Genomic DNA, 277679 nt, shown 5'->3' with positions numbered 1-277679 from the left:
TAAAAATACCTCATAGAATTAATAGATAATAGAGAATCGCAAAGAAGAAATAACCCAAATTGGCAAAATTCCCCATGGAAATTCCACAATCCATAAAAGTATATTATTTCACGATCCACTCAAATAAAATACTTTTGAAAAAAAAATAATACTTAAGCTGCAAAAGAATTTGAATCATTTGGCATTACAAAAAAGAAAAAAATGAAAAACTGTATAAAATTTTGGAAATTCTATATGCCGAGATGTAATGGCAGTGCGGAAATCTGAACACAAACAAGAGCTGTGATCCCTTTATAACAACGATCCTTCGATCTTTTGTGCTGGCATCTCACCCCAATGTGCGACACCTTTTTTTGTCAATAAGTGTATTGTTCGATTAAAAACAGCTGCCAAAGTGATGCACAGAGACACACGAATACCCATAAAATTCAGGAGATGCCAGGGCAACGACCACACAATGTCCTAGAGACGAACAAAAGGCCATGGGATTTGGCATTTCTGGGCTGCAACTTATTGGCATCTGCATGGGTTATGGGTGACACATGATGGCAAGATGCTCTGGAATTTGGCGGTAAATTCTCTCTATGTGTGTGTGTGGGGGGGGGAACTACAACGCATCTAATTAGTTAATATAGCGAATCTGTTGAAAATCTGGTCAACTTGGTGTGAAACTTTCAAACGGAAAACCTCAAACATCATTATGAATGAACTCATTTTAAAAATGTTTTTGTTGCTGTTGCGGATGCTGAGCTTCTAAGCGGCTTTTGGGCTATTAACCACAAAGCGGGTTCAAAAAAAGAGAGCCTCAAGACTGGCTTAAACTTACTGTGCTCTCTCTCTATCTCTCTCTCCAGGTGATACTTGCTTGCCTCAGCAGAAGAAGCAGCAGCAACTTTTTCTTAGTGCCGTTTGATGGCTCTTTTTTTCGTTGTGTTTTTTGGGCAACTTACTCAGTCAACCTTGGCAAGGCCGTTGTTGCCGGTTTTTTCTACCACTCGCTTGCTCTCTCTCTCTCTTTCTCTGTATCTCTCGGCGTCTTTAGTTGGCCTGTATGAATGTCTGCGTGGGCTTGTGTGGTATGTGGCCAACGGAAGTGCGTTCAGTTCGAAACATAATTGACATCCCTCCTAGGCCCCTAGGCAATACTTTATATATAATATACTGGAAATAGCAGCTGTTTCCATTTTTTTGTTGTTTTGTTTTTTCTCCCTTTGGCATAATTGCAGTCCAAATTGCTTTGGCTTGTTGCCATCATTAGAAGCCATAGTTTTGGGGTAAATATAGCAATTACCATCCATAGAAAATGTCCTCTTGCCAAATTGTGCGGAAAGTGTTAAGAATGTGTCCCACAGAAATGCAATTAAATAGCTAAAGTTATATTTCGAATACACAATTCGACAGATGACTATTTTGAAATGGGTATTTCAAAATAAAATGGTAGACAACTGTTTGAAAAATATAAAGACATTTCGAAAAGTATCCTAATTGTTGGTTGCATTTTCGTGTTGGCAATGTTGGAACTAAAATTTTCATATACTTTATATTGAAAGTATGCCAAAAGAACTCTTATATTGGAATTTAATATAACTTGCTCTTAAAACTTGCATTGAATTTATATAAAATGTATTTGTTTCTTATTTACAGTAGATAAGTGACTAATGTCAAGGTGGAAATTTGTGTTGGAAAAGTTATAGGAAATTTGCATTCGTGACCAAGTGACTAATAAAATATATGAGTAACTCCATGCTAGAATTGTACCCCCCAAATCGACAGAATTTCCCCCATCTCCCCATTACTGTATTTGTTTTGCCACATTCTTTTCGCTCAACTACCAACTGACGGTCCATTTCAATTAGCAGAAAGAGAGAGAAAGAGAGAGAGGAGAGAACTCTTGTTCAACTGGAGATCATTCAATTTCAACTACCACCAAAAGAATCAGAGAGAGAGAGGAGAGAACTCTTGTTCAACTGGAGACCATTCCATTTCAACTACCACCAAAAGAACCAAAGAGACGTTATTTATTTAGCGATAGCGAAGTTTTTATACCCTTTAATCCATGTTTTCTATTTTATCATCTTTCTATCTTTTACTATTTTATGATTTCTCACCTAGAAATACAGACGAAAGAATTCGTCTTAGTTTAAATTTTAGCGGGGGTCCAGGCTATGGTTGTAAATTCATCATCAAAAACTTTAATTATTAGTTCAGAACTCAAATATGTATATATACAAATACAAAAGGGCCATAAAATTGAAACGATAGAAGAATATACATATATGTACATATGTATATGCTTTTTGAGAAAAGATCTTTTAAAATGCTTTTCTCTCATAACTTTTTCATAATTTACAAATTCATGAACCATTCTTTTTTTGCTCTATTACGATTTTAATTGGGGATTTACTATATACATATGTATATGGTATGTAAGAAGTAAAGATCTTTGCTCTTTATTTCATTGTCCTTTCAAAAATTCAATTTGTTTCTATCTTACTCAGGCATTTTTATTGAACTTTCAATAATTATGAACTTGCTCGAATTTTCAACCTTTATTCAACAATAAGACTAAACTAGTTTACATTAAAAATAAACCTTCGTTTTAAAGATGCTGCTCTAATAATCTGAAATCGAGAAACTCGACTCGAACTTCTTTCGAAAGGGTATGCAATACCAACATCTGCGCTCGCCTTCTGTTAGCTAAAGTTACACTGTTGAAGTTAACAGCGAGTTAACATTTTACTAACAGGGAGTGAGAGAGAGAGATCGTCTCTTTTTCATACCCTTGCAAAGAGGGTATATTGATTTTGGTCAGAAGTGTGCAACGAGCGAAGCATCTCCGACCATACAAAGTATATATATTCTTGATCAGCACGACGAGAGCTACAGAGTTGAGCACGTAGGCTTGTATATACTGCAGGGGTTGTATATCTCGGATTCAGCCGGATCGGACCACTATATCATATAGCTCCCATACAAACCCCAAAGTCACGAACAGTGACTTTTCTCAATAACTTCGTTAATTTCTGCGCTATTATCGTGAAACTTAATATTAGAGAGTTTATTACGCCTATAAACTACTGTGCCAAATTTGATACAGATCGGGTTACTATAAAGGAACGATCGTTGGAAATCAGTGACTTTAATCAATATCTTCGTTATTTCCTATGCTTATAAGCCATTCTTTCGCAAACATAAGCCTTTTTAGATAAAACGTTCTTCCACATTTATGGCTAATAGGAAAGAAAGTTGCAAGGGTATACAAACTTTGATGCGGTCAAAGTTAGCCCCGTCCCTCTGGTTTTAATATCTTTTAATGGTGGTTGAAATTGAATGGCCGCCTAGTTGAACATGGCTGCTCTCACTCTCTCTCTCTTCGTCTTTCTCGTTGTTGTCTCGATTGTTGTTTTTGTCTTCAAGCTGGAAGGTCGTGTGCGCGGAACATTTACAACTGCAGTTTCGTTTCGGAAAAGTCCAACGAATTTTGAAAAACATTTCAAAAGATTCAGTTGTATTCGAGCAGGCAATGCGGACGGTTCGTCTCTTCGTGCGTTATACGATTCAAAGTAAACATCGGTTCATTGGTTCACAATAGTTGCGCGTGCGCCGTGTGAATTTCGCAATCATTGGAAATACATTTTGTTGAATGCAAGACAATGTTTTAGTGCATCCAAAGTAAAGAAAAGTGAAGACGACTAAGAGAAACAGTAGAGATTAACTTGCCCATTGAAACACCCTGGGATTAGTTTCAATATCGTGTGCAAAAAATAAAACTTTGAAAATTAACTACAAATCACAATCACAATGGTTCGCAGCCTAGCCCAGTGGACCAAAACGTTGAGTTTTCCCTCACGTTTGTCGCCCAATCGCAATTCCAAGGATTGCTCCACTCTGGCCAGTCCAGTGCCACCGCCGACACCACCACGTAACAAGACCCACAATAATTGTGCCACTTCGCGTTCATCCTCATCAACGGTATCCTCATCGCATTCCTCGTCGGCGAATTCAAATAGTTCACCAACGCCAGGAAGTAATAACAACAACAACAACATGCCCATAACGGAACTGGAACAGATTGTAAGTATCCACAGTGGGAACCAAGAACAAGAAGAATCCTCCCTCCTGTCCCCCCTAGTTCTATTTGCTTGTGTTTCAACTTCCTGCACAGCTGTGCAAACACCCAGTTGGAGATCGGCCAAAGAGGAGACAGGAGGAGGCTTATCAATGCTAGAAATTCCATTCAGATAAAGCTCATTGACCCATTTACATGGCGGCTCCTACAACAATTACCCAACTTTAGCTACAAAAAAAAAAAAAATAAAGGGGCTTAGCCACTTATCATTATCATTATCAATCAATCAGTTTCATGCCGGATTGTGCGAACGAGTGTAGGGGTGGGGTTTGGGTTGTTTGGGAAAGTAAAACAAGAGCGTGAAAATTTTCTAGACTAGATAAGCCAGTTTACACACACAAACACACACACACAGTGTCAGGTAACGTGACAACTATCGAAATGCCTAAAAATGCCAATAAACCCACTCAACGATATGAATTTCAACCATTCAACCATGGCCAACGAAACCAAAATCGCACTTTTAGACTGCTCTAGTGCAATTATGGCCAACCAACCATTTGATGGCCAAGACTGAGAGCAATTTGCCAAAATGATACTCATATTTAAATTGCCCCTTTTAGACCGCCCAGACACAGAGAGAGAGAAGGAGAGATAGACACAATACAGTGAGACATCCATATGGCATATGGCGTTAAACACAAAATCAGAAAACCAAACAGGATGTCGCCATGCTTGAACTATACAAATCGGGCGACACATGTGCACAACGTGGTCATGGACAACCAATGGAACTCTCCATTCCCACTCTCTACATATGCATATAAGCAATAATTCTCAGCAATTCAATGAAGGTTTTCCTAAGAGAAACATCAACAAAACTCTAGGACTGGGAATGGAATGCAGTGAAAGGTTTACTACTGCACTTCGAATGGATGTTGGAGAAGGGGGTATGGGACGGGGACGGACACATGGCACTAGAGGAAATACTTTTATGATTATGCTAGAAATAATATTTCATGGCCTTTTCGTGGGAAGCAAACAAATTTTGATAAATATCGACTTTGGATTTTTAGAGAGATAACAAAGATTAACTAAATCATCATATTTGTCAAGTGAAATCAGTTGAAGTAACTTCTCTTCAGACCATTCTCATCAACAAATTGCCATTATTTTTTGTTGAACTTTTCAAGAATTCAGCAAACTGGTCAATAACCATGTTAGCCAGTTAGTCAGCCACACCCTCAAATCACGACATATAAACATAACATTAATAATAAAAAAAAGAGGAAAAACCACAAACATGCCACACTTTTCATTAGTTACAAGTCGTGACCAAAGACCAACTAACTGTGGCGCCTCCAACTCGTCGAGACGCTATGCGACGCGACACAATGTGAGGCAATGTGCAGCGCATCCAAAATGCCAAAGTTGAAAGGCGGATCCGCCAGCTATGTTGGCCCCGTCTGCCTTCTGCCGTTAGCTATTGGCCAGAAATGGAAACTATGCACTTATGTAAGTGCACAATCGTCGCACATATTTGCCATTTGGCATCAAAGCGAAAAAAAACACACAAAAAAACAAAGGCAACCTGAAAACAAGTTTCTTGTTTTGGTTTGGTTTTCGGTTGGCCCCCAGGCAGAGCGTCTGTGTGGAAAAGTTGCCCAACAGCTTTTCATCGTCTGCCGTTAGAGCAGAGTACAAAACATCCTTGGCCAAAGGTAAACCAGTTAACCAAATCGTGGGGGCGTCTGGCTTTCAAATACCTAATTCTAATAAGCCCCAAGCGGAACACAAATTGCCACTGAAATTTATAATCCTGAAAACTGAAAGACACCGAACAATTTTCTTTAGAAACTGTAAACTTTTAACTCTGGTCAAAAACAGGACTTTCATCCTGGGCATTTGAGGATTTGTCCTTAAAGAACTAGTTAATCACACTCAAATATTAATCAAAGAATCATGAATGATGCAACATTTATTTATTATTTTGATAACGTTCTGATTTTCTTTAAACTTTTTGATTGGAATGACACATTATTTTAATGGGGGACCTTGTCAAGAACGTGGCGACTTATTGCCAACTAAGGCAGATATGTATATAGCAATTTGTCTGGCCAGTCTGATGACCCCAAAAAAAAAAAAAACTGAACTAAGAAGAGAAGAAGAAGTAAGCAGAATTATAATACCATGACTGTCAGCATTTCCTGTCCAGATATATGCAGTAGACACAAAAGCGGCAACAGCTGCTGAAAAAGGCCAAGCCCCGCATTTAATAACACAGTTTTTTGGGTTTTTATATAGCCAGCTGCCACAAAGTTCACCTGCCTCGTCGCCTTGTTGCAGCAATAGTGCAACAACAACAACAACAGCAACTAACAACAAGTACTAAAATTAAACTAAAGCCAAATGTAGAACATTAGCTGATCATAATTTGAAGCTATGAATCGATTGCAAAGACCATAAAAATCTATGCAAAAACAAAAAACGAAAAACCATCGTCATCTATAATTTTGCAGGTGCAAACAGAGACACAGAGAAACAGTGAGAGAGAGAGAGTGAGGGACAGAATCAGCGAGGGAGACAGGGGAAGAGGGTTGTCTGTTACCTGTTTTTGTGTTTGGCTCTTGTAGAAATCAGCTGCTATCCCTGTCTTTGTATATGTATCTCTATCTCCTCACCTGGTCTCTCAAAACTCGTTTCTTGTGGCTTTTGTTGCTTCTGCTGAAATTACAGCTCAGCTCTTATTTTTATTTTCTGCATTGAAACTGCGCATCAGCTGTTTTTCGTTGTTTGTTTTTTTTTTTTTGTGTGTTGAAAATTTGTCTTCGTTGCACTTTTTATGTAAATTTTTATTAGGTCAGAACTTGCCAGCTGAAACTGTGGGAAGTTTTGGCTTTAAGCAAACATTAATAAAGAATACTTAAATTATAATTAGAGCACTCTAATTAGATTTTCATCTATAAACAAATAACAAACAGAATATACAGTTAGCACAGTTAACAATTTTTTTTTTGAGGGAAACAAACAGAAGAAAGAAAGAGAGAAAATGCGTCCACCTCATAGATACAATAATTCAAATGCTCACGTACCAAATAAAAAAGCATGCCATGGCTATAAGTGACGAGTGGGGGAGGGCGTTTGCCGGGTGGAGGGGATAGTGTAACATTTGTTTGTTTAGCACTTTGTGGTAAATGTACATTTTGGTTTCTTCTTATTTGTCGTTTGGTAATGAATACATTGATAAACTTTTAGTTAGCAGGTGGTAAAATCGTGTCCCACTGCAATCACAAGATATTCAGTTTTATTCCGAAATCAGACAAGTTTTAACAACTTCCCATAACGAACCAAATAAATCTTTAAATTATATGTGAAAATTTGCTCTAATGAAGAGAAAAAATGAAATTTACTCCCTAGAGTATGCAATTGATAATTGAAGAAAAGGTTTTTTCTAATATTTTCGAATCTAGCAGTAACATTTAAAATATTTTATAGTTTTAGACTAAAATGTACTTTAAAATGTTTTCAAATACTTTTATCGGCAGACTATTGTATACTCTAAGGACTTCAAATACTTCACATTGATAGATAGTTGGATAATTAACCTTTAACATAAATATTTATCTACGGTTTCGGTTTTCTTTAACAATTCAATGGAATGTGAGTTGAGAACAAGTTCGATTGAAAATTTCCTAAAATAAAATGCAACATTTTCTGCCCCCGCCCCGCAATCAATTCCATCTATTAATAAAGCATCCGGCAAAATGAAAAGAAAAACATATGCCTGATCCGAAAGAACTTCAATTTTTATGTACTACTTCACCAAAATGAAAAACTTTCAACAAATCCATAAACAACGCGTTGGCATTAGCCAGACTGGGAGAAGAAGTGGCGGGCAAGGCAACAACCTCCCCGGTTCCATTTTACTGATCATCATGATCTCTTCATACCATATCAAATGTAGGAAAAGCCTTTAAAAATAAAACACACAAACTTGAACTTTATTGGGGTTAGAAAAGAGAGACCCATGCTAAGGAAATTGAAATTTTTCTTTTGGAAATCTAAAATTATAAAATAAAACACTCCACGTCCCTTTTTCCACTCCCCACCTTTTATTTGCTAGGAAGCCTCTCGTTGATTTGGCCACGCTTTCAATTTTGTATTTCTCGTTTCGTTTTTGTTTTTTTGTCGAAATAAACCAATTATATAATTTCAAGCGACCTCCGATCTGTGCGCTGTGTGGTCCATCCATTGGAATTAACCTCAAAGTTAACGCAAATAATTGCCACTCGACAAAAGTGAAAAAAAAAACTAAGAGGAAAATGTTGTGTGGCATCGGGTATAATTATATGATTTCCTTGTAAACACACTGACAATCAGCGTTGACAAACAGACAGACGGGGGAGTAAAAGCAACTTCGTCATGGAGGCTGCGCCTGGAGGCATTAGCTTTTGATCTTCTGACTTTTACATTTACATTAACATTTGTGTAAACATTGACAATTTTGTTTATAAGGAAGTCCACTTCACTCCATTCGGCTGCATCCACAGCCACCTAATACCCGTCATCTCATCAGTAGTTGCCTTCATTCATAAACGGTTAATTGGTCCATGGCCCCGAGTGCGTTTTGCTGTGGTCAGGGTACTAAAGAGTTCAAAATTTGTTGCCTTCGTTTGGTCATAAGTTGGAAGTTGACATAAAACTTGTTTTCGGGTTAAATTAAATTACCAGACAATAACAGAAAAGAAAAAAAAAAGAGACAATTCCATAGAAATATTTCTGTTTTTCCGTCTTTTTTTGTTGTTGTTGTTGCTGCTGCTGCTGCTCTTACTGTTCATGCTCTACGCCCATTTGGGCTCCGAGCTACGAACTCATGTGTTAATTGCTTATTATATCGTTCTTCTTTTAGTTATTTCTGTTTTTTATGCCAGTTTTACAAGTTGTCTCTTCTCTGGGAGTTGCCTGGCCTGGCCTGGCCTACCCCAGCCCCAGCCACAGCCACAGCAAACATGTTCATTTATCAAAAGTCAAGCCACGCTCAGTCCCTACAATGTGTGTCTCCCTCTCCTGCTGCTGCTCTTTCTTCACCAAATTGCAGATAAGGTCAATTAAGAGAGTCAACCGGAAATGTCGCGACGCCAGTGGGAAAGAGATAGAAATTATGACTTTAATTTCATATATTTTGAGTGTGTGCAAACATATGGAACTATAATAATTCTTATTCGAACAAATTTTAATAGAATTTCATTGAGATATTACACTTACTTGGGATATATGTACATACATCTATCATAGAATGGGCGTGACATAGTCAATTAATGAGCATTTCCTAGGGGCGTTTTAATTAGATTAAAAGGAATGTGGAAACATACCCACCTCCTCCCCCCCTTCGCAAGTCATAAATATTTTCGCACAACAACGCAATTTATTATTTTAATCAACCGGATGTGAAACTGCACTCCAACTCCTCTGACTTTGCTCCTTCATTTTTAACTCTTCTCCAATGAGCGGGGCTCCCCAAGTAATTAAACGTACAAAGAATATGAAGAAGAAGAAGTCATAGAGTAGAGGACAAAGAGCGGAGCAGAGGGACAGAGACTACTCCAATGCAGTTCTTCCTTCATTATAGGCAAAACGCAGTCAAGCGATCCAAAGTTGTGAGTGGCTAGTGCTAGTGCCCAAAATGCAAGTTAGATAAAACGGAATGAAAGGAAGGTAAATAGACGACGCCTAGATAGATAGATGGGCCCGGTTTAGGGACAGGAAGTGAATGTGAGTGCCTATGCCTCAAAGGTGTGTCTTAGAACATGAGCAGTCATGTGTAAAAATGTTGACGGTTTAGAGCCTAAGAAAGAGAAGGCAGAGAGGCGAAATGTAGACACAAACAAAAGGGTGACAAGAGGTACCTGGTCAGGTAGATAGCCCAAACATTTAGGTAGCTGGAAAATCGATAGATAGCTGATGATTACAACAAGAACCGTTTTTGTTGGGTAAACAACTACCATGTCTCATTTGTTTTGTGTGTTTTGTAATGAGATTTCAAGAAACACAAATAGTAATTGATAATAATTCCCCCGTAGATCCCTTTCACTAATTAGATTTCCTCTTTTATTGCAGATCTATCCTGGTCCCGATCCCAAACAGGCCATAATGGGTTCTCTGGTCTTTTGCATTCATCACAAGCAGGGCTGCAAATGGTCCGATGAGCTGAGAAAGCTCAAGGGTCATCTCAATGCTTGCAAACACGATGCCACCCAGTGTCCAAATAAGTGTGGAGCCCAAATTCCACGCGTCATGATGACCGACCACTTGCAGTACACGTGCACGATGCGTCGCACTCGTTGTGAGTTCTGTCAGAGTGAATTCTCTGGCGCTGGTCTGGAGGAGCACAACGGCAGCTGCGGTCAGGAGCCGGTGTACTGTGAGGCCAAGTGTGGCCAGCGGATTCTACGTGGTCGCATGAGTCTACACAAATCCAAGGATTGTGCCAAGCGTTTGCGTCGCTGTGCCCATTGCCAACGCGAATTCTCGGCCGATACTTTGCCTCTGCACACGGCTCAGTGCCCCAGAGCTCCTTTGGCCTGTCCACAGCGCTGCGATGCTGGTCCCATTGCTCGTGCTGAACTGGAAGCCCATTTACGCGATGAGTGCACATCTCTAGCAGTGTCCTGCAGTTTCAAGGAGGCAGGATGTCGTTTCAAGGGACCTCGCCAAATGCTCGATGCCCACTTGGAGAGCAGTGCAGCAGCTCATCTCTCGCTGATGGTGGCCCTTAGCTCGCGCCAGGGTCAACAAATACAAATGCTCAAATCGGCTGTATCCAAGTTGTCCATTAACTATACCGGCACATTGCTGTGGAAGATCACCGATTGGTCAGCCAAAATGTCTGAGGCACGCGGCAAGGATGGCCTAGAGCTCATATCACCACCATTCTACACCTCCCAGTATGGCTACAAGTTGCAAGCATCGATGTTCCTCAATGGCAATGGACCCGGCGAAAACACCCATGTTTCGGTCTACATCAAAGTGCTGCCCGGAGAGTATGATGCCCTGCTCAAGTGGCCCTTCTCCCACTCCATTACCTTCACGCTGTTCGAGCAGGGGGCACAGAGTGGCCAAGGCGGTGTGGCCGAATCATTTGTGCCCGATCCCACTTGGGAGAATTTCCAACGACCCTCAAATGAACCCGATCAACTGGGCTTTGGCTTTCCGCGCTTCATTTCGCATGAGTTGCTGCACAGTCGACCCTTCATCAAGGCGGACACAGTTTTTCTGCGCGTCAAAGTCGATCCCAGCAAAATTGTGGCCGTCTAGGATCCCAATTTAATATATTATAGTTAGCTTTTAAACATTTACTCAACTTCTGTAAATACTGTGTATTTAAATTTATGAGTAAATCTTCCCCTTTCCTCCTAACCCCCTTCGTCCACATCGTGTATAGCTTCGTCATTCGGCCTTTGCTTCGGGCGTTGTTGGTCTTTAAGTGCCAACTGGCCATGGAATGCTGCCCAGCTGATTGTCATAGTCATCTAGAGCTTCAGTTTCAGTTAAAACCAAAGCATAATTACATATTAACAATAAAAAACCTACACATACATACATACATACAGCATTTACCCCATATATACACATATAGAATAGTACAGACATTAGTTTGTGTCTTAAGTCTTTTGTCTTAGAGATTTTTGTATTTTTTTTTGCGCAAACACTTTCAAAAGATCTTCAAATTGTGTTAAACAATATAACAAATAAACAATTTCGTATTAATTCTAAGAGTTGTTTGTACATAGGCATATAACCCACAGCAGATCAGACGTACATACATACATATAGTATATGTAGGATGTAGACCTAGTTACATACATACATAGTTCGAGTATGTTTAGCATCTAAGCGAACGCATTTAGTCATTAGTAACCTGAGCTTAAGTGAGAGAGTAAACAAAGAAAAATGAAATAATATAATAATAACAATAATGAGAAACACGTTCAATATAGTCAATATAAGTTAAGCTAAGAAGTCATAAAACATCTACAAATAAATTTACAAAATATATTTTTCAAAAAATAATCCAAAAGTAAATGTGTTTCAGCGTTTCAATCCTTATAAATTCACTTATTGTAAAGTAAATTTAGGAAAAATCATTTTTTTTATAGTTGAAACAAATTTTAAAACTATATTTCGATTGTCATTAGTATTTCTCAATATATTTTTTTTTTTTTTAATCAGGTCGAACTTAATTTTTTTCAATTTCAAAGTTTTTGCTACTATTTTCTACCATTTCCACATGATAAATTGCATTCAAAGTATAACTATTAGAATCATCCAAACTTATCCTGAAAAGTTCTCATTTAATTATATAGTTGGTCGATATTGTGCACTATCTTCACTATCCGTTTCCGCTTTGTTTCTGCCAAATTTGAAATCTTGGCAATTTTTTCGATTACACAAAAATTGAACGACGAATACTTTGAAATATTTTTAAATTTAGAACTGCGTGCCTCTAACTAAATATGTGTTTTAACTTGTGCATAAACAGTCGTCGTTACTAAATTGGATCAAGAGAAAAGGACAACTGCTAATCGTATACAATATAGGAGTTAATAATTTTATAGGTGAATAAAAAATATAATAAAATAAATTAAAAAAGGATAAACAAATAATTGAATATAATGTAAATTATATTAACAAATGAAATTCGTATAAACTAACAAAGAAAATACATTTTCCGAGACGGCTTCAATAAACAATTAAATTATATGACAAAAGAGAGGTCAGAAACTTATTCTGATGCGTTAGAAGCTAATGACATGGACATGGACAGAGGATACCGAATTGGTTGGAATTGAGTGGAATGTTATTTGCTTACAATTGAAAATGATAGAATGACTAGGGAAAGCGTTTCTTGAGCAGACTTTCCAGTTTGCGGATGCCCGTCTGGGAACTGCCATCAGCATTTTTGTCTGCACTGCCCGTAAAGCTGCCCACGCTAAAGATGAAGGCACGTTTCGGTGTGGAAGTGGAAGCTGTGTTACTCGTCGTTGACGTCGTCGTTGCTGTTGTCGCCGTGGATGTGGCTGATGTTGATTCGGTTGTCACTGTCGACTGATCAGTGTCATCTGCGCCCACTGCATGATCCCCATTAGGTGTCTCGTCATCATTGGCAACTGGCGGCATAAGGCCACTCACTGCTGCCGCTGAAGCTGTGTGCTTGAATAAATCAATCAATTGCAATTGATCAACCCGCTTCACCGCCTTCATGTCGAGAATCTTTTGATATTCCGCAATGGTAATGTCAGGCAGCAGTTTCAGGACTTGCTGAGTGAAATGAGCCGGCGGCTGTACAGGCGTCATAACCACCTTGATTATCATTTCAGCTCTCGTCATATCCTTAACCACAACCTTGGTGTAGCTTGTGGGTGCCTTGCGATTCACACTTGAACCCACCGAGGGCAATTCCAACAAAGCTGTTTTCAATGAATGGGTATCCAGCAGGAGCTGTTCACAGCCCAGCACATTGTTGGAGCCATCCGATAGGGTAAGTTTACATCTGTAGAGAACCTGAATGAACTTGGGTATAAACGCAGCCACAAATCGATGACAGAATTGGGTGAAATATTTCCTTGAACTGGCCAAAGTATCCCGAATAGAGGGCACAGTCTGCTTAAAGTTGCTGCAAATGCTGCTAATGAAGGAACTCTGGTCGCCCACATTGTTGATATTCTGCCACTGAACCTTGGACATGGCCTGCAGTGAAGGCTCGCAACCAGCTTCCAGATCCGTGACCAGCAGTTGAATGCAATTGGATATTATGCTGAAAACAAGAAACAGAATTAGTGCTTAAAATAATATTTTATCTAAGAGTAAACATACCGATGGAAGACATCTTTCTCTTCGCTCATATCAATTTTATTTATGTATGCCGAAGTCACCTTTTCCTTTAGTTTATCCTCCAGCTGCTGAACTGTCTCCAGACAATACTCTCCTGTGGTTAAGACACAACAAATCCTTACCAAGTCCTCCCGAGAGAAACGCTGCGCATCGCCCTCTTTCAGAAAGTTATGGAACACTTGGCCAGCTGCTGTCGATAGATTTTGCATGTCGCGCGTAAGTAGTGACACACTTTTGCCTATGGAGCTGCCGGTGCTAGCCGGCACTAACTTGGGTGTGCTCCCCTCGAGGACTTTAATTGCGTATTCCCTTAAATATTTTTTAAAGACCAATGCTAAATCGTACATGGGTTGCTCGTTACTTAGCTGATTGCACTGAACCATGCATTTCTTGTAGAAAACAAATAGGTCTCCCGAACTGGGATAGACTGTGGTCTTGGCCTCAGCGAATTTATATGGTTCTTTGGACATTTCCACAAATTTATCCATTAATTCGGATAAGTTGCGATCAATGCTGCGTATATAAATGTCCAGATGGGCCTTGAAACATTGGCCAATTTGGTCATGGAACACAGTGGTTGGTGCGGCGGCGTTTTCAGTGATTACACGGGCCGGCTCTGAAGGCGTTGCTCCTAGTGTGACTCCAGTGAAACGTTTCGAGAGCAACTGTTCGAAGGATTGCGTTTTATTAATGGCAAACAGTAAGAGACGCACATCAATTTCCGTGCTCCGTTTGGCCATTATTTGGGCTAGCTGTTCGCGAGTTTGCCGGCAAAACTCAACAGTAATACGCTCGGACACTTCCCAATCTAAAGGAAACACGGAACCATATTTGTCTTCAAAGTCCAAGAGATGCCGCTTAAGCCAGGCGTAGCGTTTATCAATTTTGTCCAGCCAGGCAATATCCTGGTTTTCATGGAACAATTGCATATACTCTTCGAGTTGCTGTGCAATGAACCACTTAAGTAGCTCCTTTTTGACCTTGGGATCAAGAACAGACATAACTTTACAGGCATCGGCCAACTGATTTAGACCAAGGCGGTGACCCGACGATGACGATGGCCTGGCGGCAAAGGCTTCTTTAAAATCTTCCGTAATTTGTTGGGCCAAAGTCACTTGGAGTTTGTCCACGCTCTGGGAGAGATTCTTTAAAAAACGAAGGGTTGCATTACAAATTTATTCAAATAAAAATGAAACTGTGGTTCGAACCTACCTTGATTTCCTCTATGTCGGAATACTGTTGAAAATGCTGATTTACCTCAGTGATGGCTTGCAAGGGATTCAAAATTTCACCATACGATCGACGCTCGATCAACTTATTCAGACTTTCGATGCCACCCACAAGCATATGGAGATGGTTCAATGTCGTTATGGCCGAGGTAAGATTCTTTTTGGCACAGTCCAGCTGCTTAATATCCCGGGTAATCTCCTTAACCATTTCTTCGGTGCGTTCAGCTCGCGTCTTGACATCGATTATATGACTAAATAACGAACCAATGACCTTTTGGGCCTCACACAGAGCCAGTTGGCCATCCTGGCCGGTGTTGGATTGCCCACGTACCACTGATCGTATGTTATCATCAATTAAGGAGACTTCGCATTGCATGCGTTGGATTGTCTCATCGATTCCCACAAGAGATTGCTCATTAGGAAACAGCTGGTTGATGTAGTCCACAGTATTGAAATCTGGGGCATCCATTGGATCATCTGTTTTGAGAACCTTTGTGTGCACAATCAAAGTGGAATATTAATATTTGCCTGATTCTGGCGCTTTTGGCCCATCGTACCAAATTTATTCTGATTGTTGTTCAACTAACCTTATCAATGACCTGTTTTACCTCCTTGGAGAAATGTATTTTGTTGTTGGCCACCATATGTTCTCCAGTGGCCCCATCTCCTGCCCCCCGCAACAGCTTCACTCATTTCGTTTTCTTTGCAGTTGTAGAAATGAAATTAATTGTAATTTAATTCCTATAAACAAATGTTTTTCTTTTTGCAACTACTCATACAGTGTTCGGTTTCAATCGTATGGTCACACTAAATTCCCGCCGCAACAGTGCAGACACTACAGCTATTTTCTCGCCAAACGATAAAAAAAAAAAACCAAAACGCCGCATTTTAAAAAAATCTGAAATTGCGGTTCCATTTTAAGTAAATTTATGATTTTTTGATGTTTTGATGGCCGATTTCTTAACGTTGTAATTATAATATCAGTTTTTGAATCTATGGAAATAATTATTTTAACTATAATAAACCGTAACAATTAAAACTAATTACTGAGTGAAAAGTGAGTTGTTCAGCGAAGCAGGAGTGGCACTTGATCCCGGTACCGATGACGATCCCACTGTTGTATTCAATCCCAGCATAGAAGTATCCCTTTGTGAAGCAGTAGCAACTCTTTGATAACGTGATATATGATCTAGGGACCACGGCAGTATTGGCCGCACACTGTGTATTTCCAGGAGCGTCAGATTATCGAGTTTGGCATAGGTTCCCTCACCTTTGATGAAGGCATCGATGGAAGTACGCAACTTGGCCTCTCGGGTATCGAATATATCTTTGATAACCGTTCTCAGTTCCTCACATCTGGGAACATCATCTGGAGCAGTGCTCATGACTAGTTGAGCCACCACCATGTAATGTTCGCTTGGCATTTTGGTAAAGAATCTTCAAAATATTATATTACAATATTAATGGAGCTTCAATCCATTGAGTATTATTTAATACATACTTGGAACGTTTCTCCTCTTCCTTGATCTCTTCTAGAATGTCCATGTCCATCCATTCAGGCGGAACTATGCGACATTTTTGTTGTTTCCGCAGATGCGTTGCCAGCCACAGAGGAACAAAGACAGGAAAACCGGCACGGAACGGACCCACAGAACCGTAAATTAGATGCAGTGGTTCACTGGAGAAATTGGGTATAATGCTGATCATACATTTCTCGCCTATAAACTCAATGTTCGTGGGATCCATAGCCGCGCTGCCGCAATAAACAAAAACAAATCCTTAAATGCGCAAAAATGTGTCGAAAATTACCTAACGCGTCTAGATCATGGTGCCTAGAAAAAAAGATTGCACTTAGAGCCAATTAACTGACGTCAATACATTCGCTTTCGCCTTTTACTATAATTCACACGATAGAGTAGTGGCAACTATGTTTGTAATTTATTTAATATTGATACTATAGCATTCTTTTTTTTTAAAACTTCTGCAAAATTCTCTTTTTATCATTGCCTAAAGTCCTAACGCGTTTTCCCATATATTTTTTCCGCCTGGCCACACTTAAAAAGAGTAGAGAGAGAGAGAGAGCGAAACAAAGTTTTGTTATCAACTATTGAGGGAAACAAAACATATGCATTTTCCACTAAACAGACTAAACAAAAGTGTTTTGCAATTAGTTCATAATCAGCCTAATCTACTGCCTGTAGCAATAAAATCAATTTAAATGCATTTTCCGTTTCTATCGCGGTGACGTGTCGTGAGACCACAACAACAAAAACACAGAGAGGAAGACCAAAACAAAGGCAGGGAAAAGTTAAAACGTCATTGGCAAACAATAAATTGAAAAAAATTAAGCAACAATAGCAGTGGGCGGTCTGCGTAGGTGCGTAGGTAAATGCTGGTTGGCCTTTACGCTCACATTTCACGCACCATGGACAGCGTTTTCGAGGCCTACCTTGGCTCGGAGAGTGTCCTGGTTGGGGGCAGTTTCGAGCCAGAGGATATACCCAAAAAGAACACGGAAGTCTTTGTTTTGGGCAAGACCTATAATGCCATACAGGGTGAGTAGAAAACGATAGCCACATTTCAGAAGATAAGATCCTAATTTGCGAATTTTTTATATTAACTAGAACTGGACCTCATCCGCCGAGATATTCAATCACGTCTATGGTGTACTTATCGCCATAGTTTTGTTCCTTTGGGCGAGGTTCAGTTAACCACAGATAGAGGCTGGGGCTGCATGCTACGTTGCGGCCAAATGGTCTTAGCCCAGGCCCTAATTGATCTGCATCTGGGACGTGATTGGTTCTGGACGCCTGAATGTCGTGATGCCACCTACCTCAAAATTGTAAATCGTTTTGAAGATGCGCGAAAGAGTTATTATTCCTTACATCAAATAGCCTTAATGGGGGAGTCGCAAAATAAAGCGGTGGGCGAATGGCTAGGCCCCAATACAGTGGCCCAGATTCTAAAGTGAGTGTAACTAAACCTGTTCAGATCCTTTTAAAACAACTTTTTCTTATTTCATTCCAGAAAACTTGTATGTTTTGATGATTGGTGCTCGCTGGTGATTCACGTGGCCATGGATAGCACAGTGGTTCTGGATGATATATGTAAGCCAAATATTAGAAATTATGGGCAATACTTAAGCAATCCTTTTCGCTTAGATTCCCTTAGCCAGGATGGTGAATCCTGGAAGCCATTGCTGCTTATTATACCATTGCGCCTGGGCATTACTGATATTAATCCCATCTATGTGCCTGCATTGAAACGCTGTTTCGAATTGGAAAGCAGCTGCGGCATGATTGGGGGTCGTCCAAATCAGGCTCTTTACTTTGTGGGCTATGTGGACGACGAGGTGTTGTACCTGGATCCACATACCACGCAACGTACAGGAGCAGTGGGTCAAAAAACGACCACAGCAGAGCAAGAGCTGGATGAGACGTATCATCAGAAGTACGCGGCACGCCTTAATTTCTCAGCAATGGATCCATCTCTGGCTGTGTGTTTTATATGCAAAACCCAAAGTAGTTTTGAGTTGCTACTCAAACAACTGAGGGAAGAGGTGCTGACTTTGAGCTCCCCCGCCTTATTTGAGATTAGCAAGTCGCGGGCCGTAGACTGGGATACAACAGAGGATATCGAATGGCCCACGATGCCTGATATTGATTGGCCTGCCAGCTCGGATTCAGAATCATTTGCCGTAGTGGGTAAGTACAGAATGTCACTCATCTCACTCAATTTTCTTATCAAATTTCGTTCATATTTAAAAGGTGAGAGTGGGGCTAGCGGCAGTGGCGGAGCCGGCAAACCAAGTGAGAGTAAACCAAGTGCCGTCATTTGAGTGAAAGAGAGTGTAATTCGTGTTGAGGCTCTCGGCTCTGGTTTGGCGTCTGCGCCGTGGCAAACGAATTGTTGAACCTAAGCGAAAACTAGAGCAACCTCTGCCCTCAGCGGATGCTGCAAATGCAATAAATTTAAGGCTAGAGTTGGGACGCATACTTAGTTCTAACTAGTTAAGAGTAAAACAACAACAACAAAGTGTTTCCAATTTGACGATTCTTTATATGCTGCTTTATTGTACGAGATGATTGACTCCACGGGAGACAATTTTCAAACACACTCACATACACAAACATACAGATGAGAAACACACACATAATGTTCATGCTTTTTATGATCAATACAAACTGATTAATGATTAAACATTTTTATGCAACGTTATACAGAAGAGAGTCTGAATTCTATCATTTTTTTTCTTCGTTTCCTTTTGTTTAATCCGAACATTATTATTAATGTATTAATTTTTTAGTGTTTTGTTTTTAAATATATATGTATATATATCGGTATGTATATTCGTATGTATGTATATACTCAAAATGGACCAACAACTAAATACATAATACTTGGACTATATGTATGTATATATATAAATTTTACTAGATGACAGGGAGACCGTGTCCCCACCTGCTCATGCTCCGTATCGCATTTGTGTGTATTTAATTTCATATCATTATCATTAATTAACAATTATAAAAACTCAATCTACAATCTGAAAATAAGGAACCATCACACAGGCCGACAAAAGTCTATAAAACCACCAATGGGCATCGATTCTTATAGAATCTCCATAGAATATCAGAACGAATCGAGCAGCTTATCCGATTTTGAGCACTTTTGACTAAATATTTAGCATTATCTACGATTTATTTCCAAAAAGTTTATAAAATTGTTGGATATTTTATCTCTTTTCCATGTTTAGAGACTAAAATCAGCTGTTTCTATATCTCTGATATCACGATTCAAAGCAGCTTCTAATGGATGTAGAGCAGATTGGTTGGTTATCGCACTTCTGTTGGCCTGTGTCATTATCTCTAGAATAATGAGAAAAAATGAACCTACTATAATTAACAACAAACACGCGCTGTTTCCTCTACAAACTCATCTCATCCGAGCCTGGTAAATTGACACTAAGGTGGACACAATAATGTAACCAGGTTTCTTATCTAGGTGGCGGGTAAAAAGTTTAGTTTCTCTGAATGCCTCTAAATGGGGCATCATGTTGCCCCAAAAATCTTGAGATTTCAAATCGTTTCATCGATTAGTTAAGCAAGAGCTACAATTCGGTTAAATCTACACTGAAATATTCTATTAGGCTGGGATAACTGCTTCTTGCGGCCAAGTCAATGGATCTGAACAGGTAGACAGTAATAATATTTGGCAAAACCATTAATGGTTGGACTTTCTTGTGCCTCCCCCCTTAAAGTATGCAGCAGGATCGTTCAGCCCTCTTATCCCTATCTGCACCTTTCTTGGCATTGGGTTCCATGTGCAGAGCCATCTCCACGTGCTTGCGAGCTAGCCAGGATTGCTTTTGCAATCGATTGACCACAATGCGATAAGCTCCAATAATATCCGAGCGTGGTCCACTGGGTCGAGCATTGATCAGCATTTCTGTGTTGAGTCCCATTTCCGCCAACAATTGGCGTGCTTCAAACTCCAGGGCAGTCAATTCACTGAGATCATCCGTTGGTGTGGGCAACATAATGCAACTACCAGTCTCGGCATCATAGTTCTTAAAGAGTGGACAATCGACGGCCACCTCGATATTCCTGGCACTCAGTTTGCCATTGGACAATTGTTTCTCTGGCTCCGTCTCAATCGGTGTAACCTTCTTCTTAAGACTGCCGCAGAGCAGAAAGCGTCTGGCTGGACGTTTCACAGGTGTCGCCTCACTGGCCGATGGGTCTTTGGCCTGGATTAGCATCAAAACGTGACCCACTTCAATGGGTTGCAGAAAGTTTGGCACAAACATCTCATCCTGCTGGCGTGTATTCATGCTTATGGGCGGCTTCTTGACCACCTCGGCATATCGATCCCGCAGTGAGGCGGACTTACGCAAACGCTGCGATTTGGATCGTACCCAGAAAATGGATCGCTTTGAGGGTTTGCTATGCAAATTAATCTCATGCTGCATTAGCTCCGCACTCAGTGTGGGGCACTGGACAAACTGACTGTTTAGTATATCATCAATGCTTGGCCGCTGAGCTGGTATATGAATTAATATACGTTCTGCAATAATAGAAGCTATTATTAAATACATCGAAACAGAGTTTAACTCTTATGTGACTTACGAATTAGTCTTATGCAGGGCAAACTAAGTTGACCGGGTATCAAGTAATCGCCCTTCAATATGGCTGACTTCAGTCCCGGTATGGTTGGAGCACGGAATGGCATATTACCAACAACCATAAAGTAGAGTAATATACCCAATGCCCAGACATCCACCGGGGCACCTATATAATGATCGTCGGAAAACAATTCGGGTGCAGCGTATGGTGGTGAGCCGCAAAATGTATCCAATTTCTGATTTGGACCATTTATCAATTGTGTGCTAAAACCAAAATCTGCCAACTTTAAACGATCCTCGGAGAGCAGTAAAACGTTCTCCGCCTTAATATCTCGATGCACATAGCCCAGGCTATGCTGTGGGATTGAATTAATATAAAAGATTTTAAACTACTTAAGATGAAAAATTCTAATTACCATGTGCTTGACAGCCAGCAAAAGCTGTTTGAACAACGGAGCGGCATGAATCTCACGTAATGGACCACCTTGGGTTATGTGATTATAGAGTTCACCACCGCGTATCCATTCGGTGACCAAATAGACACGTCCCAGCGTCTCTACCACTTCGAATAGCCTCAATATATTTGGATGATGAACACATTCTAGAGTGCCTATTTCACTCGATAGCATACGCAGGGCCTTGGCATCAAGACCAGCTCGATCTAAGTCCACTACTTTAATGGCCACTTTGTCTAAGTAGTAACAAAAATTCATTTATCCCCTTTAGATTTCTAGTGCTCTTTCCATAACCTACCACGCGTCAATTGATGTACAGCCAATTTTACTTTGGAGAAATTGCCACGTCCAATATCGCCGCAGAACCTGTAGAGACCAATCCGACGGCCAATTGTCACCTGAAAAGACAAAATAGTGAATATTATATGCAAATACTTGAAAATTAAGCACAATAATTGTAAATTGAATAGAGTTTTCCCCCCTAAAGTATGTAATAAGTTATCATGAAATTTGCCTTTTTAAGCCAATAAATATCATGAATTGATTTGAAGACATTATCCAATAGTAGCGATAGTTTATTTATTTGTTTTAGAAGAACAATTACTTTTCATAATTCAGAATTCATAAAATTAATTGCTAACTTTTTCTTTATGTGTAGAATTAACTTTGACCAACTTGACATGTCAAAGGACGCCCACATGCCGCCCACCTTAAGAATGCATCAGGAATGAGTGGTTGTGGTCGTGGTCTTAGATGACTTGTTTGCTTTCAATTAGCCAAGGTCAAGTGACCTTCATTTATTTTGTAAGTTTTTTTGTTAATGTAATTTGAACTGAGCTGCATTTGGTGGCATTGCTGGTTGTTGTTCCTTGGTTGGTTGGGTGGCTGGTTGGTTGTTTGGTGGGGTTTTTTAATCCACCTTTAGCCAAACACAATAGTTGGCAGCAAGCGTTAATTAAAACTGCACCTAAACACAGGTACAAAATACAAAAAGCATACAGAAAGAGAGAAACACCCTGACTGAAAGCAAAGCAAATGCGGCGTATACGTAATGTTAGTGGCGGCATTACATTAGGGGCACACGCGCATTTTGCATTCACCCACACACCCACACACAATGCGGTGAATGAGCTCACACCAATGCACACACACACACACACACACTCACACTCAGTCTATTGCAAGAAAATTAGCCTTGAACCTCGACATAATTGCAGCGCACATCCATTGGAGGTAATAGAACACGGGTAACGCCAACGGCAACAGATGGCAACGGCCTGACCTGCTTCACCTTCTATTCCTCCTGTTCGAGCCTTTGCTGTGACGTCAGTGTAGCTCAACCTCGAATTGGTCCCAACTCTTTGTTCTATGTATTAATCCATTCTAAAGCCTTGCATAAAAATAAGCTTTTATTGTATTTGTCCAAGCAAAAACTCTGCAAAACAGAGAACTTATTTTGAAGTCCTTCAAATTTTTCCCCGAAAATATGAAACTAGGAACTTCTACACTAAAATAAATAAAACAATATATAATGATATGCTTAATTCTATGAATATAAACACAATTATGGTATAAAGCTTTCGACTATTTAACCCACGGAAGTATGAATATTTCGTTCTTCTTGCTTGCCGTTAACAGATTTAATATCCGGAAATCTTCAAATATTTCATTGTTAAATATAAAAGTAAGATTTTTTAGATAAAATCTAAAAATTTTTAAACTCTTTACTTCTCTTATAAATAGTAGAACCCGTGCCTAATGATTGGTGGCTTAGGCCAGCAAAAACCTTCAAGTCCGACACTAGATACTTTGAGAAGCTGTTAGGCGTTACCCTTTTCCAGTTAGCTTTGCCAATGGTCAAAATAGGTCAAGAATTGTCTCCCGTGGCTCTTTATCAACGCGAGGTTTTTAACGGGTCATAAGGTCGTAGACAGACGAACGACCTTTTTGCCGATCTGCGGCAAAAGGGGAAAAAGATCGCTATCTTACACGCCGCACCCTCCCATTCAAGTTGCATGCTCCTTCTGCCAACAAGCGGACGACGATCGCTCAATCGACCCATAACAGGTCGTTTTGAAACTCGAGGTAAACAATTTTTGCGGGAGCTAAATGAGCTACGTGTCGATCCATAAAAAAGATTGTGCAGATACCCAATTTGAATAAATTGCAAACCATTAATCTAAACGTTACTCTCGAAACCACTGACAAATTATTGGGAAGATATATCTGAATATTATGTTTGATTTATCGATTCGCATACTCAACCATGACCAAATATAATATATACCATATAAATAAAGAAGTTTATTGTAGAATTGGCAGTAAATTCTTTTTTATACAGTTATAATCATGCGTGTTTTTTTAAATGAAATTTTTATTATATACGCTTTATTTCTCAATGAAACTGTGAGTAAATGGTTTAAGTGTGTTTTTGTTAAAACAACTTATGTTTAAAACCGTCATCTAGTTGGCAGCACAATTGAAGCTTACCAATGTTAAGTGCGAATCCTTGAATCAATCGTGGGTTACCATCGAACAATGCCGACTGCGAGCAGTTAGCCGCCATAAGACAGTTCTGAACATTAATGCGACTTTTCACTATCCGGCGACAAAAATCAAATTGAGAATTCAATTTCTAAAAAAGGCCAATGGCTATAAGCCTTGGCTCATCGACTCGACCATAGATGCCTGCGCTTTTATGCGGAAATCTAATCATCCAGTGGCAAAGATGATTCATAACTGGATAAAGAACAGCTCCACGGTCAATCACAACTGTCCCTATGTGGTTGGGCAAAAAAATAATTAACTTTTTATTCGAAATTATAAGTAAAGTAATTAATATACTTTTAGGGTCCGCAATATCTTAAGGATTTTTATGTAACTCCGGAGCAAATGCCTTTGCCTTGGCCCACCGGTGAATACGCTGTATTTCTAACTTGGATATTTTCGGATCAAACTCAATTCATTACGAATGTGTATGCCACTTTCGTGGAGGATCTAATAAAGCAATGAAACACTGAAGTAACTGCAGTATCCAAATCTTATTTCACATTGGGTCATCATACTATTTGTTCCCATTTGTTTACTAGTAGGCCACAGTTAACTCTGGTTTGAGTTGGGGGAGGGCAAAATATTAAGCAAACTATGCAAAAGTATAGAAAAGATGTTATGAATCACATATCGTTCAAAAGTGGATCAAAAACGAGAATAGAAAACTTGAACGTAACCTGATTTATAGATGATGTCATTATTAACAATAATTTACAATATTCATCGGAGGAAACAACAGCTGTTACACTGTGCGTATGAGTTATTTCTTGCTAATTGAGTGGAGGCATGAGAGTTGCTGCTAGGCCCAGGCTGGCTATGCATTTGATTTTGGCATTGCCACAAGTTGCACATTGATCAGAAATCTTTAAAATACCTGTGAATCTGAACAATTTTATTTATTTATAATTTGGTCCTATTAAATAAAATATAAATACCTAATGAGCAAGCAATGATTATATTTTTGTGGAAATTTTCGTGTATTTATAAATATAAAAGAAAGAAAAACTAGATGACTGGGACTATATGATGTAGGCAACCGATCTTGATAAGCTTTGACGTAGCCATTAATAGCTATATTAAACTGATAATTATTCATTTTCATGAGAATTGTGTTAAAAGTAAAGAAGTTATTAATATCCTATGGCAGCCATTTGAAATGTCGGAGCATCATCTATACTTTCTAATGCAGTAGCAATAAATTAGGTCATCCTTATAAATTAGAGTTGCAAAATGACATCAAAGTCAAAATTGTGAAAAAAAGAGATTTCATGTTTCAGATTTTTTCAATTCAAGATAGTAACTGCATCTCAAGATACACTGCTAAGGCAAAAATAAAACTGAGTCCAGATTCGGGATCAGCACACTCAAGTTAGTAAAATAATAGAATAATATTACTCATACGCTCAGTTGGTCAACAAGGTATAGAGTAGATTTTCATGCAACAAGGAAATGAAACATTCTAGTGCTTTGTATACAAATATATTTTCTATTTTTTCGCCCATTCTGTTTTAGTTTTGCACTCACCTCGTGTCCACATCGCGGATCGCATTGCAATGCTTTGGTTAGTCGCTGATACGGCGGCGTTGGCGGAGGCGGAAGGAGCGACAGTGTCGCGTTGGTATCCACGGTTGCCGTTTTGCTGCTGTCTCTGTGTGCGTTTGAAGCAGAAGGAAGGCAAGTTCAAATGCGACGCAACAATGGCGGCAAAGTTAATGATGGGGAAGGGCCCTCTTCGTGCTTTGGGGGTGGGATGGGAATTAGATAAGTCCAGGGGTTGAAGACAGCTTATCAACGACAACTTGTTGGTCGTTGTTTGTCTTTATTGTATTGAATCGTTTGAATGAAGGCTTCGTTTTCCACTTCCACTTTGGCTTCTTGTTGCTGGTGTCGTGTGTAATTACAGTATGGCAACTGCCGGCACAGCCTTACATTATTGAAAAACTTCCAATGGACACGCCTGTAAAGATAACAATAAACATGAACATAAAACGTAAATATCAAATGAATTTTCTAAAGAAAACAAAGACAAGTGTTTGTACTCAGTTCAGGCTTATAATGATTCATGAATTTACAGACTTTTGAAGAAAAGTTGTGAAGTTTTAAATAAGTATTTTACTTTGAAAGAAAGATATTTCTTGATATTCAAAGATTGTTTACATCTATACACCAAACTTTTATACTTATTCAAAAGGTAACACTCTAAAGTCATTTTTTAAGTTTCATTAAAAAGTAATTACAATAAATGTAACTATCTTTACTTCGCATTAATTTAACTCTTAAGTATAAGAAAATATTTTCTCTACTTTATCACAATCTAAAGTTGTCAACTAGACCAAGAAAAAGTGAAACAAAGTAGGCGACATTCAAGGATACAGCTCATCCTGTAGGATTTTCGTTTTCACTCTAACTAAATCGTTTGAATCTTTGGGGATTTTCAATCAGTTTGGTTAGCATAAGTTATGAAAATGAGAAAACTTTTCCATTGCTGATTAGTAGCACGAGCAATATGACCCCATTTTATCTAATTACGGCAAACAAAAAAAACAAAAATAAGAAGGAAATAGAGGGAAAAGGTAATGGCAGGCGGAAAACCAGAAAGCCCAGAAACCCCAGAGAAACAGGAAACCAAATAAAGAAGATTTCCAATAAAGCAATAAGCAACTTCTCGATAATTCAATATAAAAAGGGATAGCGCAGCAATTTCATTTGCTTGCCCGCTGATATACATATACAATATATATGTATGTATATATTGCATCTGGGTCTCCTTTTAACCGCCTTTCCTTGCCAATGTAACTGGGGGCATTGGCAGCAAAAGTTAACGCTGAAGTAATTACGTAAATGGATTTCTCTGCGTTGCTCAAATTTCCTGCACGTCGACAACAGCAACAGCAACACAATCATGTTTATATAGCCGTTGAGCAGCAGTAAGCGTGACAGGAAGTTGGCCAGGAAGGAAGCAAGCAAAAGCGAATGCGACTAAGCCTGAACCGAACTGGCAAGCATAAGGGGATAAGGCAAACGACAACGCATTATATGTACATAAGTATATATGTATGTACATATATATGTAAAAGAGATATGGATATGGCAACAACAATATTTCAACTATAAACATTTTAAAAAAATTACACAAAACCCCGCAGAGAAAAATAACAAGAGAGTCTCTTGACTTTTCTCAAGGTATTTCAATACACTTATTAAATTACGTACCAACTACTTTGTTCAAATATTTTTTATTGATGCCTAAAAGGAAAATATCATCTGCCATTTAGGTTGATTTCTCTTTCATTCACATTTTAAATGTGAAAGTTTGAAACTAAACTTAAACTCCGGATGACAGGTTCTACACATCGGAAATGGGAAAAAGTAAAGGGTATAAAATTGTTAGTGTGTCAAAAGTTAATCCCTGTTTTATATATTATATGTATGATTGAAAGACACTTGACTGACAAGTAGGTAAAAAGCTTGCGGTGTCTGAGGCAACAAACGAAAGGATATACATACTACTGTAATGGCGATGCAGAAAAGATCTGGCTTTGAAATAGGGGAGAAAGCGAGAGACTTACAATTAAATTTACATTTACATTTTTACAGCCACAGTCAGAGCCACAGTTGGAAATAGAGCAAACACACAGTCACATCCTCTGACATGCATTTCAACGCTCAAAAGTATGCAACAATTTTTCATATGCAAGGCTTTCGAGTATCTTTGTATGTGAGCTGCAGCAACATAGCACACTCAATGTAGGAGTGTCTGTGTGTCTATTTGTGTGAGTGTGTGTTACCTTGAACGCATACATTTGCATGCTAATGCTAGATAGGAGGGAAAATTGTGTGCAACTTTTAATTACAAAACTAAAGCTGAATGCATTTTGATATCAAACGAAAACAGCAACATAAACCCAGTTCATAGCTAACATTTCATATCCAGGCCAACACTTTCCACACACACAAAGCCTTCGAACCCATACATACATACATACATTCAGATAGACAAAAATTTTTAATGTTTCCATCTGCCATTTAATAAATGCCATAAAACTTTTACTCGCATCGATAGAAATTACAAATTCTTTGAAAAACAAAATTAAATATTCACTTATTGACTTAATTTATGGTTTTTATTTGTTTTTCTATAGAAAAATGTAATAATGATATTTTATTAGTTTATGAGAATTGCATTTACCACAATTAAAAAAGGATTAAAGAAGTGACAAGGGTATTAGCCAATACATCCTTTAATTGTTACCTTGTTGACCCTTTTAAGAAAAAGTTATGAATTTACTATAGGAAATAGAAATTAATTCACGTTCTTCACTTTTGTCACTCAATAAAACTAATTGTTAAGTAAAATATTTATATTTTTACAAAAGATTTAAACTTTAGTGGAAATATCTTATTAGCCCACTTGATATGTGAACACTTGGAGTTAGAGACTAGGCGACCGATTGTTTTAGCTCTTACGCAGCAACTGGCTACGTCTTGCCTTGGGCTATCAAGTTAATTGAGTTCGTAACCGTTTTTCACAGCTAGTAACAATTTGTTTTCAAGATTTATTACCCTCTACAAATACAGTGACCTTTGCTCATATTTTACATCTCACATTGCCCTGGCAATTTTCCTAGTCAATTTACCAAACGATGTTTGTTCAAGGAACTATGTATCTTGGCATGACCACCCTCAGACACAGCAACTCACACATCTTTTCGTTTCAGCGTCATCTCAACATCATTATCATCAGCAGCAGCATACCATGCCTAGTTTGCATCTGCACTCGAGCGACTTGTTTTCTCTTTAGTTTTTGTGTTTTTTGGGTCAAGTTCAATTGCAACATTAATTATAAGGACTTGGCACTTGTTATCGCCTCCAATCTGAGCCCCCCCACACTTGCCGCACTTGATGTTTAGTTCAATTGAAATAGTGAGAGTTAAGTGAGCGTATCAATATATTCTTAGTCTCTCAAACATGCACAAAAACATATTTCAACATGAATCACTTGACTCGAAATATTTCTATTCTTATTATTCAGAGAATCTGCATCTGACAACTGCGTAAGATACACGTTTGTGCATATGTGTGTGTATAAAAATATTAAATAATCTAACACTAATGCAATTGCCCCCCTCGCAGAGGCCAAATACGTATATAAATAGAAATCAAATCGAAAAATAGCAAGAGTCTTCTTCAAAACTGTTGCCATAAATCTGGTGCAAGGACATTTCTCTTCTCCTCTGTGGGGGAGGCTGAAAATCGATGAAACAAAAATCTGCATAAACTGGCTGGTAATGCGAGGAAAAAGTAAGTAGAGTGGAAACATTTATCACAATTTCCTTGAGTAATTAATTAGGTTTTCCATGCGACAGTCTCACTTCAGTCCAGCTCAGCTCAGTTCAGAAATTACGAATTCCTGCATTCGCAATTGGAAATTGAAATTTGAATTTCATAAAGCAAAAGAAAAAAAAAAACAAAATTCAACAGAAAAAAAAATGAAATTCTTTTCTTGTCCTTCAACTTCAGGCATATTGTTGCTTTTGTTCGTTGATGTGTTTTTTAGTCCCAAAAGCCACTTATAACTACGCCAGTTACATCGAAATTGAATAAGCAACAAACAGAACAAAACAAAGCAAAAGACGCGGACGAAGGCGGCGACGAAGACGGGAACGAAGAGAGAAACAACAAGAGTCATAATAATAATAATAAAAGTGACGAAAAGGAAGCAATGAAAATGAGCTCGACCATGACAGACCCTGAATATGAAGGGTATATTTATTGTCATTTGATTGTGATTGTAATTTTTTGATATTCACAATTGCATATACACTTGAATATAACAAATTACACGAGGGTGCAGGTACACATATGTACATCCATCCATCATATAATCATGAAGCACGAAATTCAATCTACATGATAAGCAATTCTTCATTTGAAACGGCATGTACATATATTTGTTTGTACAAGGACGAAACAGGATGTTAGTAAGTCACTAAATCTTAAATGCATAAAGTACAAGGCTTTAATATCAAAATCTATTTACTTTAGAATGCTAAACTCTACTTTTGAATTTTGTTTCGAAATGAACCACGAAATTCCTTTCATTTCGAGCTATTAAAAAAAAAAAATTTACATATATACATATGTATGTATTAAACATAAAATGCAGGTAACAATTTTATTCAAAGGATCACTAACGTTTAGTCGCAAAATATCAATAAGCTTTAATGTTAGTTAACTTAATTGTAACTATATTGTTTCCTAACAATATACTTTGATTTCTTTAATTAGTTTAAAATTGATGATGGAAATCTTTTATATTTAAGAAAAAGCCCGAAAAAGTATAAAATTTTTAAATTTTCCAATATTTATTAGGGAAGGTTTATTCATCCAAAAGATCTAAATATATTTATATATTTCTTTAACTTTTTTTTTACTAAGAAAGAAAACTTATTACTTGCATTATAATTGATTACAAATTGTGCTTTATCCCCGAACATATTTATCGGATTTGGACAAAAAGTAGAACCCAAAATGCACTTTCTCAAAATTTGCAGCTATAAGTGAGGCTGAGGCTTAACTTAGATATTCTAGATCTGAAACTTCTTTAGAAAGTAGACATCTATAATAATAAAGATTTTAGAAGAAACGTGCTAGACAATTGTTCATCCGGATTTGGGGCTTTTTATTCATATCAATAAAAACGATAACCAACAAATTACTGAACAAATATCATAATTAAGTTACTTAATCATAGAAACAAAAGCGAGCCAATATAGCGGTCAATCTAGTGGGGTATATGTATATATTAACGTGAACTCCCTTGAAACTTCAGTAAAGATCCCATTTTCGATATTTTACATAGGTATTTGTTGCCTGACAAACTGTCAATACAGATTGATTAGTTAGAGCCTATATAAAACGCTTACATGTTATCTAAAACATGGGTCCGGATCTTAATAAGGCAATTTCCGAATCATATTTTGACCAACATTTTAACAGAAAAAAAATGTTAACATTAATGTCTTTTTTGTGCCTTAATGGAGTTAAGCTAATAACAAAGGACATATAGATAACTAATTCACTGGACTTTCGTCTGATGACAAGTTTAAACAATGTTGTCTAACAACTAAGAGAGTGCAGAAATTTAGCATATCTCTTCCAAGTGGCCAAAAGAGTAAAATACTTCCAAAATCAAATGATAAGAGAATCATTATTGTCTGTTATCAGTAAAATAACGTATGTGTCTGTTACAGTACATATTGCACGACAATGTAAGTCCTTCTTAAACATTATTTTATGTGTAGTTATGTCAAAATATAGCTTAATCCTTTCGATTTTTGATCCCACTAGCCTTCAATATACAGTTTCAGTAAAGGTTCTCCAGTATTTAGACAACCTAGGTCAAGTTAAGCTAGACAATGTTTTTGTATCTAATTACAGTAAACATAAACAGAGTATTTAATAAACTTTATTATACACATTTAAGAAGATATATCTGCTTAAAGCATAATAAAAAAAAATTATATCTAGAGCTTATGATATAATTCATATCTGTAGATAATTTTACCAAGTTTTCGATAACAGGTACTTTCTCTCTGTGTACTCCACTACTCTATAATCTATGTTACTAAGTTTTCTAGTTACATTCCATCTCTTTCGGCTAAAGTGCTCAGCTTAATATAATTCCGCCTCAAATGGCTAATGCAAATACTTGTTACAAACTCGGGCTAGAACAAAAAACTGAATAAAACTTTTTCCACAATTTTCCCCCAACCAAAATATCCACAACAACGCAGCCGATAAGCCCTCTACAGGCCCAGGAAGATTTTTTGTCCATTTCAACGAAAATTTTCACAGCAGTACGAGAAATTTGCATATAAAAACCAAAACGACGACCAAAAAACAAAAAACCCAAAAACCAAAAACAGAATACAGAAAAACAAAAAACGTGGCGCGGAAGTTGTATGCGAAATTTTCGCATGGACGCACGTGGACGCAGAGGTAGGCGTGGCCTGGTCAGACCTCTTCGCTTTGGTCGTAAGGTGTAATGAGTGGAGAATGTCGTAAATTTTTAAATTGCTTTACTTTTGTTGCCGCTGTCTCAGCGTGTGTAATTTGTGCGGCATTTATTATGGCCAAGTCAAAGGTAGAACTTTGTTTTTCTCTCTTTTGGGGGGCCAGAAGAAGATGGAATAGGAGAATGAAACAGCTTGTGGGAATTTCCGTTGAAATGCGGAAATTATGAGCCACGCACCAACGACCCAGCACATTTAATCTCATATGGAAAAAAGGGCCAGAATCATGGCCCTGTTAACTGAATGTCAAATCTATTGCGTTGATTAAGAGGCAAAAGGCAAAAGCCTTACACAGTGAGAAAGCTTGCTGCAACAACAATTGAAAGCAATCAACACTTGAAAAGGAAAAACAAGTGCAGAAGCCCCTCATCAACATCATCGTCATCATGATCATCATCCTCGTCAGCAGTGATCAGAGATGACGATGATGATGTCAAACAAAATTTACTTTGCCCCTGACCAAGACACTTCCACGCACTTGTGACGTGATTGGGTCCATTGATCATTTTGTGTTTAGCTATATCTATGATGTATATGGGTTGGTCAACTATATATACTTTTGTATATATTATACTATTATGAATTTGCTTGGTCAACACAATACTTTCTATAGACTAAATTGTCTCGCTCGCATGTTCTGTCTGTTCTCATCTAATGCCAATTGATATTAATTAAAAAAGTGTTTCAATTTCAAACGAAAACTTTTTCTCTTCCAAACTTATTGTATGTACATTTGGGTGTGTGTATGATTGTGTGTGTGGGTGTATCTACATATGTGTATGTATATTTGATTAGGGTAAAGCGCATGACTACATATAACAATATAAAATCCGTCAGTGGGTAAAATGAATTATGACTGGATTATGGGTAAAATGTATCAACTGAAGCGTAAATGTGTTTATATCGAAATGAAGATTATCTGACTTAACCCTTGAAAGACTTTACTGAAAAGAAGTTAATCTTAATCAAAGTAACTCTTAATATGTGGGATGCATTTTAACAACAAAAGTAATCTGTCCCTTTGACATAACGAATGAATAATATTATTTATTAATATAATTTATAAATAATGATTAAATATTGGAATATGTAATACAAAATGCAACAATGTTTAGTGTGCAATATTTTAATGTTTGGAAGCAAATAAAAAAGAGAGTATTCCAATAAGAAAAACAAAGACCTTCATAACTCAACTCATTCTTGGACTATTGCGATGTGTAACAAACAAAGATGTTTCGTCCTGATTACCCAACTTAAGAAGGTACATATAAGAATGTACATACATACATTTCTAATCACTTTTTTATTCAGGACACTCTTATTTATAAGCTGAATTGAACTAAGATCTGATACTCAAAACATAAATTTATTTATTATATAATTTCTAAAACCCCCCTTCAAGTCGGGATACCACAATATATCAACTCTTTTTCTATCATAAGAGAGCTCTTCTACTATCGAAACTTTCCTTTGAAATTGTGAAAAAGTGATAATATTGAGAAGGGGGCGTCCCAAAAATTTACAATAATTTTGTTGGCTTTCCAGACCCTTGTGGGGTAATTCCAGCTCTAAGAGTCTCCGAGATCTATAAAGGTGTTAATACGGACGAACAAAAGGACAGACATGGCCAGATCCATGCTGAACAAGAACATACTTATACCAATAAACTTTCAGACGTCTTGTCTGCATACTGTTGTCCAGCAGTTTGAGGGCCAGTGCATTATCATGGGGCTCTAGCCTGGAGAGGTACCGTAAGACTTATCTCCGGATCTCGCACTTACGTAACTGCAAGAATGCTAAGATCTCTGTGGATGACTGAGATAGGCACATAAGGAGGCGCTTTAACACAGAATTTTAATGTTCCTGTTAGACCCTGTGCCCCAGAGTTGTATGCAAAAAGTCCATACAGGCTCCAGAATGGCCATGTAGAATTAGAACTATCAACTTATTAATTTTTGACAAGTTCTAGCAACTACTGGTATACAGTAGTCGGGTTTCTCATTGTCCTTTATGATTGGCCCAGTCGTAGATAACTCTTCTATCAATTATGCATCATTGGATGACTTAACCCAAACCATTGAAATTTTCCAAATCATATGATTATCAAATGAACCTGAAATAATCTTTCAATGAATCTATTGATTTTGATGCTTTACCTAGTTCAGTGCCACGAAAATTTATTGTAACTAGTATTCTATGTAAACAAATGTTGCGTGTGAAAGGAGATATTACAATATAGTATAAGGGATGTCCTAGCTGCTTTTAGCCAATCATGTCTGACGCTTGTTTTAATTATTCCATTCATGAAAGAAAAAAACCGTGTACGTAAATGGAAATTCATGTTAGTATGCACTTTGATAATATCTCTTTTGCTCTAATTATATATATAATATAATTATAATTATAATTATATCTATACACATAAATAATGTGTATAGCTAAGAAGAGTGAAATGACTGAGTTTAGTACTTGACTAGGGTCCCATAAAAAGCCGAAATATTCAAGTTACTTATCAGTGCAACTGAAACAGATAACACCAACTAAGAAAGAGTGCAATACGATAAGGGACAATAAAATCTAATTCCCTCTGACATGTTTCAAATTGGATTTAATACAACAATGTCAAGATAATATTAAAGTGCCAATTGTATACTAGTTGCAACTTTGTAGCTATTGGGACTTAATCCCTTAATCAGAGTCAAAGTGTCTATATTAAAATAATTTTTAATTTTATATGATTTTTTCTGTAGTGGACGATAAAAACTATTAAATATCTTTTAATCGAGTCATTCCTATGCAAGACTGGAAATCAGTAAATTCTCTTGGATTTAGTAACAAATTAAAGAAACGATTAAAAATGAAACTAAAAACAGTTTTTCTTTCTCTTCTTGGGTTATTTAAAAGCTGGAGAGCTTTGTTAGCTTTCGGTATGCGAGGCTGAGTATCCCATCAGGCTGGATCGGGGTACATAGAATACAACGCTTAGAATTTTAGTGCTATAGCTTTACTAGTCTAGTTTGCGATGATGGCTATATGAACTCGTCTTGTTGCTGATCAAGAATATATAGATAGCTAGTGCAATTTTCAGCTGCTCATAATAGAAAGAGAAGGTGGTAATCAGTGGATCTAAAACTAGAACTAAGACTAGAGAGATAGCTCCAGAGATGGGCCTAAAATTGAATATATTGTGACTTTTATATGTGTGTACATACGTATGAATGTGTAAGTTTGTATAAAGACCTGTTAGTGTAAAAGAGAAAGAAGATTTTTAAAATATTATATAAGGAATTACTTCACTGTATGAGACTTTAAAAGCTAGAGCCACCAAATTCGGTATGTAGGCTCGTGTAATCTGTAAAGTGTCGAGTTCTTTTCAAATTTTGCCACGCCCCTTTCTGATCTCGCAATTTAAAAAAGGCTCTTATCGAAGACACCACATTAGGTATGTATATTTTCTTAGTCAATGCGGAGATTTTGTATGTGTAAAGATTTTATTACGCCCCCTTTCGCTACTCTGATTAAAAAACATTCGATTATCTATCGTAATTTTCTACATTATGCAATTAATGGCACACCTAAAGTTGATATTAAAATCCACCAACATACCAAATCTGATTAAAAAAAGCCTAGTTTTAAATATACCCGTTTTCCCTTAAGACCGGAGTTGGCCGTTGGCTAGAGGGGGCGCCAGGGTGCTCATTTGCTTGAGTCATCGGGATACTAAGTTATGCTTGTAAAAAGCATTTGAAGAGAATTTTTTAAAAATACATATCCTTTTAAATAATTGTAATATATTTCTTAATAATCTTTGTGTGAATAGTTTTTGAAAGAAGGTTCAAGTATTTATATTTTACTGAAAGTCCTGAATAATAAATACTGGAAAAATAAATAATTCAAGTTTTTAAAGTACATTTGCATAGGTAAAAACAATTTTGTTTACAAATATTTTTAAACTTTTGTTAAACCAACAAATAATCCAAAGTGAAAACATTTTTTCTCAACTTCGATTGTCGTTTGCCGCAAGCAAACTTTGGTTTTCATTTGCATTTCATGTTGAAAATACATAAATATTTTAATTAAAATAAGAGAACTCTTTAATTAAGTAAAATGAAAACAAAATTCATCTCATATTTGGTATATTTTTATTTTATTGCGAATGTTTAATTGAATTACATCCAATTTTGTCAGTGACATTAAATGTAAATGAAAAATTGTTTGCAATGAATTCATTCATGTTGAAGATTATTGAAAATAATTTATTTAAATGAAAATGAAATGATGCATTTAGCATTGCCATGAAATATTTATAGGGTCCAAGAGATTGAGATGATGACAAAGATAATAACAATAATGATGTGAAGAGGATGATGTATTATTTATAACAACTTGAAGCACAATAAGGCTGAAAAGAGCTCTTTCGCCTTCAGCTCGACATGTCTCAGTAGTGTGTGTGTGTGTGCGTGTGCATGTGTGTGCGTAAGTATGTAAATATATTATTATAATACATACTTAACAACAACAACGACAACAACTACATACATAGCTGATGCCTATTTGCACAATAATAAAGTCAATTTAGTCAGAGGCAGAGTCTTCATTAAATGCAACCAAACGCGCGACATCGTCAACTATGTCTCCACCTCCACCTCCCCCCACCTCACCCTCTCCCATACCACACAACGCAATTTTCACCCGCTACAACTGAATCTCTCTCTATATAGCGCCCCCATTCAGATATACTTGAAGCTACATATAGACAATTTTTGCCTGCGGTTTTGATACCCTAACGATCCATCGAGAAGGGAATTCAAACTAATTTAGTCTTCTCTTATTGTAAATCTCTCATCATTTAATCAAAATATTGATATAAGGAATAAAATTGAAACTTTCTGGCCGAACCCCAAACAAAAATGCATTAAAGAGTTCCAAATTAATTGTAAAATTTGGCTAATGTTTCTTTCGCCAAAGGGTAACTCAAAGTCGCCTAAATGGAAAGCATTTTATTTGGTTTTATTTTTTTCGTTAATTTGTTTTGTTGCGTGTGAATGAGAGCTCCAATTTGCTTGATAAGAAACTCAAATCTCTGAGCATGAATGTGGGTGCTGTTTTGGGGGTGAGGTGACTGAGGATGATGAGGTGGAGACCCTTAACCCTAGTCAACACTTTTCGTTTTAGTTTCAGCTTCTTTTTTTTTGTTGTTGTATTGTAATTTTTGCAATGGAAAATTTTGCGCATTCCGCATAATATGGCAATAAACTTATGTGTATTCTCATATTAAGTATACGTCATGTTGGCGGCTCACAGACAAGGGTTCTATTTACACTTGGAAAATTAAACGTGATATGTGTGAAAGGTTTCTACTTAAACTAAATAAACATTGAGTTTTTTTTTTTTTTTTTTTGTTTATATGAAGAAAATACTTGGAACAACATTTATTTATATTTACTTTTTGTTTGTAAAGACTTTATGGCAGCCCTCCCCAGGCTCCCCCCGATCCAAAAGCGCAAAGAGCATTTTCCAAGAGAGATTTATTTGTATTGTAAATGAGTGTTGAGGATTTTTGCTAATGCATCACTTATAAGAGACTTGTTGTTGTTGTTGTTGTCGAAAACTCGATATTTGGAAGATAATAAAAATAAATAACAAATAACAGAGCAAAATAATATAATCATTTCTCTTGAATAAATCGAAAGTAAACGTTTGTTGTTTAGTTTGATTCGATATTATGGTTTTCGGAATAAGAATTCTTTAGATTTCTTTATCGATTTGGAAAACCGAATACACATATTAAGTATTGATATCGATACTCAAATTGCAAACTTATCTTTGAATCTTTACTGAAAACATTTGACATTAGAAGAAGAAGAACTGACATCACAACATGTCCCGCAATTGAAGTATCGATCAAATTTGTTTCCTGGCTTGTATCTATGCTTGTGTCTATTTGAAAGATACATACATTTGTATCTATGTTTGTATGTGTTTGCCATTACAGTTACTGCTTTGCAGCTGATTATTACCGTTTGACACATTCATTTGTCTCTATCGCCACCAGTTGCCCCCCCCTCTCCAACCTCTTTTTGTTAGACTAAGCACAGCTTTTATATATGTATACATAAACACACCTACTAATACATACATATGTACATCTGTTTGTTAAGTGTGTGTGTGTGTGTGTGTGTTTGTAGCTTTGTTTGTATGCAGACGTAATAAGCTTTTGCAATCGTCTTATTTTATTTTTACTCTTATTTTTCTTTCCTTTTTTTTTTTTTGCCTCTAGACAAATGGGAAAGTGGCAAATTTATGTATGTTATAGAGGGAAACGACAAGGCATGCATATACCCTATAGCCACATGAAGGTAGTCTGGCAAATATATTGGCATTTTCTATATATAGCATTTGGAGGATTGTTTTAACACATATTATCTTTCGGATTCCATTTACTTCTCTTACTTGTAGAAAATTTATATTCTCATAATTGATCAAACGACATATGTATCTTCTAAAATAGTGGAGGATTAAAAATATAACTAAAATAAAACAAGCACGATTACACGACACATTTTGTCGTTTATGTTAAACCTTGCATTTGGACCGGGATCGAGTTCAATCTTCAAAAGAAGATTATTTTCCGTCTGTTTAATTATTTCAATAACCACCAAGTTCTATCATCACTTTGCATAAGAACTGTACAATTGCAATGGTCATACTAGTACTTCAAGGCTAAAAATAGTTGGGAATCGCAACTAAATAATGACTTAAGATATGACTCAAACAGGAGACGAGTCCGTTAAAAAGAAGCTATCATCAAGAGAAGTCGTAGCTAAGGTACCATTATCTCCCGACAAAGGTGTCATATATGATTAGAGAACAAGCTCATTTAAGAGTACTGGATCAGAAAGAGAATTCGAAATATGTTGAATGGAAAGTAGCTCGATTTTTTATTTTATTCTATTTAAATGATCTAAATGGATCGAAAAATTGAACTCGTAAGAGTTCTTAAGAACAACAATCATCAAATGCTGCCTACCTACATACAACAAAGAATTGATTCTTCTCATGAACTAACAATAAGAAGAATGTTATTGAGAAAAACCTTCTTCAACTGCTTAAAGAAACTTTGCAAACTATTAGGTAAAACTATTCGGATGGCAATTTCCACTTAAATTCATTACTAGATACATTGGGATACTTATGGATACACTTTTCATCAGTTTAAAAAAATGGCAACGCTTTTTTCATTATAGCATTAAATAGGCATTAAATGTCACAAGGGAATCATTATTATTGACAATTTTTTTAAAATATTTCATACTAAAAACGAAAACTAAGCCAAATTAAAAATCAAATAAATTATTGATAAAATGCACTTACAATCCTGCAAATTATGTGGAAAATGAATAATTATAGCATAAATCTATCAAAGACTTTGACTAAAATACACATTCCAATTATAGTCTGAAATGCTAACAATTCTTTTGACAAATTATAGTCTACGCTTTACTTTTTTATTTCGGAAAGAAGTGTTTTAATTTTTGTGTTAATAAAAAAAGCATTCATCAACATTCACTACAAATTAAAAATTCCTTAAATTAACTATATAAAATGTCCATTAGTTTTCAAGTTAAGGAAATATTCAAAACATTTTGAAGTCAACTTTTTTGTCGGTCAACTTTTGCCTCTTTTGGGAAATATTTGCACCTTACAATGTGAATTATACATTTCCTAGGAATCGATTCTCATGCATATGCAAAAAGTGAAATTGCTTATAATATAGAGACTGATAGTGATCGAGAGGAGGAGAGATAGTAATTCTCTCTCATCTTCACCCTCTCACCCAGTTTCTTAGAATTTCGTAATTATTTTGTTTTCTAGTTATTTATTCTAGCCGTTTAGGTCCGAGCAACACCAAGAAAGCATTTTACATACACTTGATTATGAGTTTGTGTGCTCGTGCTGCTACTACGTCTTATAAAATTTGTGTGCCTTTTCCCATTGCCCCTTTTCCCATTTCCCCTTGCCCTTTTTTTCCATTTCCCGCAGCAACAGTCACAGGAAGGAAGCTTCAAGACACGATTAAATCAGCAAATAAAATAGCAGCAACAAGAAAACTCAATGCATACCTTTTCCCAACGAATGAATGCAAACAGTGCAAGAAAAGAGAAAAAACGTCAAGTAAATGGTGGGTGGAGAAGGGGCCAGCGAAGTTCCCCCGTGAGTAAACAGAACAAGTTCATAAATTACATAGAAAAATCGACCCCAAAGATACCCTATTATCATGTAGCCAGATCTTGCCCCTTTAAGGGATTTCCTCATGTTTCATGTGAAAGGTCACAAGGATTCACCAAAAAGTTTGTGTTATCCTTGTGTAAACATATGTCCTACCATTCCATGCTGTAATCAGACAATATGCAGATGTCCCTGATGTTTATATACCCGTTTACCCTATGAATTCATGGTGGAAAAACGATTGAGAAATTTTTTGAAAATAATAGAATAAAGTAGTCAAGAAGCTTTGCTCTGTCGCTCTATTCTATTCGCCTGACTGACTGACTGACTGACTAAGGTCGACTTACTGATTGAATAGATAAAAAATGAGGCAAAGGAAAATAAAAAATAAGGATGGCCAAAAGGAAAATTGATTGCTTTGCGAAGCAATGTAAATCGATTACCAAATAAGCAGAAAGCAAACAAATAACACACAAAAAGGAAACCAGGGAAAGCACACGGCAAAAAACACAGAGAGAGAAAGACAGAGAAAAGACTCACAATATGTACATACATACATCCATATCAAATAAGAAAATAAAATTATAATGAAATAAAATTCAATTTAATTGTCAAAGACCAAAGAGGGAGAAATGATACCACATTGATTGAATTTCCTGATAATAATTAACTATCATGGTTACATTGGTTATCGTTGCCATTGTCCAAAGTCAGTGGCCACTTAAAAATCGACTTAAAAACTCGACTTCTCTCTCTCTGCCTCCGTCTCCGTCTCTGTCTCGGGCATCTCGGGCCAATTACCCAGCAAATGCTATTAGCCACAGTCCCAGCAACAGGCCAATTACGTACAAGTCTATACGCAACGGCAAACCTAATCAAGACCCCGAGGAGGGCCTGGGATCTGCCAAAATATATATCTATGTATACATTTACTAAGTATCAAAGTCATTGCCAAAAGAAAGCCAAAAGAAAAAAATCATTTTTTCTCTAACTTTTCATTGCTGACAGACAAAATAAAATACAACAAATTTATATATATATTTTTTTTATCTTTGGTAGGTATATAAGACTCATTTGTAGTTTCAGTTTCCCAAGCTTTTGTCAATGAGACGGGACGGTTGGGGTTAGGTAGCCCGGGAGGGGGAAGTTTGTTGAGTTTTTTATTGAGGGGGGTGGTAGAGGAGCCCTCCCCTCCCTCGCTGACGCCTCATCTTCTGATGTTGGGTTTTTATGGCAAGTCAAAAACCTATTAATGCTCAACCAGCACGTTCAACTTGTTACAGTTTTTTTGTATCTTCTTTTCGTTTTCTATATGTATTTGCCTCTTCCTCTCGTTGTTTTTGTTGTTTTATTGCTGTTTTTTCTTTCTTTCTATACACTTTGCAAACTTTAGGTTTATATCTTTCTTGACTTGGATTGAGATATATGTACTAGAAATTAGTTTCTAATTAGTTAGCAACAACATAAATTGGATAGGTATATTCTAATGTGTTTATAATTTATGTATATGCCATGTTTAAATTTGAAATTATATACTCAAATGTAGAGTAAACAGTGTCTAACGTCTTGGGAGTGACTTTTGGAAATCAAAATTCTATGTTTGAAAGGGGAAAGTTTTGAAAAGTGGCGCTATTCCTTAATTTCACGCCCAAGGATTCGTTTCAATCTAAATCTGCATAAGTTTTTATACCATACACCCATAGGGTGAAATGGTATATTAAAGTCGCCAAAATGTATGTAACAGGCAGAAGGAAGCTTCTCCGACCCTATAAAGTATATATATTCTTGATCAGGATGAATAGCCGAGTCGATCTAGCCATGTCCGTCTGTCCGTCCGTCCGTCCGTCCGTCCGTCCGTCCGTCCGTCCGTCCGTCCGTCCGTCCGTCCGTCCGTCCGTCCGTATGAACACGCAGATCTCGGAGACTATAAGAGCTAGAGCCACCAAATTTGGTATGTATACTCGTGTAGTATGCACATGTTCAGAGTTAATTGGAATTTCGGCCACGCCCCCTTACGCCCCCAGGAATCACATAAAACTGTTTTTCTTAAAAAGTATAACAGCTAGAGACATCAAATTTGGTTTATATACTCGTTTAGTTGGCGCGCAGAAACTAATTGTTTAAACTTTTTGCCACGCCCCCTTCCGCCCCCGGAATTCACATAAAACTGATTTTCTTAAAAACTATGACAGTTACCGACATCAAATTTGGTGTGCAGACTAGTTTAATAGACGCGCAGAAACTGGCTATTTAAAAATTTTGCCACGCCCACTTCCGCCCCCCGCAAATCAAACAAAACTGATTTTATCAAAAACAAACAAAGCTAAAGTCACCAAATTTAGTATGTATACTGGCTTAGTATTCGCGCAGAGTATATATATTTTCATATTTTGCCACGCCCACTTCCGCCTCCATAATTTAGAAAAAACAGATTTTCTCCTGTAGTTTTTTGACTATCGCATTCAAATTCTGCAGACTAACTAATCTTATCTATTTCTACAAAACTACCAAATTTTATTGAAATCGGACTAGAAACATGCAAAATATGCGTATGAACGTATTTTACTACGCGGTCCACAAGGCCAGAATTGGCCGTTGGCTAGTAGCGGCGCTAGAGTGCTCGTGTGTTCGTAGAGTGAGCGAGATAGCACATACTATGAAACATGTAAAAACAATTTAATAGACATACATATGTACATTTGGTTTTCGAAATTTAAAAAAATTTGTTTCACCTGGTGTATGGTATACCCGAGTCGACGAGTCGACTTACTTGCTTCATTTTATTTCAAGTGTCGCTTACATATATGTAAAAAATTCAAGTTGATATCAAATTTCGATATAAATTCATCAGAAATCAGTCTCAAATATAGAGTCATATGAGATATATGTACATACACTCACATTCTTATCTTAAATCGGCAAATGTTTGACTAGTATAAGCTATATGAAATATGAGAAATAGAATTAGATTTCGTTAGATTTACATATATGTATACTCTCACGTTGACATTCAAGAGTATTCCACATTCCACATAGTCTAATGAATTATGTGGTTTTTCTCTTTGGTTGTCTTTCTCTACTATTATTTGCTTTGCTTCTACTATTAAGTAGTATGTATTTCCGCTAGTCTGAGTTTTGTGTGTGCGGCTTTACATTAGGTCAAAGCTTGGTCTGAGGTATCTCAATTGTATCATCCACCTGACGACTACCCATTGCCCTTTCCACCCCCATACGGGACGTGTGTTTATTCTCTTGTCTTTGGCGCATTGTTTGACATGACTTTAATATTTCAAAACGATAAAATTCGTTCCCCTCCACCGCTGTTGCTGTCGCTGTCGCCCTCAAACTACCTTCAATTTGTTGGATTGTTTTTCGTTTGGTGTTTTTGTGTTGTTTTTTGGCACTGTGACGCTATTTTAATCGATAGCAAATATCAAGAACAATACAATAACTGCAGGGCATATGTCGGGTTTGAGAGGCTTTCATTTCATAAATGAAAACTTGCTGGCTGTCATGTTGAATTTTGATTTCCGAAAAGGGAACATGTAAACTCCCCCCAACGACCTCCTCCACCCACTAAAGTGAATCAATTTCAATTAGGAAAAGTAGAGCGAGCAATGTCGTTGCCACTGAATTCTCTTGCCAAGTTATAATTAAGCTGCGTGTGATTAATCCAGAGAAACCTTACTGACCAGGCTGGACAGGATCATTTGGTTTAATTCAATCAAAGCGCCATTCATCGCACAACGTCACCATCAAATGGGACGACTCTACCACCATGGAAATAATCACCGGAAATCTCTGAACGGAAATGTTCGTAATAATGGCAACCCAAATGGATGGGACTTGGACTTGGACTTGAACGTGAATGTCGATGTGGATGTGGATGTGGCGACACACAGCGTCGCATTTAGCCAAACAAAGTGTTTGACCCTGCCGTCTCATTCTCGAGTCCGGATCCTAGCCAAAGTGTTCTTGTGCATGCTAACGGTACATTAATTCCTATTCATAAATTACGACACACCAAAAACTCGACACTCTGCACAAAAGACCAGAAGCAAAAATGAAAACAAGAACAAAAACAAAGTATATGGTAGGAAAATCACAATGGCAAAGTGGAAATCAATTCCGAGACCCTAAAATTAATTGGAGTATGAGACAATTTTCCTACCAATTATCTTTTGCTTCTTTGTCCTCATCAAGTGTTGCCCAACTAATTACTCTTCATAAATTTCCGTGAACCCCAAATTCGATTCTCTTGTAATCTCTCCTCACACACACACACACACACATATATTTACTCTTGCACTTTCTTCTGATAATGGAATTGAATTTGACATTAATTTAAAAGTGTTTTGCCTTGATATCTTTTGGTCACACAATGCAATCACACACACACACATTGTCTACATACATAGGTAAAATTGAATGTTTGTATAGGGGGAAATCCTTTCATCATTGTCGTCATTATGTGTCTGCTTAAATTGAAAATGATATGCCGCGTATGTCTGGCATATATCCATAATAAATGGCTTTACGAGAACTCATTACAGCTGAGTCACAGTCATCGTCATTTAATACTGCGCCATGACAATGGTAAAGTTATGGATATGATAATGAAAAACAAAAATCCATAAATACATAAATATGTATATATGTATGTATATAGTGCACACCCGTCTGTAAACGATATTTCATCCTTGTTCAAATATATTTTCCACTTCCATGAAAAAAGGTAGATAAAACAACAATCATTTTTAAATTCGCAAACTTTTGCAAAAACTGTAAGGGAATTGTGGACAAAAACCATTTCTTATAATATAATTATATAGATTCAGATCATAATCAATGATTACAACTACTTTAGATTAGTTTATTGTGTGTCCGGTTTGGCAACATTTTGTTTTAATGGTTCACCAAAACCCTCTTTAAAAAAGATGGAATCGAATGTGTATAATATTTACAAACTGTTTTAACGATTTTTATCAAAAGTGATCAGTTTGGTATAGTTTGAAGTGGCTCTTGGTTAAATACGATAAACTGTTAAATAAACATCCGATAGAAAAGGCATGCAGAATGTAAAACTAAAGTTTAAAAGTTTCCAAAAAGAAACCTCAACCCAATAAGGCTTTAAATCAGGCCGTTTACACTTCAAAATTTGTTTCTTTGATGTAATAGCAATTGCATTTTGTCGCCACATCGACATTCACGTTCAAGTCCAAGTCCAAGTCCACTCATTTGGATTGCCATTATTACGAACATTGTAGAACTTTCACAAGTTTTTAAAGTTGAAATTGGTGACAAAAGTAACGAGAGATTGAGCTGGTTTAGGAATGGAAATCGTTCTTAAATTTCGAAACAGATTTAGAAGTAAAATTTTACTCCCATTGAAGATCCAAGCCAGTGCGCCTCAATCATTTTCAAAATAAATTAAAATGCAGCCATTTGAAAGTATAGAGAATGCACCTCGCATTTAGGATGAGAAAACATTTGAGAAAACATTTTTGTAATATTCCTCCCAATATGTTGAGGAATTTAAGTTTGCCTTTCAAAAATGGAAAATTTTTTATGTAATGGCTTTTAAATGTTTTCTATAAACATATCTGCCAATATACTACAACAATTTTTGCCTAGATAGCAATTTCATGTAGCAAAAACAATGGATTCAATATAATGCGTGCACAAGCATTTAAAATTTGAATGGCAAACTAAAATATACTATATAAACATATGTATGTATATATGTATGTATATATAGATAGTATATTGGCCATGCAGAAACTATTATGTGATTGAAACAAGAGCAACTATACACTGTGTATTGTGTGTATGTATGTATGTATGTATATGTTGGGTTGGTAATAAAAAATAAAAGTATGAAATGGGCCATTTGCAGAAAGTGGAGAGTGTGATGGTTATTAAACTTATGCGTTAAATGGAAAGCAACACCAAAATATATATGGCCTATAAAACACCGACCATTTATGTATAATATATTTAATGTAGGTATATAAGGTTCAAACACTTTTCACACCTTTCAGGCACACACACACACACTGAAACAAACAGCTAAAAGCCACACGCAGTAAACTACAAGCAGATATTACGTATACGCACGATAGACCGTTTACTAGATTTCAATGAAAGCAAAACGAGAAGATAAAAAGCGTTTTCATTTCAACTATATTTAGCAAACTAAAGTGAATTAACGACAACTCAATTCCGGGCATATTACACACACAAACACACACACATACATATGTACAGATTCAATCAAAATCTTTAAGAAGCAAGCAATTATCACCAAGTGAATGAATGAAGTGAAGTTTATCCGGCACTTTGACCGTTAAATGAAGTCAAACATTGTGCCAATATGTATAGAGATAATTTCTGTGCTTGTGTCTGTGTGTGGGCTCCTAGTGATTTTATCTATACAAGTAACACTCTCGCACACACACACCCATAGAGTAAGAAAGAACTTTTGAGATGCCGACGCCTGGCAAATTTACAAGTTACATTTACAATTACGGACTGCGGGCTTTGAGGCTTGAGGGCTACTGCGGTGGCAACTTTATTTGCATTCGGCATCGAGGCATAAGTTTTATAATTCAATTAGTTTTAATGCCACTGCCACATTGATAACAACACACACACACACACAGTCGGAAGAAGACTGATAAGAATTAATATACTCTTTCTGCTTCTATACACCGTGGGTCATTATTATTATTATTAACAATTTCAATTGCAATTTGCACAATTAATTCACAACAAAAGCGAAAAACAAAGAAAACTACACTGAAAGGAAGAACAGAAGAACACATACTGACATGTGGCTAAAAGAAACAGCGCAAAAATAAACCATTAACAACAACAACAAAACAATTTTTACACAAATTGCAACGCAAACAGAAACGATATAATTTAGTTTGATGTTGTCTTTTTTTTTTTTTGGCATATTTGAATATCATTCGAATTATTTGCTCCCCTCCCCCGCCCTTAACACTGATAAAGCACATCTTTTCCCACTCCACTCTTCACACTCGAAATGATAAAAATAACCGCTCATAAACTGCTCTTGTTCTTTGATTAGTTGGTGGTTTACCTTTATTTTTATTATTATTTTTTTTTTTTTTGTGGTTTTAGGCATTACCTTTAAACAGCATGCGTTTCCCACAGATGCGAAAAAAAAACAAAAGTATCAACAATAATAAGAAACTAAATAACACACAGAGAGGAGATGCGCGTTGTTTAGTGCTCTAGCAAAATCGCGAAACGGTATCACCGGGACTCGACGTTGGACTAATCGTTCCACAAAGCGTTCTAGATGCGACACATGAACTTTTCAGACTGACGATGAGCGGCACAGAGAGCCGAGAGTAGCACATACAGCCCAGAGCACACGAGTGGCACTAGCCAAAAAAAAAAAAAAAAATGAAGTCGACTCGCCGACTTGGGTATACCATACACCAGGAGAAACAAATATCTCAAATTTCGAATACCAAATGTATGTCTATTAAATTGTTTTTACATACCTCGTGCTATATGCTACAAACACACGATCACTCTAGCGCCGCCACTAGCCAACGGCCAATCCTGGACAATCCTTATGGACCGCGTAGCAAAATACGTTCATACGCATATTTTGCATGTTTCTAGTCCGATTTCAATAAAATTTGGTAGTTTGGTAGAAATTGATAAGATTAATTCGACTGCCGACTTTGAATGCGATAGTCAATAAAATACAGGAGGAAATCGGTTTTTTCTAAATTATGGAGGCGGTAGTGGGCGTGGCAAAATATGAAAAGATGTATACTCTGCGCGCATACTAAGCCAGTGTACATACTAAATTTGGTAACTTTAGCTTTGTTAGTTTTCGATAAAGTCAGTTTCGTTTAATTTGCGGTGGCGGAAGTGGGCGTGGCCAATATCTGCACGTCTATTAAGCTAATCTACATACCGAATTTGATTTCGGTAGCTGTCATAGTTTTTAAGAAAATCAGTTTTATGTAAATTCCGGTGGCGGAAGGGGGCGTGGCAAAAAGTTTAAACAACTAGTTTCTGCGCGCTAACTAAACGAGTATACAAACCAAATTTGATGTCTCTAGCTGTTATACTTTTTAGGAAAAATAGACATATAAAATTTGGTGGCTCCAGCTTTTATAGCCTCCGAGATCTGCGTGTTCATATAGACGGACGGATGGATGGACGGACGGACATGGCTAGATCGACTCGGCTGTTGATCCTGATCAAGAATATATATACCTTTTAGGGTCGCAGAAGCTTCCTTCTGCCTGTTACATACATTTTGGCGACTTTAATATACCATTTCACCCTATGGGTGTATGGTATAAAAACACACACAGAAACGAGAGCAGAGCAGCAAAGAAATCCGACGATGGCGCCGACCACGACAACACGTCGCCGGTCGCCGGCAGCAGAGGCATCGACGTCGGGAGAATTGTAGGCGTATTGTAATACAAGGGAGGAGAGCGAAAACCTACTCAAACGCTTGAGTGAGAGTGAGAGTGAAAACGAAAGCGTTACTTCATACAAATTACATGTAAATCTCTCTTCGAATTGGATTTATCAATCAATTTAACAAGTCAAAGATAAGGCCCTTAAAAATATACATACAAGAAATCTAGATAGCCCTTTTCTAGTAAATAAGAAATTTACACATTTTAAGTGGACATTTAACTTTAACTTGAAATACTCAGAATCTTTCATTACAAATTTCCCATTTTCACTTTCTTCCTAAAAATTGTTTTCAATAAAACACATTCTAAAGAAGGAATTAAACATTTTAAAGATACATACGTATATGGAAAACATACACATAACAGACTCAGACGAATTTAATAACATTTAATTCAACGAGAAACAAAATGTACACAAAAGGAAAAGCTCGCAAAAATAATTTGAAATAATGCTTAAAGAACCTCTAAAAAATCTTAGAAGATATCCATTTTTTACATTTCAAATAAGTGGAATATAATAATGGAATAATATTCTAAATTTTTAGAGAGTACTTATAGGTATTTCCCATCTAATGTGTAAGTTCCCTGGGTTTTGTCGACTTAAGACAAAAAGTTATCCTAATGGAAATAACAAAAACTAAAAAAAAGGATTTTATCCGAATAATTTGCTGTGCATTGACATTTTTATCTCGATGATACGAAAATTTCGTAATTAACATTACAGATTCGAAATTAAATTTAAGGGCACTTAAATTAGTTAGATCTTTTAAAAATCATTTAAAAATTTGTCAGTTTTGGTAAATGAACATTAAATCATCTTTTGAGTGATCTTAAATTTTTTAACAGCGCTCTGATATGTCAGTACCTGTAGCTTTAGTTAAGCCTGCTATATGGCGTACTTGGAGCTGTTTTTAAGGGATATGTTGTTATTCGATATATGATATTAATAGCAAGATTTCGCAAGAACTTAAATTTCAAATTTAAGTTTTTTTATTTGTATACAAATAAATAGCCTTTTTATTCATTAAGGTTCTTCACATAAACTTTTACAAAATCACATTGTAGATTTGTTTCTGGTTTCTCAAGGTTTTTGGTTTTTAAAAAGAATTTTTCGAAAAACAAATTTAACAGAAATAATGCTTAAAAATTAGTCAACTAAATTAGAATTAGGCACACCGATTGTTATTTCTAGCTGAAAAAGTAGACTGACTCAAGAACGTTGTCCAGATCAAAATCCCCTTTCTGTGGCAGTTGCTTGAGTGTGCGATTTAGCTGACGCTTAGACAAATCCTCCACAGAACCATCATTGGTAAAGTCGCTAAGGTTACATTAGAAGAATTGAATTAAAGTTAGTGGATGGTTGAGGAGAATAAATTAAGAAAAACTTACGTAGTCTTAAAACTGTATAGTTGACGCATGTATTCGGACAATTGCTCCAGAATAGGCTGTGAATGAAGGGCCACAAACTGTTCGCGACAGTGGCGATTCAATTCAGGTACTGTGCAGGCATGTGTCCAGAAGCAATCGTGAACTGACACAAAGGTGATGCCGTGACGTTCACAATGCAGCGAGGTTAGCATCATGTGTGAGGAATCCAGCGAATGGATAAAGTTAGGCGGAAAGGCATTCTTTTGCTTAAGTATATTGGGACGCTCATACATATCCATGGGCATGTTGGCATTAACCCGAAGTCCACTGCGAGCGGTGTGCTTTACGTCCTGGCGACTGTATGGCTGCACTACTGGAAGACCAAGGGGCGTGATCCATTCCACATTTTGGCCACAAACCCCTGAGATGAGGCGCGCGCATTCTGTAAACCAGTCTTGAATCTCCCTTGTCGAGGTAAACATTTCACGTAAACTCTCAAATGTCTTAGTTGTGAGATAAGTGGAAGCAGGCCAAACCCAGTCTTTGGGAAAGTCATCAATGTCCTTGAGTTGACGAGCAATTTGCAAACGGGCTCCATAACGTGTCACTCCATACACAGTAGTCATCACAGTTTGCTTGATAACCTTGCGCCTAACGAAACCATCGAGAGCTTGAGCCACATGAAGACCATTTACAGCATCCGATTTGCGTGTGCGTTCGACTAGAGCAGCCACAGCACTGTAAACATCTTGGGGCAATGGCGAAGGAGCCAGATTTACACTGCACGCTCCGGCTTGGTCACGTCCCAGAGCCGCATAATGTTGCAAGCCATTACATGAGCCGTCCTGATGAATAGGAAAACGACTAAGATATGCCGCTGGGTCCGGAGAGCGTTGAACCTTGGCTATTTCCATGCAACAGGCTAAAGTTTGCCAGGGTTCATCAGATTTGGCCCACCACATGTTACCAGTCAGTGGATTATCAGCCGAATCTAGAATCTCTGGCATAATCTCTTCCGCATAAAGTAAACGCTCGCGCACTGAATCCCGCTTCTTCATGCCCGTCAAATTGATGCAATGGAGTTTTAACCAACTAAAACCATCCAGTCCCAATGGCTGGGCTTGATCAAAAATGAGTATGGAACGCGCCAAATCCGATCCCAGATGGTTCAAGTGAGGTGGCACAGGGTAGACACGTCCTCGGAAATCCATATTATGTGGCAACCAAAAAACTTTATCCCGGTACTGGCAAAAGAAAACAAACGACGTTAGTCTAAGACAAGGTAAACTCGAAATTTATCTTCTCAACTTACATGTTGGGCCAAGGACAAACGATAGAGCGCATCACACCACAAACTATACATTTCGGCCTGTTTCCTCCGATGTCCGAGTTTGTCACGAAATTGTTTAGCTCGATCCGCATTGGAAATGTCTTTCGTATCGACGGCTTGATTAGTGGGCAGAGGAGGCAAAGCACTTGGTGGTTGGGGTACATCCAATTTGGCATCGCCTCCATTTTGGAATACTTCAATGATGACGTCCAGCAACTGGGTATTTACTCGCCACGGTACACTGGCCAGCTGATTAAGGGAATCGAGGGCGGGATAAATTTGTTCCGGTTTGGTTGCATTTATGCGTTCCCATTGCTGTATGGCCTGATGTGGCAAACGAATCAGCTCGGATTTATTCAGCAAATACCCACCATTATGTGGTGTACTCCACGGTTGAGGCGGGCACAGCATAGGCACTAGATTTGAATCAAAAGTGAGAGTTTGCTGCCGCGAGGCCCGAAGTAATCTGGATAAGACCGGATGCGGTTTTACTTCCTCTTTAACAAGGCGTCCTTGATTACGGAAAAGTGTGTAGAAGGCAGGCATTAGATTCTGGGACGACTGACGATTATTTTGACGCATTATATGCGAGTCAATCTTTATGTCACGCATTAGAATATTGTAGAGGAATCGCCCCACGCCAGTCAGGACATTTGAGGGCCATGGAATTTCAGGTAAGTCCATGCTGGGACCTCCAATTTTTCTTTGCTCATGTACCAGGCGTTGCCATATCTGCCGGGTATTGTCCTGCGTCCGACCACTGTCCCAGATATCACAATAAGAACTATATATTTCGCCAATTTTCTCCAATGTGCCATTATGTTTTTTCTGCTCGATCTGATAGCGCCGCTGGACTTTCTGGCCCAATTCCTTGTACAATTGGCCCACAGTGGGACTGAAAGTTTCGGAACCTTCGGCCAGTTTGTACAACTCCTTGATGACAATGTCAGTATAATGTGATGTATCCAGCACCTTAAGGTATGTATAATAATTCATGTACCCATGCGGTTTGAAACGCACTTGAGCCCGCAAGGTGTTCATATCTCTCACAATGGCCACAGAGATCTGTTTGCGCCAGTTCTGCTCCAGCTCTTTCAAACGTTCACGCTGTGAAATAGAAAAATAGAAATAGAATAGAAATAGGACTTATTGCTCACAGAGACTTACACATTTCTCAGCGTTGGCAAATTCTTTGGACTTTTCAATGGACTTAATAGTTATGCATCCGTCTAATTCTACTTTTAGCTGCTCTCTGGCCAATTGCTGTAACTGATCTTTGGTATAGCCCGATTTGGGATTCATTATAGCATAATCCTCCTTTGTTTTTCCCTTAAGTTCAATGTCATTAAGATGATTGAGCAACTCGTTGTCATATCCCAAGACTGGCTGTGCATAGACTGGTTTATATTCTGGTCGTACACGTTGAATGGCATCTAGGGCTATATCTCGTTGATCTGACACAAACTTTGAACGATCCATAATTTGATCAAGACTGAAACCCTGGTCCTCCGCCTTTTTGATATATTTCTCAATGGTTTTTACGTTTTCATCATCTGATTCTAGACGACCCAAGCACTCGAAAATGGCTGCATATGTCTGCTCGTTAAACTTCAAATTATCTTCAGAGATATACTTGAACAAATCTTGACAACGATCGAAAGATCCTTTGCCGGCATAACCATGTAGAAGAATGTTATAAAGCTCAATAGTTATCAGATTCGATTGACTTTGGGTATTCATTCCCTTTTTGGAACGATTTCGGTACACAACGATAGTGGAGAGAGCACGATTAAGCATATTGGCTGAGACACAGACATTCAGGTAAGTAGTCAGATTGATGTGTAAGGCCTTTTGCTTAGCCAGACGCTCCTGTTCTGCATTGGCATGGACGTTTGATTTGAATCTTTTCTTTGATTTGGAAGTAACGGCTGTAGTATCAGTTCTTGGTGTCATGACAGTTGTGACACTCGCTGGCTTTGGCCTATCCAATGGATTAATATACGGTTCTATAGTCTCAAACGGATCTAGCAAGTCATCTGTCAGCTTCGGAGTAGTCAAACTGCAAGGAAAACAAATCATATCAAATTTTAGCTCAATTCAATGGCACATTTTGCAAAAGCCATTTATTTTTTCATACCCAATATCTGTTTCTGCAAATTCTTGCCTTTCACTTTCCATGCCTTCGATAATGTCGCGAAAATTGTGAAAACTCTTTAGGATCTGCTGGACTTCCTCGGGATTTGCTATAACCTGCTTGGTGTACTCATCCTTGCCAAAAAACAACAATGGACGATCATCATAGATGCCTGATTCCAAAACAGAGCAGCCATCCAATGCTTCCATATCGATTTTCTGATATTCAACAGGTTGACGCTGGGCCAAATCTTCCATTTTGCTGGATTCTTTTTTACCACGACGTTCTTCTTTAGCCCGCTTTTCTAGTATTTGCAATTGAGTTTTTTGTATGAATTCGGACAATTTTTTGGATTTGAGACGTTTGACTCGAGATTTACGTTCACTGGCGGTCATTTCGGTAACTAAAAGCAAATTGGATTATATTGTGTTCTGATTGGAGTCCTATTCATGGTGATGGACATACATACCTTCGAGAAATTCTACATATTTTGCATAGCGCGGCTTACGCAAACGTTTCTTCTTGTTGGCCAAAGCCAAGGCATCTGTCTGGGTGGTTGTTGTTGACTGCCCCCTTGTCGTTGTTATTTCTGTAACTGAATTCGAAAAAAGCTATTACTTCAACCGCATACGGGTTTTTGGCATGAATTCTAACTTACTTGCCGGTTGAAGCCGGTAAAGCATTTGATAATACTGCTGATAGTGGATGAAATTCTGCGACGAAGTGGAACTTCTGCCGCCGCAGCCGCAGCACATTGTTGTTGTAGGGGGCGGCAACTGTAGCACCTTATTCAGGGCCTTGCCCCGATTTAGGCCCAGCAAACGATACATTCTCGAATAGCTTTTGCTATATGCTCAAATGGTTTCACATCAAATCCAAAAATCAATCCAATTTGTAACAGTTTTCACACAATTTTTGCTTGCATAATAGAACGCAAAAGGAGGAGAAGACGTTCAGACGTCCGCTTGTTGTTGTTCGCGCTCCCTCACATGTGGTCAGTGATATCATTTTTTGTTAGGCCAAAACAGCTAAATCGATTCAAGAAAAAAGCTAAAGAAAACTGAGTGCCTGGAAAAAAGTGGAAATAAGGCTGATTTTTATTTATTCTTTTTTCATTCAAGAATAAATGTATTATTAAATAATATTGTATTATCAATATCTTCTTTATCGCTTGCATAATATTCTCTTTGCTCTATTAAAGTTACACAGCTAATTGGTAATCGAAACAGCATTTGTTTAGACGGTGCAATCCATACATAAAATTTTAGATAAATTAAAATGTAATTTAAAAATATAAATATACGTATGGACGTTGAACGAACTTGGCTAAGAACCCTCGACTTCGGCATTTGACCAAAGCAGTGGCAGCATTTGCAGAGTAACTGAAGCCAATTCATTAAACCGATCGTTTCCCACAGAATCCCTGTATTTTAATACTTCATTCCAGAACTTAATAGTGTCGTCTACATTTTCCCATTGTACTAAGCTTATTTATTGTACTAATCGTCAAATGCAATAGAAAGAACTCACCAAATTGAGAAAAAGTAATATTAAAAAAATTTATATGTATATATTTAAATTTGCTAAAAAAAAAAAAAAAACCCTAGAGTTCCCGCTGCCCACTGTTTTCAAATTTTCCCCGCAAACGCATTTCCAAAACAGCCGGATTTGGCCGGAAAAAAAGCTGAAATGACATCAGTGCATGTGGTACATGCGGTTAAAGGGGACTGCCCACCTGTCAAGCAAATTCATCGATAATATCGATAACCATCGTCTGCACTATTAATCTAATAGTGTGACCTGATTTCAATATTAAAGCTAAACGGCGGGTAATTTAAAATTATTTTTTATTTTTTTTTATTTAACGTTTAAGTCGTTAAATTATGTTCGCTTGGTTTTTTCCCCTTGACTCATTGAAATGCATTTAATTTAAACGAAATTTAATTTAACCCACTTAACCAGATCACCTGCGGCGCGGCTACCTGCTGCGTTTACCCAACTGATAAGGAAATTATGCCCAAAAACAAACAACTTTGTTAACCAAAATCAGTCTTGATTGACACTTGGCCCTGCATTGTTTTCTAGCTTATCTAGGTCTAAACAGACTATAAAAATCCATATTCCAACTCCTGTGTCATCAAAGTGAAATTTTAACTGAAAGATGTTAGGGCTTACATGGCTTTGTTTGGCCTGTGGCCTGGGTGAGTTACTAAATAAATTGTTTTTGTTTTTTTTTTTTTTTTTTTGTGCCTTTGTCTTGTTTGTAACTGCTGACCGATATTGAGAGACTTAAAACTCTGTCTGGGTAATTAAAATGCTTCAGAATTAATTGTTTGGATGGAATTGAAACCGGTTTCGAGGATTACACTTGAGAACTGAGTAAGCTTCTTAAATGCTTGACAGCGACTTGTATGGGTCATTGGAGATCATAAAGATCGCCAACGTTCAGTTGGCAGGCAACACTTAGCTGGAAAAGATGTCCTCCAATGCTTTGGCTTGCATTTGTAATGTGATAAATCCGTGTCGCAATGAAGTATCCAATACGTTTGTGGTAGTCCAATGGCTAATTACAGGATTCGCTGCCTTAGCTCAGGTGGTGAAACCTGTGCTGATACTCTGTAAACATTTCGAATGCATTATAAAAATTCGTGTGATTTAAAAGTTACTATTCAACTTTCAGTTGGCATACGTGGCGAAATTGCTTTGAATCAAGAGGATTATAATAAAACCTGGATCTATATGCCAAATGGTGAAGGCAAGCCAGAGGTGGCCTATTTAGTCGAACCTCCCCCAGAGAATCGTATAAATTTACCTCAACTAATACAATTTGAGTTCTATGGCAGGTAACTGAATAACACGTCTGTCTTGAACTTATATTTATTTAGTGAAATTTTCCAGCAACTCTGCGCATAGTTCTAGCACAGATTTCTGGATCGATGCTAATAATTTTGATTTTCGTCAGCGTCACAAACGCGACACTTGGCAAGAAATGGCTGAGAAATTTAATCCTGATTTGGATACGAAAATTCTGGTTCATGGTTGGAAATCCAGCACCATGAGCAATTCAATCCAATCGATAAGGGGAGCCTATATAGAGCGCGGACAGGTTAATGTTTTCGCCATCAATTGGAAGGATCAGGCAGATAATATCTATTATCTGACACCAGCTAGGTATACGGTACAAGTGGGTCGGGCAGTGGCCAAGTTGATTGATTTGTTGGTAGAGGAAAAGGATGCAGATCCTCAGCGAATTCATTTGATTGGACATAGTCTGGGAGCTCACATAATGGGCTATGCTGGTTCGTATACCAAATACAGAGTGTCAAGGATAACGGGACTAGATCCTGCCCGACCTGCCTTTGAGGATTGCATTGGTCCCGAGAATCATTTGGATGACACAGATGCCAATTTCGTGGATGTCATACACAGTTGTGCGGGTTATTTGGGATTTCGCAAACCCATCGGCATGGTCGACTTCTATCCCAATGGCGGTGGACCACCGCAGCCTGGTTGCAAGGAACTATCACAGATTTTCAGTGAGTTTTCATCGGACTTGGTTGGCCTATGGCTTTTGAAACGTCTTGTCTCTCATTTTCCAGCTGGCTGTAGTCATGGACGTTCTTATGAATACTATGCCGAATCCATTAACTCGCATAAAGGCTTCTATGGCACTCCCTGCTCGGGCTTAGATGAACTCAAAGGCAAAAACTGCACGGGTGGCAAATTGCTAATGGGTGATCCAGTGCCTCGAGATGCTCGTGGCATTTATTTCGTGAAGACGGCCAACAAGCCCAGCTATGCCCTGGGAATCGACGACATATAAGACCATTTGAATTAATTTTGTCTTCTTAACTCTATTTAAATATGTTCATCGTAAACTAAGAATGCATAAAACTACACATTTGCAACATAATTGAAATTCAGATTTGAGTCTAGGCTATAACATCAGTGCGTCGCCTTATGATATTGCTTCTTCGATGGCTGCCATTTGGCTGCAATACGTCCTCCGGACGCGGTTCAATCTCATAGTGCTTATAGCCATCGACATCGTCCAATTCCTTGGCGGAGAATTTGGCAAGCAATGTTCCACGACCAGCATAAGGTGGGATATACTTGAAGGTGGCTGCTGCAGTGCCGCCAACTGGTACCTCTGCAATCTGTAAACAGAATTGACATAATTTAAAGGACATTCACAAATTTGCTTCGCACTTACCTTAAACTTCAAGGGCTGCTCAATGCCTGGACCCTCGACTGTAAAGACGCCCTTATGCAAGGGAATGGGCAATGGATTGGTCAATCTTACAATGACATCCATCTCCTTTTTGGCCACTATACTATCCTCACCCAGTTGGAATTTAATGTCCGGCTTGCGTACACGAAAATCATCTTGGGCATAGTAATCATAGTCTGTGTCCTTGACCTTAGCCGAAGCTGATATTTGGAAGGCCGCCTGAGAGGAAAGTTTGCCATAGTATTCCTCAAATATGACTTCCATGCGAACATAGTCACTGGACTTGGGCTGCAGCTCCAGTTCGAAGCCCATGGTCTTGACCTCTTCGGCTCCCACGCCCGTATAGAGTATGGCATCGCAATTGATTTGACCAGTCGCCAAATGGACTCGCTCCTCACTCTTATTGGAGACCTTTAGGACCACACTGAATGACTCACCCACCTTGATGTCATCTTTCAATTCCATATCGAACTCCACATCATTGAAATTATCATTTAGATAATATCGGCTAAAGGCATGACGAGATTGCTTGAGGGCCTTCAGCATATAGTTGCGTTCCTCCTCCGTACGCTCGGCGTATTTGTAGGTATCAGTGATATCCTCCCGTTCCCACTTCAACACAGCCTTGGTGCTTATCAAATGTCCTATGGCCAGAGTGTCCTTTCTCAGCAATTTCAGGGGCTGTGAGGGTCCATTGTAGCGCCAATATAACTTATCCGCATTCACCTCGGCGTAGACAAAGCCACCATCGAAGGGTCTGAGGATTTCACCATGTTTCACAGCCAAAACGGAAGCAGGACCCACTCGATACATGTTATCAGAAGCCTCTTGTGGAGTGGCATCGACCACCTGCCAGCCATCGTATGTGCCAAACTGGCCAATACCCAAATCTGGTCGCTGCATCCACAATTCATCCCACACATGGTAGTTCCAGATCGAATCGGTAGTCTCCGCGTCCAGTTTTTTATTGTTCGAATCAATGAAAACATCCACCGTGAGCGAAGCTTGGGTATCATGAGCCGAAGAGTAACAAGTGACAATGCGAGCTGGAATACCAAGACTTCGGGCTATGGTGGCCAAGACACCGCTGAAGTTCCAACATTGGGCAAATTTTACAGACTTTTGAGTTTTGTGGAATTGCTGGAGAATCTCCGCTGATCCCGACCACTTGGTGGGGGCAACGCCACCGGAAAAGTCCTCCGACCAATTGCCCAAAAGCACTCCATCATCGTCCACAGAATTGACCAGGGCGGAGAGAGCTCGTGCCACTCGAACAGGATCACCACGATATGCTGGCGGAATTCGTCCCACAGTTCCCAGTAATTTCAAACTGCATTCCAGGACATGTCGCTCAAATTGTCCTATTTTCCATACTGAAGGCCTCAGCCGATTATATGAACCCCTCCAAATTAAGGTTGTATCGTGCATCACATACTCCTTACGCTTGTCTCTATCCTCCATATACACTTGATCGTCGGGACACCAAGGATTGAATAGAATTAGTATGGGTAAAGGTAAAGGATAGCTCCTGGAACCATCTCCCAACAACTTGGTATCAATATCCATTTTCCATTCAGTCACCGGGCAAGTGGCAGGTGGCTTAATTAGCACTGTCAAAATCTGACCCTCATGTGATTCTATGCCCGCACCCCATTCCAGAGAATCGCCCAAATAATCAATGCCATCATGGGGAACCAGAGCGGTCAATGTTCCATGTCCAGGACTGGGCTTGCTATCGTCGGCCACGCTGAAAATGAAACTGATTGCATCCTTGCTGGGGCTATAATCGCGATGGAAATGAATCCGCAAACGGAAAGGTTCGCCACGACGCACAACCAATGCCTCCTTAGCGGCTGCGGCATAGAAATGACTTGTGTGATGCTCATCGTGATTATCCTCCAGGCAAAAGTCCACTCGCTGTACGCCCAATATAGGTGAATCAATCAAATCTGAAATGATACCCAAATCGCCACCAATTAGTCATTCATTCATTCATCGTGCTCAGGGTGTTTGCAGTCTTATCGTCAGAATCTGGCTAATGTTTTCAAAACCAAAACAATTTGGTTTGGGGGCAGACAGTTCTGATGATCTCATGCCAGGCTTCTGGATCTAACAAGCCAACACATCGGAAACACGTTGAGTAATCCTCTTTAGCCATAAACTAAACAAACTTGTGGCACTCTGGCCAAAAAGTTCAATGCCAAGTCAATTAATTCTCAACATCTCGACACAATTCGAGAGCCATTCGGATGGACTACACCGACGACAATCAAAAAAAAATGACGCCAACGCGCCAAAAGAAAAACCATCTAACAAAAATAAAACTAATCATTTTCCCCAAACTACGAGTAAGCACAAAAAACACAAAGCCACTTAAAAAATACATTCCCAAAAGAGAAGAAAAAAAAAAAACATTTCATGTCTGAATTTTTTGTCTAAAATAAATCAACTTCGGCAAACGAAATCCATTGCCATAGAGAAGAATTTCTTTCCTGGTCTGCCTTACTACTAATAACTATAACTAACTGTATAACTAAAAATATAGAGTATCACTTTGTATACCTATTCCAAATAGAATAGTTTGGGATAATAAATAATATTTACACTGCACTACAAAATGTAAATGTATTTTGAATCTGTAACGGAAATATGGGTAGCAGATTTTAAAGGTTATATTGTTTTTTTAATAATCTTCTATAATTTTTAATGTTTAACGGGATATAATCATCTTAGGTAGACAATTGTTTTACGTATTATCAATTATTTCAAATCTTTTTTTATATCCAAAAGTAAGTCATTTAATATTCTTTAAATAAAACTTTGGAAAAATTATTATCCCAACTTTAATTTTATAAAAGAAATGACTTTTAAAAAACTATATATAATATAATAATTAAAACCACATGTAAAAAAATACCTTTTAAAATAAATTATGTTATTTTCACCTAAACAAAAACTATCTCTTGAAACAGTTTCAGTTTTGTTGTATAGTGTTATGCGTTTCATTTGGGACAAAAAATACAATTAATATTTGTTTTTTATATTTTCTTTTCATAAATAAAATCCTTTGATTTTAAAATACTTTTTTTGTATTTATTTTAAATGTTTTCATAGAAAGTATTTGGAAAGTAGTTAATATACACAGTTCGCGGTAAAACAAATAAAAACAAAAATCTTTCAATATTTAATGCTGTGCGTGATGAGTAATGCAATTAAAACTGGTTGTTAGTTGAAGGGCTTTAAAAATATTAAACAAATTTTTAAATTAGCATTTTTTAAATATTGCCAGCTAGTTCAGACCACTTATAATATGTCACTACTTTATAGGTAACTAAGCAAATAAGTTCTTAAATTGAAAATTGTCCAATTTTTAATTCTTGGTTCATTTTGATTTTAAATGATCTTGGAATGGTTTGTTGAGAGATCACAAACTAAAAAAAAAATATCAAGTTAAATTAAGCAAGATTCAATTCGAAATTGTAAATTGCTCTTTAGGCAAATGATTCTTAAACAAATATTCTATGCCAAATTTGTTTTTGATAATTTTTTAATCTACATATTTTATTGCCCTTCTTTTATTAAACTCTTTCATCTGCACTCACAAAAACATTTCAAACTAATTTTTGGAAAATGTTGACCGATAAATTTATCACGAGTTGCATGATTTCATTTCTCTCTGCCTCTAATTGAATTGATTTTTTTTTGAATGCCACTGACAGATGTGAGTTTTTCCATCTATATCTTTTGGTTCACCTTTGCTGACCGCTTTCAGTTTTTGATTACCCGCTAAAACAAACAACAACAAAATGTTCTATAATAAATTTCATGAAAATTTCGAAAAATATTTTAAATATTTGATAAATCAATAAACACAACAGGAACAAACAATGGGCAAAAATCAAAAGTGTGTAAATTCACATAAATACGTAATTTGTGCAAAAAATTCCAAAAACCCCGCGGAACGTGTCAAACAACCAAAAATAAAAACAAAAAAAAAGAAGAGACAACAAAAAATAGAAATAAAAATAAAAACTGAAAACGGAAACCAAAGCCAGAGGGGTGAAATCATAGACGGAAAAATAACAACAAAATAATATTTAAATGATTTGCTGATAATTAAAGTGTCGTTAATGTATGGTGACACAATAATATAATTATGGATTACTTTCAATGTCTGGGCCAGGTCGAGTGCTGCGAAAGGGATTCACTGGACGTCGCGGAGGAGGAGGTTGCCACCAGCGTTGGAGCCAACTGGGCGTATAACTACGATACCAATTCGACATCTTATTCTTTGAACGAAATCTTTTGAGTTAAATCACAATTTATTGTACAGTGTTACGATATCTTCGCGTGTCTAACAGTAACGAACAACTAAGCTAGATTCTTGTTTGTCTCTTGTGCGTCTTCTTCTTCTCCAATCGATTAAATCTAGATGCCCGCTCGATCAGATCGGAGGAAACGGCGACGCGAACAGCGCAAAGCTTTGAACTAAACTGATCAGAAATTGGTTTTCAGATAGTTTTGCTAGTCCCCCTCCACAAAAGAGCTTCTCTCTTTGGCTCTCTCGTTCTCTCTTTTTCTCTCTACTCATTCTCTTCAGTCTCTCGATCTGCTATGATTAATTATGTGGAATGGGAAGTGCGTTTTTTGTTGCTAGCCATCCAAGTTCAAGTCGAGGTACGTCATCGTTGTTCCCAAAAAGTCATTATAATAATTTGATTCCTCATATGTTTTCGATCCAAGGGACTTACATACATTAGCCATTCCGACATAGTTTTCTATGTATTTAATAAATATTTCTGATAAATTGCATTCACACTCGCAATGAATAATATTTACCCAGAAACTACATTCATACCTATGTACCTACATATATTCATAGTCCGCCATGTGGGCAGGTCATCAACTTTGTGTGTCTGATACACCCACTCGACAGGGAAATTAGCATGCATAAAAGGCAATATTGAAAAATTGCATAATTGCCTGGCAATGCCACAAATGCAAACTAAACAAAACAAAACTAAAACAAAGTGCCAAAGAAATTCAATTTTTTTTTAAACTCAATTGATTATAGTTTTTAACAAATATCATCTTCTAGCTTAAAGTTAAAATTACTTGAAATACTTTTTCTTTACTTTTTAAACGAAACATAAACTAGTTCTTAAATTAAAAAGGTTTAGTCGTACTTTACAAAAAAATAAACTTCTTTAAATCGCTTTTTTGTTGTAATTTACTTTAAATATCACTTCTGAACTAAATCAAATTTAAAAGTTTAAAATGAATTCAAATTAAATTGTTTATGTTTTTCAGAGTCTACAATCAAAATTTATGCATTAAAAAGGAACCAAAAAAAAACAACATTTTTGAAAAGGGACTAAAAATTTAGCTCAGGAATAATGGAATAATTTGTATTATTTGTTAGTAAATGTTCTAAGAGTTGCGTTTGCCACTTACAAATTTTATAAAATACAAAAAGGTGTTGCTGCGTCTAATTTTTCGTTTTCAATTTAATTAAAGTTTCATATTTTATTTATTCTTATGTCAATTTTTGAATTTTGATTTTATAAAGAATTTAACTATCTAAAATCTCAACAAATTTACAATTTCCCTTATTGTTCAAGCAAATAATTTATATTAAACTCTTACAATTAGTAATTAGTAATTAATGAGAATGTATTGAAACAATAATGTCAAAAAGTTGGAAGATTTAATGATCAAGAGGACTACTACATCCTTGCATTAACTATATTTGAGTTAATTCAAAGACAAAATTGAAAAAAATAAAAAAGAATTTTAATTTAACATTGCGTAATTGCTTTATAAGGCTCTTAAAATGTCTATTTGGGAAAGAGACAAGTTTTTAAATCTACAACTAAGTTTGTTTTAAATTCGGCATATAACACAAAATATTTTAATGTAATTTATCTTACCAGTTTCATCATGACCTGCAGCAGATGTTGTATAGTTATCACTTACATTACGCATACGCAATGTAGGTTCCTCATAATATTTTTGCTTGTGCTTGCAACAGTTGTGACACTTTAAACAATTAAGTGAGAAATTTTGTCCCATATTTCGAATTTTTGAACAAATATGCAAACAAATAAATATACACAACTATTTCTGAAGCGAGGGCGTGGGCCTTACACAAAACAGGTTCAAAATGAAGCCAAGTCAATGATAAGATTCAGTCAGAATGTTTCGAATCACTTGAACTCGACACGAACACGGTCAATAATTAACTGAGAGTGAATTATAATATTTAACCTTTTTTTTTTTGGCGGTATCAAAATGCAAAAAACGGCAACAATTTAAATTGTAACAACTAACCGATTACATCATCAATCAACGATCGAACTGAACTGCGCAAATGTTTGTCTCCGACTAGGCATCTTTTCTATTCTGATTGACCCACCGAGTCAGCTAGCTAGACAAAACGACCTTGCCGTGTCCAAAAAACCAGACATGCGTAAGTAAATTGATCAGCTTTTAATGTGAAATACATACATACTTAGAAACATCTCATAAAGATGGGAACCGATCACATTGAAAGATGATTGGCTTTGATTTTTGTTCTCTTATTGTTTCTTGTTAATCTTAACTAATGAATTGCATTTAAGTATTTAAAGGATGCAGTGCCAGAAGTGTGTCGTCTGTGGCCATGGCAGCAGCATCTTCTTTGCTTCCAGTTTGCGACAAATGTTTAACAATATCCACCCAATCATGGCCACGAGCACGTTCACCTTTGTGTTCCGTTTTATCCCACTGTCTTCTCTTCTGCGCCTTGGTGAGTTGCTCTTTTTTGGGTTCCTTCTTCTTAGTATCAGGATCAGGATCGGAGATTTTCAAAGCATGAACGCCTTCGTCCACAACCGCTTGAATGGGCGCCGACTCTGGTTGATTGGCAGTCAATTGATCTATGTTATCCTTGAGGTATTCGAAAAGAGTATAGGTCATGCCACAGCCAAGCCATTGAGTAGCCTCCGTGTTGAGAGCTGCTTGGATTTCCTCTTTAACAGCGGGCAGGCTAAAAAAGCAACTAATATTAGTAAAACGAATTCATTTTTCATGCCAATTTTGCATAATTACATGTGGCTATTGTAAAACGTGTTCATATTGATTGTAGGTGGGTCATCTGGGTAGTTTTCTCCCCATTTAAGCTCTACCATAAAGGACTTGTGATTGTTTTCCTCGCCATACTGTTGGTTAAAATATTGTTTCAGTTAACTTATGTATGTAGATTAGTCGATTCCATGTGGCTTTAGCTTTATTCCTTACCTTGTATTGATAGGTGATTTTGTCGACTTCCTTGAAGTTTTCGTCACCTTCATAAATGGACTGCAAGGCCTCCCGTTCATCGGTTTGTTGCTCTAAAGGAGTAGACATAGTTTTTTGTTAAGAAATTTCCTGATTTAGAAATATAAACATTTCGAAGTTAGTACAAAAATAGGAAGAAAAAAACAGCCACAAAACAACTAAGCAACAGCTGTCAGCTGTTTGCCGGCTGCAGTGCTGCCAACCTCACCAATTTATAGCTAAAAGAATTTATAGCTTTTAAAACTGTGTAAAACCAAAAATCACACCGCATCTGACAATTTTATATCTGAAAGTATACTCATTGAGTATGCCCAATTTATTATGGCTTTTTAGTACGGCGTTTCAGGTTTTTTACATTTTGGATGGGATCTAATAAGCTAATCGGCAATAATGATACGATGAGAGTTGATTTTGGCAATTTAAAACAGTAAGATTTTTAGCTATTTTTATTTTTCATAGGAAGAACATTTGGCTACCTCCTTCTGTTGATCTCTATTGTATTCTATTCGCCGAAAACAAGTTGGCAGCCGCGGTGCTAGCAAAAAGAACAACAAACTTAAAAGAAAAACAATTTTTGTTTAAAGTGAATCACATACACATGAACGATTGCATTCTGACCTGGACCGAACATGGCGTCCAACGAATGTGCCCACTTGATGGAATTTAAAGAGTTCCTAACATCACTGAGCAATTCCCAAAAGACGCCAAGTGAGGACTTTAGTGCGAATTGTGTAACAAGGTAATTCCCACGTAAATAATTTCTACCATCAATTTAAGTTAAACAAATATAATTTCGACATTTTATTGTAGCATTAAATCTGTCGTACGTCGTCGCGAGAACGATAATGACACATACAGGGTCAGTAAACAGGAGTCACGAGGAGAACTGGTTGCAGCCATTTGGCAGCAACTAGGAAAATGTCCCAAAGGATTTCGCGTGAAGCTGCTTCAACGAGCTCTAGTTGAAATGGAAAAGGATGTTGAGAAATGCGAAATAGTTATTGGAAGTGGATTGGTAGCTGGAGAGGAATCAGCCACACAATATGATCTAACTAAAATGCAAAAATTTGTCACCAATCGGATGGATAAAATATTCATCAACTTATCAGACAATGCAGAGATGGAAAAGCTAAAAAATCTGGCTGATGAAGGTTTATTATGTGACATGAAAGAGAAATGTATGTGCCAGCTGGAGCAGGAGACGGAGCAAACATATGCGGCATTCGCTGTTAAAAATAAACCACGAAAAATGGAAGATCGGCATGTGTGTCTCGAGCAATATGGATCAATGTATGGGCTGAAGCACAAGGACAGTCGATTTTTTGGAGTATTCGATGGCCATTCCGGCAGTTTATCCGCCAGCTACGCCAAGAACCAATTGCCTCAAGTATTAGCAGAGCAATTAAAAAAAATAGAGGCGGATCTGGATTCGGAGAAGGACTCGGATTATTATCGTAATGTATTTGAGGTGGCATTTCTTAAGGTCGACGAACGTTTTGCCCAAAAACGCATTATAAGTGGTACCACCAGTGTATGTGCCCTAATAACTCATTCAAAACTGCTTATAGCTTGGGTGGGTGACTCCAAGGCTCTTCTTGTGGGCAAAAGAGGAACCCAGTTGCAACTGGTGAAACCCCATAAACCCGAGTGCCAAGATGAAAGGCGTCGAATTGAGGCTGCCGGAGGAACTGTGATTAATGCCCAGGGACAATGGCGAGTAAATGGCATTTTAAATGTGGCTCGTTCGATAGGCGATTACAGTCTTGAGGCAGTCATAGCTGAACCCGATTTTGTTGACGTTCCGCTTAATAAGACTCATGACTTCCTCGTCTTGGGCACGGATGGACTGTGGGATCACGTACCCGAAACATTTATCATTGACACTGTCTACGAATGCTTGAATCAATCGGACACCAAACTCGATGACATTCCCAAGTTATTGGCAGAGGCTGCAAAAGAGAGAGATTCGCAGGATAATATCACAGTTGTCGTTGTCCTACTCAAGCCGCGTAAAGAAATTGGCCTTGACTGAAGAAAAAAATAGAAAAACGGAAAGAAATTGGAATCCATACAGCGAATATTTTGGATTAATTGTTAATACGCGTATTTTGTTAATTCGTTAACCACAATTGTAAATAAGCTTGTTAAACAAATGAGTATTTTAGAAATGGGTTTTTGGAAGAATCTTCAGCTTGATTAACTAAAAAATAGGTACACATTTAAGATGGCAAAAAACGCATTCAATAAGCTGTATCGAAAAAGATGTAAATAAGCATTATTTTTTCAACTTCTTAAATCCCATCAAGTTTTCTCACATGTTGCACCCTTAAACATAAGACACAATTTTGTTTATTTAAAAATGAACCACATTATTTTTTTCAAAATCGAAATTATTCTACTTATGAAACCTTTTCGTTACTTTTAAATGATACATTAACAAGATTTAAGCAGTTTATATTGTATTTGTTACTATATTTATTACACCCAAAACAAAATCCAATTAATTATTTACAAATTCGTATTCTCTCGTGCCTAAAATATTTAACATTTTGCCTGATTGTTATTTCTTAAATATTCTGGTTCTGTTGCTCTCAAATTAGCTGAAACATAAGTTCAAGTTCTGCAGTTATCATACAAAGCTATATTTATATATCCATATATAGGTATTATATAGAAATGCTATTTACAAAACAAATTGTTGATTAATTTGAACGCTTAGTGCTTCCCAGCTGTAAAATACAACAATAGAACGCAAGTAAAATACAATAGTCTATAAATATATTTATAATCATACGTATATATATATTTATCATATATTACATATATTTACAACCATCAAGCGATATTTTTATCCACCCCCCACAGATTAAGTACCTTTTTATACAACAATTATAACAAAAACAAAAAAAAAGTCCCCAAAACAAAACGAAAACCGGTAATATAAAATTTTTAACTTTTCACACAAACACACACACAAATTTAGTTAAGGTAATTTTTTATTGAAATAAAAACCTTGAAATAAAGTAATATTTCTGTATATATCTTAATTTATGATACTCTCTTTGCTGGAAAGCTTTAGTTAAAACTAATGTCCTGATCTTGGGGGCTGTCGTTGATTTTGCTGAGGAGAAGATGGCGGTGGCTGTCCAAAAGTCGGAGGAGGAGCATACATTTGTTGCATTGCCGGCATCATGTGGGGTGGCATTCCCATGGGCATGCCATAGCCGTAGTTGGGCACAGGAAAATGCATACCCATTGCAGCAGGTTGAGGCGGCATATTGAAATTATTTGGTGGCGGGTGGAAATTGTGATAGTAATTTGAATGCCAACTGCCTGGGTTATAGCTAGGATGATAATTGTAATGAGAGGAGGCGTCAAGTGGTTGTTGGAAGTCCTGTTGCTGTGGCTGTTGCTGGCGACGAGGCTGTTGCTGTGACTGCTGTTGCTGGTGATGTTGGCGGAAACTTTCGGCACGATGGGCACGGCGACCACGCTGACGTGCAGGTGGTTCAGCCACCGACGAAGCTTCTGTTTGAACTGTATCTACAGAATCTGTGGAATCGGTGCGATCTCGTTGGCGTCTCTTCCGTTGATCATGACGTGCCTCTCGCTCAGCCTCATCATCGGAATAATCAATGTAGCGTTCTGGTGGTTCTACATCATGCTCCCAAGAAGCATCCGACCCGCGTACTTGCATCAGTTTTGAGAGTATAACAAATTGAGTATGCTCCGTTTTTGGAGCACAGTATACAACATCGCCCACTTTGATGCCACGTTCGATAATCTGTTGATTACTATTAAAGCGCACACAATATATGGGATCTGCCACCTGTCCCAGCACATCGAAGACCTGTCCCAATACTTTGCGTCCTTTTTCCAAAAACAGCACTGTATCCAAATCAAATAGCATTGAATTGGGCAGCACATTGACTAACACTAATTGATCCACAATTGATTGCACCTTTCCCAACTCCACGCACTCATCCTCTGGAACAGTAATCTCCAGCTGATGTATGGGTGGCAGATCATCTAGTAACATTTCACCCCTTACTTTTGGTGGCTGCCGCCGACCACGTGGACGGCCATTCCCAACTGCCTCATCCTCATCGAAATCTTCATCGTCTTCATCGCAATCTTCGGTATTGATTCTTTTTTCAATTTTCTTCCTCAAAACTGTAAGATATTCACCCTCCGAATTGGAGTCGGAGTCACTGCTGCTGCTACTTTTCTCGCTATCACTGTCGGAACTTGCGGCCACAGCCCCGGAACGGCGATAGGCAGTGGAACCTGTTACAGGTACTTCAATTACATCATCATCCTGAGTTGGAGCAACTTCTTCCACATCTGAATCGACATCAGAACTATAGGTCGCCAGCAAACTAAGACCATTTGTGGTGGCAGTAGATTTTTTTGAAGGATTTTTTTCCGTCTCCATTGAAGAAGACGTTCCAATTGATGGCTCTGCATCAGATTTGTCCATAGAATCAGATGTAGACTGGTTAGCTTCTACATTAACTGAAGGTTTCTCAGTTGATTCATTTGGATTTGTGACCACGGGGTCTATTTGAGTTTCTGTCGATGATTCACAATCCATTTTCGTAGACTCTTCGGGTGTGGCCATTTCTTCTACTGCATTCGTCAACTCTCCCTTCTCCACTCTGGTTACCACCAACGTTGCCTCTGTGGTCACTTCTATACAAAGAGCAATATTCACATATTTAGGGCTTATCTATACAATGAAGAATAATGTTTAGACTGCACCTGTTGATGTCTGAGGCTGATTAACTTGCTCCGTTTTAGCCTCAGCAGCATCTGTCTGCTCGAGAGCCACAGGCTCTATTTTATCCATTGTTATTAATAAACAATTTTAATTATTTAAAGGTAAAGAAAACACAAACTAGAAACCAAAGCCAAACAGCGCGCACGTGTTGTCTTTTAAATTTGTCATTCACACGAAAACCTAAAATAGATCTGGTGAATGGCAAAAATTTAAAATAGAACTAGTTCATCGAGAGGAACGTAAATATTTAAAAGTTGTGTGAAATTTATTCAATTTTCCATTTAAAATCTCTTAAGTGTTGTGTGTGCAAGCGTTTTTATAAGCTGTATATATATATACATATATAATATATATATGTGTATGTAAATATGGACGCCAAGCTAATTGATAAACTTAATATTGCACATTATTGGAATAAAACTTTATACATTTTTTTTGGTTGGGGAATTAAAGCCTATGCTAAAATTCGTTGCCTGGATTATCCCGAAAATTTACATTTAGAGTAAAAGTAATTCTTATAAAGTAAATAAAAAAAAAATTAACGAAAATCGAGCAATTATCTGATAAAACTTTGTGCTAAGGCATAGTTAATTGGAAGATATTTATATCAATATCAATAGCACTAAGTTAATATTAATTCTTGATTAGCATACGTTTGAGATATGTGTGATGTGATGGATAATGAAATTTCCATGAATAATTGTCTAATTTTTTTGTTTTTTTTTTTTTTCATAATAAGCTAAGCAACTGACAGTGTGTGGAATGAATGCCAAGCGTTAGGTCATGATCCGGTTTTTTTTTTAGACCTTCCATTCCAAGCGGTATTCATCTACCATCAGTAGATGAGTGTGAATGTTCCAACCTAAAAAATATATAGAAGACAGTGAATATATATTGAATACGTCTCTCCACTCAACTCTAATGACTAACCTTCCTTTTGCGCCTGAGCAAAAAACTCTTGCCACTTGGCCTGGATATCCCAGTATTTCTCCTTCAATTGATCTCTATCCTGCAGGTAGGAAACAGCAAAAAAATACGCTTTTAGTACATCTTGAGGTCTCGTGTCGAAATGCAAATAGACTCCCAAATATTTTTTACTTTCCGCGATAATGAATCTTTCATGGGGATCAAAAGAGGAGACAATATTCTCAATATCGCTGCTACTCTTATATTCATCCACCAGATTCTTGACACTTAAGCCCAAGCGTATGTTGAGGGAAACAGAAACGGTTTGTCCCAGTGTTACCCTTTCCATGCCATTAACCTGCTGAGGTGTTAACATGCGCGACGATCGAAAGAACTCCTCCAGAGCAATTAAATAGCGAGATTCATTAAAGGTGCGCAAACAAACGGCTCGAACCGCTTTCAGATTCGCATAGAGATGTAGTGTGACCACCAGGTAGAAGACTGTATAGAGAACTGCAGGACTTTTGATGAGCGTCAGCAGATAGAGGCCCACGCAGGAGGCTAACAGATTGACACACGTTTCCTGTGAACTATCCTTAGAGGCGACATCTGCGAGGTTGCCACGCAACGCATGATGCTGTGTCAAGGCCGATCGAGTTGCTCCGCCCGCCACGCTGACTATGGCCTTTAGCATGGTGGATCCACACAGGATTTGTGTGCTAAGGTGAGGATATTTGGGAAGCACATAGATTTCAATGCCCATAGCCAAATCATTGAGGAAATCGGCACGCAAACGCCATTTCTTTGAGTCTACATCTAATTGAGAGCCTTGCCACCAGGCAAAACAAATCCTGCCAACATGCCCACTGCCTTCCTTCAAAATCCAAGTTACTGTCGCCGAATACGCATTGATATTTTCACTACCCACGCCAATGCTTTTCAATATGGCATGGGTGCACAGAGTACCACAAATGGTACTGCAAAAGGCCTGAATAGTATCATAGATCTGATAAGCCGCATAATCATCGCTAACGCTATCCGGATAGCCCTTGGGCAGGAAGATCTTTTGCAACACCCGAAAGAGCATGAATTTCTCATGAATGACCAGCTTGTCCCCACGTAGAGGAACACGGACTATGTTGCTCTGATCTGCAAGGAGCTTATGTTATCCAAATTCCATTATCCTGACTTCTGCGCTTACCTGCTGGTGTCACATAAAGAATTTCCTCGCCCTTAGTACCATACTGTTCTCGAAAATGGATTTTCATTGTCAGGAAAAAGGAACCCGTCTCACAAAAGGGGGGCGGTGGGTGGGTGGACTTGTTTACGACAACCACCCAAACCTCAATCACTTAACTAAAACCAAACTCGAAAGTACTAGACACAATAAGAATTCAAATTTACTGTTAGCCGCCACCCAACCAAGAGAAAGCAACAAATTTTTCGAGTTAAATTCTACAATTATGGTTTCTAACAAAAAAACAAATAAAACAAATTCTGTTGTTGCTAAACAAAAAATGTAACTGTAAATGGGGGATGAAAATGCCAACTTGTCAATATCTCAACATCAGCTGTGTGTCCAATATGATTGCGTTTCGCTGTGAATGTCATCAACAGAAACTAGTATAAAAGCCAAAGCACAGCAGAGAACGAAAAAGTGATAAATTCAAAGCAAACTGAAATACAATAACAAACAAAAAAAAAAAAAAAAACGAAAAAACTATTTCTTCAATTTTATCAGTCTAAATTTAAAGTGTGCTGTCGTCTTGGAGAGAGATACAATTCTTATATACATATATATAGACCAAACGTAATTTTATTTCGTTTTGGCAAGTGATTTAAACACACAAATGACATTGGAGGAAATCAAAGCAACTTTGCGACGTTATCCGAAACTTGTGGGATTGGGTGGAGTTGGTATATTAACCACGTAAGTAAAAAGAAATAGCCACTGCTGTCACAAGGGCTTTAAATAAATAATAATAACCTAAACAATAACAACAACAAAAGCAAAGTACATACATATGTTTGAATTCACACAGTTTACAGTTTTACAAATGTCTACTAAGTGAAAGGGGGGCTCGTCACAAGAAGTGGCGCCACCACCTCAAAAAATCGTACGATTCTCTATATATAAAACTAGATACATATGTACATACATACATATATGCATATGTACACGTGTGTATAAAAACTATCAAAATATAATACATACGAATTGCGTTTTCCGCATTCCCTAATAGCAAACAACAAGTGACGTCATTTGTTTACAAAAAAAATTACATGGCATAAACAACAATAACTTGTTACTCATTGATGTTACCAAAGCCAAAGAAAGAGAAAGAGAAAGGGGAAAAGGATCTAGTCATTTATAGCCAAATATAATATCTCTGAAATCGTACCTAATAGTCTTATAAGTTGGTTAACACTTCTGTTTTATTTTTATTAATATAATGAATATTTTAACTAAAATAAATGATAGGCTGAGCATAACAATGATTTACTAACAAGTTCAACATTTGTTTATCTGTAGCGTATAAATACAAACGATCATTGCTCCATTTAAATCTTTTTTTCTCAATTTTCTCATTCTCTCTTCTTTTGAAAACATGATCAAAACAAACCGTACGATTTTGCCAAAATGAGATAGCAAGAGTTTTTTTTTTCAAAGGGGGAGTTGTTGCTGGTAGTGCGAACAGCTGTTCAAGGCCCCTCATACCGTTTGTCACTCAAAAACTAACATGGCGCCAAGTTAATGCGCAGTTCTGCGAAGATCGGCCCCCTGCGAATAAATAAATAGGTTTATAGTTATCGTGGTTTTTGTTGTTGTTGTTGTGATTGTGTAAATAATTAAATGACGCGCCCACTTTTGTGAAAAACAAATGTTGTTGTTGTTTATCAGAAAATAGTTGGCAGTTCTAATTGTTGTTATTGTAGTTGTTGTTAGTCCTATTTGATGGCACGTGCCAGAAACCATTAAAATTCGTTTTATTTTCTTAATTTGTTATTAATGTTTATTTTTATTTTAGTGCCGGACTTCTTCTCTACGAGTCGCCGCATATACGCAAATTCCTTGCCCACTATGTCGATAAGAAATCCCCGGAACCTGATAAACGTCGCACGGAATACATCTACATAAAATATCACATTTACCGCGAATCCATGCGCAAGCTGAAGCAAAAGGAAGAGGATGAAAAAAAATGGATTAGTGTGATAATCAATCCCATTGGAAAATGGTGGAAATCTGCAAAGCATTCGGTGGCCTGGCGACTTTTGAATATAGCACAAAATGGCACTCAGCCGGAACGTTTGAAGGCTGTTCAACAATTAATATCTATGGATCATTTAAAGGATTGGGATTTTCGTCATTTGGCACAGATCTGTGATGCTCGCACAGCGGTTTCCCTAGCTCGTTGCGGAGCGGACACTCGCTGGTTCTTGCCAGTGCATAGACGTGGCTGCATAAAGAATCCCAAGATGTTGCTCTCCGAATTGCATGTGATGTTGTCTCGCTTGCGTCCTTTGTCCTGTGTGGATCATTTCTTTAGCAAATATTTTCCCGAACAGGATGCAATCGTAAGAAATAACTTTAAAACTAATCTAAATCTGATCTAACATCCTTTTCTTTTTTGTAGGAGGACATCCATGAGTATTTTACGCAAGAGCAACCGATTATATTATCATCAGCTGACACGGATTTATTGAAAGAAATCATTTCGTTCCTGCATCATATCACTAAAGATCCAAATATATCAGCTAAAATCATACGAGAAGGCGGCTTGGTGCATTTGATGGAGTTGCGAAAGATATTTTGTGATGACAATGAAACATTGTCAACGCTATGCAAAGTATTGGCCAACATGTCCATAGTTCCGGATGTTGTAGAGCATTTCTTTGCCTCTGGCTGGGTTGGAGCCCTTGCCGAATGGCAACAGTGTCCCGATCTTCGTCTGCAAGTTGTCTCAGCCAAGGCCATGGCAAATTTGGATCACGATGATCCCAATCAAAGCACATATCCGCCCAATGTCTATCCCCTGCATCCACGAGTTCGTACTCGTCGCAAGCCCAAGGCGGATATTATCTTTGTTCATGGTCTGCTTGGCGGAGTCTTTATCACTTGGCGTCAGAGGGATAGAAAACCCACCGAATTGGGCCTATATGGAAAGAATGCGTTCTACACCAGTGAGACAGACGATGTTTTTCTAGTGGGCGAACAGAAACGTACGAATGGAGCAAATGGAGGCAAACAACCAAAAAAAGATCATCAGCAACTCAAACAAACACAAAATACTGCACCAAATGGCAATGAAAATGCACAGACTGCCAAAGTGGAACCAATTCGAGGTAAAGTCAACTTTCATAACTTTAACTAAAATGCAATGATTCCCAATTGTTAACATTTCCCGACTCCAGATCCTGTACTTAAAGCCAGTAAAAAAGTGGAAAAGAAACGTCTTAATATCAGTGATGCAGCTACTAAAGAGTTTGTTGAGACGCTACGTAATGAGGCCGAGTTAGATGCGGATTGGGAGGTAGTCCATCCAGACATTCCCCTCAATGCCAATGAGAACTGCGGCGGAATGTTCAGCGTGTCAGGCAACGAATGGCGCAATCAGGATGGATCTGATGAATATACAAATTGTTGGCCTATGGAATGGCTGCCTGAAGATTATCCCGATTCTCGCATTATTGGCATCGATTATACATCCGCAGTGACCGAATGGTCAGCCAATTTCACAAAATACTGCCCGTGTGAGAAGGGTCAGGGACACATTGATGTACGAGCCAGTACTCTACTGGAACGTATAGCCGCTGCAGATGTGGGTAATAATAGACCGGTCATATGGATAGGTCATTCCATGGGTGGCCTTTTGACCAAGCTAATGCTTCTAAAGTCTATCGATTCGCCCGAAAGCAAAATGCGCCAAATAGCTAAAAATACCAAAGGTATTGTGTTCTTGGGTACTCCACATCGTGGCTCGCCAATAGCCAAATGGAAGCAGCATATGCAAATGATTCTCTCACCATCGATTGAGGTTAAAGAGATGGAGGAGAATGCCCCCAAATTGCTGGAAATGCATCGCCGTTTTATGGGCTGCCTACACTCCTGCCTTCGTCATGTTAAGGTAGTCAGTGTAGCCGAAGGATCACCCACCATGTTGACTACATTCAAATTTCCCTTGCGTATAGTCACCGAAGAATCATCCCGCATCGACTTTGGCGACTTCTATTTGCTCAAAGATGATCATTTGAGTCTGTCCAAGCCCATTTATAGGCAATCCTTTCTTTATCAACGACTCTTAAATGTAATTCAAGAGGCTATACGAGAAAGATCAGAACCCAAGGACAAAGATGATCAGTCGCTGACGAATCCACAGCAAGACTTAATGCTTATGCACATTGTGAATTCCATTTTGAACGGGGCGAAAGGATTATTTGAATTAATGCCAAGAGTGGCTTTAAAATTCACCACTTAGATATGCGGAAAACAGAAACGAAAAGTTCACGTTTGTACCTTAATCACAACTTAAAAAGTATTGTCCATGACCCACATCCTGACCACCTTGTATATAAACTCATAACTTTCCTGCATCGAATCTTAATTTATTTAATTTGCCTCTAATTTAAAAATATAATAAACCAATTTTACACAATTTATATATTCAACACTATTATTTCATAATATGGATAAACAATATATATAGGACTATAAAACTAAGGAGCAGCCGTTTTGGCCTTTAGACGTTCCTGAGCCAAACGTCGATTCTCAGCTATTCGAGCCATTTGCTCGGCAGAAAGTTTATTAGTTGCTGGCGTTGCTGGCTGAGATGGTGGCAGAGGTTGGGCATACTCGCTAGTGTCATCCAACATAAGGGGTGCTGGTGCTCCATTCATATCATATGCTGGACCACTTGCCTTGGGAGGAGCAGCAACCGTAAAGGGCGTAGAGGCAACAGCTTGGCGGGAAAACGAAGGAGTTACGAGAGTTGAATTGGAATCATGTGTGGACAGGGTGAAATTCCTATTAGATGACGCTGGCGTACGTGGTGCTAGCTTAGACATAGCTATCTGTTCACCCAGCAATGCATCGAACTCGTCGAAAGGTTCATCCATTTGGCCAGCATTTAACTCATCCTGATCATCGTCGTTGATTTGTGCTTCCGGGACACGGAAATCTTCTAACTGACCCAAACGATACCTAGACATGTGCACTTGCAAAGGCTTCTTTTTGCCCAATCGTTCAATATTATTTAGGATGTCGTCGAAAGTGTAATTGGGATACATTCGATGACCCCAGTGCTGTAGGCGTCTTAAAACTTCATCAAGATCGTCCTTTTCCCTGCCCTTGCCTTTAAATTTAATGTCTTTAAAGTAATCCTCAATGCTATGGAGGCCACGTGGTCCGCGCAGTGTGTCGACAGTGAGTCGTGGACGGGGATTCCTAACAGCTCGCTTCTTTGACGGCTCCAGTTTTTGAGCACCGGCCTCTTGACCGCCTTCTCCATTTACATCGTTTTGGTCAATCTCATCAGCAAATAGTTTCTCCCCCTCCTCTATGACATCGTCGGGCAGTTGATCGGGCTCGTTGAACAAGTCATCCACCCCATCGTCACCAAATATAGAAGCCATGGTAGCAGCAGCTCCTCGGTTACAGTGGGCAAGCAAAACAACAATTTTGCCGCCATTTTCATCTTCTTCTTCCAACTAAGCATTCGCCCAATAAAACCAACACTCACCATTCACAGACCTGCCAACTCGAACGAATTACAAAAACACATTTTCACTTTTCTCCCGATTATATAATTTGCTTTTGCAAATATTCAAATGAAAATGACAGAAATTAGTTTAATTACACAGGCCGACATTTTTGAGGTCATGAAAAAGTGTTTGAAGTTCAATAGGTCTCCTATAGTAATTGGGGGCTGCTAATCACGGCCCTGTACTTAGTTTTTCTCCATCACGTCAGGATTTCGAAAAAAATGCGTTCAAATTATTCAAAATGACCTAATTTGCAATATATTTTTCCATGATATAAGCATAATATTGTACTAAAAACATTATTATTTTATCCTATTAATATATTAGGCTTGATTAAAAAGGAATTTACAAAATATCAAAGAGTTATTTCTTTGTTATAATGGATAATATCTTACACTCCGGATATAGTTCTATAATGAGTAAAATTTCAACCAAAAAGTATGCTATAGGGATTTCAAACATTGTCTGCTTTTAAATTTTAAAGAATTGTGGGAATTTGCTGCGTCTTACAAATTGTATATTAGTTATATGTGCAAACAAGAACTAATTTTCTTACACAAAATATTCTAAAATCCGTAAAAAAAGTTGAAAATTTTTGTTTCAAACTTTCTATAGTATACTTTTGGGTGCCTTTTTTTCAACCCCAGATCTCCAGATTTCACAAAATCTAGACGTGATGGACAAAAACCAAGTATGCAGTTAGAATCAGCGTACCCGAATTAGTTAAGAACACCTCTCAAGTTAACGTCAGCAAAAATCATGTCGGCCTGTGTTATTTGTATAGTTTGTAATTTAATGAAACTGGTTAAGCAAAATGTGAGAGAAAAGGAAAACGTTGGCAGCGTGGCAATGTACAGAACACTTAGCAACCCTGGTCTCCCTGGTTTGATATGCAAAGCAACCCTGGCCAGGCCGTAGATGTGTCGTCGCCTTTGTATATTTGGTCACCACACACACCACACCAACGCCATACTTACGCTTACGCGACTTTCTGCAATGTTAAAATAAAAACGTGCAAAAACTAAACATACCGCTTAAATAGTTTTACAAACAATTATGTAAAACACTAAGCCTTAATGTGTATAACATGTGCAATGACAACTGTTTACAGTTTCAACTAAAGACATTTTTTTTCTGACAAAAAGAAAAAAAAATTAAGTGTGGTGGATAAAGTGAAATTTACGCATTGTACTAAGAAGAGGAGGCGCGCACACAAATACACCACGCACACACACTCGTACACAAGCACTGAACAGGAGCGCCAAATAACAAACAAACAAAACAAAACAACAAGACAACCAAAAAAAGGGCAGCAATAAATAAAATAAAATGCAATCTGTTTAGCATTGAGAAGAAGAAACAATTCCTAAGGAGCTGAATACAATCATCTCACCGGTAGAAACGCCGCCGCTATGGACAAGCGTTACAAATGGTCGGTTTACCCAAAACCCAACTACAGCGATCTACCCTACCCTACTGCTTACCTACCCTACCGCGGTGCTGTAGCCGGAGGTGGGGTGCCTTATTACATCCATAGCCCACATGCCAACAAGAATTTTAGCCGCCTTCAGCATGGATATCATACGGGGACATCCAGACCAAATAAATATCATAAACCACCACCAATAGGAGGTCCATCGGAAAATGCTTACACTGGGCGACGTACTGGTGGGGCTCCTCCATCCGGGGGAGCCTCCTCCAATTCCTCGGATGTGGTCACTCTCATTGTGGATAATAAAAATCTCAAGCGATTAATTGTCTTGCATGTGAATATGCTGCAGGAGCAAAGTGATAAGTTGGCCGCAAAGGATAAGGAAATCGAAGAGCATAATTTAAAAATCAATAAACTCTTTGCCCAAAATGATGAATTAACGCGAACGCAAGCTCGTCTAGAGGCGGAGTTGATAGAGGCCAGAAGCCAGTTGCGCCGCAAGCAACAAAGGGATGATCATCACAAAAAGGACAATGACGATGATGATGATGATGATTTACCCAGGCCGCCTGCGAAGATTGTACGTCATGTGGAAACACAAACAGATTTTGATTGGGACGTTCCAGAGCCAAAACGATTGAAGGCAATTAATGCCCATCAGGAAATTGCAGAACAGAATCAGCTTTACCTCCAGCAGCAGCGGCAGCGGGAGCAGCAAAAGTCACAAGCAGAGGAGTGTTTGGTGGCAGAACAGGTCAGACCGGAGCCTCAACCAACGCTAGCCCAGCTTATGCGACAGTCTTATGATAACCAACCACATATGCTGCCTCTTTCCAATGCGAACCAAGTGTCCAATGTTTTGGTCACCTCTGTCACAAATCTGTCTCCGGCCACGCCCATCGATCCCCGCAGTAAAGTGGGGAGGGCTGAATTTAATGGAAAAAAAGTCAGTACCATGATTCTACATCGTGTAAATCAGGATTCCAGTTTGACTACCACTTCCACCACCACAATCATCAGCTCTAATCATATAGAAAAGTTGGATCAAATGCCGGATAATCAGGCCGAGGAAGAGGTGCAAATGAAAGCCCATGAACAGGAACATGAGACAAGTAAAGTGGAAATGCTTAATGATAAGGATCCCCATGAAATAGAAATAGTCAGCGAAACAATTGTAGGAGCCGAAGAAGAAGTGGTCGAAGAGGTGGTGGAAGAAGAGGTAATCCATGAAGATACGGAAATGGTGGAAGAGCATGTCTTGCAAGATCAATCGACAGAAAAGGAGCACAATGTGGATGAGCAACTGGTAGTGGAAGAAAAGCAATTAGAACAGACAGCACACATTGAGAATGATTTGGCAAAGGAGAAAGAGAAATTGGTAGAAGAGCAAATGGTTGAAACGGAACAGAGCATAGAACACAATTTGACAGAAAAGGAGCAAATAGTGGACGAACGATTGGTAGAGAAGGAAGGGCAAGTTGTCGAAGAGCAGTTGGTGGAAGAGGAGCAGGTGGTTGTCCAGGAGCAAGAGATGGACCATCAGCAAGTGGTAGAGGAACAAGTGGTGGAGGAACAAGTGGTGGAAGAACAAATGGTGGAAGAACATGTGTTGGAAGAACAAGTGGTGGAAGAACAAGTGGTGGAAGAACAAGTGGTGGAAGAACAAGTGGTGGAGGATCAATTGTTGGAGGACCAGGTTGGGGAAGAGCATGAAATACATACAACCGATGCCAATGGCCACATGGAGTTGGACGAAGAAGAGGAAATAAAGGTTAACAATGTGGATGTGCATTCTCCTTATCCAGGAGATAAGCATCAGGTATATTAAATATATTTATTCAGTTTATTTAAATTTTAACTCTTTTTTTTTGTCTTTTTTTTTTTTTGCAGATCTTTGTATTAAATGCAACAGACTCACCTTCAGCTCACTCAACGCCTAATCATCAATTGAAAAAGCAATTGCAAATAGCTGAAGAAGAGGACCAACAACAAGAACAATTAGTGCAAGATGGGCAAGTGGAAATGGAAGTCTCTACGCTGGAATACTTTTCAGATGATGGTACTCAAGAGGAATTTGAGATTCATAGCGAGCAAGTGGTTACCATTAATACGCAAACGGAGGAAACAGAAATATCAAATGATTTTAGAATATCTCCAACAGCAACGAACGACACCCAAACACCCAATTCGCTTTCTGTTCCTGCACCAAGCACACCTCCTCCTGCCCCCCAAATCTATAATCAAGCCGCTTCTAAGATTAACTCATTGGCCGTGGCTCCCAACTCAAAGAAGGTTAAAAAGCCAGCGTTATCATCGAAAATCATTGCCAATCATCAGACGGAAATTAAGGCGCATCATCTTGATTTGCAGGAGCCTCTAAAGAAAATCTTAAAACTAAAACTTAGGCAATGTGTACTGCCCACCAAATCGACAACCTCACCCGCACAGCAGGATAAGGTTACAAACTTCACTCACTTGAGCAATGATAATCATGAGATTAGTATCGAAGAGCAGACGCGACGCAAGTTGCAGGAGCATTTGGAAAAGCAACAGCGGCGTCAAAGTCAAACTCCGCTGGTGTTGCTGAAGAAAAAGTCAAGCGATGAGGTATCAAATACCAGTTTAATATTTCCACCCACAGCAACAACCATTACACCGGCGCCCACGCCTATAACAACGCCCTCAACCACACCAATCCACACGCCCACGTCCTCGATAGAATCTGCAGTGGCTGCGGTGGTTGCTCCACCGGTGGTTGCACCAGCGGCAGTGATAACAGTTCCGCCTACGAAATCGGTTACCAAAACTGAGGAGAAATCCACACAATCACACATTGCAGCTCCTTTGACGCCGCAGTCGATGAGTAGTGTGAGCAGTAGCACTTCCACAAGCACCACAACCAGCAATCGCAAGACTCCCAATAATCTCCATCAAACCTATGGTAAAACCAAAACACGCAGCATCACTACCGGTGGATTTTTGGAAGTTTCGTATCCGTATACGACCCGTTCGTGGGAAGATCAAGATATTCATTGCGACAATGAATTCTTTCTTGAAGAGGCCGATGAACTTCTCGCTGATAATCCCAGCCTGGAAATACCCAAATGGCACGATACTCCAGTACCGGCATCCTCGGATAGCAAAGACATTGAGCCACTTAGCGATGCGGATTTTGTGAAACGTCATGAGAAATATGTAAAGGATGAGATTGAACGCAAGCGACGAGATGAACGGTTCCTGCGCGAACAGATCCGCAGCCAAGAGCTGCGCATGCGGCATAAGCAAGATGAAGTTCTACTTCCATTAGATCCGCTGCCCATATCGACTTTCTATCCCCTGCCCGAGGATATTGAAGGTGTACAGTTTGTTAATGAGGTTCCAGTTCAGGTATTTGGCGATAATATGCCCACTCTGAATCCCAATGACGAATTCAATCTGCCTTGGATAGAGGAGGAAACCGCTAACACTGCGATTGCCAGGGCCAAGGCTCAAGCCAAACCAGTCTCCACATTGGCCAATAAAAAGTTGCCCACCACGGCGGCCGAGCAAAAGCATCAAGAACTGAACTCATCGTTTGTCTTTATCAAGCGGCGCAAACGACGCAAGGCAGGTAAAAGCGGTGTCTTTGGGGGCACCTGAGAGAGATGACGATGAGGCGCAGCGACAGCCGCAGGAGGATGAGCAGACGGAGCCAGCTGACATTGCTTTCATTCAACGCTGATTATTATAATCATTTGTATTTGATCTTCACTATTTTCAAAAACTTTTTTCTATACTTAAATAAGTAATTCTTTACACCATTATTTACACCTTGTCCTTGATTCTATGCTAAAAATAGGTATACACAAATGGATAGAAGTTATGGTAGTAGCTTCTGTTTCACATTACGTAATAATTTACCACTTATAAGCCCTTTTATAGCTCCTGTGGAATACCGCGCCATAGGAAACTAAATCAGAATATATATTGTTTGTAAATAATTTCGATTCAACAGATTTTTCAGATTATTCCCTTGTTTTACTTATGTATTAATTCTGTACGAGTTGTAAATTTAAAAGTGTTACCTATGTCATTCCTAGAGCATTCCATTTGAGCTGTAAAAGGGCCAGTAAGAACAGAAATGAATTTATTTTTAAGCCAATAGTTCTCCCCTCCCAAAGGACCATATACATTTAGAGACGCATCTCAGCTTTATAATTTTCGAATTGGGCTGTTTTGGTTAAACAATTTTTTTTTTTTTTTATTTTAAACCTAGAACTTTTTAGTTATTACTTAGGTATTCTTTCTTAATTATTGTCTGACGTATTTATATTATGTTATATATATATTAGATGAAGCTCTTAAGCAGAATTATTCGGTTTTTTTTTTTTTTTTTTTTTTGTTGAGATTTTGAGAACGCGGAGGGTAGGCAAGTCAGTCGAGGGAGTTCATAACTCAGGTATATTCTCTGACATATATTTTAAATCGGTTTACTTTTCCTTAATTTTATCGTTTTTATAAATTTTTTTGTGTGTTTTGTATATGAGAGAGTTTTTAAGGTCTGCTTAGAGTTTATCACGGATAGAAGAGCTTCATTTTTTAAATATTTTCTTTATTTAATTGTAATATATATGTATGTTTCTTGTTTTATTATCTACCAAAAAGAAGATATATATATGCCTGCTATTGTATAATTAAATAAAACTTGATTTCTTTTCAAGCTGTAAATTCTAGATCCAACAATATGTATATATATATTGACTTTTTTAATTCTTTAAGCAAATATTTTTTCTCTTTTGCGATAAGGCGAAGTTAGCACATATATATATATATATATTTTTAAATAAGATCTTGAGCAATGTCTGAAGCTAAGGCTATTGCTGATGCTTTCCTCCCGTTTGTACATTGTAAACAGACACATGTTTAGGTTATTGAACAAAACAAAGAAAAAAATAAAAAACAGAAAATCGAAAAGTTATATGTAATGTAATTCGTAGATTTAAGTAGACTTGTGACTATATATTATATAATTATACATATACTATTATAAATTATTTTTACTTTAATAATGTAATGTATTTAGCCTTTAAAACTAACTATAAATAAACACTTACAAAAAATTGTTTAACATCTTTTATACACCATGTAATTAGCTGTTAATTAGTTCAATTAAATAATAATTAAAAAACAAAAAGCTTCTTCAAAATTCACGAGTCACCCTAAATAGGAAACCAAAAAAAAAAAAAAAAAAAAATCGAAATCACCCAACTAAAAACTAAGCAACAAACCATCAGCAACAACAACAAAAAACTATATTTGTATTTGTTTAACAAACAAAAAAACGTTTTAATGTAAAGATTTATGATAATAATAATATAACTGATAAATTGTAAAAGATTAAACAGAAAATGCCATTGAAATACTTGAAGTTCACAGGAGATTTCGCTACATCGCGACATCATTAATTGACAAATTGATTGCTAATTGTTAATTACTTATTGCTTTGCGTTAAATACTGATGTCCTGTCGTGGCCCACAGTTCATCGATGGTTTCCAGATTATTTCGCCAAAGTTCGTCGATCATCCTCCATCCTTCGGCTTGTGTTACCAGTACATAATCATTAGTAGGATCCAATGTATGAGTGTAAGAGCTCATTATAAGACTCTGAGCGAGACGAGCAGCAACACAATATTTCAGATAGCCTAATTCCTGTTCAGAAATCGTTTGAATACTGGTAAAACCGGCTAAAAATATGCCTCCGCTGGATAAATCTTTTGCTTGTAGCATCATATATGCCAATGCTATGCCAAGTTCAAAGACTAAAGGCGATTTACTTGTATCCCCGAAATCAATGACACCGCTCACACTCCAATCTAAGCCATTTTTGGCCAGCGATACAACTATATTCTGTTCATTGTAGTCTCCATGGATTATCTGATGATCCAGTGTTTCTAAGGCACTCAAGACTTTGGATTCGAAGGCTTCTATTATTTCCTCACACAAAGTCCGCCGATCTTGGTCTTCGACAGCATAGATGAAATCCCTCAATTGAGGAACCGATTGTAGCATCCAGAGCGATTTGTGTGTTTCATACGCCGTATGCGTGAAATTCTTTAAGGATCGATCCAATTTCGCTAAAAATTCGCCGCTCTGGAATAGCAAATTCTTCGACATTTGAGCCTCGTGAAACATTTTTCCAGGCAGAAACTCAAAAAGTCGCACTACATGGGACTTGCCACTAAGCTGCTCCACTGAATAGTATTTACCCACTGCATTGGCTATGGGTCTGGGACATTTTACATTCTGCTTGGCTGAAATAATTAAAATGTAGTCAAGTAAGTTTTTAAGATAACAGAAACATTTACCCAAATAGAGCAATAACTGATTTTGTCCATCCACAAATTCAACTTTCTTGGAGTCCAATGAATTAAGAATCTTTAACACGTACCCATGGGGACAATGGGAAACAATCAAAGGATTTTTTATGTTGCTGAAATATAAAAAAGAAGAAACAATAATTTAATAAGAAATCATTACTATTTAGTTTCAAGGAATGACGAAATTTGTAATTTATTCGTTACTTTCTACACCACTTCTTTGTTTTTAAATTTTTACCCACTATTATTTGATTTTAACCCTTATTTACACCACATTAGGTTACTTTCCAACACTACTTTGTTCTGGTCACACTAAACAAGGTCTATTTTGGCGGTAATTTGTGCTCAGTTTTATTGGTGTTTTATTTATTTGTGTAGTTTATATTTGGCCATGGGTATCACGGGCCTGATACCTTTTCTGGAGAAAGCATCCAAGAAGTTGCAATTAAAGGATATTCGCGGCTGCTCTGTTGCCGTAGACACCTATTGCTGGCTCCACAAGGGTGTCTTCAGTTGCGCCGAGAAGTTGGCCCGTGGAGAGGATACGGATTTATATGTTCAGTACTGTCTTAAGTATGTCCAGATGTTATTGTCGTATGATATTAAACCAGTATTGGTCTTTGATGGACAACATTTGCCGGCCAAGGCATTGACCGAAAAGCGGCGCCGGGAAAACCGTCAGCAAAGCAAGAAACGAGCTGCAGAGCTATTACGTCTGGGACGGGTGGAGGAGGCTCGCTCCCAGATGCGTCGTTGTGTGGATGTCACCCATGAGATGGCTTTACGGTTAATTCAGGCCTGTAGGGAACGCAATGTGGATTGCATTGTGGCTCCCTATGAGGCGGACGCTCAAATGGCTTGGCTAAATAAGGCAGAAATAGTCCAGTACATAGTCACTGAGGACTCTGATTTAACACTATTTGGCGCCAAGAAGATAATTTTCAAACTAGACCTAACAGGCAATGGTCTGCTAGTGGAGGCGGATAAGCTGCATCTGGCCATGAGCTGTCGCGAGGATCGATATCATTTTGACAAGTTTCGACGCATGTGTATATTATCAGGCTGTGATTATTTGGATTCATTGCCCGGCATTGGATTGGCCAAGGCATGCAAATTTATACTTAAGACAGAACAGGAAGACATGCGTAAAGCATTAAAGAAGATTCCACAATATCTTAATATGCGTAATCTGGAGGTAAGTTCCTATACAAGGTTACTAGAAACTAGTTACATGTATTTGAGTTTTGTTGCAGGTTGACGACGACTACATTGAGAACTTTCTCAAGGCCGAAGCCACATTTAAGCATATGTTCATTTATAATCCTCTGGAGCGTCGTATGGAGCGACTAAATGCCTTAGAGGATTTCGAGACTGATGTTAGCTTATGCAGCAATGCCGGAACATTGCTTGCAGATAGCCAAGAAGCCTACCATTTGGCTTTGGGCAATTTGAATCCCTTCACGCTCAAGCGTCTGGACAATTGGGATCCGAATAAAGACCAAGCCAAGCAGCCTACTGCAAAGCATGTGAAGCGTGCGAAACATAAAAGTATTTGGCAATCTAATTTTAAGCATAAAGAAACAAAGCCGGCGAAACAAATTCAAACCTCTTGTGCTTTGTTATTCAAAAAGGTCGATTTCAATGGTCCGACCATAGAAGCGGAAATGCAAGCCAATCAGCGTTTGGAGGAGGCCAAGCAAACAGAAGCTGAAGTCTTTAACATATACAGCTGTAATCCAAAGCGAAGGCGAAGAAGCAGTAGCAGCTCATCCACAGAGGAGCGTGAACACACACCACCAGCTTCGCCAGTGCAAAGTAAAAGTCGCCATAATCCCTTTGCCAAGGAAATGATGATAAAGCAGCCAGGATCTCCTGTGTGTGAAAATGGTTCTCTACTGCGTTTACTAAGCCCCAAAAAGGGAAGTCCCATAAGCGGTGAAAGAAGATCCGGCGGTTCCGATATGCCGCGTGTGAATGCTATTAAGAGAAGCATATTTGTCAGAGAGCAGGTGGAAATAAGAAGCCGTTTTTTTTCCAGCAAAACCGATCAATCAGATAATATTAGTGAGCACAAGGATACCCAAAAGATAGATATTAATTCTCCTAACCAAAAATTGTTAGTAGAAGACGAACAAGAAGAAAATCCCGTAACAAGTAAGCAAAGCAAATGTGATGATTCCTCCAACAAGGATGATAACGAAGACCAAGAGGAGACTTGCTGTAAAAAGCCAAAATTTGAAACTCTAGATGAAGTTACCGACTGCCCAGAGCCACTAGAAGACATTATTTTACTATCGGATGATGATGCTGCTAGCTCAGAACGACTAACCCCTCCGAGTAGCCAGGAGACTGACAGTTCGGTTTCTACAAAGTCATCGGAGAAATTTAAAAATTTTGAACTGCCTCAAACCCGTCGAGTGGGTCTGTCCAAGCCACCCGCCAAGACTACCTCCAAATCAACAACAAAGGCTGCCAAATTAGCCTCATCCACTGCCATAGCAAGCCAAACGAAACTCAGCATGTTTGGTTTTCAAAAGAGACCTGTGCTTAAGTGACAAGATTCTTAGATTAAGTCTTATTTATCATTGAAATGGGCGAAGACGTTTCCAACTGCTCCCCCTACTGCTATCTCAACATTTATTGTAATAAACGCAAAACATGTTATTTATCAAAAGCAAATTTTTTGTTGAAGTCATCAAGGTGATTGCCGACCCAACCCGTCCCGCACCTTCAACTGTTTATTCACGCTCAAGTGGATCGACTAACGACTTTAATTAGATCTCTATGGCATGGGGTGTATAAATAGATGAGTTTAGCTCTATATACATATGTGTGTATGCCTCCCATATTGGTACTCTACACTCATCCGCTTGAAAAACGGCGACCTCCCTTGGCCTAGTTTGTTTTCATGTAAAATTTTATCATTTGTTTTGCTTCTGTTTGGATCATTGAAAGCGAGTCGGTCAGACCGGCAACAAAGGCGCGAGAAAAAAGGGCAAAGAGTTCTTTGAACTTTTCAAAAATAATATTTATATATTTATGTATGTTTCTTAAATTGTCTACAAATTATTTTTAAGCATGGCTATGTTGGGTTGTTCACCTTGCATGATAAAGCACCAAAAATTTCTGTACAGATTCTTACTTACCCATCTTCCAGTATCAAATAGTTGCGATCATCGTAGGCCTTTAGCTCCTTGACTTCGTTTATTGAAATGCCATATAAACGTCTCACCAATGATTCCACATCCTCAAGATGTACAGTAGGCTTGATTTCTGAGCCAGGTTCGAGCACTTTATTTTGTTGTTTGTTATGGTTTGTTTCTCCATTTCCATTGCCTATTGCATTGCCATTGGAGGTCAATTGGTTCTCCTTGTTCAGCCTTTCGGCATCATCGTACTCATGATTTAAAGTATATGATTTCGATTTGGACATGTTTGTTAGCTCCACATTATTCCATTGCTCCATTTTTGGGGTGTGCGAGCTTTATCGGTGGCAAAAACAAAAAAAATAAAATAAAAACAAGAAAAACGAAACAAAACAAAGATCAGAATACAACAAAATCTCAAGTGAACGATACGAAATTCCGAAGCAGAATGAATTGAATTTCTGTTTCAATTAAACAAGTTGTTGCTCGGCATCGTCGCCGTTGCCGTTGAGGTACCCGTTGCTGTCGTCCGTTGACGTCTTCTTTGTGTGTCTCTGTGTGTGTGTGTGTGTGTGTGTGAGCCCTGTTTTCTGCTACCCGCGCTACACTGTCTCTTCTGCTATTTTGGTTATTTATTCAATTTTCGATACCCTATCTAACAAGTTGAGTATATTAATTTACCTATGAAACTGGCTGAAATACTCTTTCTTGTCCTACTCACTACATAAATGTTGACAACATTTCATGTAAATCGTTTTACAAAGCAGTTTCTTTTAGATGGCGCCAAAACAATTGAATTACTCGTTATCGGGTTAATTTAATTTAATCAATTACTCAATTGTTACGAGTTACGAGCAAAATATAGTATCTAGAAGTCGACATCCGAGACTTATGTTAGCGTCACCTTTCTTTGTAGTCTATATTTCATCAGTGTTTGCATTTTGATTACGAGACTAGGTATGCCCGATTTTGTTTTGTTTTGTTTTGTTTTGCTTGGATTATATATTCATTTGTGCTTTTTCTTCTCAGATTATTTATTTGCTCAGTGCATTAGGTCTTTCTCATTTTATCAGTTGTCGTATTGCGTTACCCAATCAAAGCCAACAACTCGAAAGTCGTGATCCATTTCACTTAACACCCTTAAACACTGACAAAGCGCTATACCTACATTACTGTGTACATATATACGGTTACAAAACTGATCAGGTATCATTGGACTACCTTATATTAATATGAATATTGACCCCCTTTTTTGTATTACCAAAATGATTGATAAGATGCAAGAGTTAAGTAGTTTTACATACTTCAAATCTACAAATATCTAAAACGTATATCAAAATGAGGCTTGGGTAGTACGAATTAGCCGCCACTAATGTGTGGAACCGTGTAAAAACGAAATGGAATCGAATTCCAATGGATATTAGAGAAAATTTGGTAGAATGCATGCCAAACCGTGTCATTGGACATAATATTCATTTTAAGTTCGGTCTTTAATTCCTACCAAACATGCAAAAATGAGTTTATGTGGTTGTTTTTAGTTTTTTTGATTTAAATTTTTGACTCCACAGGTATTTCTTAAGTGCTAGTGCATTGTCATGGATTCTAGGGTGAAGAGGTACCGAATGCCATACCTCCTGTTCTCGCACTTAATAGACGGTCCTTGTAGTTGAGCTTCAACAATTCTATGCAGAAGCTCTGTCTGGAACCGCTCCAGAATTAAAATTTTTGAGTCAGACGCCGTGCCCCATAGTTGTATGGCATAAATCCATACAAAATAATAAGTCTAAAATATCATATTTTGTTTAAGTTGCTTGTATGAATGGTTTTTATGGATGGCCAAAGTCAGTTTTGTGAACATCCACTTACTTTTGCTCGCCACTGTATCAGAGAACGACTAAGTTAATATGCATGTTTAATCTCAAGCCCAGAGCCGCTTTCAGATCATCGAAAAGTTTATTTAATGTTCATTAATTTACCAAGTCACAGTTTTGAGTAAAATGTGTGAAGTGACAAAAGATTATATTTGCCAAAGTCTTAAACAAATTCTTAAGAACGTTTTTGAAAGCGATATTTATCTCTGCAAGTGAGACAACAAAAACATTAATTTCATGAAGCTTTTATTCAGTCGATTCTTGGTCTATTTTGAATAAAAATATTTATTTTAAAATTATAATGATTTCTTTATATCTCTCACAAATGAAAAAAAAAAACAAATTTGTTGTGCCTTTTGGTTAATGTTTTTTTCACAAATCGTATCGAAATTAATTAAGTTTTTAAGCATTTTCAAAGTGTTTGATCCTATTTTAAAATTAAAATTTAATTGAAATAAATCATTTTGAAATCGGTAAGATTGACCAAAATAGATTTTAAAATAATTCGATAAAAATCCATTATCTTTGCAATTCTGTAAAATATAAAAATTAATATTTGTCAGTTTAGTATTCCTAAACGTTAGCTTTGTATTACCTAAATTTGATCAAGGTCGGATGATTATATATCATATAGCTCCCCCGAAAGCAGTGACTTTTGTTAATAACTTCGTTACTTTAACAATTGCCTGTGCTTTCCTAATTACCGTTGCGACAGGTGCAAAAATTGAAAAGAATTACCTGGCGATCAATCACACAATTTTCCCGACTAAACATAATTTTGAATATCTAAGTGGCTGTAAGACCAACAAATTCATTTTAAACTATAGCTATTTGTGATGTGTAAGTAGCTTCTCAAATTTAAGATCTTTATAAGTCTAGTGTTTAAGATTAAACATAGGATTCATCTGAATCGGCTGAATCACGAATTTAGACAAACAAGACCAAATCGGGGCATAAAAAAAAAACTAAAACAAAACTGAGCATGAAATATAAAAAATACGAGGATACGAGGGTCATTAGCATAAGTATTTCTTAAATTGTCGTCTTAAATTGATGCTTAAGGCAGTATAGACTATACTATATACATATGTATACACAACACTTTGGTTGTGTTATTTTAAAACAACCTTTTTGGAGATCATGGAAGTCCTAAGTGCATCTCAGGCAGTATTAAAAATTGATCTTTAAAAATCAAAGAAGCTAACATCGGCTATGCCGAAGTTTGTATACCCTTGCAGTCCTTGGTAATAATAATTTTACATGTTCAAAATTTGTTTTCTGCTACTCAATTCATGAATATACAAACAAAACAATTTTACTCTCATATTATCACATATGTAAATTTCATAGCATACTCGATTTTTATGAAAATGTTTCTTCTAGTTCTTCTAGGCAATAAAAAATCCAAAAATCGAAAAAAAGCTCATAATTTTTTATGTTTTTACCCCAATTTTACTACTAGTGTCTAGATTTACCTATTATATTATACTTTTCACAAAAAAAACTTCTCGAAAAACTGTGATTTTTCGGGCTAACATTGTAAAAACCCCGCAAAGGTGAAAAAAAATTTAAAACATTAGGCTAAAGAAATACAATTCTTTGATAATGACTTGAAAATCATCTAAAGTACAGATCTATCTTCATATACAGTGGGGGTCAAGAATGTAAAATTGTTGAACTTAGATCCTGTTTTTTCCAATCCCAAGTATCTAAATGAAACAAAAACTACAGTTATTGGTTGTTTCTTGTATAAAGATAAACTAGTCCAAATTCTGTCGTCCCAGCTTTCTTCCCTTTTTGCACTAGGTGGATTTTAAGACAAAATGTCAAAGAAGTTAACATTGGCTGTGCCGAAGTTTGTATACCCTGGCAGTTCTTGGTAATAATATTTTACATTTTCCAAACTCTGTTTCTGTAACTCAATTCATCAATGCACAGACAATTCATCAAGACACGGACGGACAGACGGAAATGGCTATATCGACTCAGCTTCACATGCTGATATATACATACATACATACATACATACATATATACTTTATGAGGTCGGAACCCTCTCTTTATGTGCGTTTCAAACATCTGAACAATTTTATCATTCCTTCTGCAGGGGTATAATAAACCCATTTAGGCTGGTCATTCACTATTCACCTATGTATATATCTATGAATCCTAATTTTGGTTTTGGGACCAATTTGAAATTCTGATTCTAATTTTAATTTAGATACTTGTGATTCGAGAAAATCAATCATTTTGCACATTTTGTATTTTGGAACTTTAACAATTTTAAAAATACAAAATGTGCGAAATTCGTAACCGCTACTGTATGTATGTATGTATGTACATACATATGTACAAAATTTTCTACTGTTTTAAAATTAAATGGATTATTTTGCAGTGTTTTACATATGTATGTATGTATGTATATGTATGTATGTACACATGTGTAATTATAGCACCCACTTACGTGTGAATTAGAACTGACTCAAGTTTTGATTACTCAAATAATAAAATATGAGTGTCTTTAATAGAGTACATACTTGGTTTTTAAAAGATCGTCGATAAGACCAGAGGGGCGATAATGCGAATGCACTGACTATATGTTTTCCCTGTCTACATATGTACATATATAGCCATTGAATTTATAGCACTTCGATTTCTGTTATGTAAGTACCGATTTTGGTTTACTTCATAAGATTCAATAGCAAGTTTTCAGTTGATAATAATAATCCATTCAACGAATCGATTTCATACAGGACGTTATATATGATAAACCGAGATAAACAGAACTCCAAGCTTCAGATTAAAATCAATATACTCTTTACAGTGTAATTGTTTCAATATACTATAAATCTTAAAGTATTATTAAATACAAATAAGAGAATGAGTTGATGAAATGTTTTTCACATTTGTTGGTCAAAACGGGTTAAATTGTATCTGATTTGTAGACAGTTTTCAAAGTATTGGTTGACCTTCACTCAAAATGCAGGTTTATTGCTCATACGCAGTGTTGTTGAAGTTTTCCACTGGCCAAATCGTAACGTTAACACACACACACATCACACTCAGTCAGAAACATAGACACGGTATAATTAATTCAATGAAATGCATGTAAATATGCACAGCTGATTGCTAATGAGAGAAATCAACAAACAAAAATTGTTTGTATTTACATATATATGTATGCATGCTTTGAGTTTAAAATTCTGATGTACATATCTATGTACATATGTAATACTATGTATGTACATATTACCTGTGGCTTTTAAACTGGAATGACTAATTTTCAATCTCGGCTCAATTAGAATCTCAAGGCCAAGGGCTATGTTTTGGTATTGTTGTTGCGTTAACTTTATTAATATGCGTATCAACGAAATGAGAACGAAGGCAAATGAATAAAAGTACGTTGGGCATCTAATTAGTAAAACAATCAAATTTGCATTGATTTGTGAAAATATATAGAAAACGAATGTGTTTAACAATAACAAAAACCACAAATGAATTAACACATTTAAAATAGTTGCAAAGCCAAAACGTTAACATGCGAATGTCAGTATCAATCAGCTGCTGTGCTTAAAAATACCCTACGCGTTAGAGATGACACCTTTTAAGAGAAAATTTTTTTCTGTATATTTTAGATATCGTTTAAAAATGATTTAAACAAAAGAAGTTTTTTTGACCCACATATAATTACAAAACAATAATATATTAATAAACTCAATCAGTTTTCCAAAAATATATATTAATCGCAATAAAAACCTAACCGCCAAGCATGGAAGAAAGCTCACACATATTGTCTTCACTTTTATATGCTCATCTCTATTTTCTCCCTTCTCCCCCAACAATCCGCAATATCTTTCATTTATTTTATTTTGTTTAAGTTTTGGTTGATTAAATTCCCTTTTTTATTTTAATTTTAAATGCTTTAATTGATTTTTATTAATTAAACTATGGATCAATTATATGTGGAAATCGAAATAAGCACCCAAAAAGCTGAAACAAAAATATATACAAGTGTTTCTTCTTTCATGGCATTCTATGTCCTACGCTATCTAAATGAACCAAAGAATATACAGGTGTGATACTCAAAATGGTATTTGAAGCTTGACTTAGTCTTTACTCGATCTCTTTCTCATTTTGTCCTCAGGTTAATTTTGTATCCAATAAAATCAAGGGAGGACGCATAGCTTTACGCAGCTCACAGCTGCAGTTGCATCGGGAGCTGACGGAGCAGAATATAACATGTCGCGAGGCCGCTTCACTGTCTGCCATAAGGGATCTCCGATTGCCCATTTATGCCAAGGATGGCAATACCTATATAGCTGGAGCTTGTGCTGTCTGTCGAGAGTTGATTGGAAGGCAGTCGAATGTGGAGCTCTCCAAACTGTTGGGATTTAAAAATAGTTGCCTGCTGGCCCCGGCTGAAGCCTCTATTTGGACACGCTTCTGTGAGGTGGATGTTGTTCAGGCTGTTAGTCGTCTACTTGAGGGTCAGGAACTTACGTCTGTTCCTTTGGAGGTGGTGAGGTTTGAAAAGCATATGAACGAGCCGGTTCGTATGCATAATATATATAAACAGGCTCGGGACCAAGCCAATCAGATTGATACTAATGGCCCAAAAATCAAACGGAAAGAACGGGTGGTCATTGATTGTTCGACACCCAAAGAGAATTTGCTTATCGAACATCGTTTTGCCGAAGGTGTTAGCTTTACCATTGCCGATTTAATCCTGTATCCCCTTATGAAGATAATTTTCCAGCATTGTGACCACATGTTGCAGTATTTTCCATTGACTAGCACATGGTTAAGTGAGATTGACTCATTCGATGGTAATTGCTCGAGAATATTGCAAGAGTTAATTATCTCTGCAAAAGTGGAAAAGAGAACTGAGGTCTTAACTATACCCGATTGCCAAGCCAACAGTTTATATAAGGCCGATCCCAAGCGTTATAAGCCTCGAAATCGCATTTACACTAGCCAGGAAGAAGTGGACATAGCTTTGGCCAAACTAGAACCACTTGGCATAAAGTTTTCAAGTAATTCGGAGCACAGCTATGGCCAAGAAGTAATCAACTGGCAAGAAATCGAACCTAGTCATGAAAAGAGTTCGGCATTGCCAGAAAACCGATTGGAAAGGAAGCGCAAGCAATTAGAGAACATGGCTAATGCAGTTATTTCCCTAGCCCAGCCCGGAGATCGCATCGTAGACTTCTGTAGTGGTACTGGTCATTTGGCAATTCTTTTGGCCCTTCAATTGCCCGATTGTATAATTATAGTGCTAGAAAATAAGGCGTTTTCTTTGAGCCAGGCTCAGAAGCGAGCCGCAGAGTTGAAGTTAACCAATTGTGTCTTCTACCAATGTAACATTGACTATTTTGTTGGTCAATTTGACATTGGAACATCGCTGCATGCCTGTGGCACTGCCACCGACATTGTCCTCCAGCAATGTCAAAGAGTGCGGGCCAGATTTGCCTGTTGTCCTTGCTGCTATGGTTCACTGCAACCGATGCCTCACATTTCGTATCCGCTAAGCAAGCAATTCCAAAAGGTCTTGACATTCAACGATTATCTATATATAGCCCACGCTGCTGATCAGGCCCACGATTTAGGCACCAAGAACTGTAAGCCGGAGATTACGGCTCAAGGTCTAAAGTGCATGTGCATTGTCGACACAGATCGTAAATTACAGGCCGAAGAAACGGGCTATAAAATGGTGATCCTAACACGACTTAAACCTGAACAGTGCACGCCAAAGAATCATTTGCTAGTTGGACGTTATGAAAATGTGTAACTGAAATAAATTGAAATGAGAACCTTCGATAGTTTTATAACGTTTTTTATTTGAGTAACATTAAGAGGCTAGGGCTAGGCTAGATTGTTCCAGATGTAGAAAAAATGTAAAGCGAATATTTGCTGATATTTCATCTAATGGATCGTTATGGGTTGTCCGCCTCGCAAGGCCAGCACCAAGTGCAAAACCGATCCGCCTTGCACTTTATAATCCTGCGCCGTTTTGTCATCGTTCCTATTGGGAAATATTGAAAGACAGTTATTTCTGAGGATCCATTGGGTATTGCAGGAATACTTACATTTGTTTGCCGGAAAAAATTAGACGCTGTTGCTGCGGTGGTATACCCTCCTTTTCTTCCACACGCTCCTTGATGCGATCCACTTTATCTGTGGGTTCAATGTCAATTTCAATCTCTTTGCCAGTCAGAGTCTACCAAAAATGAGATAGAAATATGTGTAATTCCTCTAACTGTATAAATTTTGGGTTTTTGTTGTTGCGATCTGGCTGATGCTGACGCATGGCGCCTTGTCGAAATAAAGCCGGCAATGAGGAATGAAGTTTGTTGCCTATAATATAATACACTCAACTTACTTTAACTTTAATCAACATGTTATTTGTGTCGACGTTTTTCTAAAATTGATGAAATACTAAAATTTGTAATTTTTCTATTACTATATATTTTTTTTTTTGCAAATTTGTTGTTGGGCTTAGCCGTGTTGCAAAAGAGTTAATTGGTGATGGCATATGCAACACTGATTTGGCTCAGTGTTGACTAGTGAGAAGTTGTTTAACAGCTGTTAAAAGATTCCGTTCACTTTAACAGAATATGTTAAAAGTTTAAATTAAAATTTGAAACGTACATTTTCAAAAACAATTTTTCTTCATCTATATTTTTTCCGATTGGGAGTCACCTTAATTCAACTTCAATTAATTTAAGAAACCAATTAAATTTCAAGATCATAAGTCTTGTAAACCACTTCATCAAAGCATGTAATCAATAGTTTTTTTTGTCTTGTCTTTTTATTAGAATTCTAATTAAAATCTATACTGTTTAAAATATTTACAACTAAATCAAATGCACTTTGATGTTTGACACCTGAGATCTCCATGTACGCTGAGATTCTAAGCGTTTTTCTTCAATTTATTCCAGTTACGTATGGCCTCCCCTATATGACGAATATCTCTTGCATAGGTACGACAGCATCCACCAATAATTTTGGCACCTAATTGCGCCCACTCAGGCACATAGTTGGCCAACGGCACGCAGTGTTCACGACCTTGCCAACCATTGGCAACATCATAGACTTCTCCACTATTGGGATACACGACAAGGGGGATTTGTTCATCGACACTTCGTTCACCATTGAGGCTCTTAAACAGGGCAGTAACAAATTTCGGATGAACACAATTAACACCGACTGCCAAGCATTTGTCCAGGGCGTTCCTCTCACTTAAGATATCCCAGATAGAATTTGCAGCATCCGCAAAACTTTCACCATGAGCTAAACTGGTTTCATCTTTGCACTGGAATGCAACCCAAAATTTCACATCAGGATAGTCATCACAAAGCATTTCGACCAAAGCTTCTGCTTCCATTTGACAAGGAATTGTCTCAATGGCCAGAGCATCCACACCAGCCTCCAGGCAAGCTTCAATTCTTTGACGATGCCAATCAGTTATGGTCTTCGCGGGAACAAAATCTGCATAGCTACCCGTATATTCAGAGCCATCATGCAAATGAGCTCCAAATGGTCCAATTGATGCAATTATCAGAGGAAAACCTTAAAAAAAATAAATGTCCTTGTCAGAAGAACTCTTTAATTTTTGCTAGATATTAACTTACCTTCTGGCACAGCCAATTTCGCTTCATAACATTCAGTGAGATATTTCTCCTTGGCTATATGAGCCAATCTCACAGTATTCTTTATCAGATCAATGCTTTGCTCCTCATCCAGCTCCAAATACTCCATATAACCTTCGACACTGGCCTGATAAGTGTTCGTCAATATGATATCAGCTCCATCTAAAATAATTAATTGTTGCTAAGTGAAATCTAATCGATTCAGTTTCGAAAGGGATATAGCTTGCTGTATCGTTCAAATTAAACACTAAACATTGTATCCAACGGAAAAGTGTGCTAATTGAAAGATATAGTCACAAAACTCAGTCTTAAACATTTTATGAACTATTAGACTAAAGTTGGTTTTATTTTATTATTTTATGTTGTTAAATTTAGAATAAAGAAGTCTGGAAAGGCCGTAGTAAAGAAAATCTTAGCATTTTTTTTTTAATTTTCGGATCAGGATCAGATCTTAAAAAAGCAATTTGTAGAGTGACCAGATATTACACTTTCAAAGTCGAGATCAACAGGATGCTGTAAGCTTTTTACTGCAAACTAGGTCAGTTTTTTTCTTCTTCTTTTGAATGCAACTTACTCTGCAAAAAGTCCAGGTGAGTATTAATGACAGCACTCATATTAGTGGAATTGAAACGGGCACTCCACAATGGGTCACCGTCCACCGAATTGCCAACATGTACGGTCATCTGAGTGCCAAAACCGCCATCTTTAACCAAAACCCGCGTCAGAGCCATATTCACAAGTTGCTGGACAGATGTTCCTATTAGCAAATAAAAAGCAAGTGTTTGCCATTTAGGTGATAAGCATTTTGATTACTCTTTGTTTATGGGAACCTTGACATCTGATCAGCAATTACAATGTAACTATAATGACCGTTAGAAACAAATGTCAGCCCTTTACCCACTTATCGCAAAAAAAAAAAAAAGGAAAACGACAACAAATTGTTATCAACAGTTCAGTGAACTTCTTTTTAGTTGGAGAAAACAAACAAATAAATAACAAGAACAACAACATTTAATTGAAATTGAACATTTGCCAGACATGAGATATGCGAATAAGCTCATCAAGACTCACCTTGAAATTATATTTATATCAAGTATAAATTAATCCTATTCAATTACAAAACAAGCTTCGTTTGAATTACAATTGCACTATATACTATAAAGATAGATATTCGCCAAGGGAATATGGTCTGTAGTTCACTATAGTCGGTCCAACAACGTTTTAAGTGTTTTACAATGATGTCGGGTAGCTTTTATAGGCTGCCCGCTGGCTCAGCTGGAGCAGCTCGAGCCTCTTATCAGCATAAAAACAAAATATTAAAAAAAAAGTAAACACACGATTATATATGTATACACATATGTACGTATGTATTAATGTATGTGACTGATTCTGAAACTAGACTGGTAGGCAAGTGCTTTCTGATAAGCCAAGTGCACAGCTGCTAGACAACATGAACATATCCCATCCCCAAGCCATCTCACAGACTCGTCCCGGTCCTTGTACCTCTCAATAGCGAACGGCAAACACTGTTGTATTTCCTTCAAGGCTGATGAAATTGTTTATTGTCAAAGTGCGTGGATTGGATTGGACAAAAGTCCAAGAAAGACTCATGGAGACCGCCCAGTGATTCAATGATAACCTCTATACAGCCCAGCCGGTGCCGACTAGACTCACTCTTCGAGAGGTTTATTGACTGCTTAGAGGGTATCAATTGGGTATTAATGGTTTAGTCAAATGTTTTAGCCTACTTAACTATAATATACTTATGTACATACCTGCAGAGCTTGAAAGTGACGAATCTCAATACCCTTGTAGAGGAATGATTTATCACTATCACTTAGCTAAAAAACTACATACATTAATTGAGTTTGTTATTTAAGTTTTCTATTGGTACAAGAATTGATCAAATTGGACGAAAATACTACAATAAGGTGAAATCGGGTTTTGAGGTTCTTGACAAATACTTTCTCTCATTTCCCCTTTAAAGGATAAGCCAGTGGTTTGAATGGTCAAGAACCATAAAAGACTACAAATTTCGGGAAGCCCAAAGTTAACTTTTTTGATATTTCAAATTTCAGCTACTTTTATCCAATCCCCCAAAATTGAAATAAGCTTTAATTGTAATTTAAATATCTTAAACAAACTCTGTTAGGTAATTTTCGAAAAAAGTGGTTTTAATTGATTAAAAACTATTCTTAAGTTTGTATATTGGCAACTTCGAGAGGATCAAAGTTAAAGAAAGGCACAAATTCATGTAAGATTTCAATATAATGCAGTTAAATTAAAAAATTTAAAATTCAAAATATAATGCTATAAAAACAATAACATTTTAAATTTAAAATTCGATAGATTTCTGATTATATTTATTACTTAGGATGCAAATATTTGGCATAAGAGAAAATAAGTTGCACATTTTTTTGATGTATTCGATTTCGAAAAGTTGAGGGTACTTAGTCTACCCTTAATCTTAAAGTATATTAATTTGCACTTGTTTACCCAGCAATGTGACATATCTGCGCCGTCTCGCACTTGGCTAGATTCGTTTTTCTTTTGCTGATTAGACACAAATAAGCATAAATCAGCTTGTTTCAATTCCCATACATGTGCACCTTATACTATATATGAACAGATTATATATGGAGATATGAATTTATATAAATACATATATATGTATGTATATAAATGTTATGGTGTATACATATAGATAGATGTATATAGGTCTAGGTCTAATAACATAAACTCGATTTCGCATTTAACAAGGCAACAAAAATTATATTTGATTGCTGGCTCCCGCAGCCATGGTATCAACAATTCGGCGGATTTGCTCAATATCGTCCGGATAGACGCGACAACAGCCGCCAACAATGCGAGCACCCAGTTTAACCCATCCAGGAACAAATTCGACAACATCTTGGCCAGAGCCAATCCATTCACCGGAAGCACTATCGTAAATCTCACCACGATTGCTATAGACAATAAGCGGTATACGGTCTGGACCGGCCAGAGAATTAAGAGATTTAAATAAGTTGGAGACAAAATTGGGATTGACACAGTTTACACCAATGCCCAACAATCGGTTTTCTTGGCTAGCGGCTTGCACCATCCTCCAAATGGTGTGGGCAGCCTGGGCAAAAGATTCTCCATTGGCCAAGGAAGTTTCATCCTTAAAAAGTAAGTGATAAAATTTTAAACACAATTAGGAGACAAAGTTGACTCTTGCTTACCCGACACTGGAATGAAACCCAGAATTTTACATTGCTATACGATCTTAGGATCAGTTCGGTTACTGCTTTGGCTTCTAGCAAACAGGGCATGGTCTCCACAGCCAGTCCATCGACACCGTTTAATAGACAGGTGTCAATTCGAACTTTATGCCACTTTTGCAACAATTCCGTTTGCACCTGGTCGGAATAGTTCCCTGTATATTCGGAACCATCATGCAAATGTGCGCCATATGGACCGATGGAGGCCAAAATTAATGGTAGTCCATGCTCGATGTGGCGTCCCTTTGTTGCAGCATCCTTCAGATAGTTGTCTTTGGCCTGTTGCGCCAGGTTTACACTTTTGGCTATCAGCTCTATACTCTTCTCCCGTGTAATTTGAAGATGCTTCATGAAACCCTCCACGCTCGATTGGTAGGTATTAGTTAATATGATGTCCGCCCCGCTCTGTAGAAAATCCACATGAGTTTTTATCACTGCCTCAGGATTGGAGGCATCGAAACGTGAACTCCACAAAGGATGACCATCGACCTTTTGGTCCAGATTACGACTCAATTGGCTGGAAAAGCCACCGCATTTCACCAATACACGGGATGACCAATTGTTGCTGCTGCTGCTGTTGCCGGCGTCCATTTTGTTTCTACGTGATATTGCATATACTAAACTTTAGTAACTATAGATATTAGCTTTTTATAGCACGATTTTCTCTTCCACTTACTTGTTTTTTGTTTTTTTGTTGTATTTGCTTTTAATCAGATATACGTGAGATTATGAGTTTTATTTCTGTTTTGCTTTGTTTTTGTGAACAGCAGTTTTTAGAATTTTCCCCGTGGGCCTGCCAACTTGTGCAGCTTGCACAGGGGCGGAAATGCAATTTTCGGTGGCTTATTTGTCGTTCGTTCCCAAAAAGACAATGGTTATACGGGCTTCCATTATCCCTATTATCCGGGATAAAGTTGAGTTTGTTTCCATCTCTCGGTTCAAACTAAAGTTTTTTCTACACACATGTTAAACGATGTGTATTTGTTTTTGAATTGATTCAAGGATATGTATTTTTAGAATTGTAAGTCCAAAATATTTCAAAATTTGGCTCTCGATTTGACAAAGTTTTTTTTTTAAATATTTAAATTTACATTATTAATAAAATAAAAACCATTTCTCTTCTATATATGTAAGTATTTAGCCTTTTATTATCAGAGAGAGAGCAAAAGTATTCGAACTCCACTCCTGATTATACCACAACATGGCTCGCTCTCTCTCTCTCCCGCACGTGCCTATCAGCTGTTTAGAGTTGAGGTTATATTGTTGTTTACGATGTAAGCAAGCAACAAGTTTATGGTACAGTAAAGTCTCAATAATTCGTATCTCAATGAGTTATGAGTTGGATTCGTCTTCGCTTGATATTGATAACTGAATTGAAACACATTTAAAACTTGGTGTAGGTATGTAAATATGCATAATTTATATAGGCGATATAATAATACATATGCAAAAACAAATTGATTGCTAACATATATGTAGATATGTATATATATATAAATATTTGTAGAATAATAAGCTGCCTTAAATACATTTGTTATTGAATGTTTTTTTTCTCTGTTTATAATTGATCAGGTTAAAGGGGGAGGGGACTAATAATCACAATATACAAATTTGTTGCATATAAAATAAATAATTAAGGTGCTGGAAGGACAGGGAAAGGGAGAAAACAATAGCAAAGCAGTTTAAACAATAAATGTAACTTTGGTAATCTTACTCAATGTATAAATTCTAAAACGTTTGACATTCTCTCGATTTTATGTTTTTAAAAGCTAAAATTACATTTTGCACTAAATAACAATAATAGGTATGTATGTATTAACACAAGTTAATGGATGATTCCGGTATGTATTTATATATTTTTAGTCTGTATTTCATATTTTTAATATTATTCCAAAAATACAGTTTATGCATACATATGTATATATAGATATATATATATATATTTTGTGAAGCTTTTCTTCAATTTTCCTTTGTTTTTCAGCGGCCACTGTTTTTGAAGAGGGGAAAAATGGGGTAACACGGGATGAATAATGCAGCAAATGATAGAAACTCAGAGATAAGCCAAGTAATACAAAAAAATTAACAACTTTCAGTCTCTCAGGTCTCTGCTCGTCATTTCTGCAATGATATTGTAGACAAGGATATTGTAAGGGGATAAGGATACTCCTTCTAGGAGAATAGATTATTGCGTCGTTTTAGTGAGCCGAATTTCTTTTCTGCCTCCAATAGCATTTTCTCATTGCGGACCACTTCGAATGGTATGGTCTTTGAGAGACGGTCCATTTCATGATCGGAGGGGAAATCTTCAAAACTCATATTACTGAAACCGGTTTTAGCTGAATTTTGTATGGTATTGGATTGAAAGTTCCGACTTCCCGCACGATTCTCATCCTGCTGCCGATCATCATTGTGCCCACCCTTGACGTCGTCGTCGTCGTCATCGTCATCATGGGATTGATATTGCAGGCGTTGATGTTTCTGTTTGCTGCCCGAACTTAGGGAGGTGGTGGATCCCAGAGCGCCACCACCGATGGTCGATGACTTCTTGAACGCGTGTCCTTTTACCTTTTGGGTAAGTTTGGCCACTGGCAGAACTCTTACAGCCAAATTGGATTTCTCCTTCCTCGGTTTCGCTGCAGTGATGGAGGCGCCGGAGGAGGCGGCGCCGACGGCGGTGATATCAGGGCGATCCATTTCGGCAGCATGCAACACCACGGGCTCCTCCTCATCGTCGGGCGTGAAGTCCGAGCAGCGATCTTGAGAGATTTGCACATAAGCATTATCCGCAATTGGCAGCAAGGGCTTCAGGTGCTGAGGAGGTTGCGGTGCAGGAACTAGAACTGAAGCTGGTACTGGTGCTGGCAGAGGTGGTGCTATGGCTAGCACAGAGATTGCTTGCGGTGGACAACTAGAGGAGGACGAGGAAGAGGTGTTGGAAGAGGTGGACGGCACATTCACATAGACACTGCTTGGACCACTTAATTTATTGATGTTGTTGTTATTATTGGTAATAATGCTGCTCAATGAGGGTTCGGGAGTTTTGTTTTTGATAATGATTGAGTGGTTTATGGTCACCAGTTGTGCTAGTTGTGGTTTCTGTGTTGGGGCAATGACAGGAGGAGGTGGTGGAGGCACTTTGATTATATTATTGTTATTATTATTATTGTTGTTGTTGGTTTGGCTGGGAAATTGGAGCTGGAGCTGTTGTTGTTGTTGCTGTTGGTGTAGGTGATCACCTGTCACATCAACACATTTGGGTATTACCTGTGCAAAGGGCTCCGATCCAAATAGATCCCGCTGCTGGCTTTCATCTCCCTCCATCTGTTCATCCACATTCTGAAACGGATTGAATATGGGCTCATTGAATTCATCCAGCTGCGGCGGCGTTGGCGTTATTTGTGCTGGAAAATTGGCAAAATTCGCTTGGTCTCCACCCGAACCCTTCACAGGTGTCGAGGTCCACACCTCTGGCTGATTGTTGGGCTTTGGCTTGGGTTTTGGTTTGGATTTTCTTTTAATGGGCAAACCCACTGGCAGTTTAAATGGAGCCATAGCAAATACATCCACATCATCCTCTCTTTCCAGCTCTTTCAGTGGATGCAATTCGGCGCCACCTGGGATTGGCCCTTCCGAAGGAGATTCATTGCTACTTTTACTTTCCCCTGAACCATAATCCAGTTCATCATCCAAAAGCAAAGGACGATCACCAAATTTATGCAGTAAGTCACTTGAAGTGGGACTAAGCTCATCTGCATTTAATGTGGCATTTGGATCACCATTTGCTGCGGCCGCTGCTAAACGATCCTTTTTCTTCATTCTCACCTTGACCACCACACGACTGCGCACATCATCCTCGTGGGTGGTCACACTTTCACATTCGGCATGATATGCCGAACTGCTACAGGTCTTGACACTCTCGCTTATGCCATCCATATCCATGGCCAGGGGACGACGTCCCAATTTGGTCTGCATTGAACGCGGATTCTCATCAAAGAGATCATCATCTTCGGCTCGCAAATCACTGGCGGAACCAATTGAATCCCCATCCGAATCGGCAGCTTTCGCCGATTCTGCCTCCTGTGCCTGGGCAGCAACAGCAGCAGCCATTATATTCAACTGTTGGGCCGCCTGATGAGCTGCCGATGTTGGCTTTTTGGTGGCTCCTTGCCTCAGTTTCTTCACTATGGGCAAGTGGGTGGCAGTCTTGTCCACTTTGTGATAGGCCACCTGTTGGATTTTGTGTATAGTTTCAGGTATATTGCTAGTCACCAATTGCATTTGCTTAAAAATTGCCGCTTTACTGCCACTCACACCCTCGTCGCTATCTTGTTGAAAGAACTCATTGGCCGAATCCGAATCATCCGATGTGGGCTGATCATTACTGCGAAGTTTCTCATATTTATTACGATCATCGAGTGGCAACTTCACATAGCCAGAAGAACCCTCTCCTCCTCCACCTCCACCACCACCGACTCCCAGACATTCCGAGTCCGTTTTAAGTTTACAACTTAATAGCGAGGTCTTCTCCTCACTGGATACTTCCAGTGTAGGGGACAGCAGCCATTTGGATGAATCGCCTGCTCCAGCTCCAACACTTCCGCCGGCTGATGATGATGTTACTATTCCAGAGGAGTTGCTGCTGTTGCTGATGATGAATTTAGCTGTGGATGAGATTGAAGGACTTTTATGCAGTAAGGTAATGAGATTACGTTATACGATTCAGCTGGTTAGCAACAAATTGAATCACTAACTAAATAGTTATAAATGAATGGGATTAGTTAATCATGTTTGTGTGAAAAAAATCAAATGAATCAATGAAAATACTGTCTCAATGAGCCCCCAAAACGTAATACAATTACATAATATACAAATACATATAATAACTATATATATGCGTATATATAGTAAATTTATTTGTTAGTCAGAATGGAAAAACGCAACTCGTCATCGATGTGCTCTTAAAATAAAAAAAGATTTCTCATGCTTTTGCAGATGTGAAAAAAAAAACATTTCCTCTTTTTAGTAACAAAAATTAGTCTATATAATTAACTAAATGTTAGGTTTTAGTTATCAAATACAGTTAGTAATTTAATTTAAACCAAAGTATGAGCCCACAACTTAAGAAATAAAAGTAAATACGCGTAAAAAAAGTTTACACAAGACGACAAAAATCAAAACATTTCTTAAATTTAAACTAAATCATTAATTAAATATTGAGGAATTACTTAATTACAAATGCAGCGAGTCACAAATTTAATATTTTAAAATTTTGATTGCTATTACGGTCAACAACTCTTAGTTGGAGATAATTCTTTCATCGACATGCTTTAAGAAAGCAGTAAAACTTCAGTTAGAGTTAATTTGTTTAAATATAGAAACATTTAAAGATTTTTGTCATCCTATGTTACTTATTAACTATGTGACCCATTGTATATATTTTCTTAGATTTCTTTCATTCATTTCATTTTGTTTCTGTATTCATAATTACAATTTATTGCATTTGCTTGGCTTTTATTTATAATTTCTTTTTTGGTTTATCTACTTTTTTTATTGCTTATACATTTTGTTGTTTCTGTGTATTTTGTTGGTTGGGATTAACTTACTAATTAACGTTTCATATATATAGTATGAGTGTGAATATATATAAATATATAGTTTTTCTATTTTGGACATCTGATCAATGTGTGTATGTGTCTTGTTTTACCTGACTTTTGTTGCTTTCACTGCGCTTGCCTTTTTATTTAGTATTTCATAATACCTTTTGATTTTCTATAATTTAGATCTTTGGATTAATTGTTTTAACTTATAAAGATTTATTACTTCTTTAGTTTTTGTTTGTACGCCTAATTGAACATTGTTTTTTTCTAACACGGAAGAGAAGGTAAAGATAGCTGTAATCTGTATTAACATTTAGTAAATGTCGAAAATGGTTTTTATTGTTGAAGATTTTGGTTTTGTTTTAGGTAGTTTCGGATGTATTGTCTATACTTGGATTGAACAATAACAAGAAAGTTTATTTGTTTATCGTCTGCCACATCCGGAGTGAACGCAGCTTGATAAGAACTTTGAAGAGAAACAATAAAGATTTAAAAAATATCAAAGAAGTTAAATTCGGCTATGCCGAAGTTTATATACCCTTGCAGTCCTTGACAATAATAATTTCACATGTTCAAAATTTGTTTTCTGCAACTCAATTCATTAATATACAAACAAAACAATTTTACTCTTCATACTATGTACAATTTGTTCTTCTTCTTCCCTCATTCCCTAAGCAAAGCAACGCACGCATACACATACAGTTTATGTAGCGTTGCGTCTGTGTGTGTATGCATGTGCTCTGTTGATTTGATGATGACGTAGTAGGCAGCAAGCAGAGCTGCCGGCAGCGATTGAACCGATTTATATAGACTGTAACTTGTGTTCTATTTATCCGATCAGGGTCAAATTTTGGGATCTGAGATTTTATATCAAATTCTATTATATTGGTGAATTTCATGGGGATACTCCAATTTTTGCAAAAATTTTTGTTCCAGAGCTATATGATATAGTAGTCCGATCCCAAAGATTTTCATACTTTATCTCACCCGGGTAAAAAAAAGCTCCCAAAAAAAATTTCATCCCGATAGCTCTTAAGATGGCTGAGTAAAACGCGTACGCACCGACGGACAGACGGACAGACGGACAGACGGACATGGCTATATCGACTTAGCTTCTCATGCTGATCAAGAATATATATACTTTATGGGGTCGGAAACGTCTCCTTCTGTGCGTTACAAACATCTGACCAATTTTATAATACCCTCTGCAAGGGTATAAAAAGCATCACCCCGCCAGCGAACTTCGGCTAACCGAAGTTTGAATACCCTTGCAGATAATCTCGACTTTTTGTCTTTTACTAATGGAAAACTTTAGTTTGCTTGTGATTTTTTTTAAGTGTGTACTTATTTGGTTCACTTCGGTTTTTTGAATATTATTAAAAATAATTTCTGATTTTTAGTTAGTGATCAAAAAGGAACATTTGAAAAAGAAAATGTTTATAAATCAAAATGATAATCCTACAACTTATAATTCAACCGAATGTGAGTGAAACAAACGGACATTTAGGGGGTATTCTTGGTTGGGTCCCTGCTTATTGGAATTATCTTTGAAATCTTAAAATTATAATGGTAGAAATTGTGGATTGCACTTCGTTTCATCACAATCGGCACAGAATTACGATCTTTATTTTTCCCCCAAAAAGAAGAAAAACTGGTTTTGAGAAAAACGCGTTTCAAAAACCCATTTGGAAGAATATTCTCAATTCTTCAAAGAATAAATAAAACAAAAATAATAATAATAATAATAAATAACTAGTTTTTAACCAAGAATACCCTTCTAAGTAGAGTTACTATAATTTTCTATTGTTTATAATTTCTTAAATGTTCTTAGTCGTTGCTTTCTGCGAGGGTAAAACACCGATCAATCAAATTTAAATATATATATAGAAAAAAATAATAAAAATTTCATTTGCTTGAGCAATACAAAGCCTAAATTATTAATCTCTTTTCAATGGTTTTGGTTTTGTTTTTAGCATAATTTCAGTTTTAGAATTGCACGTTGATATAATGATAACAGATAATAATATTAAGTTAAGATAATTAAATATTCATAAATCATTTCTTTTTTTTTTTTTTTTGTGATATGCAAATAATTGCCTTATTTCTCTCTTGCTATGCCAAACAACATGAATAAATATATGTTTATAGATGTATATATATAATTTTCTGTACTTAATAATTATGTTAAATTTACATAGTATTACAGGACACTCGTACACAGACACACAAGCATTTACATTTTACATACAATTAGATCAATAGAATTGAATTACAAGACAAAATAATTAAAATTCGAATTTTCGCTTAATTTGCTTTTCTTTTCTATTTGTTTGTCCACCCACAACCACTAAGTTTTTGCTTTTACTGTTAATTCAAGTAAGTAATACATAATACAATACAATAATAATAATAATAAGATTAATAATTAGAATATGTTTTGTAACTAACTATTATTCTCTAGCATTTTAGGACCAGCACCAAAAAGTTCTATTTTATTTTGTTAGAAGCGCTTAGATTTGATAGAAAAGAGTTTGTTGTTTAAATTGCTGTTTGGATTATGAACAAATAAGCAAATCAATTGTACAATGATAAAGAGAAAAGTTTTAAATTATTTAAAATTTACAAATTTAAGATTTTGCAAGAAATCAACGTTAAAGTTGTTGTTAAATTCAAAAAATCGTACTTTTTACAAATATTTAAGTAAATTTACAAATTGATTTGCCTAATTCGTCATGAGAAAGCCCAGGAGAATAGTAATAGAATCTAAGTCAATGTTACACTACAAAGGGACACAATTTATTCTCATTTTCATTTTGGGTTAGTAGTGGTTGAAAAGGTGGTTTTGCTTGGTGTAATTATTGTTGTTGTTGTTGGTGGTGGTGCATCAATAGATATTTACAAATAGATATTGCATTCAAATAGGCAACGCCTCCGACACCAGTAGAGTGGGATTAATTAACAACCCATTAGGTTTATGGCACACTAAAGGTGTAATAGGTATTTTGGTATCGCGGAAAAGAAATGTCATTTTCTCTCTATATATGTATGTATATGATGCAGTTGCTGTTGCAGTTGGCTGGCTCTACTTGTTGCCGTAAGTGCTGATGTATCTTCCACCTCCATCATTCTGCCTTGGGTGGGGGGCCAAGCTTTGCTTATGCAGCAGCAAATCGTTTACTAGGTAGCTGTAGTTGGTATTTTAGACTACGTCTACGCACAAATCACTTTCTGTACTTTCTGCATCGAGATTGAGAGCAACAAAAGCAACAATCGGAAAACTAAACGTATATCTGGCATATCTTTTTTTTTTTTTTTGATTTTTTTGCAAATATATATATATATATTTTTTTTTTTTTTTTTTTTTTGGATTTGTTAAATATGGGAAAGTTCATGCTTTACCTCCGGTTTTGCGTAACGAGCTGGCCTTCTCACGCAGTCCGGGTGGCAAACTGAATGGAGCCGAACCAAATGGATCCTCAGGATGTGGCGAAATAGCGGCAGCAACAGTGGCAGAAGGATTAGGGACAGCATTATTGGCAGGCGGAAAAGATTGATGTGAAGGAGCTGTTGTCACAGCGACAACCACATTTTGTTCTGTAGGCGTTAACGTTGAAGTGGTCGATGCCGATTTCGCTGTTATACCTATGGGAAAAGTTGAAGAAAATGTTAAAATAACTTAACTATCAATGTATGTATCAGTGTATGCAATTCCTACTTACTTCCTTGACTGCCCCGTTGACGTATCTTATCAAATTCCGCTTCAAATATATGATCCTCGGTCATTTGACTAAATGGCTGCTCTTCCTCAAAGGGATTCCAGGCCTCGACACGTTTATCCATTGTTTGTCGTCCGCCAAATTCTGTGCTAGATAATGAGGCAGTTGCAGTCGCATATATACCCGGATTCGAGGCTGCAGTGGCCAAAGTCACTGGCTGACCATCACCGGCAGCGGCAATATTATTGTTATAGGGTGCCAAAAACTGACTGGTCTCATTGGCGAAGGTTCTGCGAGAATTGGTGGGGAGGGGAGTGGATGAGTAGAGCAAAATGGAGCAAAAGAAAATGTACAGAAAATGAAATATTAAATTTATCGCATTGATCTTAAGGCTACAAAAGGCTATTGACTCTGCGGCTCATCATGGCTGGCATTGTCCTGCAGATCAATTGTAGCTCTTAAGGGGTAGAAGAGAAAGAAGAAAAGTCGAAAGAGTGAGAGCAATTGAAGGACAGAAGAACAAGTACATATGTATGTGTAAAAGACTATGAGTAGAAACTTACTTATTAAAGGCTGATGTATCGCTAACATTGCGCCGATGACCGCCCGTATTGGTAGGTTTGGGTGGCGTTAACATATTCTTTGTGGGGGTGCCACTAGAATTTGTGATTGACGCATCCTGCTGATTTAGATCCTCTTCTTTTGACTGCTTTTCAGGCACTCCTGTACCGGCTGTTGTGGATAAGGATGTTGTGGCGGTGCTGTTAGTATCACTGGTCTCGTTAAACGGATCTGGATAACCGCTTGACTCAAACAGTTGACTACCCACTGAAGTAGTAGTCGATGCTGTTGTTGTTGTTGCAGTTGCTACTGCAACTGGAGCTGCAGGAGCTGAAGGAGGAACTACACTGGCTGGCGGCATTGCTGGAAAATTGGCCTGAAATTGCTCGACCACCGGTTGCGGCTGAGGTGAGGTGATATTTTGCCTCGGCGATGGACTTGGCGGCAAGCCCAAACCTAAGCCAGGACCACCGTGCGCAACGGCCGAAGATCCTTTAGGTCGAGAGCGTGGAACCACACTAGTTCCTGCCTCTATTACGGATACATTTTGAGTTTTTGCATTCGCCTGTTTGGCAGCAGCTGAATTGATTCTCTTTGCCTCCGATTCAAAAGGCGGTACAAGCAATTGATCAAAATTTGGAATGGGAGTTTTCTGCAAAACAAAAAGAAGAAAACACGGTTTAGAGAGTAGAGCTCAAACTGTTTGAATTTTACTCACATGTAAATTCTGAACGGGATTATCCTTGCCGGCTAAACGGAAAGCCACTTCACAAACTTGCCATATATTCGGACGCCTCTCTATATCCGTGTCCAGCATGTATTTAATCAATTGATGCATACCCTTCGAATATTTTGAGCTATCTGGTATGGCGAATTGACCATTCTGTATGGCCAGAGTGCTCTCGCCGAATGGCAAAGAGAAAAAGCATAGCTTGTAAAGCATACAGCCCAGTGCCCAGATATCAGCTTTCGTAGTTATACTCTTGCCACTATACAGATCAATCATTTCGGGTGCCCGATACGACAAGGTCGTATACTTTTGTATCTCCTCCTCAACCATAGTCACACCATGTTGCTGTGGATTCAACGTTTTGCCCGTAGCTGAACCGAAATCGCATAGGACAAAATTACCGCCATCGGTCTGCAAAATATTCTCGACTTTAAGGTCACGATGTATAATTGGTGTTTGGCAGTAATGCAAACGCGAAACTGCCTCGGCAATATCACAGAAAATGGTTAGCACCTCGGGCTCGGTGAAACCAATATGTAATCTGTTAGAGATTTATGAATTATTAGCTGGATTCTACCAATGGTGATGATGTGTACACTTACCTAGCATTCATCATGGCCAGCATGTGATGTTTACAATACGGCATCAATAGCAGAACCTCGCAAACACCATTCCCCGTGGGCGTTATGCTGGAGTCCACATAGCCAATTATGTTTTTATGACCGCTCAGATTGCTCTGCGAATTTCAAGTTAGTTTTTGTTTTATCAATCGGATTAAGATTAATTAATGTTATTAGTGAAACTTACTGCAATCTGTATTTCCCGCTTGGCCACATTCAAATCATGATCATTATTCACATACATACGCTTCAAGGCGTATTTTGTAGCCGAGGCATTGCCTCCACCATTGCCGCGTGCCAGAAAGACCATGGCAAAGCCACCTGATGGAGAGGATGAGAGTCATTAGTAAAATGATATGCCAACAAACCGCTGACAGCTGTAGACAGTCTACAAACAAAGAAGAAACAGCTAAAGAAAGGTAAATAGTGTGGGTGTAAATCATTATATCCTTTACATGTTGACTTAAAACAGAGTTCTTTTTTAGTCTTATTTATCTCTGAATTGATTTAAGCTTAGACAATGGAAAATTTTTAACTGCTGTGTCCTTTTTTGGACTAGTATAACTTTACTCGCATGATTTTTAATTTTAAAAAAGTCTTCGAGATTGAATCTCGTGGATTTTATTAAATCTAATAGTAGTAGTAATAGCAGACGGATCTATAAAATATTTTTGAGGAGGATCGAATAAAAGGATCCTAATTTGCTATTTTTGGTATCAAAATTATGTTTTATTAAAATTACACGACCGCTTCAAAAATTTTTTGGGTGGTTTCCAGCCCCACGGACTTTCCCCTGCATCCACTCTAGGAAGTAGTTCTAAAAGCCAGTTCTATTCATCACCATTAAAAACTAAATATAATAGTTACAAAGCAATTATAAATTTTTTATGATCATTTAAAATGTGTCAGTTACATTAATGGCCTAAACTATTATATGAGTTCTCTAAATGAACGCCTACCTCTCTCATTTACATATCTTTTGATAACCCTTTACCGTTAGTAAAGGGGCAAATGGGTTATTAAAAATTTGTTCATCAGGTTAGCGACATTACAAATAGATTGGTCAAAAATATTTTTCTTAGGGAATTTTTATGTTTTATTTAATATTTTTGTTAACTAATTAATATTGGGTGGTTCCTGATTTGTATTTATAACTTAGGTAATTCTAACCATACAAATTGAAAATATAGTTTAATAAATTTAACGAGCTTCAATGACCTCTTCTATAAGGTTTAGGCCCGGCCAAAGAAGCAATACCACTTTAAAATCTCAATTGAGGAAATGCTTTTTTAAAACGTGTTTGTAGGTCTCCGCATTCATTCGGGATGTTAAGAAGGGCAACTCGAAGGTTCCCTAATATGAGATGTGACCCCAGAGAAGTAACAATCAAAATGTTTTTTTTTTTTTTTTTTGGTAAAAAAATTGAATAGTTTTAATGCACAAAATATGAGTTTCTTCTAGATGATTAAGTGGCGCTAACCCAATGACGCGCACTGTATATTGCTCATACGTACATACATATGTATGTATTATCAAGTTAATATAACACAGATGAGTTCCAAACTTTTCAACTCTATTAAAAGATAATAGTCATTTTTCGGGTTTTCATCTTACGATGATTGTTCATACATGTATTATATATAGATGTCTGTCATTCTTAATTCAGTTTTTTTTTTTTTTTGCTTATTAATAACAAAATTAATATAACCTTTTTTCAAGGGTATACAAAATATGTAGATATTTAAATAAATACATGAAGATTACACAAGTATAAAGTTTAGGAAATGAAAAAACTGGAGACCGGTAAAATCAATTCTACACACTTATGAGAAGTACATGTCGAAACCTTTAGGAACTTTAAGGTAGCTCCTCCAGTGCTTTTTTGTTTTTGTACAAAACGCTTGGCATGTATTTTGTTTCATATTATTGTAAATAGAATTTAAGTAGACCCCCCTCCCCACTAGACATTACCCACCCTTCTATTACCCAGATACCCAAACACTGAATGTGAGTGATAAAAAAAGGCAACGCAATATACTAAACTATTGAAGGTCACGTATGTACATATACAGCAGTAACAACAACAATAGCAACAATAATAACAAAATCAGCAAACAGCAAATAAAACATTCAATTGACATGATGGGTGGGTGGGGGTGAGACCAAAAGTCGTCGAGGGGGGTTAGAAGAGTTAGCTAGGTGAGAAAGAGGAGAGTCAACTTAAACGTAAGCTATTGCTCGATTTTCGTTTGTGAAATTATAACGTCAAATGTTAATCAATGCTGAAGGTTGAACAAAAACAAAAAAAAGTAACAAATAAAAATAAAAATGCTACAACAACAAAAAGAAACATATGCATACAATTGTAACGAAGCGAGAAAACTTGAGAAGGCAATTTGAAACGCAAATGAGCAAATAAGCGGAGAAGACAGAGACGCAGATACAGGTTCCCCCCATCTCCAAGACATCCCCTTCCCCACCCCCACCCTACTCTTTAAGTGTCCACTTCCATTTATCAAAAAAAAAAAAAGAAAAAGTGGCAAGGGGTAATAGAAGGGGGTCGAAAGAGGTAAAGCTCTTTCGTTCACCGTTTGTCGCTTAGTCATTGGCATTTGTATACAAAAGAGAGTGGAGAGAGAGACGGGGCAAAAATTGAACCTAACTAAAAGAAAGCAGGTAGCAATTAAAAACCTTACAGGGGGTCGACCAATAAAGTACTGTGGGTTAAAATATGTGGGATCAAACGTTTTGTTTTTTACCTTTTTTAAAATTCTGAATGAAAGTAACTAATTGTACTTTTATTTGTTGACTTTGAAGATAAAATATTGATTTTTTTCACTTTTATTTCCTTGGTGTCCTTGTGGAGTTTAAATTTGAGAGCACATTTCATTAAAAACATCTTGGACAAAATAAAAATTTTATCAATTCAACTTCCAAATCGGCTTTTAGAACTAATTATTTTTCTACCCCGATTGAAAATGTGTTATAATAGTCAAGCCTTTTTCGTTTTTGTTTGTCATTATAATTACTAGGTTTTTAGTTAATATAGGTAGTATTTCAAAAACGATATCAATCTTTTCAATATGAAAATCAAACCCTTTTTAGCTAACACAATTTTTTCGATTTCTATAACTATTTTGAAAATCAAAACTTCAAAAATATTTCGTAAAAAGGTTCTATTTCGATTTAAAACAAATTTATTACACCAAAAAAGGGTTTAATTTAGTCAAACATAAATACTTATTCTAAATGAATAAGAATTATGCAAATCTATGGTGATTTTTAATATATATTTTATCATATATTTTACTATTTGTTTGACCACAACTGTATGGTATAGGGTATCAAGTCACAGCTGATTGAATAGAGACAAAAACCACAATCCTTGCCAAAATAACCAACAAATTGTAAATGTAAAAGTAAACTCACAAGGGAAAGAGAGAAAAAAAATAAATCTATATGAAAATAAAATTGTCAGTCAAGGTAATCAAAATACTAATGGCAAAAAGGAATTTAGTTTTTTCTTTTATTTGCCAAACAATTCACATTTACACATACAAATCGCTTTTGTACATACATATATACATACATATGTATGTATGGATGGTTGGAGGAGCATTATTCACTTTAGAATTCAAGGACAAGGACAACACAAGACCAACACAGGCGAAAGTCCTTCGAGCTTGAACTTTGTCATTTGGAACAGGGAGCCAGGAGAACGAGTAATAGACAAAGCGCTACTGCTGCTGCTGTTGGTTCTTGTCACTTCATTGGCTAAATTAACATAATTGATTCAATTGATTTGTGGCTTTTATTTTTATGGAAAAACTAAGTTTCTGTTTCTCTGCCCCTATGCCGCTTGCTCAATTAATGTTTCTGGTTTCTGCTTTATTGGAAATTTGTAGAATTTGCCAGTTGGCGACAAGTGGCGCCCACAATTACTTGGGAGAGTAGGAATGGTGGGTGGGGGAGAGAAGGAGGGTTCAGGGACAACTTTCTGTTATTTCTTATCTACTATTTCGTATAAACGCCCCACATTTTCGAGACAGTTGCTAGTTATACTTATTTCTTTTATACATATAGCAATGTTTATCTAATCTAACCGGTCACGGTGGGGGAGGGGGGAAGCAGAGAGCTCCCACCTGTATATCAAACAACAACGATAAGCATAATACTTGCTACGTGAGCCAGCATACATTCATTAGCCGGGGAAGGGGTATGGGATAGAGAGAAGAAAATCTCAACCTCCCTTTGGGTTTTCCATTTCAATAATTTTACACCATCTCACCTTCGGCCAGGACATCTTCAACGGTGACCGCAACGCGTCCCACTGTAAATACTTTGCCCACAAATGAGTTTGTTTCCTTAGATGATGACACGCTGCTATTGTGCGAATTATCCAGTCTCGAGTTTTCATTTCGCTCGAATTTTGATAGGATTTTCTTCATTTTCCAATTTTTTTTTGCAACAGTGGCAGAGCAGCGGCTGCGGCGTCGACTGCACTGGCCTCTCACTCACACACACACACGCGCACACTTCTTTACTGATGTTGGCGTTTAATCAGTTGTTGTTGATTATCGTGGGATAGCCGCTTTTTAGCCTCGAGGGCAGTTAATTAACATTTAACTAGAAGTTTTCTATGCTTTCAATTAATTTTATTTTGCGCACTTTCCGTTTTTCTTTTTCAGAAAAGAAAGTTGTTGCCAACAACCAACAGAGATAAACGATAACTACAAACTGTTCAACAGACTCACAGATGAGCCTGATATCGATAAGAATCGATATACCACAACTACTCGTTTTAAAGAGCGCTTACTCATTTTGGGAGCCTAACGGTTGCCGAATTGCCCAAGTCGAGTAAATACTTACATATGTACATACATATGTATGTATGTGTCGAGAAATTTAAGTATCAAAGACTTGCGATATTTCCCGACCAGAAGAAGAATTTTAACATTTTAGTAATTATTTGTTTAATTAGCGTTCATTTTAAAGGCAGAGTTTGTAAGAGTAATAAGTTTCGGAAATTTGATTACCTGCTTATACCATAATTTACATCATTATTTATCTGTGTTGTTTCTTTTTGTAATCTTTTCATCTGTACTGATTTTATTTTTATTATTTCTTATATTAAAATTTAAATTTATTAACAAATTAATTACAACTTTTGTTGCACTTTTGATTAACATTTATGACCGAAATTTTTCATTTTACTGGATTGTTATGGCGATCACGAGTGGATACATGTTTGAACTTATTATTAAAGATATGCACAGTTATCCGTATAGCATGACAAGTAGTCCACCAAAACATAACAACGATCGGCGTCGTACATGGGGACCAAATAATGCACATTTCAAAGCAGAAACCAGTTGAAAACTCATATAAGAGTTATTAGCTCCACAATCAAAAGATTTAAAGAGATCGACTATATGGCAAGGAGGAAGAAAACCTTATTAGCCTAAAGACTCTGGAACCGGGCAAAACATCAAGAGAGAATAAATATTTTAATATAAAGATATTCCCTATACGCTCATAATAGCATTGATCTCGAAGATGTAGTCCTATTAAGCAGCATGAGCAACAGTTGGGTCCAGGCCAAGGCTTCGAAGTCGTAGATAGTACCAAAACAGGAGTGGAGTTTAAACGTTTGTCTCTGATCTGCTGGCCCTTTTCTCAGTCGACAATTTAAGGAATTTCAAATGGTGAATCCCCTATAATCAACACTGTGCCAGCCAACTCTTATCATACCGAGGTTTCTGCGTTTCAGATTGCCCCGTTTTGCTCAGTGTGGACCGATTCCACCACCACCACCACACTGCCTTAGTTTGGAACAGCTGATTTTAGTGGTGGGTGATGTTTTCATTTTCGTGGTGAGCGCGGAGCTTGGTTGTGCCGCATTTATTTATTTATTAAATGTTGTAAACGGCAGCGGATTACTTCGAACGCAAAACAAATGGTACATCGAAGTTAATTGATCCAGAGGAGGAAGGTAAGGGAAAAATGCAAACCAAACAGCATCAGCCGGAGAAGAACGGCAGCAAAGATGATGATGAACAACAATCACACTCACAACAAAAGCAACAGACGCAACAACAAGAACAAATTGGCCTGACCACGAAGGTGGCTCTTGGTCGGCTTCATGAGGAGATTAATAAGGTTCTAAAAGAATATGAACAGCATTATGCCAGCGAAAGGTAAATGATAAAAGTTAATGACCTTGACCGCCCCTTTATCACCGTGTTACCAATTCTTTTTGTTTTCACTTGAAGCTGTTATCGAAAATTGCGGGCCGCGTTTGTCAAGCGATACGAAAGCCCCCTGGGATTTCTGTCCATTGGAACGACTGTGATGACAGCCTGTGCATTGCTAATCACTGGGATGTTCTGGCCAGCCGTTGCTTTACTTGGAGTTCTGGCACTCGATTTGATTGTCGTGATAAGGGAAAATAATTTACGGCGTACGGAAATAATACGTAAAGGATTTGATGCTCTTAGTGAAATTCATCTTGCCGAGGAGCAATTTAGCGGGGATTGGAACACTTTTAATTATCCACATTTAAGTAATCCGATGTCACCCTGTGTATCGCTGCAGTGGACATATCGCGATGGCATTATAGTGAATTTACCCTGGGCCCTGCTGGTAAAGGGAGATTACATTGTCCTACGACCCGGTCATATTTCACCGGGTCCCTGTCACGAAGTGGTTACGCAAAAGTTTTTCAATTCAAATGAAATCTATGGAGCCTCTCAAATGGGTGATCCACCCGTTAAGCCTGTCGCTAGAGCGCCTTTACCCGATTTAGTATGCTGCTTGGAGGAGACACCCTACTTGAATAATTTAAAGATCTGTCTAAAGAACTCACTGAAACGGCCACCCACCATATACAATCAACAAAGATATTTAGTGAGCTAATCATTTTTGACTGGAACCAAAATAGAATTTCACTAAATATAATTCTGAATCTTGTTTTTCAGCTGGTCACCAAGTACATTCAACAATGGGGCTTCATTAGTTCCTTGATCATCACCTTGATTTTTGGTTTAGTGCATTTACATGGCTATGGACTGCCGACCGATGTTAAGCACAATTGGCGTTTTGTCCTCATCGAATCACCTGCAGCGGCAGTTATACCTCTATTGCCCTTGATCTTTCCTTTGATGTGGATTGCCATGAATCTGTGGGGCATAGCTCGATTGCAATGTTTTCTAAAGACGCCACAGGTAGTGCTTGAGAAACAGGCCTCTAAATCATTTGAGGAGGACTTGGACACTCCTTCCTATGACTATGAAAATATGTCGCTGTTGCGTTCAAATGTTTTGCGCATTTGGCTTCAATTGTGGAAAGGTGATAGTGAACTTTTGCCACGTTCTGCTAATTTGGTTCAAGTTTTGGGATCCATTTCGGCTTTGTGCTGCGTGGACAAGAAGGGGATACTGTCGTGGCCCAATCCCACTGCCGAGAAGGTTTTCTTTTTGCACAATACTGATGAGGAGGTTAATCTAGAAGATGGCACACATAGTCAGTCATCTGGAGACACAGAAAGTGATGATTTGCCCGATGTGGATGTGGATGAGGATCATAAGGAGCGTGGCATCGTTGCCGAGGTATTGGATCTGACACACGATCAGCATTGTCCATTTCGTTTGGAGTTCGATGATCACGAGTGGAAGGCACATATAAAGTCACTAAAGCCCTTAGGTAAGACCAATCAATTTCGACTTTATTGTAGCAAACTTCATATATTAGAGAATTTATCTTAAGGTCTGGCCATACTTCTCAACACCTGCTCGCCGTTAACCCATGAGCACTATGCCCAATTCTGTGGTCATGTCACCGCTGTGGCTATGCTTGATAAAGATTTGGTTCCCGTTACAAATCGGTATGCATCGTATGCCATTATTGAAACCAGTAAAAGCTTTTTGCATGGGTACGTACTACGTAGTTCCATTGCCATACTCATTACTCTTAAGACTTTAGACCTAATCCAACAAAACAAAAGTTATAAAATCTACAGACAACAAATCAGCCTGACCACAACAAACATTTTTTTAGTCATTTATTTGGGTTATATATTTTTGATTTTTGACCCAAATCGGATAAAAATTGGTAAAGTTCAAACAAAACAAAACAAACAAAAAAAAAAGTATATCCAAAAAGCGTAAAAATTACAAGTATTTTTTGATTTCCATGTATGTATTTTGTATCTCCCTAACAGCAGATTAATCCATCTATCATTTAATTTCCAAGAGATAAGAGTAACATTAGTTTTTCCTTTGGTAAAAATTTGTTTATCATATTTAGTTTTTTCCCCTACTTTCCAAAAACTAAAGCAACAAGCGCACACACATTTTTTTTTACTATTTAATTGGCATGCTATTTTAAGTAACAAACAACAAAAGCAGCAAACAAAAAAATTATTATGTAGTCCAAGAACGCTTAAATATAGTCATCTTATTTCCAACCTCCCCACCCTACTCCACCCACCTAACTTGCCTGCCGCCTGCCAACCCAATCCGCTCATGCTATGCTTGACTGCCTGCACGCCGTCTTTTTCATCGTCTTCTGTGTATCCAGTGTTTTTGTAACCAGTTCTAATCGGTTATCTTTTGATTCATTACCAGACGCTGCCTGTGCGAACTGGCCAAACAAATTGGATTCACTGATCATGCGACCGATCGATTTGCTTTGGAGGGACAATTGGCCAGCTATAGGCATTTGGTAAGCAAAGTGATCCATTACGGAAAATAACATTCAATTAAATTGAAATACCCAATTGGAGCCGGCACAGTCTACAATTTTCATTGATATTCTGTTTTTATCTTTCAGCAACCAGATGTGGTTCGTCGGGATATACGTTTCGCTCGTCAATTGCAGCTGTCGTCCAAGGTGAAGGTTCCCTTTCCTCACTCCCTATCGGTAGTGATGCGAGAGAATCCTGGCGGTTATTTATCACTTTTCACCCAGGGTACAGCGGACATTATATTAGACTGTTGTGATGATTTCTGGGATGGCAAAGATTTGCGTCCGCTCTCGCCGCAAGATCGAAAACGTGCATTGGATTTTTACCAGCGAAGTGCTTTGACCTCCTACTGCACGGCATTTGCTTATCGTCCTCTGCGTTGTGGCATTCAAGGAGCCTTAAGTGGGCCACATGGAAATGGAGGAGCTATAGCGTATCTGGAACTGCCTCCGGAATCAAAATTGCGTATGCAGCATGTGGACAAGACTCACTGCGATTTCCAGGGTGGTCATCATGCTAAGCTTAGTCATAGCATAAGCACCGATTCACTGCTGTTCTCGGAGAGCAAGGATGAGGACTGCAGCGATGTGGAGGGATGCTTTGAGATGCAGTGCCATCAGGTTTTTATTGGAATGGTAACCATGCAGTATCAGGCACAAAACGATATTGTTCAACTGGTGGAGCGTCTGGAAAGGGCATGCATACGTTTTGTACATTTCAGCAAGGAGAATGAGTTGCGTTCGCGTGTTTTTTTCAGAAAAAATGGGCCTCGAATCGGGCTGGAACTGTCATATATCGCTCTTGAGTGAACCAGAGCCAGACAAGGAAAAAGACAAGGAGAAAGAGAAGCCTTGCAACGATGCGGATCAATGCAAGTCACCAAAAAATATCGGTAAAAGTCATGTCACCACCAACACCACCGCCACCACCACCACCACCACCACTGTCCACACCAATACCACTGATTCTATTGATAATTCTGACACTCATCTTCCCAGTGCCAAAGTCATAAACATACTGCCCCCCGCACCCGTAATTGCATCAGCAAGTGAAGCATCTCCTGATCTTGTAGGTGATCACCATCGGCATCAGCAGCAAGGGGAGAATGAAGTTACTCCCGATTTAAATTATTTGCTGGGTCCTCCAACCAATTTGGAATCATCAAAAACTCTCAGCTCTTCGGCCCCGGGGGCCATATCAAATCCTGATGATTGCCAGACCCTGGACTCAACTGCAGCAGGCGAAAACGAGGTGATCGACAAAAATAAAGACAACTCGGATGAATCCTCGGAAATCGATAATGGTGAGCAGGATCTGGAGCAGCAGCCTTCAGATGCAGAGCGACACAAGATGCGGCACTCATTAGACTCCGCAATGGATGAAAACTGCCGCTCCATTAGCACTCTAACCGAGAGTACTGATCAGAGTGCACCCATTAATTTCGATATGTCTAATAGAGCCAAGTTGCCGCGTGGCATAGAAAACATACGGCCCCATTTGGAGCAAGTGGACAATGTACCACTCCAGGTCTCCCTATTTACCGACTGCTCCGCCGAGGCTACACGCCAGATGTTGGATATAATGCAATCGTATGGTGAAATAGTTGTCTGCCTGGGCAGCTCGGCAAGCAATGCGAATGCGGATATCTTTTTGCAGGCTGACTGTAGTATTGCTGTGGAACCTTTGTATCCGCAAGTCTGTCAGGATACGGATGCCTATACGGAGGCAAATATACAAAACAACAAACTCCAGTGGCAACGTCAATGCAAGGGCAAGGGCAAGCAATCAGATGATGAACAATTACTGGAAGGCGGCTTGCTGGGAGCACGTGCCATGCAGTCACCCGGCCACACAGTATCTCCGATCTATTTGAGCCGCCTTCTAAACTCACTGCCATGCTCAATAGCGGTTTGCCGCGACGACCCGCTTTCACTGGTGGCCATAATTGAGCTATCACGACGTTTCTCACTAGGCTTGTGGAATTGCATACAATATTGGGCCTGCTGTGCGGGCTCCATTTCCATATTGAATGTGCTCTGCGCGTGCCTATCGTTGCCGCCGCTGATCACACCCCTGTTGGCCATTTACCTAATGTGTATTCCAGTGCCATTGATAGCCATCTCATTGGCTCACATTGATGTCGATCCAAAGATAATGAATCGTGCCACAAGCAAAAAACAAACAGACTACGATTCTCATGCATTTGCCTTTGTCATGTGGTGCTATGGCTGTAAATTTCTTACTCCTGTTATTGCTATGGTGAGTCCATCTACACCCTAATCTTCTTCAGGTTTATAGTATTTACCAAGGAATAGGTTTCCCAGTGAACCTCTAAGCTGTTGTTTAGTCCATTCTATTAAAACTATTTGTAGGAGAACAAAAGTATATTCAAGCCTTATAAATACCAGGAATAGTACTTATTTGATGGAAAGAAAAGTAAAATTGATTTCTACCGTTAACTACTAAAACATATTCACAATATCTCAGGGCTTCATTTCCACTACCCTAAAGTAAACGAATAATACTTTCTGAATACATATTTCGGTTATCGAATTGAGTTCTTTCCAGCATCTTGTTCGTTAAACGAATCCAATTTATTTGACTCAGTTTTATAATCTGTATTCGGGATTTCCCGTTTCTTTGCCTAAAGAGATACATATTTTACAGTCAACGTTCGTTAAACGACTGCCTACTGTAGTTAGTTTCTCCTGGGAACTTTTATAATAAATTTATAATATTTTTTCTCAGCTCATTGCCTACTGGTTATGCTTAGCTCAGACCTCCATTATGGATTCTAAGGCATATGCCATGGAAAACCCTGAATCAGATGAAATTACTGTTGATGATGATGATAATAATAATGCCACTGATGCGGAATTCTATGAGTATCTGTATATAGCTCGAAGTACCGCTTTGTTAGCCATTCTCTTGCATTTTGGTAAGTAATCAGAAGCAATCACTGAATTCTATATTTCTAATGAATTAAATTTTTACAGTTTTTGTATCCATATCGTTTGTTCATCGTGATCATGCGCTCTGGCAGCGTAATCCTTTTCGTAATCGCATATGGTCTCTCACCTGTTTAGGAATACTTCTTGTACATGGCCTAATCTGTGGCACTCAACTGATAATTGATGATTTTATGCAAGAGCATTTAACGAATTTGTGGCCAGCCTTAATTGTGCTTTTTGGGAGTAGCTTACTAAGTCTTTTGATCAGTGAGTTGGCTAAATTTCAGGAGAACAAGTAAGTGAAACAACATAAAAAAAGGTATTCACATTTTAATCTCTTGGTTTCCCATGTTACAGAGTGAATGCCCGGTATCAGCGCCGAGCGCGCCTTGATTTTGGCACCAAACTGGGCATGAATTCGCCATTCTAAAACAGAAAAAGCCCACCTGAATGTGTTATCCAAAAAGTACTTAGTGCCAAGACTGTATATAACAAACGGATCCATGTGCTTTTTATCGGGCCAGCAAGTGTTTTGCTTATTTGGAATCAGTCATATCTTGGAGGTGCTTGATGACAGATGGTTCATATCAGATTGTCATTTTTAATTTTCTAGCTCTTTCCAAAAATGGCATATGCCAAATGAATTTTGTTCTCCCATCTTAATTTTAAAGCCATTCATTATTTTCCTGATATAATTTAGTTTCATTTTGTTTGTGTTTTTTTGTAAAATTTGTTTTAATTTCTGACACCCACCCACAAATTTGTATCATTATAAGTTTTTCGGTCACCGGAATTCCCACATTGTCTTGTTGGTTTCTTTCGTAATGGTAAAAAACGTTCGTGTACTAACATTTAAAAGACTTGCAATAACTGTATGAAATATACTTAAATATACCTATAAATATAAAGGAAACTTAAAGAAAGACTAACTGTAAATAAGTAAAAGTTAATTAGATTATTCTTTGAAAATTAAGTTGTGAACAAGTGGAGTCAATAGAATATGTCACGCATGACTGAGTGATAATTTGGGAAGCGGCACGCTGCAATATCAATTGCCCATGCTGTTGTTTAGACATCTTCTTTTGACCCACAATTTCTGGTTGACAAATATTTATGTCTTTTAATTTGAGACTATGTAGAAAATGTTTGTTATTTGTGTTGTGATGATTAATTAGCACCTGGCAACCTGGAGATACATCAAATAGATGCAAATAACTCCCTTAAATGGAGTTGGAAGAGATAAAGGATAAAAACTATATTTAAACTGTTTAAACAACTTACTAAATTGCAATGCTGTTTTTTGTCTATTAAATTTTTTAGTAAAACAAACAAGTTTAAAAAAAGTTTACTAATCAATTGCAAAATTAAAGGCCACACGCCCAGCCTAACTATCAAATATTTATTGGAATGAGAAAAATGTTGACTGGAAGATGAGTAGAACCAAAAAAATATACGTACATATATGTATACATACGTACATTATTTTAACTTACATATCAGCATATGTATAACGGAAGATCTGAGAAGAAATGTGGAGTAACAATTGATTAGCACCTACATCGATGTCGACAAAATGAAAGTGCTGTGCCCTGGCATGGCTTTGGGGCTATGGCAATATGATTAGCACTATATAGATCACTTCTAGAGTAGTAGCACCTTTCTGCCTTCGTCGTTCCAGAAACTGGGTCAGAAGAAAAACGAAATCAACACCCAATCACGAACTTGAACAGAATAAAACCATTGGCATCTCATGGTTGCCAGTGGATTCAAGAATTTCGCGCGACGCAGAGCACATGGACATTTTAATCAGAGCTCGAGTGGATATAATGAGCTAACCGAATACTAAAAAAACAGAAGAAAAAGGATTAAGGATTATTCAACAAATTGGTGTTAAAGTTTAGTTTAAGTGAAACAATAGAATGAAAGTGTATAAAACCAAATGGGCTCTGTTAGTGTTGGGTAGCTGTCTCCTTGGATGTGTGCATCCCATACAGGCCTATTCTCAGGTGGCGGTGAGTGGAGCAGGAACAGATCAACAACAAGGACCACGGATATTTAAGGCCCTTAATACTGATTTAATATTTCCAAAAACGTAAGTTAAAATAGCGAGACCTTGAAAGCATTCCGGAAATTGATTATATGCTTGAAATGTAGATTCAATTCAAGTGAAAATGTCCTATCAACAACGGAGAGGCCGACTACATCCAAATTGCCTCCCATACCCTATAATCATCGCATGGCTCAAGAGCCCGAGGGGGAAGTAGAGACAACTCCAATAGTATTTGTTACGCCCTTAAGTGAGACTACGCCCGCAGGAACACAACAGGAGAAAGAAAAGAGCGAGGAGCAGGAGCACGATGCTCCATTAGTGGAAGCTGCTTCAACGGGACGTGCTGTTGATTATCGCACCGGCTATCCCTTTGGACAGTTAATAACTCCATTGATTAAATCGGTCCGACCCCAACAATATATGACACGACCTACACAAATAAGACCCTACGGCAAAGGTAGTTATCCTTCTTACTACCAGGCCTCCAGGCCCAATTATAAAAAAGGTAAGAAAATTGTGAAGTGAATAACTGAAACATTTTTCAAATAATTTCCATTTTTGTCATTTCAGGACAATTCAGCGATCGGTTTACTCCTGGTGAGGCAACTGCAGCTGGCCAGTTTAAGGGTCATCACCATCATCATGATCATTCTCATGATGCCAAAGTGCCATCCGGCTCCAATTCTGTGCCTTCGTATGCTTCTCCCTCGGATACCTATTCATTTCCTCCATTGAATACGAAATATCCATCGCCTTCGCAGGATCCCAAGGCTGCATTACCCTCGGACACCGTTACCAGTTACCTACCACCTGCTTCGGGCGGACTAAGTAATGTTGGTTACAACTATCCGGGGCCACCTATGCCCCCGTCGGGTGGGTATCAATATCCAGGGCCTGTGGCCAATGGAAATGGTGATAAGGATACCGCTGCTAGTTCTGCCAATGCAGCGCCCCCCGGCGGATGATGATCCTGGCAATGATGATGTCATTGGTGTATTGCCTGCCAGTGCCCAAGATAATGTTAAGGACCAAGAAGCTGGCAAAGATGCTGGCGGCAGTGGAGCTGACATGGCAGATTCAAATATGGCTATGGGGGGAGGCGGAGATGACATGGGTCCGCCTGCAGGCGGCGGTGACAGTGGCGGTGGCGATGATTCAGCTTTACCCGCTCTGCACAACGATGGCTCTTCGCACGGCGACGATGACCACAAATATGATCCGAATATGGAATATGCTACACCACCGCCTGGTTGGTTAGAATCCCATCCAGAATCTGCGGCACCCAAACCAGATCACGATCATGACCATGACCATGACCATGATCATGATCACGATCATTACCCAGATCTGCACGACCATCATCCGGAAGTTCACGATCATCATCATTTTGACTATCCTTATAACTCCTATTCAGATGACGTTTATCCCGAGGTTATTTACGATGATCATCCACACCATCATCATCATCATCATCCGCATCCAGCTCCACCTCCCCCTCCACCACCACCACCTCCACCGCCGCCACCACCACCCACAGAACCACCACCACCTCCACCACCACCGCAAGAGCCACGTGTCAAGAAGTATAGTTACTTCTACATTGGACGCAAACTCTGGTACATTCCTCTATATTTCACGGTCTGGTTCAGTTTCTATATTCTCTGGCTGATTATCAAATCTATTGGCCGCCATAAGGTCAACTTGCCAAATCACTATGTTAGTCGTCGTAGTCTTTCACCACCAGAATACACCCAGCAAAGCCGGGATGAGTATATTAACAATTTAACAGTTAAAGTTCTCGAACAAATAGATAGCTTTAAGGACAAATACCTATAAACAAACCACACGAAATGAATAATAACAAGTAAAACAATTTTTACCAATTCCTTACTTTAATTTTAAAGTTGGCGGGCTTAGTGTTGTAGGCTGTAAAAGCAACAAAACTATCGAACATCGGAAAACTATCGATAAATTGAAAAATCGATGTATCGATATAATATCAATGTTGTTGCCAGCACTTGCGAGTTGTCGGTCTCAGAAATTGTTTATTTTATTTTTCTTAAAAATACGAATTAAAAACTCATAGCAAGATGTCATATATGCTACCGCATTTACACAATGGCTGGCAGGTGGACCAGGCCATACTTTCCGAAGAAGATCGCGTTGTCGTAAGTGTGTCTTTTAATTTTGTGTTTACTTTGTATACGTTTGGTTTTTTTGTTATTCCGCATAGCCGATATCTTAGTATGGGAACACGTTTAACTGATGGAGAGGTTTATTACCCGAGAGGCAGGATCCTGAATGTTGATAGCAACATGCTTCCGGGACTTGTCTACAAGGAACTTTACTTGTAATATCTTGCCCTAGAGAGAGACAAGATGCTGCAATGATCAGTATTGTGTCTCGAATCCAAATTGCCCATTATGCATTTAAAGGCCTCTGTAATAGTTCGTGGACATTAAGGACTGAATGTCGATTTTAGCATGTTTTATTAATTAATGACAATACCACAGGCCTGAATTATTTGGTTAATCTTGTTTACTTATTTTGAAAATTTTTTATGTTTCCCATTAGGTAATACGTTTTGGCCACGATTGGGATCCTGCCTGCATGAAAATGGACGAAGTGATGTATAGCATTGCCGAAAAGGTAAAGAACTTTGCTGTCATCTATCTGGTGGATATCACAGAGGTGCCCGATTTCAACAAAATGTACGAACTTTACGATCCCTGCACGGTCATGTTCTTTTTCCGTAATAAGCACATCATGATCGATTTGGGCACGGGTAACAACAACAAAATCAATTGGCCACTGGAGGATAAACAGGAAATGATCGATATCGTTGAGACTGTATATCGTGGAGCACGCAAAGGTCGTGGTCTGGTGGTATCGCCCAAGGATTATTCCACCAAATATAGATATTAAGTAGTCATAGATTTTAGTAACTTAATAAAAAAAATTAAATAATTTGGCAAACTTTTGTGTATATGTAATTTCTTTGTTTTTCGTTTATTTTTCCACTTTTGTCACATTTCTCATTAATATCGCTAACATTTACATCAATTTCTCATTTTAATATATTAATATATATGTATATATAACATTTAACTAAGTTTCTGTTTTTTAATAGCTCATACATATATTTAATTTATTTATTTATTTTTTTCGTTTAAATTTGAATTTTCATTTTCTTTAAAGTAATCATTTATAATTTGCTTTTCTTTTTCTTTCTTTTTTTTGCTTCTTTTAATATATTTTTTAAATAGTATGTATCAATTGCTTTCCGACCAATGCGTTTAAAGTTAAGTTTTAGTTTAGTTTAGCTAAAAAGGTACATTTATTCTTGTTGGCTATTGGAAATCATTGAGAGAAGTTTTTGGTGTTTAGGTGTTAGTACAAAAGTATAAAAAGAAAACGGCGCAACCAAAAAAATTCTAAGGGTTCTCATAATGAAAATGTTTCTACCATCGCATTTAAATTTTTTATATTTGTTTTTTGTTTTATTGTTCATTTTGTGAATTTAATACAACAGCTCAGTTTGTTATTTTAAATATATATATATTTTTAATTTTTTTTTATACCGCTTAGATTTAACAATTGGTTCCGCTACTCATTTGACTTATACAAGTTAGATTCTATTTAATACTTTCTTGCATCTCCCTTTACTTATTTTTGCCCTTCCTTCAGCTACAGTATTATCATGTACTTACATTTTGTATATACTTGGATGTTTTTCTGCTTGGTTGAAACAAATTTTTATATTTTCACTTACTACAGTTATAATGGTTTTTAATTTATTCTTCGGTTCATTCAGCATATATTACCAACAATTAAACTTTTCGTTTTTCTATGTGTGTTTTTGATATATCATTTCCATTTACTAGGCATTACTTTCTTTTGAGTTGATTTCATTGTACAAAATATCTTATTAGTATTAAAAATTATATATTTTGTTGTTGTTTTTATATTTGTTAATACTTATATGCATAGAATAAAAGGTACAAATTATAGGCTCAGGCTCAGAGGCATGTATAAGAAAAGTCTCTAATAGTGTTTTTAAGTGATTTTTTTCTTTTACCCCTCATCTAGATGTAATCGTTTCTCTTTCTGTTGATTTTATTGTTTGCATTTGGTTTTCATGCATTTTCTTTTTTCGTTTAATTAATTTTTTGATTATTTTGTTGTAGATTTCTCTCACTTTGGAGGAGCAAATGCAATTTGTCATAGAAAAATAGAGATGCCATAGGTTTAGGTGGGATGAGTTAGGAAATTGTTTATACTATGTGAGGAACATTATAATTAACTATAATATCCCACACAACAAGCCAGCAACAACACAATCAAGCGGTGCAAAGGATGCACCAGATACAAGATATAGCCGAGACACAAACCAAACGTACGATATACGACCGAATCCGCTGCTGATGGATCGAAGTGGCATACGATCAAACGTGGCCAGTCGAACCACACGCAACCGTCGGCGATTTCGTACAAGCGGGAAGATGCGTGGGAAGCATAATGCAAGAAACCGATATGCACACACATGCGATGGGCAACCAAGTCCAATATGGCTCGATCCCATGATTTACGATCAAACATGACCGATCGAACCACATGCGACCGCTGGCAATTTCGTACAAGCAGGAAGATGCGTGGGGGGCATGCATGCATTATATGAAACGATAATGGTTTGTGCATTGCATAGGGGAATATGCGAACCGAAGGGGGGAGGGATGAACGATAGGGAAGCCCTCTATCTGATAGATACGATATACGTATGAAAGTGCATTGCAGGGGAAATTAAACGAGTGCACACAGCACGCGTGCATCGCGACCCATATCACTGTTAGTCAACTAAGCTACATACGTCTTTTATTTCCTGTAAACACATTTAGCCATGTAAGCAACTTATGTTTATGCGACCCTAGCAAAATATGTGACCCAAGACACACTAGGTACTTCACTTCCCTTTTCTAGCATAAGCACTTTTTAGCCTAGCCATTCTTTGAATACTGCCGGTAAGCAAAATTCGCCGGAAGAGGCGACCCATTTCTGACACGATCCCAACGCCGCTGCCAACAGCACGACGCCGCAGCCAGCGCCCTATGGGCATCTCGGGATATATTTAAGGGACCACGCTCGACAGAGCCGGCAGTCTTAGTTTAGACGTGGAACTAATTGACTCAAGTATACAAGTCATGATCAACCAAGGGAGTTTTTAAGGCCTTACGAGTAACCTTAAAGGCTCAGACTAGTGAAACAAACAAGTGAAAGGATCAAGAAAAGTCAGAATAATTCGAGACGGCCTTATGAGTAACCTCTCAAATTATCCTGTAACCAGCAAGTCCTTGGAATAGGACTAAAACACCGTGTTTAGGCAAGAATCGAGTAAGGTCAAACTGCCCCAGGACGATCCCCAGCATATTGGAAGGTACAAGGATATATCCTGTTACCGAAATTCCAGGAAAGAGCTCGGGACTCCTCTAAAAGAAACTTGTCATATCCAACCAAGCCCATAAACAATCGTAAATAAACATACCACCAAAACAAATCATTAAACAAACCTGTTCTAATTTCACCGGGGCACAAAATAAATTTTGTTGTGCCGAACCTAACCCAAGAGATAATTGTAAATATCCCGAAGGACGAAAAAGGATCGTTACAACTGGCGCCCAACGTGGGGTATTCTGGTGAAATTTTAAACAAGACAAAGTTTGAAAATTGAGAGGAAAATATCAAAATGGGGAAAGGATGGATGTACCACATGAAGAAGGAGGATCTGCTACAAACAGGCCAAAGGATCGGAGTCAACATGAACGGCACGGTAGAGGAGATGAGAAAACAACTCGGCGAATGGATAGACAACCACGAGTCTGATCCAGAGTGGGGAGAGGAGATAAGAAGATTAGAACTCAAGTTCACAAAAATGTCCAAGCAAAAACCAGAAACAAGCGCAGCACAGTCTGGCGAGAATAGTGAGAACAAGGAGGCCGAGGAGTTCAAAAAAATAAATATCGCTACGCTAGCGATTCCTCCATTTGCACCACCAAGATGGGGAAGCGAAGGAGCATTAGACGGCACCGACACAAAGAGGGACTTAAGGAGACAAACGATAGACCCCAAGAACGCGGCACCACACACAACAAACAGGACCACCGAATACGCCAAGGTGGCAAAACAAGTGAGGGAGTGGACTTTCAGATTCGATGGCAATTCCAGACCGCTAGAATTTATAGAACAAATCGAGTGGTCAGCAGACATGTATGGCATCGAACTGGACATGATCCCAAGAGCAATGCCAGAACTACTGAAAGACAAAGCACTCAAATGGTACCTCGCAAACAATAAGCAGTGGCGATCGTGGAAGGAATTCGTTGAGGGCTTCAGGAAATACTTCCTGCCAAGAGGATTCTTCAACAAATTGGCTGATCAAGTAAAAAATCGCAAACAAAACAGAAACGAGTATTTCAAGGACTATATGGTCGACATGCAAACAATGATGAGACCCCTTAAAATACCAGAGTACGAGCAATTGGAGGTTATATTAGAAAATTGCACTCCAGATTTGAGGATATTCGTTCGGCCCCACAGAGTCAGAAACCTAGATGAGCTGATGCAGTTGGCGGAAGAACATGAGATGCTTGAACAAGAACGATCAGATTTCCATCGCCCAAACAATGCTCAAAGAACACACAACAACCAATCAAGCCATAGAGGAGGAAATAATTACGGGCCACCAGTCACACAGTGCCGAAGATGCCAAAACAACAGCATGGAGAACAATTCAAGACCAACCCAAGAAAATAAAAACATCCAAGAGGGAAGAGTCTTGAACCCAAACCAGGCATGCCGCAGATGCGGGGGAGCCGGACACTGGGCAAGGGAGTGCAACAATCAGAGACTCAATTTCTGTTGGCAGTGTGGAAGGATTGGGAAAAGAACTAAAGAGTGTTGTTGGAGTTCGGGAAACGAAAGGCGGTTCCAGCCTATCAGGGGCGAGCAGGGACCCAGCCAACAAGCTCCTCATCACTGATAGGCCAACTAATAGAGGAAGAGGATCAATTGTCAGCAATTATCGAAGTAGCAGGAGTCCACATAAAAGCGACAATTGACTCCGGAGCCACGAGCAGTTTTATCAGCAAACAAATGTTGGAAACGGTGGAAAAGAAAGGAGACCGAGAGACCACGAACAAGCAAGTATACATGGCGGACGGGAAGGTGAGAGACATCAACGAGCAATGGACAGGATACGTTCGATTCGGAAACAAAGAAATGAACATAACATTTCTCATCATGCCAGACGGAATAGATGCTATAATCTTAGGATGGAATTTCCTAAGGCTGATGAATACCGAAATAGCATGCGGAGGCCACAGGATAAAAATTCCAACGGTGAAGAGGATGCAGGACAGGATAACCGAACGCATATCGATCGTGGTGACACAGAAGGAAGAGCAAACAGAAATACAAAGGTTTCTAGAACACGAACTGATGGAATTGGGGAAAATCAAGGGATCATCAAAAGTAGGTTTACACAGGATCACAATGAAGGATGATATACCAATAAAACAAAGGTATTACCCAAAAAATCCAAAAATACAGGGAGAAATCAACACAAAGGTCGATGAGCTGTTGTCAAAGGGATGCATCGAACCATCACAAAGCCCATATAGCTCACCCATAGTGATGGTGAGAAAGAAGCAGACGGGCAAATGGAGATTATGCGTAGATTTTAGACAGATTAACGCAAAATCTATAAAAGATGCATACCCAATGCCCCGCATCGATTACATCTTAAACCAACTACGTGAAGCGAAATTTATAAGCAGCCTAGACCTGAAGGACGGCTATTGGCAAATTCCGTTGGAAGAAAACAGCAGACCAATGACAGCATTCACAGTCCCAGGGAAAGGTTTATTCCAATGGAAAGTGATGCCATTCGGGTTACACTCCGCATCAGCAACGTTCCAACGGGCACTGGACCAAGTCATTGGCCCAGAAATGATACCAAATGCGTTCGCCTACCAAGATGACATAGTGGTAGTAAGCAAAACAATCAAAGAACACATGGACCACCTGCAAGAAGTGTTCAGGAGATTGAAAGAAGCAAACTTAAGAATAAATGCTGAAAAGTGCCAATTCTTTAGAAAAGAGCTAAAGTTTCTAGGCCACTTGGTAACAGAAAACGGTATTGCAACGGACCCAGACAAGGTGGCAGCAATAGCTAAATTGAAGCCGCCCACGTGCACAAAAGAATTACGGCAATATCTAGGAGTGGCTTCATGGTACAGACGATTCGTACCAAATTTTGCTATGATAACACACCCGTTAAACGCACTGCTCAAGAAAAAAACCAAATGGCATTGGAGCGAAGAGCATCAGGCAGCATTCGAATCGGTAAAAGAAAAACTCACGAGTAACTCAGTATTGGCATGCCCAGACTTCACAAAAATGTTCGTACTCCAGACAGATGCAAGCAACATAGGATTAGGGGCCATACTAGTACAAAACACCGAGGAAGGGGAAAGAGTGGTTTCATATCTGTCGAGAGAGTTGAATCAAGCGGAGAAGAACTATTCGGCAACAGAAAAGGAATGCCTAGCAATAGTGTGGGCAGTACGCAAGCTGAGACCATATCTCGAGGGATACCGATTTAAGGTGGTGACAGACCACATGGCGTTGAAGTGGTTGAATAGTATAGAGAGCCCGACGGGCCGCATAGCTCGATGGGCACTGGAATTACAACAATACGATTTCGAAATAGCATATCGAAAGGGTAAATTAAACATTGTCGCCGATGCACTATCAAGACAACCGATGGAAGGGTGCAAAAGAATAGTAGACAATGGCGCCCGATTACGACAAGCAAACAAAGAATGTGAGTGGATTCAAGATATAATAAAGAAAATACAACAACAACCACAGAAATATCCAGATTACATAGTAGAAAACAGCCAGGTGTACAGGAATATTCCGCATAGAGCAGGCCAAGAAGAAGTAATATCATGGAAATTGTGTGTGCCCAAGACGCTACGAAACCAAGTGATGGAAGAAAACCACACTTCCATAACGGCAGGGCATACAGGAAACAGGCGAACGATCGCTAGAACTGCGTCAAGATATTATTGGCCAGGAATGCAACGAGATATCAAGAAATTCGTGGGAAAGTGTACAACGTGTCAACAATACAAACCCAACCAACAGCAAGCAGCAGGAAAAATGCTGACGCAAATACCGGATGAACCATGGGCCACCGTCTGCGCTGATTTCGTCGGACCCTTACCACGGTCGAAACATGGAAACTCAATGTTACTAGTAATCATTGACCGATTTTCAAAATGGACAGAACTGATACCCATGCGAAAGGCAACTGCAGAGAATCTAATCAAGGCCTTTAGGGAAAGGATTCTGTCGAGATTTGGAGTTCCTAAAGTGGTAATAACGGACAATGGGGTCCAATTCACTAGCAGAACATTTAAGAAAATGCTAGAGGAATGGGGATGCCACCACCAATTAACAGCACCATACACACCACAAGAAAACCCAACCGAAAGGGCAAACAGAACAGTGAAAACAATGATTGCTCAGTTTACCGGTGAAAATCAACGGAATTGGGATGAGAGCTGGCCGGAAATAACACTGGCTGTAAATACTAGTCAATCAGAGTCAACTGGATTTACGCCAGCATATGCGATACAAGGACGTGAACCTAGAATGCCAGGCGCGATATACGATAGTGTCACGACAGGCACAGGAAAGCAAAGCGTACCACCAGAGGCGAAGGCAAAACAAGTACAAGAGCTGTTCGAGCTAATAAGACGTAATCTGGAGACGGCGGCACAAAATCAGGCACGTCACTATAACCTAAGGAGGAGAGAGTGGAGACCAACAATTGGAACCACAGTATGGGCAAAAGAACACCATCTCTCGAATGCGGCCGAAGGATTTGCAGCAAAGTTAGCACCAAGATTTGGAGGCCCCTATGAAGTGACAGGGTTTTTGTCTCCAGTTATATGTAAATTACGGCACAAAGAAACAGGAAAAACCAGGCAAGCACATATCAGCCAGATAAAACAACAAATTTGCGAACAAACAGATGGCAAGAAACTAGATGAACAATGAGAAGGACGACTCTGATGACATGGCAGCGAGAAAGAAATACTGGCAGAAAACAAACACAAGGTACAAGGGACAGGGGAGGGCAAATAACTCCCGAAGAAGGGGGGAGTGTGAGGAACATTATAATTAACTATAATATCCCACACAACAAGCCAGCAACAACACAATCAAGCGGTGCAAAGGATGCACCAGATACAAGATATAGCCGAGACACAAACCAAACGTACGATATACGACCGAATCCGCTGCTGATGGATCGAAGTGGCATACGATCAAACGTGGCCAGTCGAACCACACGCAACCGTCGGCGATTTCGTACAAGCGGGAAGATGCGTGGGAAGCATAATGCAAGAAACCGATATGCACACACATGCGATGGGCAACCAAGTCCAATATGGCTCGATCCCATGATTTACGATCAAACATGACCGATCGAACCACATGCGACCGCTGGCAATTTCGTACAAGCAGGAAGATGCGTGGGGGGGCATGCATGCATTATATGAAACGATAATGGTTTGTGCATTGCATAGGGGAATATGCGAACCGAAGGGGGAGGGATGAACGATAGGGAAGCCCTCTATCTGATAGATACGATATACGTATGAAAGTGCATTGCAGGGGAAATTAAACGAGTGCACACAGCACGCGTGCATCGCGACCCATATCACTGTTAGTCAACTAAGCTACATACGTCTTTTATTTCCTGTAAACACATTTAGCCATGTAAGCAACTTATGTTTATGCGACCCTAGCAAAATATGTGACCCAAGACACACTAGGTACTTCACTTCCCTTTTCTAGCATAAGCACTTTTTAGCCTAGCCATTCTTTGAATACTGCCGGTAAGCAAAATTCGCCGGAAGAGGCGACCCATTTCTGACACGATCCCAACGCCGCTGCCAACAGCACGACGCCGCAGCCAGCGCCCTATGGGCATCTCGGGATATATTTAAGGGACCACGCTCGACAGAGCCGGCAGTCTTAGTTTAGACGTGGAACTAATTGACTCAAGTATACAAGTCATGATCAACCAAGGGAGTTTTTAAGGCCTTACGAGTAACCTTAAAGGCTCAGACTAGTGAAACAAACAAGTGAAAGGATCAAGAAAAGTCAGAATAATTCGAGACGGCCTTATGAGTAACCTCTCAAATTATCCTGTAACCAGCAAGTCCTTGGAATAGGACTAAAACACCGTGTTTAGGCAAGAATCGAGTAAGGTCAAACTGCCCCAGGACGATCCCCAGCATATTGGAAGGTACAAGGATATATCCTGTTACCGAAATTCCAGGAAAGAGCTCGGGACTCCTCTAAAAGAAACTTGTCATATCCAACCAAGCCCATAAACAATCGTAAATAAACATACCACCAAAACAAATCATTAAACAAACCTGTTCTAATTTCACCGGGGCACAAAATAAATTTTGTTGTGCCGAACCTAACCCAAGAGATAATTGTAAATATCCCGAAGGACGAAAAAGGATCGTTACAACTATTTTTTTGTTTGTTTATATTTTTTTTCATTTCTTTATATATCTATATATATATATATTTAAGTAACTCTATATTTTTGTGACAACAATTCTATTATATATATATATCGTATATATATTCTCAACAATTTGTGTATGTTTTCTGTGACTGTGGTTAGGGATGAATCGGAAGTAGACAAGACAAGGCATAGATTAAGATTTAAGATCTTGGAAGAACACATAAATATATATACATATATATATGTATATATATTATTTCACTTGTAGTTAGTAAATGACATTGGTTTAGGCAACTTTTGAGTAAACCTTTTCGAGGTCTCATATGTTTAGGCTTATTTACTGTCAGAGTACTTTTTTTGTTTTTGTTCTTGTGCAATCTATGTATATAAAATTTGGTTTTTGTTTTACTAATTTACCATACCTCAAGTATTATTTCATTAATGTTTGGCTTGGCTGAGCATTTTAAGACACTATACAGAGAGAGAGCGAGAGACAGAGAGAATAGTGAGAGTTAGAGTTAGTGTGAAAGTGTGAGGGAGTAAAAATTAGACTGCTTTGCTCTATACAATACATATGTATATCTATATATGTATATGTATATCTGATAGTGTGAAAAATAAATCCAAGTATCACTACTTAACTTTTAGATTTCTATTAACAATAATAGACAACAGTCTCTAAGTACGAATACGTTGTTGCTGTTTTCATTATTTTTTTGTATCATCATTTTTTATTATAATTTTAATAATTATCTTAAATTTACTAACTGGTAACTGCATTATACTCTCCCGTCTCTAATCAGACCCAACATCCAAAAAATCTAACTTATACGGCATATAATTTATTTTTCGACAAATTGCGCTTAACTACACGATATCCTATTAAACTCTAGTTTTTAGTGATAGGTTCTTGAGCAACCCAGGAAAATTTGGTTGCCAGACCACATGAGACTCACCATTATATCAATTCAATAGTGAAAACTTCAAGATAAACTTGATCATTTTTGTAAGGCTATAAAACGAAAAGATGAGACAATATCCATTCGATCAGATCAACCCTTTAACAAAGTAATTTCATTTCGGACTATTCAAATTTGTGTAAAATTGGAAGTCTTATTTTTGAAGGTTTCACTATTTTTATAATGGAGTTTGCAAAACATATATATTTATATATATGAAGTCAGTTACTAAGCTCTTAAATAATGGCCCCACCCATGGAGCGGCGGAAACCAATTGGGCTAGAAGAGTGTCTCTTTGGACCATTTGCGGGATGTGCCAGGCGGCAGACTGGGATCACTTTTTGTTGCCTTATCATCGTTCACATGCCCATCCTCCTGCTCCTCGTCATCTCCATCATCATCATCGTTGTCGCCTTTGTCTCCATCATTGGGCAATCTGATCAACGGAAGCTCCAACATGACAGCAGGTGTTGCGGATGTCAGAGTCGGTTCATTGCTGGGAAAACTTAGATTGGTAGCACTTTTACTAATAGAACTTGATGCTCCACTATTGCCACCACGTAATATCAGATCTTTTAGTGTGGAAGGCATACAAATCGTTTGAGGTCTTGAGGCCAATACAGCCGAATCGGATGTGGAAGAGGGACAGCGTTCATGATGATGATGATGATGAAGGTGGTGCTGATGATGATTGACTGGCAGTTGAGTAGTAGCCGTAGTTAATGGCTGCGCCTGATTATTGTCCATTCGGGGACTGTGCGTGGCACTGGGGCTGGGAGTAGTGGAGTGTCCCAGACTAATGACCGTATTGAGACTGCTATATTGTGTGTGGGTTGTTGATTCTCCACCTCCGGTTCCACTGCCGCCCACACCGCCAAAGCCCATTACATCCAAGCCAAGTCCCACTTCTGTGTTCAGGGTTGAGCAGGTGTCATCTTCTGTGGTTGTTGTTGTTGTGGTTGTCGTTGTTGTTGGCATACTCTGCGGATCACTGTACTGCTGCAACAATTGCCCCCGACGCGGTGGACTGGACTGAATGCTGGCCCCGAAATGTGTTTCTAGAGGAGCTGCTGCTCCAACTGGAGAGCCACCATGAAACTGCATAAGCGGCATTTGTCCAGCTCCAGCTCCTATAAGGGCCACCCTATCACTGGACGAGGCGCTAATAGTTCTATGTCTTTGAAGCAACGGCCGTCTGGGTCGAGCACCACCTCCCACCACTCCCACTGAGGGCACAGCACTCAGACTCATCCGTTTCATGGGCAATCCTACGGGTAAATTCGCTGGATTTGTCTTTGACTCATTGGCCTGTGCCTCCATGGCAGCCTGCTCCTCACTATCGCTGCTCAATTGCTGCATATCATCGTCTGTATCTGCGGGACTCTCCATACCAAAAACCGAATCCTCATCCAGGGAACGTAACTCCGAATCGGGACACTCCAGTGAGGAGATCTTAAAGGAACTTAACGAAGCCAATGGAGCTCGCTTCTCAGGTGCACCATTGCCATTATTGGGTGGAGCCTTGATTGACATGGACATGGATAAGCTGCCATTAAGCCTGTCCAAGCTAACGGGAGTGCTATCCACACTAATGCTACTCGAAGTGGCCGTAGCTGTAGCTGTACCCGTTGTCGTGCCAGTTTGAGGCACTGCAGCATTTGCCGTGTAGGGGAAACTATTGTTATTGCTCTCATTGTGCTGCAATTCCACAAGGGTCAATTTGCGTCTGACACCTAAGCGCAGTTCCTCCGATGGCGAATCACTGAAATGAAACGACTGATGGGCACTGGATGGGGGTGCCGATTGTATTGGCTTTGGCATAGGCAAGCCCAAGTCCACTGCATCCCTTAAGGGGGTCTGATTATATGGATAGACATCCACGGTATCGGCACTTATTGAATGTATCTGCTGCTTGCGACCAGCCTGGGCACTCTCAGGATCATAGGATACAATGCTGTGTTTCCGCTTGATATTCGGAGCACTCAAACCCTTGGACTTTGCGGATGTTGTGGCTGCTGCCACTGCTGCTGCTGTGGTGGCTTCATGTATGCTACGCTCCGAGGGGCATGGTGAGGCCTTTGGCGTTGGCTGTATTACCTGAATATCCGGATAATAGTAGTCCCAATTCTCTATGCTCGATGTACGTGAAGCTGTCGATAGTTTCCGTTGCAACGTCGGCGGTAAATTGCTCATGCCCAAGGTATAGGCCGAAGTGCGCCGCTCCAGATACGAACTGTCCGTGCTGCAGCAAGTCATGGCACTGCTACGGCGTGAATCGTGGCCCTAAAAGATGTGAGAGAATTGTAATTAAATTTACTCTGTCAAAGGGAACTACAACTCTACTCACTGCCATTGGTACGGACAGAAAGCCCGGCTTACTGCGCGTGGAATCTGTTCGTTGATGACGCAGTTGCTCCTGTTCATCGTGGCCAGTGCATTGTATATATTCTTCCGCCTCCAGTTCATCATCGGTTTCCACAAAATAATCATCAGTGCCAAAGCTGCCACCCATCGGATAGTTACTCAAAATACGCGAAGACTCTGAGCCACTTTTACGACGACCTGGTCCACCGGGTCCGGCCCCGCCAGGCGACATTGCCGAATAAGAAAATCGTCGTGGTGGTTCCAGGAGATAGCTATAGCCCACTGGACCGGCTGGACCAACGCCACCTAAATATATGATCATTATGCTGATTAGATTTCCATCTTAAGCGCGAATCTATAAGCATTACTTACCCACTGAACCGCAACGATAACCACGATTTAATAGAGGTGGAGCACTTACGTTTCCAAGTGAGAGCATTCGTTGTCGCCGATAGACAAGAGCATCATACTCATCCGGGTATATAGACATGCCAGTGGCCACAATTGCCTCGTGAATCTCACGTTCCTCTTCCTCTTGCATACAAACTGCAGCCACGGCCGCCATTTTGGGATCTTTGAGCACTTTGAGGGTCTCATTGCTACTGCTGCGACTCTTCCACACAATAAGGAACACCATCAGACCAAAGAAGCCGCCCAATGTGGCAGCAATGCGAACGCCAGTCATAACGTCGTAGGTGGCAAAGAATTCTTCACGGATTCGGGCACGTTCAGCTTTATTTTCCGCATCGGTCAGATTTCGTTCACCTGGCGGTAGGAGTGGCATATACGGAGTGGGCGTGGCGGCATGGGGGTTATGGTGGTGGGCAGGTGTGGCATGTGTAGAGGCAGTGATGTTGCTATTTTGGTTGCTGCTATTGTTCGAGAGCGCCGCCGGTGTCGGTGATGCTGATGGAATCTCGTGCAGACCATCGACACTTGGATCAATGAGTGCCGATGCTTTTGGTATGTTGTTGTTGCTGCTGCTGCTACTTCTTTTGCTTGATGAACGTCGACTGAGGCGCTGCTGTGAGCCATAATTGGTAGCTGCTGTTGATGTTCCTGTTGCTGTTGCTGATGTTGCTGATGACGTTTCTCTGGTTGCTGTTGCTGTTGTTGACGGCGTTGCTGCAGACGACGGGACATGTCGTGAAAGTTTGGCCATCTTCTATTGAAACATTTTCTGCAAAAGCAAACAGGAAAAGTCAAAGTTTAATTGGTGCATTCAAAAATAGAAAGCCATAAAAAAAAATAATACCAAAACTTTAAATCAACTCCCAAAAGTGCCAACAAAGCAATTAAACTTTAACCAATAGTTCCTTGTGTTTTATGGAGTTGGCTCTACAAACTTATCCCAATGGAAACTATAATTTGTCAATGTTCGACAATTCAATTTGATTTATATAGTCGAAGAAGCGTTCTAGCAAATACTCCAGCGATTAAGTGACCCATAACGTTCCTTCCCATACAATGAAAAGAGGCATATTAGAGTCGCAAAAATATATCAAAAGTACAAGCATATTATATCCTATCCCATCCCATTGAAATTCTAGATTTTTGAAAGTTTAGGATCTCTTTGTGTATGTAGATTTAAGGAGACTTGACCTAGATTAAGTTTGTTTCAAATTCTGGATACTTTCCCGTTTACCTTTAAATAGATTATACAGAATAAGTTTAAATAGTTCAGCTGGGAAATATATGTATATGTAGAAGTGAGTAAACTTTTGAGGCAGGTTAAGGATGTATCCTTTTTTGGTGCATGGTTTACCGAAGTCGTCACTGCAACTAGACTTACATTATTTTAATGAAGAATTGACAATATTTGTTAATTTTTCTGGGACTTAAGTAATTTCTGATTCGATATTAAAGAACCTTCATTAACAAAACAAATAAACGAATTATAACATCAAGGATTGATTTAGTAGTTAATTACAAGTAATAATAACTGCAATTACTGAGATTGAGATTTACGAAGCCTTCTTTTCGCTAGATTAAGCAATTATAAAAAGTTGAAGAGAAGATTTACTAGTTGGGGTATAAAGTAATTAAAATTAATTAAAGTTATTCCAAATATTGACATTTTGAGGGTGTCCAAAAGTCAGTGCAATTCCACAAAATTGGAATAGAAATTGGGTATAATTTGAAATTTCAAATCGTTTTTTAATAATCAATCAATTTAAAACGAAGAAGAATTCAAATGTAGTCAGGTTAAAAATTGTAACTTAATATCTTAGTATTGTTTTTAGCCGAACTATGTGGTATAGCATACTCTCGTTGCTCACTTTTCAATAAAATTTCAACATTTTTGAACAGAGTTTCTTTGGATAAGATTTAAAAGTTATGATAAAACTAAGGAAAACTACATTTTAATATTCCAAAATTTATTTTTAGAGGCAAAATAATAAAAACTTAGTAACTTCTTGAGAATTTTTGATTTTTTGCGGTGAACAAGTTTCATCTATGCAATCATCTATAATCATTTTTTAAAGCAAAAACTGATAAAAAGCCCCCTAAACGAACTTAATTTATTAATTGTTTAAATAAATTCTTGAGTTAATCTTGAAAAGATGATTATGGCAAGGGCAGCACCAATATATGAGCAGGTTGTCTATTTACTGTTAGCAGATCCCTAAACTGTAATGGCCATACCATGTGTTAAACGCTTAAGCTAGTTGGGAATCACAACTAAATGAAGCGAAGAAAGATTGGCAAACCTTACAATACCAGAGTCCACCTTTTTGTGCATATCCTTGGAAATTTCAATAGCAAATTTGTTGTCTGTTTAAGATTACGACCTTTTTGAAATTTAAACCTTTCATTTAAGCCGCCTAACTTGATCAACTTTAATGCTTTTTTTCTTGAAATTTTCATAATTTTCAAGGTTTTCAAGGCTCTGATCTTAGTATTTCCTTAAACCCCTTATGTTTTGAAAAAGTAAGAAAATTTGCGGACCTAATCTTAATTCTCCAATAGGCAAATAATATATCCTAGCTCAGCAATTAGTTACATATTTGGCATGCTGATTGCTTACTTTTCAGAAAATTTCAACAGCAATTAATGGACCTCTAAAGAAATTGAATAGCCATGCAAAATAGCCATTAAAAATCACTTGAAAACTGTTTAGACTGCAATTTGAGTTTTTTTTACAACAATTTTTGCCCGTTTCTTTCGTTTCTCATTATTTGCACGGAAGTTGTAGACGAATTATGTCGGCCAATGTCATAATAGCCATTAAAACTTTTTCCTTTTGCAAATATACTTTTCTTTTTCTTTTTTCTGCCTTTCACCTTTATCTGGTGGGCTAAATTGAACGGAGAACGGAGAAAAAGTAAAAAGAGACAAAGAATAAATCAGTGGGGAGAATGGACTCAAGCGAAATAAGCCAAGGTACAACAAATTTCGAATCACATTAGATGACAAAACTTTTGCAATAATCACAAGGAGGTCTGTGTCGATGTCCTTGGCAACATTCACAAAATAAAAACGAATAAAACAAGAAAAAAGAACAAAATGAACCAACGAACGAATGAGAAAAGAGCAACTCAGATAGAAAATTCAGCGGACCAAAGCTCCGCGTGGATGTCAATATGAAAACGAACAATTAGATGGGTGAGCTAAGGGGAAGGACAATGCAATGGAGGAGGGGGAAGGATTGTGAGACAATGACAACAGGCGACTGCTGGACACGTACCAATACTGAATAAACATATATATATATGGAACACAAATGTCCTTCTGCATTATTGACCATGCCAACTTGTTTAGTTGAAAGATAGAGAAAGGGCGAGTGGGGATGTTTTAAAAAAGGAGCTCAAGGATATACATCCACTCATGCTAAAAAAAAAGAATATAACCTAGTTCATACATTAGTAAAAGTTTAGTTAAACACAATTCATAATTTACTCATTTCAACAAAATGTTAAATATTCTCTGTCTATCTCTCTCTTTCTATCTCTCTCTCTCTCTCTATCTCTCTCTCTCTTCAACTTATTAGCCAAGCAGTGTGTTGCAATGGCTCGGAAGGGAAGACTCCTTCGAAAACAATTAAATTAAAAAATCAAAAAAGCAAAAGGGAAAAATTTCTCCTTCTTGAAGGCGGCATTCAAGTATGAGCCAAGAAATGTGTAGATGGGAAATTTATGGCTTTTTAATTGCTATGAGGGGAGGAAGTGGAGCGTGGGTCGAGGTCCGAGATCCGAGGTGTAGAGAAGTAGGCAGACCAGCTGAAGTTGAAGGATTTTCGCCTTTTCTCTTTTGCGAAGGCGTCAAAGCATGCCAAATTCCTGGGCACCAAGAAGGAAGGAAAAACAAGAGGGGAAAATAAAAGTTGTGTGGAAAAAATGTGAAATATTTTCTCAAGCAACAGATAAAACCTACTTGTGATATATCTTACTTACTTTCAAAAGTCACGAAAGTTTTTGCTGAATTCAACGATTGATGAGGGCAAAATAATACTACTTGTCACTTTGTATTATGTATTAAAAATTGTTGTTTCCAGAAAAAAGTTAATGTCTTTTTCTTGATATTGTTTTTTTTATCTTTTCATAAATTTGAGAGGCAAGAGGCAGAGAAAATGGAAACTAAAGTGATAAATTTGACTATTATTTGTTTTGTTTTTAGCTTTCATTTTGTGATTGAATAATAAACAAATTGATGGATTACATAAAGGACACCAAGGAGTATGAAATCATCAACAGATAAGTTTGGTTTGCCCAAATCAAGCATAACAGTATATCTATATATATATACATACGACAAATGCATTAACAATTTCAATATCATATTGATGTCAGGCCTAAACAACGAGATGAAGAAGAATTGATGACTTGGAATAACTCAGATGATGACAAAGTTTTAATGCTCTTTAAACACTAATTAAAAACATTCCTAGATTTCGTTATCTAACAGATTAATAATCTATTTGAATCTTGAATAATACAAAAGTCTTTTGTAAACTCTTTTTGTACATTCAGTCACTGACTGATGAATTATACTATTAGCAAGGGTATACAATAAAAAAAGGGAGGGAAAAAAAACACTAACCACAATGTGTTGCTTGTTGCTCATGTTTTTGTTCGAGCTGCTGTTGTTGTTGTTGTTGTTGCTGTTATGGCATGATGAATGATTGTGGTTAGGCCATGGACAAACATGCTGACAGGACTTGAACTCATTCGGTTCTACGGTTGGTCGATTGTTCGTTTGGACAGTCGACCTGCTATGTGCTTTGTGCTACGGTGCGTATGCGTAATAATAATTCATATTCATCATTTTAACGGCAATGTCTACCCTAATATTTCTGTTCTTGTGGCCAAAAGGCTTCAGTGTATTTTTATTTTCTGGCCCGATATGAAATTGAAGGCAAATCAATTGAAATTGTTATATGTATCTGTGTGGGTGTGGGTGTTTGTGTGTGTGGGCGTATGTTTGCGTATGTATATGTTGCATATTTCCTTTTGAGTTGCTCCCATAACAAAGAAATCATTCATGTGAATTGAGGCATTTGCTATATATACATAAATACATATACACACATATGTACATATTTCGGCATAAGGATAGCACACAACAAGTTAGTTGAAGAGAAACCGTTTATTAGCCATAACCAAAATGTTCGCTGCGATTTAAACCACAAGAGTTTAACGAAATTCAAAAGGGATGTTCGATTGCATATGATTTAATTCAATACTGAGATAGATTAAAGGCTAAACTCACTTAATAAACTTGGTGTTAATTATCACAGAAGAACTTGGTGTTAATGGTCCCACAAGTAAGCAGTCATTTACCACTAGGTTTCAGTTCTAATTATATGTATGATTATGTTTTTTAAGCACTAGCAACTATGGCCATTGGCTTTACTGCACTAGCCTAGTTCTAGAACCAGAATCCGAATTATCGTTGTTTAGATGTCTCTATGACTGGCCCGTTTAGACAATGTTTCTATGTTTTTTGACATAAGATTATAGAGACATCAAAACTACAGAATTCATGACGTTAAATATCCGTTGATCTATCTTACATTATTGATTCATCGGAGGGGAAATGCCACATATGTGGGGTAGTTGAAGGAAGTATGATATTTGTTTATTTAATAAATTGATTGTCCTCTTTGCCTGCCTTATTGAAATGAACAGCATCGTACCTATGCATATAAGATGCCCATCATCATCATCATTAGCAGCAACAGCAGGCAAATCATCTTCCCTCATCAGCCCTAAAGGAACCCAAGGAAAGCCCACCTAAGCAGCTTATAAATAAAAAGCATTAAGCAAATGAAAATTTTCTTTAGCAATATTTACGCTTTTCGAATACAATTTGCTTTTCTCTTCGTTTTTTAGACATTTTATTATTATTATTACTTTTTTTTTTTTGTTCAAGAGACTTTAATTCGATTTCTTTGGGCACTAACACATTAAATTTTATCCTTTTCTGTTTGCCTCTCTTATTTTTTTTGTTTAATTAATTAAAATGTCTGCTAGAAGGCAACAATTTACTCGGTCTGGATGTCTTATTAGGCTGGTATTTTTTTTTTTTTTTTTTGATTTTGTTTGTGTGTGTGTGTGTTTTTTGTCTAGCAAAAGAGACAATGAGCTCCATGGCCCAGTCAAATTATGAACAGCATTATGGCATAAAGCCCCCTGCCCTCAGTCTCTTTGTACTTGTCCCTGCCCCTGTGACTGCCCTTGATGCAGAGTTCCGCGCGCGCCATTTAACAAACATTCCGTTAATCTGCTACACTTGGCAAGAGAGCAGAGCTCCATGGCCATGAGGCTGCTCCACATAGCTATAGCTCCATCCGGTTCTCCATAGTCGTCGTCGTTGTCGTTGTCGTTGTCGTTGCCGACGTCCTTCTCGTTGTTACTGCTTATTGTGTTGTGCTTTTATTGTTATGGCCATGTTTTTTTGTTGCTGTTTCATTTGGCGGCATTGTTGGCTCTGTTCAGTTTCTCCTTGCCTCCTCCTTGGCTCTATCTTACCACATTAGGCTTAGTCTGTCTTTTTGCCTCTCTCTGTATGTGTGTGAGCCTCTTTTATTTTTCACTGTTGTCTTTAATGCTAAGCGTTTTACGTTTATGAGACACACACTGGAAGGGACCCACATTTTCATTTCATATCATCTCCTGACATTGCCAGAACTCTGCATCATTTATAGATGATTTTCAAATTGCATTTATTTTATTTCATTTGTTAAATGTGTCACGTTTTGAGTTTCCTCCATCCACATCTAATATTTGTCTCAAATATTTACCAGCCCATACGTGACTTAGTCTTCGCTTTCATTTTGACTTTCTTGATTCGCACATTCTCCATGTCCTTTTGCTTACTTTTCACATATTTATTCCTCCTTTCCTCTTATCATCCAACCCAATTTGCAATATTCTCATTTCTGTTAATAATTCACTGTCAACTTGTATATTTATTGCTTAATCACTTGGAAGACCACAGATAATATTCGACACATATCAATGTATGATAGAGAGAGAGACAAGAAGTTACCTACAAATGAAAGGAGAGAGAGAGAGAGAGAGAGGGAGAAAGGCAGTAACGAAAGAGTGAGAGAGATAGGGAGTGGGATAGAGACTGTCTATAAATCAAATATGAAATATTTGTTTCCGTAATCAGGTTAATTTGTAGTCGAAAGTCAATATACAGCAAACTGAATTGACTTTTGTGGGTATTAAGGATATATTTAATAAAAAATTGTGAGGATTTGATCCCAAAGCAGCTTTAATTGAATTTCAATCAATTGATTAATTGGGATAAAATGATTAAAGATTGAGCACAGGAAAAAACTAACAAGATTTTGTTGAACAAAATAACTAGATTAAAAGTGCAAGATTTTTGTAGTGTACGAAGTAAAGAATATCTTAAGTCACAATCTATATCTTATTTCAAGTACAAACAAAATTTTTGAAGAGCTAGGTAATCTTAATCACTCAAGGGATCGACGACTTCATATATTTTCTTAATTCAATCGTTTATTTCAGTTATTTATCCCTTCTGTTCTTATATATATTGCCTTTTAAAATGACAAATTTGATCAGAAACGAACTAAGCAACGATATTTCACAAATGTTTCTAAGGGGACATAGCAAGTCATCGAATTCTCATCGCAATGACCAAAGGAACGATATAAGCGAAGCCGTTATAACAGGATACTATATTCAGAACTAACCAATACAAATATATAAATAAATCTCAATTAATTTTGTGTTACATTCTTACCCTTTCGATACCCAATTATACATATATGAAAAATACGAATTAAAAGGAGAATTTTGTTTAAATTGATCTAAATATATCGCATAATGTTTTCCGTTGAATCGTTCATCGATTAATTCATTAATTATTTCATCATAAATCTCCTTGCGTATCCCTATAAAAGTCAAGACAATCTTTTGTGTTCTAAAGTAGATGCTTATTTTCTTGAGTACTGGAACAAAAACAACCCTTTCAAAGATATTTCTCAATCAACTATATTTAATCAATTCTAAATCAATTTCAAAATGGAAAATGCTTTTAATGTATCCTTAAAATATTATTGCTCTTTGCGATCATCATTCCTTAATCAAACAATCTTTAGAATGATGACGTTTTGGTTGAATACATGATTAATTAGCCATTTTCGAATACCCATTAAAACAAAATCATAACTCTATGATATCCTGTATCCTGTATTTAAATAGTTGCCTGTAAATTGACTTAATTTAACAGTTGTTTATAATTGTATATGTACAACTTAAATGCCATAGCTCTTTAAAGGAAAACATTTGGGATTCTCCCCATTTACTTGGAATGTCAAGAGGAATTTATATATGTATATATATCATACTCTTGTCTTTTGTTCATTGTGCGTGTGTGTGTGAGGTCTGAATTCTGTTCTGACCAACTGACAATAGACAAAAGCCGTCTAGACAAAATTTATAACGTTAATGTATTTGCTTTATTTGTCGTGTCGTTGCCTGGGATGCCAGGCATTCCATTTTGTAGCGTTTTAATTGTGTGACATGAGATTGACAAATGTTTGAAAAGTTTTGGCCGTAGCTTCATAGACATTGGACATTATTGCGTCCAAAGGGATCGAGGTCTGAGGTCAGCAGCATTTGGCCATAAGTCAAGTGTTAATTAAATGTTATGCTGGGCAGCCAGTCAGCACAGAAGCTTTCAGTTAATTTTACTGTTCAGTTCATTTTCCATATAAAGTATTGCAACCACATGGCGTATACGTAATTTACTTTACTGCCATTAAGTCAGCACATGTGTGTGTGTGTGTGTGTCCCGCTCTCTTCATCACTCTATCTGTCGTTGTCCCCTGTGTTTGTGTGTATGTGTGTATGGCGACACTTGACTTTTATTTATTTTTTTTTGTTTGCTGTTTTTCTTATTTCTTTTACAGCAGCTCTGGCAAAGATTGTGTGTGTGTGTATAATAAAAGCGCCACAAAGTATGCAACAGGAAATAAACGTCGCTTAACTTAACAATTACTGACACCATTAAAGTTCGTTCCAAGCAGCAACAATAACAAAAACAATACGCCCACTCAACACGCCCAACAACCAGTTCCAACCCTGTCCAACCATCTCCCCCTAAAACCTTTTGTCTAGTGAGTCAGCTGCCATTATAGTTTTACCTCCTCCTTCTGGTGGTTTTTTCTTCTTTTCTTGGTTGTTTGCTCCTGTCATTCTCATTGTTTCCGTGTGTGTATGTGTGTGTGGTTGTGTGGGTGACATGTGCCTGGCACAGATTGCAGGCAGCACAAGCATTGTGTCTGCACCTTCCTCTTTACCACATTTTTATGCAACTTTTTCTTTCTTTCGATTTTTTGTGTATATTTCCCATTTTTTTTCCTCCTATTTTCGGTAGGGGGCTTCTGACAACGACATTTTACAAGTATTTTATGCAAACGACTGCAAAATACTTCTTCTTCTTCTTCTTGGTCTTCTTTGGCCACAATTGAGCAAATTGCTGTCCGGAAATGTAGTTTGATTCTATAGCCAGAAGGTCTGCACACTGGAACACATTTACATCTAAAAACTTTTTAGTTCATGCCAAGTAATTTAAAAGTCCATTCGCCTTCGAGAGATAGAGATAGAGCAAGGGATCCCAAATGTATATTTATCATAATGCCCAGTGGCTGTTGAGTTGCAAGAGTTGCATGAGTTGCAGCTGCCGTTACCATTAACCCATTAAATCTCCGCACAATAAGAGAGGCCCCGCCACTGCCGCTGCCGTTGCCACAGCACGTTGCAACAAACTCAGCACGTAGCCACTTCCGTTGAGCAGAGAACGGGAGAGAGTGCGGGGTTTTATAGGAGAGGGCTCCGGGGTAGGATGCTATAGGAATTGAGGCCAGTTAAGTATGGTCGAGCACACAGAAGCTTTAGGTACCTGATGGTAGCTGGCTTCACCATTGCCATTAAATCAGTGTTAACAACTCAAGCGTTTCCCCATTTTTGACACACAGTGGTTCGTCCTCCAAAAAAAAAAACACCAACAATGTTGCACATTTTGTGGCTACAATTCCATTGCATAATCTGAGATCCAAATTAATTAGGGTCTGAAAAAATTTCAGTACTTAGGATACAAGACAGTGAAGTTTACCCCCCTGAAGTATGCAGTAAATCATTGCATTGTATAATTCATAAGGATTTTACCAAATTATTATGTCCATGTAAGGTTTGATAACAGCTGCAAGCGGATAGTTGATCAAGAACAGGAAACACAAAAATCGAGTTGGTAACGACAGTTTGAGAGAGAGATTGTTTGGGAGAGAAAAGAAGAGAGGGAAAGCAGTTGATTAACTACGAAATTGAAATACTTGTAACCTACTTTAATTATTCATTAATTAAAATTTACAAAGTGAAATTTCCTCATGCCACATCCCTAGATACTCCAAAGACAACTGCAGCTTAAAGATCAAACTTTTATTTTAGAACATTAGTCTTTTCCTTTTCTACCCCAATCATTTGGTAAAAAACTGAGACAATAGGTATAAAAAGAGTCTATTTTGATATTGGTCTAGCACTATTTTGGTTGAGGATGTTTAATTAAATATTCATTTGAGAAAAGTGTAATTTTAGCCCACTGTCGACTATGTATTTGCCTGTACCTGTTCCTTTGCTGTTTGCTTTTGCCCTAGCTCACGAAGCAGCTGGTTTCCTTTTGCTTTGTTCCTGCAATCACAGCGAAAAAAGAGAAAACGGAGGCAACAACTTTCGCTTTATTTGCAGAGTAAAAAAACGGAGGCAAAGCGAAGGGCGATTGGAGAAAAGTGCAGCATGCTTCGCGGCTGCTGACTCGCCAAAAACAATTATTTGCATATGCCAAGAACGTGTGAGAGACAGAGACGGAGAGTGCATGGAATAGAGGTTAAGATGAGGGGCTTGCGGATGCGGAGTTTACTTTAATATTTATTCTATAGCCAGCAAGCAGGCGAAAAAGCAAACAACTATAAAATGACTAGAGACTAGGATGCTAAATAAATTGAAGCAGAAAAATGCGCCACCTAATGGTCGCTGCCAGCAGCAACTGCAACATATGTCATCAAGGAGTGGGGGCGGGGGGACGAGACGTACATAGATGCAATGGGCGCTGGGTCTGGGCCGATAGGGTTGAGGTTGGGACCAAGGCCACCTGTTGTTGCTGTTGCCTGTCGCTGCACTTGTTTTACGCTATTTCCGTTGTCGTTTTGCCGACAGCTGTTACGGGTTTTCATTTTGTCTTTTTGTCCCGCCTCCGCAGTTTCATTTTATTTCACTTTGCCCAAGTTGCTGGTACTTTTTTTGTTTAGATATTTTCCTATTGCCATTTTCTCTTGCCTTGTGCAATTGTAATTGAATACTTTAAGTGATTTTCAATTAAACGACAAAACAAGAGACCTTTGACAAAAATTTAAATGGTATTTGTCGCCTTTCAGAATTCTCTTTAAACATCATCGAGACATACGATATTCATTTTCTTTTTTCATATAGGCCAACATGTAAATTTAAGTTATAGAATTATTCTTAAGCCTAAGGCTTAGGTTAGTCGCTGGTTAAACTTCCTGCCATTTATTGAGTATCCTTTTCCGTAAGGACTAATTGAGCAAAATAGCAAGAGAGGAGCGCCGCCCACTCATTCTGCACATTCTTTAGATTATTATTGGTGCCATAAAAAGTTTGCAATACTCTACCTAAACTTTAAAGCTCTGACCCCGACGTGATTTGAACACGCAACCTTCTGATCTGGAGTCAGACGCGCTACCATTGCGCCACGGAGTCTACGGAAATCCTTGCGTCTGGGTAGTCAACTTGAAATATCCATGAGAGATCATAAAAACTTTTCCCTTTACCATATCAAGAAGCTTCAACATCACTATCTATTTTTTAAAAGTTCCAAAAGTTGCTTTTTTATTAAAAATTCTATTTGTTTGTATTTGATTTCGAGAGATTTATTGTTATATAATCCTTTAATTTATTGGCATTTTAAATTTGATTTAATATTGGAAAGCTGATAGCGCTTTAAAAAGGTGGATTTTATTTTAATAAAAAGCCTTTGTAGCCAAGAGAATAAATATATTTTATGAAATTTCAAAATTTTAACTGCCCACTTTAAATCCTTGTGCTTTCGTAATTTTTTTATAGTTACTTTGTTATTTTGATTCTATTTTTCTTCATTTTTCATATTTTGTTTTTGTGATGAGCTTAGGTTATTGTTGAGAAAATTGGATTAGGTTTAATTACCAACCGCGCTTATTATTTATGAAATGCAACAAAATATACAGTAGAATCTGGTTATAACGACGTCGATATTCGACTCCTTCTCTTTCTTCCTCACCTGAATTATTACCAAATCAACAGAGAGAGAGAGAGAGAGTTGTGAGCGTCGGTGCTACGCAAGAAAGTAAGGTTACCGATCACTGATAAATGTTCATACCTTTCTTCATTTTTGGCAGGGTCTCAATATCCGGCCGAATTGTTGAAAATAATATGGTCGCTGCTGCTATAAGCGAAGCGGAACCCTTGGTGATATAAAAAGAATGTTTTCCGTAGAACCCAATTGACCCCGACGTGATTTGAACACGCAACCTTCTGATCTGGAGTCAGACGCGCTACCATTGCGCCACGGAGCCTACGGAAATCCTTGCGACTGGGTAGACAATTTAAAATATGCATGAGAGATTTATTGTTATATAATCCTTTAATTTAATGACATTTTAAATTTGATTTGATATTGGAAAGTTTATAGCAAATGCTATAGGTGGGTTTTATTTTAATAAAAAGGTAGAATCTGGTTATAACGACGTTTAAGGGACCGACAATTTTACGACGTATTATTCTAAAAACACTCTTAAGGTTGTCATGTTTGTAATGGGGTTTAAAACAAAGCAAACAAATAAATAAACGAAATTTGACTCCTTCTCTTCCTTCCTCACCAGCATTATTACCCAATTAACTGCTATGTTTATAAGGCGACACTAAAAGTAAGATAGAGAGAAGACTGATAAATGCCCATATCTTTCTACATTTTTGGCAGGGTCTCAATATCCGGCCGAATTGTTGAAAATAATATGGTCGCTGCTGCTATAAGCGAAGCGAAAGGCCCTTCCTTCAGCCTAATTAAAAAAAGTTGGTTATTACTATATAAATAGTATATAATATAAAAAAAAAGATGTTTTCCGTAGAACCCAATTGACCCCGACGTGATTTGAACACGCAACCTTCTGATCTGGAGTCAGACGCGCTACCATTGCGCCACGGAGTCTACGGAAATCCTTGCGTTTGTGTAGTCAATTTCAATTTCGGTAAGAGATAATAAGACGTATTCCCATCAGTATTGCAAAAGGTTTTGATATCACTATCTATTTTTTAAAGGATGAGAAAATCTTGATTTAATTAAAAAATCTATACGTGTGTATGTAGTTGATTTCTAAAGATGTATTGTTATCAAATCCTTAAATTTATTGACCAAATATTTACGTAAATGTACGTATTTGATGTTGAAAAGTTATCAGCGCTTTTAAAAGTTATCATTTCTTAACAAAAAAAAAAAAAAACCTTCTTAGTTTTGACCAAGTAATATATTTACACTCACATTATAGAATTAAAAAATAAGTTTGGCATCTTTCACCTTACTTTAAATATTCAAAGGATTGAGCTACTTCCGTAATACCCAAAATTCTTGTATTCTTTTGATCCCAATTCTTCGAATTTCCTTAATTTAATCTCTACTTTTCAATCATGACCTTATGTTTACGGCCATTGTCAAAAAAAAAAGGTTAGACAGAATTACCAACTGCTTTTACAATAAGGAAATCAGAAAAATTAAAATCTACATTTTAAAGATTTAAAAAAAAAAGGATATTTCCGAAGAATCCAATTGACCCCGACGTGATTTGAACACGCAACCTTCTGATCTGGAGTCAGACGCGCTACCGTTGCGCCACGGAGTCCACATCCACCTCAACGTCACCCACACAAATAGAAGGGGCACTGTCAATAATGTTGTTTCAATTGTTGTTGCTATTGCCGTGTCTAAAAATAATATCGCTATACTATGTAAAATATACATATATTTGTAGGTACATATGTATATATAATGCGCTCTTAACCAACGTCATTCATTGAGTTCGCATTAGCTGCCATCGTCATAGTCATATAGTCTAACATTCACCGCATTCAAATTCATTTCGTGCTTCCAATACCCTTTATCGATTCTTCAATCGGAGTATATAGAAAGCAATCATTTTGTCAATTAGTATATGTAACTTTTATTTCCTCTAAAAAGCTAAGTCACTACATTTTCCTATGTTTATTTATTAGTAATTCAATTTCCCAATTTCCATTCTAAACATTTTATATAGGGTATTGCATGTTCGATAACTTTTATGACGCTCCATCGACTCGTTGCGCCTAGTTTATCTGCTGTTTCAATAAATGTTGGGTGTTGTTGCTGTTGCCGCAAGCTAAATTTAGTTGCTTTTAAAACGTTGAGAGTAAATCATGTGTTTGGGGTTCAGTCAGTTAGATTAGATAAACACTGTCCATGGAAACTGGTTTGCCGCAATTGAACTACTTTTTGCATATAGTCACTACGAGAAAAATGCATTCACTTGCACCTGAACCCAAGTAAGGGCATTTGAAATTGTGTACACAAAAGAACAATCTTGATCCATTAGAATGAACATAAAGCTAAGCTTAGAATATCTAACTTCTCCAACTAATACATCTGAAATTAAAGAAAGTTCTAAAGAATAAACGACTAAACATATTTTAAATTTTGGCTTTAAATTTTAATTCATATTCTTAATAAAGGACATTGATAGATTTTTAGAGAGATTTAAACCTACAAACAAATAATGGCTAAAGTTAAAGAATTTACTGAGTATTTTTACTGGAGTTTTGATTAAATTTTTATAATTTTATTCAAGCGTTAAGCCTTGGGAAACTCACGCATACAAGCAAAAAATATTCCGAGCAAACTAATAAATACTCAACAGTTGCATATTTTTGAAAATTTCAGTGGAAAATGAACATATGAGATGCGGAGAAAAAGCAGTGAAATCTGAAACTAAATAAAAAGCAGGCGAAACGAATGGTTTTTCCTTTTTTTTTCCACTTGCTGTTTTTCTCTTTCTGTTTCTGTTCATTTTTTTCCCATTTCAGCCACAAAAACTTTACAGTCTGCGTGTGTGTGTGGGTGAGCATGTGAGTGTCTGTATGTATGTGAGGGCCACAAACAAAATTGCCAGCCAGGCGCTCAGATAACAGTGTAGGCGTCTCGGCTCGTTGCTTATGAAGGGGAAGGCTAAAAGGGAGATTGTAACTGTGTAAAAAGGTGCGTTTTGTTTCAGTCTCTCCCTATTTTTCTCTCTCACTCTCTTGGTCTCCCTTTTCTTTTTCGCATTGTGGGAGTGTGTGTGAGTGTGTTCTCATTAATAAGTAAACACTATTGCATATACACAGAGCTACAAGCGTATCCCAGACAGCAGCAAAAACTCTCCTCACACACACACACACGCATAAAGCTCACATAAAATCTCAAAGTTAATGGTTGGCCCAACTGCGGCAATTCTTGCACACAACTTTATATATATGTATGTATGTATTTCTATATGTATATGTATATATCTTCTTCTGCTTCTTCATCATCCTGTATTTTTCCCTCAGCAACTTGTTAAGTAGTTCTGTTTGCCCTTGTTGTTGCTGTTGTTGTTCATGTTGTTGTTTCTGTTGTTGGCTGGAGCGTATCATAAGCTCTACTTAATTCGTTTAAGAAAAACGCAAGTAGCTTTTGTCCACAGACACCAAAGCGAACCGTAAAGGCATAAGGATTTGATGCAGAACACAAAACAAAAAATTAAAAAAAAATATAAGGCTGGAAAATGAGCAACAGCAAAAAAAAAAAAACAAAATCTAGAAATTTTATTTAAAGTTCAACTCCGGCTAATTAAACGGGATAATTTTGTAAGCACTAATTAGCTTGTCCTCGTTAAGGACTTGGGTCCTTGTTTACGTTGACCAACACTACCATCAATGGGCGAACTAAGTGAAGTAATGTAAGCGAAATTATCCCACAAGAATAAACAAATTTTAAGATGTACCCAAATTTTATTCTTTCATCCGCCAATCTTTGCAGTTAAGAGCTTACTTTTTGCTTTCTTCTTAAGGATATACACTGACCAGCAAAACAGTTAACCAATTTGCAGGCACCCCATAGCTTTAATCATAGTTTAACTTCTATAATGATTGATCGGTCTATCAATTCATTTTCCAACTATTTCACTACCTTATCAAAAAGTTTAAAGTCATTTGGTCACTCGGAAGAGAATGTGTTAGCCAGATTGCCAACAAAATCCACTCGTCCAGGAGTTTATAATTTTTGTGTTATAAAATATGCAATATGCAAAGGATGTTGAAAGAATCATTATAAAAAAGTATAGTGGCTTAGCCTTCCGGATGTCCTTAGTCTTGACCTTAACTCTATTAAGCCACAAGAACGACATTCACATTTAATATCTAAAAATTTAACAAATTAACAAATTTAGTTGGATTCATTTCATTTTCTGTTTCTATGGTAATTCGGGTACAAATATGACTAAAAACTGTCTTATCCAGGTCGGCTCTTTATTTTACCTGATTTGAAGAAGTTTTCTCCCAACAACATATTATTACTTTTAGAGTTTTCCTTTAGGAAGATACATAAATTCGTTTTTGCCATGAAATATTTCAGGTCACGTTTTATTTAGTTATTTGTATAATGATAAACGATATCTACGTATTGACTACAGATTCGTAATGTTGCTAGTTAGCAAAGTAACTAGTTTAATCGATAGAGAAACATTTGCCATAATTTTCGATTAACCTAAGTGAAAACTTTCTTTATAATTCAACTTATGTGATTACCAAAAACTTTCTTCCACCCATCCTTTTGGCACTCATAGCCAACCTCTTCTTTCTGTTTAAGAGAGTTTGCTTTCAAGGTGTTTTTCACTTTTCATCAAGTGCCGACAAACATAACACAGACATATATGTACTTACATACTTTCATATGTGACTATGTATGTGTATTTTCACTTATACTTATAGTTTTCTTTTTTAATTAGCTTGACAACATCGAGAAATTACAGCAATGAGGAGAGTAAAAAAACTTATTTAATTAACTTTCTCCATTCAAGCAGCTAATTAGGTTTTTAAAGTTCCTTTTCATGGTTCTTGTTATTATTGTTGGTTTTTGTTGTTGTTGGTGGCCATAAAATAGTTACCATATTTTGTTCGTTTGTTTGTTTTACATGAAGTCTGCGGGTGCTGCAGTTCCGTTTTTGGCTTGGTCCGGCATAAATTTACATAAATTTCATTTTAAGCCGTAACAGGAAAAAAAACGAACCTAAAATCGATAACGGAAAACTAAGAGCAAGGCTAGCATCAAATTAATATGATTAATTGACACGTTAGTGCTGCGTGGCCTAAAAACTAGCTGAATATGCTGAATATACATTTAAATTATGGGTTAGACTAACATATGACCTGTAGAAGATATTGGACTGATCGATGGAAATATTCTTATAGATGTAATCAACTTTCTTCGCTTTGCTTCTGCTACTTCTTCTATTGTTTTTCAAATTTCCTCAAACTCTCAATTGCTACAGTTTCGTTAGCAATCACCTGGATGAACCTTTTTGGCCAAGATAGGACTCTACGAAATCACATCGCCAACGCTTGTTGACAGCCAGGCTTTTAAGTCGGGCGCGGGTGGTCTCTGTGTGTGTGGTTAGGCTGTGGGGGCGGAGGGCGGAGCTGGCTGGGAACCCAACTGCCTGATAGGCAACACAAGTGTACATACATACATATACGCCAGTGAAAATTGATGGACACACAAACATCAGGCGTCAGGTTGAGGTCAGACCAAAAGGGTGAGCCAATTTGCAACGAGGCAAAAAAACGCGCAAAAATAGAGCGAGCAAAAAAGGAAAGGAAAACACGTAAATTGTATGAAATTGACCAACAGCTGTGCGCTCTTTTGCAATCACATGAATTGAAATTATATGTCAGCTTGTTTGAAGCGTTGCCGGGGTTGGGGGTAAGTGAGATGTTAGTTTATGAAATATTCATGGTAAATATTTAGCAGCTAATATCGAGTTGGTGCGAGAATGGAAATTTTCGTCATGGGCAAACAGAATATAATTCAATATGAGTGCAAAATGTGGCAGGTCTATTAATCAGTCCAATGAGGCATAAAAAAAAAAAAAAAACAGGAATGTACATACAAGTGCGAATATTTCTATGTAAATATGTTAAATGGCCTCTGAGTGGGTGTCTCACATTTCGTTTATTGAGCTCAATAAAATATTTGTTTATTTTTTTGTGCACATAAAAAACATCTTTGCACTCACAATTTGTTCAAAAAGTTTCAGTCATGTTTCATTATACACTGACAGAGAATAAAACATATTGTAGAAGAAGCCATACATTTTCTTCGAATATAATTTTATCTGCCAAAATTCTTTGTAATTTAGACTCTTAAAGTTATATTCCAGATGATAATATAAAGAAAGATACTCTCATTGTTTTATGTTCTATATTCTCTTTTGCGATGTGTCCTTCAAAGAAGACAACAAATTTATTAGTTATACATATATATTTATATATCTATCTTAGTGTGTATGTAAGTTAATAAATTTCGTTGTTGTGGAGGTAATAACGTTATAATATTTTATTGAGTATAATTCAATGTTAAGTTATAATTGTGCGACTGTGTTCCATCACGAACCAATAAGAATGAATCGACTTCACAGAAAGTGTATTGCAAGAGAATAGTGTCTGGCAGCTTACAACATGCTGCCAATAATGCCAACTACCCAAACCCCGAAGTTGAAGTTGGCCGAGTTGACATTTTTTAAACTTTACAGTGCTAAACGCTCTAAGCCTCTGGTCAAAATAAAAATCCGTAAAGAATAAGATCTTTAAGTTTTCACTAAAGTTCAGTTAAGTCCATAATTATTTCTACATCATTCAATCATTAATATTCAATTTTAAGGCTACGGCAAATAGTTTAAATTATTGTTTTGAAAAGAATCATCAAGTATTATTTTGAAAATTGTTCAAAGATTCAAAATAGTTTTGAACGAATGACCGATTTTTCATATTGAACATTCGTTCGCAAATTTAACTTAAGTAGATAAGTAGAACGACTTCCCAAGAATATGCCTAAGAAAAAATGAAAACACATAATAGAAAAGCAAGCTGAATTTCATCTTTTAATAGTAAGTTAAAATAATGAATTTGTTTTCATACTAAATATACAGTTTTTTGCCTATTAGGGTATAGAATTAATCAACCAAAGCTAACTCGTTCTTAAAAAAGATATAAATAGAGTTAATGAGGCATTTCGGGATAATATGACAATAAACCTTTTTAGTAAGTTATAAATTGACCAGAGATAAGAATGCACTTAACCCTTGGTGACAACTTATTTAACTACCAGCCACTATTATGAGAAAATGGATAGAAAAATATCCATTTATTTCAGGGCATAAATTTCAATTATGTTCCTTTTGATGGCAACTCATCAAAAAGTTTTGCGACATTGTCATTAAATATCACATTTTTTTCTCGGAAAAGTTTTCTTGACATTTTCTTGTGCATGTGTTTTTTTTTTTGCTTTTGCGCTTACGTTTGTTTTGTGATAAATTAATACAAACTTACTTTGGGGCTAGTCATTGCAATAATTGTGCTCATTAAATATTTAAAAGCAAACTCTCAGCTAGACGTGGACCATGAACAGCAACAGGCAAAAGGAGCAAGGCCAGGACAGCAAACGATGTCGACGATGAGGACAAGAATGAGGCGAAATGTCGAACTATATAAAATTCATTGAGAGCAAAGTTAAGCAGAAGAAGTAAACCAGCAACAAGTTAGACAGGGACTATGATGAAAATGAAGGAACAGCAACAGCAGCAGCAGCTACAGCAGTAGCAATAGCAATAGTGAAGACACTGAAGACTAGAGGGGAATATCGTGCCAAGTAACAGTCACTTAAAATGAACCCAAAAGCCGTTGCTAAAATGTTCTTCGTGCATACTTGAAACAAGAACAGATTTAAGTGCCGCCCATCTATACCCAAGGATGGCAGGCCCGGTCGAAGCAATGGTGGGGAGTGGGGTATGATGGTCTGATTCTCTGACGGGGGGAAAATGTGAAGGTTCAGGGCCTCAATGCTGCGATATTTTTGTCACTTATATACACATTGGAGGCGTTTCTCAGCGACAAGCTACACAAAAAACACTTAAAGACAGCCCACAGGGCGTATACGTAATCTCAGTTGGAGGGCGTGTGTGCGTGCGCGTGCTTTAATGAATGTGTGTATGCCCGCTCGATGCCTGACTCTGCCCCAATAACGATTACAACAACGACTACAGAGAGAGTGGCATACGGAGACGACGAAAACGACAAGCATTGCTGATAAGAACTGATAATGATGAGTATCATTAACTTGAGTGCGAACAAACGGTTGACTGCTGTTGACATTAAGTTGTCCTTTCTGCTCTTCTTTATCATCAGCTTTAGCTATGTTCACTTTTTAGTCGATTTGGCCCCATCTCCTGTCAGTTATATCTAACCTTGGTAAGAATATTTGCCAATTTTCCTTCTTTTTTTTTTTGCCCTCCATTTGCATTTGTCCGAACCATTTGGTAACATTTTCCGTTTTGGATAAACGCATTTCCACGTTGTCCTTCATTTAAGCGTAAAACACACACACAACCTTTGACACTTTGACTATCAAGGCTACAACCAGGTCAGGCCTAGGTCTGCCTCTATGTAAAACCGATTGTACATACATACCAACTAACATAGGTGTATGCAGACTGAGTGTGTGTGTGTGTGTGTGTAAGCAGAACTTTTAGGCAGAGAAAATGCATTTATGCTGCCATTTAGTTTATCCACTGGACTGCAATTGAGTGCATTAGTGCAGCTTTGCTGATGCAATTTCAAACATTGTCATATCAGAGGGAAAAACAAAAATTCTGAAACATTTTTGGGGGAAATGTTAAGGGAAATGAACGAAATCCATTAAATTTACAATGCTTACTAACAATTTAGAAAAATCCTAAACGCCATAAATAAAGGTCATTCTATATTTTTAGTTTTCAACTAACAAGCTGTCAAATTTGTTTCTCAACATTAAATATATGTTAAATGTGTATGCATTAAGTAAAACTCTAGCAAAACTTATTGATAGGCGTTTTTTAAGAGATTACACAAACTAAACTTAGCTAAACCTAATTAGAAAAGGTTAATTTTAGTAGTAAAGTCAATTTCTGGTCACACTAAATTGCAGTGTTAAATAATTAGTGTTGAACAGATCTGGTCAACAGGTTTGCCTAGCAACGTAACATATAACTACATACATACATAAGTAAGTATATGTTTATGAGAATGCGTTTTTTATTTATCTATTTTAAACCTTTTTCAATTTCTTTTTTGATTCTCAAAAATCGCAAAAGAACAATGAAAGAAAATACTAAAAATGAAATGAAAATTGCATTAGAAGTGGGGGGAAAATTAACTCAATTCGATCGATTCGTTGCTCATACACTAACATTGAATACAATCAAACTGATTGCTTACCAACAATCGTTTTTTGTCTTTTTCTTTTTATGTTGCAGTGGTTTTTTCTTGTGCTCGATTTTTTGTTCACTTTTTTCAACATTCTATTTTGCTTGAATTTTGCTTTTCATTCAGAGGGGGCAACCATGGAGAAAAGCAAAACTGGTGCTGGCGTTTACATGGTTATCTGATAACTTAATTTGATTTGCTGCTCACTCACACACAAACAAAAACACTCAATCGCACATACACACACACACACAATTGCAGTCACACACACTCAATGACTCTTTTGTGTCTGTGGCTTTTTCGCTCGATTTCCGTCTTGACGTTGACTTTTCGATTCAACGATTTGTGCTTTTTATTTGTTGCAACTTTGCAGTGCATACTTTCGGGGTGATTTTGCTGCAGCTGATACATGTGAGACCATATAAAAATGTATTTTTTATATGTGTATGCATTTGAAAGATATATAGACATTTATATGCATAAGTATGTATGTTTCAAATCTATAACATTAAGCTTCTTGTTCTACTTTAGAACGAAAAACTAAAGCTTTCTATTGCATTATTTAGGGGGGAAATGTTTCTAATGTGACAATCTGTATATTTTATTATAAGCTCATTTTAAGACATATTTTGACTTTCAAAACCCGCCTAAGAGAGATTTCAATCACATTTTACGGATTGATTTTCTAGTGTTTAAGAGTTATAAAACACAAACTACATTTTTAGATAGCATACTTTTGGGGTGACCCATGCTCAAGTGTGATTAATGTTTGTTGAAACTTAGTTTAGCTTAATTGCTGGCATTATGTATGTACATATAATAAGTACAAAATTGAGTTTAAAATTTTAGATTTCTAGTGTATAATCAAATACTGAAACTGAAGTTTAATCTGACGTTTTGTATGGCAATTTCCAGCAATTTTCATGAAGCTGTCAGAATCCGTTTCGAAAGTAAAAACTTTTTTATTTTTGTTCTCATGCAGAGAGTTTTAAGCAGCTTTTGTTACTGGAATATGCAAAAAGTTTGCAGCCAACAACATTAACATTTTTTAATTAAAAAAAAGAAGGAAGAAGACGGCAAGAGCAACGGAGTGATGGAGATGGAAAAGTACAGAGTGTGGGAGAGGGGAGACAACAGACAGTCAGAAAGACACGAGCAGACGTGAGCACTGTGCACGTGGCGTATGAGTGATGTGTGGGCGTGGGCGTGACTACCAAAAACCTGCTGCCACTTCTTTAGCTGTCCTTCCTTTTGTTGTTGTTGCTGTTCCCTCATTTTGGCCTATTTAATATGCATAATAAATGACAGCCGCCTTTTCAAACATCAACAACAACAGCAGCGAAAAAAGAGAAATACGAAAGAAAGAAACACAGGACGAACGAGAAAGAATGTAAAAAGCATAAATTATTTAAATTGTATTTTCCATTTGGGCCCCCAATATTTGCAGTAGCAACAGCCTATTGGTAATGCTGAATGTCGTTCTCGAATACGGGTTTCAGGATATGGGCATGGATCCTGGCTACGGGTCCATTGCCAGATGCATGCCATGCACACATCCGGTCAATGAACGAACGTGCCAACCGTTGGCAGAGAGATAATTTGCCATAGTTTGCCTTGGAAAATGCGAAATGGACCCCGCCCCCATTCACACCCACTCGCACACGCCCCCACATACACACACACACATACACTGATACGTCCAATGAATACGAAAAATACTCCACACAATGGAAAAATCAATTTGCTCAAAGATGGCCAACAGCCAAAACAAAGTGAATGAGGAAAAAATATGGAGACAGAGAAAGAGAAAGAGAGTGGCAAAGCAATAAAGAACCGTAATTACCGTGAGTCGGAGTGGCTGAGCCACTCTCTACCAACTCCCACATCGACTCTTCGATATAGAGCACACCAACTTCGTCTCCAAGTTCGGCCGTGACCCGATGCTCGTGTAAATTTTTGCAAATTGAAAGCGGGTCAATAATATGACAAGAACAACAAAGGCAACAACAGAAAAAGGAGAGACAGAAAAAGAAAACAAATTATGAGGGAAAAAAAACTTATGAGCTCCTGTTCATATATACTGTGGGACGTTTAAAGTTAGTCCATTGACTAACATTAACAGGCATAATTAACTTAAATCAAATCATTCTGAAATGGAAATTTCTTGTTTGACAAGATGATTGCTACAAAAAGATATTTGGCCAAGTTAGAAATTGTGAATGTTGAATTAAATTACATGTAAGGCCTGCCTAGTAGGTAGGTATAGAAATTATATTCTCAAATATGCCTGATTTGGATGTTTATTTCAATTTCAAGTCAAGAATTCAGCCAGATATATCACATTTAACATAAATTCTTTTTATGTCTTTTAATTGTCTGTTAAGGTTGTTTAGCTAAAACTAGTAGAGAATCACAACTAACCATGAATAAAGTTCTTCATTAAATTGACTTCGAGCATACTAATTATCTGCAAAATTATACAAAGAAATCTTTAATAGTTCAGTTTTGGTTTGCCCCGAAGCCTAATTTTGAATCTTTAAATAACCTTTCCAAAGTCAAAGGGTATATTTTGTAGTTTGATAGTTAGTTTTAGACCCATCCTTAGAATCTCCGATCTAATTTTCATAAGTTTTATGGGTTGGAAATCAGCATGTTAAGCTATCTTATAAAAGTGAGCCTTTAGAATGGGCAGGCTATTTTGAGATTTATCAAGAACAAGTTTTCTCTAATTTTTTCAACACTTAAACTAGTAGGAAAGCGACTTAAGAATAACACCTAAAAGTTTTAATTGTTAGGCTCTCTGATATTGCCAATGTTCGATATAAGTAAACTAGAAGAAGGCGATGTAACGATGTAAGGCATTATCTTCCCAGACTTCGCTTGGCAGAAGTATTGTTTTCATTGTCCTTGGTTTGACTGCCATAGGGCATAAGTGTCATGAATTTCTTACCTAACCAATCGCCATTAACTAATAACTATAACTATGCGATTTAGTGGTAATAGTTTGCTAGTTAGTATTATTAAACTGTTATACTTCATCTCTTGTACGAGTATATATATAATGTACATTTTGTTTCGCCCATGGCTAAAGCTCGAAAACTAATTAAACAAGATTAACTAACAAGATTTGGTCCAAGTGGTAATAGATCTTAAGTTAAGTAAAGTTGATCTCATTGAAGTAAAATTTTCCTGTTCGTGTTGTAATTGAAAAACTTTTCCACAGTGCCAATTGGCATGCCAATGAAGTTTTTCATTCTCAACTTCAATTTTTTTCCATGCTTTTTATTTCGTTTTCGTACTTTTTTGGCAATATTCATGTGCTTGTGCTTGTGCCTGGCGTGTTCGTTTGGTCCTGCGTTTGCCATCATGTTTTACATGCATATAGAACAAATAAACATTACTTATGCTCGACACGTCGCTCACCTGGCTCACCTGACTGACTGCAAAAGTGTGCGGGAGTGTGTGTATATGAGTGAGTGAATGGCTGAGTGGGTGTACGAGTGTCTGTGTTATCGTTTAACCCACATACACTCACCCATTCATCTGTGTGTGTGTGTGTGCGTGTGCCCTGCCCGCAGGCACCCAAAGTCAAAGTCATTTTTACCGATAAAAGCACAGATATATTCTACTGCATATATGTACATATTTATGTGTGTGTCTATACGTATGTACATACATATGTATATACAGCGAGTACATTCACTCGTATGAGTACATTCAAATTGTTTGAATTTTCGCCTTTCCTTTTCGAGTCACCCTCTCTCTTAGCTCTTCTCCTTTTAGTGGCAGGCAATTTTTGTGCATGCAGCCTTCTGGAAATGGCAAATTGAATGCGAAATTGAACTTTTACCAGAGTGCCACATGGAGTTGCACACATTTCCGCAAGGAAATTTCATATAATTGTGTCTCGTTGCCATTGAGAATGGTGTGGAAGGAGGACAGAGAGAATGGGCATAGGGGAAACTGTTGCATCTTTTAAACCATTACCAAAGCCCCAGTCGTTTACCTCAAGTCCATTAAACATTTAAATGCCTTTTGCCATATATTAATATGGGTACATATAGCATTACGTATACGCCACAGCTGCCGGTACATGTAAATTAAACCTTATTGACGCATGTCGCGTATCGTGTGTATCATGAGAGAGGCATGGAGTTGGGTTGGATATGTGTATAGAGGGGCGTTAATGGGGGGGATGGCATTTATGTAAAAAAAATCGCACCACTTGAAAAATGTTTGGTCGTCAATGTAATCAGCATAAATCTGAAAGTGCGCGAAAAATTCTTTTTTGGTGGTGCTTAAAGCAAATTTGATTTGCGTTTTCGGCATTAGCAACAAGGCACAGCGAAGGGTGATTAAGAACTTTGTCAACTAAACAAAATAAATTGTCAAAACTATTGCCCAGTTCGCAATAAGCTTAACGATTCAATATAGAATAACTTTTGACATGGATATCAAAAGAATTTGTAGCATATCTAGGTTTAGTATATATATATCAATTTCTTGATATCCTTATCATTGCAAATACAAGATATCAATTACTTTTGTTTCATTTTATACAGACAATCCCTTGATCCGCCCTCGCCATGGCTTTGCCTCTCAATCAATAAACATTTGCGCGTATATAGGCTATGTGTGAAAGACGCAGCCGCCGCAGGTCCTTCACAAACACTAACACAATTCATAAATGCAAGGACTAAAGACGACGGCCAAGGGGAAGGCAAAGGTAAGGGCTTTGCCAACCTACCCCCAAAATCTACGTATCCATCGTCCTGCGCCTCACCTGGGCCAAGTCGAGCAGTTTAAAGGAAAAAAAAGGAAGATGAAAAAAACCAAGAAAAATGGATCAATAATTTCCCACAGCAGCCAAGACCAAGACGTTGACATGGCTCACTGTGTGTGTCCTTGCAAGGACAATTGTACAGCTCTGGCTGTTACTTTTGCCCCATTCATGTCCTTGCGCAAAAAAAATACATATATATGTACATAACAAGAGAAATAGCTGTGTGTGAATTGGATTTTGAGGCAAAGCTTGACATGAATATTGCATGAAGACTCCACTCGTGAGACCAAAAAACTGAACTGAATCCACTGCATGAACTGACCAAATCATATTCTTCTCCATGTCCATACAAGTGCCAATTAGGTGGCCATAGAGCCACGTGCCACCCATACAATTACACACCCACACACATAGCAAAAGAATAAACTTACAAAAATGTGAATTTTACCTTGAGAATCGAGGAAAACCAGAGTAAAATCAAAACCAAAACAAAAGCAAAAGGAAACCCAAGCAAATACCACAGAAAACCAAAAAACATCAACAAATTGTTGCATTGTACATACATTTCAACTCAATTTTAGAGAGAAACATTTTCAAGTTGTTTACAAAAACAAGACGAAAACAAAATATTGGAAAATGGAAAAACTAATTGCGTTTAAATTACAAAAAGTTCAAACTTAACAAATACCAGCAAAAGCATACCACAGCAGTTTCCACAAAAATTATTCGCCACATTTAGCAAATTAGTTGCACAAATTAAACAAAATAACATTCCAAACATAGAGAGAGATTTTTTTAAAATAAATATCTATTTAAAAACCTTGATGAATTTTAGTTTGTCACTATAATAGGAGGTCACATATATATTCTATTCAAGTCTTTCTACATTATATACATAAATGGAATGGAATGGAACAAATATTCTTAAGAATTTAGTAAATATTTTAGTATATCTGAAGTATCCGCCGAAAGTTTTGATGCTGACTGCGTTTTTCTTGAATCTGCTTATTGGAAATCGTTACACAAAATCAAATCAAAACTCAATAGTTGAACTAGTTCCAATATTACACATTTCCTTTTTGTTATCTGTTGCCTGTTGGGCTTAAAAAAGTAAATTCAATAACTAAGGTCCCATATCAGTGCTTTAAACGATTTTAAGGATATGGAAAACATCATCAAATCTCTTCAAGATTAATATCAAATATTTTAGTTTATAAGTATCAAGGTATATAGAATAATATTCGTATCCCTTAAGAATATCATTTTGTGGTAGTCTGTTTTGGGTTGTAAAATTTCAATAAGCAACTACCCAAAACAAATTTAGCCCAAAGCTTTCTTTTTGTTCGTTTACACAAAGAAATCCAATCGAAATTCTATATTCCTTGAAATAGAGAACGAATGGAAATAGATTTTCCATACCGATAGAATTACCTTAAAGTTTGGAATATTCAATTTAAATATCATTCCCTACCCCACTTTTCCATGCCACACTTTTTCCGCCTGCCACTCTCTCTCCCCCCCGCTTTTACTCTCTTCTGTTAACCACATCTAAGCAGTATCCTTCTCACTTTTGACATTGACCAAACTGAAATGGCCAATCGGTATTTTTTCAGACTGCAGGGCATTTTCCCAATAGAGTGAAGAAAGGAAAACCGCAACATTTCACAGACCGCAACGTTTGCAAAAATTGGCTTAGCTTTGATTAATTAACTTAAAACAGCTATTGACATACATGTAGATGAGTGAATAGACACACGAACGCATGCAAAACCAAAAAAAAAACCAAACAGATACACACACACACACATACATCCTCTGCCTTCGAGAGAGATACACCTGCACATGGACATTGGCATTGGCATAAATTTAATTGAATTGTGTATGTGTATGTGTATGTGGGGGAGGGGAGGTAAAGCATCTCTTTGGCAAAGGTGTAGGTGGAAGAGTGTAGGGAAACAGACTGATTGCATGTGCAGGTGCCAAATGCATTTAATGAACTGTGTGGGCAAAAAAAAAAAACACACGCCAAATGAAAAGAAATGAATCGGGAACGGTTTCCGTAGAAAATATTTAACTTGACGTTTGCCGACATCTGAGCGAATTATTTTAAATCAATTTAAAATTGGAAATATGATTAATTTAATAACTATGAAGAAAAAAAAACATCAATTTCAGTTTAAATATTTTCAATTTGTTTCAATCGTTCTAGGCTCAACGTTAAACAATTAATAAGAATATTATAAGAAAAACGAAGCTTGAAACTCAATCAAATTATATATTGTCTGAAGTACGTACAAGTGATCCATACGACACCAGGACATAGCCTGTTTCGCGCGAGCCCAAGCAGAGAGGTATCCACCTCCCGCCGGACCGACCGCAGCCGTATATCGGACGGCACGATCGCGTGGACACAAATGAAACGGACAAACAATTAGAGTATGATTAACTACAGCTAGTTACGAGCTAAGTGTGCTAAGATAGAGGTTTTTGCAAAGGGAAGAGAGGCTTCTGATCTGATTACGGGATACAGAAGATTGTAATCAGAACATAGGACTCGAAAAGGTTAAACTGGCACAGCAGTCGTTCTCCTTTATTTGTATAATGTAATGAATAGAGAGCAATTTCAAATTAATAAGTTGTATGATCCAAAAACGAGCCCTATCAGTTATTCATTCTTGTTGTGAGTAAGGTTTCCAATCTTCCTTGTTTCCCCAATGATCTCTATTTACTAAGCCCTCATAACTTCGATCCAACGACTTGAAATGGCCTAGCAGAAGACTAAAACACACTGATACTTCATAGTACAATCTTTGAATTCTGCCAATATTCAGAGTCCTTTAACTTTATGAATAATTTATCTACGTGAAATACTGTAAATATATTCAAAGTATTCCAAGTTTTCAAATGATTTTGTTATTTATTAAACTTGGAATTCTTTAATGAAATTTAGCCTATTCTCTATAAAAACACCTAAAGAACATTCATAGTTTGGAAATTGATATGCAAATTACTTCAGTAAAAGAATGCATAATGTTTATGCCTAAACTTAAGCTCTAACTAATACAACTTGAATATCTTTTGTTGCCATCTTAAGCCAGTCAAAAAAATTTGTTTATAATCCCTGGGACAATGGCAGTGCGGCCAAAAATTTACATACATATGTTGTGTGTTTGTGTGTGTGTATAGAGGGTAAGCTATCCGGTATTATCCATAGCATATATAACGCGTTTATCCTTGGCATTTAACGGGTGAGCATTGTTGATGTTCCTGCTGGTGTTGTTGTTCTTGGCTACCGCGAAACTTGCTCTTGTTGAATTATTTAAGACACAAGTGCGACTACCTGCCTACCAGTAGGTGAATTCTACCATCCACGGCTACACCCTACTACTTTTAGTCATCAAGTACAAGGATAATGCCAAGGCAGATAAAAGTGCCCGCAATGTAGCATACATTAAGGTGATGGCGAGACAACAACAGCGGCTGAAGGCAACCACTGAAGTCCTCTTTGGCAGCGGCAGCTTGATTATGTCTCAAGTCACTCCACACAAACGCAAACACAACAAGGAGACACACAAACGCACACAGACACACAAAATAAAAAAGAAATTAATTAATTTTTAAGCGTAATTAAATGCAAAGCAGCTTCAACCTCAACAAGACCCAGTCAAAGACCCAAAGATAGGGGGACAGAGCGACAGGGGGCAGAAGCAGAAGCAGATCCACGGCCAGTTTTGGGCTTTGTTTGCCTGTCCATGAAAGGCGAGGCTATTAAACAAGGACGCGCAAAGGCAAAGTGGAAATGCTTTTTGGGCCACAATGGTATGAAAACGACAAATAACTTTGGCCCCAAGCTCGAACATAATGATTTCTTTAAAATGAATTTCTTACCCATTTTTCTAAAACTTTGACTTGGCAATTAAAAAAAAAAAAAAAAGAAAAAACCTTAAAATGAAATAAAAATAAAAGTTTGGGCAAAGGTTAGCCACTCGAGCGCAATTAATGGGCTTCAATTTCGGTTTTCACTTTGCACATTTTCTCAAAATTTGTCGATATTTATATTGTGTGCGTGTGTTTTTTTTTTTTTTTGCCTTTCAGGACCGGTTTGGAGTTACCATAAACTCTCATATATACCTTCTAAGGATTTTCATAAAGAAAACTATAATTAAAGTTGTAATATAACCCAATCGAAGAAAATGCATTAGCTATAGCTAAAGATGATCCATAAATTCGTAGTAAAAATAAAAGTTATTCTTTTCTGTTATCCTAAGTGGCCTTCTTCTCTCGTTGGGCGCTCCTGGATTTGTACAGCTTACTGCAAATGATTGGCCAACTTTCAGGTAAATAAGGCAGTCAAAGGCAACGACAACTGGCTCAAGGTAAAAGTTTCTGGCATTGACTTTGAATTGGTGGGTCTAAAGGGGGCAGGGCCAATCAATGCCAAATCCCTATCCCACCCTATCCGGCCATCCAACTGAAATCCAAGATGCCATCTAGCAACAGCAACAATAAAGCTGCCAAATTCGCATTCAATTTTTATGGCTCGTTTCGTTTGGTGTTTTTTTTCTTTTCTTCTCTTTTTCGTTTCTTTTCTTTTTGGTCAATTTCACTTTTGTGCCTCACGCTGTAGTCATCAGCTAAATGCTTTTCTTTTAGTTATCTATACTCTTGTCTCTCCAAATACATACATATATACCGACAAACATCTATATCCTATATATATACATATATATGGATGTACTGTACATATATAGGCAACAATTTGGTGTTATTTCTTGTAGGTTATTTTTAGGCGCGTGTACACAAAACAATTACGTCGACTGAGGCGTTGGCAGCGTCCGCTTTTACGAGTAATTAACGCGCCTGGCACTGGCTCATGAATATTTATTCACTGACAACCAGATCGGAGAAAACTCAATGAAGACTCACTGCAAAATAGCATGAAAACTTGTCAGATTTGGTTGAGTCTGAATTTTCATGTCGAGAACCCTTGAACTAAATTAAACCAACCAAATTTACTTAGTAAGAACTTTGAAACAAAAAATTACAGATGCTTAATTTTGGACTCTGTCGAATCTATGACAATGTATGGTAATTATTTTTTAACCTTCTTACCAAGATAAACTTAATTACATCTCATAATATCAAATGATTAAAGAAAGAATAAGGAATGTTGCTTTACTTGCCCAATCATATAAAGGGATATCTTTCATCGTCCAAAGCTCACCTGTAAATGAAGGAAATTTATGTAAATTAGTTGATTAGATGTAACGATTAGCTGTAACGATTAGCTTGTAGAAATATTAATTAATGTAATTGTTCTCATTATTATTATTTTTTTTGAATGACTTCTTACCAACTTAAGGCAGACATGAGCTTAGCTCTAACTTAAATAAAGTTTGTTTACATTTTGTAGATACTAGTTGTTATTTATATATGTATGTATAGGTGTATTAACAAAGGTCAAGCGAAACTGGGCTGTGTATAAAATTACCCACAATTGAAAGTTCTTTGAATAAAGAGGTGCCCCTTAAACTATTTCTAGTGATGGTCTTATTATACAGGTTCAAAGTCGGCCCAAGATTCAACATAATATAAACTTTCACAAACTTTCGGTCCGAGTTCAACTTTCAGGATGTTATGTTCGAGGCAATAGAAGTACCTATATATATAAGATGTGATATCAAAAGTGAAAACCTCTGATTTCAGCGACTCCCAATGCAACCCATTGGGGTTGATGGCTAACAATCGGCAAAGTCTGCACGTTTTGTGATAATTTTAACATCAAATATTTTTTTTAATGGTCAAAATGCTTACTTTTATTATAGGATATATATATGGATATTAAAAATTTAACTCTGCCTTTTATGAAAAGGATTCTTTTTCTCATTAGTATTTAAAATAAGAATTTAAATACGCTTTTAATTAGTTTTTACAAATGAACTTCCCTTTATTCTATGTATACTGCAAAATTGTACAAATTTAATACTTTAAGTTAGTAAATACTAAAAACAAAAAGATTTTGGATTCTTTTTTTTTAATGAAATGCACAAATCAGGAGATCTCATGTCTCTTTATTTACTTTGTCCTGTCGTACAGTCATTATTAGCCAATTTCCTGTTTTCTGTCTATCTATTGTTTGTAAAGATCGAAGATGGATATAGATTTCACATAAAATAACGTTGGTGTTTGCATAACTGAGTTTTTCTTGTAGCCAACTTAAAATACATTTCCTTGAAGCAATTACTATTCGTAGCTACTGTAGTTTCAGCTGTCAGGATTGTTTTCCCACTGAAAATAGCCGCAAAACAATCAAACGCATAAATTTGAATCCTAAAACAGGAAAACAAAATATATATTTCCCCTAATGGTATCAGTTTTTGTACTGATTGTTCTTATAAAATCTTAACTTAATAATAAACTCTCAAATTTTATTCAATCTGTGGTAGTCAAAGGCTAGATACCATGTATCACTCCAGTCCAGATGGACATGTGGTTATCAGCTAGGCTTCTCGTGCTGATCAAATACATATCCTAACAAGAGTTACATGACGTCTTGTTTGCTGGTTGTAACATCTGTTAAAAATTTTGTACTACCCTCAGAAAGGGTAGACCCCTTTCAGAGCAGATACAATGCACTCATTATTTCTCGTTTTTGTTTAATTTGCAAATTTTTAGACAATGCACAAATAATATTTATATCCAGACAATATCTCGACGCGTGTATCAATTGATGTCTTTATAATTGTTTATAAATTGTTATTTTTGCTCTTGCCTGGGGTACTACATCAAAGGGGATATTAAGCAGAGGCCAGCAAGCCAGTTGCAACTGATTTCAATTCAAGTGAAACAAAAAGCCAACTGAATTTGCAAATTCTCCTTTGGAAATAATTCGCTGTGCGTTGCATTGTGTAAAAACAATTTTTAATAACTCAGTGTGGCGCTGTCATAAGCAACAACAAACAAATAACCGCGAAATGCAACAGCACCACCAACAACAACAAAAACAACAACCATAACAATAACAATTGAGTCAATTTTTACATTTTTCAAGGTCGCTGCGCTTCACTGTGCCACTTTTGGAGAGCACTAAAGATGAAGGCACATGGGAAAGCACGAAGCCAACTGGGGTAGACAAGCACCTTGATGGACCCAGAAAAAGGTCAGAGGAACAAACGAAGAGAGTAAAACAGAGAGGGAGAGAGAGAGAGATGGAGGGATATAAATTTTCCCTTTTTCCTAACATTTTGTTTACTGCACTTTATTGTTTTGGCTCCCAGTCTTGGTCTCGGTGCTGCGTCTCTGTTTTCGTCAGTTCATTTTCCATAGAGGGGGGACTCGGTGTGTGAGGGATGCAACAAAAATGTTGAATATTTAATATTCGCAATACAATAACCTATTATTAAATGCTTTGTATATATGTACATATGTATGTACATAATATTGAAAACTGGAACAAAGCTATATGTAGGTATTGAAAAAATGTGTATATAGTTGCATTACGTTGCGTATACGTAATGTGAAATTAATTACTCTTTGGTTGAGAAAACAAGTGCTGGTCATGTAATTTTTGCAAAGTTTATTTATAGTTGCTCAATGATTTATATTGGTTTCCAAAACAATGGAAAATTAGCCAAAACTTAATAAGAATAAATGAAACTTATGGTATTCGAAATTGATGGCTAAGCTGAATTAAACATTTTAGAGGTCTGAATTTTCCATGACCCCTTCTCAATAGAAATCTATTTGAAAATGCCATTGGCAACCAATTCTTTTCTTCATACGCAACATAAGTGAGAAATAAATTCATTTGTTTATCATACATATACAATTATGGCATTTCCATTTAGTTTTGACTAAGGGGGATTTCCTTCACCTATTTTTTTTCCTACATTCATACAAACATATATTGTTTGGGGTGTCAACATTTTAAAGATCCATATGCCACAGGTATATACTATATAGTTTTGCTTTAGTGAATGACTTTGCTTAAAAGCATTTCATGCCTTTGCTTTTCTTTTCATTTTTTTTTCTCATTCTCATTTCTTGCCAAATTCTGCAAAATGGAAAAAAAGGCAACGTAAATAAATGCCGAATAAAACACATGGCCATTGGCCTTTTAACGCAGTCATACACACACACACACACATACTTCTCAGGGCGGCACACAGGAAGCAATTTGGGTGTGTGTGTGTGTGTGTTTGTATTCACCTGCGGGTCAGCAGACAGGCGTCACTAAAATTAAAATAAAAGCGCCGAAAATATAATGTTTAACAAAATATGTTTGTATGTACATAAATGCAAACATACATACATACATACATACATATGAATATATAGTACGCCACGAAGACAAATGGCAATAAAAAAGAACCAAAAAGCCAACCTTTAGTAGCAACAACGACAGTGACATACCCTGCTTGATACAAATTCTGAGCAAATATGTCAAGTTAATTAGGTTCTTAACGATTAAAAAGAGATTTTGTTTTCCATAAAGAATGGTGACCCCGAATAGTCCGCCATCTTGAATTCATTTAAGGCATGAGTAATATACGCGCCACAAATGTTTTTTGGCATTCCAAGAAGAAAATTCATTCATTACTTTGTTTTGTATACTTTGTTGACTTTAATATACCATTTCATTACCTGTAATAGTGCAGGGTATAGCAAAAAACTAAAGCATTTCAGCTTGTATCTCATTCACTTTGATATGGACTTTTAATATCATTGAAATTATAATGATGTGTGTTTTTATGGGCAACCATAAAAAAAAGAAGACGAAAGAACAGAGTGGGCGGCGGCTTGGGCTTTGGGATTTTGGATTGGTTTGGGTTTCAATGCGTGCGGAGGCGCAGGGGTCACCAAATCCTTAGGCCCAAATAAACATTACTTTTTGTTGCCACTGTGTTCAGGTCACATCAGATTTTCATTTGCAGAAAGTTTCCCTTTTTTGTTTGACGTTTCTTTTCTGACTTCTCACTACACACACTCCACTCTTTGGCTTTTCTCGTCTTTGCTATGTTTTTCAGTTACCTTTTTTATGTTTCTCCTTCTTTTTTTGTTGCTTTTGTTTTGTTTGACCCTTATTTTTAGACACCTGGCCAATTTGTTATTTATGCGTGAGTTTACGTGTTGATTTCTTATATATGCAAATACAATACATTTATATACCATATATGCGTGTGTGTGTGTGTGTGTGTGTTGTACGTGCGTCTATGTCTGTATCGATTGAAATGGGTAGTGCGTAAAACAAATTGAAATGCGAGGGTTGCTTTAGTTTCTACACCCTATATCGGCTTTTCGAAAGTTTCCCAAAATTTATACATTTGATAGGCACATGAAACCATAATACATATATGTATATAGATACCTACTTATACATACATATTTTGGAGGTACTTTAACAATCAATTGATATAAAATGTAAAAAATAAAATCGCAACGAAGGAACTGGGTTAGAAATCAATATTAAGAGGGCGATGTATTTTACAATGGAGTACAACTGAGTAAAGCAATCTTTAACCTACTCAGAAATTACCACGAGAATGCTTAAAACAACGATAAGCTTCAGAAATGTTTTAAAAGAGTAAAAGAGAAATAAGCAAGCTTCCTTTACAATGCTAAATTAATTTAAGAAAGCAACTTTAACCAAGAATTTTAACTTCATAAGAACATAACCAAAGAACATAAGAACTTGGGACTAGGACTAGGACAAATACTGCCAAATCTTATTAATCAGGCCTATTATGGTTACCAAGGCGTTTTCAAAAGTAAATCGACAGCGATTCCGCAATATTTTCAAACTTGCTCAATTGAGCCAATTCGTTTTTAAAACCTTGTCCCTAAAATTTTTGTATCGGCTATGTCAGGTTATTATTTAGATATAAATTAGGTTTTAAACGCCAATTTATATGAAATAACTGAAGTTGCATTGGCAAATAAGGTAAATGAATTATAGCCATGGCAAATTTATATATGAATATTTCACATTGAATATTTTTTTGACCAGAAAAAAACGCTCATAAAGAACAGCTCAATTCCATTTTGAATACTGTCACACATTCTTCCCATTTATGATTGCTGCCTTAGAAAAACTCTTGTAACCTTACAAGAAATTTATTCACTTATATGGTTCCAAACCTATGAAATAATTATATAACAATATTGAAATAACTCCTTTTTCAAAAATTTTCATTTCACTGACTCAAACAAACGATTTAAAAACGAATAATTTGGATCGGAATGGGAAACGAAAACAGTTTTGTATGTATTAATAAGATAAACCTTTATTCTATATAAATTGTTATCAAAAAGGTCATCTGTGATTTGTAAACCATAACTGCCATAATTATTATAGCGGCCAACAAATAAATAGTTTATCAAAATGTATAAGTATATTTAATTGCTTGTTGATAAAATTTCACAATCAAAATTGTCTTAATTGCTTTGATATAAAAAATATTTCAAGTGTGAGCACAAATAGTTTTTGTAATAACATACCTACTAATAATAGGCATTAAATCAAAATTTATTATTTTTCACAATTATTTATTACTTTATCAATTTGTTTGGCTCTTTTTCTTTTTCCATTTTGAAGGCGTTTAGAAGAAGACCTGGCAAAAGCTTGGCATTCTCTTTGTCTCGCATAAAATTTAGTTTATTCTTCACATAAACAAAATAAAGTATTTAAGTTTTTTAATATTTAACTAGTAATTTACATAAATAAGTAGGTATTTATCAATTGATCTCTTTAATTTGACGAGCACCACTAGAGAATGTTTGATTTAACATTATTACATTTCAATTCACGCTCACAACATTTGGGATAACTGGCATTGAAATTTATGTAATCAGTAAATTCACAACCATTTGGCGGAGACCTGGGATTGCAGCTAGTATGAGGATGAAAATGGATTAAACATATTAAAATTTATAAAAATGAATCATAACACACCTATAAACCAAACCCCAACCATTACGGCCACAAACGATTTCTGAACATTGACTTGGGTGTCTCCGACTTTGGCCGTTATCAATGATCACATTCTCACCTCTCTCAGGTGTCCGTAAGACGCATTTATTCGGATGTTCTATAAAAAGGGATTAACGAGTGTGAAAATAAATAAATAACCTGGCCCGTCTAGTTTCAATAAAAGCTGAAGTCCAAATGCAATATTTTAAGCAGCATAAAAGTCTTTAAAGATTAAATCATTTTAATCCAATATCCAATACAATTCATGGGTGAAAATAATGTCCAAATGACTCATTTTGTTAATACCCAACTAAAAATCTATGGCAACTCACCAGAATCAGCGAATATTTCATAATTGATTTCAGCCGTAACTGACATCAGGATTAAAAGACCAAAGAAAACGCTTAATTGCAGCATCCTCTCTACAATATATAGGTACATATATGTAGTAGTATGTGTCTATCTAATGCAGATATATGTATGTGTGTGTGTGCCCCAGGAAATTTGCCTAAAAGATTCGATTTGCCTGAACTGTCTGGGTTGTGTTTTGTCGGAAAAGTGAAAGGTCTCCTTGTTGTAATGTCGATTCTCGTCTATGAGTATGCAGATTTTAATTAATATGAGGGGAAAGATGATGGGGAGGAAAACTGATGTAGTTATTCCAAGTTAAGGACAGCTGCAACTGTCGTTGGTTGTTGTCAATGTCGATGTCGATGTTGTTGCTATTGCATAATTCGATTAAGCCATTTTCCCTCTTCCCTTTCCTTTCATTCTACCACTGCACAAGGCAAATATTTGTTTGTTTGCTTGTCTGTCTGACTTTGATTGCCACTCAATTCGGAACCTCAAACCTCAGACTGAAAATGTAGACAAATTAGTGGGGCAAAATAATTGATGCATCTATGTGTGTATGGTTGTCCGTGTGTGTGTGTGTGTGTGTGTGTGTGTGTGTTGGTGTTGAGCTAAGTAAATGTAAATTTAGCTAATGTTTTGTTTTTGCTTCAACTCCTTCAATCCCCGCCTCCCAGGTGCCCCATTAGCCTCATACTTGATTACATTTGCCCCATGCCTGGCAATTAGCCACCGACGACCTCCATTGTTTTCGGGCGGTCCAAAATTAATTGAATTGAGTATAGGGTAAGGCCTCAGCTGATTGTGAGACTGAATTACATACATACATATGTATATATCCATGAACCCACACTGATACATAAACTCAGAATAGTTCAAGAGCAGATTGAGAGGGTGTAAAATATTTGCCAATGAGAATTTTTCCATTGGCCAGCAGATGGCCAAGTAACTGGATTGGTTTGGTTAATAGTGGAATGCTTTTAAAAAATTTCACCTATAATATAGGCAGCAAATATTGGCTATTGTTGCTGTTTGTAGTTTATTTTTAAACATTTCTCACCTAATTGAAGATAAAATATTGACTTTGGAAAACAATATCGAATATGTATTGTAAGTAGAGCGTATTTAAGGAATGAAATCTTTAACTGATTTATTGGTAAATGTTCTTCTAAAATCTAAAATTTGAAAGCAAAAACACATTTTTTATATTGAATTGAAAGGGCAATAAAATTTTCATATCCCACACTTTGTTCATTCAAATAATCTACATCGTCTATCTTTTCAACACTTTTAAAAAGCATTTATTAATTGCTGTGATTTTTCACCGTATCCCATAATCTAATACTAAAAACTAGAAAAACTGGTCTGCTTTAAAAGTGCCGATGTCTATAGAGACAGAGTATAGACTCTTCCAAAGTAGAAATCCTTTATGGTAGCAATGCTTTATGATATGATATAGTCATCCGATTTTAAGCAAATTTTGTTTAATTTCTAGCTTATTATAGACATTGGTGATAATTTCCTAGGAACATAATCGTTTTCTTGATCAACTTTTTTTTTTGGCCTTTCTTATTCTTATGAGAGTTTATTTTGTAGGAAGGTCCAGCAAAGATATACTTATATAGCCTACCGAGTATAAAAATGTCAGTGTCTAAAAAAAGTTTACTTGGATCCCAACTAATGAATTTAGACTATATGTAACTCTAATTATGATAAATTACACACTGCTGATTAAAGTGAATATAAATTATACGATGTTAAAGTTTTGTTTCTATTGGGTTTCATATTTCGATTCTTATTTGCTGACCGATGATATACATCAAAAGTTTCTTTTTAAAGAGCTAAAGATAGAATAATTTCAGATGCATAAACCTAATCCAAATAATGTTTTGATCTTACAATTAGTACTCACTTTTCCATAGACTTTTTGAATTCTGTCACAAATAATCAAACTAATTTATAATTTTTAGCTAAATTTTAGTAGATTTCTATGTTTAGAAAATGCATTCTTCGGTACTTTTGCTGATTCTACTGATCAATCTTATACCTATGATGAATGCAGCTGAATGGATGACCTACGCCCACAATCCCAGTAAGAGAAGAATGTATTTTTTGATGGAGTAATAATTTTGGAATATTTTCTTTTTAAGAGTTTCCTGGTAAATGCACCATTTCACCAAACATGGTCCTCGATGAGGGTGTTAGTGTAAAGGATCCCAATCACAAGTGTCGTCGGATTATTTGTCGACATAATGGATTAACAATTGTCCAAAAGTAAGTTTAGAGGAATTTAATTTGATACCGATTGTAGAATACTCTCTCTGCCTCTCTCTCTCTCTTTCTCTTTCTTTTTCTCTCTGTCTGCGTGCAGTTGTGGCGTTAGTGCCTTGTCGCGTCCTTGTCGCTATGGGGATTACAAAAATATCATGTTACCCTATCCTAAATGCTGTCTAAGGCACATTATTTGCAAGTGACAAAGTTGTCAAATAAGGTAAGTCTGATTTGGAATCGAAACACATCAAAAGAGAAAAGATGTCAATATCAACACAGAAAATTCATCTAATGTGTATTATCCTCACATTGGCTAGCCAAAGTCTGGCTGATATATCCGTGAATAACTATAGTGATAGCGGTAAGTATGTTGACTAAAGTAATAACTAAATGCATTTCCAACTCCGCTTTTAGCCTATCCCGGTCGCTGTGTTTTGGATGTAGGGAATTCGGTTATATTGCTGAGTATGGCACAATCATATAAATTTGATAATTTACCCTGTACTCAGGTGTTCTGCATTGGCGATGGCTGGGGCATGCTCTATACGTAAGTGTGAATCTAAATGGATAGCTAAGAGTTATAATTTGAATCTATTTGATTAGATGTGACCGGGAGAAACCACCAGATGATTGTCGATATACTGAAATCCTTGATTGGGATGCACCTTATCCGGAATGTTGCAAAAGACGCGTCGTTTGTGATTAGAAATGTTTTTTCTCTTTGTCATTTGGACTATTGTACAAATTATTCGTAGATAAAATCAATGGAACTTATTCTCTGAAAATAGAGAGAGTCATTTCGCTATCGATTTGTGTGTAGCCTTGTGTGTGACACCAATATTATTGACCCTCATTTGTGGGCCTGTGATTACCAGCTATCCTCTCAACTGTTTTGTTTAGTGACCTTCGACGGCGACCTCCCAGGGGAAGTCAACTAAACGAAACAACTAGAACAGCAGCAACACAACTAACAACTGCAGCCGGAAAGCCGAAAAGGCGGTGAATAGGGGGCGGAAATTTAAACCAGACTAATTGCCATCTATATGTATCATTGTATCTCTGTGTTTGCCAAGATAGATGCATCCGTATATTTCAGCACTTTTTGGCCTCATTGTGGGTCAAGCTTTTGTCATCGTGTTGAGATAATTGCAATTTGAGTTCTCTTTTTCTTGTGTTGAATAATTTAAGCCTTAATTGATGCACATCAAATCAAAAGATATATGGCTACTGAGTGTTAAATCTACCATTTTGTCATCTCTAAAAATATGAAGGGGTAATAAAAACTAAAAGTCACATCACTGACAGCACATTGCCACTCCCACAGGATGGCATTTTGCCCTTCTTTCCAACTTGCTCACACACACACACACACACAACCATTTTAAGCCGCAAAATACAAATTGATTTGGATTTGGTAAGCGTGTTGAGAGTGCATTTAACTGAAACTAATTAAAGTTTGCTGTCGACCCTGATGAGTGGTGTATGTGTGTGTGTCTGTGTGTATATATGCAGGTATGGGTATGCATTTGCATATCGAATTTTAATTGCAGGTAACAGTTAGGCGGATTTAATAAATGGAAATGCTAAAAACCAAACGACATACAGCAATGCAAAATCGTATAATAAACTTTATAATTTAAGACTATTTCGGAAATGTTTCACCAATTTATGCATCAAATTATATCCACTCAGATAACCTATTAATAATACTAAAATTGTTCAGTCTCTTTTAGCTGTGACTGTTTTTATTAAAACCGAAACATTAGAAATACATACATATATGATGGAACATTGGAGACGGTTCCAGTATTTTTGTCCGCCTGGGGAAACGGATTTTGTATAAAACTCTGGCTCTTGACGTCTACGAGGGATCCCTGCTTACGGAAACTGTCCCCGGCTAGAGATTTTACTTTATATTGTACGTTGAGAAATTGTAATATTTTATGGTCATACAATAACAAGAAATAAACCTGCAACACACAATAAAAATTGTTGAATTTTTTGAAATTGTTAAAACTGAATTACATAAAAGCAAAGACGAAACAAAGTTTTTTATCCGTTCTTACTAAGTCTCCATCGTTTCCCTGATAAGATCATATAAAAGTGGCCTTGGGCATTGGTGCTTTATTAATTTCTTCTATTTTTCTAGGAACTGTCGTGACAGTATTAATAGAAGCCACAACAAAGAACAACTTAAGTTTTTTTTATTTAAATATGTTCTATTTTGGAAATAATTTGGATAGTGATCCAAGTAGTGACGTAGTGACGCAGATATGTAATTTTCAAAGAAAAACTGAAGGACTGTCCCTTCCTATTTCAGTTTAGATCTCTCCCAAGTAGATTTAGACGCTTTAAATACATCAGGAGTAAGTTAGCAGAAATCAAATGATTAAATCTTGGCTACTCAACTATGAAAGTTTTCTAATCATTCAGATGTTTCGTAATTATATTTTAAAATGTTATGTTTCGTCTGAGCATCAATCAAAATAAAAGAAATCCAGATTATTAACCAAATAGACTATTTATTATCATTATGAGGACAACGTGGCTCACGGATGCAACATTTGGGAAACTCTGCATCTGGATACTTGAGTTTAGCACAAAGTTTTCGTCCTGGTGCGCAACTGTAACTCAATACAAATGATTTACTCTACATACAAAAGAATTTAATCGTAACTCTTACTTAAGAACAACAACTAAGCCATCAACTCTACATGAAATTTGTGTACAACCCTGCCCTGTGATGGACTGACCCTCGTCCAAAATTGTGGTGCTATTTAAAACACATTTACCAGGATGAGCTGGTGGACAGAAGAACATGTTATAGACTTGACTACTGGTTCGTTGGTAATTCATACGTACCAGAACTTTTGTATAAATCTTCTGATGATGCACCCGATTCCAACAGGATGACTATGAGGCAAATTATCAGGCTGACAGATTTCATCGTTACTACACAAAGCTCTACAATTCACTGATGTCTATCAGTGGAGACTTCCAATCTCTATTCGATTTTTTACTTTTCAACGAAAAGGTACAAACAGCTGCTTCATTGATTCAAAGCACTTGACCCTGTGTGAACTAATGAGCTGTTTAGATTAGTTGACATTTCATCAACAAAATAATCTTTATACGAATAAAGTCTTAACCCAACCAGACGCCGTTTGATTAGCAACACAAATATGACACTATGTTTTCAAGGGAGAATAATTAAAGACACACAAATATTATGCAGCTGTAGTATAGTTTTTAATATTAAAACTCTTTATCACCATCTGGACAGGTCAACACATTAATGCAACACTTTGGGTACTCCGATCCAGGATATTTCACTTTACCAAGTTTGCAAGGTGCCTCCACAAGTTTTGATACACAACTGCAATACAAAACTAATTAAATATTCTATGAAAGTCACAATTTATTCGTTAAGCTTACGAGTTTTCCTGCACAAAGCCATCTAAACCACAGATGAAGTGACGACAGAACTTGTCTGTGATGTTCTGACCTTTATCTAAAATTGTGTTGTTATCAATCACACATTTACCAGGATGATCTTTTGATTTGGATAGGGATTTGTTAATTAATTGTTTTGTAAAAAAGTGAGATTAAATTAACGAACCGCCACGTGCAAAATTTCCAACAGCTGTTGCAGCAAACACTTGCGACTCATGGAAGCAAACCACCAGGCAAAATATCAACCAAATGGACTTCATCTTTACTCTAAGACGCTTTAAAAGATACTAAACATCAGCTAGCTAGTCGATTAGTTGTTAGGAAATGCTTGAATTATTCTAGCATTTTATACTTTTCAATGGATGGTAATGTGTAAATTATCAATTTTCAATAGTTTCGGTATTATTAGTCAAAGTCTCACCTATACAAGAAGAAAGTCAAATCTCTTTTAGTCTGTCCGTTTAACTTTCTTTTTCCTTACTTGAAAGAAGAATATTCATAAGTGTACGAAGATAAATACATATAGTAAGAAAGTTTTAAGTTATAGAAAAAAGTAAACACGAGCCTTTCTCATTTTGTCACACTGGAATAATTGAAGAAGTTTCTACAACAAAGAGTTTTCAGTTTTATGGCTTCAATTACAATTTATCAAGGCTTAAATTATAACGGGCTAATACAATTTGAAACGTGGTTAACATAAATCAAAAGGCAAAAAAGGTGGAAAATTGTTTTTCTCATGGTCTAACTATTGGGTAAGTTTAGTAAAACACAGGTTTTACTAGGATAAATCTGTATCTAGGACCAGACATTGAAAGAGTATTAAGAAGATTAAGCACAATTAATGTTTAAATAAACTTTTGCAAACACGAAATAAACTTCTTTAAAATGATTGGTTCAAAAGTATCAAGGAAATCGAAATCCAAGAGCTTCTGCTTTTAAAAATGATAATATTTAGTGTTATATTTCATTGTATTTAACGGATTTTCGGAATATTTAATATTATATTTAACGGATTTTTGGAATTTACCGCAGACTTGCAACCAGGATCAACTTTTTGGTAACTAGCGAAAGATAACACTGTCAGCAAACACAAGCCTACAGTTCGAAAGTTGTGAATTAACAACATGACATTTAAAATATAATTTAGTTCCGAATAATGATTTAACTAGTGTGACTAATAACATTAACTACATTATCCATACCCAAGATTGTTGCTACAAGATTCATGAGGTGGTAAAATTGAACTGTCCGTTCAATGGATCATATATTTTTCGATACTTTTCCTTTATTTATGCAAAGAATTTCCATGGCTTTATTTATACCTCTGAAACGTGGAAACTGACCTATTTGATTAACATATCCGCAATGTTCAGATGAACAGATATTGTAAATCAAATTGTGTACTTAAATTTTGTTTTGATACACACTAAATTTATGAACTTTTAATTTTGAGGAAATTTTGTACTTGACTTGGAATATTTTTAAAACCGATTACTTTTTGTTTTTCCGCTTTTTATGGAGGTTGATCGATATTTTTTCAAATGATTATCAAACATCATTTATCATCAACTTTATGAGCACTTTCGTATTAAAGCCAAGTTAAAACTGCACAAAAAAAAAACAGCAAAAGAAAGAAACGTTTCGTTTTCGATTTCTTTAATCGTCAAATAGTTTTGTTTGTATTATTTAATTATGTTAAAATATTTAATGTTAAACAATCACTACACAAAAATATAGGATTGATAACTTAACCGTCATAATTTTTTAATCAATTAATTTTATAAATAACGAAAATAGGTTTTTGAATTTTTTTAATTTAGAAAGTTTGTTTTACATGGAAATAAACCAAATAACTTTTTAACCTAAAGGTTAAACCCAACTGATTATAAAAATGGTTTGTATTCATGAGTTTCCGAAATATCGAGGAAATACTTTAAGGCATTTTTAAGTCTACGTTGTAATTGTAATTCTCAACTAGTTTAAGCATTAAAGATTTAATATAAAACTTTTAACGCAAATATCAGTAGATACTTTTTAAGCTAAAGCTAAAGCTAAATCTAACTCAATTCCTAACGATATTTTCCCGAATTTCACTTATTATTAGACTATCAAATCAATTTGTTTAAAAAAAATAAACTTTTAAACAAAAACAAAAAACGAAACGAAGGTATACTTTACGCAAGAAATCTTCATTTAGTTGTTTTTGTTCCCAAGGGCTTGTTAAGGGCTGCTCAACATAAGGAATACATACATATATACATATACACAAATATGTATGTATGGTACATATAACCTTTGTTTACTCAAACCCAAACTTGACCATGACAAGCGACTATGACTACAAAGTTTTCGACCAAAAAAGAAAGAAAAAAAAAAGTGGCACAAAGTATACAGAGAGACGACGAGAGTGGAAGAAAAAAGGCCAAGAAGACCGCAGTAGTAGTAACTTTTTTTTTGTTGTTTTTAGTCGCAGGCTCAGCATAAAAAGTGAATATTACAAAGTTGAAGCCTATGTGTATGTGTGTGTGTGTTTGAGTGTGAGTGTGTTTGTGTGTGTTTGCGAAAAACTCATGTACATACAACATTTATAAATTGGCAGCGGTGACCTCTCGTGCCAGTCTGCAGTTTTCCTTCATTTTCTCTCCCCTCTCTTCCTCTTTCTCTTCGCTCTTCGTCTCCCGCTTTCGTTTTTTTGTGTGGTGTTGCGTGTAAAAGGTGAAGGTAATATTGGTCAGAGGCTACAAATACAAATGTTGCTGGCATATAAACGGAAACTGAAATAAAACTCAGAACCCCTCACCGTTCTCGTCCCGCTCACAGTCATACTCAAATTCAAATTTTCCAACGTTGCCCACATATAAAATGTAAAAGGTGCCAAAGCAGTCAGCTTCAAATATGCAACACACAAAAATATCCTGCATATCCTGTTCAAGTATATATTTACACCTACATAAACGTACAAACATATGTACATACATATGTATATATGTACGTATGTATAGGTGGTACATTTCACTGGTAACATAAAATCTTTAACTGCCATGCAAAATACAACCAAAATTCTTACTTATTCATTACTTTTTCGCGCGTTATCTCTGTTCGCCCTACGCAAAATGAGCAATGTGCAATAAACCAACACACAGAAATTTGGCAATTTCAAACATTGAATACCCTGCTTGAACCAGTTTCTACTCATTTTTTATAAATCTGAAAATTTGACTTATTCAAAATTCTGAAAATTGATTCAAACAAAGGTAAAGAGACTCAACAAAAAATGAGAATTTTCATTACCTCATTCTAGCAAATTGTCGAATCGTACAACTATTAATGGAAAGTATATTTTCTTGACTGAAATTACTTTTGAATATTGTGAAAATATTTTAATCAACCAACACTGGGTTTTAGCCAACTTGAGGTCAATAAATGATATCAAATTATAAGATTTTAAAGCATTGGCAATAAAAACTACTTTTGGGTGTGAAGATATGGCATGGCTATTAAAATTATGGGTTCTTAGGCAAAGTCTGCTGAAGACTATGAACTTAAAGACTCAAGAACTTGGTGGTTCTTCAAATAGTTATACTGTACACCTTTTGTGCTCTATGATTTAAAATCTTATAAATTATTAAGATTTATTGGTCTAAAACCGTCTAAAAACAAGTTTTGTTTAGCTTCCAAAATGTCGAAATCTAGACAAAAATATCTTTATCAACTTTTTTTTTTGCCTCTTGTTTATTGTTCAACTTTCGGGCTACTTTCTTTAGTTTTAGATTTAGATTTGGTTCTTATAAAGAAAATCATTTTTGGGATATCAATTATATCATCTACATATAAATAAAATAAAACAGGTTGATTAAAATTTCGCATTTGGTACAAAATCTAATGAATTATAAAGCTAGTCCCGAAGTATCCTTTTAGAGGCAACACATATTCTTTTAGCGAAACATGTGAATATTTAGACGTATTGTTATCATTTTTCTGGATTGAATATAGGAAATAATATCTCCTCACCAAGCGATGTATTCCTTTTATGTATATGTATCTACTTTTTGAAACTGTAGTTAAAAGAACATGTACAAAAATTCTTAATACTTGCGGGACTGCTGCAGAATTCAACTTTTAGTTAGAAAAAATATAATAAATTTACAAACCAGAGGGCCGGGGCTAACTTCGACCGCGTCAAAGTTTGTATACCCTTGCAACTTTTTTGGTAACTCTATCCTTACCTATTAGCCATCAATGTGGAAGAACGTTTTATCTAAAAAGGCTTAAGCTTGAGAAAGAAAGGCCTACAATCATAGGAAATAACGAAGATATTGATCAAAGTCACTGTTTTCCACCGATCGTTCCTATGGGAGCTATATGATATAGTCACCCGATCTTTATCAAATTCGGCACAGTCATTAACATATATATTAAATTAAGAAATGTTTAATTTAAAAGCAATCGCGTTAAAAGTAACGAAGTTATTTACAAAAGTCACTGTTTTCGACCAATCGTTCCTATGGGAGCTATATGATATAGTCACCTGATCTTGATCAAATTTGGCATAGTCGCTTATAGGCGTAGTAAACTCTCTAATATTAAGTTTCACGACAATAGCTCAGAAAATAACGAAGGTATTGAGAAAGTCACTGTTCGTGACTTGCTCGTTTGTATGGGAGCTATATTATATAGTCACCCGATCTTGATCAAATTTGGCATAGTCGCTTATAGGCGTAGTAAACTCTCTAATATTAAGTTTCACGACAATAGCTCAGAAAATAACGAAGTTATTGAGAAAGTCACTGTTTGTGACTTGGCCGTTTGTATGGGAGCTATATGATATAGTCACCCGATCTTGATCAAATTTGGCATAGTCGCTTATAGGCGTGGTAAACTCTCTAATATTAAGTTTCACGATAATAGCATAGAAAATAACGAAGTTATTGAGAAAAGTCACTGTTCGTGACTTTGGGGTTTGTATGGGAGCTATATGATATAGTGGTCCGATCCGGCTGAATCCGAGATATACAACGCCTGCAGTATATACAAGCCTACGTGCAAAATTTCAGCTCTGTAGCTCTTACGGTCTAGGAGGAGTTTGCGTTGATCCAGACGGACGGACGGACGGACGGACGGACGGACGGACGGACGGACGGACATGGCTAGTTGAACTCGTCTCGTCGTGCTGATCAAGAATATATATACTTTGTATGGTCGGAGATGCTTCGTTCTATGCGTTGCACACTTCTGACCAAAATTAATATACCCTTTTTGCAAGGGTATAAAAAGAACGTTTTGTCGCCAAAAGACCATGAGCAAACCCAAACTTTGACCATTCAATACCAAAAAAGTTTAAATTATTTAATACTAATTCTAACTTAATTCTATCCTTTTTTCATATAATGAAACAAAACTAATCTCATGGGAATGTCACTCAGGCTTAACTTTTCACAATAAAATATTAAATTTGCTTTTGAATCTTCAGTTAAAGAATCCCTAAAATAAATATACATACATAGGATTGAAAGACCTCGCTATTACAGCAATTCTAGGATGTTTTGTTCATTTTGTGTGGATTGAAAAGGCAATTAGTCGACATTGTCTTCATGTTCTGTGATGGCCCACAAAAGTAGGCTACAACCAATGCCATTAGACAATAACCAGTTTAAGTTGACGCTAATGGCCATCCGGCCAGGCTTTTGGAAGGAGGGTGGGTGGTGTTGGGTGACTGAATGGAGGATGGATGGGCCCAGGGCTTAGTCTCTGGCACTTGTTGGGCTAATTATAACAAAACACTGTCAGTACTATACAGCCATTAAAGCCACGCCCAGTACGTCCTTTTTCTACACCTCCTACCGCCTACAGCAACGCCTCTGTCTGAGGCTAATGACAATTTTTGTCTCTGTTTGTCCACACGTAACAAATGGCAAAAGTTTATTGACATTTTATTCACAATCAAATTTTTATGTGGCGTCATCGTCATCATCATCCACAGCGTGCCTCAAAAACGAAATTGGAAAATATTTTCTATGCAAATAACTAAAAATGAACCACAACGTGCGCCAGCAGATGAAAATAGAGATCAATGCAGAGACCAGAAGCTACCCTTTACCCCAATTAGTTAGAGGTAAAACCAAAAATTAGTTACCCATAGAATTTATCTATAGCAAAACTTGACCTTAAGTCAAGGTTTCCTTTGATTTAACCTTATATAATATTGGTGGATGAATACATGTATTGGAGAGTAGATAAACACATTTCTAATACATAGATTAAAAGCACTTTAGCATATACTTTTGACTGTATATCTGCTTACAGGGTGAGCGAAATTAAATTTAAATAAAAATTTTATACACCAATTCACTCACAGGCACACACACACACAGTCACACACCCACAACGTGAAGTCAATTCATATAATGTATAAATTTATGGAAAATCAAGCAAGACGATTGAATGAAATGAAAACATCAAAAAATCTGTATGTATCGATATATATATATTCGACATTAAAAAGTTTTATTTGTGCTATTTGTTTTTCGTGTCTGTTAAAGCAACACACAAAAGTTGTTTTCATCATTTTTAAACACAGAATAATCAATGCTCTTTATCTACTTACATATTGGTAATTTATTTTTATACCTTTTTGAAACATTTTTCTTCAAGAATCGACGACTAGATTATTATTTTTGGTTATATATTTGATGACCATTTTCAAGATTGTACCTAAAGTTGTACAGAAATATTTAGCTGCTACTCATATTTATAGAGGTTTTATACTGAACTGAACAGGATAACTCTCTGTAGCTCTTGAAGAGATTTAAACGATACAAGGTTTATAAAGAACATCTTTTAGTGTCCCTAACTGAAAATTAGATCATCTAACTACTCAAATACCTTTGTTTATCATAATTTGTTAGGACAACACATCCAAAATATTTCAAAATATTTCCCTTAATATATAAAGGATTGTGTTCATTGGAGTATTTTTTACTTATATTGCATTATGCATAGTGGTTTTTATTGGTGAGTTAAAATTGCTGACTCTTGCTATGACATTTTTGATAGAAATTTGTTCACAAATTTACTTTTATTTAATTTCATTATCTGGATTTTTGACGACCCTTTTGAATTTTATCAAACCATGGATTTTTCCGGTCTTTGACGGATTCCAAAATATATTTTGATAAAAACGAAAATTCTAAACTAATTTGTTTTTATTTTGGAACTAGATTAATTAATCAAAGTAATTACTTTTCATAACTAACGGTAGGATTTTCATTAGAAGATTAACCCAACTTTTGCTACAAAATTTGCTTTAATTCAAGGACATTTACAATAACATCCAGTCCTTGTCATTTTAAGAGTATATCAACAGTGAATTTAACGCCTTCTGCAGTTAATCAGTTAAATTTATAAATAATGTTCATTGAGTTTTATTTAATCTTACTTTGCAGGGGTCAAAACTCATTTAAAAACCAATATATGCCATTTCAGGAAATACATATGTATATACATACATACACAGGCAGCCAAGTAAGAAACCAAATTGTGTGGCTCTATGGATGAATACATACATACATACATATATACTATATAAGTATATAAAACTCGTACAAAATGTGTGAGATGAATTTATCGATGCGGTCGATTTCATTTCAATTTTTAATTATGCAAGTAATTTTTATGTGTTTGTTCAATATGCGGTAAAAAATGTTATTGCATATGTAGATGTGTGTGTGTGTGTGTTCTCATTTTTCATTTTGTTTTTTTTTTTTTTTTTTTTTTTGAGATTTTACGAGTTAATGGCTTAATTTAAGATTCGTGGCTAGTGGAATTCAAATGGCTAAATTGATGGATTAATAGATTAACTCACCTTCAGGGTAAAAACCACCAACTAGATACTGCTGGGCCAAGGATTTATGTACACATTAACAACAATCAACCAACCAACCGACTGGAAGAACAAAAACAAAACAAACTAATGGAAAATCTCACGTCTTCACAGATTCTTTTTTCTTCCTTTTTTTTTTTTGTTTCAAGGTAAATAGCAGCTTGGCTTGGCTCGTGTTTTACACTTTTTCACTCTTTGTTCTGGTTTTGTTTTGTTTTTTAATTAGTTTGAACTTTCACATCGATTGGCAGTTTTTCAATAATTATTTTTTTGCTGACTACAATTGTGATAATTATTTTCTCATTGTTTTTTTTTTTTCAACCATGTAAATATTTTTATTTCGATTTCTGTTTGATTTGGGTTTTTTTTTCATTGTTTTCCATTCGTAAATGTTTGCTCGCGTTTAGTCAATGTCAGATTATTGCGTATACGCCGCGTCTGCGCAATCAAATTGGCAGCAGCTATTGGCATTTCAATAAAGGATAAAGGACAGGAAAAATTACAACCACAGCAAAGACTTGTCATAAAATTTACACATTTGTACGTGTGTATGTGTGTGTGTGTGTGAGTTAATGGATTTGAGTGTTTGAATAAATCATTATTTGTCCTTTAATAATGCATCCAAAATGCGCCTTTCAAGTGTGGCAGCAAACGATTTTGCATAAAAAAAAAAGAAAAATAAAATGCCAACTCAACAAACTTTATGTTGCAGTTGTAATGAAAAAGTTTTACAACTTTTCTACGCTTCTTTTCTCCCTTTTTCTCTCTCGCAGTCTCTTTCTATCTCTTTTACTCTCTATGTGTCCTTTCTCCAACTTTTTCCTATATCGAGAAACCTCTTAGGATTTGTGGCAAGTGGTTTTCTGGTTGCAATTTCTATTTTTTTTTTTTAACCTTTTCTATATAAATTCTTAACTGTTTTTTACTTGATGCAAATCTACGAGAATTTGAATTGATTCTTCTATATTATAGCAAAGGAAATTTATTTGTGTTTGTCTTGGTAGTGTACTCTTTCTATTAAGACACCTTAAATGGGATATTTTTCATAATTTTAAGTAACAAATTTGTATTATTATTTATTGAGTATTCTCTCAATAATCAACATGAATGACAGAATCAAATCTTTGATCCCTTTGGCAATACACAATAATAATGTAAATATAAATCCTGTGGATCCTTATGACTGCTCTGAAATCTCAACAATATTTTATATACACTTTATTGCTGTTGTTTTTGTTGTCGTTGTTTCGTTTTTAATACGAACTTAACATTATTTTTATGACATTGAAATGGCTTTTCGCTGTTGTTATTGACAGAACGTGTATACACACACGGTTACACACTGGCAAAAAACAAAAAAAAAAAAACGTCCAAAGGCCCAAACATAAACCTCCCACACATGCCCAAGGAGAGAATCTGAGACAGGAGACAGAGTGGAAGAGAGAAGGATAGAGTTTACCTGTTACATGCGGTAGACTAGAGTTAGATTTAGCTTAAACTTAGACAAAGCAACGCGTAACTTGTGGGGGGGCGTCCCTTTCATCTATAAAAACAAAACAAAAAAAAACCGTTTCCTCTTTTTTTCTACACATAAAAAATGACAATGACAATGTTAATGTTAATGATGATGACGACGTAGATGATGATGATGATGATATTCGGTGATATTTTTCATTACATTGTTGTACTTTTACGACTGTTATCCTTGAGTGAAGAACTTGCTACAGGATGCTAACACACACACACACATGCATAACATTCAAGAACACACACACACACACACACACATATACAGACGCATGAGCGAGGTGAGCGAGCTTTTTTTGGCATTTGAAAAACCGTTAGTTTTATGTGAGCGTATGAGAATGGAGAGCGTACCGAAAAAAAGTATGAGCAGACTTTTCACCTTCGCACCTTCTCAGTGTGTGTCGTTTTTTGTATCTTCCTTTAACTTTTTATTTGTTGTTATTATTTATAACATTTAAATTTTTACTTTTTCTTCAATTTTTGCACATTAAACACAAAATCACTTCAATATTTTTCACAAATTTATTTGAAAATTTCTTCTCTTCGTTTTCCAAGCAAACTTTGGAAAAATATAAGTTTAGTTTAAACAATATTTGATAAATAAATTTTTTTTTTCGTTTGAAATATTTACATACGCGCCTTTGGGCAATAGCCAATACCAACACACGCACCCACGCACACGTACGCACACACACACACACGAGGGATGAAATGTTGCACCGTTGCTCGTTGAAATTGAACTGAATTCGAAATGCTAACAAGTAACACGATGAACCAAATACCCGAATCGGACCGCCATCCACATTATCCACCATGGACAAAGCCATGCACAATCACATATCCAGTGAGCTGGCCGAAGATGGAAAAGCTCCATCGTTCGGTCCCAGAGCACGGACTGTCTGTGTGGTGTGTGGGTGGTCGTGCGAAAAGAGAGCAAGCTTTTGGCCAGAAAGAAACAGGGAACGAGAAATGACACCATCGTTCATCTAAATAGAAACAGAATATTGTCATTAATTTTGTATTCTGTTAATTCTAAGAGAGAAATGACACCATCGTTCATCTAAATAGAAACAGAATTTTGTCATTAATTTTGTATTCTGTTAATTCTAAAAGCATTTAGTATTTTATGATGTAAGATTTCACTTGATAATCTTGTTATAGCATGGGTGATTCCATCACCATTATTTTTGCATACAATTTAAGGGTTTATATTAAATAGTTACTCGTTGCAAGTTTTGGTCTATGAGCTTAATAGCTACATGTACCTTTTAGTCGAATTGATTACTAACTGTTCCTGTTTATTAAAAAGTTAAGTACTACATACAAATGTCAATATATTATAGATCAGCATTTGGATATTACAAAAGTCACGCCCTGGAGAAAAAATAACTCAGACTCAGATAATTTTCCCCCTTTATACTCTATAGACTGACTGTACATATATTTTTCAAATCCTCTTAGTTTAATTTTGCTAACAGATCTAAAAAAAATTGAACATAATGCTGTCATTCAGCTCAATGAAATCTCATTTTAGGAACAGGCTTCGCATAGAAAATGTTCAATATAAGCAAAATGCGAGGGTCAAGATTCGATTTTTTCACATTTCGACCCAAAGCCACTGAACAGAGGGAAATAGGCGCCAGATGTCTTTCTAAGATTTGCAGCCTGTCCGATTTTGAGCAACTTTGTTCAAGAAATTATTTAAAAAACTTTAATAAAAAACTTCTACAACAAATTTTGTATCAAATCATCTTGATAACTTAAAAAGTAATGATGCAGTTTGAATTTTTTTTCATCGAATTTTGTCATATCTTTTTTTCGAAATAATTTTTAGTATTTTTTTAAACAACAATTGTGCTCCAATTGGAATAGTTATACATATTTTGCTTAATGATTTCGAGCCAAATACACGAATACGTATACATATGAAGAGAAAACAATTTGGAAGTAAGTTAATAAGTTATTCTTGTTTCTTTTAAATATATACATATATCGTTAATTTCATTCTTAATTATACATACTATAGAATATCCAGATCTCGTTTAGAAAGTTTAACAAGTTAGAACAAGGAACATTTATGGAAAAAACAAATTCCCCAAAAAGATATTTGATGTCATGATAATGTGGTCGGATATGACTACAACGTGAAATTTGTTGTTTTTTGGTAATTTGTTGTTATTATTGTGTTGGTGCCCTTTTCATAATTATAATAATTTTCATTTTTGATTACGCACGGAAATCAACAAGTTAATCAAGTTGAGTTATTAAAGATGCGCCCCCATGCTACGCCCATGACAAAGAACTTGTTTTGAGAGTCTACAGATTTCTTCATACGTACATACTTAATCTATCAATTCGAAGATGCTACGGAGAGTGTTTAGTATAAAAGCATGAGCAACTAGATTATTAGCATTTAGTCGTTCAACAGAACAATAATTGTTTGATTACTAAAACTTCCGCGTTTAGCATTCAAAGATGAATAAAATGTTTTTGGGATCTATATTGCTATATGCAATCTTCTGCTTTTTGGGCACTACAGAAGCAGCTGTTGCTGTTGGTGTTTTTAAGGATCCTGCTCATCCCGGCAAATGTGTTGTTGAATCGCTAATTTTAAGTCCGGGTGAAAGTGGTCGCCATCCGTCTATGTGTGCCCGTGTGAACTGTTCCGAGAACAGCCAAGCTCAAATACACACGTAAGTTTACATGGGACTCGTAGAAATTATTTGTATACTCTTACAAGGGGCATACTAATTATGGTCAGACGATGGCATAAAGCATTTTTGACAAAAAAAATAACGTTCCGAGTCAACACAAAATCCTTCAGCTAGATCCTACTACTATATTATAATAGCTTATTTATTTATCAAACGTTTCTTATAAAAGTTAATAATTTTTATCTTAATATACTCAGGCAACTATATCGTATATCATCAATCAGTACTGCAGAAAAATATATGTGACATACTATTTTGTTTCTATTTCTTTTATGATAGAACTACGTACAAAATAATATCTAAGCATAAAAAATTGATTAATCTTTTGTAGAAAATCGAATTTTTAAAAAAATAATTAAAATTTTGGCATATTGAGAAAAAGTTAACATAATTCCAGGTCTATTTATTTAAATTTTTTCACTTCATTTCAGTTGTGGCGCTGTGGGTCTTCCACCAGGGTCTAAATTCGGCGATTTTAAGAATCCCAAAGCCGACTATCCGACTTGCTGTGATCGCCATATTATTAAGGCCAACTGAGAGACCCTTTTTGTTAGTAATAATGTGTGAAGTTTAAAATAAATAAGATACAAACCCATGTATATCTGTATGAATATATATGAATCATGACGAAATTATAATTTTTGTTTTTTTTTTTCCTATGCATTTAAAGGTTTCCCATTTTTATAGTTATTTTTCTTATTTTATTTTTGAAGAAAATAATTTTCTATCAGCGAATCCTCTCATAGCCGAACGTAAACACTCATATTCAACTAAAAATAATATTTGCTTATTCTTTATTAGCATTTAGATTGCAAATAAAAAAGCAAGAAAATAAAGTTAAGTGAAAAAAATTAAAAGACGAAATTGTATGAAGAGAATTAAATGACGTAAAAATTATTATGAAATTTTTATTTGTTAAGTCCAATATTATTAATCTGAACTTGATGCTTGATACAAAGAAAACGAATTCAAAGCAATCGTATATAAAAGATTACATACTTTAATAATAATAAAGTATGTATGTATATGTATGAATGTCCTAAAAATAAATGAACATTATTTTGTGTTGTGTTTTTCAGTGAGATATTTACTTCAAATTTTTTAGCCGAGAAAAGCAAATGATTTGGAACATATCCATTTTTACTTAATTCTTTTATTTTGTCATGTTTATTTAAATTGGTTTTTCACCTCTAATAAGTAGTGTTGCTAAGTATTATATTTCACCACTGGCAAAATTTCTCTCTGGTGAATAAGGTAAGCAACGAAAAGTAGGCGTGCGTTGAGCAACACTAGCAAAACAAAAATAAACAAGTTGTTTATTATTTAGTCAAAAATTAAAGATATCCCGTTTATAGTAAATAATTACTATGTCGAATGCATATGCCTGCGTTGCCAAGGGCAAACTGAAACTCAAATCCGACACAGATCTTAAAAAGAAGAAAAAGAAAAAAAGCAAGAGCAAGGACAAAGAAAAGGAACGGGAAGCAGCCAAAGCATATGTTGAGGCAGCATCCACATCCGGGAACAGCGCCGGCTTTGAACGCAAATTGACAAAAGCGGAGCTGGCCAGCAAGAAGCAACAGGAAAAGATGCGAAACAAGAGGATTATGGACAAGGCCCAGACCACACACAAGGAGCGGGTGGAGAAATTCAATGAACATCTGGACAACCTAACCGAACACTTTGATATACCCAAAGTGTCGTGGACAAAGTGAAAAAAGTCACAAAGACAATTTATCTTATGGGTATTTGACACTTTCTTCAGGGCTCCGATGATGAATCATATTATTTGACTATTTTAAGAGATTTATTATAATTAAATATAATAGTTAGCTGATCTAAACAAAGTGAATCTGTTTTGTATTGTATTGTTTGGATGTTTATTGTGTTTTAGTGTTAAGTAATTTTGACTATATAGGGATTATTATAAGTAATGGGAGATTAGGGAGAATCTGGATAGAGATAGAGCCAAATGGCACAACTTAAGATTACAAAATACATTCAATATACAAGTGTGTGTGTACAACAATTTAAAAGGATAGTCCAGTCCTGTTCGCATCACTATCAGTCGGTCCCTAGTCCCAGTTTTAATGTTTACTGCGGAGCAGTTAGCTCAAACATGGCATACTTCCAAGTCCAACAACGTACAAGTTGTTCAAATTTTTCCCTCTCATGCTCATAAATATAACCCAGTTCCGGCTCCATGCATACGTCTGTATAGGGATCCGTCAGTAGACTCTGAACGGATAACAAAACCTTGGCCACATTCAAGGCCAATGACCAATTTTGTTGTTGGAATATATCAATGCCTACATCACCATGTCGTGATACATTTGGATGCAGGATTTTCGTTAAAAATCGCACTGTGGGCGGTTGCATTGGATACCGTTCGGGAAAGAAGATAAATAGAAAAAATTTACCACCTTCATAGGGACTACCTGGTGGTCCCAGAATAGTTGCCTGCCAATAATTATTCTGACGGTCCAAGGGTATTGCTGATATCCCTTCTGATTCGTAGCTATTTAAGAGATTTGCCTCGCCTTTTAGGAAACTGTTGCGCATCATTAGAATACCCTCCGGCAGATCAACACCAGCACCACCCGGCTGTCCCCTTCCGCCCATTTCGATCAGGCAGGTGCGGCAAAAGCAGGATGACATTAGCGAGCCGTACAGCTTACACCAATCTGGATTATCTGTAAGACACTCAAACAGCGGCCAGCGCTGCTTTATATATGTTTTCCACATGGTTTGCGATGTGTTCTTGCCAATAATATCGTGCCAATGCTTACATACTTCGCTGGCCACCCACAGGGACATATCATCCAGATAAGCGAAAATTTTTAGCATTACCTCAACAGGTATCAGACCGGTGATGCTTTTAGATGTGCTTGCTCCCCCAACAACACCACCTCCACCACCACCGCCGTTTGGATAGTACTCATGGGCTCGATGACGCCCGTCGGCCAGTTCGTTCATGAAGTGAGGCAGGGCCAATGGGGCCATAGGACGTGGTCGCTTGATAGGCAGTAGAAAGGGATTTTCTGCAGGCGCATCCACATCATCCGCATCTACCGGCATTACTTGCGGCGGCGATGGCGGCTGCTGATGCTGTTCCAATTGTTGTGGCACCGGCTCCGGTTCAAGTTCCTCCACTGCCTCAGGCGGTATCGCATCTTCTAAATCTTCCTCAAACCCCATTATATCAGCATCGTTTTCGGTTTCATCATCCTCCTGCTTATCCTTAAATGGCGGCTCATCATTCCCAGAATCCTCATCATCGGATAATTCTGTGAGCAGTTCCTCTGCTCTTTGTGCATTGTATAAAAAGGCATGACAAGCTCCACACAAGGGCTCACCGAAATTCGGTCCATAATAGCCATTACATACCCAGCATTGATTGCTATTCTGTAAATATAAGTAAATGTAATCAATTTGTTTCTTAAATGATAAGACACATGGAGGCTAGTTCGAAAAGTATACCGAAAAACTGAATGTTGGTTCTGCTAGTTGCTGCAGCTGCTCCTCCTCATCCTTGCCATTGTCCTCGATAGTCTCCATGGTGTTGTCATTGTCGTCATCATCGCTGGCATTTACCAGATCATCTAACAGCTGCTCCTGATCCTTTTGCTGCTGCTGCGCTGGCACGCAGCTAGTCATTTTAATGTGATTTAGCCCAAGTGCGATATTACTTGGGCGTCCCCCGTTTCCTTGCTGCAATTGCGAGTTGAGGACAATCGAATATATTTTTTTATTAAAACTTTACTTTTGTTTCACCGAATTTTGTGCCTCTCTGTTTTCGTGTTTAGATGTGTGGGTGTTTGTGTGTGTCGAAAGGAACATTAGTGTGACCGCATCGTCATAAGCAATATATATTGTTAGTATCGTTCACGTGCGCATCTCTAACCAAAAGTCTGGTTTTTCACTCTGGAAAATTTTCCTCACAAGATTTGGCTTCGATGGCTCCGTTTAAGCGTATGAGACAGCCGAAGATTACGACACAGGCATTGCTGGACTTTGATCTGGGCGAGAGCTCTTCGGATAGTGATTTCCTACCCGATATTGGATCCGACGACGATGGTTCTAAAGACGAAAGCGACGGCGAGGAGGGCGACAGTAGCAGTGGGGGTAGTAGCAGCGATGGCGGCGATTCAGATTCGGATAAAGGAGGCTCAGACTCGGAGGATTCGACAAAACAGCTGAGGCAACTTCTAGCTGAGGAAAACAGAGCTGCAGCATCAGTTGGAGGAGGAGCAGCATGCGGAGAAACTGTTGTAAATGGTGTAGTGGCGGGAGCGGGTGTGGGTACCCTACCCCGACCCCTGCAACTGAATCAGCTGTCAAAGGCTCCCGCGAAGCGCATGTGCTGCGTTTGCCTGGGCGAGCGCAGCGACGATGTCAACGAGATTGTTGAATGTGATTCCTGCGGCGTTTCTGTTCACGAAGGATGTTACGGCGTTAGCGACAATGTGAGCATCTCCAGCACCAATTCAACTTGCTCCACAGAGCCCTGGTTCTGTGAAGCTTGCCGAGCTGGGGTAACCGAGCCAGATTGCGAGCTTTGCCCCAATCGTGGAGGAATCTACAAAGAGACTGATGTGGGCAAATGGGTACATTTGATTTGTGCCCTCTACGTGCCAGGGGTTGCCTTTGGCGAGGTGGAACAATTATCTTCGGTAACGCTTTTCGAAATGCAGTACAGTAAATGGGGAGCTAAGGTCTGCTCCCTGTGCGAGAATTCCCTTTTTGCCCGGACAGGAGTGTGCATTGGCTGCGACGCCGGTATGTGCAAGACTTATTTCCATGTCACCTGCGCTCAAGAAGCTGGATTTCTTATCGAAGCTCATCATGAGGACGATGCAGCTGATCCTTTCTATGCCCATTGCAAAGTTCATTCAGAAAAGGAGATGATAAAAAAGCGGCGAAGAAACTATCACACTCTCCGCTTGAATATGATGCAAAAAGCCAGGGATAAAGAGGAGGAATCGTTAATAGACCAGCCCAATCCTGCCCAGGCGCGTATTCAAAGAAAACTTCAGAAGATACAATCGAAATATTCGCAACATAAGCGAATGAAACCCCTGCCCTGGGTTCCCACCCAAAAGATGTCTCGACTGCTGACCACATCGGCCTCGGCTTGTCGCCGCCTTTTAGCCAAGGCGGAGACTATGTCGGTGGACGTTCACTACTTGGAGCAGCGAGAGGCTCACATAAACGCATTGACTGATATTCGGAAAAAATGGCATATTGCTCCAGCCTTTAATGTGGAATTCACTGCTTACTATATGGATCGACTAAAGCGCATGGAGGATTTCCGTCAGCAACAACAGAAACTGATTGTACATAATGCAACATTGTCCAAGGATCAGGATTTGCTAAGAGCTCAGTACGATTCAGCTTTGGAGGAGAGAAAAGCGGAGAAATCCCAACGAGATTCACTTTTCAGTAGCATTAAGTTATTGCATGGAGAACTGAGCCAGATCTTGCCAAGTTTAAGCTTACCAACAAATCTAGAATTAATTGCACGACCACCGGTAAAAGAGGAGGAGCAGGTGGAAGTGTTCACTCCCACTCCTCCACCGCCGGCGCCTCCACAAAGACCCATTTCAGTACCTACGGCGGCTGCCTTAAAAATGGGTGTAGGCTTTCCTCTGCTAGGTCATCTGGGGCCTCCAGGCACTCGACTCCTAAGTACCCATGCATCTGCTGCCACTAAGACTCCCACACCGCCCACCATTGCGCCATCGGTGTCATGCGGCATCTGCAAACGTCAGAATGATCAACATTTATTGGTTAAATGTGATACTTGTAATCTGCATTATCATTTGGGTTGCCTGAATCCCCCCCTGACTCGACCCCCCAAGAAATCCAAACAATATGGTTGGCAATGCTCGGAATGTTGTGATAAATCTGATGGCTCTGATGCACTCACTGAGATCATCTCATCTGGCCCTAGAAAATCTCGCACACGTTTTAATAAGGAAGGGAATTTAGTGTACATGGACCATTACTCTTTAGATGATGTGCCGCCATCCCCCATACACAAAGAGCCCACGGCGGGTAAACGGACATTAAACAAATCCTTGCCAGCGGGCATTGGGGAAAATCTAGAGGAATTTGTTTGCAAGTTACCTAAACGAGCCAAAATGCAATCCCCTCGAAAGACACCCATAAATGGTGAGTAGAAATCGATCAATTACTAAAATATAATAATAAATCATTTCTATCTCTTAGTAGTGGTACCAGCTGCGTCCCAATTGGTCACACCTACAGCCAGTTGTGAAGATTCAATAGATGATTCCATAGGGAAACAATCCCGCAAAGGCAAACGCAAGGATAAGCACAAGGACTTGGAGAAATCTTTAAACAAGGAGCACAAAAGAAAGCGCAAGAAGCGTGCTCATATGGACGCAGAGCAACAACAACAGGATACCACTACATCCAATCAAGTTGGCAGCACCATAAAAATAATATTTAAAGCATTGCGTTTGCCTGGTGAAGATGCTCCCGAATCTCAGTACTTCTATGTGCCAGCAAATGCTGTACGTTCAGTGGATGAAGCCTCTAGGCCGACATCGGTGGAAACTGTTGAGGACAGTGGTGGACCAGTAGTAGTTGCAGCACCAGTAGCATCTGTAGCGCCAGCAGCGGTAATAGCACCAACTCCACAACCAATTGTTCAGGAAGAACAACTACCTGTCGAAGCAGTAGATCAAGTAACTCCGGTTGCTATCATAACGCCTTCGCCGAAGCGTAAAGTTAGCCCTCGTAAACCAAGTCCACGCAAACCTCGTATAGGACGTCCAAAGACTGCGAATAGTAAACCTGCTGTTGAAATTAATTGCTGCGTTTGCTCAGAAAGTGGAAAAACCAATCAGGTTGTGACATGCGATGAGTGCCACAAGCATTATCATTTCGCTTGCCTGGAGCCGCCATTAAAAAAATCACCAAAAATACGAGGATATTCCTGGCACTGTGCCGATTGTGATCCCACTGATGCAGAAGAGCCCAAGAAATAGTTTCCAATCAAATTTTATTATTGTAATTATTTACTCCTTTTGAGTACAGTATTCATAATTACTTTTAGCTATGATTTAGTTTTCTAATTATTCCAAAAACAAATTAAATTTTATACATATTCACAAAACATTTAAATTATAAATTATTTTAAAACTAAACACTGTTTTGTTTATCGAATTAGCAAGAGTATTTAAAGCTCGATGCTTTTTAAATTTTACATTCAAAAATAAATAAATAAAATTTGTACATTTGTCTGTTGTTTTTGAATTTCCGTTATATTTTTAAGTATCGATTGTCTTTAAATAATCGAGAAATTTTATGCCATCACCAGGTGGCACTCTACTTTGGAACTTATACGGCATTTGGGTTTTGCTTAATTTATGCATAAAAAAATAAAGCTCATGCATAAAAACCTAATTGATTGGAACTATAATGTAAACTACAATTTAATAGATGAATATTGTAGTTTATGCAATGTTTGTATATACATAAACAGTTATTACATTTGCCTAATGCAGCGGATTTTTTGAGTCGTCATGGCGGCTGCCAAATGGTTTTTGTTTAATCCCATCAAATGCTCATGGTATGAAATTTTTTTTTAGAATGGCCACGTAAAAAACAAACTGCGAGCAACATATGTGCGTAAATAAAAAAGAAAGAGTAAACATCTAACAGGCAACGCGGCAGTTCGTTGGTTTAGGTGAATTGGAGTCAGGTTGCTGCAGCTGAGAGTTATAGAGAGACGGAAATGTTCTTTTAACCCGTGACAATGGACGAGAAACTCAAATATTCGCTGCTTCGCGGCGACCTGGTGGACACTCAAAGCATTTGGACAAGGTAAGGCCTCCATTGATTGTTGATCCTGGTCATGATGTGAGCGCTTTTTCTCAATTGCAGGCATGAAAAACGTGTGTGGTTTATCACACTAATAACAGGCACATGCATGCTGTATTCCACCCGCACTACCATGCCGCTGCTAGTTCCTGCAGTAGCTGCCGCTCAGAAATGGAGCAAAACGGACTCAGGAACTGTGCTAAGTTCCTTCTTTTGGGGTTATACTTTGACACAGGTTGTGGGCGGCTACTTCAGTGATCGGTTTGGTGGCCAGAGAGTTATACTGATAGCTGCTGTGGGTTGGTCGCTGATAACATTCCTAATGCCCACAATTATTTGGTCAACAAGTTCCATTAAATCATATGCCATTCCATGTATAGTTACAGTACGCATCTTGAATGGAGCTCTGCAAGGTGTACACTTTCCCAGCATGATAAGCCTAACTAGTCAGGTGAGTAATGATTCAAATCAAGATAGCAACTATGATATTTGTGTGTTCTTGGTGTTTTAGAATCTCTGTCCAAATGAACGAAGCAGTTTCTTTGGCCTTCTGACCGCAGGATCCGCCCTGGGCACCTTATTGACCGGCATCATGGGTTCATTTATTCTAGATTACTTTGGCTGGTCATATGTCTTCCGTGTTATTGGCCTAATGGGCTTTGCCTGGGCTCTGGTGCTAAGGTACTATGCCATGGCTGGAGAACGCAATCGAATCATTAATATTGCTACGCCCTCGCGTCTGTGTGCCAATAGAACGCCCACAGAATCAGCTGTTCCCTGGTTACGCTACTTTGGTCGCTTGTCTTTTTGGGCCTGTGTCCTTACTCATGCCTGTGAGATGAATTGCTTCTTTGTGTTACTGTCCTGGCTGCCCACATACTTTCACGATGGATTTCCCCAAGCCAAGGGTTGGGTTGTCAACATGATACCATGGTTAGCTCTGCCTCCATGTACATTATTTGCAAAATATTTGACCACAAAAATGTTAGCCCGAGACTGGTCCACAACAACGGTGAGGAAATTAATTCAGAGCTGTTGCTTTGCCGCACAAAATTTGGCATTGTTTGTCATGTCCAGGACAACGGATTTCCATACTGCCCTAATATGCATGACCATAATCATCGGAGGCACCGGATTCCATAATAATGCCGTTACGGTTAATCCTCAAGATTTGGCACCTTTACATTCGGGAAGTGTGTTCGGGTTAATGAACACTGTGGGAGCTATTCCTGGTTTCCTCGGCGTTTATTTGGCCGGGCATATACTGGAATTGACACAAAGTTGGCCAATGGTATTTAGTGCAGCGGCAGGCATCAATCTGGTGGGTTGGATTATATTCATGGTCTTTGGTTCAGCTGAGGCGATTGTTTAAATCGATGTTCTTTTTTTAATTTATCTAATTCTGTGTGTATATAGTAAAATATTTTAGTCTTAAGTAGAAAAAAAAAGTAAAGAAAATCCTAATGATCAGAGCGTGATATATTATATATATGTACATATATAGATCTCGGATTATAAAAAAAATACGGACAACTCCATAAAAGTGGAAAGCATTGAGGATGTAAAAAGAGTTTGCATTAAGGTTGTGCTCTTCATGGTATTAGAATGAAGGACACTTGTTTGAAGTTGACAAAACATTTTGAAATAAGCGAGACCATTAACTTTGATAGATTATATCTATGCATATATATATATATATATATAGTTAAACATTTCATCGCAAACTCTGTAGATATATGAATAAAAAAATCCAGATATACATATATGTCAAAAGTAAAACCTAATTAGACAATGCTCTTGGACATATAAGGGCCATCCAGTTCATAGCCCATTTTTCGATAATAGTTGCGTGTGCCTACTCCAGAAATGACAGCCAACTTTTGGCTACAATGCTCTTCCCGTGCTATACGCTCAGCCTCCTCCATCAAAAAGCATGCCAAAGCCCTGATGCTGAAATTTGGTGGGATCACGAGCATTGACCGGCACAACTGACCCATAGACATGAAGTTCACGGACTATAGAGCAGGGCACAGCCTTTAATTCTGGCCGGAAAGTATCTGGCGAACATTTACGCAATCTGAGCAGACCAACTAAGATATCCTGTTCGGGATCTTCGTAGGATAAAAATGTTTCCCAGCCGCCATTTGCCACATAATCGCGTCGTATCAACTCAATTTCATAGGGACGTACTTTGTTGTGAATCTCCTGGATGCCCACTTCGCGCGTGCGAACATCCCTACAAGAAGTTCCCAGATCTTTCATGCGAGCCAGGGCCAACTCACGTAAATTACCATGCTCCACACCAGAGCTTAAAAAATAAAAATCAGTTTAAACAAACAAACTATATAAAGAATTATCTTCCGACCTACCTCACCAGGGGCATCGGAATGTCTCGTTGTACCCGATAGACCCTCGTCCATGGCGGTACTAGAGCCAAAATCTTTGCCACTAGGTCGACCAGCATCGATGGGGGGATATGACTTATATCTACCTGTCCTCCATAGTTCATACAATCCTGTTCCACGGATTACTAATGTGGGATAAATTTTAAGGCCATCCGAACGGAAGGCAGGATTCTCAAAATATTCAATAAACTGATCAATATCACGTTCAAAATCCACATTCGGAAGATCGGGCATCATGTGAGCGACTATTTTGTATCCAGCATCTTTGCCCAGTTGAAAACTTTCGCAGACAGCTCGGACGGTGTGACCGCGATTTGTGTCCCTGGCTACATCCTCATAAACCGATTGCACACCGATCTCTAGACGAGTACATCCATAATTCAACATATCCGAAATGTGTCTTTTAAGGCAATAATCTGGTCGGGTCTCTATGGTAATGCCAATGCATTTGGTGCGAGATTTCTCAGAGTAGCGAACGGCTTCAGCAACATTGGCACTACTGTGACCAGATAGGGCATCATGAAGATTTCGTATAAAGTAATCGCGGTATTCCTCTGAAAGACACATAAATGTACCGCCCATTACAATGAATTCCACTTTGTCCACCGAATGACCCAATTGTTTTAATTGCTCCACACGGTGACGCGTTTGCAGAAATGGATCATATCGGGCCCGGATAGCACGCATTGAAGTGGGTTCATAGCCGGTGTAGGATTGAGTAGAATATTCGAAATCACTGTCTGGTCCACCAGGACAATAGACGCAAATGTTTCCCGTCATATTAATGTGGGGACAACGATGAGGCTTGCACATGACGGCTACCACTGCGATCTAGAATTAATCATGAATTAGAATCGACATAAACAACTGCATCTCGCATCTTACACCACTAGCTGTTCTTATTGGTTTAGCTCTTAATTTGGGTAACAAAATCTTCTTGGCATCCTGCGGTACAGCTGCTATTATATCAACCAACCTGGGCGAACTGTCCAAGCCATATTTGGATGAAATGAGCGACTTCATTCGGTTTAGATTTACATCCTTCTTCGCTTCGTGGGCCTTAAGAAGCTCTTGAATGATTTCGCCAACAACAAGAATTCGGCGCTCTTCCCGGCTTAGTCCCACAGCTGGCAGAAAAGAAATGTACACATTAACATTGTTATAACAATATTAATATTATTATATGGCCTACCCAACTTATTCTTTGGCTTCATTTTTGCTGCAAAAATGAAATAAACTAATGCACGTGTGGAATTGTTATTGTTATTGCCAAATAAACTGCTATCGATTACTGCAAAGTTATCGATTTATTCGATAGTTTACAGTAATTTACCATATGTTGCATAAACAAACTTCTTGATTTCTTATTCGGCCTTTTGTTTTTAATTAAAAAGGGGCAAGATGTCATATACTATTTTGCAAAAATTATCTCTACAATGTCTGAAAGTAGATCAGCCTTTAATAAGTAAGTATTAGCTTTGCAGATCCAAAATTTTTATTGTTAAACTTTGAAATTTCAATAGCCACCATACGTAATGCCAGCAAAAAAACCGGTGGAAGTACGCGCAATAAAAAGGGCCATCCTCGTCCAAAACATCGTGGCTGGCGCGTATTGGATGGACACTATGTCTCGCATGGCACCATTTTGGCCACCCAGTTGACCACACGTTTCCATCCTGGTTTAAATGTAAGTCGACAATATTCCCAAAATAGATTAAAACTCATCACATAATTTCTAGGTGGGATTTGGACGCAATGGAACTTTATTTGCCATGGAGCACGGTCGTGTTATTATGAGCTGTGAACCCATTGATCCTAATTGGGATCACACATGGGTACAAAGAAATTACGCTGGGCGACAGGATCAAACAATCTACAAAAAATTCTTCAATGTTATACCCGAAAAACAACATCAACGGTTTCGTCTAGTGGAGGAAATTTAAAACTTTTATCTATTAAAAATAAAACATACAAGAAAAACAGATATTCAATTTCTAATTAATTTATGGTTCTGTCATGCATGAGTTCCCAAGTAGAGATAAGGACTCCACAATAAAGGGCTCTGTCAGGACCAGGAGACGAAATTTTTGCATTGGTTATCGACCCATTTGAGGCCAACTGTCAATGTTATCAGTGTTGTGAAAAAGTAGATAATTAATCGATTACCGATTATAAATATAATGGCAACACTACTCAAGCGCAGCCAACTTCATTGACTTCCTTTCTTTCCAAAACTCTGAAGATGGTAGGTGGACGTCAATAAAGCAGTTGAGCATAAAATGCTTGCTAGAGCTTAATTAAAATGAAAACGTAGAAGTTTATTGTGTTTTGCCCGTCAACATTTTTATGCACTGAAGTTGAAGATGTGCAGAGCAATGTAAAAGTGAGATTCGGCGGGTGTAAACTGCCCAACATAACCTCATTTACACGTGCAATTGCAGACACTAAAGTAAAGTGGAAAAAAACATGGTTTACTAATTTAAAATGTAATTTCATTTTTCCAGTCGAATATCAAGAGGAAGAAGACCAGGAAGCTGCGTGGTCATGTCAGCCATGGTCATGGTCGTATCGGCAAGCACCGCAAGCATCCTGGAGGTCGCGGTAACGCTGGTGGTATGCACCATCACCGCATCAACTTCGACAAATACCATCCCGGTTACTTCGGTAAAGTTGGTATGAGGAACTTCCATTTGCGCCGCCAGCACAAATTCAGACCAGAAATCAATCTGGACAAATTGTGGTCTCTGGTTGGACCCGAGAAATTCGCCGAACTGGAGAAGGAGAAGAGCACCAAGGCACCAGTCATCGATTTGGTTCAATTTGTAAGTGAATCTCTTAAAAGAATTCTATGCTAAATGTGCTGCTGCGTTGGCATCTTTGAAATGAAGATTCACCTAAGGCGATGGGCGGACTGAATGCGAATGTGCAATCGCTCAAATCCTGTTGAGAAATGCCTTTCAGATTAAAGATTCGTAATGTGCAACATATTTTATCAGCTAAAGAAGAACATGTCTCCATTACACGCACAATTTTGTAACCGAGTATCTTTTTAATCTTATCCTCCACAGGGTTACTACAAGCTGCTGGGACGCGGTCACTTGCCCGCTCGCCCCGTGATTGTGAAGGCCAAATACTTCTCCAAGAAAGCTGAAGACAAAATCAAGAAGGCCGGTGGTGTCTGCTTGTTGAGGGCTTAAGTTTTAAGGTGTGATTTTTAAATTAATTATTTACCTAAGAATAATAAAACTGAGTAAAATGTAAATTTTCGTTGTACTCTCATACAATTTAAGTTCAAACTAATATAACATATTCTTTAATTAGTTGTTTTTTCTTATTGCAGATTCTTCTACAAAATAAAAGCAAATGGAATACATTCGACGATCTAAAATGTATTTGTTTTTTAATAAATTTAAAAAGAAAAACAAAGATTAAATTGTTTTTGATTTTAAAATGTTTTAAGTTAGAATCTGGAAAAGGAAAAAACGGCCTGGACAGGAGAAACAGAAGTTTTTTTTTTTGTTTTAAATATTTTGCTTTTATTTTAAAAATAGATATTAAAGCTAAACTAAAATACTTCCAACTGTTCTATGGGCAGCCACTTGGAGCTTTCCAAAGCGTCATACAGGCGCCGGTCTGAATCAATAGTTTCACGATTCAGTTTATCCACATCGAGAACAAACTTATGATCCTCCAGTCCGTAATCGTCATCGGCACCACCATTACCAGTTGCCAGTCCACCTTCACCCTGCAACATTTGTTGTTGTTGCTGCTGCTGCTGTTGCTCATATTGGGCACTACGCTGGGCGCTCCAAGCTTCGGCATGTTGTGCCAATGTTTGAGGATTCGAATGGGATTGTGACATGGCCTGTTGATAATACGCGGCGGCATCTGTAATTGATGGACCGCCAGCGCCTTGTTGATCATAATAGCCTTGCCAGGCATTATAACCCTGCCAATAGGTGCTAGTCGGATCATAATATTGCGAGTAATCGGTTCCCGCCGCTGCAGTTGTTCCCGTCGTTGATGTGGGCCCTGCGCCTCCATATCCATAGTTACTATTGGTGCCACCCAAGCCCAAGGCAGCGGCCAGTTCTGTCTTTGGTTTGGGAACAGCATTGCAAATCTTGATGGGCCTAGTGCCTAGTCCAATGTAGCCATTCATATCGTAGAGAGCTGACTTTTGCTCATCCTCGATGCCAAATCGCACAAACCCGTAGCCTTTGGAGAACCCCAAGCTATCCAGAATAACCTTCGCTGTTTTGATGGAGGTGAATTTACTTGAGAAAACCTTATACAGTTGGTAATCATCTACATCGGAGCTGAGATCACCGACCCAAACGCTGAATTCTCGCTCATTGCCGGGCAATTTGTATGAATTGCTTGCTGAATTCAAGCGGAAGCGTACAATGGGATTGGTCCCGGGAATGGGTTTGCCATTTAACTTATGCATAGCATCCAAGGCATGATCATCGGATATAAAATTTACGAAACAATATCCCGCTGGTTCTCCGGTGTATTTGTTGCGCATCAATCGCACTGTAGTGGGATCTTCACCCATCTTCCGGAAAGCCGCAATGATGAAGTTTTCCGTCATGTAGGACTCGAGCTATAAGGCATGAAATGTGAGATTACCAACCTCCAATTATATCGAAGATTTTACTTACGCTTCCCATCCATAGTTGGCAATGCACTGATGACATATTTTATTTATATCTATTTTACAATTTCAAAATAAATGCTTTCGCTGCGTATGTTTTCTTTTTCAATTAGTGATGTGACTTCTCTTTGACATTTAACAGAGTGCTGCCAACTCTTAAAAACTAGTGATGTGAGACATTATGCACGGTTACTCTCACCCTTAGGACTTTTTACTCGGACCCTTAGGACTATTACTCGCACCCTTAGGACTTTTACTCGCACCCGGTCACTCTAACCTTGGCGCTTGGATTTAAATCTATGATTTCATAATGTATTTTTGTATCATGTTGAAAATGTTGTTTATTTTATTTTCAAGTCAAATGAAAAATATTCAACAAGTTTACTTATTTTAACCAGATTGGTAATAAAAATGTTTGAGTATCTCTTAAAAGGTTAAGTTTAGCCTAATTCTAATTCGTATTTAAGTGTTGAGATAAGTCAATTTTAAAAAATTTAAATATTTGTTACCTTTGTTTTTGAACGTTTAGTTTTCATCGCGATTCATGAAATTTGATTTGGATCTACTTATAAAGTTAATGTCACTAACGATATTAAGTTAACATTTAATTTGCTATCAAACGTGATGTCTAAGCTAAAAATAAATTGAACCACTTTTATCTACGTAAATCGGCAATTAAGATTTATGTACTTTTAGTGACGTTTTTGCAAAATATTTCGTATTTTTGTATATAACTACATATTTGCTCAGTTATACATGCGTATGTATGTACATATAAGTCCCTGTGTTGCCGGCTGTGTAAATATTTTGAAATGTTTTTAATTTTTTTAACAACTTCGTTGCATGCCAATGTCAATGCCAAATGGTTTATTATTATTATTATTATTATTTTTCAACACTCGAAAGTTCAATACCTTATGTATTGTGGTCTAGAGCCCCTCGGCTGAGGAGGTGGGTGGGGGGTGACTTATAAATCAGCAAGCAAACACTTATCGATTGACAGTAATAGTAATCCAAATCCAAATCTAAAACCGTTTATGACGATTACCCTCGAAGGTTGCCTATTATCAGAGTTTGAAAATTTTTGTGGTTCATTGCGCAAAAAAAAAAAAAAATAAATAAATAAACTATGAATGAAACGTGTGACGCATTTAGTCAAATTTTGGCCCAAACATTTGGCATATGTAAATTAAGGTAATATACTTGAATGTGAAATGAAACCGGTTTTATTAATGAAGAATTTTAAGTTTATGCTAGACAATTTTAAACATTTCATCATGCTGGGCACCTTTACTAACCTTATTCTTGTTCTTATTGTTAAATTATTTTTCCAGTTTCCCACGCCGATCTTCCATCTTGCTCTGGTTTCTTTCACATCTGATCTCCCCCTCTCTATCTGTCTCTGTGTGTGTGTTTCGTTGTTTAATGCTTATCTTATCAGTAGAGTGCTCTTTCAGTAAGACACAAGAGGGAAGAGGCATATTACTTATAACAAGAGACTCGTCTATTCGACTACAATTATACACAGCTATAATCCCCTCTGATTTACTGCCCTATCTTATTCCTCTTAAACTAACGAATTGAATGTTGAATAGGTGTCATAGGAATACGTTATGGTACTTCTTAATTGAAGAGAGTTTTTTAAACTAGTTTGAAATGAACCAAATGTTAGTGGAAAGCGAACAAATGCATTGTTCACAAAAGATCTTTAGATCATTAGAGTTATTTATTGCGTATTGGCAAATCTATCTTTACTAACAAGATTAATCTAATTCGCAGTGGAATAAGGAGATATTGATCTAACTTTGAGAATTCATATTGTTCTTTGAAAAGCCTTTTGAATAACTTTTCCTTTTGTTTGGCAAATGTTTGGTGGTAAGAGAAACTGGCGATGTTACGAAAAACAAAAGTCCATTAGTAAATATTTTTTTGTGAATTTAGCGTAAACATTAAAGAAAAAGGAATATTTGAAGACTCTAAAGCATTTCCAGTTACGTTTCTAAGATTTATTGGCTGGATCCTAAAATTCACATTTGGGAATACGTCCACTTAAGTGCTTAGAACTTTAGGTCGAAGGGTATACGCATATTCGACTTAAGCTGTTTTGTATTTTGTCGGCATCACAAAGCGGCACGAGCGTAATCACAGTTTCTTCTGCGGTCATAAGGTCAAGGTGTGAGATTTTTCTCTTAAATTTATTTTTGTGAATTTATGCGTCTTTAAGGTGGGTCAGACACGTTTAAAATTAAGTCATTAGAAACAACATTTTAATTTATAAATAAATCATTCTGTTTTTGACTTAAATTGTGGACAATTCTCTATAATCTAAAAACGACTGCATCGATTTTTTACGGCTCGATAGTGTAACCAACAATTATGTCCTATTTTGCATTAAAAGAAAGTAGTTTTCTTGAATTCAAACAATTTTAAGTTGTTTTTTTAATAAAACAAATAGGATTTAGTTTTTTAATTTATGTACCTATAATTATATTTTAAGGAATAATTTTTTATTTTTTTTGTGTATTTATTTTTATTTGCGATCTATCCTTAAAGGACAAATAGCAAATGTTCTCAAAGATAATCATGAATGGGGGTGGAATCACCAGTCCGTCTCTGGACAAAATAGCATGTCTTGCATAGCATGTGACTTCTTCTAATCTGCATGCTGTTGTCCAGCAGTTTGAGTGCTGACCATAAATTGAACTAAAGGATATTTTTTCAAAGATCGCAGCCTATTCATATCCTTCTTAAGTTATAAGTGCCTGAATTAAAGCTTGACTACTTTTTCCTATATAGTTTTCGAATCTTCGGTCTGTTACGATAAAAACATAATTATAGATCCACCGATTTTAAAGAAATTTTATTTTAAATGTAGTGGAATTCTTCCTTTGTGTATTGATTGACATAGAAACAAAAAAAAAAAAAAAAACTCTAGATAAAATAATCTACGAATAGAGTTTAAAGTTATTCTCGACATCGATCAAAATTTAACTACAATAACATTTTTATCTCTCATATTAAAGAGTTCTATGATCCCAATACATTTAACTGGCACCCCCGATAGAAAATGATCGAATGTAATTTAATGTCCCCTTAGGAAGAATAATTGTATGCTAGAAACTTAATCCAAACGACTATGAACCACTAGCAACTTTTTAGCACAACAAAAAAAAAAAAAGAGTGTCTGGAGTCCTCGCAAGCCAAAATGACACAGATCACGAGGCCAGTCAAAGGACTGTAGAGGATTATCAATTGGCTCTGCTCGAGCAGAAGATGTCACCTTAGTTGGTGATTTGAAGAAGGGTCTGGCATCTGGGCAATTTAGGGGAACAAAACGAATAACAGTTTCATTTACCATACTCTTATCTTTCAAACTAATACTAAATAAAAGCACCTCCCCATTTTATCCACAAAAACTTCGAATATTGACAAAAAACACAATTATTACTTACCCAGTTTCTGCATCAAACATCAGAGTCATGATTCTTCTTGAACAACATTTTGAGTTTGTTTGAGTGTGGAAACGTGAACTTACAAATTCAACTCACTTCCGTTCTGACAAATTAGCAGTTTAAAATATTATTATTTTATAAATAAATATTATTCGCCAGCAATCACATGTCTCTGGCTCTGTCTCAGACTCAGACATTTTGGTGAAGGCCCGCCCCGGATTCAGCACTCGATTCCAAGCTCTCAACGCCCAGCTGTCAGTTAGTAGGAAATACACCCCGTGCAAATATTAACAAAAGACAAACAAAAACAAAATTAAAATATTTATAAAAAAAAAGTGCAACAATTAAATGTTAAAACTCATTTAACATGCTAAAAGTTCTTACAATTTTTCACACTTTTAATGAATATTGCATGCAATGAATGCAAGTTCATACATATCATATATCATATATGTTTGTATGTATGTACATATATAGGTATGTGTATTTATCAGGTAGATATAATGCCGGCCCCTTTTGGTTATTAAAAATTATAAAATTAAGTGTATGTTTGTTGAATTTCCCCAAGACCATAATTATAATTTGGGGCTCACTTTCGGCAATTAAGTTATTAAAACATCTGAATGACACACCCATCTATATATATTGGCATCGGGCGTACGCCCGACTTTATAGTTAGTTAGTGAATGATTCAGTTTTCGAGGGGGAACAATCAATGGAATTTGACACTATTAAAAATCGAAAGCAAAATCACATGCTTTGACTTTTGTTGCTCTAATGGCTAATGGCTTGTTTTTCTTCAAGTCGGCATAAACTATATATTTATATATACATATATGTATATGTTTCCGAAGGAAATCTTATCTCTGACCATGTGTTTCCTCAGTGGTGCAAAAGTCACTGAATTTAGTTATAATAAACTCAACTCGGGAGGACTATAAAGATTAGACCCTATATTATTATTAGTACCACATTGTAAAAGTCATATTTAAGATAGCAAAAAACAAAGTTTATTTTATTTTTATGGCCCTATACATAAGTTAGATAATGTCAATTAGGGCATAATACAAAGAATGTAAAAACCAAACCTAGCCAAATGGAAACTGAAAAAAAAAACCAAGAACTTACATAAAATGTCAGGGTTAACCCGATTGACTATGACTCGATACTTTGACTTCAACTTGACTCCAAGTTGTCAGCCTTCATTATTTCCCCCACTCTCCCCTCTCTCCACCGATCAAAATAGTTCAAATTTGCGTGATGTCTCTGCAGTTTTTTATTTGTATAACTTATAGTAGTTAGTTTTTCTTGTCATCGTCGTCGTCGTCGTCGTCGGCGTCGTCAGTGCTGCTGCTGTGGCTACTGCTGACCCTCAAAATGTTATTGCCTTTAAGCATCAATATTCATTTTGGTTTAATTATTTAAGCATTTATTAATTTTCAAAATGTGTTTGCCCCTTCCACCGGTTTGCGTAATCGTTGAATTTATGCAAGTTTCTAAATAGCTGAAAATTATAACAAAATGGCAAAAGGTGTTTTAAAATTAATCTAACTGGATTTCTAAATGTTTTACTCGTAAATTAACTGTACCAAATATAAAACAACTGTGACATAAATGTACCTACTGCCATATTTCCATATGGATATAGTAATGCGTTTGTTGTATATGTAAAATCCATTGTGTGATTGATTAATGGACCATAAAATGTGAGGGCGGAGGCTGAGATTTGTTTTAAGTTATTGCAACTACATATGACGCTTGACTTTACATTTCTATGAACAATTTCTAGTCTATTTCTAGCTTCAACATGTTTTAACATTCTTACAACAGCAAAAATGACATAATAATACATTTATTGACCTGTGAAACCCATTCAGGAAATGACAAAAGCAAAGAATGACATTTTCTTGGGGCATTACAAGGGATTGCATCTAGATAGAAAAATTATTTTGAGAAAACTTCTAAATTCATAGGATTAGTATAAATTTTCAAAGATTCATACACTTACTTTTAAATTAAACTGTTTTTGGAGAAGCTACAGCACTTATCCTGAAAAACTTCCCAAAGAAAGGAACCAAATAAATCAATCAATCTGATTTCCTTAAAGAAATGTAAAATCTCTCAATTAATCTTAGAAAATTTAAGGCTTCTTAAACTAAAAAATCGATTTTGTCCCTAAATTTCAAACCTAAATCGTGAAGAAAAGTGTTAAAGTTACTACATTTTACTAACAATTAGCTCTAAGACTGGAATATCCGACTAATCGGTTCATCTGTTTCCAAAAATTCTTTGTCTTTGATCATACAACCAAGCTTTAAAGGGTAAATATTTTCTGAAAAAAACATCATTTGTTAGTAATTTGTTTTCCATTCCTAAAATTTATAAAAAAAGGATAAAGAGTTAATATGAATTTGTTGCTCAATGAATTTATGATGTAAATTAAACACAAATTGTTTGTCCCCTAAAGTAATAATTTAATAATGGTCTTGATAATGATCACAAAGTAATATTTTTGAGGTAGCAGATATTAGATATTCTCTTGAATTTAAGTTACATTTAAGGAACCTAATTTATATAAGATATAGTGTGGATATACGGCATCCAACTCTGGGGCTCTGCATCCCTTTCAAACATTGAATACCTTCAGCGAAACAAGGTACTGCAACGAATCGTAAATGCTCTCCTGCATAGAGACCTTGACAATTCCATACATAATGGATGCAATCTGAAGGCGGAGCGAGCAATACGTTTTGAAGCTTGAAGATCATGTAAATATTCTGGCTATTAACCTGCTGGATAACAGTACCCAAACAAGACGACTGAAAAAGAGACACCCACAGGATCTTTCATTCCTACCTCCACAGATCTGACAACCCCCGGAACATCAGGAATGCTAACCTGTAAAACCTTCAAACACTTTTCAGAATTTCCCAAGGATCTCAGCATTTACCAATTCAAAATGAATATCATTAAGCCGTGGGATTATTATTGAACACACGAAGCAAAGGAAACAGACATCTAAGTTGTCTTCAATTATAGTTGTCTAATGTACTTAGATTATGTTAGATTAAAACACTCGAGTCAAATTCATTGACACATTGCTGGGTGATTAGATAGAGAGGGAAAGTTGGTCGCTTCTTCATGAGTGGGACGGACCTTGGTGGTATTTGCCAGGATATTAGCGATTACCTGAGGAAATCGATAACTGTCTTTTAAGATAAGGTATCGCTCAGTCTAGTCTTTCATAGTTCAATGAAAAATCTTATTGTTCATATAAGTACTTAAACCGTCATATACATTATTTTGCTATGGAATCAATCGCTTGCGGTTGTGTAGAATAATTGTTAAGTATAGAATATTAAATTTAACTCACAGTCTTATACATTAGTGTATATACATATTGTATATAGAATCTAAATTTACTAAAAGTACAAATTGCGATTTAAATGCTTTGATAACGTAATAACTGGTTCGACTTGAAATTATTGAATGGAATATCAAAGAGAGTATTGTGAATGCTGAAGTTCAAAATATTTGTAGGATTTCATGTCTTTTCACAACTTATGATAAATATGACTTACCCATACATTTCTACATCAATTTGTTTGTTTTTAATGTATTTTCCTTAGCGCATGGTTTGCTCCACAAACTAAAAGAAACTGGTATTGAACCTATTCTGATGAGCCAAAAATATGCAGCTATTTTACTTAATAGCACAAAGAATTGAGAATTTTGAACTACTATTTCAAAAATCCCTATATTTCTTTCCTCCTGATGTTGAATTTTTAAGTTTATAACAGTTCAAACCGTAAAATAAATAAATTTATACTTATATAAACGCAACAGTAGCTGAGATTGAAGACACATTGCCAGAAATAAACTTTGAGACTATTTACTTACAGGAGATCTACCCTTTACACCGCCGAGCTGCTTAAAGTCCACTAAGCGTTTTATCTATAAGTCACGGAAGCTATAGCTTTAAACGCGATTTATTATGAAAATATTGAATAGTGCTCCGAAATATATCACACAGCTTCAAGTGACATGGTATTCTACAACACATTCAAAATTCATCCAAATGGGTGATGCGCGTACCTGAAGTTACCCTTGTTAGACATCACTGTACCTTTTGGGCTTCTCGAGTCTCTGTCGTCTTTTTCACCAATTATTAAAATTAATCACTAATTAGTGATCTATCTAATGTAATTTCTCGAACTATGAAAAAGGTGAATTACACGTCCAATTAAACGAGATACTTTGCATCAAAAAGAAATAAAAATTGAATGGACTTTCAACTGTTTATCCCTTTTTTGTTTATAATGCAAAGAGTTGCTGTTTAGTTAATTAGGAATCAGGAATTTCCAAAACAGCTCGAGAAAGTAAGGGGGTTGTGGGTAAATAGAATGTCATAAATTGATATAATCAAAACTGAATACATTTATATTGCATATTAAACAAAGAGATCGGATCACTGATTACTTATTTCTCTAAAATAAAAACCATTTGAATGAAAATAAAAAATATGATTTGATGTTACCTTTAAAGATTTAGCATTCTGATAAGAAAGATACCAACAATGAATGAAATTCCTTAAAAAATCATAGTTTCCATATTTTTTCACATATTTCACATACTGAAGTAATTTTCATTGAGTTTTCCCTGTCCAAATGTAGTTGACGATGATAATGATGATGACGATTATAATGTTGGCCTTGTGTCTCCTTGTGTGCACAGTTAATAAACGATCTTAGGCAGTCCATTAATTAAGATCTTCATTATATTGCACAGCATGTTTTGTTGGGTTTGTTGGCACACAAGGAGCTGGAAGCTGCACAATGTGTGCCCCATGTGACTGCAAAACGCCACAAAGTCAGAGTCAAAGAGTGGCAGGCTGAGTCGTAGAGTCAGTCATGCGATTCATACATGTAATTTCTCTTATAAATTATTCATATGAGTATGTACACACATAGTTGATAGATAGGCTACCCAGACTTATAGGCCTATGGAGCATGGGCATGCCCCATGCTCATGGTCGATCGTAGTTTATTTGCTTCCCCCATTTCTCCCCTTGTCACTCCGCAAAACCCAACCCGTTCTCAGTGTAAATAAGAAAAAGAAGCAAGTTATTTAGTTTGTCATCTTTTTTTCCATCATTTTTTTTAATTGATCAGACGAGCAAAAAAAAAAAACAAAACCTACAGAAAAAGTGTTGGATTCCATCAATTCTTTGAGGTCATCGTTGTTGTGGCAGTTTGATTATCAAAAAAATGTTCTCGTTCTTAAAGTCGACTGTTAGATGCCCTGTTGGAGAAAGTCATTCTCTAAGAATTTTCTAACGGGTCATTACGTAAGATATCTCTTACCATTTCAGAGTCTTAAAGTGTTTTATGCTTTTGCATCGATAAAGTCCTTACTTGTGTTAGTATATATATTAAAATTGATATATAGAAGATTGTTTGTAAAGAGTTTAGGCAAATAAAGCGTCGTAACTTCCTCAAAAGGCTTATAATCCATGATTTATATTCATAAAAAGGATTTGCAGTTTAAATTTTAGAACATAGTTTTACTTAGTATACCCCAAATGTCCCCAAAATTACTGTTATACAGGGTATGCAAAACTGACAAAAAATATATAAACTTTGGCGCCCGCCACGGACCCATAAATAGAAGACAGTTTTTTTTGTTTTTGTTTTGCTGGGCCGCTTAATTAATTTGTATATAAAGCGAAAAAATATGCGAGTCAAATAAAAACCATTGAAAAAACTGCGGGGACGGGTGAGTGACCGAGGGGGCTGCAAAGAGCGAAAGAGAGGGATAGAGTTTTTTGTCTTCCTGCTCTTTTGTACATATGTACATATATCCAACCAGTTAAAGCCGGAAATTATTTTCGGTCAGGGACATGGTTAGGCAGTTTTAACTGGAGTAGCAATACGAACACTTAGATCCGAAATGCAGTGGATAATGGATAATGGTCATGTTCATGTCAATTGGCAATGGCAAGTGATGAAAATCGGCTTTAGAATCGCATAGAGATCACATGTCTACGCACTTCTAATTGATTGGGGCGACGAGCATTAATTTAAAATATTAAATTGGAATGACAGAATCCCAGTTAAAGCATATGTACATCCATCCATCTCAATATAATATGTATTATATTTAATTAATCATTGGTTATTATCAATTAAACTTCCTTTTTTCATTTCATTTGCCTTAATCTTTAACAAGAAATACAATATATAAAATATTTTTAAAGAAGAAAACAAGTCGTTTATTCTTTAACGATGGGTCTCGACTTCATATGGTTGATGGTTGTGGTGTCTGGACAAAGTAAGTATGCCATTGATAAGAGAATTGACTGATAAATCAGTCATGTCTGTGATCCAGCTTACACATTCTTTCCCAATCGCCATTCCCCTTCCCCTTCACTCTGACACTTTCTCTCTCTCTCTCTTCAAAGCGAGGTGTGCAAATTAAGTAATGAGTTTGGAAACAAAAGCGAAAAGAGAAAATAAATTTATAGCAAAAAGAGTTTATAAAATCAGAACAAGTCGAATTTTTGCAAACATTCCTGTATAAAGTCAACTTTTTATTAAACATTTATTAAACAACTTGTCAAAGTTTCATTTAAATTTAAACAATTTAAAGTCCATTCCTAATAAAATTCATGTCCCCTTTCGCTTTTGTCTTTAAATAAATTTTTGTTCGCTTAATTTGTTTTCAAATTTTAGTCAGAAATTACGCCTGTCTGTCTGTCCGTCCGCCCAGTCGACGTCATCGATCTAAATGTGAACTCAATTATTTTGGCCGTAATCTCAACTTGTCAAAGATCCAATCTAACCTGTTTTGTTTCATTTATTCATTTTTAAGCTTTACCCCTCTCGCCCATTCTTTGACTTGGCAAATTAAGACATTTTTCCAAAGTTGTAGAATATTTTAAGGTTTTTAAAGAAAAGTGAATATGTAGAATTTAAGTTTGTACTTGTTCTTATTAAGTAAGTAAGTTTTATTAGCTTTAGTCTAATTTACCTAAGGAACATAACTTTCCTTTTGAAAATATTATCCTAAATATTTCTTTGCTTGGTTGAAAAAGTTCATTTGAAATTAATAGCTAAAAAATTTTAATTTTTTAGATTTTAGTTTCAACTAAATAATAAAAATAATAATAATAATTCAAAGTTATTGAAAATAAACAAATACTTAAAGACTTAAATCACTTTTGTAAAACTGAAAGACTTAAGTTAATTTTTAGGAATGGTTTAGCTTAATGTTAAGCGGATTCACCTGAAGGACTCTATCAATTAATGCTTAGTTTTGTTACTTACAATTAGATTCTATTATTTATCATATAACAAACTATCGAATAATTAATACAGTCTTATAGTGGATTTTGTATTTCGATTCCTTAAGGTTAGATTTTTTGGCACTTTCAAGAAATTTTTCAACATTTTCGAACATTGATTGCAATTTCCACACATAAATTTTGTATTTACATAATCAAATTTGAAACTCTTTATTGAAATCTCTATTGATTTTCAACTTCTAATGATCTCACAATCAGATGCCTTTGATATATATATTCTTTTCTTCTAATAGTTTTCTCTCTCGTTTTATTTTTAAGAATCACTCAATGACATTTAGTTTTTTTTTTTAAATAGGTGAATAAAGTAATTTATGATTTTTGATTCCTACTTAACTTACACACACCTCGTAGACTTAGTTTGCACTTGCCAAACTGATAGATATACTTACATAGGTATGTAGTTACGTGCTGACAAGCATCTGGATTAGATTTCCAGCGATAACTGAGACCTACTTAGATCAAGTGAATGACATTGCATTGCTATACTTACACTTATCAGAATGATTATCTTTTAAAGTGCCAATTTATCATGACAGAGGCGCACAAGTCATTGCACTATCTCTGTCTTTGAAGGCATAGATCATATTACGGCATGCCAAAACCATAATGTAAACCACTAGACAATGGAACGTGATCATTACCAACAGATCGGAAAAAAAAAATTGAAATAATTACTTTAGTTTGCATTTTAGTTTTTAGCAAACAATTAACATTTCAAACTAATTTGGACTAGTTAGAATTCACTTCTAGTTGGTAGTGTCTGGCTTAGTAAGTTTTAGCAGCTCTATAAGCATTCACTTTGTCACCCAATCAAACTATCCTCCCAAGCCTCCTCCCTGTGTCCCGCCCACTTTGATTAATTGCATTGCGCAAAGCAAAAGCGAAAAATAAAAACCCGCCTCTAACCGGTAACCGTTTGTAACTAAACTATGTAAAAAAAAAAAACAAACAACACAAAAAATAAACTGACTAAACAAAAAATCTAGTTGCGAAGCTTGTGTTTGTTAATACCCTGCACTGCATTTGGCCGGCCATTTCAAACTGTCCAGAACAACACATAGTTCTTCTTCTTATTCGTCTGGGAAATTAAGAAAAACACGTGTCTATATGCAAGCAGATGAAAAAGATATTAAGTTTTCTTTTTGTTTAGTTTCTTTGTTGTGATGAGCCTATTTATATCAGATTGTTAAAACTATATACATAGATACCTTGGGAACACTTAATTTATACTATAAAATAGATACATATATGTCTATATACACAAATATTCTTTTGTTTCTATGTAAAATTCACAAAAAAAAAAAACTACATTTTGAAGGCTTTAAATAAATTAAGATCAAGCAAAAATCTTAAATTTTCAATGCGAATCTAAACTTTTATTACAGTTAAGTTTCTCAAGTTAAATTTCAATTTTTTGGGATTTTAAAGAATTTATTTGTAATCTTAATTAACTAATTTATTTGTAGATATAATATATTAGTTTAGGGACTTAGCACCTATTCAGTTATTTGCTAATAGCTCTGCCGACTCGAGTTGAATATTTTTGTAAACAAAAGATAAAAAATGAATTGATTTTTATGTTATAACTTCACTTATCGGTTACCAATTCATTTTTTATCTTCTATTTACAAAAGTATTGACGTCGAGATGTTAGTGCTATTTGTGATTTAATATACATATAACAAAATGAAGTTATAAACGACAAATTGTCTAGGACGGATTCGTGAAAAAGGGTTAAAATTGGATTTGAAATTGAGCTCATTAACTCATAAATGTTTAAATATATTAGAAAGCTCAACGAATCGAGATTTGAGGCTTTGGGTCCCATAATGAATTAAATGCATAATGGCGAATGCTTAAATTAATGGAGTGAAAACAAGTGCTTACGATGGATTTAAATGAAAATCATTTAAACTTTTAAAATGTTTGATCAAATTTAATAGAAACGAGAGCTGAGGAAGTTTTCAAATGAATGAGTCAATCATTCAGTTGGTAACCCATAAAAAAACGAACAAAATGTTAATATTTAGAGTACTTGAAGTTTACAAAGGTATCCATCATTCATTTATTCGGTTTTATAGATTGATTCGTTGACTTAAGAGTGCTTGAACCCGTTTAGAATTAAGTATTTATTATAAATTGAGAACAACATTGTTAGTAACTTTGAATATGACTCCAAAACATCAGCTTTAATTTAATGTATTCCTACAAAAATACATAGATTAAATCCTTTAATCATTTCAACTAAACAATAAACTTTTTTATATTATTTATATCTGGTATTCATTTTCACATATTTGTGTGTGTTTTACATAAAATCATTATTATCCCTTATTCTGTCGCTTACCTAAAGTTAGGCAAAGTCTCAATCCAGTCAGCCAACTGCGATGCCATTCATATTTGTTTACATAATCATCTTAATCAGGATTTTATATAATTTCTGATCATATACGAAACTTTTTCCAAAGAATTTGTCTTAATAGACACAGTCATAAATGATCTAATTTTCTGATCACAAATGGCTTCTACATAAGAATGGCTGCAAAAATGATACCCTAGACTAGATGGGTTTTGATTAATTTCATATCACCCCTTTTTTTGAATCGATTTCTTCTTATAGAAATCAGATTCTGAACATTTTAAAGTCAATTTTCAAGCTTTGAAATACCTTAAAGGCAATGCTTTTACTTTTGAACTTGAATTAAGAACTCTTAATGCTCTAACGCAAAATAAAAATGAGTAAAATCTTGGGATTACCATGATTCATTAACTCTTTTGACACATTTTATCACATTAGTATCAAGCAACATTGACGTCATTGAGTAGTAGAAACTTATGTACACATAATAAAGTAATAAAATTCAATGTCGCGAAAAAGTTTCCTAACTCTTTGAACACATCTCGTATACAGTATAGAAAAAGTCTGCAAATATTGTTAACTTTGGGCTTAAAAGATTAATGTTGAAATGGCAGAATACATTTTCTACACAAAGGATTTAAATTTAAAATTTCGCAAATTATTTGTAATCTCAGAACTGATTAAAATGATATTGCTAAATAATATTGTAAGCACATATTTCCATAAACATCATTGTTATATATAAAGATTTCAATTAAGTCGCATATGACCAATAAGAGTCATTGTAGGGTGCAAAAGTGCAATGTATTTCTCATTGTAGTACAATAGCTTTAAACAATATATTCTTTTTTTTTATAATTTGGCGGTTTTTTGCTCTCTACAATAGTTATATATACCTGTATACATATATTTGTATAGAGCTATATGGAACAAGATAGTGCAAATACACGAGCATACGGAAAATACAAAAAAAAAAAAGCCGTTAAATCGTCACACGTTAGGTATTCAACGCAGAATCGATTGTTAAATCTAAGCTAGAAATGGGCAAACTAGCCAATAAAAACTAAAAATTTCCTTGGCGGCGGCATAACCTTTTAGGCATATCGACACCATCGACCGATGGCCGATTGTTCAGATAGCAAAAACATTTTATTGCACTGCCATATGCCACTATATAGAGACCTGTATGCTCGGCAACGACTCCTTGTCGTAACAGAGCCAACAAACTGCGAACAGGGCCCTCATTGACTACCACGGCGCGGCACAAACGACTCGATCGAGTGACTGAGTGACTGATCGAGGGGCTAATAAAAACTCCAGAGCTGCCGCAGCTCCAACAGTCCCCAACAGTGCCAACAGCAGCAGCAGCAGCGCTTATCTGCTGGCATATAAACTAAAGTCGGTGGAAACGAATTTCTCATTTGAAATTTAACAGCCCATGTGAACGCGCGCGGAACACAATCCACCGCAAAACTCGATCGCAACGTTCTCCCCACTTCCACTCTCTCGTTCTTGGTGTCTCTGTGTATTTGTTGTATGTGTGTGATGTAAAGTGTGAAAATTTCGAGAAAAAAAAAAAATAAAGTAAAATAAAATCAAAAAGAAATATTAAAATAAAAAGGGAAATCCAAAGAAGTGCGTCAAAACACAGAGTTCCTTCAGTTGCTTTACCCTACTCATTCCGTGCGGTTCTTCACACAAAGCGTGTCTGTGCCCAAGTGTCTCTGTGTTTGGCCAACGAAAAGTGTTTGGAGGAGTATCAGCAGGATCAGCAGGATCAGAGCAAAGTACTCTCCTTTGGGTGTTATTTTAACCCGTAACCGTGGCGAAAGAATTGGCTAATTTATTAACTTTACAAAATAACAATACAAACATGACACAACAACCGCAATGGGGCATAAGTTTATCACGATGTAAGTGTGACAAAAATAATATAAGACGAAAAGAAAAGTAAAGAAAAAGAAAATAAGAAGAGGAAAAGATTCAAGTCCCAACGCGATATACCCTGTAAATCAGTTGAAAGTGTTTTGTTTTGGAAAATCCATTTACCCCTTTATTTTAAAACCAAGAAATATCCAAAATAAATGTTTCATTACTTGGTTTTTGAAATGCTCCAGCAGAAATATTATATTTATTTCATATTTATTTTAGTGTGATGAGAAGTGAAAGGAACTCAAAATTTAATAAGCTTGAGTTTTTAATACAGTTTACAGTTCATTGCCAAAATATTTCAATTTTAAGAATTTAAATTCTTCAAAAATTGTTTTTTTATTTTTAATTTAAATGCTTTTGAAAACAATTGAAAAAATATATATTTTGTTATTTCGTTTTTGAATTAATTAATTCACATAATTGAAATTACCTAAATCACTTCGATTGTATTTTTTGGCAATCTTAATATACTATTTACACCTTGTAAACAAAAAATAAAGTTTTTACCCTCATTTTGTAAATTTTTTTGTTTGTTCCATTGAAAGCTTAAAAAAAAAAAACTGATTACGAAAAGTAGAGAGTTCAATGTATTCAACTCATTTTATTTTTTTTTTTGTATTTTTTGAAGCATTCTTGAAATGTTTAAATACGAAATTTGTGTTGTTGGTTTCTTTTTATTGTTGTTGTTGTTGTTGTACTTAGTGGTTTAACCGACATTGACCGACAACAACAATAACAGTAATAAAAGTATTTAAATGACAACAATGACAAAAATATAACCAAAATGAAACGAAACAAAACGTTGATTTTTTTTTGCACTTTACTTCCGATTCTTGATTTTAGTTATTTTTTTTTCTTCAGTTTTTTTTTTTGTCTCATCTTTTTTCAGTTTTTGTTTGTTGCTTCAGTTTTTGGATGAATTATTCGAGGCACGAGTCTACATAGCTAATAATTATTAACAAAAGAAACTCAAAGAGAAGAGTAAAAAACAAAAAACATTTAAAATGCTTTACCTTTATGTTTTATGCGATGTTTATTTTTCCATAATCACAAAAAAGTCTTGAACAAATATTTGGCAGAGAAAACCATTCAATAGAATTTATGTACTTGGAACTTGCCGCTCTCTGAACAGTTAGATTTCTATATCATCCACTTCTTGGTTTATTGTTTTATGCTTTATTATTAACATATATTACGACAATTTCTTATTTCCTTTTCCTCATAGTTTCTTCAAGCTTTTTTTGGGCAAGGTCAATGTAATAAAAGAGGAAAAGAAAAACAACAACTCAAATTCTCTACTTGTATATATAAAATTTCTATATGGTATTAGAGTTCTTTTTTTATCGTCTGTCGTAAGAGTTTTTTTTTTGTTTTGTATGTGGGGGCCAATGCTTAAGCAAGTTGTTTAAAAATAATATATCTTACATACATATATAGAATCCATGTCAATACGACCAATCTTGATGATGATGATGATGAAGTTTATGTAAGCCCTTAATTTTTCGTCATAATAGATTTGTTTAAACTATTGACATACTGAATCTTTAATCCATTAATTACTTTAGCTACCAAGTTTAATTATTCAATGAACGGAAAGTTTTTTGCCACTAAATTGTGGCTTTATGACTGATTGGAAGGGGGAGCTATGTGATTGACGTGTTTCAATGTGTGTACTTGTAGGCTTAAGAGCTTTATGGGTTTATTAACTTAAGTGATTCTCCAAAAATTTTCCTATTTGATAGGGTTATGTTTTGGGGTCTACAGGTTTTTAACAAGTACGTCAGACATTTAGAATGTTTAGTTGTTCAGTTGGAGACGATTTAAGATCTCTTTTGTGGCATTTAGAAAGCTAATCTCTTAACTTGGCCATAGACCATGAAAAAATGTCATTTGCCAAGGGCTCGTCAAGCTGATTACCAAGCTACATTTCTATTCAGTCACTTGTTATGCATGCTAAAGCTAAACTCAATTGAACTCTTGCCAAAACGGAACAGCAATAATCAAGTCGAAAATATATGTAAATATATCAAGAATTGAGGGGCATATCTTTATACTATATACTTACATATATATGCTTGTACTTTAGCCTCGAACTCAATCCATTACACTTAAATATTTTCGCCAGAATATTAGCTCATGATTAACCGAATATGCATACATACATATACTTTTAAGTGTGTATTTGTACTTTATATGGCATGGCAAGTAGCTGCTCTTGATAAATCTCAAAATGGGAATATCAACATCAACAACATCATCATTGTAATCATAATTTTTGTTGTTGTTGTGCATCATATAATATACAAGGCAACAAAAGTTTATCACTCGAGTTACTAAAAATATCTTACCAAAAATATGCATATAAAAGATATACACAAAGATACAAATATATATAGATATACACACTTGCACTCACTTTCAAGTCACGTGGTGGGAAACGCTTTAGAAGATTTTTTGTTTTCTTCCTCCAAATTTGCTTATATCCTTATTGAATCGTTAATATAAGTAATTCACTTCAAGCAAAGTTAACAATGTTAAATAAACTTGTAAAATATTTGAAAATATATTGTCCATAACTTAAACTAATGTCTTTGCTGACTTTGATGGGTTGCTCAGCTTTACGTAAGATAAAACTTAAATTTATCTAAATTGATTTTAGTAATACTAAGTGTCAGTTAGAAAAAAAAAACCAACTAATTAACTTAATGAAAAATATTTTGTGAAAATTGTTACTGCATTTAATATGATATTTGCTTTAACTATACTAAATTAAGAAAGTTAAAAATACTAAAGTTACTTTATAAATTTTATGGTCTTGTTATGCATAGAAAAGAGTTTTTAGATCTGCTTTGAGATTTTTTATGTAATTAAATAATTAAGTGTCAACAATAGAAATAGATTCTTTCAACCGTTAATTTTAGATAACAGTTTGTCAGATAATAATTATAATTTGGACATCAGTACTTTATACAGTTAAACTTTGCTACTTTTATATGTTATTTTGCTTTCGAAGTACTTGAAAGTTGTTCCATATACTTTTTATTATAAAGTAGTAAAAGTGTAATGGCAATTAATATAAATTTTTGAATATGAAGATTTTCAAAAATGTTTTAGGGATTTCGAATTATTCTAACTACTCTGTATTTGGCGGTCAACATCTCCAGGAGTAGGATAAAGCGTCTGCATCCTTGGGACAGACGACCAACACCGATTGCTCGATAACAATAACTCTATTTATAAAGCTCAAATTCGTTGTAAAAGCTGTCAGAAGCTGAGGCAACACAAATAAAATATTAATTTTGTATTGACTTTGCTATATCTAAAATGTAGATACATACTTATGTTTTTGGATGTTAAATATAAAAATCTCCTTTGATACATTTTTAAACATTGTTTCAATGTTTTAAGCCAATATTTAATAATCAAACAATTATCATTAATACCAGATTCCATGTATTGGCTTCTGGAGGTCCAACTTTCCAACGAGAAATCCTTCTGCTGTTGATTTCGTGGTATTCCAGATGAACTTCTACTCATCCGTGCATTATCAAATAAGAGACACTGTATTTTTTGTTAATTTCAATGACCTTTAAAGTGATAACAATCCATTTTGATGGTCAAAAGTTATATTTATTTAGTCTGCTTCTTTTAGAACCCTCTATACAGTTATGGTCAGTCTACTATAGTCGATTTTAGCCATATACATGTATATATGTGGAATGGAATTCAGTTAGAGATAATCTTTTCATTAGATCCATAACTATTCAGATGCATAACTACATATTTCATAGTCCATATAATATGGCTTATCAGTATGATGAGTTAGTTAGCCAAGTGTAACCATATATTTGAAAGCCAATTTAAGGCGTCTAATCGTGATTGGAAGTGAATTATGGCACTTACTTAATGTGATTAGCGTCCACTTTCATACACACACAGACACACACACACATACAGCCCAGTGATATATAGTATATATTGGGTATTGCCTTATCAACTTATCATACGATCGATGGTAATCATATTAAACGAATTGTTTCTTTTTTTGTTAAATATTTTATTTGACAATCGTGTGGCCAATTGCTTATAAATTTTGTCGGCTTCGCCAGTTAAAGCAATTTTTTTTTATATTTTTATTTTGTGGTGGCTTTTGTTAAATAAAAATGTTAAATATTGACATATTGTTAAATTGCCAGCCTCAATTGGATGGCAGGCCGAAGTACGTCAAAATATATACATACAAACCTATTTATTAATGTTAATTTATAAGTTAAATAAAGTTGTCAGCCAGTGACGTCGTTTCAGAAAGACAGAGACAGAACTGGAGCTAGTTTATAGTATGTGGGCGGATTGACAGTCGTAGTGATTGGAGCGTGAATAATTATAAACGTGTGACAAAAATTGTTATGATCTAATAATATAGTCAGGAACTCCAGCGGACTTATTTACCTGTTGAGGGAATACTTTACCTACTGATTATGTTAATAAAATTGTTTTTGATTGTGATATTCATTAGAATTCCTCTATTCATATGGGTCAATGTTAATCTTTTGAGTTATAGAGTCTGAGCACACGAGCCCCATCCATCTTCATGAATTCAACCTTCAATGCTGATCTCTTCAATTGGCAAGTTGTCAAAAATTTTCATTTGTTTTTGGAGCCCTTCAAACAAAAATTAATTTGTTGTTGTCTAGGCGTCTTTATGATCTTCATTTCCCCATACTCTCTCTATTCTTTTTTTTTTGTTTTTTAATATGGCACACATGTTAGGGATTGGAAATGCACTTGAGCCTTTTATCGCAGATCTAATGTACTTCAGAAAGCAATAGTAACAGTGAACAACCTTATCATTAGACACAATTCCGATTTTATAATACAATAATCGGTTGTTAAAGTGTGAGCGCCCGCCCGACCGTTCGCCCGTCATTGGCGAAACTGATTATGAGTTCATAGCGCCGTCGTTTTCGTTTCTAATCACGTGAAAGAAGTGCGAACCCAATAAAAATATATTATGAACATATTTGGGTTCTCAGAAGGGTCATAAACAAATTTTTGTTAGCTCATAATTTTCATAAAAATTCTTGAAATGTTATTAAGATTATATTTCATAAAGGTTCTAGTCGAGATAAATGTCAAGGCGGTCAAATTCTTTTCTACTTATTGTTAGATTACATTGTATTATTAATATCAATTCAAAGCTTAGATCCTTTTTAATCCAAATTATTAAACTGCACAATGATATTCATAATTTGTTAATTTATATGTAAAATCAATTTTCCGACAATTAGAACTTAGTATCTCCTTTGACATAATATTATCTGTATTTGATAACGTTTTAAACTTAAGATAACCCTGTAGATCCTTTGGGAGAGAATGGACCACATTGGCAGTCCGGATCTCTGTTTTTATAACAAAGTATGATAATCGTTTTTGACCTGAAAGAATCTATTTTCAGTTTGGCACTTGCCAAGGACTTACTCACTTTATGCTCTTTCATTCTTTCCGTCCCTCCACTTCAACTTATGAAAGCTTCCACCCCGGGGAATCCCATTTAGGGACTCTGTGAATTGAAACCCTGTGATTAGGAGTACATTTTGTCGCAACTTTCAAATATTTCTTAGTCCGAATGGCTAAAAATCTGTGACCCTGGGTTCTTTGTCATTCGCCAACAGTATTCCGATTCAGATTGAATTTGTTGTTATTACATTTGCTTTTCATTAATTAATGAAATTGCTATTGTCTTTTTCCAACTATAAGGGGGATTTATAAAAAATATATATACAAAAAATCACTTCATTATAATTGCAGTGTCGTGCGGAATTGAATTACTCGTAACACTAGAGCAATCAACATGGCAATTTGAACTCTAACAGCGCAAATTGATTTGTGCCCAATTGAATAAATTGTATATAACTATATAATATATAGACGTATATATTTCATATTAGCATGTTAACCAAAAATCTATTTACGTATTTGAAACAATATGAGCGTAACATTAAGCCAATTTATGGCCGATTAGCAGACAAATTTAACGTACGTCACAGAGGAACCAGTTTATTTTTATTAAGTACCCCCATAGATGTTGTTTCTAGCTAATTAATGACTTTCACTTGCTTATTTCAGTTTTTATAATACCACAGCGTGTGATATTGGCCATCATGGGCTTTCTGGCCATCCTGAATGCCTACACGATGCGTATTTGCCTCTCGCAGGCAATCACAGTGCTGGTGGTTAAAAAGAATATCACAAGTGATGATGACGATGTAGCCATTTGTGAGGCTGATGATCTAGATGAGGGTTCAAGTGTAAGTGTATTTATGGGACTGGCCAAACGGAGTTATTGATTTTCATCTTTTTTATTTTCTAATCTCACAGGCCGGAGGCGATTATGAATGGTCGGAAGAGCTGCAGGGCCTAATTCTATCATCTTTCTATATTGGTTATATTGTCACACATATTCCTGGCGGTCTGTTGGCTGAGAAATTCGGCGGCAAATGGACTTTGGGTCTGGGCATCCTGTCCACAGCCGTTTTCACCATGCTAACACCTTTGGCCATACAGAAAGGAGGTTCCGATTGGTTGATTGTGACTCGTGTGTTGATGGGTCTGGGCGAAGGTACCACATTCCCTGCCCTCAGTGTTCTGCTTGCTGCCTGGGTGCCAGCCAATGAACGCGGCAAACTGGGCGCCTTGGTCTTGGGAGGTGGTCAAGTGGGCACCATTATGGGTAATCTGTTATCTGGTGTATTTCTTGATGAATACGATTGGCCATTTGTGTTCTACTTCTTTGGCGGTCTAGGCGTTGTATGGTTCGTCATCTTTGTAAGTAACAAACTAAATTGATGAGTAGTTTCTGGCAATAACGTTTAATCTCCATTTTCTTATTCCATAGATTCTGTTGTGCTTCAGCGATCCTACCAGCCATCCATTTATCAAGCCCAGCGAACGCGAATATTTGGTTAAGGAAATTGGAAACATTGGACGTAACAAGAGTCTGCCACCCACACCCTGGAAGGCCATTCTGACGAATCTGCCTATGTTTGCATTGGTCTGCGCACAGATTGGTCACGATTGGGGCTTCTATATCATGGTCACCGACTTGCCCAAATATATGGCTGATGTCCTGCAATTCTCCATTAAGGCCAACGGCTTGTACTCCTCTTTGCCCTATGTGATGATGTGGATTGTGTCGGTGGGCAGTGGTTTTGTTGCCGATTATATGATCCGTCGCAACATTATGAATACTACAAATACCCGTAAAGTGATGACAGGTTTGGCTGCCTTTGGACCTGCCATATTCATGGTGGGTGCATCCTATGCTGGCTGTGATCGTACTCTGGTTGTGGTTCTCTTCACCATCTGCATGGGTCTGATGGGTGCATTCTATGCGGGCATGAAACTGACTCCTCTAGATTTGAGTCCCAACTATGCCGGCACACTCATGGCCATCACAAACGGCATTGGTGCCATTACGGGAGTGATTACACCATATCTGGTCGGAGTGATGACACCAAATGTAAGTTCACGTCATAGCAATCAGATTATCAGTAAATTAATGACCAAAAATATCCATTTTGCAGGCCTCGCTTTTGGAATGGCGAACAGTATTCTGGGTGGCCTTCGCCGTACTCTTTGTCACCGCCATTGTCTACTGCTTCTGGGCCTCTGGTGAGATTCAGCCCTTCAATAATATACCCATCGAACCGCGCTCTGTGGACTTTGAGGCCGAGGAGCGCAAGCCCCATCCATTCTCCGATCATCAGACGAAGTCTGCTCAGCATAGCTCTTAAGGCTCCAAGCCCTCTATTGTGCCATAAACCTATATATATGTATATGTGTATATGTATGACTCCATGTATTCAACTTGGAATTTTCTGTTTGTCTAATTTTTAGTCAAGAGAAAAGAAATGTTAGACATTGTTATGTGTATATTTTTTACCTATTACCTTATTATTGCATTGCTAGTTTTATAGTATCGCCGATCTAGGCCGATCCCAAAAAAGATGAAAACAAATAACCAGAACCGTACAGGCACTACACTATGTGGCATTAACTACTACTTAAGCGAATTTACTTACACACACACACACACACACACATACTAATTATTTATATAAGCAACTCTACTCTCTTTAATTAATTATCTATTATTTAGTATTTTAAAAGCGAAATACCTTAAAAAAATACTTAAGGCATGTCTTCATTTTGCATTCTTAGTACTTAAGTCAGTGTTGTAAAGCGCTAGAAAAGATATAGTACTTAGTTCGAAAAGAAAAAACCGATTATTGTAGACATTTAAACTTTTTTTTTAATATTGTTGATCAATGTGCAAACTATGTAAACAAAATTTGCGTGTTACTGTTTTTATCAAATAATGTTAGCCAAATAAAGTGCATACCGAAAAAATGAAAAAAAAAAAAATTAAAATATTTTTCCTAGACAAGGTCTAAATAATCCAACACCGAGATATTGTAATGAATGTTTTGAAATCTTACTGTCATTTAGACAAGTCAAGGTAGATTAGATAATAAGTGGTTACGTTCCTAAGAAATACCAAGTTAAGCGAATCCGTGTGGATCAGGGAATGAATCTAAGCAAGCCTTTTGATTGGTCAAATTTGTCGTGCCATAACAAACGTATTTAATTTGCTAGTTAATCCAAATCATTCCGTAAATTCCGAGTCTTTTTGAGTTGCTCTCTTGATTGTCATCTAATGTAAATCTTGCAAGTCATCGAATATGGAAAGGACGGATCTAAGTGGGTGATTCCGGCAATTTCAAACTTCAGACACCGTGCAGAATGCGATAGAATATAAAGTTTTTATATTAATAACAAACATCCTCTTCGGTAAGCCGATTTCGACTTGATATAACATATACACCAATATGTTTAGACCTCCTAGAAGTATGCTACAAACATTCGGTGGGTAAAAATACGGTTTACACTACAAAACATTTCGAGAATAAATAAATTTGATTAAGTGACATTATCTTTTCTTTTCAAATTTGTTAACCATTTATTTTCATTAGTCTCGAACACGTTTGCGCTTTTGAGGTCGTTCCGTTCATATATGAATCCCTAACAAAGATCAAGATGGCGGACAATACGGAACGAGGGAAGTCAAATTGGGGACGGAAGCTTTCCCGATGTAAGGCAGTCGCAGACTCTGTGATATTCTGAATAATATATTTTTGATTTAATATGCTTTCCAGGTTGTCTATTTCGCCAGAGAGTTGTATTAGAAGTCATGGGTCTATTAGCCATTATTGTTTGCTATATGACTCGAATATGCTTGTCGCATGCCATAACCGTGCTAGTTATAAAACAAACCAATGAGTCCAAAAGTTCATTTAACTTGAGCCATTATTGTGCACGGGATGACAACTTTAATGTGGTAAGCTGAAGATAGTGTGTCAAATGGAAGTAAATATTGAATACTTTTGTTTTTTCTTCTTCTAGCCCGCGGGTAAACATAATTGGTCAGAGATACTTCAGGGCTTAATTTTGTCATCGTTTTTTATTGGCTACTTCGTTACCCAATTACCTGGTGTCATATTAACGGAAAGATATGGTGGCAAATGGATACTAACTGTAGGAATGTTTTTCTCAGGACTCGCATCAGTTCTGTCACCATTGATCATTAAGTCCTTTGGACCATATGCTTTCATGGTACTGCGCATTGTGATGGGCCTAGGGCAAGGTTTGGCATTTCCAGCTTTAAGAGGCATAATCGATAGGTGGATACCACCCATTGAACGGGGGACATTGGGAGCCTTTATCATATGTGGTGCAATGTTGGCCAGCTTGGTTGCAAATCTATTCTCTGGTATACTTTTAGCTAGATTTCATTGGTCTGTCGTTTTCATAGCCTTTGGTGGTCTCACCCTTATCTGGTGTATTTTCTTTGTGAGTATACTTCACTTTATTAAGAAGATTAGTTTATTATTAGACAATTTTTTTTAGACTTTCCTTTGCTATAGCTATCCTGTTGCCCATCCGTACATTTCGACAAAAGAGTTAAATTATCTTTACGGTGAAATGGGAGAGCTGGGACGTGTCTCCAAACCGCCCGTTCCTTGGAAACAAATTCTAACTAGTGGATCCCTTTGGCCATTAATAATGGCTCAATTTGGTTACGATTGGGGCATGTCTCTGATTATCAATGATTTACCTAAATATTTCTCACATATTCTGGGTATCGGAGTGCTGAATAATGGTGTCTATACTTCAATGCTCTTTATACCTTTGGCGACATCTGGAATTATCTTTGGGTTCATTGGAGATTGTTTAATACTCAGGGAGTTAATGGAAGTTACCAGTGTCAGAAAACTCATGACAGTTATTGGTGGGTATTAGTACGAGATCATAAACTGCTCTGAATTTAGACTTCTATCCAAATATATAATCTGTTCAGCTGCCTGGGGTGCTGGTGCCTTTATGATTGGTGCTTCTTATGCCAATTGCCAACGCTTAATTGTCATTGCCCTGTTTATGATGTCCATGTTTTATATGGGTTCCTACTACACTGGCATTAAGTTAGTTCCCATGGACTTAAGTCCCAACAATGCCGGATATATAGCTGCCGTTGTTAACAGCATTGGAACGATTGCTGCTTTCTTAGCACCAACAACGACGGGTTTCATATTGTCTTATGCAAGTCAAGAAAAACTTAAGCCTTCTTTTTATTATCCATATGAAAATATTTGTAACTTTCTTTCCACAGAGCGCCTTTTGGCATTGGCGGTTGGCCTTTTGGCTGGCATTTGGGTTACTTTTCGTCACCGGTATAGTATTCCTCTTATGGGGTACTGCAGAGGTGCAACCCTACGATGAGCCGGAGAAGAAACAAGCCGAATAAGCGCCTTTCCCAGCTGAATACAGTAACTACAAAATTGTGATTAAGAAGAATAAAATGTTTAGAAATTTGCACCCCAATATATTTATACCTAGTATAGGGTTCCTGTTCTCTTAGAACCAAAAGAATCAGGATATTTTGAAATAGTTTTCAACAATGGATTGGAGAAGTAGAACCATGCCCGACATCCCGACCAACTATTATGGAAAAAGACTTAAATCGAAGTAGTATACATGTAGATAGTACACCCTCGTTTGGCTTTATGGTAAACTACCGATTAAAGGAAGAGCCTTGTATGTCATCTTCCATGTGTTTGCGAAGGATCATGGTAAGGCCACATCCTAACACGGAGACAGGCTCCCAAGCAGGGACCAAGACTTGTAACACAGATACCGTCTACAGATGACATCAGATCGTCGCGGCGTTACCAAGAAGACTGACTTCTCCCCCTGTGCTCTTGCTCATGCATTAATAATAAAGTTTTTTTTTTATGGGATAAGGTTGTTCAACCGTTTATCATGTGTGATCATCTAAAATCTCGGTTTTTAATTTAATAATATGTTTAGTCTAACTAAACTGAGCGGCACGCCCTAATAATGTTAGTTGGTTATCTTCGATTTTGACTTTGCAGGGCCTAAACCTGTGTATAAAACGGATCCCAATTGCAAATTGAAATTATTTCTTCCGTGCAAGTTAACGAATCGTAAATGGTACGCTTTTCTGTTGTTTTTTTTGTCCCGAGCTTCGTCCTGAATTTCGGGCTAAGTTTACAAGGAAGCAGTTATGAATTTTTATTCGATGATCCAGACATTTTTCGAAAATGTTATAATCAACCCAAAGACGTTCTGAGTATAGAAGACTTATTCGATCTTTCGGAGATTAGTAGAAGAATGGAAGATGATGTTGTTAATATGTCGGGCAACTTTACGGTTGGCTACAATTGGGGAATTGAACCAACGGATCGCTTGGAGGTAAGATCCTTGAAAGGAATTAAAATTTAACGGATCTCAAAATTCGTACCATTCAATTATTATGAATCAATTGCTTTTTAAGATATACATCTCTGCGTACCATTGGGAAGTTGGTGATTGGCAGCCCACGGTCTTTAACATCATCTATCGAGATCTCTGCGTAGCGATGAATGACCCATCGAGTTACTGGTACATTTACGTGACCCAGCACATCATAAATAAAGATGTAATGAAAGAAAAATGTATCCTTTCTCCAGGTGTAAGTATGTATATAAAGACACAAAAACTTGGTTAAAAACTATTTTTGAAGCAGTTTTAAATTCTTGAAAATACTTCTTATGCCCATGCAGGCAGGGGTTGACACAAGAGCTTAGGGTGTATGCTTTGGAGCCTACTTCGGCTTAGAAATATTTAAAGGAATCAATTATTTAATTGCTATTAATTTTATTTCAGACAAAATATTACTTTGAGCCCTATGATGTCCGTTTTAATATAAGTTCAACGGGTCTGGCCTTTAATGGTCGCTATAAGGTCGAGTTTAAATTAAAGATCTATGACAAAACAAACAAAATTCGTCCCAAGTCGGTTTGTTTTATATGTACTGGCGAGTGTTCAACAAAAAATTTATCTCCACGATCCGGCTTTGCATCTCCATTAACATATCCATGAACATTCAATAAAAATGCAGTGTTCTCTGTGATAAATCCATGGAACCAGAACGAAAGCCGAACGTAACATTTAAATTTAATTTTTTCCCTTGTTCCAGACATCGGATATTCTGACAATGTAACGAATTTTGCCAAAAGAATATATTTTGTTAGAGGGTTTGGGTGAATGAAATTTGTTTGGGTTAAGACGAGCATGAGTAATGAAATAAAAAATAATAAGATTTGCTTTATTTCAGCGGAAATTGCTCCATTATTTTTATCGTTCTTGACAAAGAGGAACTATTTGTTCAAGTTCTTGAAGTTGGGCAAATCCTTTTAAGTTTCTCATTTTGGAGAGATTTTTTAAGGCTTTCTAAAACGCCTTAAGACCAGATATCTAAAAAGGTATTATTGGCAACTATTTTCGGGAGTCCTCTGTGGTTTAAATTTGTTGTTATCTTCACAAAAAAAGGATAAAGTTAAAATACCAGTTCTGATTTTATTATGCTTATTTTATCATTACTAATCAGTGGAGCAAAAACATTAAAAATTAACATTTTGATGACACGAGGTCATGATATAGCATTATCTCCTGCAATTTGAACAATTCGATTGCAATAAATTGTTCTCGTGTAAACTTTACAAAAACACGAAATAACAACGATAAGCAAATAGTTTTTGTTCCATCAATTTTAGACACTGATTGATCTCTTTTTATACCATACACCCATAGGGTGAAATGGTATATTAAAGTCGCCAAAATGTATGTAACGGACAGAAGGAAGCTTCTCCGACCCTATAAAGTATATATATTCTTGATCAGGATGAACAGCTGAGTCGATCTAGTCCGTCTGTCCGTCCGTCCGTCCGTCCGTATGAACACGCAGATCTCGGAGACTATAAGAGCTAGAGCCACCAAATTTGGTATGTATACTCGTGTATTATGTACATATATAGAGTTAATTGGAATTTCGGCCACGCCCCCTTACGCCCCCAGGAATCACATAAAACTATTTTTCTTAAAAAGTATAACAGCTAGAGACATCAAATTTAGGTTGTATACCCGTTTAGTTAGCGCGCAGAAATTAATTGTTCAAACTTTTTGCCACACCCCTTTACGCCCCCAGGAATCACATAAAACTGTTTTTCTTAAAAAGTATAATAGCTAGAGACATCAAATTTGGTATTCTGACTAGTTTAATAAATGCGCAGAAACTGGCTATTTAAAAATTTTGCCACGCCCACTTCCGCCCCCGCAAATTAAAGAAAACTGATTTTATCAAAAACAAACAAAGCTAAAGTCACGAAATTTAGTATGTAACTGGCTTAGTATGCGCGCAGAGTATATATATTTTCATATTTTGCCACGCCCACTTCCGCCTCCATAATTTAGAAAAAACCGATTTCCTCCTGTAGTTTTTTGACTATCGCATTCAAATTCGGCAGACTAATTAATCTTATCTATTTCTACAAAACTACTTTATTGAAATCGGACTAGAAACATGCAAAATATGCGTATGAACGTATTTTACTAAGCGGTCCACAAGGCCAGAATTGGCCGTTGGCTAGTAGCGGCGCTAGAGTGCTCGTGTGTTCGTAGAGTGAGCGAGATAGCACATACTATGAAACATGTAAAAACAATTTAATAGACATACATTTGGTTTTCGAAATTTGAAATATTTGTTTCACCTGGTGTATGGTATACCCAAGTCGACGAGTCGACTTACTTGCTTCATTTACAATAGCGGTTGTCAAATTGTTGTTGGATATGGGAATTGTGATCTATAACATTTTCGATCAACGCGAACGAATTAAATGAAATAACAAAGTCAGCCGATTTGAATGTACAGGGCACGAGAGAGCGGGCCTGATAATATATCTAGACAAAATTGGTCAGCATCAATAGCAATTTCCGTCCGTATCATGACTATAACAGCTAGAGATACCAAATTTTTGTAGACTTATTTAGTAGTAGTACAACTACAACGTCTATAGATTCTGATTTGAAGCTTTACTTTAATTGCATTCCCTAGAACCTAGATTACAATCATAGTTTTAAATCACAAAGTAAGTATTAAAATATTTTATTGGTGTTTTTATTTTCGCATTTATTGTGTTTAAAAAGTTTTAGTGTATGTGATAAAAATCAAATTAAAGTTGTTTCGGCTGTTTAATGACCTTTAGTTTTCGTCCTTTTTTTCAACAGATGCAAAGAAGGACTGCTTCAGATGCAATGTGAGAGAACCGTTGTTTAAAAATTTGTGTTTTTTACCAAAAGTTTGGGTCATAAGCCGATTGTGCTGGTGCCCATATGTTCTTCAGATCAGTTTGTTGGCTAGGATTCTTATATTTCGTACAGTCATTTAGATTCTTTTCAATGCTTTTCTGATTGCTCAGCAACTGAACAAGTTTCTTGCTTAAATGTTCCGCGCCCACATCAACCTTTAGGACGTACTGGGAGATGTCAGCTAACCTTTGAGTTTGGGTATTGTTCACCAGTTGTAGACTCTGTTCCAATTCATCTACTTTATAGTTGGCTCTGCCAGTCAAGTCACTTAGCTCACTCAAATGCAAGACTTTGTAATCAATATTCTTTTGCGTCAATTTCATGGTTTTCGCTGTCTTTTCCAGCGAAACCAATTCCCTTGAAATGGATTCCTTAAGCGAATTGCTGAGATCTTTTAAATGCTTCTCCACCGTCTTGGACACGTTTTTTAATTCATTTTTATGTATATTTTGGTTGGCATCCACTTTGACAATGACTTCTTTGATCTGGAGTTCACTTTTATTTAGATTTTGCAGCGCTTCATTGTTTTTCACTTCGAAGGAGCGAATGCTGGCGGTAAGATTCTTGACCCCACTTGCAGTCAGTTGGAAGCTGTGGGCAGTGTCGTTTTGAAGTTTAACCAAATCTTCCTCGAGACGGGTAATACCCTTCACCTGGTCAAGCTGCTTTTTGATTTTGTCTTCAATGCCTTTTTGTAGGTTGGCCAAATCGCGAACCTCGTGGTTCAGTTTCTTTAGCTCCTCACCGCCTTTTTTGAGAATCTCCTGAATTTCGCGATCGTATTTCAGCGTTTTACTATCCTCAGCTAAGGTAAGGACAGTAGTGAAGCACAGAATCAGCAGTACAATTTGGATCTTCATGGTGAACGAGATGTTTTTTGTTTGAATGCAAGTCTTAATGTGTACTTTATTGTATTGTGAGCTGCGGTATAAATAGCCAAAGATTCTCACACCTGGCAGGTGTCTTTTTTAAGATTTTAATAATATCTATTAAGAAAAAGAAAGAAACTACCGAACTCTCTTTTCTTTTTTCTTTTTTAAATGAGATTACAATTGGTAAAGCTTTAAAAACTTTTGATATTGAATTATAATCTCAAGCATAAAACGTATGACGTCCAAATAGGTAATGCTTGGTTCAACGACATGTTGGCGGAAAATGTTCAAAAGTGGTGCATAGTTTTACTTCTTTGTTTAAGATTATGAAGTTGTTTTATAACCATTGAAATTGTTTGGATTAATTGTTGGAATAGTGACCTAGTTGCAATTATCAACTCCAAATTAATAGATAGATAGTTTAAAAAATAATCCGTACTCATTTAATTTCTATAAACAGATTTGTATATTGTATATATATAGAATTCTATTTTCAAAATCATTTGATTTTTATATTTCGATAAATAAAAAAGAAACTATTTTGGGGACTTTTTAAACTAATGTACAAATTCTTTTAATATAAATTGAAAATCAATAATCAATCGCATCGCGATAAAGACAAAGGCAGTTGCACACTCGGAACAGAGACATAGACTTTGTTTTTCACCTTGTTCATGTTCTCATAGGTACATCAATTGGCATTAATGGATCCAGTTAACTAACCCGACATAACAAGCTCTTCAAGCTGTATTTGGCGCCCACGATTCATTAAATATCATATCACAATTAAAGTAATGTCGAAATGCTTTCGCTAATTGATCCGTGCTTATCATTCGTCGGGATAAAACGTCTACGACAGTAGCAGAAGTAATTAATATTTGCTGGATACTTGCACATTTCGCTTAAAACTTGAAACTTTTACCTGAGGGCACCTGTTCTTAATACTGATGTTTACCACAGTAAGTAAAATTACTGTAAGTTTTGTAAGCTGTGATTGAGTATATACCGTTACTTAGCAGGAAATGAACATCGAGAACCTTACAAATTAGATCGAAACGAGTAAATAACGGTACAGTTACACAGGTTTACAAGGTTTTGGACCCAAGCAAGAAAACAACTTTTTGAAGTAATTTTTGGTGCTGAACACGAATCAGCAATCCAAAAAATAGTTATAAATTAAAAATATTTTCAAAGCTGAAGCTGAAAATGAGGGTAATAAGAATATCATATTAATTAAGTAATTGATGAAATTAAAAATAATTCTTAGTTTCGAAATTGTCAAAATGTAAATTTAATGATTCCAAAATAGATTTTTTTAAAAAATCATCGAAAATAATTTCCAAAAAGTCATTCTAAATTTAAATTTTTTAAATAATGACTCATAATTTTCGTCAAGGCGTAAATCGTATTAATTATAATTATCATTAATTGTAAAATTTGCATAATATACATCTTTACGATTCCAGTTTTATTCTATGGTTCTTTAATAATTATGAAAATTTAAGTTCTAGATCTCGAATCAAAAAGAACATCAAAAAATAAATTACAAACTACAAAAAGTTTAAAAAAGGTAGATACCAAAAATCACATTTGTTTTTATCAATCGTGAATTATGATACTCTTATACTTTAAATTTGAATATAATATTGGCTTGGTGGTTTGAGTCTTGGGTAAGTTAAGCTAGGACAAAGCCCAAATTTAAAAGCTCTGCCAAATAAGAAATTAACGTACGAAATACATATAAGAACCAGTTAATGACGAAAGTTTAATATAAAATTGATGGAAAGAAACACGCTGAAAAAGACGGTTACCATTACATACATGAAGATCAAGGATCATCATCAGAAGCCGCCTGGCTTTTCCACTCTTACGTCCTTAATTTGAAACTCATTGGGCTTTTAATACCAAAGACATACCGGTTCTGACCACTGTTTGCATATAATTGTCATAGAAAGGATCGGTCGAATGCCTTTTGTTTTAAGTTCTCGGTTTCAAATTCAACGAAAGTGCAAATTGTCGTATTTTGAGCTTTTTACAAGGATAGTCTTTGGACTGGTGAAATCTAACTATTTGAAGTCTCACGACAGAGCGATCAAAGTTATAACTTAGGCAAACTGCGTAACTTAAGTGTCTGTTTTAACAATATTGACTGTAAGGAAACTATATTTGGCAACATTTTTGAATAAGTGCCGAGAGCAGTAGAAAAAGGAAAGTTTCTAATTGACACAAAACTGTTTGATATCATAGATTGATCCCATATTGCACATAAGCACGGTTTTAAGTCTGGAATACCACACTGCACTGAGTCATCATTAAAAAGTCCTCAAGGTGAGGCAGTTCTAAGAATATTTTGCATTTAAAGCAATGGTAAGAGCTACATCTCTGAGTATATTTAATATCAAAAAATTCGTTTGGTTTACAAAATGTACAGACATATCTTTATATAAAGCGATTCGATTGCAGTTGGTTAGAATATAATGTAATTGTTTCTCTCGAATGGCAATAAATTAGTTTTGGATTAATGCGGCGTTTTATCGTCATTCCTCTAAATCTAGTGTAGATAGAATGCCACCAGAATGGTTAATAATGCCGAAAATGTACTTAAATGAGATAGAGATTTCTTATCGGCCAGATTGTGAGCATCGTGTAGTCCTGATTCTGCAGAAAGCCGTGCCGAAGTTAGGCCTGGCATGCGCATAACATCTGGAAGGCCACCTGGCTGCAATGGAGCCAATGGCACCGAACCCTCTGGCACAATAAATGGTGTGGTCGATTGGAATGGTGCCAGGTGCGATGAGTCCGGCGATGGGGTTACAGGAGCGGCCGCAAGAGCAGGAACAGCAGCTGCTCCAGCGACTGGTTCTGTGCCATTTGCAGGTGGAGTTGCTTCCGGTGGTGGTGCTGGATAGCAGGCAATCTTCTCTACGGCAATAGTTTTGCTAGCATCTTTTGGATCTGGCTCGGATATTTGAACAGGTACACAGATTATGCCACCTGGCGCGGCTGGTGGAGCTGCATTGGCATCAGCAGGTGTTGCAGCCGGGGCTGGTGGTACTGCTCCAGCATTTGAAGGTGCAGGAGCTGCAACAGGTGGTGGTACAGGAGCTGCCGCTTCACCAGCAGCTGCAGCTGGGGCCGGTGGTATAGGGTTCAATGGGGCTAATGGCGTCTGTGGCTCTCCTGCAGCTGCTGCTGGAGGCGCTGAAGGAACCGGAGCCACTGGAGCTACTGGGTAAGACGGAGCGGCAGGTGCCTGTTGTTGTCCACCCGCATTTATGACGGTTGTTCCAGATCCAGCGCTTGTAGTTGTCACTGATCCTGGAGGTCCATTATTGATTATAATGATCTTATCGTCATTGTTTCCGTTGTTATAACCACCACCACCGCCACCGCCTCCATAAGAGGGAGAATGCTCAATTACACGTGTCTGTGTAGGAGTAAGGGCGTGTCCAAGAATAGCACCACCAAGAGCACCAGCGATCAGTCCAGTACCTATAAACAAGAGCATTTGAATAAGATATATCATTGATAGAGTAACAACAGATTACGCACCTAATCCCAATCCAGAAGATGACTTTTGAGGTGCTTGGGGATAATATGTAGCTCCGGCTGGGATAGCAGCTCCAGCTGGCAAGAACGTGGCACCCGCGGGCACAGCAGCAACTGGAGCCTGTGGATAGTAGGTAGCGCCATGTGGAACTCCTCCTGATGGATAGAAAGTAGCTCCGGCAGGGACTTGGCCAGCCGGATGATAAGTGGCACCAGCAGGAGCATAGCCACCGGGATGGTAGCCTCCGGCTGGCGAATAACCACTGGGATGATAGGTGGCTCCTGCTGGCAGATTTCCAGCACTGTGATAAGTAGCCCCAGCTGGAAGTTGGCCGGGATTGTAGTAGGTAGCACCAGCCTGTTGACGAGGATAACTGGATTGCACGTTGTGTGCATTGGTAGCCGTGATGGGAGTATGACTGCCTGATCCGAATCCACCGGTGCTATTTCTAGGTCTGTAGTTGGTGGCGGGAGTGTAATGAGAACTGCTGCTGGACGCCGGTCGGGAATTACTGTTGGTATTGGTGGCTGCCGAGTAACTCGGTGGCGGCGGTTTGTATGATGGATTGTATGCTGGAGGACGCTCGTGTATATTGGTATGAGCTCCTCCCACTGGATTTGATGCCGAATAGGCCGGCGGCGGACCTTGATTCTTGGGTGGTACATTCCAGCCAATGGGTGAAGCAGTGGCTGGACGAGATACACTGTGGCTAGCCTGAGATTGACTGACACTGCTAGCGCGATTTGGTTGCGAATGGGAACCAGAGTAACTTAGTCGTGTTAGATCCGTATTGGAATACGAAGGTTTTGAATAGGAGTGGGACGAAGAAGAAGACGACGATGAGGAACTGCTCCGTCTCGGTGTGTAGCTAGAACTGGAACGACTCTTACTGCCTCCGCCACCAGACCAACGTTTTGCCTGGGCATCTTCGAAGCCCATAGCCAGAATAAGCAAGGCTAAAACCACGATGTGGCTCACTCGCCTTGAGACAGGCCGCAACATGCTGGAATTATTGATATTACGCGGGTTATTCGGGTTCACAAAGTATAGATAGGTATGTATATAGTCTAGAGGAATGAGATCTAACGCCTGGCTTGCTACGTCTTTGACTGAGATGCTCCAGTAGATTGACACCTTATATACATGGACTGAATGAAATGAATCTAGTCTTATCAATTGCGAGACTGTGTGCATACGTACATATGTATATGCCAGATCAAAGGGCCCTCAGCATATATTTGAGAAGCACATAAAATATTTTTCAACAAATGCTCAGAAAAATAAAGTGATTCATTTTAAGAATAACAACTTAATCCAATTAAACGAAACCGCAATTTAAAGTAGTCACCTATATTCGATGATTACGAATCTTTATAAGTAAGACGTATAAAAAGTGAATACAAAAGTTGGTAGATTCTAGCAATTGTTTCATATTCAGTGTTGGAGGAGACGTCATCGTTAACTTAGATATGTACATATTAAGATTATATTAATTGTTTAAGATTATTGGAATTTCTACCACTGTATTTACATAAACATGTTCTAAAATCTTCTGTTATATGGCTCATGAGGAGCTTCTAACTCATAAACCCGAAATATAAAAATGACTTCTTTCTGGAATTCGAAGAGGAGAAGACTTATTTTTCCTGACTCCATTCCACATGCTATTGAGCATTAGAGTTTTGTACCATCTGCAACTGGGCAGATCAAACATTCAGGTTAAAAGAAATATCGCATTAAGCAATCACAATACAATCCTGCAATTATTTTGTATATACATTTCTACACTTCTGAACTTGTGTAAATTTAAGACTTAGCTCTATGTTCGTTACACATATTAGTCAGTAGAGGAAGTTTCAAATTTCGTTTATACATATGTATATGATAGTTATTCAATGTCACTGATATTGGTCAAATTTAATTGATCTTGGATGTTCGTAAAAGATTTCTTCTATGTATTTTAAGGACTCTTCAAGCTCAAGAAAAGATACCAGATCAGATCAAAGATCAGTTTCATCTCAACATCTCTCCCTGAAAGGGGTCTAAAACGTTTTCGTCTTTCTTTGTCCCTTCTAAAACCCTCTTGTTATTCGAAATCGCACAGATACATATATACCTCTGTATATGATATCTAAATTGTAATTTTCATATTTAAATGACGCATTTACAAACAAATCTAGATACAGATGTCATGTACTCGTAGTATATAAGTTATCTAGCTCCCTTCCCACAAATTGTCATTCTTCATTGCGACGACGCAGCTTAAATTTGTTTTTGCATAAACAATTTGATTCAATTTGTGCTAATAATAAATTGTCAACTTGGTAAACCCCTCGAACTTTAGACCTTTTGCGGCAAATGTGTTACAATTTGTTTGCATACCATTGTATATTGAATGGCTCTAATTGATATTCCATATTTGCGTCAGTTTCCTATTACCGTTTCCATACCCATTTTCATTTCCATTTCCATCCCCATTCCCTTTCCTTTTCGCGAGCAACTTAAAGAGGTCTAGTGACGCAATGTCACGCCCTGGTTGGCCATTTTTAGAGGGCCTTAATGCGTGTCGTTGTTGTTTCTGTTTTGTTTGTTGGGGCGGCCAAGCTAATGATAATTAACTTGGTGATTTGGTCGACTTGTCGCGTGGCTACGCTCCATTGACTTTTGCCATGTTCTTTCGTGTAATTAATAAGTTCTTGGGGTGCGCCCACAGACGTTATGTTTATTTTCTAAAGGTCAAGTTTTTAAAATGGCAACTTTCTTGATGAGGCTAGAAGGTAAAGCCTTCTAGTAAAGTAGTAAATCGAAATGTGGGGTAACTATATACACGATGTTGTAACGCTGCTTAATTAAAATAAATTGTTTTGCTTCATAAATAATTTAGAATTTCCAAGTACCAAGTGTTAGAAAATCTGTTCAGTGAAATCTCTCTTATATAAGTACTCGGAAATATCTTACGATCTTTTCCATTTAAATTGCCTTGCACTGAATGTTTGTGATATTGACAAAGATCTCTTTTATTTCTGTTCTCTCTTATCTTTACGGTAATTGGAAATATCAGTGAATACTCCTCTATGTAATGCTTTAACCAGTGCCCCAGAGATAAAGAAAAGGTCCTATAACAACTATTTGAAAAACTTTAACTTAAAATTTAAATACAAATGTAGAACCACTTTAGTGACCTTGGGGTTTTTGCAACAACCTTTAATCAAATTCAGTAGCAAACCAAATTATTGTTTATAATAAAACGTTGTATGTGTATGTGTGTACATAGATGCACTTGTTGCAATAGCAATAAACAATAGCAAAAACCGGTTTGGCATTTTGAATGACTCACGGAGTAGGAAATATGATCATGCATCACAATTATGACGTCAATTAATCTCAATCAGTTTGTTTTCTATAATATATAAACACATGTACATACATATATCTAACTAGAAAGTGTTTCTTGGAATTCCCAGTGTTTATATATATATATGCGTATACTTGATTTTTTATTTTCATTGAAAACATCACAATGAGGCTTATCAGACTTGACAGATCAAATGTCAAATTACATGTAATAAATAGCTATATTAACTAAAGACCTCAACAAGTTTCAAATGGATTTGACTATGAAGTGAAGACTTATTTAATGAGTTACCTAAGTGAAGTTGCAAAAAGCAAAGGAAATGTTGTAGGGGAAAACAATAAAATAAACTGTTAAATAAAATTAATTGGGCGTCAAAAGCCGGTTTTTGTGGCTCTTGTTTCACTTTGCAGTTTGATACTCTGCAATTATACAAAAGCGGCTTTATAAGATTACAAAAACCTTCGATTTGTCTCAAAATTTTGAAAAAAACTTTATAAGATCACTCTAAGGCTAGAAGCGAAGAAGGTTTGTTTAAAATTGAGGGCTAAACTCAGTCAGAAATATATTAAGATTAATTTGTTGACTCTAGTTAAGGGTATTAATAGATAGGCTTTAGAGTCTCCTTTTGTTTGCTTCTCTAGTTTGGTCAACTGTGGCCAAAAAAAGAAAACCATTTTTATTACTTTTGTGTGGGAATACAATGAAGGCAAACTAAAATTTCATTTGCTCAAAAATGGCAACAAAAAAGTAAGATTTTGAAATGATATACATATTGTTATATATGTATATTGGAGTAAGGCATAAGAGTCGTATTAGTTATTAAAAAACGAAGCTTTTTATAAATCTAGTCGAAAACTATTTCCACTTAAAAACATTTATACTCCAATCATAAATCGTTTTATGATGTATGTTATCCATAGAGATAACTTAGTCCCTAAGTTGCTCTACTTAAACATCCACACGTGCATTCTGAATCTAAAATATTCTAAATTTAAAACGATTTTCTGAGTGGCATGAAGAGAAAACACATAAAATTCCAAAGTAATACTAGATGCACCTCAGAAAAGTGAAAAAGAAAACAAATTAAATTTTCCATCTGTTGACATCTTGATAGATACCAACTTAATAAAAATATTTTCACAAAATTGAATGTGTTTGTATTGGGCCTGAAGTGGAAATGGAAAATCTACGTTTCCATTTCGATGAATACTTTGCTCGGTTTTCTTTTTGAATCAATTAATGAATTGGCACATGTCTAGACTCAATTGTTTCGAATGGCGTATTCGTGACCTTGAAATCGTTCAAAATCGTGCATTAAACGCAATTCTCTACACTTTTTATTCCAAAGGGTACTGTCAATTGGGCAATACCCTGACACTAGCCAAGCCAAGTCAATCTAAGCCATCGTTTTAGTCTACTCAAGTATTTCTCGACCTCTTGACACTTTTATGTTCAAGGTTGCCTACTTGTTTCCCATCTTTTCCATAAGGACATCAAAGAGACCGACATCTTTCCAGCGTCAGGAAGGAAAACCCTGACTTTTTTTTTATATATTATATATCTTAAGATGTTCTGAATGACATTTTAAAGAATATAATGCACAGAAAAGTTGTTTTTAGATTTAAAATTTGCCTGTGACTTGTTTATAGAGTTTAGGGTATAGAAACTTCGTCGATTGCTGGAAGATTTCATTTAATTTTTTTTAATTTAGTCAGCAAATAAACACAAATTTCGTCTTCCTTTGTGTGCAAACACGTAAATAATTTTTAGGGTTTTTGTTTTTGGTTTCAAATTATATATATGTTTGTATTTCACTTATGTATGTATTTACTTTGCAATTTCTTGTTGTCTCTTTGTTTTTTTTTATTATTATTGTTTTGCTGCTTAGTTGTGTTTTTTTTTTGTCTTGTTTTCTGCTTTGCTTTTCGGTTGTCCGCGCTAACAATTTGTTGGTGCTTTAGTTTCGTGCCAAGTTCCTCCAACAACTGAAATTGCGGTTGAAAAATTGTGTGCTGGCTGCGCTGCTTTGCTCCGCTTCGCTCTGCTTGCTCACAGACCAAGAGAGAGCAGTCCAAAGCAAGTGATTGTTGTTGGTGTTTTTGCTGGTCGCTGGTTGCTGCCGCTATGACGCCTTTTGTATTTGTCATCACTGGCATCTCTCTGGAGCGTCATATAAAGTGGTTGTGGGTGTGTGTGTGTGTGTGTGTGTGTTTTGTTTGTTGACCATGTGTGTAAGCAATGTGTGTGTGTGTGTGTGTAAGTCTGAATATATTTATTTAATTTTAGTTTTAGTGCTGGAACTGTATGAAGGGGAATGGGTAGGTTATGCGGTGGCGGAGAGGGGGGCTTATTGTGGCTTATTGAAGTCTCAATCATTTACAGTGGCTTGCTTAGCAATCAGATGAGGTTTGCCACAGTGGTTTAGCGATATACATAAATATGATACAACAGAAGCTATCACACTGTGCTAATCGTGTGAAAAATGTCAATAAATATCATAGTAAATACATAAATACATTAACCAAAGGGACGGATTCGGACAAAAACTGGGAAACTTCAGATCCTTCCGAAAATAGGGGCCCAGAATATGAAAACCAATTCTAATAATGGCCAATCTAAGAGATAAGAGCTAATAATTGCCTAGATTTGATTTTTTTTTAAAGTATCTCAGATCGGTCCCCTCTTTTAGGTACCGGCCCTGTACATCACTTTGATGATAAGAAAGATTTCCGATGAAAGATCTGCCTTTGAAATGAAAACCCTGCAAAAGTGGCAATATTTCTTTAATGTTATCAATTGTGTGCAGTCTTAGGGCAAGTTCCCATACAAAATCGAAAATACAAAATTTGTTTTTCATATCTCTAAATATTCTCTTCGAACTGGAGTTATTGATATATTGAGTAATTTATTTACTGACTAGAAGTGTTTAGTAGAAGGGGGCTTCTGAAAACTTTATAGTACTGTTGAAAAAATATAATATTAGGAAATAACCAAAATGTTACTAAAGGACATTGAAGTGTTCAAGAAGGCATTTGGAAAACATTTGACACGTTACCATCAAAGTAAAAAAAAAACACGTAAAAGTTTATTGTTAACATAATTGAACTAAATACCATAAGGACAATTATATTGAGCTTTAACTTATTTTTATTCTTTTCAAGAGTCTGTAAATATGTAATGATAATGAAAGAGAGAAATACATACATACATACATCTGTAAGTAAGGACCCAACAATATGTAAGTGTTAATCTAAAAAATCGTTTAGAGAAATCTTAATCTAATTACCATGTAAAAGGGTGGAAGGTTGATTTGCTTCTTATAAGGTTAAGTTTATGCTATATTAACGCTTAATTGCATAAGAGCGTAGCTTCGAAAAACAATTTTGCGTATTTTTCTCTTACTAACTACTCCTAACACTTTGTAAAACAATAATCAAGTGTAAACTTCTCTCTCTTTATAAACTTTATTGTTATATCTATATTCGCGATCCGCAAGGCGCTTGATTATCCCAAATATATATATAGATATGTCATCAAATTGTTATCAGGACTTTGTTTTCCACTGGCAACATGATGCAAGTCTTTTTTTTTATGGAATTAAGATATTTATTTATATAATATGTATGTTTCCCATTTGTCTAAATTATTTTTGATTTTTCTGATAACAGAACAATTTTGTGAAACCTTGACAATTTCGTATCAAAACGGAAAGGGGGGATGGATGACCAGTGCCCAATAACACAAATTTCATTTTTGAAGATTTCCATTTCTATAGACAACTTTTTAATAATAACAGTAGATGACTTAGAAAAAAAAAACAATATTCCCAAAATTTAAATGTAGTTTTTTGTTAACTAACCCCGGAATATTTTTTTGTTTAAATAATTAAATATGATGGATGTGTACCAGACAGGCCGAAACGAGATTTATAACTTCTGCTTTGAGGTTCAGAAAACCAAATACCAAAACTTTTTATAATAGCTGTTCAGAAAGATTTATCAATAATTTTTGAAGTTTTAAGTCGTGACATTCGATTTAAAAACTGCAATTACGAGAAAAATCACTCAAAATGTTTTTGATAATCCAACGAGATATTCTTAAAAAATTTAACTGATGCTTTAAAAAGCCCGCAAAAGAGGGCTGTGTACCATTTTACCACCCATATGGCCCAATCTGAGTTAGGGGGCACTTAAAATTTTGTTGCACAGTGTTAATATTCGTTTGCTTCGGAGTTAAACTTGGCCACCCGCTGTTAATAAGCTTCAAGTGAGCTTCATAGCTGTTGTTGGGGATCATCGCACACGCTTGAACAAAAGCTCTTTTTTTACTTTAAGGTGTTCATCGTATGTGATTGTGCGTGTGTGTGGGTGTGTGTGCTTGTGTATTGCTGTTGTTGTAGATGTTGCTATGGAGCTTGTCCAGCAACAAGCAGTTGCAACATTTTGATAGAGCAAAAATACAGAATAATTGCTTTATTAAAAGATTATGTGATAAATGGGTATGACAATATCTGTTTAAATAGATACAAGACAAATTTTTAAAGCGTGCCTATATATACATATATACAAATATATACATATTACTTACATACATACATATATATACATCTCTTCATGAGCACATTTTTAGATCGTTTGGACACGCTTTGTATGCATTATATGTATGTGTTAACTTCCTTAACATAACTAGGTTATCTCTTAATATCTAATTGCTAAGTTTTTTAACTTTTATGATATTTCAGATGGCAAAAAAATGTTTGGGAACTTGGTAACTTGACATACAAAGTTTGAATTTTCAATTTGAAAAAGTTTGATCCAAATATTGTTTTGGGTTTTTTTGCCTTTTACTTTCTACACAACATTGGAAATGGTAATTAAAAGTTGCCAAATAACAATTTCCATCAACATCTATCGTTATGTCTGAAGAAGATTTCGGTTTTGAAACTATCAACATTAAAGGCATCGAATTTGGTATTTAGATTCGTTATCCTAGTCTTAACCCTTTGTTACCCACATGGGTCTGGCCAGACCTTTTTGGAAACGACTTTGGCAGCGATTTTAACATTTTTCTACTAAAGTTATTGACTATTACTCTCTTGTAGCTTACTAAAATGAAATTAATTTAATTATCCATAGATTAAAAGAAAAGAATGTAAATTAGAATTTAAAAAATACAGACTTCATGTAGTTTTGTTTTCTTCTTACTGTTTCCACAACAGGTATTTAGGTGTTTAAAAGCTTTTTAAGTTGTTCGGCAAAAGAAGTTTATTTAATTCTAAAATGAGATATTGTCGATTCGAATTGGTTAACTATTGAAAGTCTTAGGTAAATAAGTAACCGTAAGCCAACTTCCTTGGCTAAAATTACTTGTAGGTATTACCCAAACTAATGAGATACGAAAATATTTAAAAATATACCCATATGATGCTTTAAAATTAATCCTCATTTGTCATATTTTGGATTACAAACATATAGAAATGGCCAGATCCCAAGTGAGCAAGGTTTTGTTTTAAAAATAATATAGAACGGAGAGTTAAATTTTAAAAAGAAAGGAAAGGATCTTAGAGAACTAAATATAAACTTTATAAACTTATTTTCTATTTAATATAGGTTGCAGGGTATACTAAAGTCTTTTCAACCTTATCATTCCTTCACTTTAAAAGTAAGTAAAGTGTTTTACCCAATATTTGGATTTAAGTCGACAAAACGATTGATAAACCTTCTGTTAAGGAAGATGCTTTTGTCTTCAAGACCACTCAAAGTTCAGCTGTTACATTTTGGCCGACATGAAGTTAGTTCTTACCATTTCCACCAACTCTTCTGTTGTTGTCTATAAAAAAGTGAAAAGTTCTAATGTTGCCAGAAGCCGAATATTGATAAATATTAATGATAAAATTCCATAAACTTATATTCATTTCAGTTATTTACTGTATACCGTATAGTTGAGAGAATTCAAATTTGTGATTTTAGCATAAATATGTATAAGTTTTATTTCATACTCTTATTGCTAGTAGATAAGGTAATTCTAGATTTAAGCATTAACATTCGCATGGGCAGCTCTGCCAGCAACATAACTGGCAATAAGGGCAGCATTTATATCCGTTTCTGCATACGCATCCGTAACATTCTCCTCAGCATCTGGACTACCAATATCGCCTGCAACAATTGGTGGCTCAGTAGATGTTGTGCTAATGCCAGCTTCGATAAGATTTGGATCAGGAGCAGGAAAGCAAACAATACGTTCCACTTCTCGCGTTTCTTCAGGATTTTCAGGACTTGTTTCATTTAGCATAATTGGGAAACATATGATGCTACCAGGACCAGGCGCTTCATCGCCATTTTCTCTTGGTGGTTCCGGTGTGACTTCATCTTCAGTGTCCGACTCACTTGACATGGACAAACTATGCTCTTCCGATAAAGGATTCGAGGGTACTACAGCAACCGCTTCATCAGGAATAGAAGATTCATTTTGGATAGCTCCGTTCTCAATGATTATAATATCCCGTTCGTTATTGGATTGAGTTTGAGCTGGTGGTTGACTTTCTCGATTTCTATGGTAGACATGATGGCGACGTCCGTAAAGTAGATTATTCATCATATGAGCAGTCAACATGCCAGTGACGAAATCTCCGGAGCCTGTGCCGTCGGCGAAAGGTGATCATTTTGATCAACAATAATACTAAAAAGTGTTTTTCACTTACCTGATCCACGAGACATAGGCATTGCTGGTGGTTGGGCATAGAATATAGCGCCAGCAGGCAATGCCTGGGGATTGGAATAGTATGTTCCCCCCCATTCCTGCCTGACCACCGTAGCCTGTAAATCCTGTCGGCATTTGTTGACGCGGATAGCTTGGTACTTGGGGTTTTGGTTTGATCATTGGTTTCGGCGGTGCTGGTGGAGGAGGTGGTTTCGGTATAGACATGGACGTCTGCATTGGTTCACCGCTCACTACACGTCTACCACTGCCCGATGACGAGGGCTTCTTGTATTTGCGCCAACCGCCAAAGAGACCACCAAATGAGCCTCCACCTCGACCGCGACCGCCACGGGCCACACAAGGTGGCACCAACACAGCCACCCAGGTGGCAATGAACAGAAGAATAAGCAATTTGTGATTGAAATTCATGTCGAGTGAAAAATACCTCAACTCAACTCAACTGCACACGACAATGGACACGGCCTAACTGGTGGTTTCGGGACAAATGTATGCGGCGTATATATGTATCTATCAGTGGGAGGAAAGTCATGCTCATACCCTACCCTGAAAATTGCTGAGTTTTTGAGTTCGTCTATTTTACACATGTTTATTTCACAAGGATCATGGGCGAGATGCATTTATTGAGATTCTTTCGGTAATTGAAATCCTTTTTTTGTGTGGACTTGATGTCTTTAGTTCATAATCAAATTTCAAACATTTTAATATTAAAACTTTGAGTGAAGCTGTGATTTTGAATGATTCGAAATTGTTAGTTATCTGGTTGAAACCCCTTCATTTAAGTTTAAAATAACCTTAACTTAAAGTTTCCAACAACTCTTTAAGCGCTAATCACAACTAATGAAAATTGAGATATCTTACCGAATCGATTGCAAATTGAGTTTAAGAAGTGTTTGATTTCCAGCAGGTTGGAAATTTCTCGTATTTCCCTTTCCTCCATTTATGCATCAGGGGATTTGTGTAATGGCTTATGTCCGATCAAATGTCAAAACGATACAGACAAGAACACATTTATTTATCGCATAAATTTTTTGTTTTTGTCAACATTTGAGTGACTGAAATTCATACGATATCATGCACGTACGCTACATAAGTAAGCGACCTCCCTCCCACCGCCCTCCCGACGCATATATCATGTTGAAAATTGAATGAGTGTCGACTGTGTAATAATTCAATTGCCGCTAATTGAGTCGTACTCAAATATCTGGGATTTTCTTGCAAAATGCAAACGAGAATGAAAACAAGAAAAAGACTATGTTCAGATACCATGTTTGTATCTTTACACATCAGAGCGCCAATTTGCCAAATGTGTCGCATCAAATTTCATAAAAAAAAAATAAAAATAAAAAACATTTTGCAATTCGCATGTGTAAACTGTAAGATAGAAAAAGACAGAGTGAAAGATAAAGATACTCACTTATATGCAATTGCTGAGGAGCCTTCATTTTGGCACAAACGATACTGCTACTGACCCATTTTCAAGGAGGTGGCTAAACAATTTAGAATTAAAATGCATTTTTATCTGCACCTTGGAGTCAGTTTACTCAAATGTTGAGGTCATTAGAATCTAACATTATATTATCATACGTATGTATGTACAGTCTTTCTGCCATAATAGATGTGTGAAAAATATGAAGCTGGACTTATGAAAGGATCGAATCGGACTTAATCCTTAGCATTTTACAATGTCGTTCAGCTTTAAGACTGCTTTGAAGTTTTTTGAGCCAATAATTCTATAACACTTTTATCAAAAATTCATAAAATTGTTTATTTAAAGAAAAAAAAAAACAAGGATAATGTTCAAAACCTTAAAACACGTCATGAAGATAATTTTTGATAGTTTTTTTTCCCCCAATTCAACGAGTGAGCCTTAAAAGTCGAAGTCATCAAATAAATCACTTAAAACTGGAGCTCGGAGTTTATTGATGTAGCTCTTCTTTTGTGTATGGGAGAGAGTTAGTAATAATTGCCAACAAAATTCACTGAATTCTTTTAAATATTTCGTTTTGATTTTTTTCTGCCAAAATAAGTGCTATGGAAACTTCATGAAATACATTTTACATGGGACTTTTGACACTTTCAAGGCGAATGGACACAATCCATGTACGGACACAGGTTTCATTCAGTAACGTGACTAAGCAAATAGGCTTTAACTATAAAGATATACGATATACGAATAGTTTGAAAAGCTTCAATAGTGGTAGAAGGCTGGGAACTTTATCATTTCTTTCAACTATGTGGACTATCTGAAGATAGCTTTCAGTTACTTTCATTTGAATTGGGGCAATTACTATGCCTTGATGTATGTGCTTCTATTATTCAGCAATTGCTGTATTGTAAACATGATAACGAAATATTTGTGAGTATTTTTTGCCAGTAGCCGAATTTGAAGATCTTTTCTTGATTCTTGATGCTGCTTTATGAATAGTATGCCTCTGACATCTTGTGGCTTCAGATATGTTTCCTTTGAGATTTTGTTCAGTTTGCCATATAATATGAAAAGTCGGATATCGTGTATGTGGGATTTGAAGCTGATGGCATCCTTGCAGTTTTCTCACCTAATAGGCGACATAATGAAATACTTTGTTGTGGGAATTTTTGACCTCTTGGTCAATGGATATCGTGCAGACGGCGCTTGGTGGTTTGATTTGAGCTTTATATGGCTGGGGCTAGCCGCCTTGATCATGGCCACAAGTAGGAGGTGTGATATGTATCGATCAAATCAAACAGATATTAAGTTCATACAGCATCGTTTCGCAGTTTGGATAAATGTTTTGTTAATAGTTCTTGGTCTGGTGATTGTTATCTCGCACCTTAAGCGACAGTTTGAAACAGCACCCAGTAAGATAAATAATTTTTTCAGTACTCAGAAACAAAGAAAACTAAGCATAGTTGGATTATGGTGGAGGGCAGTTAGTGGCTCAGCCAATATGAAAGATGAGCATAATTTTGTGAAAATTATGTTTCTGTCTTTTTATTTTATTGCCGCTTATCACATGTATTAATGTGACGTGCCAAAATCATCCATTGAAGGGCGAGAACAAATCTATCGTTGTTTTCAGTTCCCTCTGCTTTCCATTCATTTGTATACTCTTAAACTTGGTTGGCCGGCATACTAATTAGTTCGATTGCAATGTAATATATGATTGATGAAATTGATAATGTAACCTGGCAGTAACTGAGTTGATACTTCTGCTTTTCAGTTTGGGTGATGTAGTTTGTGAGATTGTCGTATTGAAATTCCTCATCCGAAAAAAAGTGAATGGTCACATATACTATATATTTGTCATTGTCACGTTTATGCACAATTGCTATAGTCGAGAGAATTTCGTAACTACACCTGTACCTAAGGAAAAGCATAAACAAGTCGTTTCATCTAAATATATATGTTCGTAGGGAGGTATTCTGATATAAATCAAATTCAATTTCTATTGATAAGTCCTTCTTTTTTAAAGAACAAGGCAAAGAAGAATACAAAACTTTTGCTGTTAACATCTCGTTGAAATTTAAGACCCCGAGTCTTCTTTTCTAGTCTTCTTCCAAATACAAGTCCCTTAAAAACAAACTGTAATGTAATTTAGCTCATTATTTACGATATCGGATTCAACGTTGCTTTCACGTCTATTTTCCTCATATTTGATTAAATTAGTTAAAAACTATAAACACAGAATGGCATGTAAAATGACAGTAGTGACAAGATTATTAAATATTATTTTTTGAGAATTTGCTCGTTTCTAGGTTTATTATTTTAACTTAATCAAAATCAAAAATCAATTGCAGACTTCCACACTTTGTTCAACATTTACGTAACAACTAACTTTTAAATGTTTACATACTGGTCAAATGAAAATTTCAAGTAGTTCAACATGAAAACTGTTGTAATACTTATAGGTTTAAACAGTTTAGTTGTTAAATCGTGTTGGCTAAGCTTTTATTCAAATTTGAGTCAAAAGATTATGATATGCCAAGCCTTCGCTTCATATAGTTGCAATTCCCAACTAGTTATATTGTTGAAAACTTGATAAGAACATTTCGAGTCCTGGAGTGCTTAGTGATAGAACTTAATCGTTCTCACCTTTTTGTGTTGCCTTTGAAAAATTCGTTTTGAAAATTGACCTCGAGGCGCCTTAAATGCAAGGTATGAACAAAGAAAACTTGTAGTCTACAGAAACTTGTAGTATTTTGCTATTTTGGATATTATTTTCTAGTTTTCAATATATGACAACTTTGATTTTATGTTATATATTATAGCAATGGATGTTTTTCTTCAATTGGCTAACCCATTTGCCACATTGGCAAACACAGAGGAGCCAAATGACTAAAACCACTTTGCCTCATCAATTTTCAAAAGCGGCGACATCGTTAAAAGCGGATATTGACCTTAGCCAAACAATCATTTTTGGGCCATTTTGAGAGCCATTTATAATGAAATATAGATGTTGTATTGACCCAAAAAATAATATAAGTTATACTATGTCATTTATAATAGCACAATATTAGCACCGATTGAGATGGGAAGCAGAGTGAATGGTGAAACTGACAAACCAAAGCGCAAAACTTGTAAAATATTTACGAGCTCAAGTAAGCTTCAAGTAAGGAATGAAGGAAAAAGAGGAAAAAAGGAGGTAGAAGAAAATAAAAGTAAAATAAAACTGAAGTAAAGAAAGCATAAAATGTAACTACTTTGTGGCTTAGGTGTAAAAAGCAAGAGAAACTTCTGAAAGGAAAGCAGACAAAATGGTTTCCTTTGCTTTGTTAGAGATGGTATTCAGTTTGCCTTAGTTTTTCACCATGAAAATAGTATTAATATTATTATTTCTAGAGGTCAAAGGATTGTAAAATTATCATTTAAGAGTCTTAAAATTGGCCGAAATGCCAACTTTGTGTTTTATTTTGTAGCCATAAGGGCATCCTGTAAATACAAACACAATAAAAAAGAAATATATTTGTTAGTTAAATTATTAAATTAAATTATTTTCAGCCTCCAGTTAGCATCACACGCTCCCATCTCTAGGAAAACGCAGAAACAGAAAGACTAGCCTACTTTTAGGCATAGGTGACATAGTATCTTTCCGTGTGTCTCTCATGTACATATATATGCATATGTATGTGTATGTATATGTGTGGGTGGATGGGTGTTTGTATGCCCTGGCGTATACGTATTGTGATTGTGTAATATAAAAAATATCCAGCTGACATTTTGTGTCAAGCACCTTTTTTCATTTTGGCACTCGGAGGTCCGTGTCGACGGGTTCTCCTGGTTGCCTGGTTGGTTGGTGGCTGACTGGTCGGTTGGTTGGTCGGTTCCTTGCTGCTTGAGTGATGACAAATTACATTTGTCAGATTTATGACCAATTATGAGCGTGTTATATATCACAGCAAAGGCAAAGGCAAACGAAAACGAAAACGCAAACGCCGTGAGGCACCTTAATGGCAAGCGCAATGAATAAGTCGCTATCGTTTGTTTGTGGCCATATAAATATGGGGAAGGGGGACATCCAAGTATGTATAAATGTATGTACGTAGTACGTATGCCACTGAATGTCGTCTATGGGGGGTGTGAGGAGGTAATGCCAGCACGTTTATAATGCTTTCTAGTACAATATCGCATTTCGCACATTTTCTCGCGCCTTCGTCTTTGGATTTCTTCAGACATTTTTCTGTGTTTTGAGAAATGTCCTATTTTTTTGTTTTATTTTATTTTTTTTTGGGCACACGCATGGCCTGACAAATGGCCAAAATACTCATATCATATGGGTCTGCATTTCGCACTTTCTCGTCTTTATATTATTTATGCTGTTAATGCGTTGAAAATAGCTGAAATTGCTTTTATTATACGCGCAGTTAAACTTCAATTATGACCGCCTAATCATAATGCATGACCCCAAAAAATATATAGTCCATCCTTTCAGTCAAAAGACCTTGTACTTATATAGAAGTAGAAATGTTTTAGAAGAATATACGGTTTACTCTCCCTGCTTGGATTGCGATTGTCTTCTTAGACCCATTATCATAAATCATATCAGAGAGTTTCCAGATTTGACTTCACAATCATAGCAGGGAATTATTGGATAGTTTCTTTGAAGAAAGTATGTAAAACCAGCAACAATTCAACTTTAAAATTGTCTTAAATATTAAGTGAACCTTGTGTACCTAATTAAGAAAAAAAATAATTTGGCGGTGGAGCACGATAGCAGGCAATCTTCTTTACATTAATCAATCCAGAAGATGACCTTTGGGGTCTTGGGGATAATATATAACTCCTGCTGGGATATCAGCTCCAGCTTCTTCATCTACGTATCTTCTATAACTATATGATATAGTGGTCCATCCTGATGATTTAAATACATTATCTTACCGGGGTGATAAGTAGCTCGAATATCTTCCCAATTGCTCTTTAGATGTCTGAGTTCAACGCATAAGCACCGACGGATGGACGGACAGACGGACATGGCTATATCGACTCAGCTTCCCATGCTGATCAAGAATATATTTACTTTATGGGGTCAGAAACGTCTGCTTTTGTGAGTTACAAACATCTGACAAATTTTATAATACCCTCTGTAAAGATATAACAACTATTTTTCTGAAGTGGCCACGTTCACCTATAGACGTTAAACATATGATGTTTTTGTCGTGTGTCCAACATGTAGGCCTAGTATTTAAAATTTAATTATGTTTTCTAAAAACAATAAAAAGTATGAATGTCTTGAAAAAACAAATTTTTAAGTCATTTTCATGTCTTAAATAATATATTAAACAATGACAGCCCTACCAAATCCAATCAACTTTGTTCGAATAACTTGAAGTTCTCGGAACGAATTGCATTTCGCGCAGATTTCTGAAGGACACCTGATAGTGTGACTTTGAATAATTTAAAGGCTAGAATACTATAATTAGATTCGTATTAATGTATATTCATTTTAGTCTGTGGGATTTTTAAGCAACTGGGACTAAAGGCTTTTAGTCTAAATGATATGAAACAAATTTTTTGGGCATTGCCTTGGCTTTTTTTTCGCATATGTGTATGTGTGTGTGTATATCATTCCACTGCCAATTCTTAATTCTAACCACTTCCTCTAGCCGCACCAACAAACAACCTCAGTAAGGACAATTCTAAATCATTTTCTCTTCACGTAAAACAAAATGCAAAAACAAGGAAAAACAAAAAACAAAGAAATGAAACTCTCATAAAATACTTTTGCGCCCCAAGTGCGCCAAATTAAAATCGAAAAGCATAAATTATCACGAAATGGTGGGGGCAGGGCCATGGAGTGAGTAGGCGTGACAGTAGGCAGCAGCTGTAAGTCGAGTCGAGACCGAAAGAGAGAAACATTTTATGCCTGATTTTACAATTCAATCAGTTTCAATTTCCACCTGTCGAAATACATTTCCGTTTTACAGTTTATTTACGCAGCTGAACAGCAACAGCGGTTGCTCGTAATTTTTTAATTTCGACTTTTGAATTTCAAAATTCAATTAGTTTTGCTTTTTTTTTTTGGTTTTGGATTTGCCTGTCTTTTTTCAAAATGAAATACAGAATGGGGACAGGAAGGAAGGCATAAATGTGACTGTCTCTATCTGACACGCTTCTAGATTTATGCTTTTTGGTTGATTTTAATCAAAAACCACTGAAACCAAAACCGAAAACGAAAGCGAGTTTCAAATAGTTTTCTAAAAACGAATTTTCAATGTCCTTGCTCGAGACGAAAGTGAATACAAACTTAGACTTTTTACAATATGAAGAGAATCTCATAGAAAAGGATGTCAATTCCAGCTCACTTCTGCAAACCTATTATCCTTTTCATAAAAAGGTTACCCAACACTTTAACAGTTGAATAGATCCCTTAATAAAAACGATTAACGGAAAAATTCGTCAAAAAAGACATTTATGATCTATGATTTTACATGATAATGTCAGACAAAAACATTCGGTTGAAGTTTATTTTCACTACTCAAGCCCAAAACAGATTCTGACGCCATTTCGTTTAGTCCAAATTCAAGAATGAAAAACACAGTCCTTAAAACATTCTATACTTAACAGAAAATATGAAAATTTTATCGAAATAAATTAGTTCTTGAGTTTAAGTTTAAGTTCTTTCATATTATTTGAATAGCAATGAAAAATATATACTTAACCATCGGATTTTGCTATTCATGCACTTATTTTTCAATGGAAAAACAATTGACTTGCAGCCAATTAGTAAAAGGCAAGTGAGAGAGATAAAAGAAAAATTGTAAAACTCATACAATTTGAGTCGTTTTTCCCATTCAGCGAATTGACGCTATCTCATTGCCAGCCGGACTGCCTGCCAGTTGACTGTCCATCTATCTATCAATTTTTCAACCGAACACATATGCGCGCACATGCAACTGTTGCTGCTGGCAACCAGCAACAGCAAAAGCAACAACAACAAACAGCAGCATCAACAACAGCAACACTTCCAACAAAGCCATAAGCTGCTCCCAGTTTTCCACACAACCAGTCACACAGAGATAGCCAAAGGGTTGTTGCATGCAACACAGCGTGGCACCATCACCAACATCTGCTGCTGTAAAACCAGTTGTTGTTCTTGTTGCTGTAGTCCTCGTTGCTGTCGCAGTTGCAGTTGCTCCTGTTCCTGGTCCTGGTCTTGGTGCATGTCAATGGCAACAGCACATTACCGTTCTGTAGTTTTTCATGCATTCATTTTGACGGAAAATATTGCCCAGTACTGAACACACTGCTTCCAATCCGCGGCTATGGATTACACACACTGATTGTAATCTGAAAAGAAAAGGCTACCTATTATAGGGGTCCAGTGTTATTTATCTAGCTAAAATATATGAAAAAGAAGTTTCAAAATTTTCTTATCTGCTTGAAGGGTATAAAATTCCATCTAATAACTCAAAGGATGTGTAAAATTTCTATGTCTACTCACTTAATAAACCTTGACAAATCTGTAAGATAATATCGCTTGAAATACATAACATTAACTTAGCTTCAACTTAGCTTTGAATAGCAAAACGATTAACTTTTTGTTCAGATTTAAAAATACATACTGAAATGATGTCGATTTGCTTTGAAAACAACTTGGAAAAGAAAGAAAGAAACAATAATATTTTCTAGGTAGCAATACAGGACGTTAACTTGTGATTGTCGTGACTTTAGTCAAGCAGATCCTTAGTTCATTAAGACATTGTAAAAAAATCATGCAAGGATGCAGATCAAATATATGTTGAACCAGTGTGACACTTGATCATCGGTCTGGTTTAACTGATAAATAAGAGAAGGAAGTATCAAACTGTTGCTACTGTTTGCCTGCCTCCGGTGCTGCCACTTGACAATAATGATGACAACGACGATGGTGAGGATGACGATGATGATGATGGTGATGATGATGATGATGCGGATAGTCGGCATGTAACTCGACCTCAGGTCAAATGCAACAAGATGCACGAACGTACAGTGAGTGGGGAACTGTATGTTTGAGTCGCGTTGCCGTTGTATGTGAAATTTTTCTTCAATTAGCTTATTTTCACACCAATGATTTTGATTTCAGGTCCAGTGAAGAGGCCGAACTGACCATAGCCCTACCATACTGTTGGGACCAGCCTGTTAACGACCAGGCTGCCAAGCTACGCCTTTTCCTGTGCTTCCAACTCACCCTCTCTGTGTATATGTGTGTGTGTGTGTATGAGTGTGGCAATTAAGGCAACTGCGTAATTGTTGCCACATGCACATGATGGTCCAGTGAATGATGCTATACCAAACCAGCAATAAAAACAACAACATCAACTATCTTTTCATTGAACCATATTGTTGTTCGATGCGCCAATTTTTGATTGCCCTTCTCTTCTGAATAAAAAAAAAAAAAATGAATGAATGAGTCATTGAAGTAAATGTGGAGGCAGATCATTTTTTTTTTTTTTCTGGTTTTTGCCCTCATATTGCCAGCAAAGCGAAATCAGAGCCAGTCAGGTAACTGCCATAACATTACCGTTAGTTTGCTACGGCCACGTAAAACAGAGCAAAATGAATTGGATTTGTCATCATAGAAAAAGAGAAATTTATATAAGCAAGTAAAGTGGGTACATAAGTATACCAGAATGAGGCAAAGCAAAAGCGCAGAGCCCAGTCAAGCAGAGAGGCAGAGCATTTCGAAAAAACCGAAATAAGCATGCGATACACGTGCTTAGACAATTTGTCACATGAGCCTCTAAAATATGCCCAAGGGTGTTTTGGGTGGGTGGCGCCTAGAAGAGGCTGAGCAACAAAAAAAAACAGATCCCCCTAGACCGTCCTCCTACCAGTACTACCACTACTACTGTTCCCACCTATTTGGGAGCTCCACATGACCAAAGTGAAAAAACATTAGCTGTACACTCACACACACACACACACTCCCACAATCAGGAGTAAACATGTAGCCATATATTAGTTTGACGGTTTCCAAAATCAGTTTCTCTCTGATTTTATCAACAGAATAAGTTATTTACATATATCACAAACATAAAACGTATATAGTTTACCGATGATTGTATTTATGTATATTGCAATTTTCTATACAGAGTTTTTTTTATCCTTTATGCAACTTGGATTTCCATACAAACATCAAAACGTTACCCATCATTAATTGGCTTTATCCTGTATGTGTCCATTTTTAAATATTTTGTGTCTATATTATTTGAAAATTAAATAATATTGTTTTATTTAACTTAGGCGTCTTGAAATCAACAAAAAAGGAACACATTTAAGATGAATCCTTATTCCTATTTGGAAATTATAGTATTTATTCTTTAAATGAATCCCACATTTAAAAAAAACCGTAATTTATTAGTAAGCTGTGTAATTCTTTCGTCTTTTTTTTTTTTTTTAAATCGGAGAAACAATGAAAACGTTTACTTTTAAAATTAATTAAAATTAGTTTTTAAGAAATGTTGGCTTACATTAATAACTAAAGAATATCTCGTATAAAAATATGGGTACAAAAATAATTTTTTGTCTTTAAAAAATTAATTTATTGCAATACGAAAGATATTTAATACATGTAAAAAGTCTAAACTTAATCGAATTAAAATTAAAATAAGTTTGAAAAGGAATGGTAAGAAAATTGTTAATTAATTTAAATTTAATTTTTTTGTTTCACGAGATTTGATATTCATGTGAAAATTAATCCTTAATCAGATCCTAAAAACTCTTAGATTAGATTAATGCGAAACTTTCAACAAAACCAAAGGAGGAGATGCCGATGTTAATATACTGTATGTTTATATGATAGCTTTATACATAGCTATAGGTTTTCCAAATTTGAGAAAATTTCAGAATTAAAGACTATTATGCTGTTAAGTTAATGACATTCTTTATTCAAAATCAAAATAGTTATATGTATATTTTCGACCGATCATTCCTCATTCGTCATTAATATTGAAAAAAATTAATAATGTTGATAAAAGTTACTGTAGGAGCTGTATGATTTAGTTTTCCGATCCAGTGTCTAGACTTTAAAAGCCTTTAAGGCTTAGGAGGAGGATGAACATGGCTATATTAGACCGTATTGTTGTCTTCATTAAGAGTATACTTACACGTAAGCTTGTTGTGGTCGGAAATGCTTTTTATGGCGCTTACACACTTGGGACCAAAAATTTATATATTTCTTTTTTCAGGGATATACAGAGGTATTGTAAAATTTGGTTTCATCTATAATCTACATTCTATATATAAAGCCCAAAAAGTTTGAACACTCTTTAATTTCTTAAAAAAAAGTGCCTTAAACAAATTGAACACTTTTTCTGACAAAATTTAAGAGAATACGTTGCGCGGAACTTGGAACCAGAGTGAATACATATTCATATGGCAGGCGTAGCTTAGCGTTAAGAAAAATATGAAGTCTGGCTAAGATTAGATGATTTTTCAAGATAAACGTAACGAAAGTTGTTGGCGGGAAGGAAAAACCATCTATGAGCCTTGAGACAAGACGTGTCTGTGTGTGTACATGTGTGTGTGAGAATGGGGACTAAGTGCAATATAAAGCCATCAATAAAAATGTCTATTCCGTGTGTATGGGTTGCTAAGAAATCGTTGAACTTTTTTGGTTTTGGTTTCTAATTTTTTGTATATTTAATTCTTATTTTAACAGCTGTTTTGTTGTATTTGTTGTTGTTTATGTTTTGTTTTGTTTTTTTGCAAAATAACGTACAAACATATATGCAGACATAATTTAATTTCACATGGCGGTAAACTTTTTGCCTTCTCGCATTTTAAGTTATGTAGATTATAATTAGAAAAGTTTTTTGTCCAGGAGTGTTTTTTTCCACGGCGAAGGCGGTGGCGAAGTTGAAGGAAGTTTGGTTTTCACTAAGGTAGAGACTGAAAACAAAAACTTTCCATACCAACCAACCGACACCGAAACACGTCTCCGCCATAAAGTCATAAAATTATAGGTAAACGTTTACGTGTATTTGTTTAGACGACAACGACAACGACGACGGCTGAGAGATGATGAGGATGAGAGTGGATGGTATCTAGCGTATCCACCTTTTTGGGATTTTCGACTAAGGGCAATTTGCATAGCCCACTAATTAATTACCACAGAATTTAAAAGGTTCTCCCAGCCCCAGTCCAACCCAATGGCATGCCTCCAATTTTCCCCCTCACCCGACGATTGCCTGGCATCGCATCGCATTACCTCGCAACAGCGAAAGGCACAAAACAAAATTCGCAATAAGAAATAAGAATTATATAAATGGAGCGCAATATGAAACTAATCACTTTTAATTGGTGCACAAAGCAAATTATGGAAATTATGGAGAGAAAAGGCAAAAACCCAGCAAATGAAACCTTTTTCGGTTCTCCCTCATATTTTCGTTGTTTTTTTTTCTCCAGTATTCTGTCTTGTTGTTGTTGGTCCTGAAATTACGGTCTGAAAGAAGTTATGTTGGGCTATTAAAATATTAAATTGTACTGGCTTCAAGAAGTTTCTCATTTTTATTCGTTTTTTTTTTCTTTCGTCATTGTCTGCGGAGAAAGTTTAAAGTCATAAAACTGATTTAGGGGATCGACAAACAAAGTGAATAAAATCATTTGGACTGAACCTAACTCTTTTGGTTCATTTAACAGAGAAACCAATAATAGTTGTTGGTGAAACTTTAACTTGAAGTTAAATGGATAGGCAAAATGAATGCCTTAAGTTAAGGTCCTTAACTTAAAACAAAAGAAATTTAGCTAGTGAATCGAAAGTACATGCTGGGAAGATAAAAACACTTGACAGCAAAATCAGTTTAGTTTAGTATAGCAAGCAATAAGTGAGTATTATAATCAGAATAACCACAAATTAATACTTTGATTAAAAAATTTGTTGCTAAGAAACTCTCCATCGAGATGGATCGTTTTAAAGTATATTTGTCAAGCACGGATTTAAGGGGGTGTCCGAGGGAATGAAAAGTACTACATTTACTGACGAAAATTTTGATATAGTTTATTATATTGACAAATTTTTTATGTTTTATTAAATATAAAATATTTATATTTTGCACCTAGCAAAAAGTGGCTAAAAGGGAGTTACCAAAGCTTACGATAATCATTTAAATACGATAGCCAGAAACGGATAAAGTAAAAAATACAATACAACAAAAACAGGGGTTTACTTCGACCGAGCCGATATTTGTATACCCTTGCAAGTTTTTGGCTAGTCTTTTATCAAAAGTGTCTAATATCTGCAATAGAACGGCCTACAATCTTATGTCAGTTTAGCAAATATTAATCGAACCCGGGTCCTCGTTGTTCAGTTGCCCAAAATACTGGGTCAATTAGACAACTCATCTACCGAGGACTTCATGTATATAATATAGTTGTCTAATTTTGATCAAATTCGGCAAACTCATTAAAACGTATACTATACTGACAAATATTAACTTTTATGACTTTGCCATTTGTATGGAGCTATATGAAATATTGGTCGGATTCGGCTAAGCTTTGAGATATACAAACCGTGCAGTATTCGCAAAATTTTAACTCTGTTCCGGTCTACGAGGAATTCGCGTCGATCCAGACGGACTGACGGACAGGCAAACGAACGGCCATGGTTATATGAAGTCGTATCGTCGTGTTGATCCAGAATATATATGCTTTTAATAACCGGTGATGCTTCGATTCGTATGAAAAAGTGTATCTGGGAAAAATTAATTTACCCTTTTTGCAAAGGTATAAAAAGGGATAAATCAGTTTAACTTTTTTACTGAGAACTTTTTACATTGATAATGAAAACAACAGATTTCAATTTTATTAGCCTAGTTGAAATATAGCAGGACAAAATTAGTCTTTTCTAAAATTTCTTCATTTCATAATAGTCTACAATAAAAATTTGTTCAGACTTTTACAGACTCTGAGATTGATGTACATACATATGTATATTAACATGGCTCTATCAGGGAGAACATCAAAATTATGAACATTTATCCACGATTTTTTTTTAATTTGTATTTCTATTATTGCAATCGGATAACGATTGTCCATTAAGCCATTAAGTCCATTTCCCTTTTAAATATAACTTTTACATTGCATATCTTGATTGAGGCACCCAAAATATTGATATTGACAATATATAATCTGTATCCGTTGTTACTCCTTTCTGCCTGTTAAATACATTTGTCATAACATAATAAAAATAATAATAAATAAAAAAACTTACTTACAGTAAAGGTACTGTACATCAATTTTAGTGTACTCATTAACTGTTGTTCAACTCTAGAGTGAGTTCACTTGCTGTCAATTCCTACAATTTTGTCAACAATCACTTACACGCATTCAAAACTGTACAGGAAAAATTTGTACACGTTTTTAGAATGAATGATTCAATTGTCCTTTTGGATGCATTCATGCAGATGTCTAGTCTAAGTGCTTATTTTAAAAAATTAGCTTTAGCATGTCAAGTTTTCGATCCCATAAGAAAATTTAAAGCAAAAAGTATACTTTTGGAAAAATGCTATTTGTTTAAAAAATTTGTTTGTTTTTCTTTTTTAATTTTTTGTTTTTCTTTAAAAGGGTTAGGCATATTAAATGGAATTTTTAATACATGATATAAAGAAAAAAAGTTTTTAAGATTAAAATTTACATAATTAATAATTAATAACATTTGTCAATTAGACGCACAAGAGAAGCGAGAGTGAGTGAGTGACGAAGGGGGTGAGGGGGACAAGTCAACATATTTTGGTATGTTGTACTAGGTAATTTTTTATGCATGTCACAGAATTCTTTCTCATAAAGCGACAAAGGTAAAAATTCAAGCGAAATCCGAGTGAATTGGAGAATAATGAAGGCGGTGCCTATGGGGTGGGATGTTGGAGGCAGGTGGGGGCGATGCATGGGGCTATGAGGTGTACCTTGTCTACCCATTTACCCTAATAGATGGCAATCTTGTTGTGTGTCGTGTATCGTGATTGTTATGCTTGACTCGCACACACACGCACTGGCAGTCACTCACTCGGTCGTTCTCTTATTCTCTGCATACGATGCTGATGAAGATGCTGCCCCATGTATTGCCATTGCCTGAGTTGAGCTTGTGACATAATTGAAAGCGACATGGCGACCATGCCTGGAAGAGATGATTAGGTCGTCATTGGTGTGAGAAGGTAGGTGTACATTTAACTTTTCCTGTCTGCCCCTCTTTCTGTCTCTCTGCATGTCTGTCTGTCTGTCTGTCTGCCCGCCTTCCGATAGAAGATTATAATGTACGCATTGCTTAATTTGAATGGTGCGTGTGTCACCTGGCGAAATGAAATTAACGGCAGCTGCCGCTCTTGTCTGCTGCCACTTCAAGATACTCGTACACACATACATCTACACGACTTCCAAAAAAAAAAGCAAACAACAAAAGCGAGTAAAAATATATGTAGAGAATGTTAACGAAAATAATGAAATTAGCATAAATAAGCGCTGCTAATAGGATTTCGTTTGTAATTATTAAATTGCCAGGCATTCAAAAAATATTCGATAAAAGTTTTGGGCCCAAGTTTTGTTTCCTTTACCATGCATTTTATATACTCTCTGCGAATTTTTAATCACATTGATCACTTATGTATGTATGTACTTATACTATGGATGAAATATGGAAATCATAATAATTACACTCAAAGTTACTCAAGTACACCAAAGTCAAAATAATTAGCAAAGTATCGCTTAAAACTACAAAGAAATGATTATTTTGGATCTACTTTGATCACAAATATATTTCACTAGAGAATCAAAGTCACTGGAATTAAAAAACCAGGAACTTTTTTTATGATTAAAAACGAAAAAGTAGTTGATAATGATAAAACCAAGTGACAATATTTCAATCACATAATCGGAAACCTTGTCTCATTTGAAAAACAAGTGCATAACCAGTCTTCTTGATTGATTCTGAAGAAGTGTTTAATGGCCAAAAACTTGTTAGAAAGATCTTGGTGGAAATTGGCAGATTCCGGCTAAAGAAAATTATTACTCAACAATATTTTTCCATAAAAATAGTGTTATCCAAATAAGTCTGTAATATTCTAACACTTGCTGGCATATTTTGGTAACTAAAAAGACATTTGATCTTATGTAGGATATCTTAAAAAAAACTTATATATATGAGATAAAGAAGTATGATAACTTGATTAGTAAGCAACTAGCACTTGGCTTAATCTAAATACGAATACAAACTTCTGTAAAAGCTCTGCATGCCTTTCCTGTGAGGGCATAAAATGTTTAAGAACAAAGGAAATAATTTTAGTATAAGGTTTATTATAGTCAAAAATCGATTTCACATTATTCACTTTTATCAATGCAGCTGCTAATTTGCTTAAAAGCATAATTAACACATATCCACACACTCACACGTACACAGGAAGACACACAGATACTCACACATATAAATTCATACACGAGGACAAACAAATGTTTTGCCATTTTATAGCTGCACGTGAGTCGTAAAACATGTGAGGTGTAAAAAAGTGTAAAAAGGACGAAAAAGAACAAAAAAAGACATCACACGAAAGAACACAATGCGAAAATTGTGCAAAAAAATATTGTAAATCAGCGCAGACAACAACAACAACAACTACAAATGAACTACCATACAACCTGACCCACCGTCAAACCTGTCGTATGAGCAATGTACAGTTTTAATACCCTGTAACTAAAAGAATGTTACCTGTTTAGTTATCAAATTTAATGCATTCAACCAAATTTAGTAGCACATTTTATAACTAATATGTAGGTATTAAAAATCACCAAACAAAATCACACTAAAATTTTGAGAAAATCGACTTCTTTTTTAGGATAAGAGACTGTACCTTTTGAGTTCTTCAATAGACATCTTTATCATTAATACACCTCTATGGAAATAAGATAATTTTTTTATTTTTATTGCGTATTTTTATAATTTTGAATAAAACTGTTTTAAAAAAGTACTTAAAGACTTTGGAAATATGCGCCCTGAGGACAGTTTTCTTTTTTTGGTACTTCCTTTTTTCAGTTACATTTTCTTTAGTAATTACTATATACTATATACTATGTATATAAGAAAAAGCAAATAAATTTTAATTACAAACATGTTATAAGCAAATTTAAGATGAAACTGTGAGAGGCTTAATTTTATCTAGTTATTAACCAAATTAAATTAATTAATCATATATGTATATTATTTCTTTTCAATCATTTATCACATAACCAAAGTAAAGGTGACTAAATTGGTTAGTAAATTCACCTCAAAAAATCAACTCAAATCGTCAAAATTTGCTGACAATTGAGAAAATCAAAATTAAAGCAAGTACAAAACAAAATTTGTATATTTCTTTTAATTTTGTTAAAAGATTTTGTCTAAAAAAACCAAAAACTATTATCATTTTTATGCTATACTTGCAAGGCTAATTATAAGCTGAAAGTAAAGGATAATAATAATAACTTATTACAAGGTATTTTTAAAGTCGACGTTTTAGCTTTGCATGACGTCGTACATTTTTTTTTTGTCTTTTTTGCGGTTTGGTTTTTTGCAATGAAATTTTGTGGAAAAAATTTACGTTTTTGTTTTGGCTATAAAATGTGCATACATATTTGTTGATGTATATACATATAGTTCAATTGTTGTTTAATACATTTTATTTATGAAGTTAATACGAGACAAAAAAGGCCAATAAAAACATCACTTCGAATTATAGCGAATCCATTTTTTACCTATGATGAATTTTAAATAGAGGCTTTTCTCCCGTTTTAGACACATCGGAGAGCCTTAAAGCGAATAATTTATATTTAGAAAACTCTTTTCGAATAAAAATTCAAATATCTATGCTAAGAAATTTCGTTAAACTTCAAATAAGATTGTCTAGTCATTTACTTGAAATTATTTTGTTGGATAAGTTTTTATAGTTTTAAGTTTTCTAATGTAAGTCCTTTACGCAAACCGATGAAATCTAAATTTTCTAAGATCGGTATGCAAATTTGTGTAAAAGGACACTCACCTGAGCAATACTTAACTTAACACAAAGAAGAAAATCAAGTGTACGTCATCGATCCAGATTCCCATTGGGATAAAAGGAAACATTTGGTAACGAGATAATCATTTTAACATGCTTAACTTTTAATGATCAAATACATACATAAATATCATAGCTCGCAAATAACTGTCGACCGTTTTCCTTCTTGCGTTCTCGTTGCGAACACAACCGAAAAAGTTCATACTCTCTCGCTCTCGCTCTGAACAAGAGACTCTTGCTGTCTTGATTTATATTTTCTGTTGAGCTCTTTTCGTTGAGCGCTTTGTATATCGGTCTTTCAATGAGCAGTGCATAAAGAGCGAAACGAGAAACGCTCGCACGATGTGAGTCAACAAAAGACCGATTGACCGAAAAACTCAACGCAAACGGTCTTCACATTTATTTTTGTTGTTGTGAAAAATAAACATAATTTTTTGATTTTTTCAATTTAAATTTTTAACTTAAATTTATTTTAAAATTTTTTGGTTCTTTTTTCATATTTTTTTTAGAAAACCATATTTTATTTCATTTTGATTTCATATTCCATTTGCTTGCCTATGCGTGTGAATGTATACCAATACATACGCAAAAGACTTTTTGCTTGATTGAACACGACGAAACGGTCTTGGAACAACCAGAACAAAACAGTACAGAAAAAAACGGTTTCGCTCCGAGCTCGAGCGAGCTCATTTAAGAACCGAAAAATCGGTTGCTCGCTGAGTCTTTTCGTAGAATGTCGGGAAAAGACACTTATTTACAGACAACGAGAAACGGTCGACAGTTATTTGCGAGCTATGATAAATATGATTTTTCAACTGCCTTTATACAAAATAAAAAAAAAAATTGTTGACTCTTCTTCTTTTTTATCCAGGAATTTAAAAATGTAGTCAATGAAAAGAAAAATTCATTGAAAAAACTTAGTTTAATGTTATATTCATATTTAGCCCTTTAATTTTTATCGAATTTCAAAGTCAGCTATTTCAGGAGTTTTTTTTATACCCTTGCAGAGGGTATTATAAAATTGGTCAGATGTTTGTAACGCACAGAAGGAGACGTTTCCGACCCCATAAAGTATATATATTCTTGATCAGCATGAGAAGCTAAGTCGATATAGCCATGTCCGTCTGTCCGTCTGTCCGTCTGTCCGTCGGTGCGTACGCGTTTTACTCAGCCATCTTAAGAGCTATCGGGATGAAATTTTTTTTGGGAGCTTTTTTTTACCCGGGTGAGATAAAGTATGAAAATCTTTGGGATCGGACTACTATATCATATAACTCTGGAACAAAAATTTTTGCAAAAATTGGAGTATCCCCATGCAATTTACCAATATAATAGAATTTGATATAAAATCTCAGATCCCAAAATTTGACCCTGATCGGATAAATAGAACACAAGTTACAGTCTATATAAATCGGTTCAATCGCTGCCGGCAGCTCTGCTTGCTGCCTACTACGTCATCATCAAATCAACAGAGTATTTAAAATTAATAAGCCTAACTTGTTTTTTATTTATAAATGCTTATTTGTTATTTTTTTTAAAACGTAACCAATGTTTTGGATTTTTGTATTCGACTTCATTCGGATTTGATCACAGGTTCTGCAATGCAACTTTGTAATTACGTATACGCAATGTGCTCTTACATTTGTATATGGGTGGTAGACGGGGTTGTGGCTAAAATTATTAAAATTTTTGGCAATTTCTAAACTATTTGAAAAATAGTACTTTTTGTTAATGTAGTGTTATTTCTTTAATAGCAATGATGTTAGTGTTACAATTTAGTATTATGGCTTGGAAAGCTAAATTAACTGAAGGTGTGATCCGAAACGTCTTCTGGGTCACATTCCAAACTTAAGGGTGTGGTGTGACCATCTATTACAGTCGAGTCTCGATAAACCTCAATATTTCATTAGAAACTGCTTTTCCATTAAAAAAAAACCCTCGTTAACAATATAACCCGGTAAATCAAAAACCTCTGATCCCTTGCCATTTCGAATTATCGAGACTCGTGTATATTATTCTGCCTTTGCACTACAAACTGGCCTTAGAAACTATGACCTCTTCTGGTTCTCTTAAAGCCTATCGGTGCTTCATCAATGGTTCCTACATGTTTCAACTCGACAACACGCAAATTATATATAACATTAAATTTTATACTCGTCTTTGAGTTCAGTGACACCAACCATGTCAAATGAGATGGTTGAAATCTGACCACAAATACCTACATAGATATGGCATCTCTTTGGTATTCCTTTTGTTTTGCCTTTAAATTGTAGTTCTCATCTGTTATCTGTGTAATTGCAGTCCGATTCTCTGCCAAAGAATCGTAATTAATTTGCAAGAACTTTTT

The 277679-nt window shown here is 36.7% G+C and overlaps 42 protein-coding genes, 2 long non-coding RNA genes and 4 other non-coding genes across 59 annotated transcripts; 21 read left to right on the top strand and 27 right to left on the bottom strand.

Annotated features, from left to right (window-relative positions):
- Window positions 1-3449: 3449 nt before the first annotated feature.
- Traf4 (TNF receptor associated factor 4) lies at window positions 3450-12086 on the top strand. Its single transcript, XM_068284036.1, has 2 exons — window positions 3450-4074; window positions 10187-12086. The coding sequence occupies exons 1-2, from the start codon at window positions 3802-3804 to the stop codon at window positions 11381-11383; spliced, it is 1470 nt and encodes a 489-aa protein (XP_068140137.1). The 5' UTR covers window positions 3450-3801; the 3' UTR covers window positions 11384-12086.
- A 577-nt stretch (window positions 12087-12663) lies between these two features.
- Vps53 (vacuolar protein sorting 53) lies at window positions 12664-16013 on the bottom strand. Its single transcript, XM_068284035.1, has 4 exons — window positions 15777-16013; window positions 15173-15679; window positions 13943-15105; window positions 12664-13883 (listed from the first exon to the last, which is right to left on the bottom strand). The coding sequence occupies exons 1-4, from the start codon at window positions 15831-15833 to the stop codon at window positions 12959-12961; spliced, it is 2652 nt and encodes an 883-aa protein (XP_068140136.1). The 5' UTR covers window positions 15834-16013; the 3' UTR covers window positions 12664-12958.
- A 62-nt stretch (window positions 16014-16075) lies between these two features.
- Psf2 (DNA replication complex GINS protein PSF2-like protein) lies at window positions 16076-17005 on the bottom strand. Its single transcript, XM_068284046.1, has 2 exons — window positions 16691-17005; window positions 16076-16626 (listed from the first exon to the last, which is right to left on the bottom strand). The coding sequence occupies exons 1-2, from the start codon at window positions 16933-16935 to the stop codon at window positions 16233-16235; spliced, it is 639 nt and encodes a 212-aa protein (XP_068140147.1). The 5' UTR covers window positions 16936-17005; the 3' UTR covers window positions 16076-16232.
- Window positions 17006-17262: 257 nt separating this feature from the next.
- On the top strand, window positions 17263-19414 carry Atg4a (Autophagy-related 4a). Its single transcript, XM_068284039.1, has 5 exons — window positions 17263-17744; window positions 17814-18156; window positions 18217-18296; window positions 18351-18893; window positions 18957-19414. Exons 1-5 carry the CDS (start codon window positions 17579-17581, stop codon window positions 19025-19027), a joined length of 1203 nt encoding a protein of 400 aa, XP_068140140.1. The 5' UTR covers window positions 17263-17578; the 3' UTR covers window positions 19028-19414.
- On the bottom strand, window positions 19228-25986 carry LOC137572294 (serine/threonine-protein kinase MARK1). Its single transcript, XM_068284040.1, has 5 exons — window positions 25843-25986; window positions 22067-22166; window positions 21730-22004; window positions 21318-21669; window positions 19228-21255 (listed from the first exon to the last, which is right to left on the bottom strand). The coding sequence occupies exons 3-5, from the start codon at window positions 21940-21942 to the stop codon at window positions 20444-20446; spliced, it is 1377 nt and encodes a 458-aa protein (XP_068140141.1). The 5' UTR covers window positions 21943-22004; window positions 22067-22166; window positions 25843-25986; the 3' UTR covers window positions 19228-20443.
- Window positions 25987-49766: 23780 nt separating this feature from the next.
- On the bottom strand, window positions 49767-54919 carry PolrMT (mitochondrial RNA polymerase). The gene is made up of 7 exons (XM_068284032.1): window positions 54593-54919; window positions 54404-54529; window positions 53938-54337; window positions 52968-53859; window positions 51783-52907; window positions 50492-51714; window positions 49767-50420 (listed from the first exon to the last, which is right to left on the bottom strand). Exons 1-7 carry the CDS (start codon window positions 54762-54764, stop codon window positions 50291-50293), a joined length of 4068 nt encoding a protein of 1355 aa, XP_068140133.1. The 5' UTR covers window positions 54765-54919; the 3' UTR covers window positions 49767-50290.
- Window positions 54920-56095: 1176 nt separating this feature from the next.
- Window positions 56096-57757, top strand: LOC137572255 (inactive pancreatic lipase-related protein 1). Of its 2 annotated transcripts, none has more exons than XM_068283994.1 (4): window positions 56096-56135; window positions 56615-56777; window positions 56833-57470; window positions 57534-57757. In XM_068283994.1, the coding sequence occupies exons 1-4, from the start codon at window positions 56096-56098 to the stop codon at window positions 57755-57757; spliced, it is 1065 nt and encodes a 354-aa protein (XP_068140095.1). The 2 variants fall into 2 exon arrangements, with proteins under 2 accessions (XP_068140095.1, XP_068140094.1); XM_068283993.1 differs by lacking the exon at window positions 56096-56135 and adding an exon at window positions 56411-56552.
- Window positions 57758-57768: 11 nt separating this feature from the next.
- On the bottom strand, window positions 57769-64224 carry Tg (Transglutaminase). 2 transcript variants are annotated; one of them, XM_068283992.1, is made up of 3 exons: window positions 64096-64224; window positions 58148-60114; window positions 57769-58091 (listed from the first exon to the last, which is right to left on the bottom strand). In XM_068283992.1, exons 1-3 carry the CDS (start codon window positions 64148-64150, stop codon window positions 57867-57869), a joined length of 2247 nt encoding a protein of 748 aa, XP_068140093.1. In that variant the 5' UTR covers window positions 64151-64224; the 3' UTR covers window positions 57769-57866. The 2 variants fall into 2 exon arrangements, with proteins under 2 accessions (XP_068140093.1, XP_068140092.1); XM_068283991.1 differs by lacking the exon at window positions 64096-64224 and adding an exon at window positions 62331-62633.
- A 415-nt stretch (window positions 64225-64639) lies between these two features.
- LOC137572286 (RWD domain-containing protein 4) lies at window positions 64640-65662 on the bottom strand. Its single transcript, XM_068284033.1, has 3 exons — window positions 65444-65662; window positions 65255-65364; window positions 64640-65192 (listed from the first exon to the last, which is right to left on the bottom strand). Exons 1-3 carry the CDS (start codon window positions 65549-65551, stop codon window positions 64781-64783), a joined length of 630 nt encoding a protein of 209 aa, XP_068140134.1. The 5' UTR covers window positions 65552-65662; the 3' UTR covers window positions 64640-64780.
- A 341-nt stretch (window positions 65663-66003) lies between these two features.
- Window positions 66004-68529, top strand: LOC137572335 (protein phosphatase 1L). The gene is made up of 2 exons (XM_068284082.1): window positions 66004-66221; window positions 66293-68529. The coding sequence occupies exons 1-2, from the start codon at window positions 66112-66114 to the stop codon at window positions 67512-67514; spliced, it is 1332 nt and encodes a 443-aa protein (XP_068140183.1). The 5' UTR covers window positions 66004-66111; the 3' UTR covers window positions 67515-68529.
- On the bottom strand, window positions 68461-70418 carry LOC137572334 (H/ACA ribonucleoprotein complex non-core subunit NAF1). Its single transcript, XM_068284081.1, has 2 exons — window positions 70244-70418; window positions 68461-70174 (listed from the first exon to the last, which is right to left on the bottom strand). The coding sequence occupies exons 1-2, from the start codon at window positions 70329-70331 to the stop codon at window positions 68568-68570; spliced, it is 1695 nt and encodes a 564-aa protein (XP_068140182.1). The 5' UTR covers window positions 70332-70418; the 3' UTR covers window positions 68461-68567.
- Window positions 70419-70508: 90 nt separating this feature from the next.
- LOC137572336 (RUS family member 1) lies at window positions 70509-72680 on the bottom strand. The gene is made up of 3 exons (XM_068284083.1): window positions 72370-72680; window positions 71193-72317; window positions 70509-71124 (listed from the first exon to the last, which is right to left on the bottom strand). Exons 1-3 carry the CDS (start codon window positions 72434-72436, stop codon window positions 71063-71065), a joined length of 1254 nt encoding a protein of 417 aa, XP_068140184.1. The 5' UTR covers window positions 72437-72680; the 3' UTR covers window positions 70509-71062.
- A 136-nt stretch (window positions 72681-72816) lies between these two features.
- LOC137572333 (protein SERAC1) lies at window positions 72817-76826 on the top strand. 2 transcript variants are annotated; one of them, XM_068284079.1, is made up of 4 exons: window positions 72817-73098; window positions 74198-74744; window positions 74804-75512; window positions 75582-76826. In XM_068284079.1, exons 1-4 carry the CDS (start codon window positions 73019-73021, stop codon window positions 76643-76645), a joined length of 2400 nt encoding a protein of 799 aa, XP_068140180.1. In that variant the 5' UTR covers window positions 72817-73018; the 3' UTR covers window positions 76646-76826. The 2 variants fall into 2 exon arrangements, with proteins under 2 accessions (XP_068140180.1, XP_068140181.1); XM_068284080.1 differs by lacking the exon at window positions 72817-73098 and adding an exon at window positions 73865-73968.
- LOC137572337 (protein TIPIN homolog) lies at window positions 76752-77878 on the bottom strand. The gene has a single exon (XM_068284084.1). The coding sequence runs from the start codon at window positions 77796-77798 to the stop codon at window positions 76884-76886; it is 915 nt and encodes a 304-aa protein (XP_068140185.1). The 5' UTR covers window positions 77799-77878; the 3' UTR covers window positions 76752-76883.
- A 986-nt stretch (window positions 77879-78864) lies between these two features.
- On the top strand, window positions 78865-84312 carry msl-1 (male-specific lethal 1). Its single transcript, XM_068284075.1, has 2 exons — window positions 78865-81178; window positions 81250-84312. Exons 1-2 carry the CDS (start codon window positions 79340-79342, stop codon window positions 82996-82998), a joined length of 3588 nt encoding a protein of 1195 aa, XP_068140176.1. The 5' UTR covers window positions 78865-79339; the 3' UTR covers window positions 82999-84312.
- A 341-nt stretch (window positions 84313-84653) lies between these two features.
- Window positions 84654-94236, bottom strand: LOC137572331 (hydroxylysine kinase). Of its 2 annotated transcripts, none has more exons than XM_068284077.1 (4): window positions 93987-94236; window positions 88863-89198; window positions 85705-85829; window positions 84654-85650 (listed from the first exon to the last, which is right to left on the bottom strand). In XM_068284077.1, exons 2-4 carry the CDS (start codon window positions 89180-89182, stop codon window positions 84830-84832), a joined length of 1266 nt encoding a protein of 421 aa, XP_068140178.1. In that variant the 5' UTR covers window positions 89183-89198; window positions 93987-94236; the 3' UTR covers window positions 84654-84829. The 2 variants fall into 2 exon arrangements, with proteins under 2 accessions (XP_068140178.1, XP_068140179.1); XM_068284078.1 differs by lacking the exon at window positions 93987-94236 and adding an exon at window positions 89379-89650.
- On the top strand, window positions 86031-88395 carry tos (Exonuclease tos). Its single transcript, XM_068284076.1, has 2 exons — window positions 86031-86911; window positions 86970-88395. Exons 1-2 carry the CDS (start codon window positions 86108-86110, stop codon window positions 88269-88271), a joined length of 2106 nt encoding a protein of 701 aa, XP_068140177.1. The 5' UTR covers window positions 86031-86107; the 3' UTR covers window positions 88272-88395.
- Window positions 94237-94542: 306 nt separating the features above from the next.
- Window positions 94543-96550, top strand: LOC137572249 (glutathione S-transferase C-terminal domain-containing protein homolog). Its single transcript, XM_068283986.1, has 2 exons — window positions 94543-94806; window positions 94878-96550. The coding sequence occupies exons 1-2, from the start codon at window positions 94681-94683 to the stop codon at window positions 96519-96521; spliced, it is 1770 nt and encodes a 589-aa protein (XP_068140087.1). The 5' UTR covers window positions 94543-94680; the 3' UTR covers window positions 96522-96550.
- On the bottom strand, window positions 96546-97273 carry Nedd8 (Nedd8 ubiquitin like modifier). The gene is made up of 3 exons (XM_068283987.1): window positions 97113-97273; window positions 96820-96950; window positions 96546-96755 (listed from the first exon to the last, which is right to left on the bottom strand). The coding sequence occupies exons 1-3, from the start codon at window positions 97128-97130 to the stop codon at window positions 96656-96658; spliced, it is 249 nt and encodes an 82-aa protein (XP_068140088.1). The 5' UTR covers window positions 97131-97273; the 3' UTR covers window positions 96546-96655.
- Window positions 97274-97522: 249 nt separating this feature from the next.
- On the bottom strand, window positions 97523-99595 carry LOC137572283 (homocysteine S-methyltransferase). Its single transcript, XM_068284030.1, has 4 exons — window positions 99454-99595; window positions 98957-99139; window positions 98365-98544; window positions 97523-98302 (listed from the first exon to the last, which is right to left on the bottom strand). Exons 2-4 carry the CDS (start codon window positions 99111-99113, stop codon window positions 97644-97646), a joined length of 996 nt encoding a protein of 331 aa, XP_068140131.1. The 5' UTR covers window positions 99114-99139; window positions 99454-99595; the 3' UTR covers window positions 97523-97643.
- A 1538-nt stretch (window positions 99596-101133) lies between these two features.
- Window positions 101134-102574, bottom strand: Bhmt (Betaine-homocysteine S-methyltransferase). 2 transcript variants are annotated; one of them, XM_068284004.1, is made up of 3 exons: window positions 102322-102574; window positions 101607-102267; window positions 101134-101545 (listed from the first exon to the last, which is right to left on the bottom strand). In XM_068284004.1, the coding sequence occupies exons 2-3, from the start codon at window positions 102234-102236 to the stop codon at window positions 101153-101155; spliced, it is 1023 nt and encodes a 340-aa protein (XP_068140105.1). In that variant the 5' UTR covers window positions 102237-102267; window positions 102322-102574; the 3' UTR covers window positions 101134-101152. The 2 variants fall into 2 exon arrangements, with proteins under 2 accessions (XP_068140105.1, XP_068140104.1); XM_068284003.1 differs by having other exon boundaries at window positions 101607-102243; window positions 102322-102570.
- Window positions 102575-103036: 462 nt separating this feature from the next.
- Nak (Numb-associated kinase) lies at window positions 103037-117590 on the bottom strand. Of its 2 annotated transcripts, none has more exons than XM_068283979.1 (8): window positions 117158-117590; window positions 113057-113190; window positions 112852-112985; window positions 112238-112790; window positions 111522-112171; window positions 110962-111248; window positions 110642-110884; window positions 103037-106306 (listed from the first exon to the last, which is right to left on the bottom strand). In XM_068283979.1, exons 1-8 carry the CDS (start codon window positions 117315-117317, stop codon window positions 103815-103817), a joined length of 4653 nt encoding a protein of 1550 aa, XP_068140080.1. In that variant the 5' UTR covers window positions 117318-117590; the 3' UTR covers window positions 103037-103814. The 2 variants fall into 2 exon arrangements, with proteins under 2 accessions (XP_068140080.1, XP_068140081.1); XM_068283980.1 differs by lacking the exon at window positions 103037-106306 and adding an exon at window positions 107136-110479.
- A 1124-nt stretch (window positions 117591-118714) lies between these two features.
- On the top strand, window positions 118715-125362 carry l(2)k05819 (transmembrane protein 94-like protein l(2)k05819). The gene is given in 10 exon segments (XM_068284026.1): window positions 118715-119066; window positions 119142-119775; window positions 119847-120570; window positions 120634-120799; window positions 121494-121590; window positions 121699-122361; window positions 122363-123871; window positions 124361-124550; window positions 124609-124858; window positions 124921-125362. Coding segments are annotated over 10 exon segments (4500 nt in total). The 5' UTR covers window positions 118715-118872; the 3' UTR covers window positions 124994-125362.
- A 1120-nt stretch (window positions 125363-126482) lies between these two features.
- On the top strand, window positions 126483-128486 carry LOC137572323 (uncharacterized). The gene is given in 4 exon segments (XM_068284070.1): window positions 126483-126655; window positions 126718-127118; window positions 127184-127563; window positions 127565-128486. Coding segments are annotated over 4 exon segments (1839 nt in total). The 3' UTR covers window positions 128450-128486.
- A 145-nt stretch (window positions 128487-128631) lies between these two features.
- On the top strand, window positions 128632-129589 carry Dim1 (thioredoxin-like protein Dim1). The gene is made up of 2 exons (XM_068284029.1): window positions 128632-128781; window positions 129188-129589. Exons 1-2 carry the CDS (start codon window positions 128704-128706, stop codon window positions 129536-129538), a joined length of 429 nt encoding a protein of 142 aa, XP_068140130.1. The 5' UTR covers window positions 128632-128703; the 3' UTR covers window positions 129539-129589.
- Window positions 129590-139412: 9823 nt separating this feature from the next.
- On the bottom strand, window positions 139413-195392 carry LOC137572280 (serine-rich adhesin for platelets). Its single transcript, XM_068284027.1, has 5 exons — window positions 195248-195392; window positions 193324-193802; window positions 141920-142727; window positions 141531-141853; window positions 139413-141466 (listed from the first exon to the last, which is right to left on the bottom strand). Exons 3-5 carry the CDS (start codon window positions 142707-142709, stop codon window positions 139463-139465), a joined length of 3117 nt encoding a protein of 1038 aa, XP_068140128.1. The 5' UTR covers window positions 142710-142727; window positions 193324-193802; window positions 195248-195392; the 3' UTR covers window positions 139413-139462.
- On the bottom strand, window positions 153730-153801 carry TRNAW-CCA (transfer RNA tryptophan (anticodon CCA)). Its single transcript has one exon. It is a non-coding gene; the product is annotated as a tRNA-Trp (tRNA).
- Window positions 154581-154652, bottom strand: TRNAW-CCA (transfer RNA tryptophan (anticodon CCA)). Its single transcript has one exon. It is a non-coding gene; the product is annotated as a tRNA-Trp (tRNA).
- TRNAW-CCA (transfer RNA tryptophan (anticodon CCA)) lies at window positions 155213-155284 on the bottom strand. The gene has a single exon. It is a non-coding gene; the product is annotated as a tRNA-Trp (tRNA).
- Window positions 155901-155972, bottom strand: TRNAW-CCA (transfer RNA tryptophan (anticodon CCA)). The gene has a single exon. It is a non-coding gene; the product is annotated as a tRNA-Trp (tRNA).
- LOC137572305 (uncharacterized) lies at window positions 179094-179933 on the bottom strand. The gene is made up of 3 exons (XR_011031616.1): window positions 179720-179933; window positions 179370-179505; window positions 179094-179307 (listed from the first exon to the last, which is right to left on the bottom strand). It is a non-coding gene; the product is annotated as an uncharacterized lncRNA (long non-coding RNA).
- On the top strand, window positions 181691-182248 carry LOC137572304 (uncharacterized). Its single transcript, XM_068284050.1, has 3 exons — window positions 181691-181830; window positions 181889-182012; window positions 182110-182248. The coding sequence occupies exons 1-3, from the start codon at window positions 181740-181742 to the stop codon at window positions 182210-182212; spliced, it is 318 nt and encodes a 105-aa protein (XP_068140151.1). The 5' UTR covers window positions 181691-181739; the 3' UTR covers window positions 182213-182248.
- LOC137572303 (uncharacterized) lies at window positions 182110-182794 on the top strand. The gene is made up of 4 exons (XM_068284049.1): window positions 182110-182229; window positions 182289-182370; window positions 182424-182556; window positions 182613-182794. Exons 1-4 carry the CDS (start codon window positions 182182-182184, stop codon window positions 182713-182715), a joined length of 366 nt encoding a protein of 121 aa, XP_068140150.1. The 5' UTR covers window positions 182110-182181; the 3' UTR covers window positions 182716-182794.
- LOC137572327 (uncharacterized) lies at window positions 185237-186522 on the bottom strand. Of its 2 annotated transcripts, none has more exons than XR_011031620.1 (4): window positions 186490-186522; window positions 185629-185737; window positions 185445-185562; window positions 185237-185385 (listed from the first exon to the last, which is right to left on the bottom strand). It is a non-coding gene; the product is annotated as an uncharacterized lncRNA (long non-coding RNA). The 2 variants fall into 2 exon arrangements; XR_011031621.1 differs by lacking the exon at window positions 186490-186522 and adding an exon at window positions 185884-185913.
- A 1894-nt stretch (window positions 195393-197286) lies between the features above and the next one.
- LOC137572317 (uncharacterized) lies at window positions 197287-198220 on the top strand. The gene is made up of 2 exons (XM_068284066.1): window positions 197287-197561; window positions 198014-198220. The coding sequence occupies exons 1-2, from the start codon at window positions 197344-197346 to the stop codon at window positions 198117-198119; spliced, it is 324 nt and encodes a 107-aa protein (XP_068140167.1). The 5' UTR covers window positions 197287-197343; the 3' UTR covers window positions 198120-198220.
- Window positions 198221-198864: 644 nt separating this feature from the next.
- Window positions 198865-199429, top strand: LOC137572275 (protein FAM32A). Its single transcript, XM_068284023.1, has one exon. It carries the CDS (start codon window positions 198950-198952, stop codon window positions 199295-199297), a length of 348 nt encoding a protein of 115 aa, XP_068140124.1. The 5' UTR covers window positions 198865-198949; the 3' UTR covers window positions 199298-199429.
- A 5-nt stretch (window positions 199430-199434) lies between these two features.
- Window positions 199435-201425, bottom strand: morgue (modifier of rpr and grim, ubiquitously expressed). 2 transcript variants are annotated; one of them, XM_068284022.1, is made up of 3 exons: window positions 201346-201406; window positions 201063-201293; window positions 199435-200987 (listed from the first exon to the last, which is right to left on the bottom strand). In XM_068284022.1, exons 2-3 carry the CDS (start codon window positions 201237-201239, stop codon window positions 199677-199679), a joined length of 1488 nt encoding a protein of 495 aa, XP_068140123.1. In that variant the 5' UTR covers window positions 201240-201293; window positions 201346-201406; the 3' UTR covers window positions 199435-199676. The 2 variants fall into 2 exon arrangements, with proteins under 2 accessions (XP_068140123.1, XP_068140122.1); XM_068284021.1 differs by having other exon boundaries at window positions 201063-201425.
- A 27-nt stretch (window positions 201426-201452) lies between these two features.
- On the top strand, window positions 201453-204757 carry LOC137572273 (PHD finger protein 14). Of its 2 annotated transcripts, none has more exons than XM_068284020.1 (2): window positions 201453-203756; window positions 203817-204757. In XM_068284020.1, exons 1-2 carry the CDS (start codon window positions 201539-201541, stop codon window positions 204596-204598), a joined length of 3000 nt encoding a protein of 999 aa, XP_068140121.1. In that variant the 5' UTR covers window positions 201453-201538; the 3' UTR covers window positions 204599-204757. The 2 variants fall into 2 exon arrangements, with proteins under 2 accessions (XP_068140121.1, XP_068140120.1); XM_068284019.1 differs by having other exon boundaries at window positions 201454-203756; window positions 203814-204757.
- Window positions 204758-205047: 290 nt separating this feature from the next.
- MFS18 (major facilitator superfamily transporter 18) lies at window positions 205048-207217 on the top strand. Its single transcript, XM_068284038.1, has 3 exons — window positions 205048-205436; window positions 205497-205884; window positions 205945-207217. The coding sequence occupies exons 1-3, from the start codon at window positions 205369-205371 to the stop codon at window positions 206803-206805; spliced, it is 1317 nt and encodes a 438-aa protein (XP_068140139.1). The 5' UTR covers window positions 205048-205368; the 3' UTR covers window positions 206806-207217.
- On the bottom strand, window positions 206798-209111 carry Elp3 (elongator complex protein 3). The gene is given in 6 exon segments (XM_068284037.1): window positions 206798-207361; window positions 207363-207741; window positions 207803-207906; window positions 207908-208669; window positions 208724-208965; window positions 209031-209111. Coding segments are annotated over 6 exon segments (1653 nt in total). The 5' UTR covers window positions 209053-209111; the 3' UTR covers window positions 206798-207217.
- A 56-nt stretch (window positions 209112-209167) lies between these two features.
- On the top strand, window positions 209168-209822 carry mRpL27 (mitochondrial ribosomal protein L27). Its single transcript, XM_068284044.1, has 3 exons — window positions 209168-209303; window positions 209362-209525; window positions 209578-209822. The coding sequence occupies exons 1-3, from the start codon at window positions 209240-209242 to the stop codon at window positions 209779-209781; spliced, it is 432 nt and encodes a 143-aa protein (XP_068140145.1). The 5' UTR covers window positions 209168-209239; the 3' UTR covers window positions 209782-209822.
- A 131-nt stretch (window positions 209823-209953) lies between these two features.
- RpL27A (ribosomal protein L27A) lies at window positions 209954-211264 on the top strand. The gene is made up of 4 exons (XM_068284043.1): window positions 209954-210083; window positions 210343-210660; window positions 210907-211043; window positions 211179-211264. The coding sequence occupies exons 1-3, from the start codon at window positions 210081-210083 to the stop codon at window positions 211033-211035; spliced, it is 450 nt and encodes a 149-aa protein (XP_068140144.1). The 5' UTR covers window positions 209954-210080; the 3' UTR covers window positions 211036-211043; window positions 211179-211264.
- An 88-nt stretch (window positions 211265-211352) lies between these two features.
- Secp43 (tRNA Selenocysteine associated protein) lies at window positions 211353-212761 on the bottom strand. Its single transcript, XM_068284042.1, has 2 exons — window positions 212503-212761; window positions 211353-212444 (listed from the first exon to the last, which is right to left on the bottom strand). The coding sequence occupies exons 1-2, from the start codon at window positions 212536-212538 to the stop codon at window positions 211404-211406; spliced, it is 1077 nt and encodes a 358-aa protein (XP_068140143.1). The 5' UTR covers window positions 212539-212761; the 3' UTR covers window positions 211353-211403.
- A 14113-nt stretch (window positions 212762-226874) lies between these two features.
- On the top strand, window positions 226875-235904 carry LOC137572302 (putative inorganic phosphate cotransporter). Its single transcript, XM_068284048.1, has 5 exons — window positions 226875-227582; window positions 233728-233909; window positions 233980-234426; window positions 234497-235120; window positions 235185-235904. The coding sequence occupies exons 1-5, from the start codon at window positions 227543-227545 to the stop codon at window positions 235392-235394; spliced, it is 1503 nt and encodes a 500-aa protein (XP_068140149.1). The 5' UTR covers window positions 226875-227542; the 3' UTR covers window positions 235395-235904.
- A 377-nt stretch (window positions 235905-236281) lies between these two features.
- LOC137572308 (putative inorganic phosphate cotransporter) lies at window positions 236282-238539 on the top strand. 3 transcript variants are annotated; one of them, XM_068284056.1, is made up of 6 exons: window positions 236282-236451; window positions 236634-236752; window positions 236817-236998; window positions 237064-237510; window positions 237568-237949; window positions 238019-238539. In XM_068284056.1, exons 2-6 carry the CDS (start codon window positions 236698-236700, stop codon window positions 238435-238437), a joined length of 1485 nt encoding a protein of 494 aa, XP_068140157.1. In that variant the 5' UTR covers window positions 236282-236451; window positions 236634-236697; the 3' UTR covers window positions 238438-238539. The 3 variants fall into 3 exon arrangements, with proteins under 3 accessions (XP_068140157.1, XP_068140158.1, XP_068140156.1); XM_068284057.1 differs by lacking the exon at window positions 236282-236451 and having other exon boundaries at window positions 236563-236752; window positions 238019-238257; window positions 238328-238539; XM_068284055.1 differs by lacking the exon at window positions 236282-236451 and having other exon boundaries at window positions 236563-236752.
- A 3806-nt stretch (window positions 238540-242345) lies between these two features.
- LOC137572340 (uncharacterized protein MCAP_0864-like) lies at window positions 242346-243224 on the bottom strand. Its single transcript, XM_068284086.1, has one exon. The coding sequence runs from the start codon at window positions 243222-243224 to the stop codon at window positions 242346-242348; it is 879 nt and encodes a 292-aa protein (XP_068140187.1).
- Window positions 243225-245611: 2387 nt separating this feature from the next.
- On the bottom strand, window positions 245612-252132 carry LOC137572287 (transcription initiation factor TFIID subunit 4). The gene is made up of 3 exons (XM_068284034.1): window positions 251973-252132; window positions 246789-247789; window positions 245612-246728 (listed from the first exon to the last, which is right to left on the bottom strand). Exons 2-3 carry the CDS (start codon window positions 247786-247788, stop codon window positions 245788-245790), a joined length of 1941 nt encoding a protein of 646 aa, XP_068140135.1. The 5' UTR covers window position 247789; window positions 251973-252132; the 3' UTR covers window positions 245612-245787.
- A 3965-nt stretch (window positions 252133-256097) lies between these two features.
- LOC137572295 (uncharacterized) lies at window positions 256098-257325 on the bottom strand. Its single transcript, XM_068284041.1, is given in 3 exon segments — window positions 256098-256776; window positions 256842-256930; window positions 256932-257325. Coding segments are annotated over 3 exon segments (1032 nt in total). The 5' UTR covers window positions 257270-257325; the 3' UTR covers window positions 256098-256171.
- Window positions 257326-277679: the final 20354 nt, after the last annotated feature.

Source organism: Drosophila tropicalis, unplaced genomic scaffold (assembly GCF_018151085.1).
Source record: "Drosophila tropicalis isolate 14030-0801.00 unplaced genomic scaffold, ASM1815108v1 contig_3, whole genome shotgun sequence".
NCBI classification, from domain to species: Eukaryota; Metazoa; Arthropoda; class Insecta; order Diptera; family Drosophilidae; genus Drosophila; species Drosophila tropicalis.
This window is presented reverse-complemented; position numbering and strand designations above follow the sequence as displayed.

What these genes read in the sequence shown, in the direction of transcription:
- LOC137572275 (XM_068284023.1), top strand. Translation starts at nt 198,950, where the DNA reads ATGTCGAATGCATATGCCTGCGTTGCCAAGGGCAAACTGAAACTCAAA.
- LOC137572287 (XM_068284034.1), bottom strand. Translation starts at nt 247,788, where the DNA reads ATGTTGCGGCCTGTCTCAAGGCGAGTGAGCCACATCGTGGTTTTAGCC. An exon ending in ATCTTCTGGATTGGGATTAG is followed by an intron (nt 246,729 to 246,788) that starts GTGCGTAATCTG and finishes TCTTGTTTATAG; the next exon opens with GTACTGGACTGATCGCTGGT.
- morgue (XM_068284021.1), bottom strand. Translation starts at nt 201,239, where the DNA reads ATGACTAGCTGCGTGCCAGCGCAGCAGCAGCAAAAGGATCAGGAGCAG. An exon ending in AACCAACATTCAGTTTTTCG is followed by an intron (nt 200,988 to 201,062) that starts GTATACTTTTCG and finishes TTATATTTACAG; the next exon opens with AATAGCAATCAATGCTGGGT.
- mRpL27 (XM_068284044.1), top strand. Translation starts at nt 209,240, where the DNA reads ATGTCATATACTATTTTGCAAAAATTATCTCTACAATGTCTGAAAGTA. An exon ending in AGTAGATCAGCCTTTAATAA is followed by an intron (nt 209,304 to 209,361) that starts GTAAGTATTAGC and finishes AAATTTCAATAG; the next exon opens with CCACCATACGTAATGCCAGC. An exon ending in GTTTCCATCCTGGTTTAAAT is followed by an intron (nt 209,526 to 209,577) that starts GTAAGTCGACAA and finishes CATAATTTCTAG; the next exon opens with GTGGGATTTGGACGCAATGG.
- LOC137572308 (XM_068284056.1), top strand. Translation starts at nt 236,698, where the DNA reads ATGGCGGACAATACGGAACGAGGGAAGTCAAATTGGGGACGGAAGCTT. An exon ending in GGGACGGAAGCTTTCCCGAT is followed by an intron (nt 236,753 to 236,816) that starts GTAAGGCAGTCG and finishes TATGCTTTCCAG; the next exon opens with GTTGTCTATTTCGCCAGAGA. An exon ending in GGGATGACAACTTTAATGTG is followed by an intron (nt 236,999 to 237,063) that starts GTAAGCTGAAGA and finishes TTCTTCTTCTAG; the next exon opens with CCCGCGGGTAAACATAATTG.
- LOC137572249 (XM_068283986.1), top strand. Translation starts at nt 94,681, where the DNA reads ATGGATCAATTATATGTGGAAATCGAAATAAGCACCCAAAAAGCTGAA. An exon ending in ATGAACCAAAGAATATACAG is followed by an intron (nt 94,807 to 94,877) that starts GTGTGATACTCA and finishes TTTTGTCCTCAG; the next exon opens with GTTAATTTTGTATCCAATAA.
- MFS18 (XM_068284038.1), top strand. Translation starts at nt 205,369, where the DNA reads ATGGACGAGAAACTCAAATATTCGCTGCTTCGCGGCGACCTGGTGGAC. An exon ending in ACTCAAAGCATTTGGACAAG is followed by an intron (nt 205,437 to 205,496) that starts GTAAGGCCTCCA and finishes TCTCAATTGCAG; the next exon opens with GCATGAAAAACGTGTGTGGT. An exon ending in TGATAAGCCTAACTAGTCAG is followed by an intron (nt 205,885 to 205,944) that starts GTGAGTAATGAT and finishes TTGGTGTTTTAG; the next exon opens with AATCTCTGTCCAAATGAACG.
- Vps53 (XM_068284035.1), bottom strand. Translation starts at nt 15,833, where the DNA reads ATGGTGGCCAACAACAAAATACATTTCTCCAAGGAGGTAAAACAGGTC. An exon ending in CCGACATAGAGGAAATCAAG is followed by an intron (nt 15,106 to 15,172) that starts GTAGGTTCGAAC and finishes CGTTTTTTAAAG; the next exon opens with AATCTCTCCCAGAGCGTGGA. An exon ending in GAGAAAGATGTCTTCCATCG is followed by an intron (nt 13,884 to 13,942) that starts GTATGTTTACTC and finishes TCTTGTTTTCAG; the next exon opens with CATAATATCCAATTGCATTC.
- LOC137572286 (XM_068284033.1), bottom strand. Translation starts at nt 65,551, where the DNA reads ATGTCTACTCCTTTAGAGCAACAAACCGATGAACGGGAGGCCTTGCAG. An exon ending in AAATCACCTATCAATACAAG is followed by an intron (nt 65,365 to 65,443) that starts GTAAGGAATAAA and finishes TTTAACCAACAG; the next exon opens with TATGGCGAGGAAAACAATCA. An exon ending in ACGTTTTACAATAGCCACAT is followed by an intron (nt 65,193 to 65,254) that starts GTAATTATGCAA and finishes TTGCTTTTTTAG; the next exon opens with CCTGCCCGCTGTTAAAGAGG.
- LOC137572340 (XM_068284086.1), bottom strand. Translation starts at nt 243,224, where the DNA reads ATGAAGATCCAAATTGTACTGCTGATTCTGTGCTTCACTACTGTCCTT.
- LOC137572304 (XM_068284050.1), top strand. Translation starts at nt 181,740, where the DNA reads ATGCATTCTTCGGTACTTTTGCTGATTCTACTGATCAATCTTATACCT. An exon ending in GACCTACGCCCACAATCCCA is followed by an intron (nt 181,831 to 181,888) that starts GTAAGAGAAGAA and finishes TTTCTTTTTAAG; the next exon opens with AGTTTCCTGGTAAATGCACC. An exon ending in GGATTAACAATTGTCCAAAA is followed by an intron (nt 182,013 to 182,109) that starts GTAAGTTTAGAG and finishes GTCTGCGTGCAG; the next exon opens with TTGTGGCGTTAGTGCCTTGT.
- RpL27A (XM_068284043.1), top strand. An exon ending in TCATCGATTTGGTTCAATTT is followed by an intron (nt 210,661 to 210,906) that starts GTAAGTGAATCT and finishes TATCCTCCACAG; the next exon opens with GGTTACTACAAGCTGCTGGG.
- LOC137572294 (XM_068284040.1), bottom strand. Translation starts at nt 21,942, where the DNA reads ATGCTATCGAGTGAAATAGGCACTCTAGAATGTGTTCATCATCCAAAT. An exon ending in TGCTGGCTGTCAAGCACATG is followed by an intron (nt 21,670 to 21,729) that starts GTAATTAGAATT and finishes TCAATCCCACAG; the next exon opens with CATAGCCTGGGCTATGTGCA. An exon ending in GCCCTGCATAAGACTAATTC is followed by an intron (nt 21,256 to 21,317) that starts GTAAGTCACATA and finishes CTATTATTGCAG; the next exon opens with AACGTATATTAATTCATATA.
- Traf4 (XM_068284036.1), top strand. Translation starts at nt 3,802, where the DNA reads ATGGTTCGCAGCCTAGCCCAGTGGACCAAAACGTTGAGTTTTCCCTCA. An exon ending in TAACGGAACTGGAACAGATT is followed by an intron (nt 4,075 to 10,186) that starts GTAAGTATCCAC and finishes CTTTTATTGCAG; the next exon opens with ATCTATCCTGGTCCCGATCC.
- Nak (XM_068283979.1), bottom strand. Translation starts at nt 117,317, where the DNA reads ATGAAGAAAATCCTATCAAAATTCGAGCGAAATGAAAACTCGAGACTG. An exon ending in ATCCCGTTCAGAATTTACAT is followed by an intron (nt 112,172 to 112,237) that starts GTGAGTAAAATT and finishes TTTGTTTTGCAG; the next exon opens with AAAACTCCCATTCCAAATTT. An exon ending in GATACATCAGCCTTTAATAA is followed by an intron (nt 111,249 to 111,521) that starts GTAAGTTTCTAC and finishes CAATTCTCGCAG; the next exon opens with AACCTTCGCCAATGAGACCA.
- LOC137572303 (XM_068284049.1), top strand. Translation starts at nt 182,182, where the DNA reads ATGCTGTCTAAGGCACATTATTTGCAAGTGACAAAGTTGTCAAATAAG. An exon ending in TGACAAAGTTGTCAAATAAG is followed by an intron (nt 182,230 to 182,288) that starts GTAAGTCTGATT and finishes ATATCAACACAG; the next exon opens with AAAATTCATCTAATGTGTAT. An exon ending in GAATAACTATAGTGATAGCG is followed by an intron (nt 182,371 to 182,423) that starts GTAAGTATGTTG and finishes CTCCGCTTTTAG; the next exon opens with CCTATCCCGGTCGCTGTGTT.
- Nedd8 (XM_068283987.1), bottom strand. An exon ending in ATTTTTTCCGGCAAACAAAT is followed by an intron (nt 96,756 to 96,819) that starts GTAAGTATTCCT and finishes ATTTCCCAATAG; the next exon opens with GAACGATGACAAAACGGCGC.
- Atg4a (XM_068284039.1), top strand. Translation starts at nt 17,579, where the DNA reads ATGCTGGTTGGCCTTTACGCTCACATTTCACGCACCATGGACAGCGTT. An exon ending in AGTGGTTCTGGATGATATAT is followed by an intron (nt 18,297 to 18,350) that starts GTAAGCCAAATA and finishes CTTTTCGCTTAG; the next exon opens with ATTCCCTTAGCCAGGATGGT. An exon ending in AGAATCATTTGCCGTAGTGG is followed by an intron (nt 18,894 to 18,956) that starts GTAAGTACAGAA and finishes CATATTTAAAAG; the next exon opens with GTGAGAGTGGGGCTAGCGGC.
- msl-1 (XM_068284075.1), top strand. Translation starts at nt 79,340, where the DNA reads ATGGACAAGCGTTACAAATGGTCGGTTTACCCAAAACCCAACTACAGC. An exon ending in ATCCAGGAGATAAGCATCAG is followed by an intron (nt 81,179 to 81,249) that starts GTATATTAAATA and finishes TTTTTTTTGCAG; the next exon opens with ATCTTTGTATTAAATGCAAC.
- Dim1 (XM_068284029.1), top strand. Translation starts at nt 128,704, where the DNA reads ATGTCATATATGCTACCGCATTTACACAATGGCTGGCAGGTGGACCAG. An exon ending in CCGAAGAAGATCGCGTTGTC is followed by an intron (nt 128,782 to 129,187) that starts GTAAGTGTGTCT and finishes GTTTCCCATTAG; the next exon opens with GTAATACGTTTTGGCCACGA.
- Psf2 (XM_068284046.1), bottom strand. Translation starts at nt 16,935, where the DNA reads ATGGATCCCACGAACATTGAGTTTATAGGCGAGAAATGTATGATCAGC. An exon ending in GAAGAGGAGAAACGTTCCAA is followed by an intron (nt 16,627 to 16,690) that starts GTATGTATTAAA and finishes AATATTTTGAAG; the next exon opens with ATTCTTTACCAAAATGCCAA.
- LOC137572333 (XM_068284079.1), top strand. Translation starts at nt 73,019, where the DNA reads ATGACATTGGAGGAAATCAAAGCAACTTTGCGACGTTATCCGAAACTT. An exon ending in GGAGTTGGTATATTAACCAC is followed by an intron (nt 73,099 to 74,197) that starts GTAAGTAAAAAG and finishes TTTTTATTTTAG; the next exon opens with TGCCGGACTTCTTCTCTACG. An exon ending in TTCCCGAACAGGATGCAATC is followed by an intron (nt 74,745 to 74,803) that starts GTAAGAAATAAC and finishes TCTTTTTTGTAG; the next exon opens with GAGGACATCCATGAGTATTT.
- Tg (XM_068283991.1), bottom strand. Translation starts at nt 62,448, where the DNA reads ATGTCGAATTGGTATCGTAGTTATACGCCCAGTTGGCTCCAACGCTGG. An exon ending in ACCTGGCCCAGACATTGAAA is followed by an intron (nt 60,115 to 62,330) that starts GTAATCCATAAT and finishes GTATCATTTCAG; the next exon opens with ATTTGATTGATTCACCTATA. An exon ending in AGCAGCCCTTGAAGTTTAAG is followed by an intron (nt 58,092 to 58,147) that starts GTAAGTGCGAAG and finishes TTCTGTTTACAG; the next exon opens with ATTGCAGAGGTACCAGTTGG.
- Secp43 (XM_068284042.1), bottom strand. Translation starts at nt 212,538, where the DNA reads ATGTCATCAGTGCATTGCCAACTATGGATGGGAAGC. An exon ending in GCCAACTATGGATGGGAAGC is followed by an intron (nt 212,445 to 212,502) that starts GTAAGTAAAATC and finishes CATGCCTTATAG; the next exon opens with CTCGAGTCCTACATGACGGA.
- tos (XM_068284076.1), top strand. Translation starts at nt 86,108, where the DNA reads ATGGGTATCACGGGCCTGATACCTTTTCTGGAGAAAGCATCCAAGAAG. An exon ending in TTAATATGCGTAATCTGGAG is followed by an intron (nt 86,912 to 86,969) that starts GTAAGTTCCTAT and finishes GTTTTGTTGCAG; the next exon opens with GTTGACGACGACTACATTGA.
- LOC137572337 (XM_068284084.1), bottom strand. Translation starts at nt 77,798, where the DNA reads ATGGCTTCTATATTTGGTGACGATGGGGTGGATGACTTGTTCAACGAG.
- LOC137572334 (XM_068284081.1), bottom strand. Translation starts at nt 70,331, where the DNA reads ATGGATAAAATAGAGCCTGTGGCTCTCGAGCAGACAGATGCTGCTGAG. An exon ending in TCAGCCTCAGACATCAACAG is followed by an intron (nt 70,175 to 70,243) that starts GTGCAGTCTAAA and finishes CTCTTTGTATAG; the next exon opens with AAGTGACCACAGAGGCAACG.
- LOC137572336 (XM_068284083.1), bottom strand. Translation starts at nt 72,436, where the DNA reads ATGAAAATCCATTTTCGAGAACAGTATGGTACTAAGGGCGAGGAAATT. An exon ending in TCTTTATGTGACACCAGCAG is followed by an intron (nt 72,318 to 72,369) that starts GTAAGCGCAGAA and finishes AGCTCCTTGCAG; the next exon opens with ATCAGAGCAACATAGTCCGT. An exon ending in TGCTCAGGCGCAAAAGGAAG is followed by an intron (nt 71,125 to 71,192) that starts GTTAGTCATTAG and finishes TATATTTTTTAG; the next exon opens with GTTGGAACATTCACACTCAT.
- LOC137572280 (XM_068284027.1), bottom strand. Translation starts at nt 142,709, where the DNA reads ATGGCCAAACTTTCACGACATGTCCCGTCGTCTGCAGCAACGCCGTCA. An exon ending in TTATCGTTGCGGTTCAGTGG is followed by an intron (nt 141,854 to 141,919) that starts GTAAGTAATGCT and finishes TCATATATTTAG; the next exon opens with GTGGCGTTGGTCCAGCCGGT. An exon ending in TTCTGTCCGTACCAATGGCA is followed by an intron (nt 141,467 to 141,530) that starts GTGAGTAGAGTT and finishes CACATCTTTTAG; the next exon opens with GGCCACGATTCACGCCGTAG.
- Bhmt (XM_068284004.1), bottom strand. Translation starts at nt 102,236, where the DNA reads ATGGACGCCGGCAACAGCAGCAGCAGCAACAATTGGTCATCCCGTGTA. An exon ending in GGGTTTCATTCCAGTGTCGG is followed by an intron (nt 101,546 to 101,606) that starts GTAAGCAAGAGT and finishes TTACTTTTTAAG; the next exon opens with GATGAAACTTCCTTGGCCAA.
- LOC137572283 (XM_068284030.1), bottom strand. Translation starts at nt 99,113, where the DNA reads ATGGCTCTGACGCGGGTTTTGGTTAAAGATGGCGGTTTTGGCACTCAG. An exon ending in TCACCTGGACTTTTTGCAGA is followed by an intron (nt 98,545 to 98,956) that starts GTAAGTTGCATT and finishes TAATTATTTTAG; the next exon opens with ATGGAGCTGATATCATATTG. An exon ending in GAAATTGGCTGTGCCAGAAG is followed by an intron (nt 98,303 to 98,364) that starts GTAAGTTAATAT and finishes ATTTTTTTTAAG; the next exon opens with GTTTTCCTCTGATAATTGCA.
- LOC137572317 (XM_068284066.1), top strand. Translation starts at nt 197,344, where the DNA reads ATGAATAAAATGTTTTTGGGATCTATATTGCTATATGCAATCTTCTGC. An exon ending in AGCCAAGCTCAAATACACAC is followed by an intron (nt 197,562 to 198,013) that starts GTAAGTTTACAT and finishes ACTTCATTTCAG; the next exon opens with TTGTGGCGCTGTGGGTCTTC.
- PolrMT (XM_068284032.1), bottom strand. Translation starts at nt 54,764, where the DNA reads ATGTATCGTTTGCTGGGCCTAAATCGGGGCAAGGCCCTGAATAAGGTG. An exon ending in TTACCGGCTTCAACCGGCAA is followed by an intron (nt 54,530 to 54,592) that starts GTAAGTTAGAAT and finishes TTTCGAATTCAG; the next exon opens with TTACAGAAATAACAACGACA. An exon ending in TTGCCAACGCTGAGAAATGT is followed by an intron (nt 52,908 to 52,967) that starts GTAAGTCTCTGT and finishes TCTATTTCACAG; the next exon opens with CGTGAACGTTTGAAAGAGCT.
- LOC137572255 (XM_068283993.1), top strand. Translation starts at nt 56,411, where the DNA reads ATGTCCTCCAATGCTTTGGCTTGCATTTGTAATGTGATAAATCCGTGT. An exon ending in GAAACCTGTGCTGATACTCT is followed by an intron (nt 56,553 to 56,614) that starts GTAAACATTTCG and finishes TTCAACTTTCAG; the next exon opens with TTGGCATACGTGGCGAAATT. An exon ending in CAATTTGAGTTCTATGGCAG is followed by an intron (nt 56,778 to 56,832) that starts GTAACTGAATAA and finishes GAAATTTTCCAG; the next exon opens with CAACTCTGCGCATAGTTCTA.
- LOC137572335 (XM_068284082.1), top strand. Translation starts at nt 66,112, where the DNA reads ATGGCGTCCAACGAATGTGCCCACTTGATGGAATTTAAAGAGTTCCTA. An exon ending in AGTGCGAATTGTGTAACAAG is followed by an intron (nt 66,222 to 66,292) that starts GTAATTCCCACG and finishes ATTTTATTGTAG; the next exon opens with CATTAAATCTGTCGTACGTC.
- LOC137572302 (XM_068284048.1), top strand. Translation starts at nt 227,543, where the DNA reads ATGACACAACAACCGCAATGGGGCATAAGTTTATCACGAT. An exon ending in TTGTATGGTTCGTCATCTTT is followed by an intron (nt 234,427 to 234,496) that starts GTAAGTAACAAA and finishes CTTATTCCATAG; the next exon opens with ATTCTGTTGTGCTTCAGCGA. An exon ending in TCGGAGTGATGACACCAAAT is followed by an intron (nt 235,121 to 235,184) that starts GTAAGTTCACGT and finishes TCCATTTTGCAG; the next exon opens with GCCTCGCTTTTGGAATGGCG.
- LOC137572273 (XM_068284019.1), top strand. Translation starts at nt 201,539, where the DNA reads ATGGCTCCGTTTAAGCGTATGAGACAGCCGAAGATTACGACACAGGCA. An exon ending in TCGAAAGACACCCATAAATG is followed by an intron (nt 203,757 to 203,813) that starts GTGAGTAGAAAT and finishes TCTATCTCTTAG; the next exon opens with TAGTGGTACCAGCTGCGTCC.
- LOC137572331 (XM_068284077.1), bottom strand. Translation starts at nt 89,182, where the DNA reads ATGGAGCAATGGAATAATGTGGAGCTAACAAACATGTCCAAATCGAAA. An exon ending in TATTTGATACTGGAAGATGG is followed by an intron (nt 85,830 to 88,862) that starts GTAAGTAAGAAT and finishes TTTATATTTCAG; the next exon opens with CAACATAAAAAATCCTTTGA. An exon ending in TCAGTTATTGCTCTATTTGG is followed by an intron (nt 85,651 to 85,704) that starts GTAAATGTTTCT and finishes TAATTATTTCAG; the next exon opens with CCAAGCAGAATGTAAAATGT.